The sequence below is a fragment of the Muscardinus avellanarius genome (assembly GCF_963383645.1).
Source record: "Muscardinus avellanarius genome assembly, chromosome: 2".
Taxonomy (NCBI): Eukaryota; Metazoa; Chordata; class Mammalia; order Rodentia; family Gliridae; genus Muscardinus; species Muscardinus avellanarius.
Genome location: NC_137787.1, coordinates 46294397 through 46510621, shown reverse-complemented (window position 1 = coordinate 46510621; position 216225 = coordinate 46294397). Strand labels below are relative to the sequence as shown.

Genomic DNA, 216225 nt, shown 5'->3' with positions numbered 1-216225 from the left:
TTTTTCTCTTAGCACAAACAGCTGCTTCCGAGCTTTACCATGCCTGATGGCACCTTACTCATTCCAGCAGTCACTGGTGCTTTGATTTTTGCTTCTAGTCTAAGTCAGTAGCTTAGCCACTGCCCTCCCTTCCCCAGACAGCACCTCCCTGAAACCATGGCCAGTGTTCCTTAGCGGTCCCCATGCCTGCTGCTGTGGGGAGAACAGAGGGCAGGTGCCCAGCCCCACTGCTGTCTACTGCTCCACAGACCTACTAAGCCATGTGGACAGGTAGCATTTGCAAGGTGCGACATTATCTCCCAACACTATGAGGGGTAAGCAAGTCTTAACTGCAATTGACTGAGATAGCTGTGCAAACAGCAGCTCACTTTGTACAATTAAAATGAAACACTAAGGTGGTCCAGGTGTGTGGGTTGGAGATAACCAATGGTGTTGAGGCTTTAATAACAAGAGGTTCTACCTTATTATTTGGGAACAAAGTTTTCATCTTTTCTCAGATCAAAACTGTCTTATGAACGTCTGTGTGGCTTAGCTGAGCGTGCCACTCTTTCCCCAGGTGGTCGCCTGCGACCGTGTGCCCAGGGCTCTGGCTCTTGCTCTTGGCTGGTGATAACGAGTTCATCTGGTTTAAATGTTGTTGAATGTGCTGATAACTGCTGCCATCAGTAAACTCCAAAGATTTTTCTGTTTTAGCTTTAGGATCAAATGTGCTTTTTCTGAATTGTGAGAGCTTTAGATGGTCACGCTGATTTAAAGCTTTGGATGCACTGTTGTTTTTATTGGTCTCGGTTGTAATGGTATCATCTTTGGTGATATGCTGTACCCCGCTGCGGCCCCACAATGCCCTTTGGCTGCGGAGCTGGATTAGCTATTGATGCTGTTGTCTGTCCAGCAGGGACTGGATGGCCGGAAGTTGGATTTAGATCCTTTCTGGGGATTACACAGCTATGAATGTATTTGCTTCCAACATCTCCCAAAGTGAATCTAATCTTAAGACTATAAATTGTTGAGTATTCTGAAATTGGGAAATATTTGTTTTAAATGAAATCAGGTAGTGTTGCTTTCTACAGCATAATAAATACATGTATCAAAAAATAAAACTGTGTGGAAAATGAATTCTCATGAAACAACTAAGGTGTTTCTCTTGTAGCCCTGGGCTGGGCACAGGGACTATGTTCACTTGGTTCAAATCCACCTCTAATGCTTACCATGAGCCAGGTAGAATTCAAGGGGTCAGGTTGGGTCACCACAATGACCAAGCAGAGAATCCTGTAAGGAGACCATCCTTGAAGACGGGGGAGGGGGAGATGGGCAGGTACATTTCTGGGCCTCTAGAAGCTACCACTATCCTTTTAGAGTTACAAAGTACTCAGTAATATTTGCTGAACTAAATGATTTGAATGTATTTTTGAATAGTAGGAGAGGTTATTTGCATAAAGCCTTGAAATCTACATGGAGTCAAACCCAACTGGGCCAGCTGGCAGCTCTCAGCTCCTGCCTGATTCATCCTGCGAGGGAGTGGCACTCACTTTTGCGGCCAGAAAGCCTGACCTGAGAGCACTCTTTCAGGCTAAAGGATAGCATTTGGTTTTCTAACCATAGAGAGGGCATGTGAACACAGCCAATATGTTTTCATCTACCAAAGTTGTCACTAAAAAAGTTGTTTGGCTAGAGAAGCCACAATGTTATGCCATCGTCATTACTGATATTTCAGAAATGCAAGAGACATCAGAAATTCTCTAACTCATTCTTTATTGATGAAGGTGGAACCCAAGAGTGGGCCATGAAACCGAGCTCTTGGTCCCATACTCTTTCCCTGCATCCTTCAACATGGGTGATGCCCACGATGGATAGAATATGCTTTTGAATTTATTCATTTAGCTAATTCATATTAGCTAAAGCCTGTCCTCTGCTGAGTTCTATGGACAGGCATATCTGCTATAATGTTAAGTCCTGCAACATAAACACATATATGTGTATGAATATAAACATATGCGGTCAGCACAGAGGCAACAGATGTATGGGTAACCCCAGTAGTGAAAAGTTATATTTGTTTGTTGTATAACAAGATCATGTTATTTTGGGAATGGGCTCTATCAGGGGTTGGGGCAATCTAAGTTTTACTTGCTAATTTGCATAGTAAAATTCATAAATCATAGACTAGATGGTCCAAGGAAGTAACTCGTAAATATATTAGGTGGCACTTAAAGGCTTTTTAAAAACGAATGTTATGTATGGAAAGAATGTGATTTTCTTGATTAAAGAAGATGTATATGTTCTGGGATAGGAAGGAGTAAAAAGGCAGTTTTGTAAAAGGGTTGAGATAAGATAAAACAACTGGATAGAAGGCAGGAAAGGTAGAAATTGGGGTTTTATTTCTCTTTTGGAGCCTGTACCTGACTCTAGCTGTGGCCCTCACGGCTTCTCCAAATGGTCATAAAAAGCCTGCTATGGAATGAGTCACAAAGGCAGCCAAGGCAGCAAAAATAGCACAATGGTTTCATGAATATACAGAACGGGGAAAAGCTGCAGATACCAACAGTGAGTGTTTAATACTAAACACAACAGTAGGTATTAAACGTGTTATAATGGCATTCTGAAATATATAGAAGAAATCATAAAGCTTGGTAATAGGTATGTGAGCTTTCTTTCTTTTTTGGTGGTGGTACTGGGGGTGGAACCCAGGGGCTTTTCTACCTCTGGGCTATTCTACCCAGACCTATTTTATATTTTATTTGGAATAAGGTCTCACTAAGTTGCTGAGAGCCTCACTAAGTAGCTGAGGCTGGCTTCGAACCTCCTGTCAGAGCCTCCCAAGCACTGTGTGATCCTCTTGTCTCAGCCTCCCAAGTGCTCGTATTACAAGTGTGCGCCACCACGCCCAGCAGTATGTGAGCTTTCTACCCTTTAGGTAGCTTTATGTTCTTTGTATACACAATTTTTTTGTATACACAATTTTAATAAGCCTAAAACTGCTTAAATACGAGTTTTTTTTTAAAGATAAACTAAAGCATCTCTTGATTTTGCAAACATATAACCTGAAATTAACTGAACAAAACTTGGAAGCCGAGTGTTACTGAGTCAGCATCATTTGAGAGCTATATAAATGTATCTTAGAAGGCTCTGAAAATATTATTTTCAGCCTTCCAGAAAAAGTTTGTCATTTCTTTGAAATTGTGTATGTTTTTATATAACACATTACTTATAAGATAAAAAAATCTTTAAGTCTTAGTAAGTAGGGCAACTACTAGGATTAATCACCCAGGACCCTAGATTACCTTAGGTTTATCAGGGAGGGGATCTTTGTTTTTGTTTATCAGAGTTTCCCGATCATCTAGCATAGTGCCAGGCTCATGGTAGGTGCTCAATATATATATTATGAATTAATGAATAAATCTTATCCAACAAAAAGATGCCGCCACTCATCTTTTTGGGAACTTGGGAACAGAATCTCAGTTCACAGGATAAATACAAGAAATTGTGTGTGTGTGTGTGTGTGTGTGTGTGTGTGTGTGTGTGTGTGTGTGTGTTACTGGGAATGAATCTAGGGTCTTTCCTACCTCTGGGCTATCCTCCTAGACCTATTTTTTTATACTTCATTTGGAAACAGGGTCTCACTAAGTTGCTGAGAGCCTCACTAAGTAGCTGAGGCTAGCTTCGAACCTGTGCGATCCTCCTGTCTCAGCCTCCCAAGCGCTGGGATTACAAGCATGCACCACCATGCCTGGCTGTAAGAAATCTTAAAATACTTCTTAGCTTTTTCTTCTCCTTTCCCAGGAATAGTCTAAATGTGACAGAGAACTACTTTTTCATTAAGACTTGGCTTCATATTCTCTTTAGTTTGCAGGCAATAAATAGATTTTTCTCATTCAATGCCATCTCAGAAAATAATGTCCTTTTCTTAAAAAGATAAATTTATCCTAAGTGGTACACACATGCTCTGCGCTTATAAAACACCTACTGAACTTTTACAAACACCATCCCAGACATACTTAAAACATATACCAACACAGTTTGAGCCAGGATTTGTTCAGTGACTTCTTATAATGGTGAATTATGTAGAATACAAATTATTTCCACTGACCTATCTTAATCTATCTGCCATTACAATTCTGATTACAGGCATGGTAAATAAGGGCAACACTTAGGAAAACAGTGTTATTAATCTTATTTTAAAATAAAGGCTGATATGTAAATGAGATAAAGACTAAATAATTCATAATATCAGCAACTTTAAAAGTATAACTAGGGCACCAGGCGTGGTGGCGCACGCTTGTAATCCTCACACTTGGGAGGCGGAGACAGGAGGATCATGCAGGTTAGAAGCCAGCCGTGCTGTCTTAAGAGACCCTGTTTCCAAAAATAAAAATAGGTCTGGGAGCGTAGCCCGGAGGTAGAAGGGCTTCCAGGAACCCCAGTACCACACACACAAAAAAAAGTATAACTAAAGACCGACTACTACAATACAATGAAATCATGCCAAATCATTCTCAAAGGGCAAAAGTGTAACAAATAATTAAACCTAACCAAATGGAAACAATATTTTTAAAATTTTTAACTGCTTTTTTTTTTTTTTACCATTTCAATTTAAAAACTCACCCAAACCCAGCCAGGTTCATGCAACCCTATGTAAACCCTGCAAGGAGACCTCAGTTTGTGTACAGAACCAAAGAGTAGCATATGCATATTATATTTAATGTAATATGTATCCACCAGCTTTATTTTTAAAATAGACTTTACCAAAGAAAAGCACAACATTTACATAACAACATAACATGATGGTGTTATTGGAAAAAGGAGACAGCAGTCTGAACACCATCGAGAAGAGGCTGTCAGCCCATGACCTAAATCACTGCTCTTTGTCCATGCTCATGAAGGAATGTGGTAGAAAACACAATACATGCCATGAAACATTAGCCACCCAAAAGAGATGCCCGGAGACAGCACAGGAGTGATCAACCACTTGCACAGGTTATTGTCAGAAAGTTACATTTATCAGTGAAAAATGCTTACTTTTCAATGCAGTTACATAGCACATGAGTTTTGAAATTATTTCATTCTCACCTTATCTATGGTTACTTTCTCAATCTTCTGGCTAACAGACTAAATGCCAGCTGGTAACAATAAAAACAAATTAGCCAATTTTAGGAAACATAAATTGCTGGGCTTCTCTACACCTATAATTAATTTCAACTTTAAAAAAAAAAAATAAGGAGGTTCTCCTTGACAGAGCTGTTGCTATTGGCCTGGCTCCCTGGGTAGAAGCCCAAAGACAGTGTGGTTACTGCTGACCCAGGGGAAAGCAAAGTATGCCTGGCTTTGACGTTACAGATTAAACAGAGTAAAATTATGGATTTGGAAAGTGTATTTCCATCTACTGGTATTAGCCAGTATCTTTTGTCCATTAACAACAACAAATCTACTTCTCTCAAGAGAAAAAGAATTTGTCTTTACTTTTAAATAGCTAGTGTGAAAGATGTAAAAAACAACTTTTTTTTTTCCTACCCAGCTGCAGGATGGCTACCTTTGGTAAAGTGTTGACAAATAATTATACGTTCACTTGGCCTTCAGCTATTTCATAGGTAAAACAATAGAAAACTTCAGGTGTTCCCCCCCCCCCCCCCTTGGTACTAGGGATTGAACCCTGGAGCATGCTATCCCAACCATTTATTTTTTATTTTGAAACAGGGTCTCACTAAGTTTCTGAGGCTGCCCTCAAACCTAAAATCCTCCTGTCTCAGCCTCCTAAGTACTGGAATTACAGGCATGCACCACACCTAGTCTTTCCTTATTTATTTATTTATTTATTTATTTATTTATTTATTTTTGTGGATGGAACCCAGTGGCATTCTACCTCCAAGCTACATCCCAGCCTTATTTAATTCCTTTATTTTGAAACAGGGTCTCACAAAATTGCAGATGGCCTCACAAAATTGCTGAGGCTAGCTGCAAACCCATGGTCCTCCTGTCTCGGCCTCCAAAGTACTAGGATTACAAGCATGTGCCACCACACCCAGTGGTCCAGCCATATTTAAAGCAGAGAGAACTATATACGAATTTTCCAAAGCTGAGCATGGTGGTGCACGCTTGCAATCCTAGAACTTGGGAAGCTGAGACAGGAGAATCACAGGTTCAGGGACAGCCTCAGCAAGTAGTGAGACTCATCAACCTAGTGAGACCGTTTACAAATAAAATAGGTCTAGGGATGTAGCTTGGAGGTAGACAGCCCCAGGGCTCAATCCCCAGTACCACAAAAAATAAATAAATAAAAGAATTTTCCAGAACAGAAATTTACTATTACTACATCAAGTAGATCCTCAAAATAACCGCATATCTATTCTACAACCTATAACAGTTGGGCACTGACTTTATGCACAGCATTTGCTAAATGTTGCTTAACTTCTCACCTTTCCCAAGTGGCTCTCATTCTAGTCTTGATGCTTTGGGTGTATCTGGATGCTTTTCATTTGCAAAATTCACCTTCAATTAAAATGTATGAAGCCCTTCAGAGTTATATGTTTCTGAGTAAGAGGAGTATCCACTTGCTGCAGCGAATTCGTCCTTTCATTTCCCTAGAAACAGGATGTGAAGGAACAGAGTTGCAGGAGGGAATCACAGATGGGAAGAAAAAATGTCGCCAGGGAAGATGAAAAGAATTCACGCTCTATACTGCGTTCATCTGCAAAAAGATAAAATATGATTTAGTTTATTGCACTGATCTTGTGACATGCAGATCCAGATATTCAATATTATTTTCTATTCTAGAAACAGCAATTTCCATCATGCAGCCAGTGGGCCTTCAACATGGCCTGTCCATTTTTCTGGACTAATCAATATCTTTATATCACCTAAGCTGGTAGATTATTACTCTGCAGCCTGCTGGCTTAATTCTGTGAATCCATCCAGACTGCACAAAGCTTTCTGCTGTTATGCAAGTCTGCAGACAGAGCAACGTGGCAAATCTGCTCACACAAAACAAAAGTGAGGAAATGCTGAGTTTTATGCCAGAGGGAGAGAGGTATGAGAGGGAAATAATGAATTTCCCTTAAAGGTCACTCAGTAGGTAAAATTAATGAATGTGTTCCAAATACAGGCCAGAGAATTATTAGGAGCCCCTTCACCTCCCCCACAGTGCTTTCGGCCCAGCTGCCTTGAACAGGGCAACTTATAGTCAGTAAACTGTTTGTCAACGAACACTGGCTGCCATTAACTTCCTGAGTTCTAGACTGATCTTTCCCCTTAGACCAGATGTTCTCAGTCAGGGATGGTTCTGTCCCCTGCAATCTCTGAGGACACACTGGGCATGGCGGGTGTGCTACTGGCATCTATCTAGTGGGTACAGGCCAAAGGTACAACACACAGGAAGCTCCCATTAGAGAATCTGCAGCCCCAAATGCCAGTAACACCAAGGCTGAGACACATGGTTCCAGACTGTATGGTCCTTTGAGAGCCTTTCTAACTCCCAAGCATTCAACAGTGCGTGGTACACATGGGGCCTTAGGAGAACTATTTTAGATTGGAAAGCACACTGAAGGTTTTGCCCCTATGTTTCTCCCGGTCAACAGCGCACATCTGTATTAGGGCTGGTGGACTTCAGTAGTGGGGGAGAGAGGGAGAGAAAGAAAGAAGACTGGATTCCATTCTTGTCACTGTGTGACCCTGACACCTTCCTAACCTCCCTAAATCTCAAGGTTCTCAACCACCAAAAGTTGGCTAATTGCACCTAGCAGACAGGTGTGTTGAAAGGATTAGAGAATCTATGTAAAATAACCAGTAGGAAAATAGTAGAGAATTAATAAATGTCCTTTTTATTATTAAGAACTTTGGCCAAAGGCCACTAGGAGAGTAGAATGTTTCTACTATAGTCCAGAAGAAGAAGCTTATTGTACATGAAATCCAGACTAAACAAACACCCAAGCCATAGTGCAGAAAACATTGACGTGGCTCCTTTTTAGGAGCCTGTGGTCCTGCTCCTGAGGCTGCACTGGCAGGGCCCTGGTGCTGTCCTGGCTCAGAGCTGTAACCTCCTGACTCGGTGGAGACCAGCCAGCTCCGAGAGCTGCTTCCACCTCCGAGCACTTGCCCTACTTCCCAGAGTGGATGCTGGAGGGAAGACTCCGCCGAGGCAGAGCACAGAGCAGACCACCATGCAGCAAGCCAACTCAGAGGCTATCCAAGTGCTCTTGGTCTGATCAGGGCCGTGTCTCTACTGTAGCCTCCTTTAGCTCTCTAGTTCTACAGAATCACCTGGAGGCTTTAATGGTGTGTGTGTGTGTGTGTGTGTGTTAGATATTCTACAAATGAGATGAATGAAACCAGCTGGGATGGACGGAATGGCTATAGGGGCATCAAAGATCACACACCCACACCCATTTCCTGCCATATATTGAGGGTATTTCAGTTGCTCCCAGTCTCACTCTGGGAGCATGCACGAAGCAGTCCTACTGCTTGCAGATGGAGGGAACTCATCCATCTTATTTTCTCAAGATCACAGGGAATAATGGTGATGACAGAGTTGGAACTCTGCCTGCCACATCCATCACAGGCCTCTTGCTCTGCACTGCTTTCGACTTAGTAACAGAATAAAACTCGATCCTGTGTGAACAGCTTCCGCAGGGTGAGGTTTTGAGCGAAGCTGAGACCGGCTCTCTGCAGGAGCTGTTTGGGAAGAGCATGCGCTCTAGACAGGCAGCGGGTAGATTCACACACGTGTCTATCATTTACTCACCGCTGGATGACAGGTTCTGTAATGGGGAGGAGCTCTTGCTCCACACCTGTCAAGGTGGGAACAACAGTACAACCTGGCTCTGCAGCTTTTGTTAAGAAGTACCTGCCCCGTGGAAGTGCTTCCCAAGTGCTGCTCGTCAGTGGTGGGGTGACGAGGCGGATGTAACTTGCTTGGGAAAAGCAATGGAGGTCATCCCATTTACTGCTGCTGTTGTTCCATCAATATAGCTTACGTTGTCTGAACTGGACCTTACATTTACTTCATTTGGGTGCCAGGATTATAAAGCACTTTTTATAGCAGTGTCAGATGCCACCTTACACAGATCAAAGGCTCATTTTGCATAGAACAAGCTACTTTGCTGTCCCACTAGCTAAGCATGTTTTGAGTGACCTTTTTTATCCTCAACAATCAGGAAAGTGTAAGAAAAGTACAGTCCTTACAGACTTTAGTCTGTGCTTCATAAAGTGAGGGAATGGTTACCTGCAATAAATGTGAGCTTGAGCAGGTATTACCGAGGTCATATAAACTCCTCCCCAGAGCCCGTGACCCTGTAGGTCTGCTGAGAAACACCTTCTCCCTCTCTCCTTTCCTCCCCAGTGTCCTCTTTAGTCACTGAGCACACATTTTTAACAGGCACACAGGTACACAGCAATGAACAGCTAGTAATGACTCAGAGAGGAAATTTTTTTTTTTAAAGAAGCACTAAACAAACTTTAAAAAATGAGCTGGAAGAGCTCCATGTGGAAAAGAGCTTAAAATTGAACCACATCAGCAAAAATCCAGCCAACCAAACAGAACCTTTAAGAGGAAGGATTTCAGGCTGAAAGGCAAACAATACTGTTTGATACACTAAAGAACATTTTTCCAAAGGAAGATTTTCTCATGGGCAAACAATCATGTTCTTATTCTATCCTGAAACTCACTAGCTCTTTCCCTCCCTGCAGGGTTTACTCTGAGCAAGCCTTCCACAGCTTCAGGAGCGAGCAGTACAAATGCATTCTCAAATACAAAGCAGGGGAAACTGGTCCACTGCTGTCAGTGAAGCTTAACTGTATAACCATTGTAGCTACCAAAATTAGTTCCTCAAAATAATGCTCCCTCTTACAGAGCACTCCTTCAACCTAGACACAAGAATAAAATAACAGGAAGTAGGGGGGAAAAAACTTATCAGAAAAATCTTAGTTGCTTAAAATGTGAAATTTCTACCTGGACGGAACTCTCTACTTCAACGTATCTGAAATGCCACCTAATTTTGGGAGGGTGCTGAACGCCAGAAATAAAAATCCTGCTGATGAGGTACCTTGTTGGAAACACAGCAGGCTCCAACTTGTCAAGGCTCATCTAAGAGCCCTTTCTTTGGCTCTGCCAGAGGAGTAATCCTTCTGGAAAAGAAGTCTCCGATCTGCCTCAGCAGCCGCCCTGCCCTGGGGGCACGCGGTCACCTGCGCCGCGGCCGTACTCACCATACTGTCGAACTCTACAGGGCCCACTATCCGGGACACCTCGTCGAACTCCTCCGGAGACATGGGGAGCAAGTTGTCGGTGGTCTGAAGTCTAGAAGGGTGACTGGAATGAGGAGAGAGGAGAGGGAAATGTTAGCGCTGGCTGTGAACATGCTGGCGCACACGCAGACACCCATTATCTCTGTCTGGGACTGAAGGATGTCAGATTTTTGTGGCGGGAAAGTGCATACACTCGTAACACATCTGAAAAAGTATGGATCATGGAAGGCTTCTGTCCCCAGCCCGGCCCCTTGGGAACACACTGGACTTTAGGTGAGGGCGGCAAAGGCCAGCCTGGCACCGGTGCCACTTCTTCCTGGAGAAGCCTCAGCGTGAGCGGACAGCGTCACCCTGGACAAGTGTCTCGTGGCTCACCCTGGACAGAAGAGCACCAGAGAAATGTCTGGGGAGTCCCTCATCCCTACCTTGAGGTTTGTATGCAGATAAAGCTGCTCCACAGAGTGTTTTTACATGAAGGCTACATCCAGTCAGCCCAAGTCAGTACCGCAGGCCAAATAACTGACAATGACTTTCCAAAACTTTTTCTACCTTTTATGAAATGAAACAACAACATAAAAGCAGGCGGAGAAAATGGATCTCGATGATGACTTTGGCCTTTTCTAGTGTGAAAGAATTGCCTTCCCACTCTTTTCCATTTTTGTTCATTTTATTTACACTTTTTCAAAGTCGCAGTTTGGGGAGAACTTATACACCTTACATACAACTTTGAGTTTTTGTTTTGGCTTGGTAGTTTTTTTTTTTTTAGAGGCAATAAAATGTTAGCAGGCAGTGATACCAGGATCACTACTTAGGATCTGTCCAACAAGTCCAGTGGTGACAGCGAGAGCAAGTACAGTGGGAAAGCAAAATGCAACCGATAGGCCCCAGCCAGGAGCGAGGCTGGCTGGAGGATCTGGACATGCCACTCCTCGGCGCTCACTTACACTTCTGACACAGAAATCAACTCAGTCTTGATGTATCCGGTTCCCTTGGTGCCATCAACCTCCATGGGTTCCGGTGCTAGAAGCAAACACATCACACAAACCTTCCATTAGAGAAACTACATGAGAACATTTTGAGTGATTCAAGATTCTACTGTTTTTCTTGACAGCTTAGAGTTTTGTAGCTTTTAAGAGGCTCTGACCTTCCTGCTGGGGTCACCTGAAATTCTGGTGGGGAAGCAGAAGCAACTAGAAGGAAGAGTGGAGAGCCGGGCGTGGTGGCGCACGCTGGTAATCCCAGCATTCAGGAGGCTGAGACTGGAGGATCGCGGTTCACGGACAGCCTCAGCCACTTAGTGAGGCTCTCTGCAACTTAGTGAGACCCCGTTTCAAATAAAGAAATAATAATAATAATAATAATAATAATAATAATAATAATAATAATAATAAAAAGGGCGGGGATGTAGCTCAGAGGTCAAATGCCTCTGGGTTTCATCCCCAGACCTAAAAAAAAAAAAAAAAAAAAAAAAAGGAAGAGTGGAGAGACTGAAATCAGCAGGCACCTAGCTGGCAGCGCTATGCGGAGCTCTCACAGGTTTAGCTGACGTGATGCACACAGCGGTCGTGGTAAGCGGAGGGCACCTTCACTCCAAAGCCACTGTCCTCACAGTGAGATTTCTGCTCCCAAAAAACAATTCGCTTTGCTGGCATGTTCCAAAACTGAAATGGAACTGACTTCCACTTATTCAAATGTGATTCGGCGACAGCTAAGAAGCAGAAGGCTAGATCCTGAGACAAGGCCCTCTCTTCATACCATCACTAATAACAAGAAGATCTAACAAAGAATTGGTTCAGCCTGAATGAGCCACTTCTTCTCCTGGACCTCAGGCTCCTCTCTTTTTAGCATGAACTTAAATGGGATGATTGATCATAGTTCCTACCCATTACCCCCTTCACATGGAAAAGTAATAATGCAACAAATACACTACCCCTAAAATATAAAATTATATTTTCATTGCTTACTTGGGGTATTGGGCCAAATAGTACATTTCATTCCAACTATACTGAACTTATACTGTTTTGAAAGCCTGCTGTGACTAACTCCCAAAAGGGTGATGGGTCCCTGACAGCATGCTAGCCTCTGCACACTTATGGGCTAGGATGGCAAGGGCAGATGTGATTGTGTGTGTGTGTGTGTGTGTGTGTGTGTGTGTGTGTGTGTGTGTGTTTCAGTCACTGGGGATGGAATCCAGGGCCACTCTTCCTCTGAACTATACCCCAAGTTCTATTTTTTAATTTTGAAATAGGGCTTCACTAAATTGCTGAGGCTGGCTGCAACCTTCGATCCTCCTGTCTCAGCCTCCCAAGTACTAAGATTGCAAGCGTGAGCGTGCGCCACCTCACCCAGGATGGCAGGTCTGTTCTACTGCTGCAGACATAGGACACTCCCCTAGAAGGACCCCACTGTGTGATTCCTCACAGGGCGGTGACCGCTCACCCCCTCTTACCTTCCTTTGGCCTGGAGTAATATTTTCCAAAGGCATGATCTTTGTCAATATTTGGGTACAGATACTTCAGGGGATTCTCTGGAATATTCTCTGCAGCCATGACTTTGTAATTGCGAATGATATCAGGGAAAGTAACAGCAGACAGCTCTTTCTTCGTGTAAGGTTCAACCGCATGGAAGTTAGGTTCTAAAAAGCAGAAAAGCTGAGTGAGTCCCACAGAATACCCCACAATGACAAAGAGAAACAAAACACTGCAGAGTTCACCGATGGGAGTGAATCTACTGAGGATGACCTGCCATCTGTAAGTTACTACCATATAACAGATTCTTTGCTTTCTAAATAAATTTTAATTCTGTCTTTATAAAAGAAAAAACAAGCCAGGCGTGGTGGCATGCGCTTGTAATCCCAGCATTTGGGGGGCTGAGACAAGAGGATTATGGTTTGTAGACAGCCTCAGCTACTTAGTGAGGCCCTTTGCAACTCAGTGAGACCCTGCTTCAAAATATAAACAAAATAAGGGATGTAGCTTGGAAGTAGAATGCCCCTGGGTTCCATCCCTAGTACTGCACAAAAAAAAAAAAAAAAGAAAGGAAAAAAGAAAAAACCAAAGGAACACTTTATTTTTAGTAACAATGTATTCCTCATTATTTTCTTAGAGTTATAAATGTGGCCAAAAGAGGTTTCTTAAAATACCTTTAAGTGCCAAAATCTCCAATATAATGGCATCCAAAGGGAGGTAGAGAACGGCCAACTGGGTAGCGTGGCTCCAGCCATCGACTACGCCACTGCAAGAGAGGCTCACTTTCTTTTGTTTTGTTTTTTGGTGGTGCTGGGGGTGGAACAGAGGCTCTTTACCTCCGGGCTACACTCCCAGACCTTTTTTATATTTTATTTGGAAACAGGATCTCACTAAGTTGCTGAGAGCCCCACTAAGTAGCTGAGGCTGGCTTCGAAACTACATGATCCTCCTGTCTCAGCCTCCCAAGCGCAGGGATTACAAGCGTGCGCCACCACGCCCGGCTGAGAAGCTCACTTTCTATCTGCCTCTCTTTTCATACTGAGAAACCTTTAAAACAAAAAAGATTTCACATGCTCTCTAATTGTCAAAAGAATAAGCACAGCTTAGTTCATCCTTGTTCTTATTCCCAGACCTGATTCAAAGCCTGCTTCCTACGTCATCCACAGCCCACTTCTGGTGCGCGCATGCCAGAAGCGACTAGCTGTGAGCCGGGGGCCTCTGCAACTCCTGCCTAGGCTGTATCTTAAATCTCTGTGGCCAGGCCTGCCCTGCGTAAACTGTCCTGGTTGCCAAGTGTTTTCTTCCTCTTTATTGGATTGTAGCTCCATTTCTCAGCTGGTTCAGGAAATGAACTACCTGGGAAAAGAGGAAATGGGCAGGCTCCAACATCTACTGCCTACTGCCAGGCTCTGATCCCAGCCCTCCGCTTTTTCATCAGAAAGAAAAAAATAAACAGAACAAGAAAGGTATCCTGTCGTTTTGCATCTACCCACTGGAAACATAAAAGTCACTGGGCAGTTTGTCTTCCAGTCCTTTGAGCAAGTCATAAACAGCAGTGAGATCTGTTGGTCATTAGGATTTTTAAAGCTGCTCTAAACAGCTCCACCTCCAGAACCCTGCTTCGTAAGACCAAAACCATGGACCCACTTGGTTAAAGAGAAATCCAATATATAACAGAGGGAACTTTGGGGCTGTCTGTCTGAAGGCAGGGTGGAGGGCTGCGCTCCCCCCAGCAGCCCCTGGACCCAATCCCCCCACCGCTGGAGTGTGGCGTCTCCTCCACAGGGGAGCCTTCTCACTAGGCTTCTCTGTCCTCACCCATGTGTTTTACTGAGGAATTACCCTGTATCTGGGACCTTAATCCCGTGGGAAAGGCGAGCTCTTCCAAGGAAGTGGTTGCAAATTATACTGACTCACATCCTTGATCCGCAGAGAACAAATGTGACAGAAAGGAAGGAATCTGACCTTGGACCTTATCTTTTAAAAACCATCATTTCCACAACACATTCTGGCCATGAGGTACAGATTTTCACAGAGATTTATTGAATCCTATCCTGGGGAAGGGGTCTCAGTTGGGCTGCAGTTTCAGGTCCCAGAGCTACTTCCTCGGAGGAGCTGATCTGCAGTAATGAAGAAGACTGTCAGACACACCGTGCCCTGCACTCACCGCCTCCGTTCTGGGACTGCTCCACCCACGTGAAGGTGATGGCCCCTTCCCGGGAGCTCTCACTGAAGCGCAGCAGGAAGGTCCCCGGCTGCTGGCCCTTGAGCAGCGCGCGTTCTCGCTCCTTGCTGATAAAGCCCATGATGCACCTGGACATTAGGAGATTGATGGAGGCACTCTGTAGTTCAATCGTGATTTTTAACTTTCATGTTAAATTTATAAACCAAGGAAATGACTGCAACTTGATAAGAGAACATATGATAAGACTGGATCGACCAAGCTGGGCGTGGTGGGTCTCGGGTTCGCGGGCAGCCTTAGCTAGGGAGGCCCTCTGCAACTGAGTGACACCTTGTTGAAAAAATTAACAATAAAAAAACAGAGCTGGTGGCTTGGAGGTAAAATACCCCTGGGTTTGACCCCCATTAAATAAATGGATCCATTAAATAAATGGGTCCATCATTTAAAAATATACTGTCAAGAAAGCATTTCAGTTATACACATATATATGCTAAAATTAAAAAAAACTGAACATGGTTTTGTAGTAGGATGTTATAGACACTCAGGAAACACTGGATCAACGAGCTTTTTTTTTTCAGTACTGAGGATGGAATCCAGGGGCATTCTACCTCCAATCTATATCCCCAGCCCTATTTTTTGTTCTTTACTTTGGACAGGGTCTCGCTGAGTTGCACAGGGCCTCACTATGTAGTAGCTGAGACTGTCCTCCAACAGTGATCCTCCTGTCTCAGCCTTCTAAATGCTGAGATTACAAGCACAGGCCACCATGCCTGGCTCTGATTTTTTTTTAAAGCCATGAATATGTCTCAAGTTACAGATCTTTCTTACTGGAAAGGAAGACTCAAACGATATATTTTAATATTCTAGCACCTTTGGCCAATTTAAAGCTTTTGTTGAAATATTGGCACATCTTGGGAAGAATAAAATTTACCAAGGTGAAAAGGGCTTTTGGTTCTTCCCCACGGACAATACAGTAGGTGCTCAAGAAATTTTTGTTGAATGAATGCCTGCATGAATGGCATTTGGAGGTAGTTTTTTTTTGGAGGTAGTTTTTTTTTTTTTTTTTAAGTTTAGCTTTGTAAACATACACACACTCTAAGAAAGGGTAACTTTAGCCAGGCATGGTGGCGCACGCTTGTAATCCCCGCGCTTGGGAGGCGGAGACAGGAGGATCGCGCAAGTTCAAAGCCAGCCGCGCTGACTTAAGAGACCCTGTTTCCAAATAAAAATATAAAAATAGGTCTGGAAGTGTAGCCCGGAGGTAGAAGGGCTTCCAGGAACCCCAGTACCACAAAAAAAAAAAAAAAAAAAAGAAAGGGTAACTTTAATGTTCTGAGGTTTCATAAAGCCTTGTCAGCCCATGAGCATGAATCTCTGTGAGACACACACAGATAATGAAGCCCAGCTCAGACTCTGTCTCAGCCTTGCAGCAAGGGGGTGTGTGCTAAAAACATGACTCAAAAACACAGCTATTGCTGCTCCTTACCCATCGTTCCAGAGAGAGAGCAGGTGTTTTTTGATGAGCTCTAGGATGCTTTCAATCCAAAGCCAGAAGGAAAAATTTTTATCATTAATATTTTCCTGCAAGTATACAAATCCACACATTAGGCTCAAAGAAAGTCAAAATGATGACTTACCATGCTGCCTCCCACTGCTAGATTTTAGCTTTCAAAGATGCCCCAGATACCAAAGCTAGAACTATCCAGAACAGAGCAGCAGCGATCCCTTGATGGGAAGGTCTTGGTCCTTCCCCTCTTATCAGCATCAAGCCCTGGAGCTCTCCATTTCTCTGAGTCTGCTCTGCTTCCCTCTCCAAACAGTAGCAAACCAGCCAGGAGATGACCTCCAGGGTGACGCGGAAACTGAAGCCGCCCCCACACTAGGAAAGCCCTGAACAGCCAGCTGGCATGGTTACCTCCCTCCGCAGGGTCCCTCTGTGAGAGCAGGCACACATTTCACATGGCCTTGGCCAAAACACTGCTGGGCAAGGGGCTGGGGTGAGGGGACAAAGACTCATTTCGGATATGAAAGAATGTTATCACTCGGGCAGGTGCTTCCTGTCCAACTCTAGCTTGGAGGCAGACCTCCTGTGCAGAAGGAAAGTAAACAATGTGCCCCAGGGGTTCCGTGAGCAAGAGGTAAACATGCCAAAATAAGCAAACAGTTAACGACCGCAGCAAGAAATATGCCAGCCTCCACATGGAGTGAAATGAAGGAGGAGATGTAAAATGCAGGCAGCACTCACCTTACAAAACCTGGTCCATGGAATAAGACCATCCGCGCTGGCATTAGAACCTGGCCAAACAAACAGAAGCTTTCTTAGTGAACAGAAATGGATTCTGGTGCTTTGCTTGGCTCTTGTATTTGCTCTGAATGAACAAGCCGGGCATGGTGGCGCACGCTTATAATCCCAGTATTTGGGAGGCTGAGGCAGGAGGATTGTGCAGGTTCGAAGCCCGACTCAGCTACTTAGGGAGGCTCTCAGCAACTTAGTGAGACCCTGTTTCCAAATAAAATATAAAAATAGGTGTGGGAGTATAGCCCAGAGGTAGAAGGCCCCTGGATTTCATCCCGTACCACAATAAATAAATAAATAAATAAATAAATAAATAAATAAATAATAGCAAATAACTCCTGACAAAGGAAAAGTATATACACGGGGTTGATATTTTCAGATACATTAATACTAAAGTAGTTGAGCGGTTATTATATATGCTATGAAAGGAGCTAACTAAGACAGTTTGAAGCATGTATGGGTCCCTTTGGTTGTGATGGCGTGGAGATTACTTGGCACCATGACTATGAGAGTTTGTAGGGGAAGCAGAAACACCACAGAGCCTCACCATCTGCTGTCTCTCTCTAGCCCCATTCTCTCTCCCTCTTCTCTGAAGAGAGGATAAATCTTTTAAATCCCTCCCATGTCATATCCCTTTCCAACCTGACTTTGGCATCAAGCCAGAGCCTCTCTTCTTGGCAAGGTCTCCAGAGAAGCTCTGTGCAGCCCCTCCCTAGCCAGTATCATTTCCCACCACCTCCTGCTACTACCTCGGTGGAATCTCCTCTCCCAAAGAGCCTCAGAATTTTTTGTGAAGTTCGAAGTACTGATTATATATTTCCCTCAGCCCTTCTATAAACAGGACATGGTCTCAGGGATGCTGATGCAAATCCTAAGCCAAAAGAGAGAAATGAGAGGAAGCTAAGGTTATTAGCTATACAAGTTAAAGCAGCCCAGGGTGTAAGACGTGATAGGTCCACTACTTCTCTTTGACATAAACAACAAATAATAAGACAAGACAGGCAGAAAGGCACCTTTCTTAACTTTTGTCCAGTAAGGAACTGGAATAAGGTGATTTTATACTTTAATTAAGCAGCACAAGACCCCCACTGTGTCAGTGGCATTGCTGAGAGAAGGCGCTGTCGGAGGCCACTTGGTTTGGAAGAGCTTGCTGAGGTTGTAGAATTTGCAGTCCCGCTGCACAGAAAGTAAATATGGGCAAGAGGCGTCCATAAATGTTTTTGTGTGTGTATGTCGTACTGAGGATTGAAGCCAAGAACATTCTATCTTTGAGCTACACCCCCAGCCCTGTTTTATTATTTTGAAACAAGGTCTCACTAAGTTCCTAAGGACCTCACTAAGTTATTGAGGCTGGCTGCAAACCTGCAATCCTCCTGTCTCAGACTCCCAAGTATTGGGTTTATAGGTGCATGCCACATGCCTGGCTGTGTCCATAGATTTATAAAGAAGTGGTTTACATACTCCCATTTGTTGAAAGATCTGATTTTGAGGCTAGTGAATCACTGATTTGTTTAGTGCAAAAGACTAATAAATCTACTGCTGTTAGCCACTGAAAGGGAATTATCTACCATGGTCCAGACTCTACCTAATCTGGAAAAACTGCTGGTCAAAGGGGTATCTCCCCACTGCCTCAGCCCACCTGACACAGGGTTTTTAAGCCTGCTCTCCCCAAGGATAATAAGACTTCAGATTTCTCATCAAGGGCTTATGTTAGCTGCAAATAAAATACTTTATATAATCTAAAAAACCTTTCCCTAAGAGTCCCTTTTCAAAAATGTTCATGAAACAAGGAAGAAGGGACTCATTTAACTCTATTATCAGGTCTACACTCCTTTCTAAGGGGAGGTTGGCTATCTCAACAAGCTATGGTTTGAAAGGCCAACAGATCTTAACACTCTTCTACCTTAAAATAAATAGAGGATGAAGAGGACTGAAAGAGGAAAGTAGAGATATTGCTATGAATTTCAATTTTTATATACATAAAAAGTTAATGAGGTCATACCAAGAAGTTTCTCTCCCAACATGTTCAGCTGGTCCACATTGAGACCCCTCTTGGTGACAGAAGAAAACTGCCAACTCAGTACCTCTGAAAGCTGAGACCATCTTGCAGACGGTGGGTTCAAGAAGAAGGACAGATTCTAGAAGGGAAACACCCCAAAGCTAAGGGTTAGGGAAGAGCCACAGTCACAGGCAAGGCACCAAGCCACTGTGCCTACCCCAGGGCTCAGTTCCAGCTCATAAGACACACACACATATTTTCACAATCAGGGAAGAGAATGCTCATTATTCACCAATTCACAGTGTAAATTCATTTCTTACTAAATTTACTTCTAACTACACAAGCAATATTCATGGCACCTTTGTGGTTACTTGAAGACGTGCCCATGTAGGGCATGGCAAGAAATTTGAGTCACTCAACATTTATATTCCCAACTGGGCTCAAACAAAAAGATGCTGTGGGCTCCTTTTTCAGCTCTCGTGCTGTAAAGAAGGGTCCTCTGTGCACTTTCTCAATGTTTCCCTCACTTGTTTGATTTTGAGTTGATGATTTCACTGTTTATGATGGTGCCCAACTTAGCACTGAAGTGCTGCCAGATGTTCCTAAGCACAAGAAGACTGAGATGTGCTTTATGGAAAAAATATATGAGTTAGTCAAGATTTCTTCAGGCATGAACTACAGAGCTACTGGCCACATGGTCAATGTCAATGAATCATCAGATATATTAGGTATGGTGTCTCTCAACAGAAACACACATATACAAGTTAACTACAGATGGGTCGACAAACATGTGTCACCAGAGGCTCATACGAACCTAACCTATGTTCATCTAAGAACAGAAGTTCTGGTGTCCACACTGCAAGAATGCAGCATGTTTGTTTAGAAGATGTATAAATATATATTTTTTTAAAAAAAGAATGACACTAAAGGACCTCTTCCACAATAAAAGTTATATAAAAACATCAATTGCCTGAGCTTATTCACATGGAAAGACTATCATTACTCTCATTTCTAGCATGTGTATGTACCTCACTTTCCCAGAATTACACAAAATTCCTAGCAATGGCATGAGACTGTTCCTCAGCATTGGGCCATTGGAGGGCATTTTGATGATACAGCTGGGGTCTTTGGTTAACCTGTTATAAAAGCAAATGTGTTTCCATACCCTGGGCTCCGCCACCAGCATGTTGTACCACAGAATGGAGGCCCAACCACTGGGGAGCTGGCTGACGTTGGAGATCACCACGACGGGCAGAGAGGTCGTCTGAAAGTTGATAAAGACTTTGAAACCATCTAAATCACAAACAACTGTTTACCCTCAAAAATAAGCAGATGGTTATTTATGATAAATATATACTTGAGCATTTTAAATGCAAAGTTACATTATTTTCTTTACAGTATGTCTTTGATATATCTTCTAGTTAATAACTCCCTGCCTGATTTAAAAAAGTAACACAGGTTACCTCAACTGGAATATTTAGCTTATAGAATTTGAAGGTTAATTCAATTTTCTAGCTTCCTGGATGATGGTGTTAACATTAGTTGAAAAAGATCATTTTTTAAAGCAGTTAGGTAAGTATCACTCAAACAAAAATTGAGAAATAAAAATGCATGTAAAATAAAGTTTTCTACCAGGGGTTCTGGAAATCTTACCTCAAGGTCAATTACCAAGCCAGGCTGGCACAACTGGGTTTCAAAACTAAGGGAGTGAAGCTCTTCAGTAACAACAAGAGGACCCTTAGAAGAAAAAAAAAGAACAAGAATATTGACAATATTCATTCACAAATATTGCAACTTTCAAAAGCCAAATATACAGGTTGCAGAGATCCTGGGCCCAATTAGCTATAATGAAGAAGTTAATATTCAATAATGTAGCCCATATTTAAATACTCCAGGCTTCTCTGTGTTCTGGGAAAAAATGATAAAATGATCAAATGTCTGCAATTATGGCAAGAGATGTCAGTGGGGAAACAGCTACTTCTAATGGGTTTATTCAATGGGTTTACTTAAACCTTTTTGGCTCCCAGCCCTTCTACCCACTCACACGGGCTGCACATCTCACAGCCAGGAAGGTGAAGAGGGCACCAGGAGTGATTATCTACTGGAGGGGCCGTTCACATAGGCTTGGGAGGTCAGAGACTGCTTTTTTGGCTGGGGTAGAAATGGTTTTCAAAGTGCCTTCATACAAAGCACTCCATATCACCATCACAACAGCTCAGAAGCAGCTGCAAGACCCAGGAGGTCACAAATACAGTTAAGCAAACAGGGCTGGAAGGTTGCAGCAAGCACAGCCAGCATCTGTCTCGGTGCTTCAGCTCCCCCCACTGGTCAGGATGTGGAAGGACGGCATGTCCCAAGGAACATTCCAGGCTCAAGCAACTCCAGACACTGTGTCCTTAGTCTGTGACCACATTTTGAATGCATCACAAACAAATGCCTTTCCCTGGTAGGCCCCAGCCTTCTGCAGGCATCCCCAGCCTGCAGGGGGACTGGCCTGTGCTCGCTGGACCAACCTGCCTGGAGAGAGCCCACTCGCAGCCCAGACTCTTACCTCATTAGTTCTGTTGCCAGCATTTTTCTGTTCTTTCAGTTGCTATAAAACAAGAAGGCATCTTAGTAAGCCACATGGTCACTGTCTAAGTTGATACCATTTACAAATCAGAACAAAGTCAGGACTAGAAAGAAGGAAGGGTGTGACATTATCTCTAGAATGCAGAACAACAGGGGAAAGGTCCTTGTGTAGATCTAGGCGCTGAAGCCCCCCTCCCCTCAGCCTGATGGGGTGCATCACCGCCGTGTCTGGAGGGATCCCGTGAACTGGCATCCTGCTCCGTGCTCCCTGCAGTAGCCCCTCGAGCACTGTCACTAGCTGCTTCATGCCCTCAGGCTTGGGACACTTCTCCTTTTCTTCTCTCTCCCTTAGCAGACGTCCAGCTAGGCCCAGCCAATCGAGGCCCGACTAAGAGTGCTCTCAGGTGGGCTTCAATCCTCGGGGTGTAAGTGGACAACATGGGGCCAGAGGTAAGCTCTGGACACTCTCTTATTTGCAGTGGGACTAAAGTGTTCAGACCATGTGTCGCTCCCTGGCTGTGACATCTGCTGGGTCACAGGTGATCACTAGTGGAAAAGGTGCCTTTACCCTCTCCTCAAGCTCAGCACTAACCCTGGGGGCCTTGGAACACCTGGCAGCGGCCCACGCAAAACACACACTTGACCTTGACCGACCCACATAACAGGCCTCCTTCTCTGGAGGCCAAGTGGTAGAGTCAGACTGCCGCAGACCTGGAGGGAACCCTGAGGACACTTTGGAGCCCACGGTGACTGTTCACAGATGAAGGGTCAAGGGCAGCAGGTGCTCAGGTATATATCGGTTTATAAAATTTTTATTTATTTAATAATTTATTTATTTATTTTATTTCTTGTACTGGGAGTTGAACCCAGGACATTCTACCTTTGACCTATACTCCCAGACTTATTTCTTGTTTTGAAACAGCATCTCACTAGGTTGCTGAGAGTCTCAGTATCGCTGAGGCTAGTCTTGAACCTGTGGTCCTTCTGTCTCAGCCTCCCAGGTACTGGGATTGCAGGTGTGTACCACTACACCTAGCTGAAATATGTTTACTAAGATCTGCACAGACGCAGAGGAATGTTTCTGGGAGTCAGGTAGAAAACAGATCCAAAGGTCCTTGGATAAAGAGAAACTGGGGTGCCTAAGTACTGGTGGGGCGGAGTCATCAGTCACAGTTGGGAAAGTCTGGGGGCACCTTTCCCATCACAGAGTTCCAGACTGCCACTCCAGTGTCAACAGAGACAGCAGCAAGAGGAGAGATGGTGGTCTCCCTACCAGGTGTCGAAATTCAGCCGCCAGGCTTCCATTGGTGGACTCCTCCATGTTCATCACCTTTGTGTGTGTGCCCAAGATGTTGAACTTCCGAAATCTATACAACACAGACAGAGACACTTTAAAAGCTTCCAAGTATTAGACAAAACAAACAAGAGAGCAAACTATAGTGCAAAGTATATCACATACCCTTTTACTGTGTTTCTCTCATTCACGTCTCTGAAAAAAAGATACATATTTATATATAAAGTTACATATATGTTTACAATTTTAAATAAGCTTTAACAGACATATTAAAGTATGTACATGAGTAAAATGTGCATAAACCATGCATGCCTGTGGTTGCCGCCCCTGCGTTCATCTACTTCTGCCTCAACCTGCTCCTACTGACTATGCCAAGTTTCACTGAATGAGCGCGGGCAAGTAAACTGTCGGGGCCTCACATTCTGTTCTCATTTGTATAACATACTAACAGCACCACCAGCCTCTATAAATGTGCACCACACTTACCGCTGCTCTTGGCTAAGCACTTGACTCTGTGTTCTGCACTGGAGATCGAAAGATAGCACTGCTCCGCTGCCATTGAACCCAGGGGACCAGCCAGAGGCATGTCTTAATCCTTATTTTATTTCCCTTTACCTTTCATGCTTTCATGAAAGTAGCTAACAGTCAACTATTTGGGAAACAGGCCCATTTAAGTTTTAAGTCTGAGGTTCAAGACCTTGGACCTCATAGAAAGTCAGTGGTTACTTTGCCATGCTATGGTTTGGGTACCATCTGTCCCCCATAGACTCTTGTAGGGGAGGCTTGGTCCCCAGGGGGTGATGTAGAGGGGAGGGGCTTCGAGAGAGGCAAGTAGGTCATTGGACACAGCCCTCAGAAGGGACTAATGACAGCCTTGCTGGAAGGGGTTAACTCTTGTGAGACTGGACTGGCTACACCAAGAGCAGGGTGGTTATGAAACGAGTCTGGCTTCACAGTCTGCTCCCTGGCCTTCTCTCTTACCATGGGTCTCTCACACACACTCCTGCCATGTGACGCTATCCACCATGTTGTGACACAACCCCAGGCCCTAGCCAGAGGCTGCCACCTGATCTTGAACTTCACAGCCTCCTGAACCATGAGTTAGATAACTCTCTTTTTTTGTGGTACTTGGGATGGAACCTAGGAATCTTCAACCACTAAGCTGCACCCAGACCTATTTTATTTTTTATTTGGAAACAGGGTCTTGCCAAGTTACTGAGGCTGGTTTCGAACCTGTGATCCTCCTGTCTCAGCCTCCTGAGTACTGGGATTAGAAGCATACACCACCACATTCAGCTCCCTCTTTTCTTTAAACTATATCCAGTTTTAAGTATTTTGTTAAAGCAACACAATATGGGCTAAGATAGTCATGTTCTGGTCAAATAATGTATTGTTAGCAGCACAGATATAGATTAGAAATCATTAGCTCATTCATAAGAGATAGCTACCCTTCCTTTCCCATCTCAACTAGAATTTCAATGCTTTGCGAATGACAATTGCTTTGAAAAAGAATCATTTTCCTCAGTTTGGAGGAAAAAAAAACTTAAAAGGAATAGTATGATAAAAATATGCCTGGTCAAAGCTAAAGAAAAAAAAAAAAGAGCTAGAATACACCAAAAAGACAAAGCAGCATAAACAAATGGAAAAAAGAATGAGCTAAGCAAAGTGTGGTAAACTATGAAAGAAATCCTTCCCATCCCGTGCACCTTGGCCACCGTGACTTGCTTTGAATAACATGATGGCCAGGAGAGATGCTGTACAAGCTCCAGGGCTAGCCTCTGCAGGTCTTACCTGCTCTAAAGGAACACTGTCGCCTGGTGAAAAGCTCAGGCTAGCCATTTGAGAGACACATGTAGAAGGACTGGCACTCCAGCTGAGACCCTAGACATGTAATGAGGCCATGCTAGCTGAGCCTGCTCCCACCAAGACAGCCCAGAGCAGAAGGACCACCCTACAACTCACGGGATATAAGGTTTTGGGTTTGAAGTCACTAAGTTTTGGAAGTGGTTTGTTCTGCAGCAAAAGCTAACTGATGTGCAGATTTGTCAAAGATGATGGTGGGAAAGACAAAGACCCAGACTATACTACAGGGAAGAACAGTCTTGCGGGAGTGGGGAGAAACAAAAAGCTAGAGGAAAATGATGTGAATTTTCACAAATTGTTTTGAAACATGCTAAATCAGCATGTAACACAAACCAACAAAAGGACTTACTATATGGGGGTGGGGGGAGAATAACTTGTTTCTTAATCTAAGTGGCTGGGTTGGGTCTAGCATCCAAGGCAAAACCAGACAGGGCAGCTTCATTTGGACCACCATGAGAGATCCTGCCCCTTTCTGGGCCTCCCTTGCCCAGAAGAGACAGAGTGAATGTAGCATGTTCCACAGAGGCCCCCAATTGCCTGTGACCTCATTCTAGTAAGAACCTCCCCACTGCCCACAGAATCACGTCGCCTACATCTTCAGCTTGAGTTGGGTTAGGCACCTCTGTTCCTGGGCTGGCCAAGAGAAGGGTGGTGTGCAAAGCCCAGGTGCTTTGAGACTTCATGATTACAATCTCACATGCTCATTCTTTTGTTCATTTCAGTTTAAGAAGTCACAGGCATTGCTATGAGCAGTAGGGGAAGCCCCAAGCATCCTGAAAGGGAACCACTGATTTAATCTGCTGGGACCATTTGTAACAGCCCTGCTGGATCTGACTGGGCCCCTGCTCACGAAAGGCAGTGTCAGAGCCTGGGGCTCCATTCTAGGTTCCCAGGAAGGCAGATTTCCTCCTAGTGTAGAATTGCTGAACAGCTAGAAAAACAGCTCAGTTACTGGAGGAGTTCACACTGCTTAATAGAAATAGCATTTCAGCCAGGTGTGGTGGCGCACGCTTGTAATCCCAGCATTTGGGAGGCTGAGACAGGAGGTTCACAGTTTGCGGACAGCCTCAGCTACTTAGTGAGTCCTTGTGCAACTCAGTTGAGACCCTGTTTCAAAATAAAGAACAAAAAAATAGGGCTGGGGGTGTAGCTTAGAGGTAGAATGCCCCTGGGTTCTATCCTCAGTACCACAAAAATAAATAAATACATAAATAAATAAACAAACAAATAAATAAATATAGCATTTCAGTAGTAAATGTATCTTAGATAATTAAATTAGAGATGTCTTACTTATCAAATATGACTTTGACCTTCAAATTATAATTCAGCTCTTGTAATTTCACCAACAGTCTGGAAAGAAAAATAAAAGTCATTACTTTAAGAAATTATCTACTACAATTTATTTATTATGCCAATTCCCCATTTGTGAATATTTCTATAAACCATCCCCCCTCCAGTTTTTGGTAATTACAAACAATGAAATTGGCATGCCTGTATATCTACTTGTTTTTTTTAAAAATTGTATTTGTAGGATCAATTCCTAGATAAGGCAAATTGCAACATTAAATTCTGATGGAACACAGGACTGATTTTACATTCCTATCAGAAGTTAATGAGGAGCCAGGCATGGTGGCGCATGCCTGTAATCCTAGTACTTGGGAGGCGGAGGCAGAAGTATCACAGGTTTGTAGCCAGCCTCAGAACTTAGTGAGGCCCTCAGCAACTTAGTGAGACTCAAAGTTTCAAAATAAAAAAAATAAAATAAAATAAAAATAGGGCTGAGGATGTATCTTGAAGGTAAAATGCTTGCCCCTACGTTTAATTCCCCAGTACCACAAAAAACAAAAAGTTAATGAGGGTAACTACTTTCTTCTATAACCTCACCAACATGGCGTTTTATCAAAATTTCTACTTTGGGCCAATTTATATAGGTGAAAGAATAAACATTAGAACAGTTGTATCTAATTTTCTATCCTACTGGGAGAAAATAAAAATTACCCATAATCAGAAAAACAAAGGTCACATTGTATCACCCCAGTGCAGTGAGGAGAGATGGAAGGAGGTGCTTGGGCTGAGATCCTGTGCTCTGCTCTCCTGGCTGGGGGCTACAGGAGCCCTTGGGCCTCTGGCCAGCTCTATTCAAGGGCAGGTGACAGATTTGAATTTTACTAATTTTACTATTCCTGCTACCTGTTGGGTCGTGGATCCCACACATGCTTGTATGCGGTGCTCTAATACATCCAGCCAGTGAAGCAGCACCCCATAAACAAGGACCAGGGCCAACCCTGAAGGCAAGTCTAAGTCTTCAGGATCCAGCTGCTCATTGCTAGAGACTGGCTAAATGAATGCTGACAACAAAGCTGTATGTTCTCACCTGGAAACACTTCTACAATTATTACCAAGAGAAAAGTAAGCTATAAAAAAATGTATGTATAATCCTAATTTTAAAAAGTGAAATAATTATGTCATATATTTTGTGTGTATGTGTGAAAAATATAGAGAGACACTTGGATTTATAGATTTGTGTAGATATGGACAAATTATGGGAGGGAGGATAGACACCAGGCTGTTTACTGCTGTGGTCCACAGATACTCAGATCAGAGACCACTTTGGAAAAATGATGAAAGCTATGAACTCACCAGAAAAATGTACATGTCATAATCTACGTTCCCAATGTTGCTTCAGTGTTAGGGGTTCATAAAGCTAAGATTGCAAGCCTATGCGCAAGTGGAATGAGGCTCCTGGAAACATCTCACCATATATATTTTTGTGCTTTTGCGTTTCTTTTTACTGTGGATGTGCATTACATTTACAATTGGATCAAAGCCATCTATCTTGGTTTTACTTCTAATTTGAGTATAAAAGAATCTTGCATATTCTAAGTAAGAATTCATACTAAAATGCCTGCTGAGAAATCATTTCCTCTGAAGCACCCTATAGAATCGTTATATAAAATGAAATTCAGGGTATGAAGTATAAGATGGGCGGCATACGGAGTACCTCAACTTCACAGTGAACTGCACCCCAGTCTTCAAGACCAGTGGCCTCTGAGGATGAGTTGGCATGCATGGCTGTCTTTCCACCACAAATGAGCTGCAAATACCCACAAAGTGTAGACAAATTAGCATTTCCGTCAAGACCGAGGCAGTAAAAAGTAAATGATTTTCCTTAAAGAGGAAATGAAGTTAGAAGGCATAACCTGAAAAATAATTTGAAAGAGAATCTGACAAATTGTATAAACAAAGTGATGTTTCCTGGTTAGTAAAGAAATTCCTGAATCTAATTTACACTCAACAAAAAACAGAGTGACTGTAATGACTTATAATATTATCCAACAATGAAAATGCTGAATTTGACTATTTACAAATATCCATTAAGGACCAATTTATACTACAAAAATCTGCATTAAGTACCAATTTTGTACTAAAAAATTTCAAGTAAACATCTCCCATTTTTTCAGACTCCAGCATATAGACATTTCTGTCTGGCATGAGGTACAGGGACTCAAAGACATTTTCAGATTTCAAGTTAGTATTTAAAAAACCCTGCTGGGGAAAAAGGGGACAAAGAGCCTTCCAATTTTCAACAGAAATACATAAACATTTATATGAAGCAGAATGGGGGAGGAATAAAGAATAAGTTGTGCAAGTCTAGAAGAAATAGAACCTCTGCTTGGGAACTCTAGGAAGATTTAAATCATGAGACACAAATGGCAACTTCCAGCCTGATAGACTCTGGACAAGTAGGGACAAAAAGAGGCTGTGAGGTAAAGGGAATGGTCTCAGAGAGTCACAGGGAAGGAGCCGTACAGCGTGGGCCCGGGAAGGAGCAGGATGTCGGGCTGCCTGGGAATGGGCACATGTGGGAGCTAAGTGTTGAGTAGCTGGCCAGGTCCAGGCTGCTGGAGCAGGCCCATGTGTGTCGCGCTGAGGGCTCCACTGGGCCACCTGATGAAGAGCCAGGCTGACACTCTGCCCTGGAACAGTGCTGGGTCTCGGGGCACAGGGCAGAAGGCTAGGAAAGGCGACTGGTTGGGAGGCTGCTATGTAAGAGTTCAGAAAAGAGGATCTGAGAGCCTGATGCATGAGGCTGCGGTTAGGGAAGGAAAGGACAATTATCCCAAGGTTAGGCAGGCTAGGTCTTAGTGTGGCGGGGTTAAGGGGAAGTGGGAGGCCAAGGTGGCCAAGAGGATGGCAGGGTATTGGCATAAGCAAGGAATTCAGGAAGAGCTAATTGCCATTAAAAAGTTTATAGAGCCTATTAATCCCTTCTAAATTATCTGAGTTTCTGGCAAACATTCCCCTAGATAAAGTAACCGTAGAAGGTGCAAAGAAAGTCCCCTGGAGTTACCTCCGAATGAGCTGCTGGAAGAGGTCGTAAGTGCGATCCCATAACACCTGTTTGTTCTTTGTGATAGGGTCGTGTTCATAGCTGTATTTCTGTTCCAATTCTTCCAGCTTTTTAAGCTGCTGACGAACCTGCTGCAGGCTCTCTGCAACTATGGTAAACCTAGGAAGGCACAAGACACCAGTGTCTCAGTGAGCAACACTCCCCAGGCAGTCTGGATTAAAGGCAATGACAGAAATCAACAAGCAGTGCAGGTGATACACATCACCTACACCAGCACTCTCCACACTCCAGGAAGACACAGGAAGGAGGGCGATGAGGCTTGTGCCGGTAATAAGGAGCTACACTCCAAACCTTAGTTTATTTTTTATTTTGAAACAGGGTCTCGCTAGGTTGTAAGGGCCTCACTAAGTTGCTGAGGCTGGTCACAAACCTGCAATTCTCCTGTCTCAGCCTCCCAAATACTGGGATTATATGCATGCACCACTACTCCTGGTTAGAAACTTAGTTCAGAGAAGAAATTAACACTACAGCCTGATCAAAAACCCTCTGCACACTCCTGAGATCTACAGCAGGAGAGATGGAAGGGGCAGGGCTTCCAGGTGATGTGTGATTTCACTGACCACTAAGGTACCTGACATTTAAAAGGGGTAGAACTCTGCTGGATGTGGTTGTGCATGCCTGTAATCTGATTACTTGGGAGGCTGAAACAAGAGGACTGCAGGTTTGAGGATAGTGTCAGCAATTCAATAAGGCTGTCAGAAACTTAGCAAGACACTTTTTCAAATATAAAATAAAATAGGGCTGGGGTATAGCCCAGAAGTAGAATATCCCTGGATTAAATCCAGAGCACCACTGAACAGATGAAAGAATGAACAAATGAATGAAAAACATAGAGCAAAGAGGAGGGTAGAGGTGGGGAAAACAGAGAGGACACAGTAGGGAGTGACGTAAGAGACTGTGAGGGGCCACTGAAGGTTTTATGTCAAGATAGTGTGTGAACAGTAGGTAGCTCAGCAACACCTGTCGGAGACATTGTACAGAGGAGAGTGGGGGGACAGCCTCGAGGCTGTGGGACAGTACGGGGAGGATGGCAGGCAGGGGTGCGGTAGAGGGGAAAAAATAAAGATTGCTATTTTGCTCAACTGAAAGGAGAAAGCAACACATTCAGTCTAGACTCTAACATGGGCCATGGAGGAAACCTAGCGACTGCTCTCAGGCGCTTCCTTTCTGAGTTGATTCTAACAATAATCTAACAGTTCCTGAGCTGAGACATGCCATGGAAGACCATCTCAGTTGCCTGGGGAATCAATCTTAAAAACATTTCCTCCCTAATGGAAACGTCTACTTCACTTGGTGGTTTCCCCTCTTGGACCTGGCTCTAAGCACTGATAGCAGCCCTCTGCAGGAACGCGAAGGCAGGATGGTAGCTAGGCGGGTGCCCAAGGAGATTCTGCCCAGCACTTCCCAGCTCCCCTGGAGTCCTGCACACAGAGAAAATGGCTGTCCTTTGACACAGCATGGGCAACTGGGGTGCATTTGTGTCTAACAATAATCTAACAGTTGCAACTATGGTAACAATAATCTAACAGTTGATTCTAACAATAATCTAACAGTTCCTGAGCTGAGACATGCCATGGAAGACCATCTCAGTTGCCTGGGGAATCAATCTTAAAAACATTTCCTCCCTAATGGAAACGTCTACTTCACTTGGTGGTTTCTCCTCTTGGACCTAGCTCTAAGCACTGATAGCAGCCCTCTGCAGGAACACAAAGGCAGGATGGTGGCTAGGCGGGTGCCCAAGGAGATTCTGCCCAGCACTTCCCAGCTCCCCTGGAGTCCTGCACACAGAGAAAATGGCTGTCCTTTGACACAGCACGGGCAGCTGGGGTGCATTTGTGTCACTACAAGAGGCACCTGTGGAGGGCTCAAGGGTCAGGGTCACTCCAGACACACACTGGGCTGGGAAGCTCTGCCCTAATGTGCAAGAAATGTGGGGTATGTACAGGCAATTCACAGAACAAAAAATGAATGGCAGAACAGTAATTGTATTATATTGTTTTGTTTTTGTAGGATGGAACACAGGAACATTCTACCTCCAAGCTATATCCCAGCCTCTTTTTTTGTTTTGAAACAGGTCTTGCTAGGTTGCTGAGAATCTCACAAAAGTTACTGAGGCTGGTCTAAACCTGTGATCCTTCTGTCTCAGCCTCCCAAGAACTGGAATTACAGGCATGCGTCACCATGCCTGGATATATATATTTGTGTTTATGGTACTAGAGATTGAACCCAGGGCCTTTTGCATGCTAAACTGCAGCTACCACTGAGCTACATCCCCACTTAGCAGTGTAATCTCATGATAATAACCCCACTATATCCCCGGTCCGTGAGCACTTGGCAGTGTCTCAGGCCAGCATTCCCTCACATCACTCTGAACTCCCACCTCTTCTATCTCCCCACTCCATCAGCTGTTGGGCCTTCTCCCGGAGCACCCTACCATTCTAGTAGTATCCTTTCTGTCTGTCTTCCAGGCTACTGCCAGTGTTCTTTCTAAATAAAAAATGAGAGCCACACCCCCTGCTTAAGATAAAAATCTGCCTTTGAACTCAGGATCCCCAGGGAAAGTCCCCTTCCTGTGGTGCTGAGAACCTCCACAAGCAGCATGCAGCATCTCCTGGAGCCCTGTCTTCCTGCCTGTGTCTCCCTGGCTTTCTCCAGCCACCCGGTGTACAGTCTCGCAGGTCCTCACATTTGTGCCTCTGCCCGTGCTCTTCTCTCTGAGGGAGGAACTCCTCTTCCCTGTCTACGCCAAGTACCCTGCTCGCTGTCAGTGTGAGAGGGGACCACCTCCTTCAGGAAGTGGTGACTCCTCCGTCCTCCAGGGAGCCCTGATGCACACTTGCTTTAGCACCTAGGACCTTTCACTGTATAAGATTATCCCCATGTCTGTTTTTCCCTTCACACTGAGAATTCCTCAAAAGCAAAGCCCAGGATCCATCTCCCTCATGTGCCCAGCTCCCAGCAGGGATCCTGGCACATGGTCAGCATTTCATAAGTACTTACTGGAATGACAACTGGATAGATCCATGACAAACCACTATTTCATGTAAGCCTAGAAAGTGCCTCAAGATGTTTTGTTTTTAATTAAGCATCAGCACTCAAGTTATTCAGTGTGTTCTGTGACAACCACACCACTGGGGGTTTGGTATAGTCCAATATCCAAGAGCCTAAGAATGTTCCAAACCAATCAGATGTGACTAAACATGGCAGCAGTCAAAGGTAACACTGGGCCTTCCAAGTGTGTCCAGGGTAAAAGGCTGGACTATGCCAAATTCTAAGCCAAAATTTTGATGAAGAGGTGCCCGGAGGTGCTCTTGATGAGTTCCCATGGCCGGCCAGCCAGTCGGCTGCCAACGTGCCCCTCTGTGGAATCTCACCAGTTCTGCAGCTGGTCCAGGCACGCGTTGGGTGGACCTCCAATACAGGCACTCTGCTGTCTCCGCTTCCACTCCACCAGCTCATCGCTGATCAGAGAATTCTGGGTGTGTTCAGTGGCAGTCAACAACTCTCTTATTTTATGAACTATCTCCTACAGGGAGACGAAGGAACAAAAAGTCAATAGTAATCACTGAATTTTAAACAATTATTTATTTATTTATTTATTTATTTTGGTGGTACTGGGGTTCCTGGAAGCCCTTCTATCTCCGGGCTACACTCCCAGACCTATTTTTTTATATTTCTGAAACAGGGTCTCTTACGCCAGCGCGGCTGGCTTCGAACCTGCACGATCCTCCTGTCTCCGCCTCCCAAGCGTGGGGATTACAAGCGTGTGCCAACCACGCCTGGCTTAAACGATTATTTTTAAAGTAAAGCAAATATCCTTTCATTCTCAACTGGAGCTCTAAGTCAAGCTGTTACAAAAACAATCTTTTCTCTCCTCTAAGCTTCGAGTCCATTATTTATGGTCTGTGACCAAAGCAACATGCGACTCTGGGAAGTAATCACATACCTTTCTCTTGTTGTCAAGCATTAAGAACATCTTCTTGAGTGACAGCTCTTCTTGTTTCTGGTCATTCTTTGCCACACCATTGGCTTCAAGTTCTGTAAGTGAGAGCAGACAAATATAGACGTGTAAAAAGATCATCCCAACTAAAGCCCTCATCCACATAAACTTAGGAGAAGTATATATAAACACAAAGTCTGGCCTTCAATCTTTATTGAACAAAACAAACAAAAAAAAGACCTACATATAAAAACTGGACACACCGAGGGCCGGGTGTGGTGGTGCACGCTAGTAATCCCCACGCTTGGGAGGTGGAGACAGGAGGATCGCGCAGGTCTGAAGCCTGCCTCGCTGGCTTAAGAGACCCTGTTTCCAAATAAAAGTATAAAATAGGTCTGGGAGTGTAGCCTGGAGGTAGAAGGGTTTCCAGGAACCGCAGTACCACCAAAAAAAAAGAAAGAAAGAAAAAAAAAGGAAAAATACTGGACACACTGAAACAAAGTACTAGTTTACTGTCTACTATTTAAGTTACTATCTAAGTATTTCTTAAATGACAAAACTTCAGTTAAAATATGTATATGAACCTCTGGCTTTCAAAGAGAAGCAGACAATTAGGAAGTAGCAGTTGCAGTTTCTTTCTCTCCCATTTTCCCCCCAAATCATACCCAGAAATCTCTATATTTTATACAATGCATTCTCTGGGGTTATTTTTAGTTGCTACAACCATTAAAAGCCAGCAGGAACAACAAAATAGTGTGAGCCTGCCTTGAAACATGAGAAAAATGTTGAGCATATCTGTAGCACATACATGTGGAGCTGAAGTGTTTGAAGCAGCTTTAGGTATTAGGTCAGAGAAAAGGTATGTATTTATCAGTCTATACTAATCAGTGGGCTAGACATAATAAATAAGGTGACATATAACCAGTGGTAGTCCCTTGGGGGTGACTTTGTCTTTCCCCTCTAAAGACATCCAGCAGTGCCTGGAGACAGTTTGGGTTGTCAGCACTGGGGGTTAGAGGATAGCACTACTGGCGTATGGTGGGTAGAAGTCAGAAATGCCTAACTATTCTATGAAGCCTCAGATAGCTCCACAACAAATAACTGTCTGACCCAAGATGTCGATGGTTTTGAGCTTAAGCTTGGGCTTGGGAAATCAAGAAGTCAAAATCAGTTAATTCAGGGACATAAAATATTTGATAAATATGAAGGAGTGACTGCCTTCCTTATCTAGTGTAGAAAGAAAAAAGAATGTAGCCAATGGCACCACTCTAATTATTAACTCTTACCTCTGTTCTGCAGGGTTTTACATTTAAAGTCATATTCATCTTGCAAATCTTCTAGGGTCTTGATTTCATGCTCTATAGACTACAAATAAAGACATAAACATGTTTTCCATCAATTAGCATATTCCAAAGACTTTAGGAAGCAGATTGTGGATTTAAACAAAACCTGGGAAAACATGGAAACCATTCCAGCTTCCTCAAAGACAGGTCACACTTGCAAAACTCTAGTTATATACATGAAATAATATCTCTTTCATCAATAAGACCATAATAATCTTTTTTTTTTGTGGGTGGTACTGGGGATGGAACCCAGGGCTTTCTACCTCTGGGCTACATTCCCAGACCTATTTTATATTTTATTTGGAAACAGGATCTCACTAAGTTGCTGAGAGCCTTACTCAATAGCTGAAGCTGGCTTCGAACCTGTGCAATCCTCCTGTCTCAGCCTCCCAAGTACTGGGATTACAAGTATATGCCACCATGTCCAGCTCATAATAAACTTTTTAAAAAAGAGAAGACACACAACAATTCTCAAACTGTCATCACCTGGCTCAGGGCCTAGGTTTTTATTTTTCCTCATTTTTTGAGACTACCTTTGAGATGTGACTTAACACTTTCATTGTGAAGCACACAGCACACTCACACAAAAACTAACTCACAGAAAATCTCATTATTCCTTACAAATAAGAAGCGTGACCACCCACATCTCTATTTAACTGAAACCCTCCTGGTTTGACACTTGCTATCTTGGTATAATTATTAACAAGGCCTTCTTACTCAGTTGCATCTCAGTTTGGACCCTAAAAATTGGCCTTATTTAAGATTTTGCCACATTTCTACATTCTTCTCTGGATTTCCCTGGTGGTTTCCAGTGAAGCTAACTCAGTTTCTACCTTAATAAAGTGTTTCCTTAGGTAACTGCAGGATAAAGTTGCTCCAAAGAATCTGGGGTTGAGAAAACTGTTATCTGAAGCACATGAGTCCAAGCCAGAGTGGTGTTACCTAGAGACCCATAGCAGGACTGCACCTCTCAGCTGGGAGGCTTGTCTACAAATACAGGCCTCCTGAGGAGCAGAACTCTTCAACCTTCTCTCCAAAGAGCCCTCACAGTGGATAGGTATGGACACCAGCCAGCAAGGCTGCCATGTGGCCCTCTGCTTCCACATACCGTGTCAGAAATTTTATCTTAATATAGTGGTGTAGATGTCTTATTCTAATCAGAAATGTACTGGAATTTCTTGCAATGAAATTTTTTTGTTTGTTTCTCTTCCAAATCTTATAGTAAAACAAGTTCTCAAGGAAGATGGGCCATGCTTATTTTAAGGTATAACTCTAAGAACACCCTGATGAGAGGCATGGTGGACAGAAAGAGCTACCTGGAGCAGCAACACCTAGTTTACTGGTTAATGGGGCAAAGTCAATATTTACTGCATGATCTTGCAAGAAAGAAAAAATAAGCTCCAGGTTCAGAAGTTATATTAGGGCTCATACAAAAGTCTAGCTGGTCATGGGTTTCACCAGTTTGTTGATTTCTGGTTTAGAACTTTATCGAAAATTTTCTTCTCGGCTATTTAAAAGATTAGTGACTGGGCTTACTCTCAGGGGGACTGACAATTTTTATTCCCTACAAATCGGTTACAGAATAAATGAATGTATTCACTCAGTACTCACCATGACTTGTTCCTTCACGTTTCTGACTTTGGCGCCAAGCTCCTTCTGTTTGTCTAGCAACAGAGTGTTCTGAGTATTCCCAGCCTGGGCCTGTGGTGGGAAGTGGGTGGTCAGCAGCCATCGCTTTCTCTGATGCATTTACTCACTGCCTGTCCTCCAAAGTCAAGCCCATACCTTGTACTCCACTGACCTCCCAGAACTGCCAAAACCTACTACAGTTTCCCACATGTGTGTCAATTAGAAATAGCTCAGTTCCTGAGGCTGGCAAACTGTCAGCACAGTTACAGAAAGTAGACATTCATACCTAAAATTAAAAGCAATTCTAGAAGTTTTCATTAATTCACATAGTTGGATAGAATCGCTGAGGCATTATTTTCCGAGTTTCTCAAGTTCTGTACATAAGATTATTCAAATTAACCCTGTAATTGTTTATCATAAAGCCTTGTGATTCCAAGTGTGGACCCTAGACCAGCAGCATCTTACTACCTTGGGAACTTGTTGGAAATGCAGACTCTCGGGTCCTATTCTGATTGCCAAATTAGAACCTGATCTTAACACCATCCCGTAATTCAGAGGTACACGGAAATTGAAAAGCAGCTATTAAGGGCTTCCGTGAAAATCTGCTATCAGAAAGTCAATAATGAACAGAAGCCCAGATCTGCTTGGGAGCATTCATTCCTCTCCAACAACGAGGGCATCATATCTCTGTTCATTGCATTAGGTGTTCAATGATGTATTCACTCGGCATGTACTTACTAGGCGCTAAGTAAATGTCACGCAATGTTCTAGGCCAAGGCGTTACAAGGGTAAACAGGATGGTACCGTTTTCATGGAGATTAGATTCTAGGAAGATGCTACTTTTGCCCACACACAGCAAAAGCTATTCCTGTAGACTTTTCTTTCAGTTGCCTTCGCATGTTCTCTGTGGGGGTTTTGTATGCACTCAAATTTATCAGTCTCTTTTTAATACCTAGATTTTACCTCATATTAGAAAGCCTCCCCCTAATGAAAGATTATAAAGGAGCTCATCTACATTTTTCCCAAGCACTTGTATGGCTTCATTTTTTAATTTTATAGTTCACATTTTAAATATTTCATACACAAAAATGTGGCATTTCAATATATGCATACACTGTATAATGTTTAAATCAGGATAAACATACCTATTTTCTCAATCATGTACTAGTTCTTTATTGTGAAACATTCAATAGTCCTTCTATTTTTTGAGATATTTAGTACATAATTATTACTTATAGTCATCCTACTGTGTGATACTGCATCCCAGCTTCTACTTTTTGCTTTTACATCTCTGAAATATTTGAAGCTTCTTATGTTTAATGAGAATTATAGGTCCAATTTTTAATCTTTCCAATTGGCTAGCTATTTGTTTTAACCACATTTAGTGAAAAGTCCATATTTTCTCCAGTACTTTGAGCTGCCATCTTGATCTCTCTCCACACACACAGACACACACACACACACACACACACACACATACACACACACACACACATACACACACACACACACATACACACACATATATATATTTTTTTTTCATATATATCTAGGAGGTTTTTTTGTCTTTAAAGGTTTTTTGTTTCTTTGTTTGTTCTTAGCTTATTTTTTAAGGGTTTTTTTTTGTTGTTGTCTTTTTTGGAACTGGGGATCGAACCCAGAGCGCCACACCTGCAAAGCAGGTGCTTTGCCACTGAGCTACATCCCAGCCTCTCTAGGAGTTTTTTTAATTGGTGCATTGTAGTCATACATCTTAATGAGGTACTGGATCATAGAGACATACATGCACACATCACTCATTTAGCTCTTCTCCAATTCTTTCCCCATTCCCTCCCCCTCCCTCCTTCTCATGTTTGGCTTAGTGATTGGCTTTTATATCTTTGTAAATGTACATCATGTGCATTAGGGAATTTCCCTCCCGCCCCATCCCACTCAGGTCGCCTTCTTCACTCATCTAAGGTTTCTGCTTCTTTGTCTAGAGTCCCTCCTATGTCCCATTTTCTTCTCAGCTTCCACATATTAGGGAGAACCGACTTTTCACTCTTCGTGACTGACTAATCTCATTTAGCCTAATCTTCTCCACTTCCATCCATTTCCCTGCAAATGACATAATTTTGTACTTCTTTATGGCTGAGTAAAATTCCATTGTGTACATGTCCCATAGTTTTATAATCCATTCATCTGATAAGGATATCTTGGCTGGTTCCATAGTTTGGCAATTGTGAATTATGCAGCTATGAGCATAGATTTGCACACATTAGTCTGGTGTTTTGGTTTCTATTCTTTTGGGTAGATACCCAGAAATGTTATTGCTGGGTCATACGGTAGCCAATCAGTGCAACACTTCAGAAGACAGTATGGAGGGTCCTAAGAAGAATAGGAATGAACCTACCATATATCCAGGTTTATTTCTAGTTTTTCTTTTCCTTTTCACTGATATATTCATAAACTTGAACCTCTGAGCCATTTTTAATTATAGGAGACTTTAGTAGGGCTATAGTAGGGCTAGTAGGACAAGTAAGCCTAGTCCCATTTCATTGTTTTACCTTTCTAGGGGTTTCCTTGCTAGTCTTTAATGTTTATTTTTCATATGAATTTCAGAATCCTTCTTTATAGCTCCAGAAAACAATCTTTTGCTATTTTTAGCAAAAAGGGGGGGTCACATTAAAAATGTGTGTTATCTCAGGGAGAGCTCTTTTTTAATGTTTTTAATTCCTATGCTTCTAATAGTTTTCTCTGATCTAATTGCACTGGTCAATACCACCACTATGATGTTAAATAGCCATGAAAATAGTGGATGTTTTTGCTTGTGTTTCTGATTTACTGAAATTTTCTGAATAAAATACTGTCTTTACAACTGAGAGATGTATATTTTAGGACATTAGCAGCATATGTATCAATTCCTATCTTATGAGCTATTTTTAACCAGGAATAGACAGTGCATTTTCTCAGGCCCTCTCAGTATCGATGAAGAGATCCAAATGCTTCTTTCTCTCCTTATATCCATTATGATATCGGACTACATCAATGGATTTCCCATTACAATGACAACGCTTGTAACCTGTAGTACATCCTACTTGGTCATGGTGCATTATTCCTTAATGTATCATTTCATCCTGATCCCCAACATTTTACTTAGGACTTTTATGCTGATAGTAATAATTAAACTTGGCCTATAACTTTGATTTTTGTTCTATCTTTAGCAGGCTTAGGTATTCTCTCTTCATAGAAAGCTTTTCTTCATTTCATATACTCTGGAATAAAAGTTTGAAGTGTTTGAACTATATTGGTTATAAAGTGTGTATTAGAAATATGTGAAAATGACTGGTATCCTCGGTCCCAGGCGCCACATGTTACCAAGTAAGAAAAGTGATTTGGGGGGATCATTCAAAACAAGCGGCTTCCTGTGCAACTCTGCTAGGCTTTCTGCCTGTGACAGAGATTGCTGCTGTTGTTTACTTCTAAACCAGCTGGATGTGGCTGCCTTGTCCCGAAGGCTGAGCTGGGATACTACATCGGCCAGAGGAACACCACTGGAGGGTCCTGACTTCCAAACTATGAAGGGTGAGTTCAGTGAGCAGAGGCACACACAATGGCAGCGTGAGGATGCAGCTGTCTTTGTAGCTACTCCCTTCCCTCCCTGCTGCCTTGCTTTTCCACCAAGCACTGGAAACCTGGCGATGGTGGCAGAGGCCTAAGAAAACTCCTGCTTCAACCTCAGGCAGCAGTCCGTGCATGCTGCTGAAACTCTTTGGTAGGCTCTTGCTCCATCCTCTTCCTTCTCCCTCCCAAGCTCTGTGGCCCTGAGCAAAGAACTCGATCTCTGAAGCTTAGTTTTCTCATCTATAAAATGGGGAAGAAAGCATCTACTTCCAATGATAGTTTTGAAAGTTTTCTCTGTGTGTGTGTGTGTGTGTGTGTGTGTGTGTGTGTGTGTGTGTGTGTGTCTGTGTGTGTGTGTGTGTGTGTGTGTGTGTGTGTTACTGGGGGTGCAACCCAGGGGCCTTTCTACCTCCGGGCTATACTCCCAGACACATTTTATACTTTTTATTTGGAAACAGGGTTTAAATTGCTGAGAGCCTCACTAAGTAGCTGAGACTGGCTTCAAACCTGTGCGATCCTCCTGTCTCAGCCTCCCAAGTGCTGGGATTATAAGCATGCGCCACCACGCCCATCACTGAAAGATTTTATTTAAATAAAATAAGGTTTGTAAGATGCTTATCACAGAGTCTGAAACATGATAAGCCTTCAGTATATGGGAATTATACTATAAAAAAAGATGGACAAGCCAAGGAAGCTAAGAATCCATTTCCTCCCTTCCCTCCGAATGGAAAGAAATCACCATCACCATGTCTGGACCCTATGGACCTAAAATTTGCCCCTATACATAGTTAACTTTTTGACTACATAAACATAAGCACGCAAATAATAAATAAAACGAAATCAGGGCATGGTGGCACCTGCTTGTAATCTCAGTACTTGGGAGGCTGAGACAGGAGGATTGCAGGTTCACAGCCAGCCTCAGCTCCTTAGGCCCTCAGCAGCTTCATGAGACCAGTTTCAAAATAAAAAATAAAAACAATAGGGCTGGACTATAGCCTGGAGGTAGAATGCCCCTGGCTTCTGGAAAAAGAAAGAAAAAAAGAGAAAAACCAGTGTGAAATTATAGGCAGCAGACAAACATTTATAGTCCACCAGAAAATTGGGTAACATTCTCTTAAATGTACTTCCTTAAAACTCTTCCACTAAAATAAGCAATGGGAACTGATACTTTCCTATCTTATCAATCTATACAATTCTATGATCTTCAATTTTTCGAGCTGAGCCAGAACTGTTCATGCCGCTGCCTTATTCAAGCTATTGAATCTGCATGTACCCATTACAGTGTTTCAGTAATTGTCCATTCATGGATATTCTCGTTTCATTCATAGTCTCCTTACTCCTCTGGCCCCCAACTGGATTATTTTGAAGTACATACCAGATATCCCATCATTTCATGAGTATATACTGTGCTATGAATAGAAAATATATTGATAAAATGTAGTCAATTCAACAAGAAGAAAAAATAGCAAAAAAATGTTTCTGTGCCTCCCAACCAGTGGTAGCTGAAGGACTGTGGAAAGAAGGTACCTTGTGTCTCTTTGCTGTCCCGACAACCTCAGACCCCAGGGCCTTCCCTCACACCCTGAGCAGGCCTTGTGCCAAGGTGTTCCATGATTCAGGTGTCCTCTGGGAGGCTCAGAATAAGCCTCCCCACAGATCACTAACCTTTCTAATGGGGAGCTGGAAAGCAGACAGGCCTGTAAGACCCAAAGAGCAGCCATGGGGCCGGGCAGGCCTGGTGTATGGCAGCAAGCCCCTGCTCTGCCTGCGAAGCCCACTCTTGGCTGAGGGGCCAAACGTGAGCAGAGATATATTGCAAAGGTGGATAGCAAGCTCTTCTGCCCAGCTCTGCCCTGGCTGACCGCTCAAGTCTATTAGACATGCAGAAGAAGTCCACTACATGCCTCTGTTAGGATGAAAATCCCATTAATATTTCCTGCTAAAAACCTCCCAGGTGCACGCCAGGTGGGGCCAGGCAAGCCTCTCTCAGAGGAGAAAATACAACCTACTTCTCCAACACTGATTATATATTTATAATACAACCTACTTCTCCAACACTGATATATATATTTAGTGTACACACACACACACACACACACACACACACACACACACACACACATGGCTTTGTTCTCTAGCCTGGGTACCCAATGAACTAGCCAGCTTAAATCCAGAGTGAATAATACATTTCTTACTTTGCTTAGCACAGCCAGGTACTTTCAGTGTCACAGAGAAAAAGGAACTAAGTGCCCAGGAAAACAAGAGATGCCCAAGGGCTGAGACAAATTCTCCGGAAGGCACTAAGACAGGTGTTCACCATCACTAGTTTCCTTTCTTCTTCACGGTGGCACGGTTCACTTTGTTATCAGCCAGTGAAATGCACACAGTGGGCATTCTACCATATCCTCTACACTCTCCCCCCATACTAGAATGGTCACTGTGAAAACACAGTGGTTTCACAACTGCCTGCTCCTGGGCCGCCTCACCAATTTACTGTTCAAATTGCCACAGCAATTTCTAAAAACCAGTGAACCCTGACTGCCACGAAGGTTTGCATTAGGATTAGTAAAACCAATACAATTCTGATTCATTCACTGTTTAGATGCCATGAATATTGAACAGGTAACTCAGTCTTGTTCAAAACAAAGCCCTTGATTTTCACATCAATCTCTTCTTCACCCTCAAAATGTGTTGTGTCCTCTAAAAGTCCTGCTCCTGCCCCCTTCCCTGCTTTCCCGGCTCAGTAAACCAGCTGCCATTCTCCAAGGGACTCAAGTCACAACTGTAGAGCCCTCTTCAATTTCTCACTCTTTCTCATGTCTACAACTGACCCTTTAATCTAAGCACCAGGCCCAAAACAGCATGTGAATCTCTCTCCTTCTACTTCTTTGCACCTCTGCTGACTGAGTACAGCTTCCACAGCTGTTTCCTTGGACTGCAGCAGGAACCCTCTGACCATCATCTACACAGTCCATTTCTGTGTCCGTACCTCAGAGAAGTTTCCTGCCTCTGACCTACAGAAACGACCTAACCCTTTAACCCAGCAAGTTATCTTCACCAAACTCCATACTCCATCAAGAAGCTTGTCCTGGTTGTTTCTCTCCTCACGGGAACTTACACAGAGGAAGACCTTTTAGATAAGGATCCAATAGATTAGAATCTTTTGTAAAGGCTGGTTCCATGAAATCTCTAAATCTGACTTTGCCTTTTTCTTGGAGCAATATAGGAACTTTCACCACTGTCTTGACCTGGGCCACAGTAATATTTGTGAAATGAACAAATTATTTTTTATTATATTGTTGATGTTCAAATAGAAAAAAGTACCTGATTAAATCTCTGGGCATTTTCCAAAATCTTTCTCTCCTCCTTTAGACAGTTATGGATAATCATAGACATCTGTATTGGGTCTTCTTGAAAATTATCCTAGGTATAAGTGGTTAGAATAAAAATAAAGTTCAGAGTATTTAAACCATTGTGTATTATAAATAGATATAAACTTGTTTATATTCCTTGAGAAATGTCACTTCATATTAAACTCTGCATAAGCTGTTTTTGTAGAAATTAAAAATATTCCTTTCACAAATGAAAACAAACATTGCTTTAACTTACCAAATAACTGCAGTACCTAAAGTGCTTCTTGGTTTAAAAATGAAGTATCTTCTTTCATACATGGTTCATATATAGCTTATTTTTCCCGGGCCTCATACATTTGCTAAGCATGTACTTTACCACTGAGCCACACCCCTAATCCTTCATATTATGTTTTCATTAATATCCTTCTATATTTCTTGAGGCCAATTATCATTTATTAGGATCCTAAGACAATATACATGATATAAGAACTCTTCATGATAGTCTTCAATTAATGTGTCTGTTGGCTTATGCTTTGAATTAAACCAAAGACATTCATCTCAGCTTTTATGTTTCTATCAAAGCTAGTTTGCAAAAATACTGACAATAATTGTTCTTTATTTTTTATTTATTTATCTATATACTTATTTATTATTATTATTTTTTATATATTTAGCAGTACTGGTGACTGAATCCTAGGGGCAGTCTACCTCTGGGCTATTCCTCCAGGCCTATTTTATTTTTTATTTGGAAACAGGGTCTCACTAAGTTGCTGAGGCTGACTTTGAACCTGTGATCTACCTTCTGTCTCAGCCTTCCAAGTACTGGGATTCCAAGTGTGTGCCACCACACCTGGTTCTCATGGTTCTTTAATAACAGGTACATTCAAGCAAAGTTCAAATGAGAGCAAATTTTGGTAAAGTTAATCTGATTTCCCCCATTCCCTGGTATTATAAAATCTTAAGTTCATTCACAAAGAAAAAAAACCAACTTTTAATCACCTATGGTGAAAAGTTTAGTTGTGTTGTATAAAATAAGAAAATGACAGCTTTTGCTTCCATTAAAACAAAAAAGATCCACAACTACAGAATAAATAAGGTAGCCAGGCTAAGCGCATGCTGAGAATACATCTGAAGAACTCCTAAAATTTTGCAGCACGTTCTCCCATGTCCAGACGGTCCTTGGCTTTCTCTTCCCCGGGAGGGCATCTCCACCAGAAGGAAGGTACGCAAAGTCTGGTCCAAGTCACTAACTCACTACGGGGCCTCAGAGAAGTCAAAGCTTTCCAGGCTTATTCCTCATCTGTACATCAAGCACTCAGACCTAAATGATCTCTAAAGTTCTTTGGAGCTTGCTACTCACTACTTTAAAAACACAGTCCCTTTTCTTTGGCTTAAATATGGGCAATATTTAGTGAAACAAAGTTATAGTGTCATGTTTCTCCCAGAATTACTAAAACCTAAGAAGGTAATACACTTCAGCCTGAAAGTTACTTGTATGCTTATAAAATGAATTGATATTTTTTTATGCTACCCATGTTAGTCAGATAAAGGGAGCTTTATGCATATCTCTGTACCTTCTCTAAACACAATTGAGTATATGCTTGGCAGTATCTCTGAATTAAAACTGTCTTGGGAACACTTTGACTGAAACAGGAACGCGAGGTCATACCTGAAGGTTGCGCTTGCTTTTTCTTATGTTATGCTGCAACAAAAAATTATTCTCCAGAGAAAAGCGACTGTATTGATCATCCAGCTGTGACAGGAGGTCATAGAAACGGATGGTGGCAAACGAAACATCATTGGCAGCATGCTCCCTAGGAGATTGAAAATTTACATGCCTCATTCTGGATACTATTTAAAACAGACAAAAGAAATACTGCTTTCTTACTGAAATTATTAAAAATAATTTTAAGGGCTTCTTAAGTTTTCTTTTCTTTTTTTAAATGGCCATTTTATCAGCAATTTATATGATATTTCTATTACATGAAATTCTCATGATAAATGAATACTTAAAAATGAACACTTAAAGAGATGGCACAAGAAACTATTCCCGGTAATTAGCTCTGGAAAGAAAAAAACCAACAAGGGTCTTTACTTTCTGTGTTAAATACTTTCAGAATATTTAAAATCCTTTCAAACAACAAGCAATATGTTTTAGGACATATCAGTTTTTAGAGCTAGCCCCTTAATTTTTACTACATTCTTCAAATTTCTAATCAATATTTTACTATAATTTTGCCTTAATGATTTCTTTTAAATAATTTCTATAATCTTATTTTCCTAAGTTGGAAAATAATTGGTGTCATTATTATATAAGTTGTTCAAAGTATTTGGGAGCATATCATAATTAAATGTGACAAAATTACATAAACATGCTTAATGACTAATGAATTTGGCTTTATAGAGACATATGCACTTTTTAAAATCAACAAACTTTTCTGCAACAGAAAATCCCCATAGTCATTAATGAATTTCATCTTCCAGTAAATGCAGCTCCAATTTACTCGTCAACAAGCATTCTTAAAGTGAACGTAAACTTCTTTCCTTGTCCAGAGAATTTTCCTTACCAGTCTTGCTTTTCTAGCCACTGAGCCAGGTACTGTCTGATTTCCATGGGAAAACTGTCATCATAAAGCTGGTGAACCTGCTCCAGGAACTTGGAGTCAAGCTGCTGAAGTTCATACCACTGAGACATCCTATGGCAAGAAGAACAAATAACCCTGATAGACCCAACACTCTGAAGAAAGCCTCCAGCATATGTATGTCTACACAGCTTTCTTAGGGCCTGGGGCAGCTCAGTGTGTGGCTCAGGGCATAAGCACCTGTGCGGCTTGGTAGGATCAAACCCTAGCACCAAATAAGTACCTTGCTTACTTGAAGGCATAATTTGTCTTCTAAATATATGTCTTAAATGGTATCTATATTCTAAAGCCTATTTCTCACTGAGTTTTAGGAAAACATTCCTCTCTCTCTCTCTCTCTCTCTCTCTCTCTCTCTCTCTCTCTCAGAAACACACACAGGTTTTTGCTCAAATGTAAACATACAAGGACATCTTCTCTGGTCACCTTATTTCAAGTATTACCACCTCCCACCCTGGGAAACACTATCCCTCTTCTCTGATGCATTCTTCTTCATCACACTTACCACTGTCTGACCAATAACATATTTTCTTTCTTTGTTACTATGGATCTAATAAATAAGCCTTTTAAACGAATCTGTACTTCTATCAAATAAATACATGGAAACACTATTTTGTGTGTGGGGGGGTACTGAGGAATAAAATTCTACACCCCCTGCCCTATTTTATTTTTTATTTTGAAACAGGGTCTCCCTGAGTTGCTGATGGCCTCACTAAGTTGCTAAGGTTGGCTTTTTATCTGCAATCCTCCTGTCTCAGCCTCCCAAGTACTGGGATTATAGGTAAGTAACAACATACGGGACTGCAAAACAATTAGACTTAAGATAAAGCAAGAACTCTCCATGAATTACTCACCTGGAAATTACAGTATGTATGTTTGTAATTTAACTAAAATAATCTTAAACTGATTTTATATTTTATGATCCACATGATAAAGTTGATTATTTGTTGCACACATGTAAAACAGATATAATTTTCCTTCTTTTTTTTTTTTTTTTTGAACCTGGAAAATCAATTTATTTAACTGCGGAAAAAACAGACTAGCCAGGCTAGGGACAACAGACTAGCCAGGCTAGGGATGCAGTCCGGCACTCAGTCCAGAACTGCGACCTATATTTTCTTTGTTGACAACTGCAAACAAAAATCTGGCACAAAGAAGTCTTAGATATCAGTAATACTGTCAAAGTTTGAAACAATATTCTCAAATTTGAAAGGAAAAAATAGTAATTATCTCTTTGGATAACAAGTCAATTTTCATATGGCGGTCCTGAAGATTAAAAACTACAACCAAAGGCTGACTTAAGAAATTCCTAGAACCCATTAGGAAAAGAGCCTCTTGTGACCATTGTGCAACTTAAGATTTACATCAGCAAGTGGCTGGCAACCTCCAGAGCAGTACAAGTAAGTGCTGCCCTCCCACACTGAGGAAGAATTCTGGATTCAAGTAGGGTATGGAAGAGTGTGGATACATGCCTGCTGTTGAGCTTACATGTGCAGGCATGAAGCCATGCATACTCCACAACTGACCTTCCAAAGGAGAACAAAGAAATGTCTAGATGATGAAGCTAAATACCACAAATAGTAAAAATGGACCCAAGTCTACTCCTTTGGCACACCTATAGCACCAATTTGATCTTTCATTCAAATTTATTTATTTGTTTATTTTTGTGGTACTGGGATGAAACCTAGGGGCATTCTACCTCCAAGCTACAACCCCAGCCCTATTTTTTATTCTTTATTTTGAAACAGGGTCTCACTGAGTTGCAAAGGGCCTCACTAAGTAGCTGAGGCTGGCCACGAACCAAAATCCTCCTGTCTCAGCCTTCCAAATGCTGGGATGACAAGCGTGCGCCACCCCGCCCGGCTTCAAATTATTTTACTTAAGTAGAAGGCTCCAAGTCTATGGTGCCATCCCTTCCTGCTAGTGATGATGTGCCTAAAGCAAATAGGCTGGCCTGTCATGCCTCTCATCCACCAAATGAACTGAGGCAGAGTGGTTGTTAAGATCACATGGGCTAAAAAGTACAATAAATCTATGTTTACAAATCCAGAATCAATTTTATCTTCTCATGAAAACTGTTAACAACCCAGGGAGTGGCATGACCCTCCCTCAATCACTTGGCTCACATCCCAAATTTAAGTTTGACTCCTCCCTCTCCAATCTCAACACTGGCTGCCTCCCTGCCTCCAATACTCTATCCTCCTGATCCAGTTTCTGCTGGACTCTATCACTTTCTTGTACAAAAATGCGAAAATCTGCCCATTTCTAGGCTGTTTTCTACCCCAGCCCACCTTCATCCATCAACAAAGCAACTCAGACATCAAACTCTTTACTGTTTTCCAACCGAACCAAACCTTTTTTCTGCAGCTGCCATTAACCTTTGCAGCATTCCCACAAGTTTCCATCTCTCTAAATCCTACCAGCAATCAAAGCCAGGTATAAATGCCCTTTCTTCCATAGAGTTGTCTCAGACTTTATCCAGACAAGCAAGCTATCTTTGACCTGTGCCTCATTACATTCTGTAACCTCTAACGGTGCAATCTTCCCTGTAAAGCCCTATGATGTTTATATGGAGTAAGCGCCAAAGCTGCAGAGGGGTGGTTTTTCTGTTTAACATTCTCTGAACCTTGGACAATGTCCTGCATATGGTAGATGTGCAGTAACAGTTTCTTCCATTCAAATTCTGTATATTTCAGATGAAATTGTAAAGTAAAAAGCAAACCCTATTGCGATTCCACAAGTGTGAGTCCAGTATCCTCATTAGGCAATAGTGCATACTAGACTGTGTTGGGGCTCAAGTCTTATTTCTGACCCACAGAAACAACTTCTCTAACCTATACGAACAACATCCAAACCACAGCCAACGGCACATCTATATACCTACCCCAGCTGGAACTCTTCCATACTGGTTAGGATTTATTTTTTAGAGTAACTATGTTATTTAAAAAGAGTAATTATATGATTTGGAGGTCTGCAGAAGTTAAACATCACTTTTAAATTCCAGGAAGACATTAAAGCTTCTCACTCTTAAGCACATGAACATTCACCGACCTGCCACCTTGTGCCCCACAGAGGAGTCCCGGGTTTCAACAGAAGCAGCAGCTACACACAGCACGTCAGGTGACAAGACTGTTAAGAGTTGCTCGCACAGAGTGCCGGCGTCTAAGCAGACAACCCTGGAGGGTGGCACAGGGCAGAGGAAAAGTTTCTGCAAAAAGAAGAAAACGTCACCGGCTTAACAGGGTGAGAAATAGGACGGTGAGGCGCTGGGGTTATATTTCACAAGTCCGATTAGCAGGGGCAACCGTGCTGGGCAGTGCCATCCGCAAGGCAGGCACTCGGGCGCCTTCTCTCCCTGGGATGACCTGTGAGCAGTGAACAGCCCAGGATGGCCCGGCTCCACTCACACTGTCCGGCGCGTCCCACCCGGGGCAGAGCCTCCCGCCCACTCACTCTGCTCGCCAGAGCGGGCAGGGCTGGCTGTGCGCGGCGGGGCAGCCTCTCGGGTGCAAGCCGGGTCACCTCTGCTGGGTCTGGACGTCTGATAGGTTCGGGGTCCCGCGCAGCCGAGCCCCTTGCAGACTCGGCGCTGGAAGACGGAAGTTTCCGGCCAGGAGAAAAGCCCTCACAGGCGCCCCGCCTCCTCCCGCCCCCGCCAATCACGAGGCGGCTGCCGCGCTCAGCCAATCGCACGCGGCTGTTCCGCGGACCGCGCCGCCTCCCCCCGCGGGGTCGCGGTGGAGCCCGCGCTTCCTCTGTCCCGGGGCCAGCGCAGGACAGGACGAGCTTCAGTTGCTCAAGTGACGCCGCAGCCCCGAGGTCCCGCTAACGTATTGTGGAGAACGACTAACAGGAAGTTGTTTGAAAAGACCCAGCTGGTGATCCCTGCATTAGCCCCGTTACTGAGAACCCAGGCAGAGGACAGAGTGGGAACAGTTATTCTACAAACATAGTTGAGCAACAGCCCTCCGCGTTGCTAGGATTGGAGGATGCTCTTTGGTCCTCACTTGGCCGCTCAGCAATATTCAGCACAGTTGATGCCTCCATTCTTGAAATGTTTGGTCGTGATGACAACCTATTCTCCTTGCTTCTTACTTCTCCGAGGTCCTTTCTCTAGTACTTTCATCTCCAGCCAATGTGAAATGCTGTCGGGATCCGGGCCTGGTCCATTCTATACCTACGTTTCTCGCACTGTGTTGCGGTGACCTCACCCATGGGTTCAATGGACACTGAAAGGACCAAGGGTTCCCAAACACCTATCCTGTGCACACCTCTCCGAACTCACCACGCTTGCTTTGACAGCCTCCACTTGAATCTACTCGGATATCTAGCAACTTCTGCAAAGTGGTTACTTTCAGAAGCAAAGTCATCTTAAACCCGTTCTTTTTCTACAAATGGTGCATGCTAAACACCTCGAAATCATCCTTGACATCGCCTTCTCCCTCTTCTGCTATACCTGGTCTCCTCCTCCTCCCCCTCCCCCTCCTCCTCCTCCTCCTCCTCCTCCTCCTCCTCCTCCTCCTCCTCCTTCTCCTCCTTCTCCTCCTTCTCCTCCTTCTCCTCCTTTTGCAGTACTGGGGATGGAACCCAGGGGCATTCTACCTCTGAGGTACACCCCCAGCCCTATTTTTTATTCTTTATTTTGAAACAGGGTCTCACTGAGTTGCAAAGGGCCTTGCTAAGTAGCTGAGGCTGTTCCCGAACCTGGATCCTCCTGTCTCAGCCTCCCAAATGCTGGGATTACAAGCGTGCGCCACCACGCCCGGCTCTCACACCTCCTTGATGCTCATTCCCAAGTCTCATTTATTCTTTACATCTTTCCTGCCACACAGCCCTTTCCCTCTCATCTGGATTATTGCAGACGGTTCCCAAATAGTTGGCTCACTTCAGCTCCTAACTCCCATTTGGATTATTCTCCAAAGGGCAGTCAGAGTGATAGCCCCTTCCCCCAACTGGTGGGCATTGAGCCCAGAGCCCTGCAGTTGTAAGCCCTCTTCCTCTAAGACACATCTCCAGCTCCAAGCGGTTTTTTAAAATTGTAAAGCAGATCATGTCATTTACCAGCCTGAATATCTTGTGATGATGACTTTTCTTGCTCTTATAAAATTAAAATTTCTTAATACTGCCTATAATGTCCTGGTTCCCCTAACACCTTCTCTAAAACCATCTTGTGCCACTCTTTGCTTACTTCAGCATTTTTGTTCGTCAAATAAGCCAAAGTATTTCCCCAAACTCAGTACCTTATCACTAGTAGTTAATTCTCTGTCTGGAAAGCCCCTGGAGCCAACAGCCCCTTTATCAAATTTCTTTTCTGGCTAAACTCAGCTTAAACTATCAGCTTAAATATCACTTTCCCAGGTAGGTATCTCTGAGACTCGACTAGTTGGAAAATATGTCCATAAAACCAACTGGCTCCTTCAAGCACAAGGATTTGGACGAAGCCTCGAATAACAAGGCAGCTTTCAATCAAAGACTAATCTATTTTCTCAGGGTGATGTATCTATGTGTGTTATAGCTTTTTATTCTTTCCACGTCTGTATATTCTGTTTTCTTTTCACACCAGCACACTCACAAAAGCAGTGCTGAGCTAACCTGGTCTGGATCTTCCACAAACGCCCTACCTTTCCAGCCATGTTTCTTGCTGTCCAATTACCCAGGTAACTTGTCGATGTCCTGCCCTCATCCTCATGTATTTAATTTGGCTCCCTTATTCTGGTTTTTAAAGCGTCCATGCCTTACCATTTGAGATCTCAGTTCCCAAAGTGCCAACTATATGTATGAAGCAAAGTGTCCTACAAATGAATTATTTTCAAAAATATTTCTATTGTTGCATTATAGTTATGTATTCTCACATCGTAATGTAGTAAGTGGTGATGGTGATGTATATGCACATAGCAGTTGGTGAGCTTCCCCCCAGGCCCCTCCCTACGCCCCTATTCCCCACACACGATATTGAGATGGGCATTGGTATTCTCGTGGATGTACATATGTCCACGGAAGTGTTTCCTTGGTTAATTCTCCGTCTTCCCCACCTCTTCTAGATCATCCCCCTGGCTCCACTGGGGTTTCTCCTTCGTTATCTAACGTCCCTCTGGTATCCCACTTACTCCCTAACTTCCACATATGAGAGAAACGTATGACCCCTCATTTTCTGTGACTGGCTAATCTCACTTAACATAATGCTCTCCAGGTCCATCTATTTTCCTGCAAATGACATATTTTGTTTTTTACTGCTGAGTAGAATTCCACTGTGTGTATATTCCATAATTTTATGGTCTGTTCATCTGTCGATGGACACTTAGGCTGGTTCCATAATTTGGCTATTGTGAATTTTGCTGCTATAAACATGGATATGCATGTAGTGCTATAATATTCTGATTTCAGAATACTATATCTTTCCTTTGGAAAGATACCCAGGAGTGGTATAGCTAAATCATATGGTGGATCCATTCTGAGTTTTCTGAGAAATCTCCACACTGATCTCCATAGTGCCTGCACTAATTTGCAATCCCACCAATAGTTACAACTGAATTCTAAAACAGCTCCTCAGATGAGACAGGCCTGCTGCCTCTTGCCACCTTGAGTATTTCCCCAGGTCTTTTGTCTTCAAGGAGTACCTTATCTTATCACGTTCTCATTAAAAAAAAAAAAAAAAACTTACTAGCTGTGTGCTCTTTAAGTCTTCATCTATTTCATGTTTCCAAATCGTAGCTAGCAATCTGTTGAACAAATCCATGGTGAATTGTTTAGAGACTTCTCCTCTTCTCTAAGCTGCCATATACAATCTTAGCCAGATTTTCTTATTGTTGTAAATCATATATTTAACAGAAGTAATTTCCAAAAATGCTAGCCAGTCCCTCTCCACCCTCCTTCATTTCCAGTTGTAAGCCTTGCTACTCTGAAAGCCAGAGAATGTCACTTTCCTATTGACAGACTATAAAAGCTAAGCTTCCCAAAACTAATTCCATTAGAAAATATTCATTTATAGCCGGGCGTGGTGGCACACGCTTGTAAGCCCCGCGCTTGGGAGAAAGAGACAGGAAGATCGCGCAGGTTCGAAGCCAGCCGCGTGCGCTGGCTTAGGAGACCCTGTTTTCAAATAAAAATGTAAAAATAGATCTGGGAGTGTAGCCCGGAGGTAGAAGGGCTTCCAGGAACCCCAGTACCACCAAAAAAAAAAAAAAAAAAAAAAAAAAATTAAATGAAAAGTGAAGGATAGAAAATGTAGCATCAGCCTATTATAAAAATATATAGAAGCCAGCTTGGTGGCTGTAGTCGGGAGGCTGAGACAGGAGGATCGCAGGTTTGCGGCCAGCCTCAGACACTTAGGCCTTCTGCAATTTAGTGAGATCCTGTTTAAAAATAAAAAATAAAAAGCCAGACATAGGCATAGGGGCGCACACTTGTAATCCCAGCATTTGGGAGGCTGAGAAAAGAGGATTCGGGTTCACGGACAGCCTCAGCTACTTAGTGAGGCCCTTTGCAACTCAGTGAGACCCTGGTTCAAAATAAAGATTAAAAAAAAAGGCTGGAGGTGTAGATCGGAGGAAGAATGCTCCTGGGTTCAATCCCCAGTACGGACACACACACACACACACACACACACACACACACACACACACACACAGAATATGTAGACAAGGAAACATACAGAGAAAAATGTCCTAAAATGTTGATATTCCTCGCTCACGTCTTTAGTTTTTAAATGTCCACAATGAGCAGTACACAATCCCAACGCCCCCCCCCCCCCCCCCAACATCTTCCAGCTCCAGCAGGCGGCAGGTGCGGGGCAGGGAGGCGGGGCTGCGCGGCCTGCCTTTGCTCCGGCGGGAGTGGCACCGCTGCTCAGAAGAGCCGCCCCACGTGTTTTCGGGGAAACAGGCCGGGAGCGAGAAGCTGCTGGGTTGGGAGGAAACCGAAAAGCGAAAGCCGGCGCGCGGCACAGTGCGCAGGCGCGGAGCGGGGCTTTCCACCGTCCCCGCAGACCCGGCGCTCGCCCAGGTGCAGAAGCTGCGCGGGTCGGGTGTCAGTAGGCGGGTCTCTGGCCGCAGCCTCTAAGCCCCGCTCCAGAACGAGGCGAGGCCGGTGTGGGCGCCACTGGCTCCGGAGAGAGGGACCAGAGCCTTGCCCCCTTCTCCAGGATGCTGGGGACCTTTCCAGCTGTGCCCTCTTCTTTCTTCCTGTGGCCCTCCCTCACTTAGCAGCGCTCACTCTCAGCGCTGGGCCCTTAAGCCAGAGATGCTGGCGGAGGAGGTGGGGGCTGGCTGTTTCAGCACCCTTTGGCTTGGCCTGCATCTGGGAGGGGCTTTCTTTTCTGGGGTCTTCACGCCCTGCCCCCCCCCATTTATCAGTTATACCGTTTATATCAGGCTTGTGGGAGAAGTATAATTGTCACATCCGCAGCCCAGTTGTGCCAGGCAGGGGAAAGGCCAAAAAGGTGCCCAGTGTCCGCGTGTGAGGGGTCACTTACTGGGGAAAGCTCACAGGAGAGCAGCGGCTGCTCTAAGGGGAGTTCAGTGGGGGCCGGCTGAGCAGGCCCCCGCTCCCTCCCTCAAGGTACTTCGTGCCTGCCCTGATTCAGAGAGGAATTTATGTGTCAGGCTAAGGAAGCACACCATGAGCATCAGCTTGCTTAGTCTGTTTGTAAGACCAGCATACTAAGGAGCAAGTATCCTGGCACACACACAAGAAAGCTTTCTACAGATCACACTAGCTTGCCCTAGTTCCAGTGTGCATGCGCGAAAACCAGTGGTCTTTGAGATAATATGTATCTGGACTTACCCAGGCTTGTTCTCTTTGTTCCCTTCACGTGGCTAGTTTTTTTGGGGGGTGGGGGAGAAAACAGAAAAGGGACATGCAGGGACATGGTGTTTTACTGCACCCTTTTCCTTTAGGGACAATACAATAATGGAGAAGAGTTTAGTCATAGGACAATGGTTTCGAGTTGGGTTGGCCCTGCATGCTGTTTTTGTGGCTTATTGAATTTTACAGCTTACCAGATTTCTTTGGGCTTCACTAAACTACTTTTAAGGGCTCTACTTATTTAGGGTGAACCTGGCACCAACTTAGGACCTCCAGTGAGGGCATCTACCTCACTGGCCCATACTCTCTGGCCTCTTGTATGCCCCATAGCTATAGGACCCAAACCCACAAATTGCATAAATCCCACTATGAAAATGGATGTTTATTTTTTTCCTTTTAGAAGGAGAACACAGGAGCAGTTATATAATTTTCAGGACCCAGTACAAAATGAAAATGTGGAGTCCCATATTCAAAACTTACAATTTTAAGAAAGTGGCATTAGAGGATGGACCTAAACCCTGAATACTTCTCACCACCTCCCCCAGTGGAAGTCAGCCCCAAGAGTGGAATTAGGGGTGTTTCTTCTGTAGAAAACTCATTGGATATTCACTTAAAACAAAAACTTTGGATATAATGAAGAAACAAAATTTATAACACCTCTCTCCTATTTAAAATCCTCTGTTGGTTTTCTATAGCATTTTCTGTGAAATCCAGGCTCTTTGGTTTCCCTTTAGGGCCTGACATAATTTGGTCTCACTTTCCTTTCCTGCTCATTTATCCTAATCTTTTCATACTCCATCAGGCTCTCTTCCACCTTTGGTCTTCTTTTCCCCAAATACCCCAAATTTTTACCTGCTGTTCCACACATACACACACTGGTCTTCGGGGTTGGGGGGCTGTCTTCTTAGTCTGGTTCATGAACTGGCTTTTCCCGTTGTTTAGGTCTTGGCTCAATCATCTCTTCAGAGAGATGTCACTGTTTTTCCCGTGACTCTATATCACATTTACAGTCTTCATAGCACTTTTTTAACTCAGAAGGTTGCCAGGTAATGTGGTGTGGACCTGTAATCCCAGTACTTGGGAGTCTGAGACAGGAGGATCACAGGTTCAAAGCCACCCTCAGCAACACAGCAAGACTCTCAGTAACCTAATGAGACCCTGTTTCAAAACAAGAAATAAAATAAAATAGGGGTGTAGTTCGGAGGTAAAATGCCCCTGAGTTTAGTCTCTGGTACCACTGGGGGAAATAAACCCAAAAGCTAGAAGGGTGTGGTTGATCAGTATGAAGTATGTTTCACAAATTTGGAATTTGGAGGCATAATAAAGACAATTCTAGCCTAGTCTTGCAGGCAGACCAAGAAGCAAAGGAAAGTTAGGAATTAACTATCATCATCTACCTGTTACAACATAAAGTCATTAACAAGTATTTACTAAGGGACAGGTTATGCTGGATTCTAGGGCTATAACTGTGAGCCAGGCTGTTTTGGTCCCTGTACCTGTAGAGCTTGCTCAGAGTCTGATGAAGAAGAAAGATGCTTCCTAACGTGTGTGGGTGTGTGGGTGTGGGGGGGTGCTTACCCGAATGGTGGTAAGCATCATCCAGGTGAGAGGGTAGACAGGGTGGGGTTGGAGAGTTGAGAGGATGCAGCAGAGGGAGGTGAGCGAAGATGAGGCACTGAAGAAACTGAAAGTAGTTCCATTCAGTCTTGTGTGTCTGTTTTGGAGGATGATCAGATGCCTTTGGAAGGAAGCTGATAAGAGAAGAGTTGAACACTAAAGAGACCAAAGAGCATATTATTTTGGAAAGCTTGGTTGAGAATTATGGTCTTTATCCAGAGGTAGAATTATTAACTATTTTTGTGCCATTGACCCCTTTGGACTCTTTCAAAGAATAATGTCTTTCATTAAATAAAATGCGAAGATTAAAAAAGAAATTAGTTACATCCAAATACAGATATCGAATCAACTTTGTGATATATTAAACTCATACTGAAACCACTTTGTAGCATAGTATAAAATAAGTACTTCTTTATTAACAGTATTAATAAGATCTAGCAATTTCAAAGTTGTGTTAGTATAAACAATATTTTGAGATCACTGTAATAACTCTATTATGTTATAATATTAGTGTGGGTTATGGTTAGCTGCCCTTACTCAAAATTGTTAGTAATTCTAAACCTCAGTTCAAAGTTAGTGGGAGTGAAACTATTAACTTTTGCCATTCAAATTTTTGAATCCCTGAATTCTGTCCAGATACCCCAATTAAAAAATGCTAATGTAGTGTCAGGAGTCATTCAAAGACTTCAAGAAGGGAATAAAATAATTCAATCTATTTTACTTCTTTATTTTGGGGGGTCTGGGGATGGAACCCATGGGCATTTGACCTCTGAGCTACACCCCCTGCCCTATTTTTTATTCTTTATTTTGAAACAGGGTCTCACTGTGTTGGAGAGGGCCTCACTAAGTAGCTGAGGCTGTCCCTGAACCGTGATCCTCCAGTCTCAGCCTCCCGAATGCTGAGAATACAAGTGCCAATCTATTTTAAACAGAGCCCTTTGTCTTTGTAAGAAGCCTCGTGGAATTGCATTTCCTGCAGGGATGTTGCAGACACCACTGCTCACGGTGTTTTTTTTTATAGCATCCCTATCGTGAAGACACTGGTAGAAATACTCTCTGTCTTCCACTGCTGCTTACACAGCTGCATGGGTTAGGATTGATAGGCTGATATAATGAACACAGATAAATTTCACTGAATACAAATGATACTGATAAACCAGATTTTTAAAAATGCAACAAGTTAAACCAATAGATGTTCATGGTCAATTAAAAGTCTTTATTTTATGTCAGAAATTGGAGGATACACAGAGCACTAGAGTTTTCTAAAGTCTAGACTGTCATTATATGTTGCTAGGGCAGAGCCCTAGGATGGCTCCATCCTAAATTCTGTCCCCTCTACTGCAGGGGAATACATGGGCCTCTGAACCATGAGGTAAAGAAAAAGCCCTTGGTTCTTTGAGAAGGCCTTTCTTACTACTTTGGACCTATTTATTTATTTATTTATTTATTTATTTATTTATTTATTTTTAGTGGTGCTGGGGCTCCTGGAAACCCTTCCACCTCTGGGCTACACTCCCAGACCTATTTTACATTTTTATTTGGAAACAGGGTCTCTTAAGCCAGCGAGGCTGGCTTCGAACCTATGTGATTCTCCTGTCTCCGCCTCCCAAGGGCGGGGATTACAAGTGCGCCACCACGCATGACTACTACTTTGGATTTAAAGGAAATCTATTGGCCAGCTGCCTGCTCTCATTTTTTTTTATAGATTTTGGTATTGACAATTGGTTCAAATGATTATTTTAACCTATTAGGTGCCAAGTTTTTAGTTTTGTAGATATTTCAATGAAATTGATGTGGGTGCATTAAAATAGGTAGAAAATAACAATCTAGTTATATGTAATATTATATTCTTCTTATATAATTATATACTACATTTAAGATTTTATGTTATGTTATTTATTTTTGTAGCACTAGAACCCAGAGGAATTCTACCTCCAAACTATACCAATTTTTTATTTCTTATTTGGAAACAGGGTCTTACTAGGCTACTAAATTGCTAAGGCAGCCTTCCAAGTACTGGGATTACAAGCATTTACCATCACACCTGGCTTGTCATTTAAACTTTTATAAATGTTCCAAATTTGTTTAAAATAGATTGTATCATTTCACTTCCAGGTTGAAGTCTTTGAATGACTCCTGACACTACATTAGCAATAAAACAATATGGTTTAAAAATATATGGTTTAAAAAGACTTTATGCTTGTAATCCCAGCATTTGGGAGGCTGAGACAGGAGGATTGCGGTTCATAGACAGCCTCAGCTACTACTTAGGCCCTTCGCAACTCAGTGAGACCCTGTTTCAAACATAAAAAGGACTAAGAAATAGGGCTGGGGGTGTAGCTTGGAGCTAGAATGTCCCTGGGTTCCATCCCCAGTATTGCAAAAATAAATAATGAATGAATAAATAAATAGACTCTGAAAAGGGATTAGCAAATGTTTATCTTTGGTCTGGGATGAGTGAGGGGAGAAGTGAAAACATGATTGTTGTGAAACTAAATCTGCATTTTATTTCATTAAATGCTGCTTATTTGTTTCTATCTTATTATGAACTGAATGTGTCTTTCCAAAATTCATATGTTGAAATCCAGCCCCCGCCCAAAGTGATGGCTTATAATTCAATCATGGGGATAAGCTCCCAGAATGGGATCACAAAGGAGACCCAGCGAGCTCTCTAGCTCTCTGTTACGCAAGGAGCAAAGAGAGGATGGGGAGTTGGCGGTCCATACCGGGGTGAGGGCCTTCACCAGAACCCAGCTGTGCTGGCGCCATCATGAACTTTCAAATTCCAGAACTGTGTTTAGAAACCATCGAAACTATAGCAGTCTGAATAGTCATAATTGGTAGAAAAAATATTCTGGGATAGGATTTGGTAGAAATATGGTTTAAATGCAGTTTCATTGCATTCAAAGCTGATGTGGTGTATCTTGAACTAAATAGGTATCCTCCAGGAATCCCCTGGCAAAATCCTATCTCCCTAAAGATAATTTCTAGACCAACAGACTCACACATTTGATAACTCTTTACCCTGGGGTCAAGAAACTTTATTTTTTTGAATCTAGATAAAAAAAAAACACACTTACTGAACTCTTATAACCTCTGCCTTTATTATATAAAGCAATCTAATACACACTTTGTATTTCTAGCCCAAAATAACAATGATGGCTGTGATCACACAGGAACCTTGGCGGCATTTGTCATCAGACATGGCATCAACAAGCTTCTAAATTGTTTCTATGTAGATAAATGCTCATGGTACTTTTGAGAAATTCCAGAGAATGAGAAGCTTCTGTAACTTTTGTTTTGTTTTGTTTTGGTGTCTAAATCCAACTAAAAAATCCCCCCTTTTAAGATAAAACTGTAATAATCATGTCCAGTTTTAAATTATTTTCTCCAGTTTTGCTACCAGTTGATTATTATATATATATATATATATATATATATGTATATGTGTGTGTGTGTGTGTGTGTGTGTGTGTGTGTGTGTGTGTGTGTATTCAGACAGTTTCAGAAACTGGGAGAATGCACCCTGAAAAAGATGTTGTCTTCCAACAGACAAGGCACCTTCACCTTGAGAGTACTGTCAGGAGCTTGCAGAGGCTTAGGGAACAGGCCTTGGGGCAGACAATTTGACCCTTAGTAACAACCTAGTTTGGCACTTGTGAGTGGGAATAAAGGATAAGGTTATCAGATGGAATATTTGTGAGAGGCAGGTTATAGTAAATCCTGTTCTCCTCTTGAACTCTCCTCCATCAAGCATGAGCTTCTACTGTTTGGTTTGCCCAGAGGACAGGAGATGAGCAGAAGTAGAGAGGAGACCTTTGGAGGAGGCTGCCCTCTGTGACTCTAGCCAGTGTTCACCTTGGACGGCAGCCTTAAGATTTTTTGCAGTTGGTCATGGCAGATGTCTTGGTAGAATGACTTTCTCACCTGGATCAGTAGCTTTCCTAGGTTCTCAGCAGATGTAGAGAACTCTCTAGTTCTTGGGTGTCCAGGGATCTCACCCGGGCAGCAGCTGGGCAAAGACATCCCTAAGCATCCAGTCACGGTGATGCATGGAGCAGCACAGACCTGCAGCTCATATCATGCATTGCCATGCAGTAAAGGCCTCCCCTTCCTCTTCACCACAGAACACTGAAAGCATAGGGAGTGGAACTTCTTATTCTTTCTACAGTCTCCGGGTAAATTTATGGGACCCGATACTAGTAGAGCTGGAAAGCATCTTAGAGCCCATCTCTAGTCCAACCTCTTGTAGAGATGAAGAATGTACAACTCACAGTTAGTCAGTCACCCAAGGCCAGAATTGTTCCTCTACTCCCCGTCTTTCTTTCATGAGATTTTTTTTTTTTACTCGTGTGCCTGCTTTTCAGTGCTTGTAATATTAGTGAAATTTGCCCAAGATACCACTAGGAATGGCTCTGGATCCCTTCCCATAACCAGAGAGGTATCCCTGGCAGTGGTATCAGCATCTGTGAACCCACCCAGGGCTGGGATAGTGTAGACAAGGCATCCAACAGCTTCCTGTGGCACCCTGGGGGGCCTGCAAATTGCAGCTGTTAATACCTTATCATTACTTCCATCTCAGATGACTACATGACTTATTGACTTTTCCCTTAGGCTTCCTTCTGGTTTTGAATAATGTAGATGTAACTTTGTTATTCCTGTCCTGCCTTGAAATATTAACACTTTTAGCTTTCAGAGCCCAAATAATAAGTAACACCTGAGGAACAAAGTCAGAAATAAAAAAAAAAACACACATGCAAACGAGCCTTCTGTTAATGTTATATTGTTACTAACACAGGTCTCTTCAAGGTGTCTTATCTTGCAGTTTATCTGAAGCTTTGGATTTCAGCATTTCGGTTACAACACTCCCAGCTGGGGGTGTCATGCCAGTAAGAAGAGAGATCCAGACTTCTACCATTTCCTAGAAACCAAAGCTGAAGAAATAAGATGTGGTCTTTAGCAAAGAACAGTCTTTAAATATTTTCATTTGCTTCCTTCGTTGGGTGTCAGAGTTTATCCATCATTCAGCAGAATACGGAGACTTCATCTACAATTGAAAATGAAAATAACTGTTGAGGGAACTACTTTGCAGATAAAGCATTTTTTCACCCCCCCCCCCCCCCGTGTAGTGTGGTACACATGCTTATAATCACAGTATTTGGGAGGCTAAGATAGGAGGACCACAGGCTCATGGCCAGATTCAGTTACTTAGTGAGATCCTTCACAACTTAGTAAAAACTGTTTCAAAATAAAGAATAAAAAGTGGGACTGGGGGTGTAGTTCAGAGGTAGAATGACTCTGGGTTCAATCCCCAGTTCTGCAAACAAAACAAAACAAAACAACAACAGCAACAACAACAACAACAACAAAAAAAAAAAGAACACCAAAAACCGAAACAACAAAAAACCTCCCTGGGTAGACAAGCATTTTTTTGGCTACCTAAAACCCCTTAATCTTTTCTCCAGTTACTACTAAGTATTCACAAAAGTAATTTGGGTTATTAATCAGAAACAAAAGGCTTACCCTAATATAATGCAGCAATAAATTTTTTTTAAAAAAGAAACAAAAGGCATCTTTCAAGTACATTAAAGACTGTTAAGAAGGCCCAGCCATCACTCCAAATATGCAATGAGGGAATGGGTGCAAAATATGGTAGCAAAAGTTCATTTAGCCATAAATAAGTTAAAAAGTTGAGGGCACTGGAATAGTGATCCAGGGAGACTGAGGATTTTCCATCCCTGGAAATCTTCAAGGGAAGGATTAAATACCACTTAAGTGATAACCAGCTACAACTCTCTTGGGACTCAAGGTCTCTCCAAGGTTCAATTCTGATGTGTGTTCACTTTTATGTAAATTGGGGAGTGTGAACTCCTTGAAAGTGTTGAGAAATAAGAAGAAATAGAATGCATCTTGAGTAACAGTCTTGCATATAGATTATGACCCATGCCTCAAGAAGAGTATAATAATGGTCTCATTGCTATTCATTGACTACTTGGAAAGGCTCCAGGGATTAGCAATGCAAGTAACAGCCAAGAAAAATCAGAATTTGTCGTGCTTGAACTGTTAATAGATATTAAACTAGGCTTATAAATATTGACTAACATATGTTGTTTGTTCAAGTGGAGAGAGTGTTGGGTTGTTGGGGCTGATGGCCACAATAGGGACAGTTACTAGAGTGGTACAGAAGAATATTTTGCCCTCTGGTGGTGTATGATGGAAACATCTTAAAGCAGTTCTGGTAAGCTCAGGTATCTGCTTACAATGTCCTTGACATCAGCAACACACAGGCACATGCTCACCAATTTGTTTTACCCTGCCCAGGGAAAAACATCCCCTTTGTTTACACACCACCTTTTCTTCATTCGAAATGCCCTGGACCAGCAACAGATAAGAAAGGGAACATACTGCTGTTTCGATCGTTGTGGGACTCAGATTTTCTCTCAGCACTGCATAGACGCTTGGAGACATGGGAAGAAGGTCTGATGGAGACTGAGGCTCAGTTGAATCACTTCGGCTTAAAGAGAGAACAGGTTAATATTGAGAGGATTAGAAAATAATGGCTCATGGTGATTTAACATGTCAGAGACTCATTTCTAGGGCTTCATCTATTTGTAACTCTGAGCTAATTCATCATCTCCTATCAGAGCATTCAATCTGCTCTTGGAATATATGGCACATAAAAGGGCAGCTTTATAATTCCAGTCATAATAGACTGCAGTAAGTGTACCCTGAAGACTAGCTTTATGTGTTAAAAGAAATGAGACATAAAATGCTTTATTGGGCATTAAAATGTTTTATTCGCAGTTACATGTACTTTGTGCTACCCTTAAATCTCTTATAAGAAAGCTTTTTAAAAATTAATTTGATAATAAATATTTTACATGTGACTAAAATTACTCACATTGTTGAAATGGGGATGAAAACGGAAGGAACATAACCTTTGTCTCCCCTTTCTGTTGGTCTTGAAACTGAAAAAGAAAGGGAAAATACTGGGAGAAAACACTAACATTATTGATGAGATGAAGGAAAAAAGTCTAGAAAAATATTGGCGATGGTAAATGGAAGAGAGATAATAGACTTGTTTGGCAATTCAGATAAATTTTTAGTTGCATAAAAGAAGCAGCCACCTAGATAAACATAAAATGTGCAAGAAGAGAACTACAAACCTCTTGGCAGGCCTAATCAGCCTTTACCTATTAATGTCTCTACAGTCTGTGGGGTAAGCTAAGAATCAACTATATTACCTGTCTTCCATATCTCATTTAAGTTTGATTAAAAGGACTGATTTATTCATGCATTAGAGGATTTATAAAATCCAGTTTTTTCACTAAAACTGACACCAACCACTCCTTTTTTATTACACAAAATTTTGAGCATTGACATCAGGGTTCCTAAAAGTACCGTACTGTGTAGTAACAGCACTTTGGAAACGTTCCCCACTTTTCTCAGGTATACTCTTTAAACTCCCCCTTGTTTTAATTTTCCAACTGTAATTTGTTGCAATGACATTTCTATTTCATCCAGGGTGTCACTTAAAAACTACATTTTAAAAATTTTGTAATCTTTTTATGTTTGTTTCAGAGGGAATGAAGTCAGAAGTTAGCAAATCACCATCTGAGAATGAGAACTGTAGAATATTCAACAAGATGGTACCCAGAGATTTAGTTACTATAGACAAAGGTGTTCATAGATCAGATATACAGTAATTTCTTGGCATCTGTGGGAACTGGTTCTAGGAACCATTGTGAACACCAAAATGCTTGGATTCTCAAGTCCTTTATATAGAATGATATATGTATATGTATATATATCTTCCTATATACTTTAAATAATCTCTATATTGCTTATAATGACTAATAGAATATAAATACTATTTAAATATTTAAATAGTACTTATATTCTATTATGTTTAGGAAACAACATCAAGAAAAAATCTGTATAGGTTCATTATCAATGAAATTTCTTAAAAAAATTTTTTTTAATCTGGTACATTGGCACATGCCTATAATCCCTGTACTTGGGAGGCTGAGACAGGAAGATTGCCGGTTTGAGGCAAGCCTCAGCAATTTAGTGACACTCTCTTTCAAAATAAAAAATAAGTAAGACTGGGAGTGTTGCTTGGAGATAAAAAGCCCTGTGATACACTGATACACACACACACACACACACACACACACACACACACACATATGGGTGGGGATGTAAATATATATCCACCTATCCCTTGGTTGGTTGAATCCCCCCTCCCCTATCCTCTTCCGGCAAATGAACAGACACTCTTGTGAGTTGCTAGATTGCAGGAAGGTGAAGAACATTGAACTTAGAAACCCTCTGGTTCCTTTGCAGAACACAGACTTGCCTCACCTTTAAAAGCTCTTAATCATTACCTCCCCATTCTTCTTTCCCTTTGCCATAGAAGTGAAGTCAGAACCATTCCTGTTTATGAAGGAGAAACCCTAAGCCCCATGGAGGCTGGCAGCCCCGTGGCCATGGTGGAGGTGGGTTGCAACTGCTCGTAGGGCTCAGCTAGTGCCAGAGAGCTCCAGCTGTCCCTCTTCAACCACAGCTTTCACTTCTAAGGCTGTGACCTCCACATGCACCTTAGGTCTTACAAAGATCAAAGTAAGCAAAAAGAGGAACTTTGTTTATTTGGCTGTGATATGATGTTATTTTTCCAAATCTTAAGAAAACGGAAACACAAAGAAGCTCACCTTCGCATGGCTGGGAGCTGTAGTGTTTGCCAAAGGCTTTGTCTTTGGGAATGTCAGGATATAGGTACTTTAGAGGGTTTTCTGGGATGTTTTCAGCCATAATAACCTTGTAGTCTCGAAGGATGTCAGCGAAAGGCAGAGCAGACAACCGGCCTTTGTTGTAGGGCTCTACAGAGTGGAATCTCACTTCTCCTGGGGGAAAAAAAAAACAGAAATGGTAGAGATATTCAGGTTCTTGCAGACATTCTTTGTGTCCATCCTTCCTGCCCACATCATCTTCATAGCTGAAAAACAACATGAGATCTTCTGTAGTGTGTACAGTATAGATCATGCATGTGATAGAGGGTAAGCACGCAGGCTTTTAGAATCCATGGGTGCCCTGTTTTGGGACAACTGTTCCAACTAATATTCAAATCCAGTGCATTTATGATAAACATATCAGCATAATATGCCTCTGAGAACTGGAATCGAATAACCAAGCCAAGAATACTCAATTCACATGCATAGGCAACAGTGAGTAGATACCGTTTTCAGAATGGTCCACCCAGGTGAAAGTTATCCCTCCAAGATGGCTTTCACTGAATCTTAATAAAAAGGTTCCAGGCATTTTATCCTTTAGCAGGAGTCGTTCCTTTTCCTTGCTAACAAAGCCCATGACATACCTAAAAATAGAGCAATGAATAATTTTTTTCTGACTTTTATTGCATTTGCATTTATTTCATTCACAAAAAACAGATCTAAAGGTTTTTTTTTAGCTATAATCAAAAGCCAATCATATCAGAAATACATACAGATATGCGTATTAATACTCTCTGACAAATGTGAGAAAGTACAACTATCCCTCCCTCTGGCATTAAACATGCTTAAGATAAAAGAAAAGAAGAACAGAATAAAAGAACCTAATTCAGAAAACATAGTTCATAACTCACCCATCAATCCAAAGGGGAAGAATATGTTTTTTAATTAAATCCAATATTGCTTCAAGCCATGTCCAAAAGGTAAATGATTTACCAGGTAAGTGCTCCTATTGGAATAAATAAACACTTTAGGACAATTATTCAAGCAGTAGTGCCAATATAATAATCCAGGTTACATTTTCAAAAAAAATTATTTCTTTAAACTGGACTATATATACATATACATATATTCATATATGTATGTGTATATATACATATATGTATGTGTATATGCATATATATGTATATATACATGTGTGTGTATGTATGTGTGTGTATGTGTGTATGTATATATACATATATATGTATGTATATATATGTATGTATATATATGTATATGTGTATGTATATATGTGTATGTATATGTATGTATATATATATATATATATATATATATATATATATGAGTACTAGGGATTGACCCAAGGGGCATATTACCTTTGAGCTACACCTCAAGCCATATTTTGAAACAGAGTCTCAATTAAGTTACACATGGCCTCACTAAGTAGCTGAGGCTGATCTAAACCTACACTCCTCCTGTCTCAGCCTCCCACATACTGGGATTACAAGTTTGTGCCATGCACCCAGCTAACACTTTCTTTATTTCTTTTTTATTTATTTATTTTTGTTAAAATTTTATTGGTGCATTGTGGTCATACATCTTAATGGGATAAAAAAAAAAAAAACCTGTGGAGATATACATGCACACATCCCCCAATCAGCCCCTCTCTACCCAATCCCCAAGCCTTCCCTCCTCCTCCCTCCTTCCCATGCTTGGTTTCCTGATTAATTTTGATATGTTTGTTTTCTTTTTCTTCCATATATGGTCAAGTTATTTTTGACAAGGTTTCCAAGAACATTTTGTGAAGGAAATAATCTTTTCACTAAATATTGTTGAAAAATAATAACTACATGGAAAAGAATAAAATTGGGCCCATATATAACACCATATACAAATATTAACTCAGAATAGATAAAAGACCAAAATGTAAATCTTAAGACTATAAACTTTTAGAAGAAAACCAGGGTCATAAAACTTCACAACATTGAAACTGGCAGTGATTTATTGGATATGATTCCAAAGGCACAGGCAACAAAAGAATAAACAAACAAACTTCATAAAAATAGACAAATATTGTACATTAAAAGACAATGTAAACAGAATTAAAAGTTACTGATATACTGAGATAAAATGCTATATCTGAAGGTATATTAATATTCCAAATAGAAATCCTAAAAATTAGCAACAATAAAAGTAAACAATACAATTTAGAAATAGGTAAAATATTAAAATAGATAATGAATCTCCAAATATTTTTATATGACCAATAACACATGAATATCACTTATCATTATCATAATATAACTAATCATTAAGGAAATACAAATAAAAACTATAGTGAAATACTACTTCACATTTGTTAGGATGGCTACTTAACATGAATTACCTTGCTCCAGCCCTTTACCTTGAGTTTGTTACTCTCTTTACTTGTAAAGTGTGTTTCTTGTAAGCAGTAGATGGATGAATTCTGGTTTTTAAACCATTTTGCCACTTTATGTCTTTTTATTGGGGAATTGAGGCCATTTATATTCAATGTGATTATTGAGAGATAACTTTTAATTTCTAACATGTAAAGATTTTATTTCTGTTTGAAATACTGTTTATTATTCTTTGCTTGGTTGTCTGCTGGATGGAAAATCTTGTTTCTCTGGTTATGGTGTGTACTACCTATTTCTTCTTTGTAGTTAATCTCTGAGTATTTTCTCTAGTGCTGGTTTTGAAGACATAAACTCCTTCAGTTTTTGTTTGTCATGGAAGCTTCTTATTTCCCCATATCATTTGATAGATAGTTTTGCTGGGTAGGAAATTTCTTTCAGAGTTTGGAATATGTTACTCCAAGCCCTTCTGGCTTTTATGACTTGGTTTGGGAAGTCTGGAGTGATTCTAATTTGTTTGCCTCTGAATGTCACTTGGCCTTTTGTTTTTGTTGCCTTTAAGATTTTCTGCTTGGCTTCCACATTGCTCATTTTGACAATTATGTGGCGTGGGGAACCTCTCCTCTGAGCCTGTCTAAAGGGAGTTCTGTAAGTTTCCTGGACCTGTGTATCAACCTCTTGCTCTATGCTTGGAAATTTTTCTGCTATTATTTCTTTGAAGAGATTATTGATCCCTTTGGCTCCTCTATTATTGATCCCTTTGGCACATCTTTTCCCTCCTCTATTCTGATTATTCTTAGGTTAGCTCTCTTAAAATGGGACCATATTTCTTCAATGTCAGTTTCCTGCTGTCGGATTTTTTTTCTAAGTTATAAATTATGCATTCATTTTTGGAGTGATCATTTTCTAGGAGCGAAATTCTATTCTCCATGTGGTCTAATAGATTGTTTATAGTTTGAATTGATCCCTTTACTTCAATGATTGTATCCTTTATTTCTTTTAGACTCTCTCTAAATTCTTTAAAAAATCCCTGTATTATTTCTATAGTTATATTCCTGATTTGATCATCTGGAGATCTCTAAATTTCTGTGTTATCAGGTTCTGATATTATGGGGTTGTGGGCATTCATTGCTTTATTGTTGTTCCTCTTTCCCATGATTTCAGAAGTTTGTGCCTTCTCTGGGTTCTTCCTCAGGTCACCACGACTTCACTTAGGGTGCTCTAGATCTTGAGTTTGTGGTAATCTCAGCCACCACTACTCCTTTACTGGGTTGTATCGCCAAGTCTCAGACCCAGGGAGTTAATCGAGGTTGCATGAGACAGTGGAGGTGCCGATCTGGGCGTTTTCCCATGGGGAGATGTGACAAGAATGTGGTACCTTTGCCACCACTACTCCTTCACTGGGTTGGACTGCAAAATCTCAGACCCAAGGAGATTATCAAAGCTGTGCAAGTCCCTGGGGGCGCAGTGCTGGGATTTCTCCTGTAGAGGCTGCAATTTCACTTACAGTTATTGTGCGCACTGATCTGGAGCTGTCATAGGTGTGTTGAACTCACCGCCACTGCTGGCAATATGGCACCGCTATCACACCCTCGGCCGTGAGGCTGGTGTATTTCTTTTCTGGTTTTGAGCTCCATTCTGGGTCCTTGGAAGGCGTAATGAGCTTGACCAATGGGAGTTTTAGATGTTATTTGCCCTGAAAGAACTGCTGAATTACACCCGAATGATCTGCAGCTGCTCACTTCAGCTCCTTGTTTACCTTTCCTCTCTGGAACCTGGTGCTCTGAGGCATGACGGCTACAGTGCGGCTCTGCAATGCGGCTGGTTTCTTTTCTGGTCTCTGGTTGTTCTTCTAGTCTTCTTTTTTTCTGTACCTTGTGTTTACATTTTTTATTTCTCTGCTGATAGTGTTTTATGGCTATTAAAAGCGCTGCTTTTATGGCAATAGAGATCGAATGTTAGCAGGACTCGTAAACGCTGCTTTTCTTGGTCGCCATCTTCCCGGAAGTCCCTAATACTTTCTTTAAAAGTATATTCTTATCTAGAAAATCTTCAGAACCCCAGGTAACAAAGGTTTAGAGAAGAGCATTTTTTGTTCAAAGTATCTAAACAATGTTCCCTGCCCTCTGTTTTTACCTTGCAGAACTTGGCCCAGGTGAGGTGTCCATCACTGTAGCTAGATTGGACTAAAATGAAAAACAAAACAAAACAACACTTTAATTCAACAAGGAGATTCTTCAATTTTGTGCTCAACTTAGGTCTTTTATTCTTCCTTTTCAAACATTTCTTAAACATCTGCTATGGATTTACAGAGTTTTGAGTGGTAGGTAGGGTACAAAGATATCATCCTTGATAAGAAATTCATTATATGTATATGGGTAAAAACTTTTTTTTTTGATGGAGGAGCTGATAGTGGCTTTAGGAATCTCCATAAATGGGTAGGATATAGATTGTCAAAGGGAGGGAAGGAAGCCACTCCAGAGAGCAAGAATGATATAGGGCAAAGCATGGTGGACATAGCCATGGTCCATAAAGGAGACAGTAAGAGCAGCCAAGGGAATTTATAGAAATTAGGCATAGCCACATTACCAAGAGTCTAGCTTATTAAGATAAAAAGAATAGACTAGAAATCCATTAGGCAATAGGCAGCCATCAGCTGTTTTGATCCGGAGCAGTGAAAAAACTCAAGTTTTCTATCTAAAATTTAAAAGAAAATTTAAAGAGAATTTGATAAAGAACTGAAAGTATATAGCGCTACTACACACTTAAAAACTCTATTCACTCATTGACCAATTTTTGAATGCCTAATGTTGCTGTTTATGAATTAAATAATGATCAAAAAGTATTTGCAAAAATATATATTTAGTGATATATCCCAAAGTCCTGTTTTATTTAAATGCCTATTGGTAAGATAATAGGTGCAAGTAGCAAGCAACCCAGCATCATGGAAGTCAAACTTAAATCACACCTAATTCTACAGCTGCCACACATTGCATCTTTGGCTATACTTTAATTAGAAATTAACGCTGATCCAATTTAAACTCTTTCAGTACGGAATGTGTTCACTCCAGACTTATCAAAACAGATAAATTTTGAAATTCTTTCAGGCAAAGCTTAGACTATAGTCAGTACCTGTAGTACCAATGGTTCTATTTTGCAAACTATAGAACTCTCAGTCAAAACAGAAACTTTCTTGGTAAGCAGAAGTAAATTATTACCAAGTGTTAAGGTTTTCTTTAAATTTTCTATATTTGGTGAAGGAAACAGTCATTTTTCCAGTTGGTTATTATCAATTGTGATATTAATAGGAAAGATCAAGGGACCATTGAGGCTTCAGATCATATTCAGTGCAAATGGCTTAAGAACATCAGGGAAACTGGAGTGTGGACTGGATAGAATGGAAAGGAAGGGTGTTAGAACTGGACCAGCCTGGCCTGAGACATGGTTCTGCTGTGTACTGGCTGTGGACTGTAGCAGTCATTTAACCTCTGTACTTCAGTATCCTCATCTATGAAACGGATAGAATACTGTTGACCTTGAAGAGCTCTTGTGAGAGTTAAAGAAAATGTAGCACTGACCCTGTGCCTGGAAATATAGTAGGCACTCAATAAATTATGACAATCATGATATATAATAGTAATGGTGACAATATCATTCTGGTTCTTTAAAACATGTGAGTGCCCCAAACAGAGGTAAATCTTCCATATCTACCGGCTCTCACCTGTGAGCTTCTCTGCCAACATATTGAGTTGATCTGAATTAAGGCCACGGCCAACGTAAGATGAAAACTGCCAGCTCATCACTTCCAGGAGTTGACTCAAAGTGGCTGATGGAGGATTACTAAAGAAAACCAAGTTCTGAAATAGAGTTACGATGGTGATTACATTAGTAAATTAAAATGAAAGCACTAACCCAATCTATGGGATTCCCAATTTAAAATCTAGGCCAGCTTAAATTAAAAATTCAGACTGAGATCTCATTCTGTTCTTAAGACTAATTTTTTTTCCTAAAGAGCTTTCTGTTTCTTGAATATAAAATGATAAAAGGTTTATCTTTCCTGAATCATATGACGTCTTTTAATATTCCTTTAGCTATCAACTATCAATGAGCAAGTGTTTAAAACTATCCAACAAATAAGTGGACAGATACTCTTTTCTGATGTAATTGAGGCTTATATCATGCTTGTTTTAATGTGCTTGCCATGAACTGGCACAAGTTACACCTTGACCAGACCAATCAGCCCCATGTGCAAGAGACACCAAAGTAAGGAAAGGAGTGAGCCCTGTGAGTTTATGATTAACCACAAATTCATATTTTATGGATAATACAGTACTGTCTTTTCTTACTTTGCTCTAGATAAGAGAATATTTTTTATGATCAGGTATTGTTTAGATTGTTTGTGCTGGAAACGGTGTCAACAATGGTAGAACATAAGACTTTGTCCCAATAATGAGAAGGCAGATAAGTATGAAAGCCAAGAAAGGTGTTCTAAGAAGGGGAAGAACTAACTAATCTAGTAAGTACCTGGAGAAGGCCATTGGTGAACATGAGCTAAGTGGCCAGCAAGCAAGAAAAAGGACTGAGAGACTTCAGAAGGTGGGAACAGAAGGAGACACAGCATCCGATAAGGACTGGAAGACAGAAGAGAAACGAGGGGAAAGAATTTCTAGGGAGGCAGTTTTACTTGTACCTGTGAATCATGCCTGGAAAAATGTCCAGAAAGCACAAAGTATAATCAAAGTCTGGCAGTGCAGTTTTCTATGTAGGACAGAACTGACAAATCAGGTGTCCAGCTTGGTTTTGCAATGAGGTTGTGATTAGGAGCTAAGTATAATCTCAGCTTCTGGAATCTCATGCTGGAATGTAGTAGACCTGGGATGGCCAGTGTGATGGGCCCGCTGGCTCTCAAACGGAGGCTGCTGAGCAGGCTAGTGCAGTGCTGAGTCTTGAGGCTGGAAGACAGAGAAGTCTCCATCTCTCCCCTCCTCCCTGCCCTCAAGTTGGAATGAGAGTGGAACACGTGGAGCTCCTGAAAAGGAAAGGCACTGGATCTCAGGGGCTGTTCTTGGCCTTAAAGACTCTCTAGTGAGCCCTGATCCTTCCTCTTCAGGCGGAGGGAGGCGGCCCATGCACTGCCTGTAGCTTTCCTCTCTGCATGACACCAGGGCACCACATGCCAAGGAGGAACAAGCCTGAGCCATTTTCCAGGTTGCTTCCTCTTTAGAAACATTGGATTAAAGGGAAGGATGCTGAGCTGACCCATTATGGCATCATTCTTATTGCTGGGACTTAATGTGAAAGAATTCTTCCCTTTAGAGGGAACGTTTGCTTTGAATTAAGAAGAAATGTTATTTACATTTGACCTATTTTCTGTCAACCCTGATGGTTTCCAGGACAACACACTGAGGTTTTGTGAGAGGGTGAGAAAGGGGAAGTGCTGATTCATCCTTATTTGCCACCCCCTTCCCTGGTTTTCAGGAAAGAAAAGCATCTGTGAATTGTTTGCTTTGTGATTTGAGGACAGTTTTGGGTCAGTGTCCCACATTACCACCAGGTGGCACCAAAACCCAGCTTAAGCCAAGGCTGGAAAACAAGCTATACATAATTGACTCAAAACTTGTGCTTGTCAGAGGACAGTTAAGCAAGATTGATGAATATTCCAGGTACTTATTTAAAAACCAATTCTATACCTTTCTAAAAAGGACTGTGTATAAAGCAAGGAGAAGGAGGAGGAAAAGAATGAGGAGGAGGAGGAGGAGGAGGAGAAATTATTATTAAGGAGGTCAGTTGTCAAATTCTGATAGTAACCAGGGTTAAAATTCTGGGGCAAGAAGCCCTCTGAAGCTGACTTAACAGTCATAGACTAGCGCCAGAGCTCTCTGTGATGTGCACCGTGGGAGACAACCAGACCCTCATAAATAACCAATACCTGTCTGTCACCTTTGCTGTCAGAACTCTCTCTGGGTCCAAGCACATTAGAACGTATTTTCTTCCTTCCTTCCTTCCTCCCTCCCTCCCTCCCTTCCTTCCTTCCTTCCTTCCTTCCTTTTACTGGTTCTAGAGATTGCACCTAAGGGTGTTTTACATTTGAGCTATTCCCCCAGTCTTTTTTTCCTATTTGAAACAAGGTCTTACTAAGTTGCTGAGGACCTTCTTTACTAACTTGCTGAAATTGACCTCAAACCTGTGATCCTCCTATCTCAGTCTCCTGTGTACTGGGATTACAGAAATGTGCCACCAAGCCCAGCTAATACATTGCTTTAAACGTAATACAATTAGAAATGAAGATCCTACAAGCACATCCCCCCTACACCTTTTGAACAGATGAGTTTTTTTGACAATAGAACAAATCAAATAGAAGAGAAGGAGAAACAGGAAGAGAAACTCTACCTGGGAATCATTGGTTGACACGTTGTACCAAATGATGGATGCCCATGCATTAGGTAACTGGCTGACATTGGAAATCATCACCACAGGCAACGAGCTGGTCTGTTTTATTATTTAAAGAAAAAAACCAAACTTATTATTACAGGCAGTCCTACCTTGCATGATCTGCCACCTGAGCCTACCCCACTTTCCCAATCCTGATTGTCCTAGCTGGCTGGGTACCACAAGTTGTGCATTAGCAGCATGGAGCCAGGGTGCAGGAGACCCTGGAGAGGGCTCAGTCAGGCAGCTTCTCAACACCTTTGACATCACATAAATATCTATCTTAGGTCACAACTGCCTCCACTCCAACAAATTCTATTTATTTAGCACCAATTTTCTTTATAAGATACATTAAATAATCCCATTTTAAATTTACCTCTGGAATGAATCAGCATATTCAAATTATAACCTAATACCTAGTAAATGTCAGCACTGGAAGTGGGAGGTTTTGCTGCAAAAGATAGGAGAGGCGAGCTCTGGGGGCTGAGATGCCCATCGAATGCTGCAGAGCTTGATTTTGTACTATCGGCAATGTGGTTTTCTACCTTATGGAATAAGCAGGCTTTCACAGACTAGCCTGAGAGACTAATTGATTTACAGTAGTCCCCAAACAGCAGACAAAAGATTCCTGTAGGCAGTAAAATAGCCAGTTGAGGAACTTAACAATGGAAACAAGTTTAGGGAAAAGAGAAAAGGAGGGAATCTGTAAAAAATTCTCAAATGTGTTTGCCTTCATTATGGTAAGAGAGGAAAGGCAGAATTTTAAATAATACAATCCACAACACCATATTCAGTATGAAATTGTGGTATTCATTCATGTATTCATTTATTTACTTATTCAATGAATATTGAGCGTATACTATATGCGAGGTATTGTGTGCTGACAGAGGTGTCAAGCAAGGTGCTTTGTCTTGTCTTCAAGGAGCTCAGAGTCAGCCATGTTTAATTTGACCCTAATAGGCTCTTAATTCTTTTCTTTGAGTTAAATGGTGATTGCTAGAAGAGGGTTAGAACAACGTACTATCAACGTTTTTATCACTTTCTTTTGTTCATTACATTAGAGAAATTATCCTCCTAAGAAATATTTTTGTGGTATGGGGATTAAACTCTAGGGCGTTCTACCTCTGAGCTATACCCCAGCCCTATTTTTTATTCTTTCTTTTGAAACAGGGTCTCACTAAGTTGCAGAGGGCCTCACTAAGTAGGCTTGGCCTCAAACCTGTTATTTTTCTGTCTCAGCCTCCCAGGCACTGGGATTACAAGCGTGTGCCACCACACCTGGCTCTAAGATATTTTTATATAAAAGTTAAGTCTGTATTCTTCCAATTGACACACAAAGTCTGTGAAACGTTCCATATTAAGAAAAAAACGAGTGAAAATATATCGTGATATAACATGGTTCAAGGTTACTTTTACTTATTCCTTTTTAGGCTTTCCACTGAATATTCATGACTCAGAAAACAAGTAAATAAAAATGCAATCTGGGCAACAAATGATCCAACACACATTGAATATAAATATGTTGAATATATATTATATGTGATATTCATGAAATTTTATGATTTGTATTTAACCAGGATATCATATTAATTACTTAGTGAACATATGACATTTCTTTTCTAAAGTAATACAAAAGTAATAAGTAACATAATAAATCCTAGAAAAGACTGAGCCTTCATCTACAAATACTAAATAATACCTGAAAATATTAGTAAATAATAGATGTTTCTTGCAATCCCTACCTCCAAATCGATGGTAAGGCCATAGAGACAGATCTGTGTCTCAAAGGTTATGGAATGAAGCTCTTCCGTCACCATGTGGCAGCCCTATAGGATAAACACATCAGTTATTATCTTATGAATTATAATATTAGACCTGCTTTTATAAAAGTAAATAAACCTGTAAGTAAATGTCCCCAATTAATTAATTAATCAATTAATACTGAGGATTGGGCCCAGGGGCAGATCTACCTCCGAGTTACATTCCCAGCCCTTTTTATTTTTTTGTTTTGAAACAGGGTCTCAATAGGTTGCTGAGAATCTTGCTGCTTTCTGAGGCTGTCCTTGAACCTGCAACCCTCCTGTCTCAATCTCCCAAGTACTGGGATTACAGCATACACCACTATGCCTAGCTACATTACCTATTACTGAGCATCATCTCTTATTGTTTAAAACGTTATTTACAGAATTTGAGAAATCTACTAATAGTCATTTTTAAGTTTCCAAAACAAAACAAGAGAATTTGTTTTCAAATTCTAGCATATTTTCATCAATTGAAATACAAACAAGTTATTTTTTCCTAATAGGTTTTAACTTATCAAATATTAATAAAAATAAGACATGTAGGTATACAGAAATGACTATTAGTATCAAAATGAATTTGTTTTTTAAAGCAAGAGATTTCCTTTTGATTAAACATGGTAGGTGAGACACTTGTATTTTCCTGTTTGTTCTTAAGAGTTGGCATTCTATTCACTTTCCAATAAAGCAAAATTGGAATCTAGATCCCCAGGGAGAGTCAGAGGAGTGTGAGTGAGGGTGGAAATAAGAGACCAGGGGCTGGAAGCATAGGCTGCTCTGAGGCGCCACCACAGAAGGGGCTGGGGAGGTAAGAGACAAGCTCATGCAAGAGGTCTCCATCTCTCCCTGGCTTGGGCAGGTGTGGGAGGTCTACTCTACTAAGCAGAAAACCCAGAGGAATTAGAGAGGCTCTGCTTTCAAGGGACAAGGTCAAGCTGTGGGCAGGAGTGAGGTCCCATCCTAAAGAGAGGCCGGCTCTGTGATAGCCTATGGTGAAGCCCTGCCTCCTCTCTGCTTGACATCTGGTCTGCTCACAGTCACCCTTAAATTCTCCACCTGTTACACTGCTTTTGTAAAAAAAAACAAAAACAAAAAATGGGTTAAGAACCTTGCAATAGAAAATTTCAGTATACATAAAAGTAGGTGATACAATTAACCTCCATTTATGCATTACCTAAATGGGGTTAACACCTGGGAAAGGGAGCAGACCAGAGGAGAACTTAGCAATACTGCCCCTGGGGTCCCCCCAGGAAACAGCGAGGTTGTAATAGTAATCCTTAAGTTATCATTCTCAACACGCACATAGAACTTCCAGTGTTTTAGGCCCTTAATTTTAAACACCAAGTTAATCATCATGAGACATTTGACAGAACCTCTCACATGAAATATAGATGCAAAAATTTAAAAACTCAGAATAAAAGATAATGCAAAAAGCAAAAGAAGAGAGTAAAAACCATTGTAAAAAATGTATACTGAGCTCAGTTTGTTCAACAAATGAATGCAAAATCAACCAATTGTAATGGGTAGATAGTCTTTGGATACTAGATTGTATGAAACCACCATTCAAAAGCCTTTTTGAGACAATGGATAAATTTGAACAAGTAATGGGGTCATATTAAGAAATAATCTAAAGAAATCATTACTTTTTTTTTGTGGTACCGGGGGTGGAACCCAGGGGCTTTTTTTTTTTTATCTCTGGGCTATACTCTCAGACCTATTTTATATTTTGTTTGGAAACAGGGTCTCAGTGAGTTGCTGAGAGCCTCACGAAGTAGCTGAGGCTGGCTTTGAATCTGCGTGATCCTCCTGTCTCAGCCTCCCAAGTGCCTGGCTTCATTACTTTTGTTTTTAGTGATTAGTGTATTGTGTTTAGGTTTAAGGACTTATATTTTATAGATACTAATGTATCAGTGAATAAGAAGCCATATTACGTAGAATTCAGACAGCAAAAAAAAAATGTGTGTATGGGAGGAAAATAAAACAAGATGGGCAAATGTTAATTATTGCTAAAATGAGGTGATGCATAAATGGGGGAAGGGTTAATTGTATTTCCTACTCTTGTGTATATTGAAAATTTCTATTAAAAGTCTCTTTAAAAAGAAACAATGTAACATGCTATATCACTGAAATGAGAATAAGAATCTATTAAAACGTACAATCAGAAAATAATAACGAATAATTTAAAATTTAAGAGAAATAGACAAGGACAATAGAAGAATTAGAAGTAGAGGGAAAGAAAGTAAGACAAAAAACAGAAAAATGAAAAATAGGAAAAAGAAAATAAATACATGAACTCCAACAACAAGTGAATAGACATTCTAGAAAGAGAACAGAGAAAGTACAATAGAGGAAATATTAAAGACATAATAAGGGGTAATTTTTTTTCACTCCTTATGGGAATCGCAACCACTTTTTCATTGTTTACTGGGTTAAGGAGAAAATCATGCATAATAGGAATTTTGCTTGAAAATCCCTTTGACCACTCCTAAAAGTACTCCCAATATATCAAATAGCCAGTTCCCATTTCCCTCTTCCTTCCTCACAGTGTCAAAGCAAATTGTTGTTTTTTGGAGTTGAGCATGGGATGAAGTAAGCTGGCTTGTAGTTTAGGCACTAAATTAAATAACAACAAAAAAAAACTCTACATTTTAAACAATAGAAAAACTCTCACTGCCCTGTGAGCAGGGGTGCTTACAGTATGCCGAGCACAACTGAAGACCCCAGAGCTTCCATGTGATGCTCACAGATGGGTCTTTTCCACATCCTCACCCATTGCAGTGGGGAGAATAGACAGCACATTGAGAAACTTCAGGCAAGGAAGCAGATGGAGACCCCGTAGTATGTGCTTAAATATTTAGCCATTATAAATCAAGTTAACAAACCATTACATATGATCCAGCCTCTCACCTTGACATAGCCTTTGCATAACGTAACTGGCTAGTTTTAGCTCCTCAAAGTCCCACTAGAAAATGGAGGCATGGGTAGAGAACAGCCATCCTGAAACACTGTTTTCTCTTCCACCTCTGTGAAGAGCCTTGCAGGACAAGCGTGGCTCCCAGGCCTCTCCTCATCTTAGAAATGTTTGTGCTGATGGTGCCATCTGTGCTCGGTGGAGTAGAGCTATAGAAAACCTCACACAGTCCCTCGAGGTGGGCTTGAGGTTTTGGGGGGCCTGGGAATTCTGGGGTTCTGAACTCTAGGTAGGCATCTCATCATAACCACACAGATATCAATTTTTGTAGGAAGGGTTATGGTTAGAGTTTACCCAGAGGAAGCCTTTTTTTTTCAGTGTGAGGCCCTATGATATTGTGATACAATAAATATATATATTTAGTTTCTGCTTGTAGTCCCTGGGACAGAGTTTCTAAGACCTTTGTAGATAGGGGTGCTAGAAGAAACTTTGTTTTTGCACAGGGGATTAAACTCAGGGGCATTCTACCTCTAACACTTTTTATTTTTTATTTTTTGAAACAGTTTTGCTAAGTTGCCGAGAGTCTCACTAAGTTGCCTAGGCTCACCTCAAACCTGCAGTTTTCTTGTCTCAGCCTCCCAAGTAATGGGATTATATGGGCATGTGCCACCACATACTGCTAGAAGCAGCTTTTGTTTTATTATTTGGTCTTTGATTCTGGTTCCTGACACAGACTTTATAATTTCCTGAGTGTTAGGAATATCTGGCACAGCTCTCTTAAATTCTGTGGGATTTCCCAATTGATAACAGTGTCTTCCCTTCTGATGAAGTGACTCTTGGAGGGTTCCGGGATATATGCAGAATGGGAGCTGAATGCCAGGGGAACCAACCAGGTAACTAGAGGGCTGGAACTTTCATCCCCACTCCTCAAGCTCAGAGGAGGTAGAGGAGCTGAAGGCTGAGCTGATTATCAACTGCAAGATGTAATCAATAGTGTCTACTTTAATGGTGGCTCCAGAAGAGCCTCAGAGAATGAGATCTGAGGAGCTTCTCGCTTGCTGAGGAGGCGGTGCTGGAGGCTGGGGTGCCTGGAGGAAGCGGAGGCACTCTGTGCCTCTCCCACACCTTGCCCCATGTGTTTCTTCTACCTGATGGCTCACCTGTGTCCTTTGTGATATCCCCTATAATGAACTGGACAATATAAGTTCTGTGAGCTGTTCTAGCAAAGTAATTGTACCCAAGGGGGTAGTCCAGAGAATCCCCAATTTATTGCCTGTTGGTATAGTCACAACCTGGAATTCATGGTTGGCATCTGAGTTTGGGGGCAGTCTTTTGGGACAGAGCCCTTAACTTGTGAAACCTGACACAATTTCCAGGTAGACCATGTCAGAGCTGAGTTAGATCACAGGACGCAGCAGGGCATGGTGGTACATACTTGAAAGGCGGAGACAGGAGAATTGTAGGCTTAAGACAAGTGCTCAGTAACTTAATGTGACCTTGTTTCAAAATTAAATACAAAAATATTAAAAAGGGCTGCGGGAGCCTGGCATGGTGGCACACGCTTGTAATCCCCGCACTTAGGAGGCAGAGACAGGAGGATCGTGCAGGTTCAAAGCCAGCCATGCTGGCTTAAGAGGCCCTGTTTCCAAAATAAAAAGTATAAAAATAGATCTGGGAGTGTAGCCTGGAGGTAGAAGGGATTCCAGGAACCCCAGTACCACCAAAAAATAAAAAATAAAAATAAAAAAATAAAAAAAATAAAGAGGGCTGGGGGTGTGACTCAAGAGGTAGATCCCTAGTACCAAAATCAAAACTACCACCACCACAAAAGCCAAATATAGAGTTCACCCCCCCCACTATGTTTTCTGGAGAACTAGTTATCAGTGAGAAGCTCCTGCAGGCATCATATGTCATGATTAGAGGCAAGATATTCTGCACCAAAAGCAGGAAAAACGGAATCACAGGTTCTGTCTCTCCCGCATTCTCATCTCTGTAGCTTAATCATATGTTTTATGTAATTTCCTCATTTCATTGACTTGTGACCCCGTGTGTTCCCCAGCCAGATGCCAGGGGCTGGAAGAGTGTGAGATACCAGAATTCTGCAGACAAAAAAATGACACTGGGGTCTGTCCACTCACTTGGGGGAAAGGTCTCCTGCTTTAGGTATTACTTTACTAAACTGAGATTTGGGCCAGGGGCTCAAACTAATTGCTAATGTTTCCTTGAAAGCCCCTGGTGCAAACTGATACACATTTTGAACAAAATCCAGCCAGGAAGCCAGCATATGGTCCAAATGACTGGGTTGGAGATGCTTTGACAAAAGCAAGCATCATCAATGCTCAAAGCCTGTGTGGTCAGCAATCACAGTTTTCATTGCTTTATCAGTACAGTTCGAGCCAAAGACACTGTTCAGTCCCAGGGCCCAGCCCTTACAGATCAGGAAAATATCAGAGATAAGATGCACATCAATGTCTGTATCTTAATCATATGAGATGATTAGAGGTTTAAAATCTCCATGTTTATGTTATATAGTTCTGAATATTATAACTAGATCGACTATATAGTACTTCTACAGAAAAATATTCATTGAATAATCTACTAAGAACATTAAAACTTGGCTGAACAATTTGACCAAGGTCCCATCTGGGAAAATGCACAATCTAATGAAAGATATGTCTATATGTTTAGAAAGCCTCCATTAAGAAAATCATCTTGCTCATTTCTTAATGTGCCATCATCTATATAATGCTGGGCATGTAAAACAATGTGATATGGAAAATAATCAAAATAATCTAACAAACATTCATTGAGCACCTATTTTGTGCTAGATATTGAGTTAGACAGTGAAAAACAGTGAGAATGGGGAAATTGCAGGGGAGATAATTATGGAAGCATAAGAAATGAATGTAAAATGACAACCATGCCCAGCCTGTAAAATAAGGGTACTGTATGGATGATGTTGCACTTCAAAAAAATGTCTTGTGATCTTCTTGTACCAATTTCTCCCTGAAGGAAAGCGTTTCAGCTCCATCAATTAGCTCAGAAGGGACTCAGCTTGCTGTGAAATGCTCAGATTGTTGGGGTGTGTCTGTGTTTAAGAACACTGAACTTTAAAAGAGCATCTATTTGGCTATTTTGTTAAATGAAACTCCACTCACCAGGCTTAATAACAGCTTCTTTGTGCTTCATGACTTTCTACCACATAAGCAAAATCAGCTAACACCTTACTCTGTGGCTAAAATGGTCACTTCCAAGTTCAAGCCCACGGACAAAGAGTAAAGTCCAGCTTCCATATTCAAGCAGTTTTCACATTCCAGTAACCACTCTCTGGCTGGATCCCTAGTGTTAAGGACCTCCAGGGAAGGGTTATTTCCTGGGAATGTTTGCTTTCCAGAGACAAAAGGATGGCTTCAAAACTGGATCACTCTTTAGGTGACAGAATCATAGCTTCACTGTGACTTTTTCCAAGAAAGAACAAAGGTGGAGAAAGAGGCAGCAGCTGCCAACCTGGATTCTGTGACAATGTGTCCAAAGATCATTCAGGTAGCGCTGAGAAATTCTAAAGCAAATTTTTAAAATTAAATCCATGAAAACAAAATCTAAATCCCCTATCTTCTGTTGACTGTAGGACCTGAGTCAAAGGAGCTTCAGAGACTGTCTATTCCAATGGGCTTTAATTTTTTTTTTCATTGTAGAACATATACCTAAAGTAAATTTCCCACATAGGTCCTCATTTAAAAATACATAAAATAGCTCTGTCCTGATAGAAGCAGGGTACAGGACCCAGAACTCCATGTCTCAAAACCCTCCATCCCACGTCTTTCTGGATCTTCCAGGAACAGGATGTGTTTCATGCTACTTTCTCTGTTTTACTTAATCTTGAGGCCAAAAGCCTCACAATACCTTGGCAGGTCACCTCTTTTTGGATAATCTCAAACAGTCACAGGGTGCTGCAATTCTAAGGGGTATGGATTGGTTTAAGAACAGTATCCTTCTTGAGATCTTTGTATTGTCTTAATCATTTAACTATGCAATATCAGCTTTTACAACCACAAAAGCAGAATATTTTAAAAGGGGTGTGTGTGTGTGTGGGTGTGTGTGTGTGTGTGTGTGCATGTGTGGGTGGGGTAGAGGCTTTGGAGTGGTAGAAGGAATCTGTATGTGAAAGTTCATAAAAGGAACATACAGAAATGGTGTCCCGAGGTTTCAGTGCCCAGAGCCCCTTGAAAGGAACCATGTCTCCAGCCAAGTATGTGGCAGGTGGGTGGAGAATGATGAGGATCAGCAGTTTCCTTAAGTCAGGTACCATCTGGTAGAGATTGGTTCCCCATCAGTATAATGCCTAGAGCAGCAGGGGAAGATGAGTGAGAGCCACAGTGGAATCTGCCCCACTCACCGCATTGATTCACACTGGGTCCTCTCAACAACTGTAAACAGCGCAGGGTGACCTTAGCCCTGCTCTGTAGATAAGGAAGTGGGGAGAGGAGAGGGTAAATGGCTTGCACAAGGTCAGACTTCTGATAAGAGGCAGAACTAACTCTAGTGCCATCCACTATCCCACGGAGGCACACAGAAACGCCAAAGGATACCCAGTGGATAGGGAGCCACTAACATTTCCTATGCAAGCCTGATTTTAAATTCCTCTAAACTTGGCAAGGATTCTACTGTAAGACATGCCTGATTTCTGAGCCAGTGGGTGAAGTGTGGATACATGAGAGGCAAATATGGTGAGATGGGCTCAGAGGGGACAAAGAACAGCCAATAGCTCAGCCCTCCCAGAGAAGGAGGCATAGCAGAGGGACAGGGGGTCCAGACTGCCATGGCTTGAATCTTAGCCCTGCTACTAACTGTCCATTTAATCTTAAGCGATGACTATGCTGTGCCTCACTTTCCTGATTGAAATAGGTAGGAGAATAATGGTACCTACTTCTTGGCATTGCTGTGAGAGCTACGTGAGTCAGTATCAGAGAAGTTGTTAGTTCCCGGTTCATAGGAAATCTATGGAGGATTTGTTAAAGAAATTCTTAGCAGGCTGTGAACTCCTGTTGTGGGTACACACAGATAAGCAATAGCACCTTTCTGAAACTTGAAGATGAGGTTATGATATCCTAGGTTGTTTTCCTGAAATTTGTTACCACAATCCCTGGCCCCATGGCTATATGGACCCCAAGCCCTTCCCCTGCTCTTTACTGATTTTCCTTTGGCCATCCTTGCTGACTATCCTAGCCCTTCATGGCTAAATCATCACCCTGCGCATGTTTTGTGAGTCTGCTGCTGTAGCACATGAAACTGCACACGCCTGTGGCTCTTTTAGAATGTAACTTGAGCCGGGCGTGGCGCACGCTGGTAATCCCCACGCTTGGGAGGCAGAGACAGGAGGATCGCGCAGGTTCGAAGCCAGCCGCGGGCGCTGGCTTAGGAGACCCTGTTTCCAAATAAAAATGTAAAAATAGGTCTGGGAGTGTAGCCCGGAGGTAGAAGGGCTTCCAGGAACCCCAGTACCACCACCAAAAACAAACAAAAACAAACAAAAAGCAATGTAACTTGGAGTTATACTCAAATTCTATCAACAGGGGGCACTCAAAGAATAGCTTTAAAATGCAACGACCCTGCTTTAACAAACAAAATAAAAATTTAAAAAAGTCATTCTATGACTGTACAATTTTGTTAATCGGGAAACAAAAGCTGAGATAAATTCAAAGCAATATAAGGAGACACTGTTCCTGAGACAGTGGCTGGTTTCTCGATAGTAGATGATGTGCTTAGATTTCCATCTCTAGGGAGATCCAAGTAAAGATTTTGATTTTACACTCATGAAGATGACAATGTACTACAAGAGTTGAGCTGTTTTGATAGATTCCCAGAGGATTTATTTTGCTTAAGGAAAATTCTGAATAATTGTGCTTAGTCTGTTCAGACTCATAAATAATAATACTATTCAGGAATGTCAAGCTGAATGACATGTTACAGTCTTGGCCAAAATTCCAGTGAGATGTGTGAAATGGGTTTTTATTTATACTGCACTAATGTTTAACTAGGAAATTTAGAAAACTTTTATAGGCTATTATTACATGGGAAGAATGTCTCCTAATTATTTGTTTCAGTAGAATATCCTTGAGCTCAAAAGTTCTACTCTGTGATATCTTTGGAACTGATGCTTGGGGCTCTGCCTTAAGCATCAATTCCTCCCTGGGAGGAATTTAGCTCATCTTTGGTGGGGCTATGATATTAGCTGAATGATTTTTTAAAAGACATAATGAAGGGAATAAAGAATTCTTAGGAAAATGGTGGTTCACAAAACTTCTTGTGATGGATCTTTGTAGTTTTTTTTGGGGGGGGTTGACAGATTGGATGTCATTGGACCCTGGATTTATAAAGTACCTTTTTTTCCAAATAATTCAAAGGTCTTTCTCATAGGAGCTGAGACTATAAAATCAGGAGATTGGATCTGTATAAACTGCATCAGAAATAAGTCTACTCTGTATATAGGTGGCTTTACACACACAGTATCTCTGACAGAGCACATTGGGTGTTGCTTTCCTCAGCGCTTAGAGGGAAAAAGCACAATCTTCATCAGATAATTTACGAAAGATCACATGTTCAAGTCTCTGGGCTCCTACTTCCAAATATAGAGGTCATAGACATAATGCCCTTGTTTCTAGGCCAGCTCAATGGATGGTCTCCAAGGTCACTTCTAATCCAGAATTTGACCACTCTAACTACTGCCTTGGAACACAATCAGTTTGCTCCTTTATTCGATTCATTGGGTGAAATAGAAAACTTGGAAAGCAATGAAATTGATACCACAAAGTAATAGGATCATTCTTCACCTATGATTTTTTTCACATAGTATGTCAAAATTTTTGAGCTTTACTTCATAGCTGTAGAAAAATGGGTGATTTTAAGATATTTTATCATAATGGAAGACTGATTGAAATTATGGCACACCTATAAAATACAATACAATGCAACCAATTTAAACCATATTCCCTAAGACTAGTAAAAGTTATGAAAGGTGGCCCAACGCCTGTAATCCCAGTACTTGGGAGGCTGAGACAGGAGGATTGCAGGTTCAAGGACAGCCTCAATGACTTAGTGAGTCTCTCAGTAACCTAGTAAGATCCTGTTTCAGAAACAAACAAAAAAGGATGGGAGGTGTAGCTCAGAGGTAGAATGCCTCTGGGTTCAATCCCAAGTTACCCCCCCCACCACATACACACACACATAAAGTTAAGGAAGGCTGTTCACCAGCTGTTGCTAAGTCAAACAAAGGGTTGTGAAGCAGTGTGTGTGTGATATATTTTAAAGTAATGTATATGTAAATGAAAGACCACAAAGATGTGTACCGAAATGTTAGCAGTTATTTTCTTTGGAGAGTGTTATGATATGCTACTTTTATTTTCTCCATTATAAAAACTTCCAGTATTGTCTGTAATTATCAAGCTTTATGTTAGTAATCAAAGAAATGTGGATTTGATTTGATATAAAATCAAATGGTTTAAAAGCTTTGTATAAATAGGATATTATAGGATTATTTCCTAGAAACATTTTTAGGAGGAAATATTTCCTACCTCATTTCCTTTATTTCCTGTACTGGACTTCATTTCCTTTGGTTGCTTTGTAAAAGAAAACAACAGTGTTTATCATTATCAGCCACATAACAAGTCAGCCACATCTACTGTCATCATTTTCTTGGACATAGTTTTGACGTCTAGAACATTAATGCAAAATGTCTTCCAACAGATTGAATCTTGGCCTAGCTACTTAGATTTAATAGAAAGAAATATTCAAACCAAACACATATATAAATAGAGCAAAAACAAATATATAAATTTGTGTATGCAGATATCTTCCTGCCAACTTAAATTTTATCTTTCAGAAAGTAGACCTTTCAAAGTTGACTTAGTGTTGCTCCAACACCCAGAGAAGGTACTTTCTATATGCTAATAAATCAGAGCAGAAACATGATTCTGACAAAAGAAAAATAAGTGTGTGTGTGTGTGTGTAGAGGCTTTGGGAATCTAAAAAACATGTAAAGAATTAGAAGACAGGAAAAGAACTCTAGGTCAAGAGGAAGTGGTAAAAGCAAGAAGCAACAGGATGAGGTTGGGTCGGAGCTTTCTAGACATACCAAGGGGTAAGGCGGAACTGCCGTACCAGGAACAGCAGCCTGTCTGCCAAAGCTGTTCTCAAAATGAAATCGCTTTTAGACACTTATGTTGTTATTGGATATTGTTCCTTGGAAAGATTTTTAAAAATGAAACCAGATATGCCTATCCATTTATCCACTCTCTCTGACGTTATTGACGAAATATATTGAGTAACTACTATGCATATTTACATATTCTATCACCATCCTTAAGAACTCAGACTGTCTGAGTTAAGGTTTAGTGTTCTTTCTTACTGTTTCAAGTCTTCCACATGGCATGTATTACTTTTCAATATAGTTCTTAATCATACCTAAGAAATAATTAATAAATTACTCCGAATTAAAAGGACTCAGTAAAAATGTGTCTAATATGGGAGGGGGCAAAAAAAGCCTGTGTAATTTTACAGCCAAACTTACCAAATGTCTAAATTCTACTGAGAGACTACCATTGGAAGATTCTTCAATGGACATGGCTTTGACATGCGTTCCACAAAGGACAAATCTTCGATTGCTAAAGAGGAAATCTTAGTTATTTATCTGGTTTCACATGAACTATATTTATGAGAAAAGCAAAAAAAAAAAATTCACAAGTACATATCTTACCTTAGAGTTGAAACATTCCTATAAAACCAAGAAGAGTGTTTAAAATGACCTGTTTAATAGGTTTAGTAAAAACTTTATAACTACTTGAAAGGATAGCATATAGAGTTTCATTTTAAGTACAGTAAAAATTTTTAAATGAAATTTAAAATTCATCAATTCTGTTAGATATTAGAACTTCAAAGTCCAATATTAAAAGTATGGTGATATGTAATTTAAAAGTTCAAAATTATTGCATAAACTAAAGGTAATTTTCTTAAAAGTTTTACATTGTCATATTTTGAAATAATGTTAGAAAACTTACTTGTCAATTGATGCTTTAACTTTTACCTGATAGTTTAGTTCTGGCAATTTTATTAGTAGTCTGGAAAGAGAGATTGATAAAGATAAAATCAAAATATTAGAAACCTTTTTATACTTAGAGAACTAAATATTTATGGCATATACATATAAATAAAAGTTACATTACCAGTTACATGTTAAATTTTTTTTTTTGTGGTTCTGGGGATTGAACCCAGGGACATTATACCTCTAAGCTATACCCCCAGCTCAAGATTTTATTCTTTGTTTTGAAACAGAGTCTCACTTAGTTGCAGAGGCCTAAGTAGCTAAGGCTGGCCAAGAACCTGTTACTACTGTCTCAGTCTCCCAAGTACTGGGATTACAAGCATGTGCCACCACACCTGGCTAAAATGTTTTATTTTTGTTTGCTTTGCAATACAGTGATGGAACTCGGGAGCATTGTACCTTCGAGCTACACTTCCAGCCCTATTTTTTAGTCCTTTTATTGTTGAAACAGGTTCTCACTGAATTGCCATGGGCCTCCCTAAGTAGCTGAGGCTGTCCATGAACAGTGATCATCCTGTCTCAGCCTCCTGAATGCTGGGATTACAGTGTGTGCCACCACCCCCAGCTAAAATGTTTTTTTGTTTTGTTTTGTTTTTTGTTTTTGTTTTTTGTGTGTGTGTGTGGGCCTGGGGATGGAACCCAGAGGCATTCAACCTCCAAGCTACAAACCCTATTTTATTCTTTATTTTTGGAAACAGAGGCTCACTAAGTTGTGGAGAGCCTCACTAAGTAGCTGAGGCTGTATGTGAACCGCGAACCTTCTGTCTCAGCCTCCCAAATGCTGGGATTACAAGCGTGTGCTGTCACACCCGGCTCAGCTAAATGTTTTTTAGAAAGTATAATTCCTCTTTAGTTTGCCACATTACTAGTGCTGACATTACTTAATATTATTATTGACAGACATTTGGAAAATGTTTGTATACTGCTTCAGTTGATATGTGCTAGATAATACATTGGCCTGGTAAGAAAAACAGCTATATATTTAGGCTAAAGTCCAAGTCTGAGTTTGTGGTGTTACACCCTTGTAATACTAGTGCTTTGGAGGCTGAGACAGGAGGATTGCAGGTTCGTGGCCAGTCTCAGCTACTTATGGGGCCCTCTACAACTTAGTGAGAACCTGTTTCAAAATAAAAAATAAAAAAATAGGGCGGGGAGTGTAACTTGGAGGTAGAAGACCCTGGAGTTCAATCTCCAGTTCCGCAAAACGAAAACAAAAACAATTATTTGCAAGTCTATTACTGTGATTCCATTTTATCCTTATATTGTACTTTTTTAGGTAATGTTAGTAGAACTAATTTTTTTTTGTTTTGTTTTTTGTTGAAAATAAGTGGTATACATTTAAACAGTGCTTGGTGCCCTCTCCCCCCACCCCCATTTCCCCTCCCCTTCCCAACAATGAGTGTCCAGGGTATCCATGCTATATTCATTCGTTTACACATGTAGAACTAAAGGTTTTGGTGAGAACTGTTTTACAGGTGAACATATTGTGAAAGACCAGGCCTCTGCAATGAATACATAAAATTCTAGTTCAGATACCCTTATAATCTTTAAACCACTCTATTTAAGTAATAGCAAAAATGTTCATAACTAAAAAAGACCTTACTATAAACAAAAGTTTGCAACAATTACTTGAATTCCTACTTGTGTCAGCCCATCCTCTATTCTTTTACCCAAGCAGCTCTTCAGAGTGTGTCCCATCATGTGATTTACCATGGGCAGCACTGGATGCAGCAGTTATTGGTTTGATCACTCTTCACTTATTTATTTATGCACTCATCCCAAGCCTCACCCTCATTCACTCAACATCAGATAGAGACCTCATATAAACTAGTGCAGCCTCAGATACCTGGGAACTGGTGTAGCAAAGATTGGGGAAGGGAGGAGTGTGGTCATGGCTATGCATAAAAGAAAGGTTTTCAGCCCAAACAGATGGAATGTAGAGGATGGTGATAACACATGGGCATTAGAAAACTAAAACCACAGATCACAGACAGCCTGACGAAAGGGTGGGTGGATGGCAGCAAGGGTTCTTTAAGTGTCCTGCTCAAAGCACAGGATTCGTTTCAGGGTCTGGAGTATGTGAAGTGTAATGTCATTGGTACTGGGTGGTGAGGAGGGTGTGTGGGCAGACAGAACCAGACCAGCTATTTACCCTCTCCACCTTCCTTTCTATCCTACTTTAGGAAGGACCTGGTTCACTGTAAAATGCCAATCAGTGATATCCAGTTCCCTTCACCCACTCGTTGAAATAGGAGGATGCAATGCTATGCTACAGAGGAGTTTTGAGGAACTCCTTGCCTAGTAAGAAAAGGGTCATCTATCAAGACAGTGGGGAGCCGGGCGTGGTGGCGTACGCTTGTAATCCCAGCATTTGGGAGGCTGAGACAGGAGGATTGTGGTTTGTGGACAGCCTCAGCTACTTAGGCCCTTTGCAACTCATTGAGACCCTGTTTCAAAATAAAGAACAAAAATAGGGCTGAGGGTGTATCTCGGAGGTAGAATGCCCCTGGGTTCCATTCCCAGTACTGAAAAAAAAAAAAAAAAGACAGTGGGGAGCAGGTTTGGAGGAGGAGCATGAAGACCTAGAAGTCTGTATAAGAGGACAGGACCCCACACCAGGGACTGTGCCCCTGGGAATCCTTCTAATAGCATGAAGGAGGAGATGGCTCAGGGACCTTGTCCATTTAGATTTTTTTTTTTTTTTTTTTTGCTGCACAATCCCTACTATCTCCCCTTTTGTCTCAGAAAACATCTTAGACTTACTATGTTATCTATAGGGGTTTCTCAAGGAAAAAGATACCCATCACCTCTCCATTCTATTTTCCCTTGATATGGTCTTTTGGATTATTCAGAGTTGTGGGGATGAGGAATGTACAACTTTTGAGAAGAATGAAAGTTTACAAAGAAATATGACTTCTGGTTTTTTGTTTGTTTGTTTGTTTGTTTGGCTTTTAGCTCTTGGTGCAGAATTCACAGGAAGAAACTGTTGAGAGGTTTTATTAGAGTTTCTGAAGTCCAAACTGAAGTAAATACCTTTCCTTTAAAGATGAAGTTTCAGTGGTCATAATGTGAGCAGGGAGTCTATCATAGAACCTATATCACTATCAACCCTGGCATCGCCACCTCTTGATTTGTGAGTCTGCTGTCTTAGCTTTCCAGGGCTGATCTAGTGATTAGAAATTTAAACTATAGGCCTTGAAGTTTGAGGCACAATAAACTCTTTGGAAGTAAGAACCCAAACTCATTGTTTTAAGTGATACTAGGGAAAATTATAAGTTTTGATGCTCTTGCTAATGGAAAAGGATCAAATCCAGTGCAAGCCAAGCCAACACACAAACCCCGTTACTTTAAATGAGACACAGAGTAAGGATCTACTGAACACTGAAAATTACAGTGTTCAGAGTTTTTGTGGAAAATCCAATAAGCCAGTTACTGGGCAGTCACAGGGAAAAATGTGCCACTACTTTTCCTGGATAGGCTATTCAAAGCTGTCCACAATCTGTCCCTGATCTGTCTTCTCCATTCTATCTCTCCCTGCTCCACACTATTACAAAACAGACTCTATAAGTCCTTGTTTCTGCATGCTCACTCGTCTACAATCCTCCTCCCCTTCTCCAATCCCTCTGGTCCTCTTTCAAGTTAACCTTCTCAGCAGTTAATCCCATTATGCCTGATAGATGTAAGATTCCATGCATTCAGCTAATATCCCTCATGTCCTCATTAATTTTCCATATCATGCTCTTAACAAGCAGAGCCCTACTTTCTAACATTTCTGTAGGAATTCACCAAAGCTCAGTACTGGGCTCACAGCAGGTGCGCTTTAAAGAATTGATTGTAAGGCACCTTGCAAGAAAGTAGCCTTAATTACTAGTGGCTATAGTTCCACAAACAGGAAACAATAGAATGTATTCTTCCTACCTTAGTTTTACAGTGAACTGAATGAGGGTTTTAAGTACCATTGGCCTCTGAGGGTGGGTTGGCATACATGGCTGTCGCTCAACTACAAAGGAGCTAGATGAAAAGGAAATAAAGCATATCATTTGAGAACATAAAAAATATCAACTGATTGCAAACCAAAGAGGAATAGAATGCTATCCTCTCAGAAAGTCCAAATTTTCTATACCTAGATGTTCAAACCCCCATGAAACCCAGCTCTTTCCAGTGGCTCCTCATAAATAATTACAAGATAGGAAATCCTTGAAGACAGCAAATAATTATACTGGAGTCATTAATAAAGGTCCATTTTTATGATATTAAACAGAGAAAGGTGATTTCATGCCAAATTTGGAATAAGCATTAGGATTTTAGGCACATATTAGTATTTTTTCTTCAGTGAGCTTAAAACCCTCCAAGTGTTCTCCATCCCTCATTTCTTGGATATGCCTTTAGGATGAGACCCTTAAAATCTTTCCTAAATGCAAAAATTGAGCTGCAGGTGAGTGATGTGGTTTAGCTCATGGAAAACAGAGCCCACCTGGTAGGAGAGTACTAGTGACTGAACAGTGCAGAGTAGGAGTGTGGTTCTGGAACTCTCTGGGACTCTACTCACTTCCGAGACTCATCGCTCAATATTTCCTCACCCTTCCTACACTTAGACCCCCAAACCTAAGGCAGTGTGTCCTCCTAACTCCACCCAACTGTGGATACCATGAACAGTTGATAACAACACTTCACTTACTTCTTGAAAAGGTTGTAGATCAAGAAGGTGACTCTTTCTAGCAGGTGTATTCTTTGCATTGGAATGGGGTCACCTTCATATGTCATTTTGGTCGATTGTTCCTCTAGCTTCTCCAGTTGCCTTCGGAGTTGAAAAAGACTTTCGGCCAATAGGGTAAAGCTATTGAACAGCACATGAGGTTTTCCACTTAATAGTCAAGAATTTTAATAATTGATCTTTTTTTGCAAATGTTATTATTAACTATTATTAAACTAATTAAACAAATGACTCAATTAAGGTTTGTGAAAGCCTTTGATTTTACTTTCCTAATCCATTCTTCTTGAATATGCATTATTTGATAGATGTTTTCAAATTGTGTTGTTTATTATGAACGTCATTTATGAAATTTGGCCAATATATGGATCTAAATCTCTCTTAATTAGTATTTAAGTAATATAGACTTAAATACTAATTAAGAGAGATTTAGATCCATAGGTCTGAGAGTGTAGCCCAGAGGTAGAAGGGCTTCCAGGAATCCCAGTACCACCAAAAAAAAAAAAAAAAAAAAAAAAAAGAATATGTCACTCACTAATAAGCAAAGAAAAAGCAAATTTAGAACTACAAAATAAGCCATGTGTAGTGACACATGCCTGTAACTGCGGTACTTGGGAAGCCAAGACAGGAGGTTTAAAGTCAGCTTCAGAAACTTAATGAGGCATTAGCAACTTAGTGAGACTGTTTACAAAAAGAAGAAAAAAGTATTACAAGCAGGTGGTGGCTCATGCTTGTAATACCAGCGCTTGGGAGGCTGAGACAGGAGCATCTTGTAGGTTTAAAGCCAGCCTCAGCTACTTAGTGAGGCTCTCAGCAACTTAGCGAGACCCTGTTTTCAAACAAAATATAAAATAGGTCTGGGAGTGTAGCCCAGAGGTAGAAAGCCCCTGGGTTCTATCCCCAGTACCACAAATAAATAAATAAATAAATAATACATAAAAGGAGGGCTGGGGGTTTAGTTTGGAGGTAGAATGCCCCTGGGTTCAATCCCCGGCATCACAAAAATAAAAATAAAAATAAAAAACTACAAAATGTGTGCCATGAAGAATGCTATATATAAGAATATTGAAGAAAAAATGTAAAATTCACCTCTCTCTACATATATATCCCTTTTGCCAGATCTTGCATATAATATATAATATATAATATATAATATATAATATATAATATATAATATATAATATATAATATATAATATATAATCTTGCATATAATATATAATATATAATATGTAATATGTTATTTATCTGATCAAAGGATCGGTATTAAAAAATGTTTATCCCTGATATCTGCTCACTATTTCTACTCACTATGTGGTGATCTCACTTAAAAAATTGAGGAAGCCGGGCGTGGTGGCGCACGCTTGTAATCCCCGCGCTTGGGAGGCAGAGACCGGAGGATGGCGCAGGTTCGAAGCCAGCTGTGCTCGCTGGCTTAGGAGACCCTGTTTCCAAATAAAAATGTAAAAATAGGTCTGGGAGTGTAGCCCGGAGGTAGAAGGGCTTCCTGAAACCCCAGTAGCACCCCCCCCCAAAAAAAAAAAAAACTAGAGGAAGGGCTTAGGCCAGAATAATAGGGAAGAGTAAGAAAGATCACAATGGACAAGGAAGAGGCCTCCTACTACAGAGGCGGCAGCACATCTCACTTGCCTTGAGAAGCCCTCCTGGCCCTATGGCAGCTCTTTCTAAGTGTTGTGCATAGAAAATTCTGGAGGAAGTTGTTTAGTCCCTGCTGGGTTTTGATAGAAGCACCTTTATTTTTTAAGTTCTTTATTGCTTTCTTTATTGTTTACCTTGTTTTCACAACAACAGAGTACCAGTGGGGTCAGAGAATCAAAGCACCTGCCCAAGGAAAATCAATATGTTTTAAAATGATCCCTACTCCTTACATTTCCTGAGAAGCAGGCCTGGCCAGCAGAGCTCTTAGTGAGGGGTCCCCGGTTACTATGTATTTCCATTGTATTGAATGATACTCTTAGAAAGCAATTCTGGATTTTAACTGTACATTTTTGTTTCTTAATATATTTTCAACTGTCATACATGTATATATACATATATATATATGTGTATATATACTTTTACATTGTAGTCCTACATCACAATATACTTTAGAGTGATAGTGACATACACATACACAGCACTTGGTGAGCTGTTCAAAATCTCCCCGCCCAGCCCCGCCTTGGCTCCCTCCCTCCAATTATTTTTTTAATTAGATAGTTTTACTTTGTTTTGTGAGGCAGAAAACCTTATCAACATTTTTATTTCATAATGTAAATGGTAACACCTAAGTTTAATTGTAATTCTGCATTCATGGATAGGGGATGCCATGTTATAGAAAGAAACCATTTGGCCGGGCATGGTGGTGCACACATGTAATCTCAGTGCTTGGGAGGCTAAGACAGAAGGATTGCAGAGGCTCAAAACCAGCCTCAGCTACTTAGTGAGGCTCTCAGCAACTCACTGAGACCCTGTTTCTAAATAAAATATAAAGTAGGTCTGGGAGTATAGCCCAGAGGTAGAAAAGCCCTGGGTTCCATCCCCAGTAACACACACACACACACACACACACACCCAAACAAAACAACCTTATATTAACCATTTGAAGCTTTTTAAAATTTTTTAGATGACAAATGAAAATTGCATACTTTTGTAATATATAACATGATGTTTAGATATATTTATACCTTGTGGGAAATCTAAATAAAAACTAAATAACATGTATTACTTTACATACTTTTTTGGTGAAAACTCTTAAAATCCATTTTCTTAGTAATTTTCAAGTGTATAATACATAGTTAACTGCAGTTATCATGGTGTACAATAGATTAAATTTTGTATCCTTTGAAAAACATCCTTAACAAAATAAGTTTCTATGTTAAAAACGCAAAGTTAATGTTTAACTCTGGTCACAAGACACACATTTAAAAAGTTGAGATACCTATTTTCAAGATTTTGAAGCAAGTGTTTTTTTGTTATATTCCTAAAAAATGCATTGTTGGTTTCAAAAATTCATTTGAGTCTTTTAAGGTCAATACCTTGTTTGTGAAAATAAGCAATCTGTATGCATTCTATATATGATTCATTCCTTCCTGGCGAAAGAATGAAAAGTAAGAACATTTATGCACTACCATCTTCGTGTTCCACTGTAGAGACCCCAGCTGCTAATAACCATCAATGAGCTAAATGTAATCCTGCATTCTCAGGTTTTGCAACACTGAAGGTTTTTACTTCCTGTGGTTTTCACTGGAAACTAAAGTCGATTCACTTACCAGTTTTGCAGTTGGTCGAGCCCACTGTGGAGTGGACCTCCAATGCAGGCGATCTGCTGCCGCCGCTTCCAGTCCTGCAGCTCCTCTATCAGCATGCTGTTCATCAGCAAATCTGTTTCATTTACAATCTGTGTCATTTTACTGAGGGCTTCCTAAAAACAAAGGTGAGAATTGATGAGACTATCATAACAACCAGAGCAGCTCAAAATCATCTTAGAAAACAATTTGACCTGGGAGATAAAAGTTCAGCTACAGTTGTGGCCAAATATTTTTTCCCAAGTATTAGCTTCTGTTTGCCATAGCACTGCCTTTTAAAAAATGAATGCACTGTTGATTCACAATAGCTGAATTATGGAACCAACCTAGGTGCCCATCAATAGATGAATGGATTACAAAATTATGGTATATCCACACAATGGAATTCTATTCAGCAATAAAAAATAAAATTAGGTCATTTGCAAGTAAATGGAAGGATCTGGAGAACATTATGTTAAGTGAGATTAGCAAATCACAGAAAGTGAAGGGCCATGTGTGTTCTCTAATATTTGAAAGTAATTGGGATACCAGAGGGACTCCAGATAATGGAGGAGAAATCTCAGTGGAGCTAGGGAGGTTGGTCTAAGGGAAGGGGAGTGGGTAGAATAAGGATTATGAAGGAATTACTACCATTGGCTATGTGTACATATGTGGAAATAACAATGTCAATCTCAATACTCTGTATGGGGATGGGGGGAGATGCAGAGGCAGGGGGTGGGGTGGGGTGGGTGCACAGAGTGGTGTGTGCATGTATGTCACTGTCAATATGATTTACACTGTCCTGTGAGACCATAATGCACCAATAAAAGCATATAAAAATAAAATAGGTACATTGTAATTATATATCTTAATGAGGTTCAAATTCCTACAAGCCAAGATGCAGACAGAGCTGGTATGTTTCCCTTCAGGTCCCACGCTGCTACCATCCCCTTGCCGTATGTAACAGTGAGGTTGGTGGTGATGTCTTCATACATGCGAGCAGCAAATTTGAATTGTTCCTTTCATCAGCTCTTCCCTTTCCCCTCCCACCTTCCCCCGTCCCTTCTCGCTATTCTATTGGTCACTTTTCTCAATCACCTACAGTCCCTTTTATTTCCTATTTTCACTCTAGCTTCCACATGAGAGAGAAAACATATGGCCCTTGACTTTCTGCAAATGACTGATCTCACTTAGCATACTATTATTTAGGTTCATCCATTTTCCTACATATGGCATATTTTTATTCCCCTTTACGGCCAAGTACAATTCTATTGTGCGTATATACCACAGTTTTGTTATCCATCCGTCGACAGACACCTAGGTTGGTTCCATAATTTGACTCTTGTGAATTGCACTAGTGCTGCCTTTTCAAACAAATTATTGCAATTAGACAACATCATGAGAAAAATAAGAATAGCTACAGTTTAACATTCTCATGATAGATTTTAATATAAATATGTTTAATTGGTAACTTCTATGATAATATTGAATCATGTGGTCATAAAACCATTATTTGCCTTTTAAAGACTACAAATATAATTCATTTTTATAAACATAATTATACACTTATGCTAAAATGTACTGACTAAAATTTGAGACTTTGTTAAATTTTTTGGACTTTATTTGGGTTTGGAAAGGCATGAAGGACAACTTTCAAAGGCCTAGGGTTTTGAAGATGAGTTTCTGTTCTGGTAAAGCTATATGAATTTGGATGAAGCATTTAACTTTATTGGAACTTGGTCTTCAGTTGAACAGATTGAATCATTTCCAAGGTTCTTTCTCTTCTTAAATATTTCTTTCTAAAGTAATATGATGGCATGCGTGAAACATATAGATTTACATAAAGCATCGAGTTTTATTTTGTATTTACTTTTGTTGCATGCTTACAACCTGATATATAACTGTTTAAATTGATAATTTAGGGTAAAAGTAAATTTTACATTTCTTTGTATTCATACAATTTCCTGCAAAAAAAATCAGAGTTAAACTTTTGTAAATGAACTTTTAGAAATGAACTTTTGGAAATGGATTTATCAGTTACTGCTTAAATATCAATTGCATTTACTTTATTTATTTATTTATTTATTTATTTATTTATTTATTTATTTATTATTTTTTTGGTGGTACTGGGGTTCCTGGAAGCCCTTCTACCTCCGAGCTACACTCCCAGACCTATTTTATTTTTGGAAACAGGGTCTCTAATGCCAGCGCAGCTGGCTTCGAACCTGCGGGATCCTCCTGTCTCCGCCTCCCAAGCGCGGGGATTACAAGCGTGTGCCACCACGCCCGGCAATTGCATTTAATTTAAAAGAGAGAAAGAAGATTGGAATAGAGATGGTTTTCCTTTTTTTTTTTTTTTCATGTGGCATGTAAAGTTTTAATTGCAAGGCTCTCCCGGGGATCAGGGCGAGGCACCGTGGGACCCACGCGCCTGTCCCGAGATGGTTTTCCTTTTAAAAGATATTTCATTGAGTTAGAAAAATATAGAGAGGTTTGATGGAATATGTTCAATTTATTTTTTTGGGCAAAGATTAGATAGAATATATTTGGTTGCCAATGAACTATTCTAAAATTAAAGAAATTGCTTAACACAATATATCCCAGACTAGAAACCAAAACATTTACTTTTTCAATAGAATTTTATAAGTCATCAAGTAATTATTTTATTATATATGTATACTAGAAGCTACTTTAGCATACTAAGTACAAACTAAAACAGCCATGTTGCCGGGCGTGGTGGTGCACGCTTGTAATCTCAGCATTTGGGAGGCAGAGACAGGAGGATCGCGGTTCATGGACAGCTTCAGCTATTTAGTGAGGCCCACCACAACTTAGTGAGACCCTGTTTCGAAATAAAGAATAAAAAATTAGGGCAGGGGGTGTAGCTCTGAGGTCAAATGCCCCTGGGTTCCATCCCCATACCTGCAAAAATAAATAAATAAATAAATAAATAAATAAATAAATAAATAAAAAACAGCCATATCTGAAATAGTGGAAAATAAAAAAATTTTAAATTTCTGCTTTGAAATTAATGATATCTATAGCAAATGTATCTTGTAAGCAAGATAAATGGTCTCTAGAAAAGTCTCGCTTAGCAAACTAAGAGAAACATGGCAAACGCAAAGCACTGTTTCTGGAAACATTGCCAATTACTCATTTGGTATAAATGGAACTGATAGAATCACAGAGCTCAATCCTTTTTAGTAGCACTGGGTTTAGAAAAAGGAGAATAGACAAATGGCCAATTTCAATTCTTTACTAACCTTTCTCTTAAAGTCCAGGCTATTAAGCATTTCTTGTAGCGTCAAAACTTCCTGATTCATCAGGGCACTATTCTTGTCACCTTGATCTGCAAAGGAAGCAAAATCAAATTTAGAGTCCTCTCCAAGGTAAAGCTCGCTACTCCAGAAGGCCAAGTCGGCCTCGATGCCCATCCTGAATCAGCCCTGGACAGGAGGAGGGTCTCGGCTAAGACAGTAAATGGGGACGCTGGAGTTGAGCTTGGAAGTTCAGTCTAAGGTTGTGATTATTTTGTTGGGAAGAATCATATTCAAGCATGTAGAAGAAGACCTATTTATGCCACAGACTTTAAGGAAAGACCATTTTTCATTCAATATTCTTTCTCTTTTTCTTTCTTTCTTCCTCTCCCCCCCCCTCTCTTTCTTTCATTTTGTTTTTTGGTAGTAGAGTGGAGGGAGACCAGCAAGGTTTGAAATTCCTCACTAGATACCTCTGCATTCACGATGACCTTGGTTACAGGGTATAAGTAAGAAAGGAAGAGGCTTCCCTTTGCACCCAGGATTAAATCATATTTGACTTTTTCTGCTGGTTTTACTCATTCCCTCCTTACTCATAACTCATACTCTAGGTAGAGTGACTTACTCTCAAGAATTACTAAAAGCAAAATAATCCTTTGCTTTCCATTTTTCTTTGTAAAACAGACTAATCTTTCAGTGAAACTAGAAGTGAAAACAGTGGCAAATTAAGAAAATACACAAAGTGAAACAAAACAAAAACAGTTTATCTTCTTAAGTGGGGAACTATGTAATAAACAAGCCTCATATTAACTGAACATTAAATTTTATTGATAAATGGAAAGTGATTATTTACACCAATCATGATTGTTCATAAAAATGAATGTTGAGGTTGTTCATCTGACTTGTATAATAGTGAAAAAGAGGTCCCAGAACAATACTGGGGCAAAATTTCTTTACAAAACATCACTTATCTCCAAAAACTCATTCAAGGCTATACAAATTCACAAAATCATCATCTCTTAGGCCCCATACATAGCAAAATCTTGCTTATGTAGCATTTTATCAACAGAAAAACTTAATTTTAGTTTTCACTGTGGGGCAGAAGCCAGGCTATGTACTTGAAGAGGACACCTGGCTAGAAGCCTAGAGACAAGATAGAAGACTAAAGCTTTCTCACAGGCCCCCTCTGAAGTAAGTAAAGCAGGGCCTCCGTGGGCAGCTAAGACCACAAGATAAAGTAGCTAAGACCCGCAAGATAAGGCAGGTGACTGCTAGAGAAAAGAGAAACAAGGCACAGACAGCTGCTGCTCTGCTTCTGCATCTTGCTTATGCTAGACAAAACAAATCCCACACTCACCCCTCCCTTCTAAAATTAAGTTAGCAAATGTATAAAAGAACTTGCATGTTCTGAGCTTGGGGCTATGATTCAGACAGAGCTTTGCTCTCTGGGTCTCACCGGTGAATAAAGAGACCTGCTATAGCCTACTCTGGCCTCTGTTTCTTGTTCTCCGTGGATCAAAGCCTCCTGCAACTATAATTTGTTTTTCTTGTTATCTTTCATTTTATTTACAACAGGGTGGGATGAACAAAATAAATGCTTATTACTTTAAATGCTAAACATGATAATTTTTGATTCTTTATAATGTTCATGCAGCCCTGAAAAATATTAAAGTGACCCAACAAAATAGTTTTGTCGTTTTGTGTGTTTTATTATATTTTAATTTTAATGTTGGTGATTTACACATGAAATTTGAGATGAAGCTATAATGCTTTATTAAGTAAGTTTACAATTGTTCAAAACCCTTTTAGGATCATGGATTCCTTTGATTACTGGTTAGATCCATGTTTGTGTCATTTCTTCTGAAAGGAAATATTGTGCATACAATAATCATTGACATTTTGATTTATAATTTATGGAAGTCAGGGCATCCTGAAGATGTTAGGAGAATAAAAAACTGTTTACTTCTTACTTAGGGAAAGTTAAACATTTGATCCCTCATATTTCTTTCAAGCTACACTTTAAACTAACATTTTAATACTTAAAGTTGATTCTGTAAATTGAAGGTTATCTGGTTTATTTATAAAAATTTGAAATAATTATAAAATAAAATTTGCAAAAATAGTATAGAGTTCGCATATATCCCTTTCTGGCATCCTCTATTGTCTGACATAAACATAGTACAGTGAGTAAGTTAACAACATTGAAATCTATAGCCAACTAAAATTTCACCAGTTATCCCAATAATTGCAGCATACTTTAAATTATCAATTCAATATAAGTGTAAATATTAGGTATTCTAAATATTTTATTTTATTTTATTTTATTTTATTTTATTTTATTTTATTTTATTTTATTTTTTGGTGGTACTGGGGTTCCTGGAAGCCCTTCTACCTCCAGGCTACACTCCCAGACCTATTTTTACATTTTTATTTGGAAACAGGGTCTCCTAAGCCAGCGCGCGGGGCTGGCTTCGAACCTGCGCGATCCTCCTGTTTCTGCCTCCCAAGCGCGGGGATTACAAGCGTGCGCCACCACGCCCGGCTTAAATATTTTAATTTTTCCCCTTCATTCTTCAAAAATATCTAATTATAAACAAACAACAGAGAAATAGATAATTTTCAGTGTCTTTATATTTTGACATTTTATACTTACTGAATTACATTTTTGATGATTTTTTTTTGTGGTACTGGGAATGGAACCCAGGGGTATTCTACCTTCAAGATATACTCCCAGACCTATTTTTTAACTCTTTATTTTGAAACAGGGTCTCACTGAGTTGCAAAGGGCCTCATTAAGTAGCTGAGGCTCTCTGAGAACTGAGACCCTCCTGTCTCAGCCTCCCAAATGCTGGGATGACAAGCATGTGCTACCACATCTGGCTTGATGACTTTTTGATAGAGGGAAATATTTAAAAGTAAAGCATAAGTTTAAAGTACAATACACAAAACATGATGTTTCACTTTTAAAAGTAAATAAATAGATATATATTCATGTAAACATTGAGAAAAAAAAGTTGGAAAAAAACACATTTTTTTTTTTTTTTTTTTTTTTTTTGCAGTACTGGGGATGGAGCCCGGTGGCATTCTGAGCTACACCCCCAGCCCTATTTTTTTATTCTTTATTTTGAAATAGGGTCTCACTGAGTTGCAAAGGGCCTCACTAAGTAGCTGAGGCTGTCTGCAAACTGCTATCCTCCTGTCTCAGCCTCCCGAATGCTGGGATTACAAGTGTGGCAAGTAAATACTTTTTGACAGTGTTTATCTGTAGATTGTAAGATACATATGATTTTTATGTCTTAGTGCTTTTGCCTATTTTCCAAGTATTCTTCTATGAAACACATTTTTAACAATTCTAAAAAGTTATATTTTTATAAATTTACCTAGGGATTATATTAGTAATTCCCTAGTAGTATTAGATAGTTAATGTTATTTTATTACTTGTGATTATAATATTTTAATTCTTTAGGAGATGTTCTTATTTTGGGGAGATGCATGTGAAATAGGGATGATATCGCATAAACTTTATAATGTACTTGAATTGGTTGGTTAAGAAAAAAACTATATGGAGAGAGAAGAAAGAAGCAAAAACAAAGAAATACTCTCTGTCTATATCTCCACCTCGGGAAGTAGACCAAATTTGCCTATCAATTCTGTCAGCAAAGAAGAAACCCTACTAGTCATGTAGTCTTTATGTCCCTATGTAGAATTATACACAAAACAAAAACTTACCCATTGTTTGAATTGTTTTATATCTATAGTCAAATTCATCTTGCAGGTCTTCTAAATATTTGGTGTCTTGTTCTGTCATCTATATACAAAAGAAAATATACTCACTCAAAAGAAAACATAAAAATATACTGCATGTTTAAGTATGTTGATGAAGCAGAATTGTAAGTATTTAAAAATAATACCAGTTTGATGCCAGTTTCCAGCAATATTCAAAGACTATAACTGAATCCACATTTCTGAATAGCTAATATATATAAAAATTGAATAACACTGGAAGAACCAAGTCAAATTTGTTCTTTCAACAATTTTTTCTTACTGCTTGTTTGAAAATCTTTTGGTGTCTTACCTCTCATTTCTCAATTAGTTCCAAGTGATAGTACCCATATAATATTTTTTTAATGAAGAAATGGGTACTTTGGGTCTTTTAGAACTTTCAGGTAATTTTGTTTAAATTTGTACAAATGTACCAATGATTACTTTTGCTTAAATCTCCATTCAATTATGCTGAAACTTATGACAATTCAACTTCAATATTTAAATACTCTTTTTCTACATCTTAAAATCAAACTATGCTTTCTCTTGCTTGTTTCTGTCTTTGAGATTTTGAGTTGACTTTCTCTAAAACTAGTGATGCTTTCCTATTCCACTTTAATCATAACTTAATGGGCTAACTGCTTCCCATGTATTATCTCACACCACTCGTCCTGCAGATTGTCCTCACCTTTACAGATGAAGTAACAAAGGTGCAGCAGTGTGGAGAAACCACCTTGTCTATGGTCACACGGTTTCACCTGGTGGAGAGGGGGGATGCCTGGTAGCGTGACCCCACCTACCCTTAACCGATGCTAGACCCACAGCTTCTTAGATTTCAGACTACTTCCCTTCAAAACAAAAGAAATCAAGGATACTACTGCCTACTTATTCCAGTAGGTATCCTGTAAAGAAATATGTCTGCTCATAAGAGCTCTTCTCCACAAATTTCAGATTTTAATCTGCTAAATTACTGATTAAGAAAAGCTTCAAATTTGGGGTCAGGGAATCCCAACTCTGTGACTTATTAAGCTGTATCATTTTGAGCAAATACCATTGTACTTCAGAGTCTCCATCTATAAGAAAGAATGGGGAAGAAGGTGGATAGTAACATTATCTATCCTCCTGGGGTTGCTAAGAGCACATGAGTTAAACTACTAAATACATGCTCCATGAGTGTTACTCAGAATTGCTCTTCACATGCCTCTTATCTCACTCTCTAAAATGACTTTCTTGGCATTTATAAATCTTAGAAAAGAAACAAAGTCTTGGGAATGGTCCTGCACACTTCTAATTCCAGTGACTCGGAAGGCTGAGGCAGGAGAACTCCAGCCTGGGCAACTTAGAGAGACCCTATCTCAAAAAAAAAAAAAAAAAAGACTGGGTATAGTGTTGTAGCACCTTTGGGTTCAATGCCTGCTACTGAAAAAAAAAAAGTAAAGTAACTATTGACTACATAGTAAATTGTCTATATAATAACGACAGCTGCAAATTTTTGAACAGCCTTTTACATGCATTAACCTTTTGGTAACCAGCAAAGTAAATTATTTTCATTTTTTATGGGAGAAAATTAAGACTCAAAGATCATATAGAAGCCAGATGTGGTGGCAGATGCCTGTAATCCCAGTATTTGGGAGGCTAAGACAGGAGGATCAAAGGCTTGAAATAACCTCAGAAACTTAGCAAGGTCTTCAGCAACTTAATGAGACCCTGTTTCAAATTAAACAACAACAACAAAAACAAAAATAAGGCTGGGAGTATAGCTCAGAGGTAGAATGCCCCTGGGTTCAATCCCCAGTAAACACACACACACACACACACACACACACACACACACACACACACACACACATATTCACTCACACACATCATATAGTAATAAATATTCAAGCTACAATTGAAATCTGGTATAATCTAGTTCCAAAGTCTTCACTTTTTCTTTTCAGTACACTTATTACCATTTGCAGCATTTCACTTTAAAGTTAATTTCCAAAGAGCAAAGTGCTGTGGGAGGGTATGGGCTACTTATTAAATGTCAGGGAACCCACATGCCTGAAAAAATGTAACAAAATTAAATAAGCTAGTTTTAAAGCAAGATATATTGGGGCTCCATGTGTTGATCTTAAAATTAATTAAAAGCTAGAAGAAGGCACTATCTTGCTGAATCTTCTAATGAAAAGCATATCCAAAGGAATGAAAAGTATATCCAAAACATCGATGCTATGTAATTAAAAGGTTTCAGATATTGCTATCAGTAATTGCAAAATATTAACACACCTGGCAATAACCTGCACGAGCTCTCTTGATGGTCTGAGAATTTTTACAGGGTGCCACATCCCAAGACATCCCTCAGTGTGCCGCCCCAGGCGATGGTGTGGGCAGGGAACCACACTGAGGGGAGACTGGTGCTTTTGCCTGCATGTCAGGTAAGGCTTCCTGGAATCAGAGCCTAGGATCTGGACCAAGTGCATGGGATTTTTGTGGGAGTATTCTCAGGAGAAAGGACATGCTAGCAAGGGAACAGGATGGAGATGGTGCTAAGCAAGATGGCCTCCACTGGAGTCTGTGGTTGGACCCTGTAAGGAATCTGGGGGCATGACCAGTATCACAGAGCTAACCTCAACTTGAGCTTCTGGCCTTTCCTCCCCCATCACTCTGTCATTGTCTGAAGGCTGCCCAGAGCACCCAGTAGTGACAACTTCAGAGAAGCCACGCACAACTAACACAGCAACTGGGGATGATGTATATAGTCCTAGGGAAGAGATGTGGTAGAGGCTCTGAAGAGTGGGCCTCTGTTGTACCCCACTTCTTAGGAATCAATTAGAAAGTTGAGGGGCTGAGGATGCAGCTCAGTGGTAGAGCATTTGCCTAGCATGCTCAAGGTCCTGGTTTTGATTACCAGAATGAAAAAAAAAATAATGAAGAAGTTGTGCTGGGTGCCAGCCCCATCTGTGTACTTGATTAATGTGCTCAAATGTTCTTATTATAATAAAACAATCCCCTGCTTTCACTCACTTGTAGAATTGTAGAGCCCTTGATTTTAACAGTATGGTGCACTAAGGCCTTTTCCCCTAGGTCTATCTTAAGAACTCATTCATTCTTACAGCAGTGTAAGCAGAGACTTTTACATGCCTGTCTTTCTTGCTGTGGAGGATCACTAAATCAGAAGTCTGAAAATAAATGCTTAGAAATGCTGTCACTTACACCTCTGTCCACTATTCAGATAATGTATGGGGGAAAGTTTACCTTTAAGTATGTATAGTTTATTTAATTTTTGGAATTTTAATTTTTGTAACAAACAAGGAAATGAATGCTATGTAAGTTTTGAAAAGGAAAATTATCACTCTATTTTGTATACAACCTAGTAAAAAGTCCTGTGTCAGAAACCTTTTTTAGATTAATAAAATTAATAAATCTAATAAGACTGACTTGGAGGAAAGAAAACACAATTTATAAATATCAAAAATTGTGATAGTGATAGGTTCTATAGCTATTCAAAGGATAATAAAAGAATATCATGAACAACTTTATTCTGATAAAGATAATTTAGTTGAAATGAACATATTTCTTGAAAAGCTCAAAGTATCAAAGCTCATTCAAGAAAAACAGAGTTCCCACTTCTCTTATTGCAACCACTTTGGAAAACAGTATGGAGGATCCTCAGAAGAATGGGAATGAACCTACCATATGATCCAGCAATACCACTTCTCAGTATCTACCCAAAAGAATGAAAACCAAACTACCAAACTAATGTATATGTCTCTACATTCATAGCTGCACAGTTCACTATTGCCAAACTATGGAACCAGCCAAGATGTCCACCAACAGATGAATGGATTACAAAACTGTGGGATATGTACACAATGGGATTTTACTCAGTCATGAGGAAGAACAAAATTACATCATTTACAGGGAAATGGATGGAACTGGAGAACATTATGCTAAGTGATATTAGTCAGTCACAAAAAGTAAGAAATTGGATGCTTTCTTAATATGTGGAAGACAGGGAGAAAAAGGGTCATTGGTTGAACTCTGGATAAAGGAGAAGAAATCATAGATATAAGGAGACTTAACTGGGGGTGATGGGTTGGGAGAAGAGAGAAGTTTTCCAGTTTCTAATGTACATGATGTGCATTCACAAGCATATAAAATTCTCAGTCACTAAGCCAAACATGAGAAGAAGGGGAGGGGGAAGGATGGGGAGGGAATTGGGGAAGGGCTAAATGAGTGATGTGCACATGTGTGCATCTACCATCTTGTACCCCATTAAGATGTATTACGATAATGCACCAGTAAAAATATTTCTAGAAAGCAAAATAAAAGAAAAAACAGATAATCGGATAGCTCTTTATCAGAGAAGTTCAAACTGGAGTATAAAAGCTTCCCACAGTGAAATCCTCTTTATAATAACATAGCATGTAAGCGATACTTAATAGCAAATTGTGCTGTGATTTCTGTATACACTAACTTTAGGTCTACACGAGAAAGATGCATAGCTAGTTATGCAAAGCTGATTAAGGACAGTACTGGGGATAGTAGCTCACCTTGCCAGGTGTCTGAGAAGATCACTCACCTGCACACTGTTTTTAATGGCGGCCACTTTGTGCTCCACATTCCTCTGTCTTTCTGAAACTGAAGAACTTTGTAAGGATTTCTCTAGAGGTCCCTAGAAAAAGAATGCATTGAATTTTCACTAATGTTGATAAAATAAGTTTATGACATAATATTCCATAGCCATGCTGTAAGAGCTGGGGTTATAGCTTTGTGGTAGAGTGTATGCTTGGCATGCATGAGGCTCTGGGTTTAATTCCTAGCATACACACACACACCAAAAAAAAAAAAAAAAAAGAAAAGAAAAAAGAAAAGAAAAGAAATTTTGTAGAAAAATATTTAATGACATAATGTTCAATTTTAAACTGAATAGATTACAAAACATTACATTTATATGATTTCTATCACTTATATAAATAGGTGTATGTATATAAATTTTAAAATTTACAAATATATGCCATATGCACAGATATGTAAACTCAAGTACATATGATTGGAAGAACACACACACCAAAATGTGTCAGTGTGTTATTTCTGAATACTGAAACTACAAATGATTTTATGATTTTTAAAAATGTTCCTAATTTTCTATGCATAGTACTTCTAAAATTCTACAAAACCAATACATGTATAATTTAAAATTTAGTACAATTAAGTTACATTAAGTTGGACTTAAATTCACAATTGAAGATGTTGAACCTACTGGGATGATTTGGAACAAAAGGAGTTTATTGAAGAAAATGTAAAAAATAATCTAGTTACACAGAAAGGCCATGCAGCTTCTCCAAGCCCCACTTCTTGGCCACCCTAATAATCTGACATTGAATGTTTCTTAGAAATAAAGTTCTATAGGTAGCTTGAGGGGAGAGGGAGACATGTAAGCAGCCCCTTCGCCTTACAGTTGAGTGGGGAACAGGGGTTAGAAAGGCTGATAACTGAACCTGCAGCATATTGGTGGAGGAGCTCTTGTGCTTGGCCCTTGACCACTTCCTCAGCTATATCACATTCTTCAGATTGAAAAGGCCCTTATGATTCCCTTTCTCTCACTTTGGTCTCCATTATTTGTCCAGCTTGCTGAAATTTAAAACTCGGTGCTTCTTTCTTGGTAGTATGTAGTACTGGCACATTATTTTCAGAGTGACTTTCGTGAGCATACCCTCAAATGTTTTAATGTGACTGATATTTGGAGGGGACAGAAACAACAAGATCAACAACACACACACAGATAAAAGGGATACAAGATCAACAACACACACACAGATAAGAGGTGAGAATATAATATATTTATGACAGCATATTAATTTTTAATCAAAAGGCACTGAATCAAACCATATGAACTTCCCAAACTTACTACAGTTTTTAAATTTAAGTGAAAGAATACTATTCTTTATCATCTAGGAGGAGTAAGTTGTTAAAACTTAAAAATTCTCCAGAAACAGTTGTAACTGGATGATAACTAAACCTCATAATTTTAATAGTTAAAAGGCTACTTTTGATATACCTTCAAAATAAATATAGTGGCATGATTTAATAAATTATGAAGGTTGTCATTTGGAAAATCAATTATATATACATATATTTATAGTCTTTTGTAAAAAATTAACTGAAAAGGTATAATTTAAAGACTCTGCTTGTCTGAGGGCTCTGAAGTCATTCAGAATAGTGGGATAAAATGCAATTTAAAATATACCAGGGCAAAGAACATTCAAACAACCAACAATCAAGTACTCATGGAGTTTCTGAAAGACAGATTTCTAGCTGGTGGACTAGTTTAGGCATGAAAGGTAGGAAGTAGGAAGGGACTGAAGGGTTTTGGGCAAGAGCATTGTCTATGAAGATAACTTTATTAGAGGAAGCAGAGTTCACATGGTAATTAGGAATTCAGCTAAAAAGTTGTTACTATAGTCCTGAATTAACATTGTATGACACTGGACAAGATTATGGCCAGTGGAGACAGAAAAGTGTGCAGAGATAAGATTTTAGAAAAAAAATTCTAAAAAATCTTACTTTCTCAATATAGAGGAGAGAGAAGGAACTACTTAAAGATGATACCAAAACCTTGATTGCAAGAGGCTGGAAGGATGGTGGCACCACCGACACAGGTAGAAGAGGCTAGTTTGGAAGAAGAAAAGAGCTTTTGTTGCAGAAAAGTCAATACGAAGATGATAACAAGATCACAAGTTCAGATAATCTTACCTGGACAGGCATGTTGGCTGCAGCCAATATTCTCCTCTCTTCCCTTAAGCAATTTGAAATAACCACAGCAACATGCATTGGATTTCCATGAAATTTTCCCTGAAAAAAAGTGGCCCAAAACAGAAAAGTTTAAACATATGTATCATAAGGAGATATCACCGCTTCAAAACTAACAGCAATCTCCCAATAAATACGTGAAATTATTTGATATTTGTTCCAATAATCTATTCAATTATGAACCCACAGAAACTCATATTGCAAACATAGACCTTTAATGAGAGCATAGTGCTTTCTTTGCCTTCAAAACTCACTTTTAGCAATCAATCATTGCTCTTGAGCACCCCTTGAGGGAAGAACCTGAACACACTCCAAAGGAACAGCTACTTTGGGCTTAGTACTGGTTTTAGCTACAGGAGATACTTCCCTAAGAATGATCATGAACCACAGTAGTCCTGCCTGTGCCTTTGCTAGTTCTGTGCTTCATGTTTAAAGCATTTATTTTGGTCCTTACTGGAGGGGTTTGTGCCAACTAGCTCATAACTATCTTAGTATATGCAAGTGAAACCATGCCCATAGATCAGCAACAATATTGTATAACATCTAAGCATACACATCTTTTACTGCCAAGGCTAATGGTACAGATTGTTAACCAGCGGATCGTGGGCTTAATTCAATCACCAGGTACACTGTGAAAATTAATATGCTGGAATCCCTTCGGGGGAGCTTGCGCCACCCACAGATACCATCATGCACAAATGGTTGTACTTGGCACTCATTCCTCTTACCTGCAAGACCCCTAGTGTTGAAGTTTTCTAGCCTTGATTTACAGGACTAATTGGAGCAGCACGTTGTTTAGTCAACAGTGTTAATCTTCCTTACTCAATTTTTTCTAAGGAAGAGTTAGCAGAAGGCACGGTAGACAAATGTACTATTTATTTTTCTCTGCCCTATGAGTTATCATGAGCAACAGTGGTCCTAGCTGTATACTTGAAGGAGGTGCTAATACACACAAAATGGTAAAAAAACGGTTGATAGCATAACAAATAACAAGTAGATTATACAGATTGGCAAACCAAAAGGTCTTTCTAGAGAAAAAAAAATGAGATTATTGTTTGTAAACATTTTTATGGCTGTGATTGGTACCACAAATTTATCAGATGATGCTTAATTAACACTTCTTTTTGTAAAACTAGGGTAAACAACCATCAGGATTCCTGCTTTTCCATATTGAGTGTTTTTAACCCCCCCATCAAATCAGAAATTTTATAAGGAAAAAAAATTGGCTGAAACTCAAAGATAAAGAAAGGAAAATGATCTTATTAAGAAGGGATAACACATTTCTGATTTCTGTATGTTGACAATGTCAGATTATGTATTAGAATTTATTCCTGTTAATTTTCCCATCTACTGATTTTTTTCATATATATTGCATTTAACTCCCTGGAAAAGCTACATTTTCTCATTTTGCCTTCAGTTCACTTTGAAAATATTCAGGCATTAAAACTAAAAGTCTCCCCCCCACCCCCGTCAGGGGGACTAATTTGGAAGCTCTATTATTAATATAAACTTAAGAACATGTCCTATCTAAGATCAGGGGTTCCTCTAACACCTCAAAAACTACCAGTATTTGCCTTTGTTTTTCTCACTGCTATGGAATATTTCCTTGACCTTTCAGATACCATCTTTCGATATCCTCAGCTTCGTGGTACAGTTTTTCATTTTCCTTTCTTGCTTTAAGTTCTTTTACCTTCCTTTTCAGATTCTCCCCCTTTTATCTTCTAAGGTTAAATTACTCATTTTTTTCCCCTTTGCTAAGAGCCAGGAATAAACTTAGTTTTCACCTAGCAGATATTTTCATTTTTTGGAAATTTCCTTAACTTAGTGCATCTTAAGGAAAATGATCACTATAGACTCAATATCTAATTAGTACTTTTATTTTCCTAAGTATTAAAGGTGTACTCATGGTCACCTTTCTGTAGTTACTAAGTATGTGGAATCTCAATGAACAACAAAACAAATCCCCAAGTATGTGTTGATGGGGAAAAGAAAGAAAATCAAGCCAGAGAAAGAGAAACTGCCCATGTCTACGGTGGGCTCCTTTTCCTGATGCATATGTATTGCAAATGTCTTCTTCTCTCTGGCTCATTTTTCCCCTACAGTCTAGTGTGAAGGAACAGAAAATTTTCATTATAGTAAAATCAAATCTATTAATCTTTTCTTTTATGGTTAGTGTTTTGATTTTGCATTTAAAAAATCTTTGAGTTATGGAGATTTTTCTCCATGTTACCTTTTAAGTCTTTATGGTTTTACTCTGAATTATTATCCATTTGGAGCTTCTTAATAATAGTTTCTTTTTAATGTGGATAAAAAATTCCAACATTTACTGGGCATTTTTTCCCCCCTCACTGATCTACTGGCCAACTTTCAGGTCCATATGTGGGTGAGTTTGTGTTCATCTTGGGGTTTTATCTCTGCCCCCTCAGCAGATTATCATAAGCCATAATGTCAAGTAGAATAGATTTCCACTGCATTCCCATATAAATTTTAGAATCAACTTGTTAAGATCCATACATATCTATGCTGAAAATTTGAATGGCACTAAATTTGTAGGTAAATTTATACAAATTTGGCATGTTTATAACTGTTATAATTCAATTATTTAGACTTTCTTTAACATCTCTATTAAACACTATTATCTTTCATGTAGAAAGTTTGAACATCTTTCTTTAGGGTTGTTTCTATGTAGTTGGAATACTTATAATACTGGAATAAATTATATATTTCCTAAATTTGCTGATATGTGGGAAATATAATTAATTTCCATGCATTGATTTTGAACACAGCAAACTTACTAAGTTCTTGATTCTAATACTGTATATGTAATATTTATCAATTCTAAATTTTTTCGTATAATCATTTTTATTTCAATTCTTAAGTACGGTAGTTCAACCTCCAAGATGTTAAATGCATTATGAATATTTACAGTAGAAAACTGAAACGAAGAACTTGTGCTTTTGCAATTCATTAAAAAAAAAAAACACTTCAGTCTATTTGAGAATGGTGGGAAAAGCCATTAATACTTATTGAACCCAGAGGCGTTCTGTATGAGCTATAACCCCAGGCCTTCCTCCTAAGAACTAGGATCACAGGTGAGTGCTCCCTTATCTTAGTAGCATCTCATGACTAATTTTGACTCTGTAGACTCTGATCCACACCCCTATTGTATGTTTTTTCATTAAACCAGGCCATGTGTGGTACCTTTTGAAGTCCCTTAGCAATGTCTATGGGCACCTGGCCTAGTTGCTATATTTCACTAGCTGAGGTAGAATTTTGGGTTACATAACAATTTGTATTCCTACACAATTCTCAGATTTCTCGTGTCTTTTTTGTGATACTAAAGCGCTCTTCTTATTTCTTGTTTTTCAAATAGGGTCTCACTAGGTTGAGGAAGCTGTCCTTGAACCTCCGATCCTCCTGTCTCACCCTTCCAAGTACTGGGATTACAGACATATGCCATCATGCTAGATTACTAAACTAGATTACAAAGACTTTTTTGTGGAACTTAACCCAGGAACATTCTGCCTCTGAGCTATACTCCAGCTCTATTTTATTTTTTAAAACATAATCTAGAGCCGGGCGTGGTGGCGCACGCTTGTAATCCCAGCATTCGGGAGGCTGAGACCGGAGGATGATGGTTGGCAGACAGCCTCAGCTACTTAGTGAGGCTCTCTGTAACTCAGTGAGACCCTGTTTCAAAATAAAGAATAAAAAATAGGGCAGGGTCAAATGCCCCTGGGTTCCATCCCCAGATTCGCAAAACACACACACAAAAAACAAACAAACATAATCTAGCCATGCCTGGCTAGATTCCAAAGTCTTTATTATTGGAATAAAAAAATGTTTGTGTTTAAATGGCTACTTTCTCCAGGCCTGGTGGTACACATTTGCAATTCCAATACTTGGGAGGCTGAGACAGGAGGATCCTAGGTTTGTAGCCAGCCTCAGCAAACTCGTGAGGCCCTCTGCAATTTAGTAAGACCCTGTTTCAAAATGAAAAAATAAAATCGGGCTGGAGATGTAGCTCAGAGGTAGCATGCCTCAGAATTCAATCCTTAGTAACACACACACACACACACACACACACACACACACACACACACACACACACAAAAGGCCACTTTTCTTTCAGTACTGGGGATTGAACACAGGGCCTTCCTCACATACACGAGGCAAATGTTTCACCACTTAAAACTGTATTCTCAGATATATATGACCATTTTGTTCAAAACCTCTTAAAAAAGTCACTTTACCAATATGACAGCTAATTAAGGACCCCAAATTAAGTATTAGATCAATGGCTAAGGTTGAATGTGGCTCCTTTTCTGTCTCCAAATAAAATTTATTTGGATTGTGAGTGAGACTAAATTAAAAAGAAACCAACTGCAGCAAGGAGCATTTCTTCAAAAGGATTCTAGAATCTTATATGTAGGCTTTTTTGGATTTTATAAATACACAAATCCTATCCTGTGCAAAAATAGATAGAATTTTTCTCCTTTTCAATCATCTGATTTCAACTTCATTCTAAGACTTATTTAGAAATGTATTGGTTAAGCCAGGCGTGGTGGCACTCACTTGTAATCAAAGTACTTGAGAGGCTGAGACAGGAGAATCACAGGTTCAAGGCCAGCCTCAGCTACTTAGGCCCTCCACAACTTAGTGAGATCCTGTTTCAAAAACAAAGAATAAAAGATCGGGTTGGGAATGTAGCTTGAATGTAGAATGTCGCTGGGTTCCATCCCCAGTACAGCAAAACAAACAAACAAAAACAAAAAACAAAAAACAAACCCACAAAACAAAAACCCCCAAAAATGTATTGGTTACTTTGCAAAGAAGGGATTTTGTACTTTTAAAAAACTGATTTCTAAGCATAATTTAATTTTTTAATTAGTGCATTTTAATTATAGAAAATACAGATCAACCCTCTGAGTGACTTCAATTACTTTAAGTTGTTGAAATTTGCTTTGTGAGCCAGAATATGAATATTTTTAAGAAGTTCAAGTTAATTTGTAAGAAATGTATACTCTAAAATATTTGGGTACATATATTACACAGGTTCATAAAATTGAATTTGTTGTTTTATTTAAATTTTTACATCTTTGCTTATTTTTTATGCCTGATCAGTTTCATCAGTTATTAAAAGTTAAGTTAAAGACTACTTCGTGAACTTTTCTCTTTGTGCTTCTGTCAGACATATAAGAGTTGTTATATATTACTGATGAGTAAAACATTTCTTTACTGTGAATCTCAATGACCTTTGTCTCTGGTAATGCTTTTTTACCTTGAAGCAAAAATATGAGCTATGCCATCGTGCAAATAATAGAAGTTGTATTTCTCCTCATTGAGAGAACTGAATCAATTTACTTTAGGATAGGCAAAATAATTATTTATCACTATTGTGCATATATAAAAGGAAATATGCATAAAATAAGTAGGTTAATATATTCCTAAAACTGCATTTGGAGTTTAATTTTCTGAATATCTTTTACGCTCAGATTTATTGGCTTCTCTATTTTTCCATACAAAAATGTCCTATAGGCCATCAAGAATGACATTAGTGCCTCATTTCTTTAGAGTATGCACAACTATGGTCTGTATTCTGTAAGTTTTGATACTGGTACTTTTTGATTGTACCAAAAAGTCTCAGCAGAAGGTCTTCAAACAAGAATAAAGATTCACATTCCCTCCGCAAATAGCCTTAAAATGATTTGATGAAAACATTGAGGGGCTATAATTGTTCTAATCATACCATCCTGATCAGCAAGCATACCACTGTACTTTAGGTGAGATTATTATTGAGCAGCTCACAGAGATGTCTGTGAAATCACTGAGAATAAGAATATAAGATAGGTCCCCAGATGTCAATTCCAGAAAACTTGTAATCAGTCTTCCATCAGCAGAGATATCACCCATCTACTATTGTGATTCACTCTTTTTTTTAAAATTTTTTTAAAATTTTATTTTTTTATTGTTGCACTGTATTCATACATCATAGTGGGATACAAACTTTTGTAGACATACATGCACACATCGCCCAGTCAGCCCCCACCCGATCCCCACCCCATTCTCTCCCCATCCCTCCCTCCCATGCTTGGCTTAGTGGTTGACATCTAGTATTATAGCAATTTATCCAAAATTAAAAATGATAATCTCACATAACAGTTTCATTTGTCTGATACCAAGCTTTTGATGACTTAAAGATAATATTTCAATATTTCTTTTTACTTTCTTACCAGATAATTTTTTTTTCTATTTTTTTTGGTGAAACTATCATATATTTATATATTTATTTTTCAGGAAAAAAAATCTATCCTAATATGGAATATGGACTCTAGATACCCAAAATGATCTTGAAAAAGAACAAAGCTAGAAGATATATATTTTCTGATTTCAAACCATATAAAGCTACAATAATTGAAACAGTGTAGTACTATTCTAAAGGCAGATATATAAACCATTGGAGTTAAATAAAAGCCTAGAGCTAAATTCTTCCCTATATTATCAAGTTATTTTTGACAAGGTTTCCACGAACATTTGGTGGTGGAAATAATAATCTTTTAACCAAATATTGTTGAAAAATAATAATTACATGGAAAAGAATAAAATTGGACCCTTACCTAATCCCATATACAAATATTAACTAAAAATAGATAAAAGACCTAAATATAAATCTTAAGACTATAAACTTTTAGGAGAAAATCTGGGTCATAAAACCTCACAACATTGAAATTGGCAGTGATTTCTTGGATATGATTTCAATGGCACAGGCAACAGAAGAGTATACAAACTCCCTAAAAAATAAAAAAAAAATATTGTATATCCAAAGACAATGTAAACAGAGTTAAAAGTTACTGATAGAATGGGATAAAATATTTCCAAATGCTATATCTGAAGGTATATTAATATTCCAACTAGAAATCTTAAAAATAGCAACAATAAAAGCAAACAATACCATTTAGAGATAGGTAAAAGACTAACATAAATAATGAATCTCCACAGATAACCAATCTTAGTTGTCTGTTGGATGGAAACTCTAGTTTCTCTGGTTCTGGTGTGTGTTACCTATTTCTTCTTTGTACTTAATCTCTTTGAGTATTTTCTCTAGCACTGGTTTTGAAGACATAAATTCCTTCAGTTTCTATTTGTCATGGAAGCTTCTTATTTCTCCATCTAATTTGATAGAAATTTTTGCTGGGTAGGAAATTTTTGGCTGGAAGTTGTTTTCTTTCAGAGTTTGGAATATGTTACTCCAAGCCCTTCTGGCTCTCATGACTTGGTTTGGGAAGTCTGGAGTGATTCTAATTGGTTTGCCTCTGAATGTCACTTGGCCCTTTGTTTTTGTTGCCTTTAAGATTCTCTGCTTGGCTTCCACATTGGTCATTTTGACAATTATGTGGCATGGGGATCCTCTTCTCCGATCCTGTCTAAAGGGAGTTCTACAAGTTTCCTGGACCTGTGTATTAACCTCTTGCTCTATGTTTGGAAAATTTTCTGCTATTACTTCCTTGATGAGATTGTTGATCCCTTTGGTTTCACTTTCTTTTCTCTCCTCTATTCCAATTATTCTTAGGTTAGCTCTCTTAAAATGGGCCCATATTTCTTCAATATCAGATTCCTGCTGTCAGATATTTTTTTCTAGATTAGAAACTATGCGTTCATTTTTGGAATGATCATCTTCTAAGAGCGAGATTCTGTTCTCCATGTGGTCTAATCGGTTGTTTGTGCTTTGAATTGAGGCCTTTACTTCATTAATTGCATCCTTTATCTCTTTTTGGCTCTCTCTGAGTTCTTTTCGAAGCACCTCTATTATTTCTACAGTTATTTTCCTGATTTGATCTTCTAGAAATCTCTGATTTTCTGTTTTATCGGGTTCTGATGTTGTGGGGTTGTGGGCATTCATTGCTCCAGTATTATTCCTCTTTCCCATGATTTCGGAAGTTTGTGCCTTTTCTGGGTTCTTCCCTTGGGTCACTATGACTTCACTTAAGGTGTTCTGGATCTCGAGTCAGTAGTATCTCAGACCCCACTACTCCTTTACTGGGTTGTATCACAGAGTCTCCGACCCAGAGAGTCGATAGAGGCTGCTTTAGACTGTGGGGGGTGCCAGGTTGCACGTTCTCCTATGGTGTGATATCTCTGCCACCGCCACTCCCCCACTGGGTCAAGTCCCAGGGAGTACAGTACTGGTATTTCTCCTCTGTGGCCCGCAATTTGACTCACTGTTCTTGAGTACGCATATGTAGCTGTACTGGACTCGGTGAATTCGCTGCTGCCGCCGCCGGTGGCAATATGGCGCCGCTGCTACGCCCTCGGCTGTGAGGCTGGCGTATTTCTTCTTGGTTTTGAGTTCCACTCTGAATCCCTGCAGTGTGTGCTGAGCTCAGCCACTGGGAGCTTTAGATGCTCCCTGCGCCGAGAAATCCCGCCTGGCTGTTCCGCAGAGGCTCACCTCGGCTTGCTGTAGCCGTTCGGTGAACTCGCTGCTGCCGCCGGCAGTATGGCGCTGCTGCTGCGTCCTTGGGCGTGAGGCCGGTGTATCTCCTCTGTGGCTCTGAGCTCTGTTCTCAGTCCGCTTTCTCTCTGGAGCCTGGTGATTTTTTTGTTTCTCTGGTGATGGTGTTTTCTGGCTATGAAAGGCATTGATTTTGTGGTACTCGTGATTCACTCTTAATAACATCTTTGAAGAAGTTCTTATTCTTAGACATTGTTTTACACTTTAAAATTTAATATGGGCCTACTGTTTGTTGCTTGTCTGTAATTCCAGTTCTTGGAAGGGTGAGATGGGAGGACTGCAGGTTTAAGGCCAGCCTCAGCAACTTAACAAGACCCTGTTTCAAAATAAAAAGTGCTTGGCTGGGTGGTATAGCTCAGTGGTAGATAATACCTGGGTTCAATCCCCAGTATCCAAAAAATAAAATAAAATATAATATGGTAGCAGTTTCCACAGTCAGACTTAATGTCCCAGTGATATGCTGCTTTTCATAACTAAACTCACTATCTTAATCCTTTTAAAGACCATTTTGCATTGACAGTGTAACATTAAGCCTTGCCAAGTAAATTAATCTCTCATCTCCTAGGATTACCTATTTGATTAAACACATATTTTCATTTTTCTTCAATGGCTTCCAGAATGTTCAAAGTTAAGTGCATTCTGTTTGGTCAGCAGGATGGTTCTGATGAATAGATGTTGTACATCTTAATGATAAACTGTGAAATGCATAATTCCTTGACTCCAGGTTTTCACTGTGCTGAGATTTCTTTATTATAAGGAATTTGGCAATTTCTATTGTGATTGTTGCTTTGTGTATGATGGACAATCTTTTTTTTATACCAATTTCAGTAAAATAAAATATAATAAAACTTTATCTACTGGGGGGCCAAATCATTTCTCACATCCTATAAAGCACTTTATTGTTGCTTTCCAAGAAAATATGAAATTTAGAATCATTCATAGAGTAAATATTTATTAAACAAATATCAAATTTGTACTCTGATGATTTGTTCTCATTCCATTCTGCATACATGGCAATTATTTGTTTCAATCCTAAATCATAGTGCTACATTTTGATGGCATTTTAAATAGCAATTAAGCTCAACATGTATTATACCAACAGTGCATATAATTCAATTGAAGTGACAATAACACAAATAGCTATGATCCAGTTTCACATCACAGGCAATAACAATAACACTGTGTTGCCACAGAGAAATAGCAATTAAGGAGCATTACTGATTATAAGGTGCATTCTTATCTCAGAGATGTTAAAATGTGGGTAAAAAAAAGGTATCTTAGAACCAACATTCTTTCTGCTACTTCATGCTAAATTCTTTGGTTTTTCTTTAAATTTCCTTTCTACTACCATTTCATCTAATTTCTAAAATTGACTTGCATTGAAGAATGACCAGTTCATATTTAAAAAAAAAATTCCAGATGACCCAGAATATCAGAGGAGTAGTAATAGATGAGAGAGGGCTCCTCAAAAATAATTTCTACTGGGGTGACATTGAGCCTGCCATTTCACTAGACAGTCTTGAGGGGAGTCACTCAAGACTAGAATCCAGAAAGTGGTTTCTCCTGGAAAATGATTCTCTTGCAATTGTAGACACTTCTGGGAGAGTTAACACTACTGAGAATGAGCTTCTCTGCACAGTGAAGGGTTTCAAATGCTGTTCTCTGAGTGCATGCCCTGGCCAGAATTCAGGAGATCTGTGAAAGAGGAAGGCAATAGTGACCATATGGGACTTTGAAGAAATACATAACAAAGAAGTGTCATAGCTTGAGATCCTCCAGAGAATGACCCAGAGACAAGGATTCCAATGCAGGTCGTTTTCGAGAGAGTTTATTCCAAACAACAACTGGGGAGTGGGTATGTGAGACAGGAATAAAAGGCAACCTTTTATTCTTCTAATCTCAATTTGAGGAGTTTTTAAACTACCTGCAACCATATTATACTCGAATGTTGCTAGTTCCTCCTTTGTGGTTTCTCTGGGATATGAAGCTCTTGTCTGCTTTATAGAGTGAAATGCTTTCATTCACTTACTTTCATTTATTATTATAAAAAATCTGTACCATAAATTTATTGGAAATAATTCACTTATTTTATTGAAAATCCTTCTACCCGCCATGTGTGCTCTCTCCCTTTTTTGTCATCACAATACTGCTATTAAGTCATTTTTATTTTTGTCCCTTACTAATTTAAAAAATATTGCCCAGTTTCTGTATCATAACATACTTTCAGCTTCAGCTTCTTATTATTTCTTTCTTTATTCTGAGTGTGCAATTTTGCTTAATAACTTTAATCTCTTCCTTGCCAGATTCATAAGGATATATCTACATTGAAAACACAAACCCACTAAATTGAAGAAGAGCTGACCTAATTATCTTAAGGCTGACTAAATGTAAAATAATATAATAGATTTAAAAATCAATAGTCTTTCATGATGAAAACTCTCAGCATACCAGGAATAGAAAGAAAACTTTCTTGACTTGATTAAGAACATCTATAGCAAACTCTACAGGCAATATACTTAAAGATGTGAAACATAATACTTTTCTGCTAGGAATCTAGGGAAAGATGCCCATATAAGTATTCCTGTTCAGCATCATATTGGAGGTAGCAGCTAATGCAATAAAGAAGAGGGAATAAAAACCATACAAATTGGGAAAGAAGTGAAAATATTATCTTGAGTCATAGACGAAGTGATTGCCTATGTAGAAAATACTTAAGAATAAACAACAACAAAACATGAACCCTCCTCTAAACATTACTCCTAAAATAAACTACTATAGCAAGGCTACAGGATGCAAAGTTAATACATAAAAGTCAATTGCTTTCATATAAACCAGGAATAAGCAATTGAAATCTGAAATTAAAATACAATACTACTTATAGTGGCACAAAAATGAAATCTAATAATATATATAAAAGATCTATTTGAGGAAAATCATGAGAAAAAGCAAAGAAGAATTAAATCCCCAATTCACATTCACATTCATGTATAGGAAGAGTCATTTTGCCAAGATGCCAGTTCTTCCTAATGTCATATAAATTCAATGAAATCATCATCAAAATTCCAGCAAGTTATTTTGTGTATATCAACTGATTCTAAAGTGTATATGGAAAGGCAAAAGAGCCAGTATAATTATAATATTGAAAGAGAAAAACAAAGAGGACTGATCTTGTCTGACTCCAAAACTGGCAGTGTGGTATTTGAAAAACTAGACAAATGGACAAATGGAACAGAATAGACATGCCAGAAAGACTCACAAAATATATTCATCTGATCTGAGACAAAGTCAATACAATGAGGCAAGGCAGCCTTCTTCTCAAATAAGAGTTGCTAGAACAGTGGGGCAGCCCATGAAACAGTGAATCTAGACACAGACTTTATTCCTTCACAGAGTTAACTCAAAGTGGATCATAGACCTCAACGTAAACTGCAAAACCATAAAACCCCTAGAAGATAACATAGGAGAAAAGTCAGATGACCCCGGGAGTGGGGATTTGGCAATGACTTAAAAAATGAAATCGCTTCAGTCTTATTTTTATACTTTCATCAGTACATTACAGTCTCACATCACAGTGTAGTTAACAGTGTTAGAGACACACATGTACACAGCCCTAGGTGGGCTTGACACTTTAATATAACACCAAAGGCACAATTCGTGAAAGAACAAATTGATTTTGAGGACTTCATTAATACTGAAATCATCTGCTCTACAGAAGACACATCTGAAGAATGAAAAGGCAGCTCATAGGCTGGGAGAATGTATTTGCAAAATACATATAAAGGACTTTTGTCAAAAAATATTATCACTTAAAAAACCCAACATGAAGCAAACAAACCCAATTTATTTATTTACTTATTTATTTGTTGTTGTGGTATTGGGGATTGAACCCAGGTACATTCTACATGCGAACTACATCTCCAGCCCTATTTTTTTTTTTTTTTGGTGGTACTGGGGTTCCTGGAAGCCCTTCTACCTCCGGGCTACACTCCCAGACCTATTTTTAAAAATATTTTTATTTGGAAACAGTGTCTTTTAAGCCAGTGTGGCTGTGTGATTCGCCTGTCTCCGCCTCCCAAGCATGGGGATTACAAGCATGCGCCACTATGCCTGGCTCCAGCCCTATTTTATTTTTATGTTGAAACAGGGGACTTGCTAAGTTGATGAGAGTCTTACTACTTGTTGAGGCTGTCCTTGAATTTACGACTTTCCTGTCTCAATAACACAAATGAAATGAACAGACACTACTCAAAAGAAGTACAAATGGCCAATAATTATATGAAAAATTCTCAGCACCATTAGCCATCAGGGAAACACAAATCAAACTTACACTGAGACTCCATCTTATCCCAGTCAGATGGCATTAATCAAGAATACAAAAAATAACAAAAGCTGGTGAGGATGTGGGAAAAAGGAACCTTTGTACACTTTTGGTGGGAATGTAAATTACTATGGCTTCTATGGAAGTCAGTATGTAGGTTACTCAAAAAATTAGAAATGAAACTATCATATGATTCTGTATACCACTCATAGGTATATACTGGAAATAATGAAAGAGACTCTAGATACACCTGCATGCCCACATTTATTATGACACAATTCACAATAGTCAAGCTATGGAATCAGCTTAGTTGCCCATCAACAGGTGAATGGATAAACAAAGGGTGATATCTATTTACATTTGAGTATTATTCAGCCACAAAAAACCAAAATTATGCCATTCACAGAAAAATGAATGGAACTAGAGAACATCTTGTTAAGCAAAGTAATCCAGACACAGATAAGTATCACTTGTTTTCTCTCATATGTGGAATTTAGAAAAGGAAAATAAAGATTGTTGAAGAGGAGGAAGAAATCATGGGTAAGGATGAGGGGAGGATGGAAGGTGTCAGGGCCCACTCGGCTGGACCGAGATGGCACCCAGGCTTGTTGCCAGCGTGGATTCAAGATGGAGCCTAGGCTTGCAGCCAAGTCATGAGACTCACAAGATGGACGTCTCCTTGAGCATGCGCAGTGTGCCATGCTACGTGCCTGCAGAATGATCAGTGACGCCTACCACCAGCCTGCCTATTAGAAAGTCAGAAGTGTGCATGCCCTAGCTGTGGAAGCTTGGGGTTGGTAGGGAATAGAAGGAGGGATTATGATGCTGATATATATTGTGCTTGTTGTACACATTGTCAGACATATTAAAAGAAGGAAGAAGAGACATATTAAGGATCCATTAAAGAAGAATTCATATTTCAGCTGAAGAGGTGTCTGTGTCGTTCTCTAAGCCCCTGCGGGTCGGAGTCTTAAGGGACGATAGGAAGGCAGTGATGAGGATAGACATGATCACAGTCTGTCATTTGCAAATATGATGGCCACAAACAAACCCATTATTTTGTAAAAGTAAAACATACTAATAAACTATTTTCATAAATGGGCTGATCTCGTTAGTAGACCCCTGGCCAAAGAAGATACAAAGATGGTAAATAAATTTGAAAAGATATTTCAAATCATGTGTTATAAATGAAATGCAAATTAAAGCAGCAATGAAATAGCACTACCTATTAGAATAACCCGAATCCCAAGTACTCACAACTCTGAATCTGACAAGGATGTGAAGTAAGTGGACCTCTCCTTCACTGCTGACAGGATATAAAATGACACAGCTGTTTCAAATGACAGTTTGGCAGGTTCTTATAAAGCCAACATACTCTAACAAAGAGAAAAGTCACAAAAAGTACAACCAGGTTTGAAAAAGAATGGTTAGTCTCAAAAATAGGAAAAACTCAAATTTAAAGTAAAGGAAGAAATATTTTCCCAAAATCACACTGGTAAAAATTAAAAAGGATTATACCATCTATTGTTAATGAAAATATAGAAAAGAAGATCGTCACACATTTTGCTGATAGAAATGTGAATTTTACAACCTTTTAGGAAAGCAACCTTGTTATGTTACATTTAAAATGCTTATACTTTTTACTAAAAGTGCACTTGAAGGAATAGATCTCATAAAAATAAAAGCATGAATCCATAATAATACATGTTCAAGGTTGTTTCTTGTAATACTGTTTATGTTAGAGAGCAACCAGGATGAAGAGATTGTTCACTCGACAGAAACAGCTCACTAAATTGTGACATATCCCCACGATGGCCGTTTGCTACCATTAAAGGAAGGCATTTCTGTGATATGAAATTTAGAAAACAGAAATGAATAATAAAATTTCACTTTTTTTGGGTAAAATCCTGACTTGATCATTTACAAAATTCTAGAAACATATACATACATACACCTGAGCATAAATCATGTGTTTTCCATTTTTATTTTATTAAGTAATCATAGATACAGAATCGTACATTTTTTTGTGGCATTGGGGATTGAACCCAGGGGCATTCTACCTCCGAGCTATACCCTCAGCCCCATTTTTAATTCTTTATTTTGAAATTGGGTTTCATTGATTTGCAAAGGGTCTCACTAAGTAGCTGAGGCTGTTTGTGAACCATGATCCTCCAGTCTCGGCCTCCCGAATGCTGAGATTACAGACAAGTTTGAGCCACCATGCCTGGCTCAGAATCATACAAATTTTGGTGATATCTTCAAGAATAAGCAGGACATGGTGGAGCACATTTGTAATACCAGTATTCAGGAGGCTGAGACACGAGGATCACAGTTCTCGGACAGCCTCAGCTACTTAGTGAGGCTCTTTGCAACTCAGTGAGACTCTCTTTCAAAATAAAGAATAAAAAATAGGGCTGGGGGTGTAGCTCAGAGGTAGAATGCCCATGGGTTCCATCCCCAATACTGGGGGAAAAAAAAGAGTAATAGTGTGAATGCAGGTTAGGAAAAAAGAGGGGGAAAGGAGTTTGTAATAAAAAGCATATCTGCTTTATGGAAAGTTATAAGCATTTATGCAATAAAAGCACAAAAAAATAGGGTGACCAAATGTTATAGTGGTTATCTTATTTTGGTGGTGTTTCAGGGGATTTTTTCCTTTCATCACAGACTTTTCATTATCATTTAAATTTTTACAAAGATTTGCATTATTTAATCGGAAAAGTTCTAAAGCTATTTTCATCCTAACAATAATTCCATTGGTATAAAACTTTTAATTGATTTACATACTATGCCAGACTTAAACAATTAGCTCCTAAAGCAAGAAGTGGAAAAATTAGTCCAATTAGAACAAATAAAACCATTTATCTGAAGACTGTTGACATTTAAGAAGCAACCTTCAAAGTGCCCCTGCTTTACATTTTCCAATGAACAAAAAATCTGAAATTTATTTAGACTGTGGCAGAAGTGTTAATACCATCCAACTGCTGAGAGAAATGAAACTGAAGGGACTGCTAATGGCTCATAAATAATGAAATGTCAGGATGAAACTGACCTACAAGTCAATAGCAGACAAGACAGGGCCCAGAACCACCTCCAACACTGAGTCCTATGGCTGGAAGATACTCAGAGTCACACTTCACAGTGGTTTTGGGGTTAGTCTGAAATTCAGATAACACTAACATGTTTACATTTTAAATGACTTCTTCCCTTGGGGCTGTTCTAGAAAAGGTGTTGAGTGAAATTTGTTTCTTAAGTGAAGTTTGCTAGCTGTTACACCTATGACCATTTGTACTTTTGACTTCCTCACAACAGATTTGTCTTATTCTCATGGTTCCTTGCTGATTTCGAGCTAATTAAGCAGACACACTCATGGCTCTCCTGCCACCTTGGGTAAAGAATCATACTAAGCCGTGGATTTATATATTTTTATTAACTCTGGGACAGAGATGCACTTGACACCCTGAGATAGACCTTTGTGGTGACAGGATTTACCCAGAAAAATGTACTGGGAAGTTCTTAGAACTTGAGGTCCAAAGTCAAGAACTTTAGATGTAGCTCTACCATTATCATTAATAATATTTAAAGAAGAGTTACTTTACAAAACTCCCAAGGCCTGGATTTCCTTCCCTGTAATGTCTCTACCATGCCTTTCTCTCTGAAGTGGTGGGAACCAAGTGAGATGTGTGCAAGACCACAGACCACATTAATCCCAGCCCTACTATACATATAACAAATAGACACACATATTTGATTAAAAAAGTAAAAATATACTTTCTAGAAAAACTCTGGTTATCTACCCAAAATAATAAAATTAGCGAACTACCAGACTAATGCATGCATATCTATGTTTATAGCTGCACAATTCACAATTGCCAAACTATGGAACCAGCCAAGATGCCCATCAACAGATGAATGGATTACAAAACTATGGATATGGACACAATGGAATTTTACTCAGTCATAAAGAAGAACAAAATTACATCATTTACAGGGAAATGGATGGAACTGGAGAACATTATGTTAAATGAGTCTAGTCAATCACAAAAAGGGAAAAGTTGGATGTTCTCCCTAATATGCAGAAGCCAGAGAGAAAATGGGACATAAGTGGAACTCTAGACAAAGAGGGGGAAACCTGAGATGAACGAAGAAGGCGACCTAGCTGAGGGAGATGGGAAGGGGGGAGGGAAACGCCTCCATGGTCCTGATGTGCACACAGACTTACCCATTACCATGCTGAGCGCAGGAAAAGGGGGAGGGGAGGGAGCAGGGCAGAAATGAGTGCTGTGTATGCCTCTACCACCCTGAACTTCAACAAAGATGTATGATTACAATGCACCAGTTAAAAAAAAAAGGTTGAAGCTGGGCATGGTGGCACATGCTTGTAATCCCAGAATTCAGAAGGCTGAGGCAGGAGGATTGTGGTTCACAGACAGTCTCTACTACTTAGTGAGGTCCTTTACAACTCAGTGAGACCCTGTTTCAAAACAAAGAATAAAAAATAGGGCTGGGGGTATAGCTTGGAAGTCGAAGGCCCCTGAGTTGAATCCCCAATACCACAAAAAGAAAAGATTCATAAAAATCACTAAAATAGCCCAACCAGGCTGGACATGGTGCACGCTTGTAATCCTGGTACTTGGGAGGCGGAGACAGGAGGATCACGCAGGTTCGAAGCCAGCCTCACTGGCTTAAGAGACCCTGTTTCCAAATAAAAATATAAAAAAATAGGTCTGGGAGTGTAGCCCGGAGAAAGGTTCCATCACCAGTACCACAATAATAATAATAATAATAATAATAATAATAATAATAATAATAATAATAAAAAGCCCAACCATCCATAAATTCAATATTAAGAGATAATTGATAATTGATCTTAACATTTTGATACATATCAACTTGGTTTATTTTCTTCATATATGAAGAAAATATATATATATATATGTTTGTGTATTCTTTATAACTATGTTTCAGAGTATATTCTGTATATTTTGTCTTTTATCTGCTGTTTCACTCAATTGATAATATTTTAATATCATTAAAAATTCTTTAGTCAGGTGTGGTGGCATATGCTTGCAATCCCAGCATTTGGGAGGCTGAGACAGGAGGATTGTGGTTTGTGGCCAGCCTCAGCTACTTAGTGAGGCCCTTGAAATTCAGTGAGACTCTGTTTCAAAATAAAGAATAAAAAATAGGGATGAGGATGTAGCTCAGAGGTAGAATGCCCCTGGATTCCATCCCCAGTACCGCAAAAAAAAAAAAAAAAAATCTTTAACAACATAAGTGTGTGTGTGTGTGTGTGTGTGTGTGTGTGTGTGTGTGTTACTAGAGATTGAACCCAAGGACATTCTACCTCTGAGCTACACTGCCCAGCTCCATTTTATTTTCTAGTTTGAAAGGGCCTCTCTAAACTGCTGAGGCTGGCCACGAACCAGCTAGCCTCCTGTCTCAGCCTCCAAAGTATTGGGATCACAGGTATGTGCCACCATGCCAAACTAACAACATAATTTTTAATAGTGGTTGAATGGTCATTTTAGTTTTAGTCTTATTTAATAAATTTCTACTGTGGGTATTTAGATTATATATTTGCAATTTTTACTCTTATTGATGCATTGTGAGTTTCAGAGTGAGATTCAGAGTGATACAAACATACATGCACACAACATCCCATGTGTTTCTATTTTTATATACTGTGTGTGTGTGTGTGTGTGTGTGTGTGTGTGAAAGAGAGAGAGGAGAGAGAAGAGAAAGAGAGAGGAGAGGGAGAGAGAGGGAGAAAGAGAGAAAGAGAGAGAGAGAGAGAGAGAGAGAGAGAGAGAGAGAGAGAGAGAGAGGATTGATTGAACCCAGGGGCATTCTACCTCTGAGCTATAACTCCATCTCTTTTTTTTTTTGAAATAGGGTCTTGCTAGGTTGTTTAGTACTGCTACATTGCTGAGGCTGTCCTTGAACATGCAATCCCCTTGTCTCAGCCTCCCAAATTGAGATTACAGGCATGTGCTACCACACTAGGATATTATTATTATTATTATTATTATTATTATTATTATTATTATTATTTTGTGGTACTGGGGATCCTGGAAGCCCTTATACCTCCGGCTACATTCCCAGACCTATTTTATATTTTTTATTTGGAAACAGGGTCTCTTAAGCCAGCGAGGCTGGCTCCAACCAGCACGATCCTCCTGTCTCCGCCTCTCAAGTGCGGGGATTACAAGCGTGCACCACCACGCCCGGCCACACTAGGATTTTAATACACTTTTATTGGTACATTGTATATAGATCATAATGAGGTTCAGAGTGATAGAAAAATATATACACACAGTCCTAGATTATTTGTAACTTTTCACCATCAAAATGCTATGATATATTATAGGTTAAACATCTCATCAATTATAACATTTAGATATTGCTCATATATTTTTTTTGTCTATTTGATGTCACAAAGCTGAGATGTATTAAAAGTCTCATAATCATTTTATTTATAATTTTATATATTATTAATCTATAAATTATTATAATTATCTCATACTATTATAAGATTTGCTGATGGGTTCCTGCCCCCCATCAGTGGAGGGGCTGATCAGGAAGGTTGAGTGCCGACGGCTTGAACACACACACACACACACACACACACACACACACACACACAAGCCGGGAGTCAAGTCAAGCAAGATCTCATTTATTCCTCTTCAAGCAACATATATATTGCAGAAAACCACGAAGGGAATTTCCAATGGGAAATAGCCTAGCCTATCGGGATAAAGATCACTAGCACGTAGTTCACAGCCAATCCCAGGCCAGTACATGAGCTATTCATGTGTGCGGAAGCTCCTTTAAAGGTAAAAAGGGAAAAACTGCTCAGTCTCCCCACCCATAATTTATGGGGAAACCACACCTTCGTAGCTTCCTCCAGGCGCCATCTTGGCCCCTTTTCTGCTGAATCATTTTACTGTTAAAGTTCTTAAACTTTACCTAAAGCTTTGCCTTAGCCTCCAGGCCGCTTAAGTCGAGGGAGGCTGCATCTCTTTAGGCTCTGTATGCACACACCCCAACAATTTGCTCTAATTATTGACTTTGGGATAAAATTTGATGTCTACTTACCTTATAGTTATCATGAATATTGAAAGATTATTAGATGTCTTCAGTACTAAATGTCAGCTATTACATCTCATTTCTATTTTAGTTATTATAACATAAAGTGACAATACTTTGTTTCATATGCATTAGCTGATGTCTCTGCTCAGCCTTTTACTTTGAACTCTTATAATACCTCACTCTTATTAGGTGGTTGCTTATAAGAAGTATGCACTTCATATAAGCACATCTTATAAGTACTTAGAAACGTTGTTTTGATTCTAAGTGTGTATCTTCATAAACAAGAGAGAATATACTTTGACTTATTTAATATGTTTCATTTTACTTTGTCACTTGGTATTCTATTTCCTTTGCTTGCCATTTAATAAATCTTTACTTTTTAAATTCATATCTTCTTCACTGTTTTGGAAGGTGGATAGTTAATCGTGCTTCTAGAAATCACTACTGAATTTATCAAAAGTATTTTTGCATCAAATGGTACACAACCTTGTTTTCACCACAACCACCTAGTGGATGCTTCCCATCCATGATACACTCCTTTTACCGCAGGCTGTGGATTATACATATACCCCTTCTACTGTTTCCAACTTCACCATTCCACTTGCACCAGTTACAAGCTACCATGGATACGCAACATGGCTATTGAAACAATGTTTTTTCATATAGATCAGAAGTTAAAGGTTTTTTTTTTTTTTTTTTTTTTTTTGTTTTGCGGGTCTGGGGATGGAACCCAGGGGCATTCAACCTCCGAGCTACACCCCCTGCTCTATTTTTTATTCTTTATTTTGAAACTGGGTCTCACTGAGTTGCAAAGGTCCTCACTAAGTAGCTGAGGCTGTTGGCGAACCAAGATTCTCCAGTCTCAGCCTCCCAAATGCTGGGATTACAAGTGTGTGCCACCATGCCCAGCTCAGAAGAAGAAGTTAAGGTTTTGAAATGGGCATGTCAAGATATGAAATTTAGCCGACTTTTATTAAATCTCTTGTCTATATCTACATGGTTTCTTAGTCAGTCCAGGAAAGTGTTCTTCTACAACATATTTTCAATTGACAGTTTCCATTCCATTTGTTTTTATAACCATACATACCAGTTATTGTGCATTGGCTCATATGTATCTGACTTTAAGAAAATCTCATTGTGATACTAATATGTCTTTTTTTTTTGGGGGGGGGGTCTGGGGATGGAACCCAGAGGCATTTGGCCTCCGAGCTACACCCCCTGCCCAACTGTTTATTCTTTATTTTGAAATAGGGTCTCACTGAGTTGCAGAGGGCCTCACTAAGTAGCTGAAGCTGTCCGCGAATTGCCATCCTCCGGTCTCAGCCTCCCAAATGCTGGGATTACAAGTGTGCGCCACCACGCCCGGCTGCTATTAGGTCTTTAATGTTTATTATTCTCTATTTTTAACATGAAGGAAATTACTCAGACAATGAGCCATCATACATTGTTTTCCCCTGGCTTCTCTACCTTTATCACCACTCCAATCTTTATAACATATATAGCTTTGTTTGCACATCTCTGATGAGCAACCACAATTTGAGACTATGAGTAATAAGTAGCTAAATTTTGCAGGTATCAAAGTCTTTTTGATAACTTTCTGATGTAAAATACTAAAGAAATAACCATAAAATCCCCATTTCATAAAAAAGATATATCCATCCATCTATAATGCACTTGAAAAAAATCAGAAGATATACACAAAAGTATCAATAGTCACTATAAATCTGGGTGGTAGGATTATAGATGATCATTATTTTCTTCTTTTTGTCTTTCTTCCTTTAAAAAATGTCTTACAATTTATATGCATTACTTGTATAATCAAAAAATCCATTCTTTTCTAACCAAGCAAAGCTTTGGTGTTAAGAACTTAAATCAATGAATAGTTTTGCTTATGTTAAGTTCTAACATTTGTTTCTGGTAGAGAATGAGAGAGTATCATAGATACAAATTTTTAAAATTATTGTTCCATTTTTATTTTATTACAAAAGAAAGAAACTAGAAAAGAAAAAAAGGAAAGACAGAAAATTAAATTCACAATTGGTTTATGTAAAGATGATTTTGCTATACAGACCAATGCTATGTTTTCTAGACTTAGGGATTTAATGAATCAGAAAACTACAGTAGACATTTTGGGACTGACACAAAGTGGATAGAGACTTTTTGTTAGTATATATTAAAGAAGCTCTGCAACCACTACCACTAATATTTATAAAATGTGGAATATTATTTGCCAAATGATTGAAAAGAACAAATAATATCATATCATATAGAATTATCCTTTAAAAAAGAATAACTTCAACTTAACAAAAATGCTATTATTCTTCTATTTGGATGCCAGCTGGTGAAAGCTTTATTAAAGATGGGCCACAGCTGGTGTTTGGAATTCCCCTAGCCTGAGACTTGGTCCTCCTGATGCTTGTGCAGAAAAAAAGTCCCAAAGGCCCTTTTATCTGGCTCCATAGAGACAGGTAACTGTTGGAACAGAGGCAGGTATTTGAGAAAGTAAAAATCAGATTTAGTGTTATCTTTGGAGAGAAGGTCTGCTCTACCCAACACTTTTTAAAGATTAATCACAGGTCTTATTGATAAGAAATAGAAAACAAAAGTTATATTTACACTTTCATTTAATAAAGAATAGGTTATGGAGATACTATTTTCAAGGCTTAGCTTTGTGATGGATAACTAGGTAGAATCTGACCTCCTCCCTGCCTTACCACGACCATCTGTTTAGCTTGGCTGACTACTGTCTCCTTCAATCAAACTCACTCCTCGCCTTTGCACCTGTATCACCACACATTACTTTCACATGGCAGCCAGAGTGACCCAGTCAATTATAAGATGGATCATGTTACTTCTCTATCCAAACCCTTCCAATGGCTTCTCCGTTCCAAATAAAAGGCAGTGTTTACATTTTCCTTAACAAACCTAAGTCATGCGTGGATACATTTTTACATAACCATCAACTCCTCTCAAGATAATTTTGAGTACACAGGATTGTTTTAAACATTATGTCTTTCAGATTACAAATAGAATTTATATCTCATTTGATAAAATATGGAAAATAGGAAGAGTATACATAGAAAAATGTGTGTGTGTGTGTGTGTGTGTGTGTGTGTGTGTGTGTGTGTGTGTGTGTGTGTATTACTGGGGATTGAACCCAGGGGCACTCTATCACTGAGCAATATCCCCAACCCTTCTTTTTTCTATTTTTTTTTGCAGGTATGGGGATGGAACCCAGGGGCATTCGACCTCCAAGCTACACCCCCTGCCCTATTTTTTATTCTTTATGTTGAAAAAGGGTCTCACTGAGTTGCAGAGGGCTTCACTAAGTAGCTGAGGCTGTTCGGAACCACGATCCTCCTGTCTCAGCCTCCCGAATGCTGGGATTACAAGTGTGTGCCATCATGCCCAGCCTTTTTTCTATTTTGATAGAGGGTCTTGCTATGTTGCTCAGGCTGGTCTCAAACTTAGAATCTTCTTGCTGTGGCCTCCTGAGTGGCTGAGATTCAGTTATGTATCACGTTTGGCAAGAAAACTTTAAAAAATCATTAATTTTATCCACAAAAGGGAAGCCTTGGTAGTATTTAAATGTATTTTATTCTAGTTTTTAGAATTAGTTTTCCTAAAGAAATATATGTATGTATACCATATGAACTCTAAATGCAGATTTTTATTACATAGTTTTCACTTAATATTTTTCTATGTCACTATATAGTGTCTATACACATGATAATAAACAAACACATGATACTGAATTATCTGGTGAGGCCACAGTCTGTAGGATTATTCTCCCATCATGCACAGTGAGGTTGTTTCTGACTTCTAATTATAGTATTTAATTATCTTTGCTAATGAATATGAATAGAAAATGAATCACCCCTAACTTCTGCAATGAAACTATTGTTGCCAACAGCAGACAGGCTTCAGGGATGGTCTGAGATTGTGGGTCTATCACTGAAATTTTCTGTGAAGACTACAGGGCAGAGAGTGGGGCCTGAGATATTTGGGTTGCTTTATTTGTGAACGGGTCATGACAGCTTTGATGGAGTCATCAGTAACATTAAGAGTTGGGTTTAAATGGCACTAGAATTTCAGCTCACAATTTTTTTGTTTTACTGTCAACTTATCTCAATCCACAAATAATTAGCCACACATTAGAACACAGACACTGAAGAATCTATAACCCTTGAATCTCACTTGTGTTTTTGTGGTTTTCACGAAGAAATCACTTGGCACTGGGAACCTTTCCAACTTGGCAGAGTAGAGGAAAAATCAAAACACATGCCCAATTCTGTCTTAAGTTTCCTGGTGCAGTGGCTGCTTAAAACATATGTCCAATTTGAATGGTTTTCTGGACAACATGTGTCTGACTTAACAAATCTAATTTTAGGAAAAGCAAGCATGCATCCTTCAGGAATAGTAAGACAGCATCCCCAGGACAGGGAAACTGTGACCAGCACTAGAATTAGGGCAGATACTATTGTCAGGAATATTGCAGTAGGTGGAGAAACCTCATTTTCATGAGAGGGCATTTCTGGGAATCCTCTAGGCAAAAAAGATCCTATGAAGTCAACTGAGCAAGGTTTTGGCTTCTGGGGAGGTGCTTGGCGATGCATTCAGGTTGTTATCCATGTGATATCTGTATAGATGTGGGCACTGAATTCACATACTCTACACATTTAATGTCAGCAGCAGAAACTTATGGTTGCATGAAATAAAATACAGGTATTTCTTACACAGTGTTAAATGAGGCCAGTATGATGAAAAATGGTTAAAAGGTTTAGAGATGATTCTTATTTTGTGAGGGCTTTGATGTAATTGTTATTTCGGTTCCAGGGTCAAACCCAGTGTGCTGACCTCGATATGTACTCAAAGTATGTTTAATAACTGAAAGCCAGAAGTCCACCATTTCTTCCTTGTAATTTTCCTAGTAATAATTTTAAACAAACGTGTCATTTACATTCAGTTCTAGATCTAAAAAATTTGTAAATGACATCTACTGAGGACTTTGTGAATGCTAGGCACAGTACTGTACGTGAAGTATGTCAGCTAGTTCCCATCACAGCCCTGTGATAATGGGCACAACACCACCACTGCACCCATTTTATAGGGTAGATAGGAGAGCAAGGTGTAGGTGGTTTGCAACTTGCCAAAAGACACGTTGCTAATACGTCAGAGCCAGAATCCAAACCCAGATAGTCTGACTCACTGGTACATATGTGCTTAGACATTATTCTACTTTTTTAAAATTCTGTCTTTTATGTGTGTGTGTGTTTGAAAAAAATATTTTTGTGTGTGGTGTGGTATTATGCCTTTAGGGTCAGTGAGTGCCTTCAGCTTTCCTGAGCCAAGCAAAAATAGGATATAATTCTTTTGTTTTTCAACTTGAATTACTATCATCCCTTTCTGATGTTCTGATATATGGCCACAAGAAGAAAATCTCAGAGATAGCTCTAGATTTTCAGCAAGTATTTATTACAAGAGGAAGTCCCAAAATTTTATAGGGTGAAGAGCCCAAAGTATCTATAAAACCTCTCTTTTATTAATGCCCACATTTTACAAAAAACAGTAATTTCCATGATCTCCAAAAACAGTTATTGTCATTGCAAGCACACTAACGATGAAATACAGTTTAACTCACTGTTATTGTTTAACTCAGTAACAGAAGTCGCTTATTTAGAGAAAGGAATACCATAATGCTAAGTTTAATGAAAGTGATAGCACTGTTCTTTATGGATGAGCACCTTTTTGAAAACAGACGCTCTTTCACATGCAAGGTTACTTTCAGAAGCAGATTAGGAAACTCACTTTGGAGCTCTCAGGATAAATAAGTCAAATATGAAATGAAGAGGAGGCGGTGATGGGGGAAGAAGAAAAGGCCAGGTGAAACCGTTCATTTCACTTTAGCGATTCATGCGTGCAAGCTCTACAGTGCTTAAAAGCAGATGAGTTTTTTCTTAATTAGAAAAGGAAACTTTTTGGTGAGCATCAGCAAAATGGGTGAGGAATAGGTTAAAAGGAGAAAACAAGAGAGTTGCCCTGGGACCATGATTCTGTGGTCAGGCCTGACAGATTCAAACTTGCCAAAAGGTCACAGCCCAAACACATACTTTTCATTAATGGAAACTCCCCTAGATTTTAAAACACTGGGTACATGCAGTTCAAAATTTGATAACAGTTTGCTAGCAGAATAGTTTCTTTAATTGAATTTTCCACATCTACCAAACTATCTGAAAAATAAAACTGCCTGACAACGCTTTTTCCATTTGGTAAAAATAGAAACCTCTTGGTTTTGACTGGAAAATCACCAAATATTAGCTTTATTTACTTCCTATTTGTCAAAGGCACTTGCCAACTATCTGAATTGCTCACACCCTGACAAGTATCAGTGAGGCACTAGTCAGTGTGTTTCTACTACTGAAAACAAAAGCATTTTAGATGTTTGTTGAGCACTTTCGCTGATCTGTGGTTCTCAAAGCATCCCTGGGAGGCAGGTAAATCATTCCATTTTATAGGTGAAAAACTGAAGCCAAAAGGAAATTCTATTTGTTTTAATAAAAACTCTTCCAGCTTATCATGGAAACCTATATAATATTCTTAAATTTTTTTAAGTTGAAGGGAAGCTAGATTGGTGGTTTCTATCAATATAGCTAAGAATTGGAGGTTTCCTTCAGACATTCATTTGACAAATACATACAGAACACTTACTGTGTGTTAGGTTCTGTAGTGTGTCTGTTCTCTCATGTAGTTATTCAAACAATTCAGAACATAGATGCTATAAATTATGAGCTCATAGATAGGAAGAATGAGGATTCATGAAATGAAGTGCCTTCCCTAGGTCATGTACCTTAGAGAGTGACCTAGAATTCAAACCAGATTTCAATGCCCCTCCAGAAGCGTTTCTACTATAGTGTAGGGAGAAGTTTTCATCCATTCCTCTATAATATTTAAGTTGCATGGATTCTTCTCATTCCAGTAGTACCTAAATGTTTTCTTCTTATTTCCCTTGTCTACATCCCTCAAAAGCAATACCACTGTTGATTTTACGTTGTCATTTTCAAACTCAACATGGCCAAGTTTCTAAGCATTTAAAGTCCTGCAGGGTGTGTGTGTGTGTGTGTGTGTGTGTGTGTGTGTGCGCGCGCGCGCGTGCATGTGTGTGTGTGTGTGTGTGTGTGTAGTATTAGGGATTGAACCCAGGGGCCTTCTACCTCTGATCTCCACCCCCAGCCTGATTTTTTTATGTTAAAACAGGGTCTTGCTAAATTGTCAAGGCTGATCTTGATCCTGTGATCCTCCTGTCTCAGCCTCCCAGGTGCTGGGATTACATGCATGCACCACCACACTGGGCTTAGGGGATGGTCTTTAGATGATATCTCTAGCAACTACTTTGGGTTTCTCGCAATGGTAGGGTGCTTGGTTTACTAATTGCTAAGTCCGAGGCTGTGCCAATACTCTAAAGTCTAACAGGCCCTTAGCAAGCTGGTGTTTTTCCCAGGGGGCCCCATTCATAGAGAAAGGCCACAATATGCAAACCCCTGGTTTCTAATATGAGCTGTCAACTCCCACCTAGGATTTAACCACTTCCCCCTTCCCCCAGGCCCTGTGACAGATGCTGGCCACCTAATAGCCTCAGTCCCTCAGGAAGACATGTGGTGATGCCCTGTGGACACACAGCCACACAACAATCTCCAGTTCTTCTGTCTACACAGCCATGGATGTGGCTTGATGCTGGTGCAGGGAGGGAAAGGGCTCCTTCAAGCCTTTCTTCAACAATGTTCAAGTGCCAACTTAAAGCCCAAATGCAGTATTTTAAGAGAAGCCATTAGCCGGGCATAGTGGTGCACGCTTGTAATCCCTGCACTTGGGAGGCGGAGACAGGAGGATTGCTCAGGTTGGATCCAGCCTCTCTGGCTTAACAGACCCTGTTTCCAAACAAAAATATAAAATAGGTCTGGGAGTGTAGCCTGGAGGTAGAAGGGTTTCCAGGAACCCTAGTACCACCAAAAAAAAAAAAAAAAAAAAAAAAAAAGGAGCGAGAAGCCATTAATACTCTACAGGCAGGGAAACTGAGGCTCCAGGAAGGTAAACTCAGCCTGATATTCATGCGTCACTAACATACCATCTTGCAGCTAGGTGTCATGTTTATTCCAATCTGTAAGTCTGAGAAAAATAATGCATCTCTCTTCCTTAAAATTGTTCTTAGCAGAGTGTGGTGACATACGTGTAATCCCAGTACTTGGGAGACTTGAGCCAGGAGGATCACAGGTTTGAGAACAGCCTCTGCCACTTAGTGAGACTCTTAGCAATCTAGTCAGATCCTGTTTCAAAATGAAAACCGAAAAAGGGCCAGCGTGATGGCGCGTGCTTGTAATCCCAGCATTGCAAGGTGTAGATTGGAGGATCACAGTTTGCGGACAGCCTCTGGACAGCCTCAGTTACTTAGGGAGGCCCTTCACAACTCAGTGAGACCCTGTTTCAAAACAAAAAAAAGACTAAAAAATAGGAATGGAGGTGTAGCTCGGAGGTACAATGCCCCTGGGTTCCATCCCCAGTACCGTAAAAAACAAACAAACAAACACAAAGGCTGAGGGTGACGCTCAGAGGTAGAACACCTTTGATTCAATGCCCAAAACCAAAAGGAAAAAAGTATTCTTCTTTTGTAGCATAAATTTATCCAAGGTAGAGGAATATATTGGACATTTATAACTATATCACCAAAAAATGTATTAACTTCAATTGATAAAACTAAAGTACTGGTTGATACATGTATGCCTTTATCATCTTGTAACTTGTTAAGATGTATGACTACAATGCACCAATAAAAAATTTAGAAAACTAAAGTATATCACTGAGTGGCATTCTATATAGCAGCACACTGAATTAATTTCATATAGATACAAACTCTTAAATGTAGATAGTTATTTATAGAATATAAAACTATAGATTTTATGTGCATGCATGAGTCAGATTTCAAAATTAATATATGGCTTTGAAAAAGAAGAATCAAAGTCTGCCATGGTGCCACACACTTGTAATTCTAGTAGTTGGGAGGCTGAGATAGGAGGATCACAGGTTTGAGGGCAGCCTCAGCAAGTAGCGAGAATCTCATTAACCTAGTGAGACCCTGTTTCCAAATAAGAAATATAATCAGTCTGGGGATGTAGCTCAGAGGTAAAATGTCTCTGGGTTCTATTTTCAGCAACACACACAAAGAAAGAAAGAAAGAAAGAAAGAAAGAAAGAAAGAAAGAAAGAAAGAAAGAAAGAAATGATAGTACATTGGGAGACAAATTTCTTACCTCCCCTCTCATTTCTTCTTCTTTCTCCTATCTTTCCTTATTCCATTCTTTTTCAGTTTCAACATCTAATATTTTCTAGAATATATGTATAATAAGTATTACATTAATATAAATGAAGAGTCATAATACTATTAATTTAAAATCTAATTTCCATTTTTTACTTCTTGAAAATTCTCCAGAGTATTCGGAATTATTAAAAAATGATTGTAAACAATCAAGTTGTGGTGTGACCATACAATGAAATACCACTCAGCAATGAAAAGAAATGAATATATATATTCAAAAGAAATGAATATATATATATATATATATATATATATATATATATATATATTCACATATTCATTTCTTTCCAGCAATGAGAATATATATACATTGTGGTGCTGGGGATGAAATCCAGGGGCCATCTACCTCTGGGTTACATTCCCAGACCTCTTTTATATTTTATTTGGAAACAGGGTCTCTCTAAGTTGCTGAGAGCCTCACTAAGTAGCTGAGGCTGGCTTCAAACCTGCGCGATCCTCCTGTCTCAGCCTCCCAAGCGCTGAAATCACAAATGTGAGCCACCACGCCCGGCTAGGAAATGAATAGTTAATAGGTATAAAAATATGGATGGTTCTCAAAATAATATGAAGTGAAATAAGCCAGTTAAAAAAATTTCACTCTATGTGGCTCTGTTTAAACTATAGCACATGTAAATAATAGTGGGCTGGGGATGGGAAACAAGGCAGGGAGAGCTGGGAGAGGGAGATTATGAAGGGCGTGGATAAAGGTTAAGAGGTGATGAGGGTGATCATTATCAGCCCTACTCTCCTCTGTGCTCTTGTGCTTTCATTCTCTCTCTCAGAGGGATTGAACCCAGCAGCATTCCACCTCTAAGCCACACCCCCAGCCCTTTATATTTTGAAATAGGCTCTTGCTAAATTGCAGTAGCTGGCCTTGGCCTCCTGTCTCAGCCTCCCAAGTACAGGAATTACAGGTGTGCACCACCATACCCAGCTTCTAGTTGCTCTTACCTATCGTTGGCACTCATATGTGCCCACAGACCGCCACGATCCAAGCTGCCTAAGACTCTTCTGTGATTTCACACACATGGTGCAGTCCACTTGTATTACCTGCTCACACCTTTGTTTATGAATATTCCCCCCTCAAATGTAAAGCCAGTGCTGCCAGACAGAATGGATGCCATTCACCCACTCATTTGTTCATTCTTTTGTTACTTTGCTCCACGAATTTGTATTGAATAATTAGTATTCCTAGGCACTGATCTGGGTCTTGAGAAAACTTACTAAATAAACATCACTTCCTTTGCCTTTCCCTTCTTTGAATCTGACCTTCTCTTTTAGCACCTATAACACTAGTGGTTCCTTTTACTCTTGAGAGCTATAGCAGGGTCAGAGTTAGGGCTTAAGCCACAGGAGACCAACATTTCTTCACACTTTATTGATCAAAAGAGAAAGTGCTGCGCTTGAGAGAATTAAAAAAAATATTTGAATCGGGCATGGTGGTGTACGCTTTTAATCCTAGCATTTGGTTTGCAGACAGCCTCAGCAATTTAGTGAGACCCTCTGCAACTTAGTGAGGCCTTGTTTAAAAATAAAGAATAAAAAAAGAGGGCAAAGGGTGTAGCTCAGAGGTAGAATGCCCCTGGGTTCCATCCCCAGACCCCTCCCCCCAATTTTTTATTTAAATGATGCTCAGAAAAACTTACACCAGGTAGCCAAACTTGAATAACGTTGAATTGGTTTAAGGGACTCAAGACTTTCTGCTTCAGGAGAGGTAAGAAGGTATTTGGCTATCATTAAGGCCAGGTTTACTTTTTGTAGTCATGTGAAAGAGAGATTCAGCAGGGTAAATTTAAAGTTTAGAGTGCTCCAAATTGGAGTTTCTACAGAAGGTCCAGGGAAATTATATAGGAAGAAAGTAACCACAGACACCAGCACAATGAAAATCTGTGGAAATTTCTTATTTTTTAAAAGTACCCTTTTCGTAGAGGAAGTTCTTTCAATAGCAGCAGAGAGCTGACAATTTTTCAGATAGAGAAAGTGATTTGTGTCAAGAAAATGTTTTCATACGTATCAGTTTTGCTATGCCTCTCCCTTCTTCTCAACCACTACAAGCTGGAGATTCCCCTGGAGTTCATAGCTCATCAGATCTGGTGCTTTATACCCGTTATTTCTGAAGAAAGCTGTGGTCTGAGTAAAGGTGTGATATACAGGAAGCTGCTGGTATAATTTGGGCCACAGCTGTTTTATAATTTAAGTTTACCTTGATGATAGAGACAGAGGAATAATCGCCAATGAAAGTCGTGAACAACTCAAACCTGAAGTGTGGCCGTATTCAATCATAAAATGCTACTCTGATTTTTAAAAATTTAGCAAGACATAAAATTATAGCCCCAAGTCGGGACAAAGCCATGGTACTAAGACGCATGCCTTCACACATGGTATCAATACACATGCCTTCCCTAAAAATGAGTTTTGCTGGCTTCTCTGTTGCATGCGTTTTCATTATTTCCGAGGTCTCTTCCATCTCTAAGATATTTACTGCCTTTCGAAGGTGCTTTGCATGGAGTCCAACATAACAGGGTACACTCTCAGAGTAGTGAGAGCAAAAGTAGTAAATATCAAAAAGCAGCTGTGTAAGTACAGTTTCTCTCCTACTGTTCTCTTCGCACCTCCTCCATAAGGCTTAGCAGGAAGTCACACTCTCCATTGCATAATTCGTGTTTTCCACTCACTACATATTTTTCAGCTGATCGTTTAATAGAAACATGAAGTCCCTTTTGGTGAGAACACCATCCCCGACACATCTTATCACACATGATATCACTCAGTCTTCAGTCGAAGCCCTGGGGCTCTCCCGCCGGGTCTCACCTGTCCCAGGGTGACGTGCTGTGGTTCATGCCTCAGACAGGCTATAGAGAGTTGGGATTTCCTTGGGAACAAAGCAGCAACAAATATAAAAATAGAAGCGGACAGAGTAGCCACACAGCGTTTTGCTGGGGCAGCCAGAAGCTGCATCTCTCTCAAAAGTCATGTGCTTCTGTTCACGCCTTGGCATTGCTGTGGTTATTTTTTCAGATCTGATGTATTAATGTAAGATTAATTTGTAGGATTAAAAAGAAATCTCTTGGTTTCTTTCTATATTCTGTATTTTGATTCTTTTTATAAGGGGATACATCACTTTTATAAACAGAAAAAGACTTAGTGTTTTCAATTTCACCAGCACTTGGATTGTATGCTAGACACCATGCTAAATATTACGGATCCAAGGTTGAAAGAGACAATTCCACCTCCAGGTCAGTTTATCAGAGTTTGTCAGATCACCATGATCCCATTTGTCAAAGTGACTCCTGGCCATTGGCTCTCAAAACTCTCACAAGCTAATAAGAAACATAGGTCTGTAAGCAGCCCTGAGATGTCTGCTTTATTAGTGGCACAGCAAGTCAATGGCTCAGAGCTCAGAGGAGAGACTCATTCTTTGGAGGTTAGGATGGATGCAGGAGGGTGGTTTGAGCTGGGATCTTAGGGAGGAGTTGGCTTTAATCTTCGCAGTATCCTTTAGTTTTCCCTCATGACTTCAGGTAGCATTTTAGAAAGAGTCCTTTTTTTATGGTATTAGGGCCTTCTATCTCTCAGCTGCACACCCAGCCTTTATTTTTTTATTTGTAAACTGGGTTTTGCTAAGTTGCTGAGAGCCTTGCTAAATTTCTGAGGCTGGCCTTGAACCTGTGATTCTCATCTCTCAGCCTCCCAAGTACTGGGTTTACAGGCATGCACCACCATGCCCAACTCAGAAAGAGCATTATGAAAGTCCAGTTTGACCTCCAGACTACATTCCAAACTAAGCGTGAGGGAGGGCCTCCTCTTAGATGCTTTTGCCCTGTGCTTAGGAGAATTTTAAGAAACCTTTTCACAATGGAATCTTCACCTACCCAAGACTCGCTGAAGAGCAAGCTTGTTCTCATAGCTCCTGATCTGGTGGCCGAGCTCTCTCCCAACCATGCATTATGAAGGCTTGAGGCTGGATGGGCTGGTGAGATCTGGTTTTATCCACGCATCTCTGCAGAGCTGGCTGAGCATCTACACAAGGTTCTTCCTTCAAAGCGATGTCCACCACAGCTGCTGCTCACATTTTGGCCCTAATATCAGTCAGCTTCACATATCATGCCAACCCAGGTATCCAAGAAACTGTGTAAGCTCAGGACGGATTCACAGGCAGAGAGGAGACCACAGAGGAGCAGGGCAGCCAGCAGCCTGCATCATGCCTCAATACAAGTACAATAAAGCAATGTTGGCCGCCCTGCCCCAGGGCACACAGCTTTATCACTAAAGGGGTGTAGGCTGGATTTCCTCACCCACTTGTCTCTTCTGCCTGGTTCATCTATGCAGGAAATAAAACGTTGTCCATGCTTAAATATCTGGCAGAACTCTGTTGTTTAAAAAGATCTGCTCAGGTCTGATGCTCTCTTATCAGATTCCCCAAAGGCTGATGGGCCATTTCTGTTGTGTCTCCCCTGGTCATTATTCACTTTTGTGCAGTTGAACAGAATGCTGCTCCACTGGAGCAAGAGCACAGTAGGTCATGGCTCCCTATTTCCAGTGATGATCTTAGGCACTTAATATCTTGGGGTTCCAGCTGCTTTATGACTTTAGTCCTCAAAAGTATCAACTTTCTACCAATGCGCAGAGAACGAAGAAGTCCTTCATCAATTCTGTATTTTCTTTTTTTAACTGTATATTTATGTACAAAAAAAAGGATCAAATGGCAAAAGGAAGCAAAAATGAAACAAAAACAAATTCTGAGGTAAAACCAGAATTTGGAGGCTAAAATGGCCTGCCAAGTTCTAGGCAAATGTGTGATTTTTTTTTTTTTTTTTTTTTTTTTGTGGTACTAGTGATGGAATCCTTCTACCTCCGGGATACACTCCCAGATCTATTTTTTTTTTTTTATATTTTTAAATTTGGAAATAGGGTCTCTTAAGCCAGAGAGGCTGGCTTCGAACCTGCGCGATCCTCCTGTCTCAGCCTCCCAAGCACAGGGATTACAAGCTGCACCACCATGCCCGGCTCAAATGTGTGATTTTTTTTGGTGGTACTGGGGTTCCTGAAATCCCTTCTACCTCCAGGCTACACTCCCAGACCTATTTTATACTTTTTATTTGGAAACAGGGTCTCTTAAGCCAGCAAGGCTGGCTCCGAACCAGCGCGATCCTCCTGTCTCTGCCTCCCAAGCGCGGGAATTACAAGCGTGCACCACCACGCCTGGCTCAAATGTGTGATTTTTAATAGCTATTTGGATTAAGTCTTTCCTCACACAAATAGGAAATATGAATGTGGGACTATATCCATTGACATGATGCTTAGTATATCAATCACAATTTTAGCCACAAAAAATGGGAATGCATTGAATACAAATATCAAAACAGCACACTGTATTCTATACAATGATTTGTTTATTAAAATGATATTAATTTGAAAATGAGGCCGGGCATGGTGGCACACGCTTATAATCCCAGCATTTGGGAGGCGGAGACTGGAGGAGCACAGGTTCGCGGATAGCTTCAGCTAATTAGTGAGGCCCTTCACAACTCAGTGAGACCTTGTTTCACAACATAAAAAAGACTAAAAAATAGGGCTGGGAGTGTAGCTCAGAGATAGAATGCCCCTGGGTTTCATCCCCAGTACCACACACAAAAATAAATAAATAAATAAATAAATGATTTTTTTGTGTGTGTGGTACTGGGGATGAAATCCAGGGGCATTCTACTTCCGAGCTACATCTCTAGCCCTATTTTTTTATTCTTTATATTGAAACAGGATCTCACCTAGTTGCAAAGGGCCTCACTAAGTAGCTGAGGCTGTCCTCAAACCGCGATCCATCTGTCTCAGCCTCCCAAATGCTGGGATTACAAGCGTGTGCCACACGCCTGGCTTAAAATGATATTAAAGAATTAAAAAATATTAAAAAATGATATTTTTAAAAGAGAGAAAACACTGGTGTTTTAGGCCATATTCTCTATTATCAAAATTTTTAGAAACAAAGTAATAAAATAAGAAACAAATTTTATACCATAACACATACTTTATCTACTTACAAATTAAAAAGCAAAATCCAATGAACCTTTAAGAATAAGTAAAATGAAAAATTATAAGATATACAGAAACAAGAATGTTATGACAGGATTACATCCATTAACACACATCAGTTTTGGGGAATCCAAAACTATGCTCTGATTTTAAACACTAGGTCCTTTGCTGACTACTCAAGCAGGACTATTTGAGAAGGTCAAATAAGACTGTATTGATTATATAGTGCTGCTTAATCCTTGCAGGAGTAAGGGATTAGTCAGATGGGACATTTGATTGAAATCATGGAAAAACTTTAGAATGCTACTTAGTTGTTGTCAGAAAAAAAACCTCATTTGCTTATAACGTGCTTGTCTCATGACATGAAATGCTTTTGATACGGGTCATGTCTGAGTTAATGGCACCCTTTGTTGCTTCCCCAGCTACCTCAAGTAAAGATCAAGTATACTCTGGTGCTGACAAGAGCAAACTGGTTTGCTATTTTCATGCTGTGGGACCTTTGATCTGCCATTACCTTATGGATAGGATTATATCACCTGCTACATTCCAACCAGGTCTCATACTTCAGTCATACACTGCCCAGGTTGCAATGCAATCACAATACAAGCTAACGTTGAAAGAAGAATTGGCTTAGTTATAATAAAACAGAGCCTGAGAAATGTTATTTCAGCTCACCAAGAAATATCTTCCAGTAACCTAAAAAATAATCAACTAATAAAATCAGTATGGACTTGGGATAAATTAGAAGGAATCATCTGACAGATTTAGAAAAGTTTTTTTTAATCATATTGCATTTAACTTAGTCAAAGTTGCATATTTGGGGAATGGTTCATGATGGTTGCCTTTCTTGGCTAAAGGAGAATACTATTGAATCCTGCTCAAAATCTTACTTCCCGTGTAATTATTTGCAAGTACTTGTTTAATTTCTGTCCTCTTTGGTAGATTATACATATTAAGAAACCTCTGCTGCCTTCTGCATTTCTCACATCAGTGAGGTCCTTGCAGAGAACCTCAATATATAATTGTTGGATGAGTGACTTACTTAAAGTAAATTTACTAAAAATCTCAGAAACGACAAGAGGCATGGGATTTATAATAAATAAATCTTTGGGAATCCATCACTTCTACTAGAAAGGCAATTCAAATATTCTTTCCTGGAGGTGGGGCAAAGAATAATGAAATGTATGTATTACCTTGGCTATATCCTATAATTACTGATGGAACTTTTAAAAATTCCCCATTGAAGCGATCTCCCAAGTAGGGCTGAGCACAGCTAATTTTAAGCATGTCTCTAGGGACTTGAACAACCAGACAATGTTGAGAACACTGACTCAAAGGCCCTCTTTCTCGGCCTTGTCTGATCATAAGAATCAGCTGAGCTACTCAGTCTACAAGGAACCATATGTGGTATCAAGGGTTTTAAATCTTTGCCACATTGAAAACAAAAAGTGGTCTCATATCAGCAGAGAAACACTAGTTTCTACTTCATTAAAGCTGCCCTGACTTCAAATCTCACCTTCTCGGGAGTTGTCATTGCTTGTAATTTAGTGCCATCACAAATCTAATCTATGGCAGAGTTATTTTCCATGCTATCCTCGGGCTTTTTTCTTGTCCTACAATAATACTTCTACAACTTTCATTAGACTATATCTTTATTACTGTAAGTCGATTCTCATCTGTCTAAAGTAATTGCCCGGTGTGATTAAGTGTCAGGATGAGTCGTTTGGACAGTACAGGCTGAGAGAGAGAGCAGAGGGGGGAGAAAATGATGTGGATTTTAATGGCATACGAGCAGGACGTGGGCTGGAACTTGATGGATGGTGGGAGGGAAGAAGAACTGCGTCCTGGGCAGAGGGCATAGCAAGAAATTGCAGGAGTCTGTTCCAGGAATACCAAACACCCATCTCCTAAGTCCGCCATTGCTCAGTTTTAAGTCTGACGCTCTTGCCCGAGGCACATGTCTCTCCTTTGTAAACTTCCTGGATCCTCCTTCTCCCACCCACAGTTCCAGACCCGACCTTGAGCCTGCTGAATCCAAATTGAGAGTGGGGGCTGCAAATCTACATTTCTGACAAGTTCCCCAAGTGATTTTTATAATGGAATACTAGCTGAAGTAGACGAATCTGTCTACACAGTTCAAGAGAAAGATGGATGGGGCAGAATGTCCCCGCAAAGAGAACCAAACGCAACAAACTAGCACTTCCGTTGATATAAATCAGATATACCATTTTTCATTGATCAAACTGGCAGAGATTAAAATGCTTTCTACCCATCAGTGTTGATGATGGAATGAACTTTTACCCACTGCTGGTGGGAATGTGAGCTGCTGCATTACTAAAGGACAATTTGGCAATTCTTATCAAGAGCCTTCCCATTTTTCACACCCGTTGACATAGTAATTCCACTTTTAGAAATTTATCCTGAGGTTGTGGCTTCAACCTTGTGCATTTATAAGAATCACTTGTGATGCTTTTAAGAATTACGGATTTCTGGGCTTCGTTCCCTGGAGATTCTGGGAATAATTTCTGTGAATCTATTTTTTTTTTTTTTTTTTTAGTATTGATGAAATTTTGGCTTATTTTTTCAAGTTCAAGTAATAGAAAGTAAAAAATTGGTGAGAGCATCTTTTCAGTTACTCTCCCACTGCCTGTGGGAAACCATACATATTCATGGTGTTCAGTGTGGTTTTTTTTTTATTCAATAACATATAGTATAGTTATCCTTCCATCTTGGTGTATGGTCATGTGAAATGCATTTGTGTGTGTGTGTGTGTGTGGTACTGGAGATGGAACCCAGGGACATTCTACCTTCGAGCTACACCCTCAACCCTATTTTTCATTCTTTTATGTTTTTCTTTCTTTCTTTCTTCTTTTTTTTTTTTTTTTTTTTTTTTTTTTGGCAGTACTGAGGATGGAACCCAGGGGCATTCTACCTTCAAGCTATACTCTCAGCACTATTTTTTATTCTTTATTTTGAAACAGGGTCACTGAATTGCCAAGGACCTCACTAAGTAGTAGCTGAGGCGATCTGTGAACTGCCATCCTCCTCTCTCAGCCTCCCAAATGCTCAGATTACAAGTGTGCACCATCACAGCCGGCTGTGACATGTATTCTTTACAGAGTAAACTCAAGAATAAAATTTGTAATAGATTCATAAATTAAACAAGGTGTGGTGACACAGGATTGTAATCTCAGCATTTGGGAGGCTGAGACAGGAGGACTGTGGTTCACAGACAGTGAGGCCCTCTGAAGTTCAGTGAGACCCTGTTTCAAAATAAAGAATAAAAAAATAGGGCTGGGGGTGCAGCTCAGGGGTAGAATGCCCCTGGGTTCCATCCTCAGAACTGCAAAAAAGAAGCTTATTTAAATTTATTATAAGTTAACTCCAGTGACTGAAAGCAAATTTTTTCCATCTCACATATTATGTTATTGGAATTCTAATATTTCACTAGGACCCTAGCATGCATAGAAATGCTTTAATCACTGTGGACATTTAGGGCTAAACACTCAAGATCATTTTCAAGTTTTTGTTATTATGACTAATAAGCCAATGAACATTTTTGTATGGCTATCATTCTCTTTACGAGTGAAAATTTCTGTAGAATACATACCTAGAAATGGAATTGCTTTGTCACACTAAACACGGACATTGCAAATTGCTTTTCAAATTTGTTTTTACCAAACGTGGCAAGCATATTTAACTCTACACCAAAATTCCTGCCTCCTCTTGGATAAGATGCAGTAAGGAGATGATGGCAGCCTAGCCAGAGATTATGCTTCCCAGCACCCTTTGTATGGCACAAGACTCATATAATTCGTCCTTGCTAATGGTATGCAGATGCACTGTGTCATTTCTACATGAAGAAATTTAAGATCCAGCTGCAACCTTATGCTTTTTCTCTTTGCTTTTCTATCTGTCTGTGGAGGCATCTGTGTCCCTGAGCTACATTTCTGAATCACCACGAGAAGTAAAGCCACCCATAGAGCTGGTTAATATAACAGTTTAGATTCATCAACCATGGACATTAAAAACTATAACACCACAAGTGATTTTGCTGCATAGGTTAAAGCCTACTGTCATCTCCAAATAACCACAATATGAATAAAAATTTAACAAGAGGTATGTATATATCTAACCTGGTAATATTGGTGAAAAACTGAAAAAAATAGATATCTAGTTAAGAGGTACATAAAAGTGATGCCAAAAAAGAATAGTTAATGGCATGGAAAGATGTTGACTATTTAAGTCAATATATTAAGCTTAGAAAAGGAAGTTATGAAACAATATTATTTTAAATAAGTTAATATTGGCGGAAAACATACTACACTGTTCATGGTAGTTATCAGTTAAAGGTAGGATTACAGCTTTAAAAAAAATCTCTCTTTTCTAAACTTCATTTGGTACTTATCGTCTTTGTAATAAAAAAAAATGTTTAAAAAGTAGTGATGATACTAAGCTGCACTAGCAAAAAGATATAACCTACAGGAACTTGGACATAAACCTACTATGTGGCTCAAGATTTATGTGGTTTGATGCTTAATAACTTGTAAGCGTTGGCTATCTTTGAAAAAAGACTTGAAACCTAAGTGTTCACATGCATGCAAAAAGCCCTCTTATGGAGTATTATTATGAACAAATACATGTTTATTAACTCATTAGCAAGGTTAGCAATTAGGACTAATACTTATTTAGCCTTTTAGTAGAGGTAAAAATAGTTACCGATTTGAGAAATAGTCCACAAAATAATACAGTTTCTGTCATTATAATATGCAGATAAGTGTTCTTTAAAAGACATGGTTTTCTTCCATCCACTGATATGTTCTTTTGTTCACGAAGTGAGTAATGAGAAAATAGGCTTAATCCATACCAGAGTTGGCAAAGGAGGCATTTCCTGCTGATATGTCAGAGAGGGTTTTCAAAGGCTACAGTCTGTTGGTGCAATATTATTCCCTAGACATTTTGATAACAGAAAATAGATCAAGGTGGTTGAGCTGTGGATTAAAAACAAAGCAAAGGATAGGATACTTGGGGTCCTCCTCTGGCCATTGACATCTTGTAGGTGAGAAGGTAGGAGAGGAGAATGAGAGTTGTTAGATACCTATAATAACACTATAAAATGATCACTTAAGACACATATAAGAGGTTACACTTCCTGATGTCTATAAAATATAATGGATAAAAGTGAAAGTATAAAATAAAACGGATAAAAGTGAAAGTGGCTGCTCGTTTCTGGAGGACTGATTATATCATGGTATATCCACAGTGAAAGACTTGCCTAGAACACTGTAAAACATTGTTGAAAAAAAATTACAGACATCAATAAATGGAAAGACACTTTGTGTTTATGGATTGGAACATTCATTATTATTATCAACCTTCTTCCAAAAATATATAGATTATCAAATGTAATCCCAATGAAAATCCAAGCAGGTTTACTTGTGAAAACTGGTAAATCTTAATATTTATATGAATGTGTCAAGGATAAAAAAATCAAAACAATTCTAAAGAAAGAAAACAAAGTTTCTGGATTAACTACAATATATCAGGACTAATAAATCTGAGATAATTAGGTGCATTGGTGCAAGACAAAACAAATGGACTAACGTGTAAATACAAGTCCCTGATTCAGGACAAAGCTACCACTATGGTGCAAGGAGGGAGGGATGTTCATTTCAATAAATGGCTCTGGGTCAGTGGAACCCTACTGCACATCAGACACAAAAGCTACTTTTGAAAGATCAGAGTTCTAAGTTTGAAAGGACAAAACAGGAAAGATTCCAGAAGAAAACCTGGAAGAATGCCTTCACGATCTAGAATAAGCAAAGGTTTTTTTAAACAGTACACAAAGAGCAATAACCATTTTAAAATGTGAAAATTTATATCTCATTAAAATTAAGAAATTTTGATCATCAAAACACAATACCAGTGCATACTTGTAATCCCAGCATTCGGGAGGTGGAGATTGGAGGATCATGGTTTGCGGACAGCCTCAGCCACTTTGCGAAGCTCTCTGCAACTCAGTGAGACCGTTTCAAAAAAATAAGAAGACTAAAAAATAGGGCTGGGGGTGTAGCTTGGAGGTTAGAGAATGCTTCTGGGTTCCCTCCCCAGTACTGCAAAACAAACAAACAAATAAACAAACACCACCACTACTTCAAGGAGCCTGGAAAGGAAAAGCACAGTGTATAGACAAAGATATTTGTAATACAGATATTCATCATTTAGAATGTATAAAGAACAAAACCCAGTAAAACAAATCAATTTCAAAATGGCCAAAAAATGTCAACATGCACTTAAAAAAGAAGATATCAAAATGATTAAGCATAAGAGTCTCAACATTATTAACCATCAGGAGAATGCAAATTAAAATTATAATGAGATACTACTACATGCACACTAATATGACTGAAGGGAGAGAAAACTGACAATAAAATGTGCTAGCAAGGAAGCAGAGCAACTGGACTTTCACACACTTTTGTGGCCACAGAAATTAGTACAACTACTGTGGAAAGTTGTGTGGTGTCGTCTCCTAAATAGGAGCATCTCTAATACCCTAAAGCCAACAAATTTGCCTCTACAAATGCTATTCAATGAAATAAGTGCTTATCTGTACTAATAGTCACAAACAGTGATGTTCCTAATGGTTTTATTCATAAAACAATAACTGAGAATAGTCTACATTTCCCTCTGTAGAAGAAAAATAAATTGTGTTATGTTTATACAATAAACTATTAAGCTTTTATTTTTAAAAGGAAAAGAAAGATGCATACAACAGCAACATGGAGAAATCTGGTAATATAGAGTGAAAAAGCCCAATCCCAGAAAATTATTTTTAAAAATTTTATTTATATAAAGTTCAAAAGGGTAGAAACAAATCTACAGCAGTGTAAAGTCAGAGCAGTTATGATCCTCAGGAGCGGTGTTGACTGAGAGAGACATGAGAGAGACTCTGGGTAGACGAAATGTTCTATATCTTGTTTTAGTGGTAATTATATAGATGTGTATAAAACACTCATTGAGCTGCACAATGTGTACTATACAGTCCTATACTGTATATAAATGTACCGCACATCAACAAAAGGGGTTCTAAGAAGCGATGCACTTTGCTCTAAGAGCACTGTATTAAAATATGACACACTATTAGGCCTCCAGTGACGTCTTTCAGTTTGACTGTAAAACGTTCTCATGAAAGCAGTGGACAGTGAAATAAAGGGGACGAAGCCCTCCTGCACAACTGCGAAGTGAATCTATAGCAACGACTTCATTGTGCTGTTTGCTGTGTGACGAACTTCAAAATCTGTATTCTTCTAGTTCAAAGAGCTAAAGGATTCCTTGATTTCTGTATTCCTTGAGTTCAAGAAGTCTCAACTTCATTCCTGGGGAGTTGGGATGGGCTTAGAAAGACCACGCCTCCTGTCCAGGTAAGGGCTACTGGGAGTTTGTCTTCAGCTCCTTTGTACTTCATTCTTAATTTCTCTCTAGAGTTAGTGCATTTTTCTGTTAGCTTCCAGATGCTTAACGACCCCCCCCTCCCCTTTTTCTCTGAAAGGTTCCCTCAGCTCTTCCTGCTTCTGCTCCGGGCCATCTCGCACATGTACCATATGTTCTAAACATATTGCTTACAGAGAGCAACTCCTTCCATCCTCAGAAATCGTTGACTTCAGCAAGAAAAATTGTATACTCTAAATTGCTCTTACGGACCCTATCTAAACTGCATCTGCATTAGTAGACAACTCAAGCATCTATGTTTAATCTGTATCACCACTGCCTAGCTCAGCATCCTATTTCTTTTTCTTTCAACTATTGCTATCAAGTACAAATAGTCTCCATCTAACCTGCTACCCTAACCCCACACTGTTGCCATGGAAGTTTCTATCACTTTGTCTCTACTTCAGGGGAAAGAATATACGAATCTAGATGAGATAAGGTGAGTTGTTGGTATGCTCAGCTACAGTAACTACAGTTTAGATCAAAATGGCCAATCAGAAGCTTATCATAAGAAAATCTGGGAGACCAGCCATCAACTGAGTCTTTGGCTCTGGCTCTCATTATTGGAAAGAGTGGTGAGGAAAAATGTATCCATAAAGCAAATCTTTTGTTCCCAGGTCACTTCTAGAGAAGGCAGTATTGGAGGACCTGAGAGTGCTTCTCATCTTCATGAGAAAAGTAGCTTCTTCCCCAATCATGAATTTTCTGTTGGTGACTTAAAATGGAGATAATTTGTTTGGACCAAAGGCAGTTGTGCAGTGCATATGAACTACTAAGTTTAGGTACCTACTAAGTGTCTCCTCAATCACTGCTCATTTACCTCACAACTTAAAAGCTAAATGTAATTTGGTTTCTAACTAGTCTGAATTATATTGACTAACTTTACAAGCAGATTTGTGTCTGCTCCCTTTTTTATACTTTTGTTGGTTAAACGTGCTTTTACAAAATGTATATAAAAACATTGCCAACCCGGGTATGGTGGCACACGCTTGTAATCCCGCGCTTGGGAGGTGGAGACAGGAGGATCATGCTGGTTTGAAGCCAGCCTTGCTGGCTTAAGAGACCCTGTTTCCAAAAAAATATATAAAAATAGGTCTGGGAGTGGTAGCCCAGAGGTAGAAGGGTTTCCAAGAACCCAGTACCACCCCAAACAAACAAACAAACAAACAAACACCCAAAACATTGCCAAGAGATTATTTAAAATAACAAGTCGCCGGGCATGGTGGTGCACGCTTGTAATCCCCGCGCTTGGGAGGCAGAGACAGGAGGATCGCGCAGGTTCGAAGCCAGCTGCGCTGGCTTAGGAGACCCTGTTTCCAAATAAAAATGTAAAAGTAGGCCTGGGAGTGTATCCCAGAGGTAGAAGGGCTTCCAGGAACTCCAGTACCACCAAAAATAAATAAATAAATAAATAAATAAATTAATTAATTAATTAACAAGTCCTGTGAATTGTCTCGATTTTGGTTTGTGTGCCTCTTTGGAAAGCTTTTGGGTCATAGTGGACTTAGAACAGTGTAGACAGCTTTCTCCAGGGTCATCTCCACACCATGGGGATAACTAACCTTTGCTATTCCCCCTCACCTAAGTTCAAATTGTTTAGCACAGCATTGAAGGCCTTCATACAATGATCTTTTAAGACTCAGAGTGCCTAGCTTGTTCAAAGGCATAGGCAATTTTTTATTTGTCCTGTTCTCACTCTCACTTTTCCCTTTATATAATATTTCCTTTTTTCCTTCCTCGTCTTCAGGAAGTCTTTAGGGATCCTTTTTGGAAAAGGCTCAAATGTTTCCACCTCCTCAAATTATGATTGCTGAAACTTCTACCAGGGTGCTTATCAACTTTGCCATAGATACTTATTTATAGTATATCTCCATTCTAGATTGCACACCCTTTGATTATGAGTCTTATGTTCCCTTCATTTGTATTTTCAGTGGTTAATACCAGTGTGATGTTAAGATCCATATGATAGAACCAATATTCAATTAGCAAATATCTATGGAGTAGTTAACCAGTATACCTCCAAGAAAATTTTATGACCCCCTACTTTGAAGAAATCTATCCAGGTGAAGTACAGACCTGTAATCCCAGCTACTTTGGAGGCTGTGGCAGAAGGACTTCAAGTTTGTAAAGAGCCTGGGCAATTTAGCAGCATGCTTCAAAATAAAGTAGATAAGGGCTGGGGGTGTAACTCAGTGGTAGAGCACTTATCCAGCATAATGAGAAAGAAAGGAAGAAAGGAAGGAAGGGAGGGAAAAATGCAAGCAGCCATTTGGAATAAAAATTATGTCTCACTGTACAAAAAGTAATTATTCCATGAAGAAGCCCCAGACTCTGGTATAAACCTCATAGGGAATCAGAATTCAAGGAAAGGACAAATAATTATGGACTTGGGTATTAAATGGTTAAAGAAGACTTAATAAAAAGGAGGATAACACATAAACAATCTTGGACAAGAAAGAGGTGAAGGATAGGCACAAAATGATTCATAAGTAAAATTTCAGTTGGTCATATTTAATTTCACTTTGGCATATTGTACCCAGAACTTGGAATTGCGACACACATACCATCTACCTTCTGTTGACTATCTTAGAATGATGCAGCAAACAAAATCTCTCCAACTAATTTATATTTCATCGTGAATGGTATAACACATAGTCTCTAAGCTTTTAAAATATGAGAGTTGTGATATTGGCATCACATAATTCAAAGAAATACAAATCTTGAAGGAGCATTTGGAGGAACTGGGGAATTAACTGTGCGGAAATTAACAAATTATAGAGGTCTTTTACCTTCTTGATTAGGTTTATTTATAAGTAGTTTTTGTGGAATATCCTGAATGGAACTGTTTTCTGGATTTTTTTTCAATGGATTTTTGGTTGGCATACAACAAAGCTTTCGATTTTTTAAGATTGATTTTGTATCCAGACACTTGGCTGAATTTGTCGATCAGTTCTATAAGCTTTATGGTTGAATTTGTTGGGTCTTCGAAGTATAGTATCATGTCATCTGCAATTAATGATAGCTTTAGTTCTTTTCCTATTTTTACTCCTTTGATTTCTTTTTCTTGCCTTATTACTCTGGCTAAAGTCTCAAGTTCTATATTGAAAAGAAATGGTGATAATGGATATCCTTAGATAGGTAGAATAAATATCATCAAAATGGCCAATTCAATGCAATACCCATTAAATTACCAAGGCCATTCCTCACAGACATAGAAAAATCAGTCCTTAAATTCATTTGGAACAACAACAACAACAAAAAAAAACCCAGACTAGCCAAAGTAGTTCTCAACAACAAAAACGATGCAGGAAGAATTACAATATCTGACTTCAAACTATATTACAAAGCCACAGTAATAAAAACAGCATAGTACTGGCACAAAAACAGAGGCAAAGACCAATGGAACAGAGAGAAGACTCAGAAACAAATCCATATACTTACAGCCAATTGATTTCTGACAAAGGGGTCAAAAACATACATTGGAGCCGGGCGTGGTGGCGTATGCTTATAATCCCCACACTTGGGAGGCAGAGACAGGAGGATTGCACAGGTTCAAAGCCAGCCACGCTGGCTTGAGACCCTGTTTCCAAATAAAAATATAAAATAGGTTTCGGAGTGTAGCCCGGAGATAGAAGGGTTTCCATGAAACCCAGTACCACAAAATAAATAAATAAATAAATAAATAGCCTCTATACCAAATGGTGTTTGCAAATTGGTTAACCATATGCATAAACTGCACTTTCTCATACTGAACAAGAGTCAATTCAAGATGGATTAAAGACTTGGAAACAGGACCAGAGTCCCTGCAGCTCCTTAAGAGGGCATAGGTCCAACACTGCAACATATAGGTACAGGTAAAAATTTTCTCAAAAAACTCCAAAGCTCAAAAAAAACTGAAAAGCTTCTCTACAGCTAAAAACAAACAAAAACCAAAAAACAAACAGATCAAGAACCTCAACAGAGAGCAGACAGAATGGGAGAAATTTTTGCCAACTATTCATCTGATAAGGACTAATATATGAGCAAGTGAAGTAAATAGACACTTCACAAAAGAAGAAATTCAAATGTCCAATAAATGCATGAAAAAATGCTCAACATCATTAAGCAATCAGAGAGATGCAAATAAAAACTATCCTGAGATTTCACCCAACTTCCCATTCAAAACCCATTGTGTTTTGAATGGCAGTCTTTCAAAACACAAATGACAACAAATGCTGGTGAGGATGTGGAGAAGTGGGAACTCTAACACATGTTGGTGGGATTGCAAATTAGTGTAAACACTTTGGAAAACAGTATGGAGGATCCTCAGAAGAATGGAAACAAACTTACCATTTGATCCAGCAATACCACTTCTGATATCTTACCCAAAAGAAAGGAAACCAAACTACCAAACTAATCCATGTGGTATCTATGTTCATAGCCGCACATTTCACAGTTGTCAAACTATGGAACCCGCCAAGATATCCAACAACAGATAAATGGATTACAAAACCATGGGATATGTACACAATGGAATTTTAGCCATAAAGAAGAACAAAATTACATCATTTACAGGGAAATGGATGGAACTGAAGAACAGTATGCTAAGTGAGATTAGTCAGTCATAAAAAGTAAGAAATGGAGCTCTCCCTAGTATGAGGAAGCTAGGGAGAAAAAAGGTCATAGGAGGAACTCTAGATGAAGGAGGAGAAAGCATACATGAGCTAATAAGGAGGCTCAACTGGAGGTGATAGGAAGGGGGAAGAGGGAAATTCCCTAATGTACATGATGTACATTCACAAATATCAAAGTTAATCACTAAGCCAAACATGAGGAGGAGGGAGGGAACAGGGACTGGGGTGGGAATTGGGGAAGGGCTAAATGAGTGATGTGTGCATGTGTGCCTCCACCATCTTGTACTCCATTAAGATGTATGATTACAATGCACCAATAAAAAATGAAAAAAAAAAGAGATTAACAGACTGGTTGCCAAAGACTGAACCCTCAACTCAGATATCTTATAGAGCTATACAAAATGGCTGTACGTTCTTTCTGGTGGTGGGCTGTGGCCATCTAGTTGTCTCTGTGTGCGGTGTAGAGAGGGGAAGGAAGAGAAAGCAACATTGGGCAGAAGGATAAGATCTGGCAGATCCAGAGAGCTTAGTATGTGAAGCAATTTTTTTTCCCTCCTTTAGTATTGAAAAATGTGTTTCTAATCCTCCACCTTGTATGTTAACAATCTCACTTCACTTACTATTCAGAACTCAAAGCAAGATTTTACTGCTTGGACAAGAAACAACGTACCCACAGTTCAGTTTCAGCTCTGATGTGTTTACTCAAGCACACTCGAAAGACCAACAGGGAAGAGGCAGTGGTGGGGCAGAGAACAGAAATGTGCGATGTGACCTTCACGTGCATGTGTTTTCTCACCCCCCAAGTTTCAAACTCTACTAGAGTCATTATGATGGTCTGTGAAAAATACTCGTAGGTGGCGGAATTACTTACCACAGAGTTAACAAGACTCTCAACAGAACTTTCTAATTGATAGAATTTTTTTTTCTATTATCATAAAAGATTGCCGATGCCAGTTTTCCCTGACTTTATTAACACTAACTTTTGAAGAATAGCCATAAAATTTCATACAATTAAACATGAAAACACAGGAAGTGTAAACCTTTTAGAGTGTAGGCTTCATGACTTCACTGTGTTTCCAGTGCTTAAAATGTGACTGATAATGTAACCAGGACTCATTCATTGTTGACTCAATAAAACAATTTCTACATAATATTTATGAAGACATTACTTAGTACAAAACAACACGGTAAGTATAAAAATGAAGAGATGGGTTATTTACCAGTTAGCAAATTAAAATGAAAACTACACAATATAATTTTAGGAAAATAAATTGCATATGGATCAAAGTAGAATATTTATATTGACTTTTTTTTTTTTGGTGTACGGGTCTGGGGATGGAACCCAGGGGCATTCGACCTCTGAGCTACACCCCCTGCCCTATTTCTTATTCTTTATTTTGAAACCAGGTCTCTCTGAGTTGCAGAGGGCCTCACTAAGTAGCTGAGGCTATCAGTGAACCGCGATCCTCCGGTCTCAGCCTCCAGAGTGCTGGGATTACAAGCGTGCGCCACCACACCCAGCTTATATTGACTTTTTAAATTTTTGATTTACCAAAGACTTTATCTTCTTACAACATAGTGTCAAAATATATAAAGCAATGACTTCTGGAATTTTAGAAGGTGATAAGTTCACAGTAACAGGAAAGATTACAACCTGTTGCTCTCAAAAATCAATGTACTTTTCTAACAGGTCTTCCTGATTCTCTCTTTCTGTTTTTACTAATGGGGATTGAATCCAGGAGAGTGCTATCTCTGAGATATTCCCCCAGCCCTTTTTTATTTTTTGTTTGAAAACAGGGTCTTGCTAGGTTGGTCTCAAATCTGTGATCCTCCTCTCTTTGCCTCCTAAGTACTAGAATTATAGGCATGCACCTTTGTGTCTAGCTCAATTTCTCCTTGACTCACAACCTTTTCTTGACAGCTGGAATGAGCTTTTAAAACATAGCAGTTCATGTCGCTTCCCTGCTGAGACCCCTTAGTGTTCCTGAGTGTTCAGAATAAGACCAGATTCCTTCTTCATGAGATAGCCCCAGCTTACTTCTTTCAAGTCATCACATTTTTATCACTTCATGTTTTAGGTGTATCCTTGTTAAAAAAAAAAATTACGCGCATGGGGCACGCCAGCCGGGGCCCGGGTTGCGGGACTCTGGGCCCCGGGCCAAACTGCGCGTAGTACGCCAGACCCCTGGAGAAACCGGACCCAGTACCCTGGGTCCCGGATGGGGGTCACGCGAGGCATGCCAGCCGGGGCCTGGGTTGCGAGACTCTGGGCCCCAGGCAGAGTAGTGCGGAGCACTCTGGACCCATGGGGAAACCGACCAGGTCACAGTGCTACTGAGTGCCTCATCCTACTACCTCCTCAAACCACATATACTGTCTTCTCTTATTAAAAAAAAAAAAAAGGAAAAGAAAAAGAAAAAAAATTATCGGAGAGGAGTTAAGAAAGCCGTTGCGGATGCCAGGACACTGGAGATGCAGACAAAACTTATCTAAATGCACTGGAACTTATGGAAAAATTCCCCGAGAATGAGGACTGCTGTTTCTCTATATTGTTAGGATTCTTGGACATCACCTGTAAGGAGAGAGTTTAGCGGAGACCAAGGAGAAAGGCGGTATTGAAAGCGGTATCCGCAATGGCGGTGGAGATTTGTATTCAGGAGAAGCAGAAACCAGATCCTACCAACCTTACACCAAATGTCGAATGCTACCGTCACACATGCTTAGGAACACTGGACAACATTCAGAGTGGAAAAAGAGCCTGGGAAGGATTTGAAATGGTGGAGGCAGTGGCAATGGCACTGGCCAGTACTCAGGGGAGGCAGAGATCTGATACATTACACCTGGAACCTTTGAAATAATAACCCCAGAGACAGTGATCGGAGCCTGCTGAAGGGTTAGGCCGGTGCTGGGGCCAGCGAGGCCAGCACCGGAGCCTGCCGTGAGGCAAGGCCGGTACTGGGGCCTCTGTGGCTGGGATTGGAGCCTGCTGAGGGGTTAGGCTGGTGCTGGGGCCAGCGAGGCAAGAATCGGAGACTGCCGTGAGGCAAGGCCGGTACTGGGGCCTCCGAGGCCAGGATAAGAGCCTGCCGAGGGGTTAGGCCAGTGCTAGGGCCAGCGAGGCCGGCATTGGAGCCTGCCGTGAGGCAAGGCCGGTGCTGGGGCCTCTGAGGCTGGGATCAGAGCCTGCCAAGGGGTTAGGCTAATGCCAGGGCCTCCGAGGCTGGGATTGGAGCCTGCCGAGGGGTTAGGCTGGTGCTGGGGCCAGCAAGGCCGGCACCGGAGCCTGCCGTGAGGCACGGCTGGTGCTGGGGCCTCCGAGGCCGGGATCGGAGCCTGCCGAGGGGTTAGGCTGGTGCTGGGGCCAGTGAGGCCAGTACCGGAGCCTGCTGTGAGGCAAGGCCAGTGCTGGGGCCTCTGAGGCTGGGATCAGAGCCTGCCAAGGGGTTAGGCTAATGCCAGGGCCTCCGAGGCTGGGATTGGAGCCTGCCGAGGGGTTAGGCTGGTGCTGGGGCCAGCAAGGCCGGCACCGGAGCCTGCCGTGAGGCAAGGCTGGTGCTGGGGCCTCTGAGGCTGGGATCGGAACCTGCCAAGGGGTTAGGCCTATGCGGGGTCCAGCAGCCAGCATTGAAGCCTGCCGTGAGGCAAGGCCGGTGCTGGGGTTTCTGAGGCCAGGATCGGAGCCTGCCGAGGGGTTAGGCTGGTGCCGGGACCAGCAGCTGGCATCGGAGCCTTCCATGAGGCATGGCTGCTACTGAGGCCTCCGAGGCCGGATCAGAACCTGCCGAGGGGTTAGACCAGGGCTGGGGCCAATGAGGCCATCATCGGAGCCTGCTGTGAGGCAAGGCCAGTGCTGGGGCCTCCAAGGCCGGGATTGGAACCTGCCGAGGGGTTAGGCTGATGCTGGGGTCAACGGCCGGCATCGGAGCCTGACAGGAGGCAAGGCCACTACTGGGGCCTCCGAGGCTGGGATCAGAGCCTGCCGAGGGGTTAGGCCGGTGCTGGGGCCAGCGAGGCTGGGATTGGAGCCTGTCAAGAGGTTGGGCCGGTGCTTGGGCCAATGGCTGGCATCGGAGCCTGCCATGAGGCAAGGCCACTACTGCGGCCTCCGAGGCTGAGATCGAAGCCAGCTGAGGGGTTAGGCCAGTGTGGGGGCCAGCGAGACCAGAATCAGGGCCTCCCATGAGGCAAGGCCGCTGCTTGAGCCAGCAAGGTCTGGATCAGTCCACCAGGTAGCCAGGCCACTACTGGGGCTGTCAAGAGTGGGATCGGTACTTGCAACGCGGCATGTACAGAGAAATATCACAGAAAATATAAATCAGATGCTTCCCCTAATCAGCAATAACTAGGAGGAAAGGGGCAACAGGAAGAGGTTGAGCTATAGAAAGGGCCCTATAGTGAAGCAACTAATGTGACCAATCAGAGGGTATGGAATAGTGGAGGATGGAGCCTCTTTAAAACGCAGGAGGTACATAAACAAATGTATCAAAGTTAATCACCAAAGAAGCATGGGATCTAGGGAGGGGAAGGGAATGGGATGGGGGGTGGATGAAGGCTAATTGGATGATGTGTGCTTGTATATCTTCTCAAGTCTTGTACTCCAATGTAATTGATATATGACTACAATGCACCAATTAAAAAATAAATAAATTTAAATTAAAAAAGCATTAAAAGTTAATTGAAGGTTTTAAAAAAATTACAATTTATCTTATAGCTGTTGAGTTCTGTCCATTTAATAAATATTTTTTTATATTTTTCTGGCATCTTATTTTGTACTTTCAATTTCTTATGTACTCTCTGTTCACTTGTTTTAATAATTTTGAAATTTTTGCCACACATGCTCAGTTTTTTGCATTTAATTTTTTTAGTAGCTTCTTTTGTTTGTGTGTGTGTGTGTGTGTGTGTGTGTGTGTGTGTGTGTGTGTGTGTGTGTTACTGGGGTTTCTGGAAGCCCTTCTACCTCTGGGATACACTCCCAGACCTATTTTATATGTTTTTTTTATTTGGAAACAGCACGGCTGGCTTCAAATCTGCAGGATCCTCCTGTCTCTGCCTCCCAAGCGTGGGGATTACAAGCATGCGCCACCACGCATGGCACTTTAGTAGTAGCTTCTTCTATGACAGTATCTTTGTGGTAAATTTCAATCATAGCTGAATTTTAAATGTAGAATTTTAGACTTTTAAGTTGATGGATATCATATTTGGGATTCATGAAGGAATTGTTCTACCTTCTTACTTGCTATTCTTTTATTTTTTATTTATTTTTTGCAGTGCTAGGAATTGAATTCACTAAGCTCTACCATGAAGCTACATCACAGCCCTTTTTTTTTTTTTTTTTTTGAGATAGGGTCTTAATAAGTTGCCCAGACTGGCCTTGAATCTCTTCCCTCAGCCTGTAAAGTCTGAATTTCAAGCATGGGCCACTATGCCAGGCACCTGCTACTCTCTTAAACTTGGCTTCCAGTCTACCTCTTATTCTTCGTAGTTTTTTTTTCCTTTGTTATGTTCAGATTTGTCTCTTTCTTTAGTGTTTTGCAGGCCTTTTTAAAATTCAGTTTGGGGATTCCTTATCTCTAGGATCTATGGAAGCCATCATGTCAGCTCCTATTTAAAGTTGTTTTATAGGATTTTTTTCTTTATTTTAAAAAATTTATTTTAGGTACCAAGGATTGATTTCAGGGGCATCCTACCATAGAGATACATGCTCAGCCTCCTTTTTAATTTTTACTTTTGAAACAGGGTCTCACTAAATTTCTGAGACTGGCCTCAAGTCTGCAATCTTCCTATCTCAGGATTATAGTCATTTGCCACAAATCCTGGAATTCTTGATTTTTGATTCTGTAATTTTCCTTAATTTTTGGTAAACTCATTCTATGCATTTAAAGTCTATTACAGTTAATTTAGTATTTCTATGTCTTTTGTAGTGGAATGGTTGTTAGTTTATCTAGCTGAAAACAGAAGCGAAAGTTGGAATTATGGATCATTTACACATAGTGAAAACACAGATTAAGGTGCACAAAAAGCACCTCCTAAGAATGTGAAGAGTTAAATGCATTTATAAGAAATAAGAAACTAAAATGTTTGAATGAAGCTAGAGAAAGAACAAAAAGGTAATCTGGAAAAATAAGATGGGTATACCACCAGATTGGCATGTGATCTGTGACTATCACAAGCATGAGTGAGGATAGTGAGCCAGTACTCACTGGCTACTGGTGGAGTATGAATCTGTATAACCATATTTGGAAAATAATTTTAGTATTATGAGATATAATTAAAGATGTCCATAATGTAAGGTTTAGCAATTTTACTCCCAGATATATATTCTAGAGAATTTCTTGCACACGTGCTTTAAGAAACACACACAAAAATGTTAAGAACATTGTTTGAAGTGAAAAAGAAATCTTATAAAATGTCCATGAATGGTAAAAATGGATTAATTGTAATATATTCATATACTGAAATACTGCATGGCAATGAAAATGAACTACTGCCACACCCATTGACATGGGTAAATCTTGGTAATGACATGGAATGGAAGTATAAATGCAGTGTGATCTCATTCATGTGAGATTTAGTAGATGGCAAGCCTAGATACTATATTGTTTAGGAACACAAACATTAGAGGTAAAACTGTAACAAAAAAGAAAAGACTGATAGATGTATATTTTCCATCAGTGGTTTCTCTGGGTGGGAAGACAGCAGAGCAGAGTTAAGGAGGAAGCACAGGAGGCCTCTGACACTGTTTGGGTATAAAATGTCAGCAGTAGCTTCCAAGAGCCAGGATTCTCTGATGTTTTGTATTGTAGGCGGTGGATGGTACTGAATTCCGGTATTATGATTTCCTTGATGAGTATTAAAAGCATTGGGCATTCAAATGCTTGCTTCTCCCATTTGGTCCAGAGATAGCTGTATTGTAATCAATTCAGAGATTCAGAACACATTAAAGGCCAATTTGTTATCTTGATTTATAGAAAAATGTGTTACTATGTTTAAATTTTCACTATAGACAGGACTGGTGTTCAGTATAAATGAATTAGTAAGGCTAACCAGTTATTGTATTCTACATCTTATTAATTGGTGCTCATGCTCTCTTACTTGTAGTTTTAGCATCACTCCTAAATATAAGCAAAAATTTCGTATTGGCCTAACACTTCTCTAGTATCTATAGAGAGATCTAAAATAGTAGAGGAAAAGAGTAGCCCAAGATCTTTATACCCAGCCATAGTGTCCTTTCAGGTATCAGATATTCTTTTTTTTTTTTTATTTGATGGTGGTATTGGGGTTCCTGGAAACCCTTCTACCTCCGGGCTATACTCCCAGACCTATTTTATATTTTTATTTGGAAACAGGGTCTCTTAAGCCAGCAAAGCTGGCTTCGAACCTGCACAATCCTCCTGTCTCCACCTCCTAAGCATGGGGATTACAAGCGTGCGCCACCACACCCGGCTAGACGTTCTTATTTTAAAAATTTTTATTGGTGCATTGTAGTCATACATCTTAATGGAGTATCAGACGTGCTTAAGCATTAAAGTTAAGTATTATTTCACCACTGAGACCTTCTTTTAAAAACTACCTTGTCTTAAAACATCATTAGCAATCAGAGAGATGCAAATCAAAACTACCCTGAGATTTCACCTAACTCCAACTAGAATGGTAATCATTCAAAACACAAACAACAACAAATGCTGTCGAGGATGTGAAGAAGCAGGAACTCTAAAACATTGTTGGTGGAATGCAAATTAGTGTAACCACTTTGGAAAACAGTATGGAGGATCCTTAGAAGAATGGGAACAAACTTACCATATGATCCCAGCAATACCACTTCTGGGTATCTACCCAAAAGAAAAGAAAACAAACTACCAAACTGATGCATGTGTATCTATGTTCACAGCTGCACAATTCACCATAGCCAAACTATGGAACCAGCCAAGATGTCCATCAACAGATGAATGGATTACAAAACTGTGAGATATGTACACTATGAAATTTTTCTCAGCCATAAAGAAGAAAATTACATAATCTATAGGGAAATGGATGGAACTGGAGAGCATTATACTAAGTTAAACAGTCACAAAAAGTAAAAAAATCAGATGCTCTTCCTAATATGAAAAAGCTAGGGAAAAAAGGGTCATAGGAGTTACTCTAGACGAAGAAGGAGAAAGCACAGATGAGCAAACAAGACGACCTAACTGAGGGAGATGGGAGTGGAAAAGATGAAAATTCCTTAATGTGCATGATGTACATTCACAAAGATATCAAAGCCAATCACTAGGCCAAACACGAGGAGGAGGGAGGGGGAGGGAATGGGGGGGGGAATTGGGGAAGGGCTAAATGAGTGATGTGTGCATGTATGCCTCTACCATCTTGTACTCCATTAAGATGTATGACTGCAATGCACCAATAAAAAATATAAAAAATAAAAACTACTTAGCCGGGCGTGGTGGTGCACGCTTGTAATCCCAGCATTCGGGAGGCTGAGACCGGAGGATCGTGGTTCACGGACAGCCTCAGCTACTTAGTGAGGCCCTCTGCAACTCAGTGAGACCCTGTTTCAAAATAAAGAATAAAAAAATAGGGCAGGGGGTGTGGCTCGAGATTGAATGCCCCTGGGTTCCATCCCCAGACCCGCAAAAAATAAATAAATAAATAAATAAATAAATAAACAAATAAATAAATACAAAAATAAAAATAAAAACTACTTGATGAAATCTAGGCAACATGAATGAATAAAAATTGAAAACCTCATGTATTTGGTAAGCACTGAATCTACTTATATATAAAATTAAAGAAATGTAGAATTGTAGTTATACAACAGAATGACCATTAAACTGATAAAATATAACTGACAACAACTGAGGTGGGGGATGAGAGGTAGAAACAAATTTAAGGATTTAGTTTTCTCATAAATAATAGCAGGAAGTCAACAGGTAATTGTCTAAAACACATAGCTTGAGAAATACTAAACATATCCCACCTTTTAATACTTTTCCTATCCTTTTCATGATCTGGAGTATATTTCTTTGGAAAAAATATTTCTTGAGGTAAAGAAACACTTTCGTGACATTTTAAACAACAAGAAAAAATTTTAAAATCATATATAATACAATCTAATTTTTGCTCCAAGTAATCCTATGGAGGTATTCATTCAAAAATCAACCACTGAGCACCTATTACATGTCAAGGCACTACCTAGGCATTAGGGTTATAGCAGCAAACAAACAAAAAAAATTCTTCCCTTAGTAGAGATTATGTTCTTATGATAAGAAATAAATAAGCAAATATAGAGGCAATCAGAGATTGATAAAAGCTATGAAGGAAAACAAAATAAAGTAAAATAAAGTAAGGGATATGGAAAGTTCCTGGTGTGCGTGTGTGTATGTATGTGTGTAAGCAAAAGAGAGAGAGAGAGAGAGAGAGAGAGAGAGAGAGAGAGAGAGAGAGAGAGAGAGGAGCTGCAGTTGCCATCTTGCCTTCCATCTGCATATGTATACCTATGAAAAGAGGAGTGAGGTGTCTGAAGGTATAGTTGGAACTAGTTGGAACCTAGCGTCTCTAGCTGCATGTAGACATGTATATAGTGGGATGTCTGGATCAATGCTCATCATATTATTTCTAGGAAGTAGATGTTAGATTATTTCATACATTCTTCTTTGAATTTTTGTATTGCTTCAATCTTATTTGGGGTATGCATTGTTTGCATTTTTTAAAAAAGCAATTCTATCTGAGGGAGTAAAAGGAAGGTGAATAAGGAAAAATGATTTGCAACAGAAAGTCTAAAAATAACAATCCAGAGATTTCATTTTTAAGTTATTATTCAATTGAATTGAAAACATATCACACAAGGTCTGTACATGAATGCTAATAGTTTTGTTCAGAATTGGTAAACATGAATTAAACAAGCTATGGTATGTCCATACTAAGGAATAATTTCAGTAATAAGAAAAGAGCTATCAAGACACAAAAATATAAGAGGAACCTTAAATTCTTATTGCTAAGGGAAAGAAACAAGTCTAAAAATGGCCACTTATTGTATGATTCCAACTGTGCAGTAGTTCAGAAAAGGCAAACTATAGAGAGTAAAGAGATCACCAATGTCCAGGTATTCAGTGTTAAGGGAGAGAGGAATGGACAGGAGACATTAGGGCAGTGGAGCTCTTCAGTATGATGATGTAGTGGTGAACTCATTGACATTTGCATTTCCCCAACCCCGCAGAATTATACAGCACAAAGAATGAATCTTAATGTAACCTTGGACTTAATAGTCATGCATAAATATTAGCTTATCAATGGCAACACATGCCTACGATGCTTCCACTTATGAATGAGAACAATACGAATTCTAATTTCTTCACAAGAGACCAAGGCTCGAAAGGGCTGCAGGAAGCCGTAACACTACCGCCTTTTAAATCTCTACTTGGTCATAGCAAGTAAACAATTCGCACATCCACATACTGTCCCTATTATATTGTAATTTTCATGAAAGAATTTTTATGAAGAATAAACATTGGGTAATAAAAGTGAACACAAAATGTTTAAGTGGTGAAAGAAATATTTTACCCTTAAGTTCGGTTTGAAAATAATGTAACGGTATTTTTTTTTTTTACTGAATTCAATACTTATACATTCAAATATTGTGAAAAAATAGAATGTATTCTCACCTGAAGAACTTTTCTAATTCTTTTTAGATTGTGTATCAAGAGCAGGTTTTTCTCTTTGGAAACACGGCCTAACTGATCATCCAGTTGTATTAACAAGTTTTGAAGAAGAATTGTCGCCATGGTTTCATTGTTGGAAGCTGCCTCCCTAAAAAAATAGAAGTACTATTACACAATAGGAAATGACTTAGTGAAGGATCCACATTTTTACCTTATATATACTTATATTGTATTTAGGATTGAGCCCAGAGGCATTCTATCTCCAAGCTATCCCCCAGCCTTTTAATTTATTTTTATATTTTATTTTGAAACAGGATCCTGCTAAGTTGTTGAGGGTCTTGCTAAGTTTGAACATTAGCCTCCTAAATACTGGGATTATCGGCATGGGCAACCATATCCAGTTTGCCATATGATTTTATTATTTTTGTGGGTCTGGGGATGGAACCCAGGGGCATTTGACCTCCGAGCCACATCCCCTGCCCTATTTTTTTTATTCTTTATTTTGAAACAGGGTCTCACTAAGTTGCAGAGGACCTATTACGTAGCTGAGGCTGTCCGTGAACCACGATCCTCCAGTTTCAGCCTCCCGAATGCTGGGATTACAATCGTGCACCATCACGCCCGGCCTTATGAATTTTATTTTATTTTTACAGAACTAGGGGTTGAACCCAGGGGCCTTCTGCCTCCGAGATACACCCCCAGACCTATTTCATTCTTTATTTTGAAACAGAGTCTAAGTTGTGGAGGGCCTCACAAATTGCTGAGGCTGGCTGAGAACCTGTGATCCTTTTGTTTCAGCTTCCCATGTATTGGGATTATAAACATGTGCCACCACAACTGGCTTTTGCCATATGAATTTTTTTTTTTTGGTGGTACTGGGGTTCCTGGAAACCCTTCTCCCTCCAGGCTACACTCCCAGACCTATTATATGTGTGTGTGTGTGTGTGTGTGTGTGTGTGTGTGTGTGTGTGTATAAATTTGGAAACAAGAATCTCTTTTTTAAAAAAATTAAAATACTTTGCATTCACAATGAATACTGTCACACAATATGCCCTTTGCTACTGGCTTTACATAATTACACTGTTAAACATGTGAGTCAAACATGCAAGCATACACATAGAGAGTAGCCTTGAAATCTAATCACAAATCCTAAGAAAACCAGACTGAGGACAGATGGAGTAGAATCTAGATGTTAAGTATCCCTTTATTCTATTCTCCTCCATCTCTCTATCAAAAACGCTACCCACAAAAGCATCCATCTGAAATGTAGAACTTGACATATCGTAGGGATGATGGAGACTAAAGTTAGTGCCATGCACTGGACGGCAAACAACTCAGAAGCCTGCAGCAGCTCTCTCTTCCCACGTCTCCTCTCGCCTGTGTCATCGCCATGGTCACTTTTCTTTTTGGAGGAGGAGGCAGGTACTGGAGGTTCAACCCAGGAGCATTCGAACTCCAAACTACATCTCCAGCCATTTTGTTATTGTTGTTTTTGTTGTCGTTTTTGTTTTGTTTTGCCATATGATATTTATTTATTTATTTATTTTTAATATTATAGCAATTTATCCAAAGTTAACAATGATAATCTCACATAACAGATTCATTTGTCTGATATCAAATTTTTTATCACTTAGAGATAACATTTCAATATTCCTTTCTCGTTTTATTTCTTACCAGAGGATATTTTTTCTTTATTTTTTTAAAGGTGAAACTATCATACATTTACTTTTTTTTGGAAAAAAATCTATCCTAACATGAAATATGAACTCTAAACAACCGAAACAATCTCGAAAAAGAACACAACTAGAAGATGTACATTTTCTGATTTAAAACCTTATAAAGCTACAAAAATTGAAAGTGTAGTACTGCTATAAAGGCAGATATATAAACCAGTGGAGTAAAATAAAAAGCCTAGAAATAAATTCTTCCATATATGGTCAAGTTATTTTTATTTTTTTTAATTTTTTATTGGTGCATTATATTCATACATCATATTGGGGTAAAAAACTTGTGTGTACATACACATACACATCACTGATTTAACCCCTACCCAATTCCCACCCCATTCCCTCCCCGTCCCTCCTTCCCTTGCTTGGCTTAGTGGTTGACTTCGATATGTTTAAGTACATTGCGTGTTTTAGAGATATTCCTCTTCCCCCCTCCTTTCTCCTCCTTTAGGTTGTCTTGTTTACTCCTCTATAGGATTTCCTTTTTCATCTAGAGTTCCTCCTATGACCCATTTCTCCCTAACTCTCACATATTAGGGAAAGCATCTGATTTCTTATTTTTTGTGACTGACTAATCTCAGCATAATGCCCTCCATCAAGTTATTTTTAACAAGGTTTCCAACCAGAGTCATTTAAGCCAGAAAGGGAACCTGCACAATCCTCCTGTCTCTGCCTCTCAAGTTCAGGGATTACAAGCCTGCGCCACCACATCCAGCTTTGCCATATGAATTTTAAAGTGACAAATCTATCTAACAATGATAATCATTAAAAGAATTTATAAAATTAATTTTGGCCGGGTGTGGTGGGCAAGCTTGTAATTCCAGCATTTGGGAGGCTGAGACAGGAGGATCACGGTTCACAGACAGCCTCAGCTACTTGGTGAGGCCTTCTGAACTTAGTGAGACCTTGTTTCAAAATAAAGAATAAAAAAAATAGGGCTGGGGGTGTAGCTTGGAGGTAGAATGCCCCTGGTTTCCATCCCCAGTACTGCAAAAATAATTAATTTTGGGCACATGAAAAAATGTCTAATATCACAGTCATTAGGGAATAGTAAATCAAAACTACAATAAGATACCACTTCATATTCCTTAGGATGGATATTATAAAAAGATAAAGAAAACCAAAACAACAACAAAATTCACAATAATGACAATTAAAAAAAAAGAAATGTTGGCAAGGAAATTGAAACCCTTCTACATTATTGATGGGAATGTACAAGCCACTGTAGAAAAGAATGGCAGTTACTCAAAATAATCATAAAACTACCATATGATCTAACAATACTATATACTATGTACTAATATGAATTCAAAAGAGTTCAAAGCAAGGACTTGAACAGATATTTGTATACCAATGTTCAAAGAAATTTTCTTGCCACTACACAAAAAGCATACACACTCCAAAAGCCCACTGATTGGATGAATCAACCTAACAAAAGGTGATGCATACACACAATGTAATATTATATTCGGTCTCAAAAATGAAGAAAATTTCGGTATATACAATAATGTGAATAAATCTTAAAAACACTACACTCAATGAAATGCCAGTCACAAAATAACAAATATTGTGTGATCCCCCTTGTATCAAAAGTACCTAAAGTTGTCATATTCATAGAGATAGGAAACAGTATGGTGGTTACCAGGGACTGGGGTTAGAAGGGTGGGGTTATTGTTTAATGAGTACAGAGTTTCAGCTGGGGAAGGTGAAAAAGTCCTGCCAGTTGGTGGTGGTGATAGTTGCTTAACAATATAAGCATAGTTAATTTCACTAAACTGTCTCATTAAGAATGGTTATAATGATAAATTTTATATTTTATATATTTGACCACAACAAAAAAGATGACTGAAGCAAAAATAATCAAATTGAATAAGGTGACTGGAGCTTGGAAAAATATTTGTGAATTGTGCAATTTTATATAAGAGCAGCTTTTTTGAAGTATTCCTCACACACAAACCCTTAGGACGAGCTGGGCATGGTGGCTCACCTGCAATCCCAGTACTTGGGAGGCTGAGACCGTAGGATTGCAAGTCTGAAGCCAATCTCAGCAATATAGTGAGACTCTTAGCAACTTGGTGCGATCCTGCTTCAAAATAAAAAAAAAAAAAAGGCTGGGGTGTAGCTTGGAAGTAGAACACTCCTGGGCTCAATCCCCAGCACTGCAACACAACCAGTATCACTTTAGGAAGGTTTGGAAGGTATAGTCACTGTTGACTATGTTACTTACCTTCAAGTTACTCCAAGTCGAATATGTTAGAGGGAGTAAGGGACAGGGCTTAGTTGAGTATACAAAGTCATGTAGATAGCTGAGAGGGGTGTTTGGGGAACAGGGAGTGAAAACTTCCTGGGGAAGGTAGAACAGGAGTTCTTTATTTTTTTAATCATATTTATTTACACTTCATCTGTGATAGAGAACTGACATAACCAGAGTCTGGCAGGGTGGCATACACCTGTAATCCTGGCAGATGGGAGGCTGAGACAGGAGGGTCACATGATCATGGCCAGTCTCAGCATCTTGGTGAGGGACTCTCAATTTTGTGAGACCCTGTTTCAAAATGAGAAATAAAATAGGGTAGGCAGTGTAGCTCAGAGGTAGAATGCCCCTGGGCTCAATCTCCAATACCACAGAGGGAAAAAAGTAGAGGGGGAGAATGAATGGATATAATCCACAGATTTGCTTCATGGTTTTAAATACATAAAAACATTCCAAAATCGATTCCAGAACACTAAAACTATTGAATTGTTTCCACAGTGGATGAAAACAGAAAGGACAACGGTTCCTCCCTCCTAAAATGAGAAGGCATTTTAAATTTTTAAAGAATTTTTTTGTACCTACAGAGTCAAAAGTGGATGGTAGAAGAAATCCACACAGACAGAGCAAGAGCATTTATATACCAACTTCTAGGGGAAATGTGTTTACTCCTACCAGTCTTGGTTTTCAATCCACTGGGCCAGCAGATGTCGTATTTCCATCGGAAAGTTGTCATCATAGAATTGATCGACTTGCTCCAAAAACTTGATTTCTAACTGTTGGACTTGATTCCACTGAGTCATGCTATTAAAGGGACAAAATTAAGAGTTTTAAAACATTGTCGGTTGATAGCTATGGTATGTGTGTTCTTCTTTCCTTAGATTTTAATCGGACAATGCCATCAATTAGTAAAGTAATGGGAGAAATAGTTCTCTACTTTTCCTTTATAACCACTCAAAGACAGAAAAGAAAATGTTTTCAAGCCAAATGTACAGAAATTCCTTCTGGTTTGCTTAGAAGGTATCCCTCACAAAGGACACATTCTTCTTCCTCTGCCCCAAACCACATCCTTCCTTGCTCTAACATGACCTTCCGATGTACCTACTCCAGGAAGCTTTCACTCCCCCTCCCCAAAACACACCACGTCCTGCCCCAACTTTGACCGAATCTGTATTCTCAGCACGCTGCATCTCTGTGCCTTCCTCCCTCTACTGTAGACCCATCGACTTGAAGTAAAAACACACACACTCAACATTGACTGTACCTCCCAAGGCCCTCCTAAGGCTTTATTTCTGAAGAACACTCCCCAAACACTGTTTTTTACATAAAATTGGCCAAACCTTTTTTTTTTTTTTTTTTGGAGGGGGGGAGACACAGAAATTTATTTAGGAAAGTAGGAAATACGCATGCAAGAATGGAGATCATCCCAAGAATGAGAAAAGTGTTTGGGGCTTTATTTATTTATTTATTCATTTTTGTGGTACTCTAGGGTAAGCCCAGAGGCATTCTACCTCTGAGCTACATCCCCAGCACTATTTTATTTATTTTGAAACAGTACCTCTTTAAGTTGTCAGGGTCTCACTTCATTGCTGAAGCTTGTCCCAAAACTACAATCTTCCTTTCTCAGCCTCCTAAGTGACCTACTAAATACGTGAAAAGTTTTCACACTCTACCTTTATATAGTCTCTGATGTGTATCTAAAAGTGGTTAGACCCTGAAGTTACTAAAGGAGGAAGAAATTATGCTTGATATATAATTTCCAGACAGTCATAGTAAAACTAAAGTATGTTTTCCCCCATGAGACTACGCTGGCCAATGTAGAAGAAAACTCAGGAAAATTAATATGATATATTTCCTAATTCAGAAATATTAATATGATATTGTCTCCTTGAAATTACAGTATTTTGGTTTCTTCCAAGTCAGAACTCTTATAGTTTAGTCAGCAATGCTAGGCCAATTAAAAAACCTCTTACAGAATTAATCACCAGAGTATTTGAATATATCTTAAAGGTAGGTTGAGGTTTCTTTTTGCTTACAGAACACCATAATAAATTCCATATCCATATTCCTCAGGTTTCAAATGGGACCATTTTTGAGCCCCTTTATCTTGAGCTTCCAGGAAATGATCCAAAATGTACAGAAAAAAATTGTTGCCAATGTTTTGATAAGGAGAAAATATGTAAAAAAAATCCCTTAATTTGCATATTACTTTCTATTTATAAGGATCTTTGTGCATTACCATTTCGGGCATAGTGTAAGTGAACAATAAATTCTTGTTAGGTGAAGAGCTAGTGGCACTCCTGATATTGCTCTGAAAAGAGAAGGTTGACAGTAAACATTGCTTCTCCTGGTGATGCAGGCCTGTAGTTGCAGTACTTGGGAAGCTGAGACAGGAGGATCAGGGGTTCAAAGCCAACATCAGCAACTTTGAGAGGCCCTCAGCATCTTAGCAAGACCCTGTTTCAGAATAAAAAGAAAAGGCTGAGTGTGTAGCTCAAGGGTAGAATGCCCCTGGGTTCAATCCCTAGCACAATAAATAAATAAGAAATAAATCTCCTACCCAAGATGTATATCAACTGTGGATACCAAACAGCTTTTCAGACACTGGAGAATGTATATACACATATTTCACACAAAATTGGAACATTTGTTTCCATAATACTGTCAACGTTGTCCCACCATACCTCTATCACTTTAGTCTAATGGCAAGCACAGAAGCCGAAGATGGTATTACAAGCTTAATTGCTCCTATGATCAAATCCTTGCTCTGATTTGGGTGGAAGTCTGTTTCCTAAGAATTACTCTATCTTAAAGTTAAATCGCTCCAAATATCTGCATCTTCCTCTTAAGGAGTTACATTCAAAGCTGAAGAGGAGGAAAATAAGGTGTCAGTCACCTGGGACACGCCTCTGGGTCGGTAGCAGGCTCTAGAAGCAAACGCCTTTGGACCGCCCTTGGCCTGTTCCTCAGGCTTAGGCTCCTAGCCCAAAGGCAACCTTGCAAGTTTCTTCTGCAAAATGAGTGCCCGTCTGTTCCTCTCTTTCACCCGCGGGAGCTGGTGGCGCTCTTTGACTCCTGGGCTCTGGCTTGCAAGCGGGATGCCCGGCCCTGAAGATCACTGGCCCTGATCAGAGTCAGTCACCGGTGACCCCAGCTGCAGCCTCTTTTCTGAAGCCCAAGTCTCAAGTCAGATATCACAGCTAAGCAAGCGAGGAGGGGCTACTCAGCGCAGACACCCACCGCTCAGATTCGCTGGGGAGACCCGCGCCGGAGCGCACCCGTGCATCTAAGTGCATCTAAGTGCGAGCCTTGTTTTTATCATCACCGGTCCTTAACACGCATTCAAACGACGAAGGCAACTGTCAAAACGCCAAGTACAAAGTGGCCTCCTGCACAAGAGTTCCCTTCCCGGGAAAGCCTCAGCAAGAGGAGGTCTGTGGAGCTTACCTGGCTCTCTCTCTCCCAGCCCAGGTCCTGGGAAGCGCTCAAGTCCAAAGTCAGAACCACCTTTCACAGCCCCCAAGACGCTGCCCCTGACGACAACATCCGTAGGGGATTTGCATTTCTCCGCCCACTTGAGGCTTTCCTGTGCGTCAGTGTTTGAATCTCTGGGACTTTACTGAGGTCGGTTCCCACCCACTCTCTACTCTAGAAATGCTAAAAATCAGAAAGAGTCAGACCGAAGCTTCTAGCTCCTTTGTGGGGCTCCCTCTTCGCTTTTATCCCTATCAGCCAATCCTTTTTTTTTTTTTTTTTTTTTTTTTTTTTTGGTGGTACTAGGAGTGGAACCCAGAGGCTTTCTACCTCCGGCTATACTCCCAGACCTTTTTTTATATTTTATTTGGAAACAGGGTCTCACTAAGTTGCTGACAGCCTCACTAAGTAGCTGAGGCTGGCTTCAAACCTGTGCGATCCTCCTGTCTCAGCCTCCCAAGCGCGGGGATTACAAGCGTGCGCCACCACGCCCGACTCCTATCAGCCAATCTTGTGGCCCCAAGAGCACCAGAAGTTTTAGAGGGTGGGAGCTACACACTCATTTTCTTCAGTGATTTCCCCAGATGGTCCCAGCGACTCTGCACGTCTTACCTAGTGTTAAATCCCGCTCCGGTGGTCCTTGCATCAGACTGTACTCAGCCAGGTGAGCCAGCCAAGGTCAACAACCAAACGCATAGAGCTCCCTGTACTGGGATTTCAGCTGGTTCAGCTCACTTGGAAGAGGACTGCTTCCTCAGAGTTTCCCGCCAACTCCTGTGTGAATCACCAGTGTCTGCCCCCAGTGGCCTGCATCCTCCTCTCCTGAGAAGCCCTGTACTTAGTTGGTAGCTATGGGTGTGGGGTGCTTCTTTGTGACATGACCCCCCATTCTAGAACCACAGAACTGGAGGAAGCCTAAGTCCCAACAGATTCTAAATCCTGTTTCATATCTCAAAAGACTGGAGGTCAGAGAAGTGACCAAAGTTTCTCAGTAATTAGCTACAGAGCCCTGAGAACCTGGATGTTTCCACTCACACATCAGTGGTCTTTTCAGCTCATCTTCTTAGAGCTAGGTGTGAACTCCTTGAAACATGAGAGTTCTATATATGTTTAGTAAACTAACAAAAAGACTGAAAGAAAGATAGCAAGCATGGTTCAATCTGATCACACGCACGTGCCTAGAGCAAGTGTGACTGGCCATCACAAAGGCGGGCCCTCTGGATTCCCCTCCTCTCACAGGTGACGTTCCTATCATGTGCTTAATCCCTTTCCCCATAAGTCAACTTTCTCTATGGCTCAGTGACTGCTCAGTTGGGCTGATGCTGGTGGTTTGTCCACTGGTTGGTTTCCAGAAGTGTGTGTTGGTTCCATCCCCACATGAAGAAAGTGCCTAATTCAGGAATGCCACGAGCTGCTGGGTCCTTCTGGGGAAATGGCTGTCCTCAATAGGAATCAGTCCAGATGCTTGGCACTCAAAGCTCTGTTCAGTTGGTCTCCACCCAACCCAGGGATTTTTCTCCCCCATAGGAGCCCAGCATGCACCCAGACCAGCCTCTTCTGCAGCCTAGATTAACCTCTATTATTTCATATCTGATGCACCCTTCAACTGAGATATCCCCCCCTCAACTGGCCCTAAAATCCCTGTCCTTGGTGCAGTTGTCTCCGAGAACCAACTCCAAAGCAACTTTTCCCCTCTCTGAATTCCCATCACACTTCTTGCCCAAACCAGTATAGTCCAAGAGAAGTAAAGTGCAGGTCACATGTGTGGTTTAACATTTTCTAGTAGCCACATTAAAAGAGGAAAAAGGACCAGGTGAAGTTAATTTTAATACTAGAATTAACCCAATATGGCCAAGAATATTAACATTTCATCATATAATCACTATCAAAAGCATCATGATACTTTGCATGCTTTATTTCATACTAAATCTCTGAAATCTGGTGCGTTCATAGCACTTGTGGGCCACCTCACTCTGGATCAGCTACACTTCAAGTGCTTAAAAGAAAGCTACCTGTGGCTAGTAGCTACCATATTGGACAGCACAAATCTAGACCACCCATGTGAGTGTGTGTGTGTGTGTTAGTGCAGGTGGAACCCAGGGGCATTCTACCTCTGAACTACACTTCCGCCGTATTTTATTTAGAAACAGTGTCTTTCTAAGTTGTGGAGGGCCTCAATAAGTTGCCGAGGCTGGCTGCAAACCTGTGATCCTCCTGTTTCAGCGTCCTAAGTACAGGGATTACAAGTGTGTGCCACCACGCCCAGCCATATCAGCCATATCTTGTATTTTGAATGGAACTTTAATCTGCACATGGCTTTGCAGCACACTGGCCATTTGGAAAATATTAATCCAGTCAATTGTGCAGGTTTTTAAACTGCTGACATCTCACACAGTAGCAGAAATTCACTTCAGGCAATATCACCATTGATCTTATCAGAAGAGCATTTTAAGTTATTGGGAAGCTGTCGAGCTCATGGTGATGAACACAAGTTTTCTGAATTCTAATTTTACTTGAAAGGTCTGATTTTATCATTGGCAACAGTATTGCTAGTTTCCCTTGAAGTGACAGGCTCACTTTAGCAACTCAATCATACCTGGGTTTTCCTTGAGATGACCTATTATTATTTTGCAGTACTGAGGACTGAAGGGATGTTCTACCTCTGAGCTACAATGTCCCCCTCCACCCATTTTTTAAAACAGGGTCTCACTAAATTGCTGAGGGCTTTACTAAGTTGCTGACATTTACCTTAAACCTGTAATTCTTTCGTCTCAGCCTCCCAAGTACTGTGCCACCATGCCCAGCAAAAGTGGTCATTTTACTAAATCATCACCAATATTCTCAAACTGATATTTCACCACTTGCAGAGATCTGCAGATAACAGAGAACCTATTGGATATATACTATCCATTGAGGTTTACCCAAAGATTTCCATCTCGAGGTAATCTCTGTCCAGATGAACACCGTTTTCCTGGTTGAAGCATCTGCCATGAACTCTGTGTCCATATTTCATGAACTGAGACAGATATCTGCACTTTCCTTTCTTAGAATGAACTCTCAATAGCAGAGTCCTCTATTGCTTGCCTATACTGGCCCTCATCTATCAGCCCCTCAGAGATAAATGCAATAATAATAATAATAATAATAATAATAATAATAATAATAATAATAAATTCAAAGCAAAGCAAGCCAGTGAACCAAATGCTAAAATGAATCCTCTGTAAAGTTTCCGAACTCAATGGCCCCCATAGAGACCTCTCTCCCCTCTCAAAACAGCTCTTCATCCTCAAAGTGAAACTACAGATAATAGACATTCATAAAAATAGATTCTAGTTCTCAGGTACCAAGTTCTAATAAAGCAGGTTGGATAAATTATCTAAACTCTGAGCTCCAAACTCCCTATCTGTAAAAATGGGGGTAGTATATCCCACATAAAATTTCCAGGAAGATTTGACGATCCAAGGTAAGAATTAAGAAAAGGGAACCTGGTCGATCGAGCAGGGCTGTTAGTAATAGAATAATAAAGTTTTTGGAAGGTTGGAGGTCTGGAGTTTAACCCTCTGCCTCCCCTTTCCATCACCATACAGATGGGCAAAGGAAGATGCAAAGGGGCCGGTTTCATACTCACAAACAAACAGCAGAATGAATTCCAACTCAGTTCTTCTGACTGAATGGTTCTCGCCAAGCAAGCAGAGCCGCTTATGTTGGAGGCAGAGGGAGAAGGAAGAGAGGGGGGCGGTGCTCTCATGCCAGCTCTACCTTCTCCCAATTCTTGTTCCAATTTGTTGGTTTTCATTTTTGTCGTAGAACCTTGCTTCTCCCTCACTCCAAGCTTCCTGGGTAAACTCAGAGTGAGTTGTACTTGGATGCTTGAATGGACAAACTATGTCTATGCACACAGAGACATTGGTGGCCCCGGCAGGAGGCCCCAGCACCTAATGAGAGGTGCAGCGGATTACTGTGACAAGACAGTCTGGGGAGGGTCTCACCTATGAGCAGATTACTAAAGCTCGATCAGAACAGGGGCAAAATCTTGTACAAAGGGTTCAGTATCTAAGTTTCCTCTAGAAGCTGAAACAGGAAGATTGCAGATTTGAGGCCAGCCCATGGTAACTTAGCAAGACCCTGTTTCAAAATGTCAAAAGGGATGTAGCTCGGATAGCTCAGAGGTAGAATATCTTGGGGAGAGAGGTGGGTGGGAGAAAGCTGGGTGGGGGGGGGGAGAGAGAAAGAGAGGAGAGAGAAGAGAGAGGAGAGGAGAGGAGAGGAGAGAGAGAGAGAGAGAGAGAGAGAGAGAGAGAGAGAGAGAGAGAGAGAGAGAGAGAGAGAGATCCCAATGGCTGTGCTCCCTCTACTGCCACTTCCAAAACATTGCAATTTACAAATCACTTCATTTTTTTCAAATAATAATAATGACACCTACTGGTTCTAATTCCAAGGCAGACAGGGTGCTGAGAGCTTCACACACATTTTTTTTTTTACATAGTCCTCACAGTACTCCACAGGATTAAACATCATTATCATCTCTAGCTGACACACAGTAGTTGAAAGTTTAATGAGGCTGGTTACAAGTAAGGGATAGATTCAGGATCAAACTCAGGACTATCTAACTCCAGAAGTGATGCTCTTAAACAATTCTGCTTTACTACAAATATTATCTGTACTTATGAGAAAAACTACTAATTTCTCAGAAATCCGTGGAAGAAGTTTAAATATTTAAACACGAATTCCAGAGTAGAGAGGCTCACTGCATCATCTGTTAGAGATGATGCATAAACTCTGATTCTCCCACTTTCCCTTGGACATATGGAGAGTTAGGAATGCATTTCAAAGTTCCCAACAAGCCAGGCATGATGGCACATGCCTGGCATCCCAGTACTTGGAAAGCTGAGACAGGAGGATTGCAAATTTGGGACAGCCACAGCAACTTAGTGAGTCTCTTAGCAAACTAGTGAGACCCTGTTTCAAAACAAAACAAAACAAAACAACCAACAGCAATAATAACAACAACAACAAAAACCAGGGTTGGGAGTGTTGCTCAGAGGTAGAATGCCCTTGGGTTCAATCCGTAGTATCACAGAAATAAATATATCAATCTCCCAATATGCCATGATGACAGACACATTGTCAAGAAAGTTCTAACACATTTGGCAGCTGGGTGTGGTGGTGTACGCCTGTAATCCTAATACTTTGGAGCCTGAGACAGGAGGATCACAGGCTAGAGACCAGCCTCAGCAACTTGATGATTGTGATTGGAAACTCTCAAAGACAGGAATAGAAGTAATTTCTTTAACCCAATAAAGGATATTTACAAAAAATTGCAACAAACTCTATACTTAATGATGAAAGACTACTTTTCTCCCAAGATTAGGAACAAGGCAAGGGAGTCTTCTCTCATCACTTTCAGCTAATGCGATAAGGTAAGAAAAATAAATGATACACAGACTGAAAAAAAAAAAAGTAAAATCATCTTTACTCACAAATAATATCATTGTGTTTTAGATAACCCAAAGAATCAACAAGAAAATTAATGAAACTAATAGGGCAATTCAGCAAGATCACAAAACACAATGTCAATTTACAAAAGTTAATTGCAGGCCGGGCGTGGTGGCGCATGCTTGTAATCCCTGCACTTAGGAGGCGGAGACAGGAGGATCGCGCTGGTTTGAAGCCAGCCTCTCTGGTTTAAGAGACCCTGTTTCCAAATTAAAAAAAAATACAAAATAGGTATGGGAGTGTAGCCCCGAGGTAGAAGGGCTTCCAGGAATCCCAGTGCCACCAAAAAAAAAAAAAAAAAGTTAATTGCAAGGAACAACTAGAATTTAGAATTTTTGACAATGTCATTTACAAGCACACACACACAGAGAAGTAACTTGGCATACATCTAAAATATAAAAGACCTAAATACATTAAAATCACACTTTTTAAAATGCTTCTCTTTTTATTTCCTTTAATATCACTGTAACAAAAATAATATTGGTCATTGATGAAGTCCAGGCAAATCTCCTTTCTGAGATTCTGCCCTGTGACTTCCAGTGACCTTGGTCTCCTCAAGTCCCAGCTCAGTCTCGTCGACCCTGAGAGGTTGCCAGGCTCGTTCGAGTTCCCTTCTGTGCTGAAGCTTAGGAACTTTCTCCAGAAAGTAAGCTGGGGCAATCACAATAAGCCTTATCTGTTCCTTCTTCTGTTCTGATTGTTTGCCAATATCTGGAAACCACTTTCATGTTTTTGGTTTTTGTTTAGTTGTTTAAGCTGAGAGGGTAAATCTACCTGTGAAATGGTTACCAGACACAGCAACGCAAAACAAATTAAGACTCCCAATTAAATTTGAATGTTGGAACAATAGTGAATATATTTTACTATGCATAGGACCTATCTCCAGTATAACTATGTTTAAAATTCAAATTTATTATTACTTTTTTGTGTGTGGTACTAGAGATGGAACCCAGGGGCATTCTACCTCCAAGGTACATCCCCAGCCCTATTTTTTATTATTTATTTTGAAACAGGGTCTCACTGAGTTGTAGAGGGCCTCATTAAGTAGCTGAGGCTGTCTGCTAACCATGATTCTCCTGTCTCAGCCTCTCAAATTCTGGGATTACAAGAGTGTGCCACAACACCCAGCTTTTTTTTTTTTTTTTTTTTTTTTGGTGGTACGGGGGTTCCTGGAAATCCTTTTACCTCCGGGCTACACTCCCTGACACCTATTTTTTATATTTTTTATTTGGAAACAGGGTCTCTTAAACTAGAGAGGTTGGCTTCGAACCTGCATGATCCTCCTGTCTCTGCCTTTCAAGCACGGAACACCCAGCTTTAAAATTCAAATTTAAATAGGCTTCTTGGATTTTTTTTTTTTTTAACTAGGGATGGAACCCAGAGGCATTTTACCTCCAAGCCACCCCCACAGCCCTTTTTATTTTTTACTTTGAAACAGAAGATTTCACTACATTGTAGAAGGTCTTGCTAAATTGCTGAAGCTGGCCTCGAACCTGTGATCTTCCTGTCTCAGCCTCCCTGTTACTAGGGATTACAGACATGCACCCCTACATCTGGCAAGGCCTTCCTAGATCTTATCTGGCAGCCCTAATCCTTGTTAATTCATCATGCCCTGAAGCAGACATCCCCAGAGATTTAAGGGCTGGAGCTGTGTACTTGTTTGGAAATTCATTCAATTCAGTATGAAATATTTACGGAGCTTCTATATTTTGTTCATTGCAATGAGAAAGATATAGGATTGAATTGGCAGAGAAGAATACAAGCAGAGGAAGCCAAGAGGTACACAGTTTTACGGCAATGCTAAGCATAAATCCCACAGAACTTCAGAATGACCAAGATGAACTGCAGTCAGAAAAAAACAATCAGATTCACACAGAGAGTGAAGGGTGTACTCAGGTAGTGGGAAAAACAAGGCTGTCCAGCCTGCCTAAAGAAGGTGCGGAGGCAAGACTAAAACTGGCATCCTCTGGCCTGTGGGGAAAAGAACCTGAGCACAGGTGTTATGGGAGGACCATTGTAAACAGTCAGTTGGTCCCAGAGTCTCTGAGAACAGTTGTTCAGTTTATTCCCTGAGCAACTTGTGGGGGGGAATGAGTGGAGGCTGACGTCCAAACTGTGCTCCAGTTTCCATGATAGAGCTTGGTTCAGGGTTACAGCCAACTAGGGGAAGGAATTAATTTCCTAATGCCAAGACACCTTGCGGGACACAGTGTCTTCTCATGAGCAGTCCCAGCACTTTTGCCACTGTGACCAGATTCTTTGGTGCTAGAGTCACTATGGGGAGAGGCACATCAACCCCACTCGATTATTAGGAAAAAAAAAAGAGTGTGAGAAGGAACAGGATGAAATTTATATTTAGGCTTGGAGGGACATCGTAGATGAAGCAAGATGGAGTGAAAGCACTTCTGATGGCATGAACATTTTTTTTTTTTGTGGTACTGGGGGTGGAACCCAGAGGCTTTCTACCTCCGGGCTATACTCCCAGACCTTTTTTTATATTTTATTTGGAAACAGGGTCTCACTAAGTTGCTGAAAGCCTCACTGAGTAGCTGAGGCTGGCTTAGAACTTGTGCGATCCTCCTGTCTCAGCCCCCCCCCCAAGAGCAGGGATTACAAGCGTGCGCCACCACACCCGGCTCTGGAATGAATATTTTGATAGGCCTCCTCCGAAGTGCAGCACCAGCCCCCAGTCATCTGAATAGTAAGAGGAAGCCAGTCCATGAAGCACTGGGAACTCAGGCTGGGCCTGCTGAGGTAGGGCCTCTGGAGAATCTTTCTAACAGACAGCTGCAAGTTTGGAATTTTAAGGAAAAACTTCCTGGATTTCAATTGCTGACATAATTCAAAAACATAACCACACACATACACACCAAAACATAGTGGAGATCTACACTCCTCTAAACAAACAATACACATCTGTAAGCATGGTTGCTGCCAGTTTTCCTTCTCTGTTCTAAAGCAGTATTCTCAGCGCCACTCGCTCTACTAACTATGCTATCTACTGGGGGTCCTCAAAAGAGGGAGAGAAAGGGAAGAGGGAAAAGAGGAGAACCAACTGAACTATTCCCTCTCTTGCAAGATGGGGTACTGTGAGTACTTTGGAGACCTGAACTGAAAGAGCTACCGTCTTTCCTCTTAGGGCTCCTCAGTCTGATCATTCATCTATTTGATTATTTTCAGTACTGGGGATGAAACCCAGGGGTATTCTACCTCCAAGCGACACCCCTAGCCCTATTTTTTTGAATTCTTTATTTTGAAACAGGGTCTCACTGAGTTGCAGAGAGCCTCGCTAAGTGGCTGAGGCTGTCCGCGGACCCCGATCCTCCGGTCTCAGCCTCTCAAATGCTGGGATTACAAGCCTGCGCCACCACGCCCGGCTCAGTCTGATCATTTTGAAAGACTAAGGCAATACAACACAGACTTAACTGGCAGGGATAACAGTTTCAGGTCTAGTTTTATCGTCAAAACTTTAGACCGGTATCTTTATCTCCCCTGGATAGTGCTTTAATAAATCATTGCAGAGAAAAGCTTTATCTGATCATTACTAACTTGGCATTCCTTGCTACATGCAAATACATAAATAATCCCCAAAGAAAACTTGGAACTAGTACCTAAATTGTGGAAAATCCATCATTAGAAGAGAATAGCATTCTTTCTTCCATATGTAGAAGCAACCAGTTGCTATGCAATTGAGGGGGAAAAAACTAAAGGAAACCAAACTCAGCTAAATTAGATGCTGCCATAGAAGGTGAACTTAGGTCGTTTGCTCCATTGAGTGTGAAAATAAGAAATACTCACTCTTAAGAAATTAAGGTAGATGTCTTCTTCCTCTAGAATTCTTTGACTTGAAAAAGTTAGATCATCACCAATGATCTGAAATAAAGGATGTTGTTTCTATTTAGCTACTGACTCCATTAATTTTTCCACGTGGACTACTAAAATCTTGGCTGTATACTAGATTATAGCAATTGGGAATAGTCTTATGCACAGTGGAAGAGCATAGTTTTAACTGAAAAGTTCAATTTTAAGGCAAATCCTAGCACATAAATTATTAATGTTGGTCCAGTTGTATTTTTTTTCTCAGCCAGTTCCAAAGGCTAGAACCCTAAACAAGCACCAGAGGGCACTCTTCTCCCATGAAAACTAACTAGTGGCAAAATGGAGACTTCTTTTGCATTCATCTGTGAGAGTTGCTTCCACATTTAAACAAGGTGAGTTTTATTCTCTAGCTTGTTGTCATCTGTGATTGCATTATATCTTGTCCCTGAGACATCACAGGCTTTATAGAGTTAATAAATGAGATGCCAAATAAACCAACTTGCTCTGTTGCTATGGTAAATTTATCAGTTGTCTTTTCCACCAACCAGAAGAGGGGAATGCGAACAATAATTCTTATGTCAAAGGATAGTAAGGATTTAATTCAGATTATTACCTAGGAGAGACCTGAGTCATGTAGTCATGTATTTAGTTAATTGTCTTAGGTTGGGGTGTATGTGTGTGTGTGTGTGTGTTACTGGGGATTGAACCCCAGGGGCATTTTGCCTCTGACTTATACCCCAGCCCTATTTTATTATTTATTTATTTGTTTATTTATTTATTTGGTGGTACTGGGGTTCCTGGAAGCCCTTCTACCTCTGAGCTATACTCCCAGACCTATTTTTATTTGGAAACAGGGTCTCTTAAGCCAGCAAGGCTGGCTTCGAACCTGCGCAATCCTCCTGTCTCCTCCTCCCAAGCACAGGGATTACAAGCGTGTGCCACCACGCCCGGCTTATTTTTTATTTTGAAACAAGATCTCACTATGCTGAGAAGGGTCTTACTAAATTGCTGAGGCTAGTCTTGAAACTGTGATCCTCCTGTCTCAGTCTCCGGAGTACTAGGATCACAGATGTGCGTGACCATGCCTGGCTGCCTTAGGTATTTAATATGTCAAGCTTCCACAGAGTGTTTATACCAAATATGGCTCAGGGGTCTGTCAATTCATCATATCTACAATACTACTCCACTGAAAAACACACATAATCTAAATAAGATGGTAAATTTGCATAACAAATTATCCCCTGCTGCTGCTCTGGCTTTTCCTTCCAAGTAAGTTGCCACCTTTGCATCCTTCTTTACGGAGATTCTAGCGCCACCATTACTTGTTTGTGGCTGGTTTTTCCATAAAACGTTCTCCAACGCTCCAGTTTAACTTTTAATACGAAGCCATGGTTTCATCCTCTCACATCCTCACTGCCTCAAGGGACAGAAAAATCCACAAGGAAATCACACAGGCAACAATCATCTTCACCAAGTACTGCTAAGTACATAGAAGATAGATGAACAGAAGCCAGGGACACTACGATCCATGGTAACGCACTGCAGAGCTCTGTCTGGGCTCCCTTTCAGATGGCATTCAGTCTGCAGATTCTTTCGGGATGGAGGGAAACTTGTCTTGTCTGGCCCTGTCAGAGGCGGCCAGTTAATCAGCTGTAACATGAGACCGTGGTGACTTGCACTGTGAGGGTATTGTCCTCTTGCCCACACTCTGCAGCACTGCCCCATTGTAAACAAAGTGTCTGGCTTTACTGGCATATCCACCAAAAATATTTCAACGCAAACCGAAACTGACATCATGGGGGCAGGCTGCGTTCCCCGTGTTTACACTTCTACTTCCTATACTGTTTGCAGAAAATTCCACTGGATGCTGCGCACTAATTATAACAAGGCAGGGACATGATGGGCTCATCCAGCCTGCCATCTTTCTGTAAAGGGCAGAATCTGCAGCTGGGGAGTCTATTGCTTTCCCTCAGGCAACGTGCCCCGTAGTATAGAACTACATTGACTCCGTTGTCTTCCCTGCAGTACTGACAGAGCACCAAATCTGTTTTGGTTGGCTTCGGTCATGCCCTACTTAATTCTTAAACACCAGCTTTCAGCACAGTGTTGCCCTTTGCTTTGGAGATATCCAGTGAGGTAAATGCTATCTGGTGAAAGGCAATTACCTCTGTAAATCCTGCCTGCACAGAACTCAAGGTCAGGTTACACTGAGAACACCTCCCTGAGCCAAGGCCAATCCAGGGAAAAGTCCTGGAGAGCCCTGTCTGGAGTCTTTCACCTTTGCTGTGTAGTGTATTGTGTAAACTCTGGCTCAGAGAGGGCTATTGTTTCAGGTTTATTTACTCACCCGATTGAGTTTATTCAATAGCACAGCTGAAACACCTGGTTTCTCAGCCCCAGGCTTTGGTCTTTATAACAACTCAAGGGCCTACCTTATTCCTAGAAATATGTTGTTCTTATATTCAAATTATGGCTAATTCTGAGTCTCAAAGTGGAATATATATATATATATATATATATATATATATATATATATGTATATATATATTTGGGAATGCGAGATTGGTGCTTTCTAGAATGGCTGCCAGAGCCCCCACTTCACTTTGGGCATTGTTGTCAAGAACAAGGTCATCTCAATTCAGCAACACTGTTCCTCATAGTGACCCATGTTTTGGACTCATGGTGGGACCCTGGATGACCCTTGGGGCCCTCAATCTCTTGCACTCTCTCTCTTTGGAATTATGTAAAGGGGGCACCATGTAAGTTTGGAGTGCTCAGTGACCTCTTCCCTTGTCTATGAAGCCTGCTACTGAGTAAAGATAACAGATGTCCCCACATCTAGTTATAAAGCCTTATATGTCTGGACTCCCCTGTTAACCTAGCAAATGAATTCCATTTTTCTTTGCTTAAGCAACTTGGAGTTGCATTTCTGTCATGAGCAGCCACTTATAGCCTGGTAGACTTAGTACAAAATATTACCAGACTGTGAACTAGAGATAAGAACTCAGAACCCCAGAAAGAGAGAGACTGACAATGTTTATAAAGAAGCTGTATTCAGACAGGTGTGGTGGCGCATGCTTGTAATCCCAGTACTTAGGAGGCTGAGACAGGAGGATCGCACAGGTTCAAAGCCAGCCTCGGCTACTTAGGGAGGCTCTCAGCAACTTAGTGAGACCGTGTTCCCAAATAAAATATAAAATAAGCTGGGAGTGTAGCCTGGAGGTAGAAAGCCCCTGGGTTACATACCCAGTACTACCAAAACAAATAAACAAATAAGTAAATAAATAAATAAGCAAATAAGCTGTATTCAAATGTATAAGGAGTACAACTTACTTCCCAGAATACTTGCTGAATTGTTGGAGGTTTTGTGGAGTTACATCTGTTATTCTTTAACATTTCATGGAGGACTGAGAAAGTGCCAGGACACTAGGAAAAGAGCCAACCTAAAATGATTGTATAATAAAAGGGAAAAAGGTTTAGTATGAAAATTAAAGACCTACAAGCTTAACTTTTATAGCAGAGGGGAAAATTGCCATAGTGAATAAATAATATGAACAGAATAAGATTCTGGCTTTACAAAAACAACATCCCCCCTGATCAATCTAATATTTTATTTATTGACAAATAATAGGTAAATTGTATCTGTGGTTCATAAGATTAAGATGGGACCATAAATGCTCTGGAGAATTAGGTACACAGGCAAGCCCAAGAAGGTAGACTCAAGGGAGGTGGAGATGAAGTAGGGGGTACACCTAGAACCAGGGGGCTAAAATGAAGAGATTTAAGATCATCTAAGATCTTATGCAATTTTCTCTCTTAAAAAATGAATTTCCAAGCATGTGCCTGTAAAAATTATTTCGTTCCTTTGAGACATTCGCTGCCCACTATTTGAAGAGCTGTCACTAGATGACTACTTTGAAGAGTATCATTCCAGCTGAGTGTGGTGGTTCAGGCCTATAATTTCAGTACTTGAAATGTTGAGGCAAGAGGATCACAGATCTGAGCCAGCCTCAGCAACTTAGTGAGACCCTGTTTAAAAATAAATAGAAAAAGGGCTGGGGATGTAGTTCAGAAATATAATGCCCCTGAGTTCAATCTCCAGCACTCCCCATCCCAGGCATATTATTTCTTCATTTTTATTCATTGATTCACTCATTCACCAGACATTTATTAGATGTGTGTTTTTTTTCCAGGACAACTCACTAGAGTAAAGAAAACAAAAATAATGGACAGTGGTCAGAGGTATATACACAATGATAATTTGGTGTCAGGAAGCATTTTAATCATAATTTACTCACTACTGTTTTCTATAAAAATTATCAAAAGAATAACACTTAGTATGTACTTAGTCCTGACTGCCTTTTTCCACTTCTGTGAAGATTTCGAGTAGGCTAGGATGAAAATTAAGAGAAAATTGAATGTCTTAAAACAGTCCTATTAGTCACAACTTGGCCTCTTTTTACTTTTTAAAACTCACTGTTTAAAATATTATTCCAACCTTGATCAAAGGCCCCAGATTCTTAAAGTATTTTTTTACTTACTGCTCTATACAGTTTCAGTATATTGCTGCTAAACAGTGCCCTTTTATTACCAACAAAAAGTGCCGTATTTTTTTCCTCAAATTCGCTTTTGTCGTGGTCAGAAACAAAACAAATGTAAAATAAAACATATGGAGAAGAGATTATTTCAGCCTTTTCACTGTTCACTTCTATTTTTGCCTTCCCTATAACTTGGTAGAATGTTATTCTTGAAAGCATATTTGTACATCACTCCCACTTTCTGTGGCTTTTATTATTGGGCATGCTTTTCTGAAAAAATAACTCATTAAATTAGCTTCATTTGGAGCTCTCTGACAAGCTTCTATATCTTAGTAGAACTTTTGCTTCTCCCTTATGAACTCAATATAAAATATCCACTTTGAGAACATTTTAAGCCACTACTGAACAATTATTTCCATACAGCTTTGTACAGGTGCCTACTCAGGGGTGCTTTATTCTCATCTCTTCATCTAGTTAATTATGTAGCACCAATCTCGAACAATGACCATACTAGGTTAGAACCAGGTAAGATGCCAACTCGTGCAAGACACTCCCCTGCTTAGATCTGGTCTCAATTGCTGAAAGAGACAAATCATTGAACTTATGCCTATGGAAGGTGATTTATGACTCATACTAGGTGATTTGAAGAAAGAAAGAAGCCTGGGTAGAGAAAATGGAATCTAAAGCACAATTAAGATTTTTTTATAAGGACTGAGAAGAGACATTAGAAGTGAAGAGAAAGGGCCGAGTGAAGGCAGACTAAGCAGGGAAACACAAGGTATTTCCAGGGACCATCAAGCAGGGCATACTGGCAGAAGCAGACGTTTCGTGTAGGTGAAAAGAGGTGAATAGAGTTGTTTGGTCATGGAAACACTGTGTGTTTGCAATGCCACGTTCATGAGTTTGGAGTGTTGTCATGGCCCCATTGTTTCCTCTCTTCATCGTCAGCCACCTTAACCCATTATCAGACCACTGCCAAAGTAATCTTCCTGTGAAAGGTAACTAATAACTTTCACTGTTGAAGATTTCTGAATGGATCTCAGTGGATTTTAGGGGATGTGGGTCCCTAATCCCACTCAAGAATGGGTGTCTATTGGACTATTCACAACTGAGCATTGAAATACAAGTTTCCTCTGGCTGAGCTTGGCTGAGAGGGTTAACAGTGGCCCTTCCTGGCCCTCTAGAGAATTAGGTAAAAATGACTTCTCTTTAGTTCACGCAACAGTCTCAGAAAGAAGTGGAAAAATAGCACCTGGCAGCGCATTAAGCATGGCAAGTGGGTTGATTTCTTTGGGGCCTAATTGAATTCCTAGGACACTTACCCAATGGAATTTGATGTTATAGGCTAGCCAAACTCAAACTTATGTAACTCTTGCCAAATTCACATCATAGATGCATTTAATTTTTTTAAAAACCCAACTATCTAAATTTATATACAAAACTTGAATTTTATAGATATTTTCATTTTAATATAATAAAAAAATCTATGTTGAAAAGTGGGGAAATATATATATATATATATATATATATATATATATATATATTCTCATTTTATCTAAAATAATCCTTGCAAGATGAGGAGATGGAGGTCAGAGAGTTCAAGTAACTTAAGCAAGGTCAAACAGCAATTAAGTGACAAATCTGGTATTTTAACCCAGTTCTAATTTAGGCCATTTCCTTTGCACATACAGATTCAGAAGTCATCTTCAGAGATATGAAAGTATAACTTATGAAGGGCAGTTCTAAGACATAGAAAGAGAGAAATGCGAGGTCCTAGATTCACCTGTAATACCTACCACCAGGTAGCATCACTTCAGAAGACAAACACAGGTCTTACTAAATCAGGGAGTTAGATTGTATTTACTCATCCCCTTGAGTCTATGATCCATTAAAGATTTCTAATATTCTGTAAATATCACATTTAAGGAGCTAAATTGAATCTGGTCATCGTGGCATATGTCTATCTCAGTTCTTGGGAGGCTGAGACAGGAGAATCACGTGTTCAAGACCAACCTCAGCAACTTAGTGAGACTCTCAGCAACCTAGAAAAATCCTGTTTCTAAATAAGAAATAAAAAAGGGCTGGGGATGTAGCTCAGAGATAGAACACACCTAGGTTCAATGCCCAGTACCACACATACAGCTAGGTTGAGACAGTGAGAAGTTATTTCTTATATGGAAGTTTTTTTATTTTATTTTTATTTTTATTTCTTTTAGTTCTGGGAATGAAACCTAAGGCCTTGCCAGACACATACTCTAGCCCTGGTTATATCCACCCAACCCAGTATTTTACAGTGATAAGTCCCTATTTCCGTAAAACATCAAAAGCCAACTTCAAATATCATTCCCACTGTTGCTTCCCCCGGCCCCCATCTACACCTCTTCCAGAAACAAATAACAACAAAACCTGAAACCATTTGGCTTTGGCCTGCTTGAAGTTTAGCCAGCTCTGCGCTTGGCTTCCCAGCTGAAGTGGGAGAAACAGCCTTTCACAGTGCAAAAGAACAATGGAGCGCAGAGCTTTGAAATTAAAACCATACGTTTTTCAGGAAACAGCTCCAACTGGTACTTGATTACTAACTAGGCATACTGCTTCTAACATCATTTGGACACACACAGGAAACCTGCAGGCATGAATGGAGAAATGCTTCCCTTCCAGGAAGAAAGAGAGCAGTCTCCACGGGCACTGGGTCATCAAGACTCTGGACACCATCAAATGCCAGGCCTTTGAGGGGGTTCTTGTTTTCAGGGCCACACAGGGAGCCCTTTTTTTCCCCAGGAATCCTCTCCAGAGGGAGGAGGTTTGTGGAGAATTTTTCTGAATGTAATAAATGTCAGCACATTCCCAGCAAGAACGTGCATTCTATTCTTATCGCATGAAACTGACCTCCCTGCCCCAGCATGTCCTTCTTGTTCATCCCTCTGATTAATTTCAAGTGTGCACTGAGGCAGTTTCTAGACAAATGGCCCAGTCCACTCCAGATAGCAAATACTGTACAGACTTCCAGAATCTCCTCACCCTTAGGAGAGAGGTCATGCTAGCTCACAAGAGCCAGGACTTTAAAGCAGTTGCTTACAATCAACTGTGTCCTATGAAATGCTATTCCCAAGCTAGCCATTATCCTTTCAGTTGGAAGCAATGCACCCTTTCCCACTCATTTTCCATCTGATACCATCAAGGGGGAGTCCAACCAAAATGAAAATGCTCACCGCATCATTTGAGATTTTACAGTATTTTTTCAGGCAACGAAAGCACCCAAGATTCATTAGAGTCCTACAATCCAATAGGTCCCCTAGTCACACTTAGCCTCTAGGGCTTTCTGAGTTAATCGCCCTGATCCATGCTACCAAGCTTCCTCTCGTGAACAAAAATTTTATTCTATTCATCATCATTGTCAAGGAGAATGAAATATGCACAGCAAAAGCTGGTCAGAAATTGCTCTCTGTGTGCATTTCTGCAACATAGTCATTGGTTCAACATGAATGGGACACAGATTTTTTCCCCCCTCACAGCTTTGTTGGAGGATTAAGTGGTTCAGGCCATGGAAAATGAGGCAATTTACACTCCTTTCTTTAAAGGTTAAGTTTGGTTTGGGCTTTTCCTTTCTTTTTCTTTCTTTCTTTTCTTTTCTTTTCTTTTCTTTTTTTTTTTTTTTTTTTTTTTTTTTTTGAGATGAGGTCTCACTATGTTGGTCTTGAATCCCTGAGCTCAAGTGATCCTCTTACCTCAGCCTCTTGAGTAACTTGGACTACATATGCATATCAACACATGCAGCTGTATAAGCCTTTTTTTTTTTTTTAACATTGAGGTGTTTTCTTTAGATTCAAAGTGACATCATTTGTTTGTGTGTCAGGGCTGCCCCCAGTACCCACATGGACAAATGGCTGAATCTCTCTGTCTGCTCTCCTCTGCAGCCCAGGGCTGCAGCTACAGGAGCCAATGCTGAGGCTTCTTTGGAGTGGGGGGACATAAATTGGAGTTCTCTTCCAGAAGATGTGCCAGGGAGAACATAGATAAACACCAGAAACTGTGAATCCAGAAGCAGAAACTGTGGACTGGGGAGGCAGAATCATAAACAGGGTGGCCTACCACCCAGAAGTGTCCTGGCTCTCAATGATGGCTCCCTCATTACCTGTGATTCCACAAGTTCAGCCAGTGACTATACACATTCACTGTGCCCTTGGAATTCAGACAGAAACAGAAAAGGACCCCAGGTTTGAGGAGCTGACAGCTGAATGGGGAAGGTTGGAGCTTCATAGTAAGCGGATGCTGCCCAAAAGAGGCAGGAAAGGCTTCATGGAAGTGATTGTGAGCTAGGCTTTGAAGGCTAAGTAGGAGACTGCAAACCCAGAAGAGAAGGCTGAGGAAGTCACACTGAGCAAGGCCAGGGCCTCCTTGCCAAGGTAGGAGGGGGAGATCTGTGGGAGGCCAGAGGTTGCAGAAGATGAGGCCCGGCAGGTCTGGCCAAATCAGGAAGGCCTGTCCTTCTGTAATCCAGTGGGCAGGAGTGGTCTGCTTAGTAAGAGCATTGAAGGTAGACTGAGATAAGGTGTTAAAGGGAGAAAGACCTATAAGGAGGTTTATGCCTGGACCAAGGCAGTGATAGCAGGAGGGGAGAAGAAAAGCCACACCTCAAGGACATTTTGGGGGGCAAAGTTGACAAGATTGAGTGTGGGTGATAAGTATCTGCTATCTCTAACCTTAATTTTGTCTCTATCTGCAGCCAGCTTTATCTCCTGTTGGCCTGTTTCTCTCTGCCTCTGTCCATTCTTTCCATCTCCCTCTGTTTTTCTCTGTGATGTTCCGTCTCTGTCTCTCTCACTGTCTCATGGTGTTCGCTTTTCCACACATCAGTTCCATCCTTCTCTAATGACCAACTCCTTCCCCAACCACATCCATTCTGCTCCCTGGCAACATCCACGTGACACTCGCCTTGGATTTTCTGTCATCCTCATTCAATCCCATGAAACTCTCCCACTTTCCATTCTAAAACTCGTTTCATGTTTTCTCATTAAAATTCCCAATAAATAGAATCTAATGAGGCCACTCTTCTCTCTCTGCTAGTTCAGAGGGTCATTCATCCTGATTGCTGAGCAGAATCACTTGAGGGACTTAAAAAAAATACCAATGCATGAACTCATCCTAGACCTGCGGAATTAGAAGCCTTGAGGATAGAAAGCCTAGTGTCTGCATTTCCAAGTTCCACTGATGCATTGGTAGGGCTGACGCCATTGCCACAGGCAACAAGTCATAAATTGTAGTCCGTAGAGATGATCTTGGACCAGCCGCTCAGACGATTCAGTTAGTTTCAGTTGGAGAAGGGCGATGGAATGGAGAGTAGGTTCACATTGCACAAAACACGGGCCTCTGGGGGCCTCTAAGAACCTCTTAGAACTGACTATGGTCATACAAAAACCATGAAATACACTTGCTGCAATAGTCTTGTGAAGGGTTAAATGTTTAAGCACACATTTATGGTGCCTTATAATGAGTTCCCTGGTGGCCAATAGAGCAGAGGCCTCCACAGCCTCTGAGTAAGGGGAAATTTTCCTGAGGAGATGGCATCTGAGCTGAGCCTTGGGTGCAACATGGGTCAGGTGAAGAAAAGAAATTGGACCACAGATGGATGAAAACAGCAGACGCAGAGCAAAGGAGACTGGGGGCAGAATGGCATCATAGATCCACACTTCAAGAATCATTTGCCACCCCTCCCCACACCCATAGTAATTCTTCTGAAAACTCCCCAATTCCAGAGGTGATGTAAATCTCTTCCAGAAGAAGGGCTACTCAAACCAGAGTAAGGTGAATTGTGAGAAGATGGTGAGACATGAGACTGGAGCTGTGTAGAAGCATTACTGCAAAGCCTGGTGTTCAGTTGACTAGAAGAGTAGCTCTTGTTTACCAACCGTTTGCATGACAGTTACTTTATGTGAGTTGTCCAATTTACTCCTCACAAAGGCATAAAGGCTAGTGTTATCACACTCATATATCCATAAGAAAACAGAGGCTCTAATAGCTGTGGCAGTCAAGAAGCTAGAAAATAGCAGAGCTGGAATCTAAACCGTTAACATTCTCATTCTTTACATTTAGAAAAGGCTGGAGAGAAGGAGGACTTCTACATTTGGAAATGAAAGAAAAGGGAGGAAAATGTTTATGTGGTTCAAGATAATGTATAGTGGAATCATTTCGACACTCAGGTAGTTTGAAATATTGAAAATATCATCTATGTAAGTTTTCTAAATATTCTATATCCTATATTTTAACTTGTTTCATTTTAGCAACAGAAAGAATATGTTCTTTAAGTAAAATTAGATGTGAATGACCAGTATGTAAGATCAATGAAAAAGAAGCTACTCAGGCCAGCAAGAGATAAAAGGATCATACGTCATCAGCATTATCCTGTCTTCTATCAAACATTTCCCCAAAACTCAGGGATTACATGGCTCTGACATGTGCCCCCAATAAGTTTTAGAATCCTCACATATTTTTCTACATACCACTCAAGAAAATTGGTCCAAGAAGCAAACAAATGTCATACATGTGTGAGAGAGATGTATCTTTTCCCAGGTGGAATACTGTGGCTGGACAGGAGGCTCTGGCCAGCTGCAGCACCTCTCCTGTGTTGTCATGGTGCTGCTATGACCTAGAGGAGGACTGAGCCAATCACAGACATGGTCTGATGCTTCTGAAAGAGCCATGACTTTCTTAAAGAGGTCCTAACTTTTGTCCTCAGAAGCCATGGAAAGAAATAGTAAGGCCCAACTTTAATTTGAATGGGAGATTACCAAGAGTGTTCTTGATAAAGTCTCCAGTTGGCCTCAGCAGTTGATAAAACAAACCAGAACAAAGTCCTGCTGTTGGTCCTCTGCTTATTTTAGAGTTCCTTCTGAAGGAAAGATGGAAGTTGCCATAAAGTGGTCCACACCTGGTCAAATGTAATGTATTTTATTGCCAGCACTGGTTACCCCTAAGTCCCCACTCCTTTAGAAAAGTGTAGAGGTTTTAGCACAATACATTCAGGTGATCTCTTTCCTGGTTTTCCCAGGACTGAGGGGTCCTGAGGACATCAAGTTTTTAGTAATAAAAAGAAAAGTCCCAGGAAACCAGGATAAATTGTTACCTTATTAGAACAGTTTATTATACCACAAGTTTTAGTGTGGTAACTGACTTAAAACACTGAGAGCCACATGCTGTTTCTGGGATTTGCAGAAAGCAAACTATATATATATATATATATATATATATATATATATATATATATATATATATATATATATATAATGTACTCTTTAATAACCACATCAAGACATTTATGTTCTTCCTATCACAAATTCACCAAATATACTCATTGTTTCAATTCAGGAAAACAAGTTTAAAATCCAGTTTAAAATACTTTGAATATTCACTTGTTGTATTGGCTAATTCTGTATGTCAACATGGCTATGTATGGTACCCAAACACTTAGTCAAATATCATTCCAGGTTTCTGTAAAGATTTTTTTTTCAGCACTTGGGGTGGAACTGAGGGACATTTAACTGCCAAGCTACACCCCCAGCCCTAGTTGTTTTTTTTTTTTTTAGTCTTTTTATTATTTATTTATTTATTTATTTTGTGGTACTGGAGATGGAACCCAGTGGCATTCTACCTCCAAGCTAAGACCCCTATTTTTTATTCTTTATTTTCAAACAGGGTCTCACTGAGTTGCAAAGGGTCTCACTAAGTAGTAGCTGAGACTGTCTGCGAACCACAATCTTCCTGTCTCAGCCTCCCAAATATTGGGATTACAATTGTGCACCACAACACCTGGCTTAGTCTTTTTATTTTTGAAACAGGGTCTCACTGAATTGCAGAGGGCTTCGCTAAGTAGCTGAGGCAGCCTGCAAACCATGAACTTCCTGTCTCAGCCTCCCAAATGCTGAAATTACAAGCGGCTACCAAGCCCTGCTGTAAAGGTATTTTTTAGATAAAATTAACATTTAAATTGGTAGACGTTGAGTAAAGCATACAACCCTGCATAATGTAGTTGAGTTTTCTTAATTTTTTTTATTGGTGCATTGTATTCATACATCATAATGGGGTAAAAAGCTTGTGTAGACATACATGCACACATCACCCAGTTAGCCAATACTCAATCCCCACCCTTTTCCCACTCCATCCCTCCTTCCCATGCTTGTCTTAGTGGTTGACTTGGATATGTTTAAGTACATCGTGTTCTTTAGAGAGTTTCCTTCTTCCCCCCTCCCATCCCCTCAGTTGTCTTATTTGCCCCTCTATAGGATTTCCTTTTTCATCTAGAGTTCCTCCTATGACCCAATTCTCCTTAGCTTTTCCATGTTAGGGAAAGCATCCGATTACTTTTTTTTTTTTTTTGTGACTGACTAACCTCACTTAAAATAATGTCCTCCAGTTCCATCTATTTCCCTGTAAATGATTTAATTGTGGGGTTTTTTATGGCTGAGTAAAATTCCATTGTGTACATATCCCACAGATTTGTAATCCATTCATCTGTTGATGGACATCTTGGCTGGTTCCATAGTTTGGCTATGATGAATTGTGCAGCTGTGAACATACATACACATGCATTAGTTTGGTAGTTTGTATTTCTTTCTTTTGGGTAGATACCCAGAAGTGGTATTGCTGGATCAAATGGTAAATTTGTTCCCATTCTTCTGAGGATTCTCCATACTGTTTTCCAAAGTGGTTGCACTAATTTGCAATCCCACCAGCAATGTTTTAGAGTTCCCACTTCTCCACATCCACCCCAGCATTTGTTGTTGTTTGTGTTTTGAATGATTGCCATTCTAGTTGGAGTTAGGTGAAATCTCAGGGTAGTTTTGATTTGCATCTCTCTGATTACCAATGATGTTGAGCATTTTTTCATGCATTTATTGGCCATTTGAATTTCTTCTTTTGTGAAGTGTCTATTTAGTTCACTTGCCCATTTTTTGATTGGATGATTTGTTTTTTTAGTGTTGAGCTTCTTGAGTTCTCTGTATATTCTAGATATTAGTTCTCTATCGAAGGGGTACGTGGCAAAAATCTTCTCCCATTCTGTTGGCTCTTGGTTGAGGTTCCTGACAGTTTCCTTTGCTGAACAGAAGCTCTTCAGTTTCATGCAATCCCATATATTGATTTGCCTTTTAGTTTGTTGTGCCTTTGGGGTCTTGTTGAGAAAGTTTTTATCTGTGTCTATGTGTTGCAAGGTTGGGCCTATGCCCTCTTGAAGGAGCCTCAAGGTCTCTGGTCTAATTTCCAAGTCTTTGATCCATCTTGAATTGACTCTTGTGCAGAGTGAGAAAGTGGAATTAATTTTCAATTTTTTTTCTGCATATGATTAACCAGTTTTGCCAACATTTGTTGAACAGGCCATCATTTTTCCAGTGTACGTTTTTGGCCCCTTTGTCAAAAATCATTTGGCTGTTAAGTGTATGAATTTGTTTCTGGGTCTTCTATTCTGGTCTATTGGTCTGTGTATCTGTTTTTGTGCTAGTACCATGCTGTTTTTATTACGATGGCTTTGTAGTATAGTTTAAACACAGGTATTGTGATTCCTCCTGCATGGTTTTTGTTGCTGAGAACTACTTTGGCTATTCTGGGATTTTTGTTTTTCCAAATGAAGTTAAGGACTGATTTTTTTATGTCTTTGAGGAATGTCTTAGTAATTTAATGGGCATTGTGTTGAATCTGTACATCACTTTTGGAAGGATGGTGATTTTAATGATATTTATTCTGCCTAACCATAAACATGGAAGATCTTTTCATCTGCTAAGATCTTTGATTTCTTTTTTCAATGTTTTATAATTTTCTTTGTAGAGGTCTTTTACCTCCATGGTTAAGTTTATTCTCTTAGATCTTTGGTTAGGTTTATTCCTAGGTATTTTATTGGTTTTGAGGTTATAGTGAATGGAATTGATTGTTTTATTTCTTTCATTGTGGATTCATTGTTGGTATAAAGAAAAGCCTCTGATTTCTTTAGGTTGATTTTGTATCCTGCAACTTTGCTGAATTTGTTAATTAACTCCATAAGTCTTTTGGTTGAGTTCTTAGGGTCTTCTAGGTAAAGGATCATGTCATCTGCAAATAAGGATAATTTTAATTCCTCTCTTCCTATTTGAATTCCTTTGATTTCCTTCTCTTGTCTTATTGCTGTGGCAAGAGTCTCAAGGACTATATTGAAGAGGAGTGGAGATAGTGGACATCCTTATCTTGTTCCTGATTTTAGGGGAAATTCTTGCAGTTTTTCCCCATTCAGTATAATGTTGGCTTTGGGTTTGTTGTATATTGCCTTAATGATGTTGAGGTATGTTTCTTTTATTCCAATTTTCTGTAGTGTTTTTAACATGAATGGGTTTTGGATTTTGTCGAAGGCTTTTTCAGCATCTATTGCTATGATGATGTGGTTTTTATTCTTGATTCTATTTATGTGGTGGATGACATGTATTGATTTGCATATGTTGAACCAACCTTGTTTTTCCGGGATGAAACCAACTTGGGCATGGTGTATTATTCTCTTGATATGGTTTTGAATGTGTATGGCTAGTATTTTGTTTAGAATTTTTGCATCTATGTTCATTAAAGATATTGGTCTGTAGTTTTCCTTTCTTGAGGTATCTTTATTTGGTTTGGGGATTAATGTGATACTGGCCTCGTAGAAGGAATTTGGGAGAGTTCCATCTCTTTCAATTTCCTGGAATAAGTTATGAAGTATTGGTATTAGTTCTTTACTGAAGGCTTTGTAGAATTCAGCTGGAAACCCATCTGGACCTGGGCTTTTCTTTGATGGACGAATTTTTACTGCCATTTCTATTTCATTGTTTGCTATTGGTTGGTTTAGGCTTGCTATGTCCTCTTGGTTCAGTTTAGGTAGGTTAACTGTGTATAGGATGTTAAAGAAAGAAATTGAGGAAGACCTTGGAAGATGGAAAGACCTCCCGTACTTGTGGATAGGCAGAATAAATATCATCAAAATGGCCATTCTGCCAAAAATGATTTATAGATTCAATGCAATTCCCATTAAAATACCAAATACATTCTTCACAGACCTAGAAAAAGCAATCATGAACTTTATATGGAGAAAGAAAAGACCCAGAATAGCCAAAGCAATTCTATGCAACAAGAATCACGCAGGAGGCATCACAATCCCAGACTTCAAACTATACTATAGATCAATAGTAGTAAAAACAGCATGGTACTGGGACAATAACAGGTACACTGACCAGTGGAACAGAATAGAAGATACAGAAACAAATCCACACAATCAATCAATCTTTGACAAAGGGGCCAAACTCATACGCTGGAGAAAAGATAGCCTTTTCAACAAATGATGCTGGGAGAACTGGCTATCCATTTGTAGAAAGATGGAACTAAACCCCTATATCTCACAATGCACAGGAATCAACTCGAGATGGATCAAAGACTTAGAAATCAGACCAGAGACTGTGAAGTTATTAGAGGAGAACATAGGCTCATCACTACAACATATAGGCACAGGCAGTAACTTTCTCAACAAAACCTCCAAAGCTCAGGAAATTAAAGCAAGAATCAACAAGTGGGATACCATCAAAACAAAAAGCTTCTTCTCATCAAAGGAAACGCTTCCATCAAGAACCTAAAGAGGAACCCTACAGAATGGGAGAAGATCTTTACCAGTCACCACTCTGATAGGGGGCTAATATCCAGAATATACAAAGAGCTCAAAAGACTCTGAACTAGCAAAACAAACAACCCAATCAAGAAATGGGAAATCAAATTGAATAGACACTTTACAAAAGAAGAGATACAAATGGCCAATAGATTCATGAAGAGATGTTCTTCATCATTAGCCATCAGGGAGATGCAAATCAAAACTACACTGAGATTCCATCTAACCCCAGTCAGATTGGCAAGCATAAAGAAATCAAACAATAATAAATGCTGGTGAGGATGTGGGGAAAGAGGAACTCTTTTATATTGTTGGTGGGAGTGCAAACTAATTCAGCCACTATGGAGATCTGTGTGGAGATTCCTTAGAAAACTGGGAATAGATCCACCATATGATCCAACTTTACCACTCCTGGGTATTTTTCCAAAGGGGTTGAAAACAGAGAACTACAGCAACATATGCATACCCATGTTCATAGCAGCACAATTTGTAATAGCCAAAATTTGGAAACAACCTAGGCCCCCATCAACAGATGAATGGTTTGCAAAGTTATGGGAAATATACACAATGGAATTCTATTCAGCTATAAAGAAGAACAAAATCACGTCATTCGTAAGAAGATGGAAAGGGCTGGAAAGCATTATGTTAAGTGAGATCAGCCAAACACAGAAATAGAAGGGACATATGTTTCCTCTAATATGCCCAAACGAGTGAGCATTGGGGATACCAGAGGGACTCCAGATAATGGAAGGGAAATCTCAGCAAAGTTTGAATGGAAAACTAAGACAGGAAGGAGGTTGAACTTTATTGATGAGTGGCTATTTTTAAATAGGTGTAAAAGTATGAATATAGCAAGGTTAGCCTGGGTATTAAGTATCAGGAGGGGGAAAGGGAAACGGGGGGGGGGGAGGGCACCTAATACAGATGAGTGGAAGTGTTTTCTGAATTTCTTTTTCAGTGGATTTATGGTTGGTGTATAGAAAAGCTTCTAATTTTTTTTTTTTTTTTGGTGGTATTGGGCTCCTGTAAGCCCTTCTACCTCTGGGCTACACTCCCAGAACTATTTTTTTATACTATTTTTATTTGGAAAAAGAGTCTCCTAAGCCAGCGAGGCTGGCTCTGAACCTGTGCCATCCTCCTGTCTCCACCTCCAAAACGCGGGAATTACAAACATGCACCACCATGCCTGGCAAGCTTCTGATTTTTTAATATTGATTTTGTATCCTGACATTTTGTTGAATTTGTTGATCAGTTCTATGTGCCTTTTGGTGGAATTTGTTGGGTTTTCTAAATATAGTATCATGTCATCTGCAAATAGTAAAAGTTTGAGTTCTTATCCTATTTCTACTCTTTTTATTTCCCTTTCTTACCTTGTTGCTCTGGCTAGAATCTTAAGTACTATGTTGAAGAGAAGTGGTGATAATGGACATCCTTGTCTTGTTCCTGTTTTTAGGGGGAATTCTTGAAGTTTTCCCCCATTTAATATGATGTTTGCTGTGGGCTTATTGTAGATTGCCTTTATGATATTGAGATATGTTGCTTTTATTCCAATTCTCTGTGATGTTTTTATCATAAATGACTGTTGGATTTTATCAAATGCTTTTTCAACATCTATTGAAATGATCATGTGATTTTTGTCTTTGGTTCTGTTTATATGATGAATTACATGAATTGATTCTCGTATGTTGAACCAGCCTTGCATCCCTGGGATGAATCCTCCCTGGTCATGGTGTATGATTTTCTTGATGGGGTTTTGAATGCATGTTGCTAGCTAGTATTTTGTTTAGAAGTTTTGCATTCAAATTCATCAAAGATATAGGCATGTAGTTTTCCTTCCTTGAACTGTCTTTATTTGGTTTGGGTATTAATGTGTTGTTGGCTTCATAAAATGTATTTTGCAGAGTCCCGTTTTTTTCTATTTCATAAAATAGATTGAGGAATCCTGGGATTAGCTCTTTGATAAAGGTTTTAAAGAATTAACTTTGGAAACCATCTGGTCCTGGGCTTTTCTTTGATGGTAAGCTCTTTATTGATTTTCAGTCTCTTTGATTGCTATTGGTTGGTTTCAATTTTCTATATCTTCTTGACTCAGTTTAGGAAGATTGTATTTATCTAGAAAGTTGTCAGTTTCCTCCAGATTTTACATTTTGTTGGAGTATAGTTTTTCCAAATAGTTTCTGGTAATCCTCTGGATTTATGCACTGTCAGTAGTAATGTCTCCTTTTTCATTTCTTATCTTCATAATTTGGGTTGATTCTCTCTTTTTTTTTAGTTAGGTTGGCTAGTGGTTTATCTATCTTGTTAATTTTTTCGAGAAACCAGCTTTTGCTTTTGTTTATTTTCTGTATTTTTAAATTCTCTACTTCATTAATTCCTGTTCTAATTTTAATAATTTCCTGTCTTGTACTGGCTTTGGGGTTAAATTGTTCCTGTTTTTCAAGGGCTTTCAGGTGTGTCATTAGGTTATTTATTGAAGATTTTCTGTTTTTCTTTTTTTAATTTTTATTTTTTTATTGGTGCACTGTATTCATACATCATAATGTGGTAAAAACTTGTGTAGACATACGTGCACACATCACCCAGTTAGCCCCTAACCACACCATTCCCTCCTCCTCCCTCCTTCCCATGCTTGGCTTAGTGGTTGACCTTTAATATTATAGCAATTTATCCAAAATTAACAATGATAATCTCACATAACAGATTCATTTGTCTAATATCATACTTTTGATCACTTAGAGATAACATTTCAATATTTCTTTTTGCTTTCTTTCTTACCAGAGGATTTTTTCTTTTTTTTTTTAAGGTGAAACTATCATACATTTTTTTCCAGAAAAAAATCTATCCTAACATGAAATATGAACTCTAAATACCCGAAACAATCTCAAAAAAGAACAAAGCTAGAAGATGTACATTTTCTGATTTCAAACCTTATAAAGCTACATTAATTGAAACAGTGTAGTACTGCTATAAAGGCAGATATATAAACCCATGGAGTAAAATAAAAAGCCTAGAAATGAATTCTTCCATATATGGTCAGGTTATTTTTGACAAGGTTTCCAAGAACATTTGGTGAAGAAAATAGTGATCCTTTCACGAAATATTGTTGAAAAATAATAATTACATAAAAAAGAATAAAGTTGGACCCTTGCCTAACACCATATACAAATATTAATTCAAAATAGATAAAAGACATAAATGTAAATCTTAAGACTATAAACTTTTAGAAGAAACCCTGGGTCATAACACTTCACAGCATTGAAATTGGCAGTGATTTCTTTTTCTTTTTTTCTTTTTTTAATTTTTATTTTTTTAAATTTTTTATTGGTGCATTGTATTCATACATAATAGTGGGATACAAAAAAACTTTTGTAGACATGCATGCACACATCACCCAGTCAGCCCCCACCCAATCCCCACCCCATTCCCTCCCCATCCCTCCTTCCCATGCTTGGCTTAGTGGTTGACATCTAGTATTATAGCAATTTATCCAAAATTAAAAATGATAATCTCACATAACAGTTCCATTTGTCTGATACCAAGCTTTTGATGATTTAAAGATAACATTTCAATATTTCTTTTTGCTTTCTTTCTTACCAGAGAATATTTTTTTCTATTTTTTTTAGTTGAAACTATCATATATTTATATATTTATTTTTCAGAAAAAATCTATCCTCATATGGAATATGGACTCTAGGTACCCAAAACGATCTTGAAAAAGAACAAAGCTAGCAGATATATATTTTCTGATTTCAAACCATATAAAGCTACAATAATTGAAACAGTGTAGTACTGTTCTAAAGGCAGATATATAAACCATTGGAGTTAAATAAAAGCCTAGAGCTAAATTCTTCCCTATATTGTCAAGTTATTTTTTACAAGGTTTCCACGAACATTTGGTGGTGGGAATAATAATCTTTTAACTAAATATTGTTGAAACATAATAATTACATGGAAAAGAATAAAATTGGACCCTTACCTAATCCCATATACAAATATTAACTCAAAATAGATAAAAGACCTAAATATAAATCTTAAGACTATAAACTTTTAGGAGAAAATCTGGGTCATAAAACCTCACAACCTTGAAACTGGCAGTGATTTCTTGAATATGATTTCAATGGCACAAGCAACAGAAGGGTATACAAACTCCCTAAAAAATAAAATTGTATATCCAAAGACAATGTAGACAGAGTTAAAAGTTACTGATAGAATAGGATAAAATATTTCCAAATGCTATATCTGAAGGTATAATAATATTCCAACTAGAAATCCTAAAAATTAACAACAATAAAAGCAAATAATATAATTTAGAGATAGGTATAAGACTAACATAAATAATGAATCTCCACAGATAACTAATCTTAGTTGTCTGTTGAATGGAAAATCTTGTTTCTCTGGCTCTGGTGTGTGTTACCTATTTCTTCTTTGTACTTAATCTCTTTGAGTATTTTATCTAGCGCTGGTTTTGAAGACATAAATTCCTTGTTTGTCATGGAAGCTTCTTATTTCTCCATCTAATTTGATAGAAAGTTTTGCTGGGTAGGAAATTTTTGGCTGGAAGTTGTTTTCTTTCAGAGTTTGGAATATGTTACTCCAAGCCCTTCTGGCTCTCATGACTTGGTTTGGGAAGTCTGGAGTGATTCTAATTGGTTTGCCTCTGAATGTCACTTGGCCCTTTGTTTTTGTTGCCTTTAAGATTCTCTGCTTGGCTTCCACATTGGTCATTTTGACAATTATGTGGCGTGGGGATCCTCTTCTCCGATCCTGTCTAAAGGGAGTTCTATAAGTTTTCTGGACCTGTGTATCGACCTCTTGCTCTATGTTTGGAAAATTTTCTGCTATTACTTCCTTGAAGAGATTGTTGATCCCTTTGGTTTCACCTTCTTTTCCCTCCTCTATTCCAAGTATTCTTAGGTTAGCTCTTTTAAAATGGGCCCATATTTCTTCAATGTCAGATTCCTGCTGTCGGATATTTTTTTCTAGATTAGACACTATGCGTTCATTTTTGGACTGATCATCTTCTAAGAGCGAGATTCTATTCTCCATGTGGTCTAATAGGTTGTTTGTACTTTGAATTGAGGCCTTTACTTCATTAATTGCATCCTTTATCTCTTTTTGGCTCTCTCTGAATTCTTTTCGAAACACCTCTATTATTTCTACAATTATTTTCCTGATTTGATCTTCTAGAAATCTCTGAATTTCTGTTTTATCAGGTTCTGATGTTGTGGGCATTCATTGCTCCATTGTTATTCCTCTTTCCCATGATTTCGGAAGTTTGTGCCTTCTCTGGGTTCTTCCTTTGGGTCACTACGACTTCACTTAAGGTGCTCTGGATCTCGAGTCTGTGGTATCTCAGACCCCACTACTCCTTTACTGGGTTGTATCGCAGAGTCTCAGACCCAGGGAGTCAATAGAGGCTGCTTTAGACCATGGGGGGTGCCAGGTTGCACATTCTCCTATGGTGTGATATCTCTGCCACCGCCACTCCCCCAGTGGGTCAAGTCCCTGGGAGTCAGTACTGGGATTTCTACTCTGAGGCCTGCAATTTGACTCACTGTTGTTGAGTATGCAGATGGAGCTGTAGTGGACTCAGTGAATTTGCTGCTGCTGCCACTGGTGGCAATATGGCGCTGTTGGCACGCCCTCAGCCGTGAGGCTGGCATATTTCTTCTCTGGTTTTGAGTTCCACTCTGAGTCCCTGCAGTGTGTGCTGAGCCCAGCCACTGGGAGCTTTTGACGCTCCCTGTGCCGAGAAATCTGCCGAATCCCGCCGGGCTGATCTGCAGCGGCTCACCTCGGCTCGCTGTCCACCGCTCCTCTCTGGAGCCTGGTGGGCTGAGTGCGTTGGTCTGGTGCTGTCCGGTTACTTTGCCACTGCCGCTGGCAGTAAGGCGCTACTGCCGTGTCCTCGGTCGTGCGGCCGGCGTATCTCCTCTGTGGCTCTGAGCTCCATTCTGAGACCCCCTCCTCTCTGGGGCTGGTAATTTTTTTATTTCTCTGGTGATGGTGTTTTCTGGCTATGAAAGGCGCTGATTTTGTGGTAATAGAGATTGGTTGTTAGCGGGACTCTTAAGCCCCGCTTTTCTTGGTCACCATCTTCCCGGAAGTCCGGCAGTGATTTCTTGGATATGATTTCAAAGGCACAGACAACAACAGAATAAACAAACTTCCTAAAAAATAAAAAAAATTGTACATCCAAAGACAATGTAAACAAAGTTAAAAGTTACTGATAGAATGGGGTAAAATATTTCCAAATGCTATATCTGAAGATATGTTAATATTCCAAATAGAAATCCTAAAAATTAGCAATAAAAACAAACAATAAAATTTAGAAATAGGTAAAAGACTAAAATAAATAATGAATCTCCAAAGATTTTAACCTATAAACACATGAATATATTCTTCTTTGCTTAGTTGTCTGCTGGATAGAAAATCTTGTTTCTCTGGTTCTGGTGTGTATTACCTATTTCTTCTTTGTACTTAATCTCTTTGAGTATTTTCTCTAGCGCTGGTTTTGAAGACATAAATTCCTTCAGTTTCTGTTTGTCATGGAAGCTTCTTATTTCTCCATCTAATTTGGTAGAAAGTTTTGCTGGGTAGGAAATTTTTGGCTGGAAGTTGTTTTCTTTCAGAGTTTGGAATATGTTACTCCAAGCCCTTCTGGCTCTCATGACTTGGTTTGGGAAGTCTGGAGTGATTCTAATTGGTTTGCCTCTGAATGTCACTTGGCTCTTTGTTTTTGTTGTCTTTAAGATTCTCTGCTTGGCTTCTACATTGGTCATTTTGACATTTATGTGGCGTGTGGAACCTTTCCTGTGATCCTAAGGGGCCGCAGTTTCACTTATGATTTTGGTGCAAGCTGGTCTGTCTCTCTGGTAGGTGTGGTGAACTCGACCGCCACTGGCAAGATGGCACTGCCTCGGTTTCCTCAGTCGTGAGGCTGGCATATTTCTTTTCTGGTTTTGAGCTCCTCTCTGAATCCCTGGAGGGTGTGATGGGCTTGGCCGCTGGAAGTTTTAGACAGTCTTTGCACAGAAAGAACTGATGAATTACAACTGACTGATCTGCAGCTGATCAGTTCAGCTCCTTGTTTTTCTTTTCATCTCTGGGGTTTGGTGTTGAGAAGCAAGTTGGTGCCGGCACTGAGCTTGCCGCCGCAGGATGGGAAGGTTTCATTTCTGCTCTCTGGTTGCTCTTCTAGTCTTCTTTTTCTCTGTCTCTTGCATTTATAGTTTGTATTCCCCTGCTGATAGTGTTTTCTGGCTATGTAAAGTGCTGTTTTTGAGGCAATGAAGATTGAGTGTCATCGGGACTTGTAAATGCTGCTTTTCTCAGTCACCATCTTCCCAGAAGTCTTGTAGGTGAGTTTTATCCAGTTAGCTGAAGGCATGAAGAGAGAAAAAAAAAGACTGACCTCCTGGAAGAAGAGAGGATTTTGACATGAGAAAGGAGATGGGGTGAGGGAATGGAGTTGGAATTGGGGAAGGGCTAAATGAGCGATGTGTGCATGTATGCCCCTACCATCTTCTACTACATTAAGATGATGACTACAATACACCAATAAAAAATAAAAAATAAAAAAGAAGAGAGGATTCTGCTAGCAACTACTTTTAGACATTAACTGTAATCCTTCCCTGGGTCTGCAGTCTACCAGCCTACCCTGAAGATTGTAGATTGTACCTCTACAATCACATGAAAAAATTTATTAAAATAAATCATCCATCCATCCATCAATCTTTCTACTTCTATTTGCATTATGGAAGTAATGAATAATTTCTTTTTCTTTTTTAGTACTGGGGATTGAACCCAGGATGTTCTACTCCATACCCCTTTTGAAATATTTTTATTTTGAATCAGGATCTCTCTAAGTTGCTTAGGACCTCACTAAGTTGTTGAGTCTGGCCTTGGACCTGCGATCCTCCTGTGTTAGCCTCCCAAGTACTGGGATTACAGGTATGTGCCATCATGCCTACCAATTAAAGATCTTACTAAAAACTAATTACCTAGTAAAATTATTTGTTTTGGACCATTGGAAGTTTAGGGAGACTTCCAAGCATTGCTCCAGAATTTTGCAAAAATTACTTTTCATTCAATAAGCATTTATTGCGTCTTCCTATAGCTCATCACATGCTTGTAAACTTTGAATACCAAAGGTATTCTAATACAAAACCATCTACTTGATTTACTATACAAATAACAACTATGGGGTACATATCAGGCAGAAAAATTTTTTATAGATACCCAGTTTAGTTTACATCTTATCTTGTCGCATAGTCTGGATTTTAGGGGACTCCTTGGGTTGCTTTATTTTCTTAGTTAAAAGGACAGCTTTCTGTGGCCATCTGAGGCTCAAGCTCTTGGCTTAAGCAGTTGAGTGGCTCCAGTAGTTAACAGAGTTCTAGCCTTTCTTCTCTCCTCCTCTAAAGTTCACATTTTAGCAAACCATATGTACTTATTATATTCTTCCTGGAATCTTTCTGGTTTACTTTACAAAGTTCTCCTGAAAGGGAAGTTTAAATTTTCTTCTCTTTACCCTGTATCACCATTGTATGTGTGCCTACACATGCATGTGTAATCAAACACACACACACACACACACACACACACACATCCACACATCCACTCTCTCACAGTGAGTTTTAATTTATCACAAACAAAATATGCAGGTTGTTCCTCCGCCCCCTCGTTTTCTTTATCCTGTTTCTGAGGTGGCTGATCGAGAAGGAGAAAGGTCTGTTCTTTCTTCAGGGGCTCTGCATTTCTTGGAGGAAACCTGATAAACAGCTCACAGCATATGCCTTGCTGTATGGCAAGAGCACTTTAAATTCTGAGCCAACTTACACTCTTCTTGTTCCCAGAACTACTGCTGGAATCAAGACATGGTTCTTGAATCACCCCCATGTCCTCATCTCAGAACTCTCCCCAGCTACACGCTACCACCATGACTCACTGGTTTCTCAGGAGCATCTTGGTCCTCCCCTTGATGATATAAGTATCATGACACAGCCTGAGGTGGGCACAATTCTGGTGTCATGATAGCTGTCATTTCACAAGCAGGTTGAGGAAGAAAGCTTCTCACGCCCGATATCTAGACCTCATGTGATAATAAGAAGCTCCTACTCCTTCCCAAAAGGGAGATGTGAGTCCAGTCTTTTGAGGCAACTATCAGCTTTATACTCTTAACAGGCTGAAGAGAGTCAGCAGATCAAGTTATTGTCCTGCTGCTACAGCCCCTCCCAGGACAGCACTGATACTCATTTCCTCAGCACTCATTCTAGATTTTCTCAGTCGTGCCAACATCTTTTTCTAGTTTGGTTTTTTGCCCGGTATGGGGGTGCAGACCTTTATTCCCAAGGGACTTCAGCCCTCACTGGTCTTATCATGTCATCTTTATGCACTTGTCTTTATTTTTAAGTGTTTGTTTTGTTTTGGTGCTGGGGATTGAACTCAGAAGTTTAGCTCGGAGCCACATGCCCAGCCCTGTTTTGTAACAGGGTCTCATTAATTTGCTTGAGGGTCTCACTAAGTTGCTATGATTGGCCTTGAGCCTTTGAACTCCTGTCTCAATCTCCCAGAAATTATCCTTTAATAGATATTACTGGATACAAAAGAACCAAGAAAAACTCCAGGGAATCCTCTGAGACCTAAACATATCCCTCCCTGTGGCAGCAACCATCATTTCTCAAGGGACTCATCTCTGAATTTTCACTGGTATATAAAGCCCAAAGTGGCCAGGTGGCAGTTATAGCATCCAGTTTGGTGGAACCTGTGACAGAAGAGTTTCTGCTTAGGATCTAGGTAGGCACTCTAATCTAGCAGAGACTAAGTTTATGGGGATGAGAAGATAAAAAACTCTGAAAGTTTCACTTGGAATTACAACGGAACAGGGTCTGTCCTATATTCTCACTGCTGCATTATCTTTATCTATGTTATCTATCTATAATTTATCTCATTTACCTAATCAATCACACCATAAAGATAAGTACTCCAACACTTCAAGGCACTGTCTTTGTGCTGGCATTTTACCTGAGCCCAACTGGTTACTTCCTGGCTATTGTGAACACTCTACTTGCAGAGCCTTCTATTACACTTTCTTTGCTATAGAATGAGGCCAAATGTACCATGTTAGTAGGTCCTTGGCTGGTGATATTGACAGAGGGACTGTGGACAGGGAAGGCAAGTCTTTATCCAGAAACTAATTCAGGCAAATATGAATCAGTGTCCTCTCTAGGGGGAAAAGGGTCTGATGTAATTGATAGCCACCAGCTGGCTGGCAGGTTTTACCTACCATGGGGCCATATCAGAGGCTCAGCATTGATCTCTGATCCTGGCAGGGTGGGAATTCAGCAGCAGCAGTAACTAGATCAGCCTTAGTGGGAGGGAGCCATGTTGTTTGATTCATCCTTAGTTTCTGTCCTTGCCACCATGACTGCATGGCCTCATTGCAGAAACATGAGGATAACTCAGTAAGAAGCTGGCTGACATTCACCAGACAGGTCATGATATCTATTTGATGGTTGAGAGCTTTGTATAAGGCTGTTATTCTCCGGTGGGTAGTACTAATGTGACACAAAAGGGACAAATCCATTGTATCCACTCCCATAAGCCTTTGTACTTACATTTCTGCTAGAAATTCTTGTCCCACAGCCTTGAGTCTTGTTTCTTCTAAATAAGGACCAATCAATTAAATCATTTTTCACTGCTCTGGAGTAAGTAGACAGCCATGCACTATAAAACACTGTGGTTAAAACAGACTAAATAGACCATGATTCCATAAGATTATACTGCCTAGTGAAATCATACGCATCTTAATTTAAATATACTTTCTAATGTTTGCACAATGACAATATCACCTAAGGATACATTTCTCAGAACATATTCCCATCAGGAAGTGACAAAGGACAGAAATAGATAATCAAATGTATTGCTCTTAACTCTGCCTGAGGGGAGAATTTCTCTTCACTAGTTTCTGGTCACTCTCAAGTCGTGCTTTAATACAATCTCAGTTCATTTCTGGCCAGCACCAATATATTACACCAACCCTTGTGTGAACCAAGACCAAGCCCTACTCCCTCTGCCAGTGAGTCGTAGGAAACCCCTGATGATGCCATAGGTATGGACTGAGGAAAGACTTTGATAGGACAGACGCAGATGAAGTGAGCCTAAGCTACCTGTGGATGCAGTTTATTCAGGTGCTCAGGGATGACGTTAGTCCAGTCCTGACTGTGCCCCATCCATCACATAATGGGTTGTTGCCATTCCTGCATGGTCTTCTGATGTGGATGATTAATAGATAGCTCTGGTTTTACAGTCACTTGGTGTTCCATGTTAGGGATGACATTTTTCTTGATGACCAGTGTTGTGCTTTTTTTCTAATGGGGAATTGTTTTCAGTTACAAAAGATATGGCTTTGCTCCAAAATTCTTAGGTCTATGCTATGATTCTTCTGATAAAACTTTTCAGAAATTCTACATTGCATCTTTACCCACATGTGCCTTTAAAACTTTCAAGACAGATGAGTCAAATAGCTCAAGAGGTGGGACAGCTTGCACTGTAGCCTGGATTGCTGTTGATTCCTCTCTTCCTCTGGGCTACATCTGAAGGTGGCTGGTGTGGTGGGATAAAAAGACAAATCCAACATTTTAGTTATCTGTCTGTTCACCTCACCTCTAGCAACATTATTATCCATTATCCATTGTCACAGTTCCTGTGGGACAAAGCAACCTGTGGCCAGATTGCTCTGAGATGTTACCGTGATTATCAGCCTGGAGGCAATGAGAGGGTGGCAGGTAGATCTTGAAGAGAACAAGAATTATTATATAGGACTCCAGGTGATGCCCCTGCATAGCACACAGGTGAGGTGACTGCATAGTCTCTAGGGAAAGTCAGGAAAATTTGGATTCAAGATGACCAGACATGGTGGTACACACCTGTAATCCCAGTACTTGGGAGGCTGAGACAAGGGGATTTCAGGATCAAGGCCAGCCTCAGTAACCTAGAAAGATCCTGTTTAATAACAAACTTTTTTTTGGTGGTACTGGGGTTCCTGGAAGCCCTTCTACCTCCGGGCTACACTCCCAGACCTATTTTTACATTTTTATTTGGAAACAGGGTCTCCTAAGCCAGCATGCGTGGCTGGCTTCGAACCTGCGTGATCCTCCTGTCTCTGCCTCCCAAGCGTGGGGATTACAAGTGTGCGCCACCACGCCCGGCAATAATAAACTTTTTTTAAGAGCTGGAGGTGTGGTTCAGAGGTAGAATGCCCCTGAGTTCAATCCCCAGTACCACACACACACACACACACACACACACACACACACACACACACACATTTGTACACTCGATTGTCCCCATTCCAATCCACAATGTTTCTGTATAGGGCTTTAATTTTGACATAGGAGATATTATGAGGCCATACATTTTTTCTCTTTGTAGATTTGCCACCCTATACCATGCAATCCTGGACATGATTTTCTGTCTCATCTGCCCTGTAGTTTCAGGAGATAAGAGGATTTTAAAGGCAGTCACAAAGGTCCTTGACTTTCACAGTATGTTTTAAGTAGGCAATTAGATTTCCTGAGCCTGTTATTCATTTTTGCAAATCTTCCAATGTTGTCAAAATCAGCTACCACATAACATCACCCTTATAATTATCTCTTCTCCTGGACTGATTAAGTACAGCGGCCACTTCATATGCCAGTATCTTGCCTTCTACCTATACCACACACCACTTAAGCTCAGTGAACATTTTAGCAGTTGTCATATGACTGCTGCCAGGACCCAGAGCTGCGGAGTTTACCACCACCACGGAGACCCAAAGCTTCATCCCGGAGGCCTGCTTTCTGAGGTTTCTCCTTGTGCCATGTCTTAGTCTGAGTTCTTTAGAACACAGAATCAGAGGCAAAATTCTTTCTGTACTAATGCTTTCTCATAAAGCGGAATCCTAGGGGAAAAGAAATTAGACAGGGAATGTGGAAAAAACATATGAGAAAATACAAGGAGCTACGCAGCCAAGCTAGCCAGAACATCACAACAAGCATGTTGTGTGCTCAATCTTGAGACAGTATCTCCAGAGAGACCTTGTGTAAGAAGGGCCTGTTGCAACAGTCTCTGAGCAGGCACCTGTCTAAAGGCTAAGCAACCTGTTTGCAGGTTTGCAGGTGTTCTCTTCTTTCTCATCCCCCATTGGTCAAACTGCACCCCAGGTGCCCACTACCCCCATTTGAGTTGATCAACACATTTCAGGCAGCTGTTGGAGCCTCTGAGATTCAGCCCAGGCACTGGGTGTTTACTAGGGTCTCCTGACCTTGGTTGGTGTGTTGACGATTCTCCATTGATGGTGAGGATCCCAGCAGTAGTTGCAAGGATTCTGAGACTGAGTGGTTGAGTGAACTGTTGTTAGGGACTTTCTGGTTAGGGAAGAAAGCCAGTCATCAAAGCCAGGCTCTGGAGCAAAAAGAGAGGAATACTGGGTCAGAGTTGCATTTAGATTGGGCCCAGTACATTTATTTTGCCTTTAAGGAAATAAAGATTGATGTTAAAGTTAAGCTCACCTGTTATAAGGCATAGCAAGTTGATGGCCTGCCTCTTAATAAGAACCATCCTTCATTTCTAAATTTCAAAGGCTCACAGCACTGGAAAGGTTTGTGCAAATCACCTAGTTCAGCCTCTATATTTTCCAGACGAGAAGCATGAGCTTTGGAAAGTTTAAGTGACACTCTCAAGTCAAACACTAATGGGGGAATGGGAATGCCTGCCTCCGTTCCAGCCTTCATTCCACAATATCTCACTGATAATGCAGGGTTGGGGTGGCTGGTCATTCACATTCCACACTTGCCTTCAGCAGTCTTTTGAAGGTGTTAGTTTAGTGAGGTAATGTCTACAAGTCATCTTAAGAACACTGAAGGAAAGATGTTATGTAATTCTGAAATGCTGTTGTTGGTTTTGGAAAAAAAATTTTAATATAGTAGCAGCCTTCCTTGTTGACAAATCAAACTGTTAAAAGAATCTGTATTTGCACAGGCAGAACCTCATCAGAAGAAACGAACTAGAGTATAATACAGAGAAGGAAGCGCAATGAGCGAAGGTGAGCGCGTCCCTGTGATTTCTGCCTTCCTTTAATTCCAAATCAATTATGTTCAACAACCCTCAAGGACTGGCTCAGCGGTCTCCTTCGTAAGATTTGCTTCTCACCAGTGTGGAAGCCTAGTACTCTCTGTCCTTTTAGCATAGCTATCAAGGTGGCATTACTAGCGCGATAAGGATCAATGTACATCTGGGGCAGAACCCCTTGTTCCTTGAAAACAGCCTCATGCCTGGTAAATCCAGTTGCTTTGTTCTTGGTGGACACTGGAGATTCCTGGCCTTTGACACCTGCACTAAACGGCATAGATCTAAACTCCATCTTCTGACAGCCTTGATTTTTGCAGCTTCCAAAGCTGCCATAGAATACATCGGTCCTCTTTCATTTTTATGTTCCGAGTAATATCCTAGGAAACTTCTTATTTTGTTTCCTGTCTGAGAAAATTTGAAGAAAAAAATTCTGGTGTGCTAAAATCTGTTTCCTATCATGTCTTAAATTAGCCTGGCAACCCAATTGTTTGAATATCTGCCCCAGCTCTGTGGGAGGAAACTGATGATCTGGCTCTGAATTTCCACAAGGGAGTGCCAACCACCGTGTGCCCTGGCACTGGCTTGGGATGTTTTCTGCCAAAGGCAGAGTCTTATTTCTGATTTCATGGTGAAGCAAGTCTGGAATGAGAGGACAGCTATAGAGGGGAAGGAAAACATTGTCTCTTCAATGTGTCAGCTCTTCTTATATCCTTCTTTACCATAGAAAGATCCATTGATATGTAACAGCAAAAAAAAAAAAATACTGTCTACACGCAATTCATGTTTTCAGGCAAGACTGTCACATCAACAGTGTAACACCTTTGAACTAGTGTTCGTACTGTGGAAAGGGTGCTGCTCACTTACAGGGCCCGCCAGGTGCTACTCTGGATGCTAAAACAGCCCATTCCAGAAGGGAGGTAATAGCTCACCCCTTGTGTGCAGGTAGAGTTACCCTATTCTTCCCTTTTATATGGAGAAGGCTTTTGCCCTTCTATGGCACCATCAGGCTGAAGACTGAGAAATACACAAACATACTTCTTTCATTGTTTCTGAATTATGCAGAGGGTTCTTTCCAATGAATTCTACTTTGGAGACTTTCTGACATTTCAGGGTCTGTTGCCTGCTGTCCAGGAAAAGCCATTACAAACTTGTACAAGTGGAGCCAAAAAATGGGACTTCATCTACTAATGGAGAGTGAACACGGGCTGTAGGACTGTGCCCTCTAGGAGTGTGTTTTGTTGGCTTTTTCTCATTTTCTTTATATATTGATAAAAATTTTTGAAGGCAGATGCTTCTCAGACCTGAAAGGTGCCAGACAACCCAAGGTGGGCAATCTCTGAATCTGACCTGGAGGACTTTCTGCTGCGCTATACATATGCAACCTTGGCAGGAAAATTCAAACAGTAGCACCAGCCATGTTCCTGGTGTGTCTGAAATTACAGTAGATACTGTCTCATTGAGGGTCTTAACCTCTGACAGTGACATGGATGAAAAGTCAGTAACAAAATGGGGCCCAGGAATGTTTTTGGCACTGTACATTGTAGTAGAGGAATCATGTCATGCAATATCTGTATAAATACAAAATTGTGTATAATATTGCAACCTGGATATTGGCATTGATGTCATCTACCAATCTTATTTACATGTATAGAAATGGTATTATTAGTAAAATATATTTATTTATTTTTGCAGGCCTGGGGATAGAACCT

General features: G+C 40.0%; 2 protein-coding genes across 2 annotated transcripts; both read right to left on the bottom strand.

Moving 5' to 3' along the window:
- Positions 1 to 11170: 11170 nt before the first annotated feature.
- On the bottom strand, positions 11171 to 45877 carry STAT1 (signal transducer and activator of transcription 1; the record flags this gene model as incomplete). Its single annotated transcript, XM_080689979.1, has 21 exons — positions 11171 to 11250; positions 12680 to 12865; positions 14866 to 15011; positions 16367 to 16461; positions 17126 to 17175; positions 19179 to 19314; positions 20341 to 20439; positions 20829 to 20912; positions 21727 to 21768; positions 23020 to 23113; positions 23206 to 23235; positions 26194 to 26253; positions 27905 to 27997; positions 29255 to 29413; positions 32689 to 32840; positions 33261 to 33352; positions 34541 to 34619; positions 36209 to 36298; positions 43154 to 43252; positions 44852 to 44996; positions 45750 to 45877. The coding sequence occupies 21 exons, from the start codon at positions 45875 to 45877 to the stop codon at positions 11171 to 11173; spliced, it is 2139 nt and encodes a 712-aa protein (XP_080546105.1).
- A 15382-nt stretch (positions 45878 to 61259) lies between these two features.
- STAT4 (signal transducer and activator of transcription 4) lies at positions 61260 to 172239 on the bottom strand (the record flags this gene model as incomplete). Its single annotated transcript, XM_080719904.1, has 23 exons — positions 61260 to 61286; positions 62645 to 62753; positions 63141 to 63207; positions 64951 to 65142; positions 65476 to 65612; positions 65880 to 65974; positions 69480 to 69529; positions 71065 to 71200; positions 73734 to 73832; positions 75515 to 75598; positions 86054 to 86098; positions 87049 to 87142; positions 87235 to 87252; positions 87536 to 87595; positions 91498 to 91590; positions 92258 to 92416; positions 95559 to 95710; positions 98837 to 98922; positions 102560 to 102638; positions 107163 to 107255; positions 109337 to 109435; positions 167462 to 167606; positions 172112 to 172239. The coding sequence occupies 23 exons, from the start codon at positions 172237 to 172239 to the stop codon at positions 61260 to 61262; spliced, it is 2247 nt and encodes a 748-aa protein (XP_080576030.1).
- Between the last annotated feature and the right edge of the window lie 43986 nt (positions 172240 to 216225).